Source organism: Sabethes cyaneus, chromosome 3 (genome assembly GCF_943734655.1).
Source record: "Sabethes cyaneus chromosome 3, idSabCyanKW18_F2, whole genome shotgun sequence".
Taxonomy (NCBI): domain Eukaryota; kingdom Metazoa; phylum Arthropoda; class Insecta; order Diptera; family Culicidae; genus Sabethes; species Sabethes cyaneus.
Window position 1 is genome coordinate 230,071,407 of NC_071355.1, and position 256,027 is coordinate 230,327,433.

At 40.2% G+C, this 256,027-nt stretch overlaps 8 protein-coding genes across 10 annotated transcripts; 5 read left to right on the plus strand and 3 right to left on the minus strand.

Moving 5' to 3' along the window:
* The first annotated feature begins 18,967 nt into the window (after nucleotides 1-18,967).
* LOC128744387 (zinc finger protein ush) lies at nucleotides 18,968-187,862 on the plus strand. Its single transcript, XM_053841367.1, has 9 exons — nucleotides 18,968-19,555; nucleotides 178,441-179,650; nucleotides 179,707-179,883; nucleotides 183,789-184,127; nucleotides 184,190-185,168; nucleotides 185,229-185,443; nucleotides 185,505-185,835; nucleotides 185,902-186,056; nucleotides 186,124-187,862. Exons 1-9 carry the CDS (start codon nucleotides 19,519-19,521, stop codon nucleotides 186,617-186,619), a joined length of 3,939 nt encoding a protein of 1,312 aa, XP_053697342.1. The 5' UTR covers nucleotides 18,968-19,518; the 3' UTR covers nucleotides 186,620-187,862.
* On the plus strand, nucleotides 150,364-151,095 carry LOC128742362 (partner of Y14 and mago-like). Its single transcript, XM_053838699.1, has one exon. It carries the CDS (start codon nucleotides 150,364-150,366, stop codon nucleotides 151,093-151,095), a length of 732 nt encoding a protein of 243 aa, XP_053694674.1.
* A 5,340-nt stretch (nucleotides 187,863-193,202) lies between the features above and the next one.
* Nucleotides 193,203-195,282, minus strand: LOC128743358 (probable RNA polymerase II nuclear localization protein SLC7A6OS). The gene is made up of 4 exons (XM_053839913.1): nucleotides 194,886-195,282; nucleotides 194,432-194,826; nucleotides 193,581-193,771; nucleotides 193,203-193,519 (listed from the first exon to the last, which is right to left on the minus strand). The coding sequence occupies exons 1-4, from the start codon at nucleotides 195,063-195,065 to the stop codon at nucleotides 193,215-193,217; spliced, it is 1,071 nt and encodes a 356-aa protein (XP_053695888.1). The 5' UTR covers nucleotides 195,066-195,282; the 3' UTR covers nucleotides 193,203-193,214.
* A 1,575-nt stretch (nucleotides 195,283-196,857) lies between these two features.
* On the plus strand, nucleotides 196,858-198,700 carry LOC128742593 (heparin sulfate O-sulfotransferase). The gene is made up of 3 exons (XM_053839005.1): nucleotides 196,858-197,172; nucleotides 197,229-197,919; nucleotides 197,978-198,700. The coding sequence occupies exons 1-3, from the start codon at nucleotides 197,046-197,048 to the stop codon at nucleotides 198,240-198,242; spliced, it is 1,083 nt and encodes a 360-aa protein (XP_053694980.1). The 5' UTR covers nucleotides 196,858-197,045; the 3' UTR covers nucleotides 198,243-198,700.
* Nucleotides 198,701-208,080: 9,380 nt separating this feature from the next.
* LOC128741735 (alpha-tocopherol transfer protein) lies at nucleotides 208,081-234,584 on the plus strand. 3 transcript variants are annotated; one of them, XM_053837732.1, is made up of 5 exons: nucleotides 208,081-208,167; nucleotides 216,339-216,705; nucleotides 228,875-229,054; nucleotides 233,253-233,347; nucleotides 233,416-234,584. In XM_053837732.1, exons 3-5 carry the CDS (start codon nucleotides 228,886-228,888, stop codon nucleotides 234,091-234,093), a joined length of 942 nt encoding a protein of 313 aa, XP_053693707.1. In that variant the 5' UTR covers nucleotides 208,081-208,167; nucleotides 216,339-216,705; nucleotides 228,875-228,885; the 3' UTR covers nucleotides 234,094-234,584. The 3 variants fall into 3 exon arrangements, with proteins under 3 accessions (XP_053693707.1, XP_053693705.1, XP_053693706.1); XM_053837730.1 differs by having other exon boundaries at nucleotides 208,121-208,179; XM_053837731.1 differs by lacking the exon at nucleotides 208,081-208,167 and adding an exon at nucleotides 215,494-215,697.
* Nucleotides 234,585-235,615: 1,031 nt separating this feature from the next.
* Nucleotides 235,616-236,335, minus strand: LOC128742873 (NHP2-like protein 1 homolog). Its single transcript, XM_053839362.1, has 2 exons — nucleotides 236,222-236,335; nucleotides 235,616-236,099 (listed from the first exon to the last, which is right to left on the minus strand). The coding sequence occupies exons 1-2, from the start codon at nucleotides 236,222-236,224 to the stop codon at nucleotides 235,719-235,721; spliced, it is 384 nt and encodes a 127-aa protein (XP_053695337.1). The 5' UTR covers nucleotides 236,225-236,335; the 3' UTR covers nucleotides 235,616-235,718.
* Nucleotides 236,336-238,369: 2,034 nt separating this feature from the next.
* On the plus strand, nucleotides 238,370-240,080 carry LOC128743307 (uncharacterized). Its single transcript, XM_053839861.1, has 2 exons — nucleotides 238,370-239,300; nucleotides 239,421-240,080. The coding sequence occupies exons 1-2, from the start codon at nucleotides 238,491-238,493 to the stop codon at nucleotides 239,520-239,522; spliced, it is 912 nt and encodes a 303-aa protein (XP_053695836.1). The 5' UTR covers nucleotides 238,370-238,490; the 3' UTR covers nucleotides 239,523-240,080.
* Nucleotides 240,081-240,192: 112 nt separating this feature from the next.
* Nucleotides 240,193-248,172, minus strand: LOC128742020 (transport and Golgi organization protein 1). The gene is made up of 9 exons (XM_053838194.1): nucleotides 248,024-248,172; nucleotides 246,383-247,819; nucleotides 245,963-246,315; nucleotides 245,106-245,909; nucleotides 244,877-245,037; nucleotides 244,717-244,818; nucleotides 244,235-244,446; nucleotides 243,539-244,168; nucleotides 240,193-240,623 (listed from the first exon to the last, which is right to left on the minus strand). Exons 1-9 carry the CDS (start codon nucleotides 248,127-248,129, stop codon nucleotides 240,535-240,537), a joined length of 3,894 nt encoding a protein of 1,297 aa, XP_053694169.1. The 5' UTR covers nucleotides 248,130-248,172; the 3' UTR covers nucleotides 240,193-240,534.
* Nucleotides 248,173-256,027: the final 7,855 nt, after the last annotated feature.

Below are 256,027 nucleotides of genomic sequence, written 5' to 3' on the forward strand. Positions count from 1 at the left end.
GTAAACTAGTATAACCGACTATTTTAAATTTTCTTAAAGGAACTAAGTCTTATTTCATATTATCTTGCTACATATTTCTTAACATTACAACTTCCAGATACTTAAAAATCTGTATCCTGTATCCGAGAATATATTTTTCGCTTTTGTATTTAACATTTTCAATGACTTTTAGGAATACTCAGTTCCGATTTGCTTCAAATCTCGTGTAATTGATCTTTGCCGCAAAATTTTAAAGTCTTTTTTGCACTTGGGGTACCTCTTTTTGAGAGTGGTTCTGGAAATCGTCGTTTTTCTTTTGAAAATTCATAACTTTTCAACCACTGAACCGATTTTAATGAGTTTGATACCAAATAAATGGTATTTTAAGAGCATTTGCAGAAAAAAAGCCATAGAACTGAGGCTTAAAATTTTTGGTGAATTGAAAAACATTCATTTTTTGATGTTTTTAAAGAGCGTGAACCTGTGAGTTTAATGTCCTTGAGATATCATTTATCAAAGAAGTAAAGTTGCGAATATACAATGGAGGCGCATGGTGTTTTGTATTTATTTGCAATGAAACGAATATTTCTCGCAAAGAAACGCATATTTCGGGTTCGTCTTTGGCAAAAAAGTCAACAAGTGTAGGGCGAGCAACCTCTGGTCCTGTATTTTCGATCAATTGGTGAAAATATATTGAAAATCTATCGGGAAACCCCCTGATTTTTCAGCGCTCAATCATTTCTTGTAATGCTAGCTTTTTAAATTGATTGGAATGACATTTGACCTTCCCGTAAGACGTAGTCCTATAACAAAAAATAAAACATTTAAACGTCTCAAATTTGCATTCGAAAGCAACTCAGAAACCTCAACCCAACCAGCATTACCTCGTAAAACAATACCGGCTGAATATCTCCACCACTATCGTACTATCGTAACCGAAGACAAGCAAGAACTACCACCAATCGAACAAGCAGAAATCTCATTCACAAAAGTTGCCCTAGTCGACCCACAAGTACACCCAAATGATCATGTCTCTATGACCACTTAAGCCTATAAATTCCCAAATGGGCAATTGTTGGTTGTGTCTGGTCCGGGTGTGATAAAAATGGTCTCTCCCTCCATCCCAAGGAGATTGTTTCCATCCTTTCCTACTTGTCGTCGATAAAACACTACCTACATACACACAAAACACGTAAGAGAAAAACATTGTGCACATAACACCGGAGCACTAAATCGATTGAAATTTTCTGTATTTTTTTTTCGTTTTTTTCCAAAATTTGTGCTGTCCTGTTCCGCACATCAAGCAGCCGCCAGTCTGATTCGGTTCGGCCTGATACCGAACCTAAGTGGACGGGTTTTATGCAATTCGAACGTTTATCCTTCGTCCATTCGGTTCGATTTTTATCCTTGAGCCGGGTGGAGATAAGAAACGAGAAACAGAATGGTTGCGAAAAAAAAGCGTACACACTAGACACTGGCAAGCCAGCAGCAGCAGCAGCAGCAACAGCAACATGACAAGAGGATGAAATGTAAAATCGAGAAAAGAAGAGATAGCGAGATGGCCCTAAAAGCATTCCAAAAGCAAGCAATCGGACTGTATAGCCGGAATAATGTCTGAAGAAGGACGATATCGTCTCGTACGTGTGTACGACAAGAGAAAGCCAACGAATGCTTGTATGGGTGGGTGTCTTTATCTCTTTATTTTGCCCGATTACAAACCAATGGACGAATAAAGCATTGAGGATATTGGATTTGAATTTTATTTTCCTAACTTTGACGGTAAAATTCGCACGAATGTTCTGTCAATGAATTTTCAGAAATAATTTTCAAAACGCGTAATGTTGAAGATTTTTCACAGTGTACTCCGCAAGGACTCGTCTGAAATGTTATCACGTTTGAGCGCAGAATTCCTGTGGATACGAAATAGCTATCGTCGGAATGGTTCGCTTGGGACTTTTCCTCTTATCAGCCTTTGACTATCGCAGTTTCGTTTCCTGTGTGATGGAAAGCGATGGGCGGCGAGCAGATAAGAAAATACGATGAACGCACATACTCGAGGACGAGGACGACAACGACGACATACCGCCATCCATCCTAACGGAACGGATATCTGGAGGAGGAATCTGAAAGAATCGACACGAAATGAAACCGGTCTGCGTCGATTCTTGGGTTCTTGGCGCCGGTGCTGCCGAATCTTCGCATCGGCCAAAATCACCGAGAATGCACTCACCGAGACTGTGTGCTAGCTGGGCCGTTCCAAACTGACGGGTGGAATAGGAAAAGTCGATCTGATAAGAGCTTTTTACTACCGCTCTCTGGCTCCGGCGCGCTATCGCCATGCCAGCTGATGTCCTTCTAGGACCGATTTCTCCCATAAAAGTTGGTTTTCTAGCTGGTCGTACTGGATATCGCGGTATTCATCGCCCGAGTACTGATAAGGCGAAAGTATAGAGGAACGTATATAACAAAGATAACGGTGGAAAATCTCCCACGTCCCACTCGCTTCCGTTGCTCGTTGTTCTGTGTCGGGCAGTATTTTCGTATATTGCAGTAGTAGGAAACTAGAGTTTTTCTACAGAATTGTAAAAGACTGTTGAAAAAGCCGAACTTGTAACGAACCTATCTGAACAAACTCAATTTTCTGTGAAAATCAATAACTAAATACAACACTGATGCCCCCAATCTAGCGCATCTCGTTTGTTACCTTATCAGAATCATCCACCATCATCGTTCGCCAACCTAGTTTGTAAAATACAATAATAATATCGTTATCAATTTTCATCAATCAACAAAGCGTAGATAAGCAAAATACGATAAACAGAGAAAGAGTGGGCGACAGAGTGTGAGAGAGAGAGCCAAACCGACAATCCAAGAGCGAGAGAAAGAGGCACACTTCCGCTCGTCGAACAGGACACAAACAAAGCTCTTGCTATCCTGCGTTGATCCGAATAACAGCACAATACCTACCTACTATAGATACTGATGAACCGTTTTCCCTCGTGCCGGCCTGGCCGAACTTCGAATGTGAAGAATTGGAAAATGATAGATAAACGATTCGCACAGTATTCGTTCTTCTTCGATTGCTAAAGTTAGTGTAGCTCCGCAGCCTGCTCAGACTATTCCGTCGCACAGGGTTGGACTCAGGCAATTTCGAATTATAGGTTAGTTGTAAGAATGAGAAATAGTTGAAGAATTGCTTTCTAAAGTTTGTGAATAAACCAAGTATAAACTGATTTCTTGGTGTTTAAAAAAGTAAGTAAGCGATCCATAAATGATATTTACTGTATTAATAATTTGTAAGGTGGTGCCAATTGCGTGTAGAATAAACACAAACATCACTGCCTACTTCTATCAGCTGAGAAGTGGGGTGGCTCTTATCGTGAAAAAAATCTTCGCCACTGTACTTGGTCCTGGGCTACTCGTCGCCAATTCGTTGAGTGTCTCGATACACGCAAGTCGACTTCAACGTGGTCGAGCCTTCAAGCACGTTGGATCCCTCTATTCCTGGAGTCGATGGGGATCTTGAAGAGAACGGATTTCACTTCACAGTCGTCTGGCAGCGTTGCGACCTGGTCGGCCTACCGTAGTCTCCTAAATTTGGGACCCTACCGTTTTTCCGGAGTATTTTATTTTCTCGATCTAATCTTTTAAATAATATAAATAGTTTATGGAGTACTTTATGAAGTTCAGGAACAATACTAGAGCCAGAAATCACAGCAACTAAAATAATTGAAAGGTCCCAAATTTATGCATGCACAAATATCTGTATTTCTGGCAGCTCTGCATGCAACTTATAGTTAATACACCTACGCCACTTTCCGCTATCCGTTTGTACTCCGCTAAAAATAGTCCGCAACACCTTTCATTCAAATACAGCAAGTGTACGAATGTCTTCCGTAAGCAAAGTTACTGTCTAAAGCCCATAGAGGACTACCAGTCTATTTAGCCTTTTGTACATCGTCAGCTTTGTGCGGCGGCATATGCTGCTTGATCGAAGCATCTTGCAGAGGGAAAAGTAGGCTCGATTTCCAGCTTGAATGCGTTGTTGAATCTGTTTTCTTACTCGTATTATTGTCGGTGGTGACCAGAGATCCCAAATATACGAACTCGTCATTCACTTTCAGTTCATCGTTGTCAATAGTTTCTGTCCGTGGGAGACAAACGGTGTTTTCTCTGGAGTTTTCTTTGGTATTCGACGCATTGATTTGTTACCCTATCCTCCTAGCCTCTGTTTTTAGTCTGGTGTAGATTGCTTTCGTTGTCCCAAAATTTCTAGTAATGATATAGAAGTCGCCTGCGAACGCTACGAGTTTGCTACTCTTGCTGAGGATCGTTCCTCTCGTTTCGATGCCCGCTCGCTGGATCACACTTTCAATAGCGATGTTGAATAACATACAGGACAGTTCATTCCCTAGTCGCAACCCTCTGCCGGATTCGAAAGGACTGGAGAGTGTCCCCGAAACACGTACGTAACATATCACTCACTCCAGGCTAGTTATGATCAGCCGTGACAGTTTGATCGGAAAGCCGTTCTCGTGCATTATTTGTCATGGCTGTTCGCGCTAGACTGTTTGCTGCTCTGAAATTCACGAAAATATGATGTGTGGATACGTTGTGCCCCTTCACATCTGCCATTTATCCAAATTCTTAATACTTTTCGATAAAGTGCTGTTGCTAGTTGTCCTGTACCATTTTTGTTGGAGTCGATCATTTTCGATAGCTCTAGTATACTTCTGCTCGCCGATTTCTCGTCGGATCTCTTCAAGATCGAGAGCCGGGATACTGTTATCGTTTTTAGGCACTCTTAGGTTAACTTTCGTTTTGTCTCCATCTGTTAAATTGCCATTGAGATGCCCATCCAAGAACTGCTTCCTAGTGCTCGTTTGTAAGCAGGTTTCCCTCTTCGTCCCTACGCAAATCAGGTTTCGATATTTGTCGTGTGCGGTTTATCTTTTCAGAGGACCTGCGCGGGTTATTAGTCCGAAATAATTGTTCTACCTCTTCACAATCTCTATCCCCTTTCTGGCGCTTTTTCCTCCTCAGGGTTGTGGTCAGCTTATTCCCCTTTGTAGCAATTCTTAAATAGTTTTTCGAAGCTTTTTTTCTTCGGCATCGTTTGTTGGCATTCCCCGTCGAACCAGTCACTGCGAGTACACTCGGGATCTCTTTACCTAGCACCGCTATTGCGGCCTCATTGACGGCCGAGGGTAACCTGGCTTCATCTGCCTACGGGGGTCGAATCACCAGCTCCACAGAGGAAGGTAAAGCCTTATCCGCAAGTTCTCGGCAGCTTCATGGCGAGGTTTGTACCGTCAATAGTTTTGAGCGCACATGTACTGTAACTAGGTAATGATTCGAGTCGACATCTGCACCCCGTAAAAAGCGTATGTTGGTGATGTTTGAGAAAAAGCGTATTGCGTTGAATAGAACTAGATGACAAAGTGCATGGCGAACAAAATTTGACTGTACGTTTTCTAATCTAGCGGACTAGATAGACTCGTGCGTGTTTCAAACGATGCTCGCAAACTCCAGCGTCGATTGTACAATAGAACTATACAGAGCTTTGAAGTAAAGTGGGTTATTGAATTCACCAGCGATCTTAAATATGAACCCAAGACTACGATTGCACATGTCAATAATAGCAGAAATGTGGCAATTCATAATGAGTTTCTCGTCAAGTATCACTCCAAGATCCTTTACCTGACATAGATACGTTTTCAAATCATCCGCGAAGAAAAGCCTTCCATCGTTAAAAGTAACGCTGCATCGTTAATGTAGATACTGAATAGCAGTGGTCCCAAATTGCTACCCTGTGGTACACCAGAACTTCTGTAAACGCGGTAGACCGGCAGTTTCGAAGCTGTACGAAAAGTTGAGAATAGTATAATTAACGGTATCAAAAGCGGCTTTCAAATCAGTATAAACTGTATCAACTTGCGCTTTGGCCCTCAAACTCTTTACGCAGAACAATGCAAAATTCACCAAATTTGTTTCTACGGATCACCTGGGAAAGAATCCATCTTGTTGTATGCTTGTATAATTCTGGCTGGCTGCAAATAACGTGTCTTCCATGACAGGCTCGAATATCTTGGATTCAGCACACAGAGTGGTTATTCCTCTGTAGACACATTCCAGCGTTACGGGACACTATCCACACTATGCAGATCGGTTTCTGTTTAATCAAATCCCTGGCATTCTACTGAAAAATGAGGTACTCTTTGAACAATTATTTTACAAGCTATTTGCTAAAAAATTGGTGAAACAGGAGGCGATTCACATGATAACAATGGGTGCTAATTGTGTCCCGTAACGCTGGAATGTGTCTGTAGCGCACGACACGACGTTGTCTTCCCTTTTATAGATTGCAAAAACATACAGGAATTTTTCCAAGAAGCCAGAAAGTATTGCTGCTGCAGCGATAAATAAAACATGCTGTAGATACTAGGTAATCGGAGCACTGTTTTAAAATAGCTGTAGGAATTATGCCAGATCTAGGCGAAAAAGACGACTTGACTTCTATTAGCGGACGAGACAGAGTGCTCACTTATCGTAAAAATATCCATGCTTAGTGTATCCAATGGAACTTCGTTTAAAGCTTGCTGAATTGGATTTGAGATTTAATTTGTAATTGGGCTTAAAATCGGAGTTGAAATAAGATTTGAAATTTGAATTGAATTGTACTGGAAATTAGATACGAAATTTTACTTGAAACAAGAAAGAAAACGGAATTTGAAATTGAATTTAAAATTTTGCTTGAAATTAAACTATATCTTTGACTTAGTTGGGCTTAAAACTAGTTTTGAAATCAAACTTTGAATTGTAATTGAGATTAACCATGAAATTGGACTTGAAATTAAATATGAAGTTTGAAATTGGACTTAAAATTGAAGTTGAAATTTTACTTTATAATAGGATTTTATAATAGGATGGAATGAGACTTACATTTGATCCAGACTTTAGATTTAGACTTAAACTGTAAATTAGTCTCAAAACTGAGTTTGACATTGAACGTGAAATTGGACTTCAATAAAGAATAATTTGGGGCAAAAGTTTTACTTCAAATTGGACTTGAAATCAGACTTGAAGTTTGTTTTAAAACCTCATCCATTTTCATTCAATTGATTTATTAGCGCAAAATACCGGGTAGTCAAATTAAAAACTCCGGACTTCCGGGTTACACTTTCAAGAATCATTTGGTTTTAAGTTAACTTTCATAAGAAAGATAGGGCATGTGCAAACCAATCCTTTCAATCTACCGACCGAATGAACAACAGTTCATTTCAAGTTACTTAAAAATTTTACCAGTTGAAATAAATCAAAATGAATAAATCCAATTTTTTAAGTTATATAAGAGTAAGATGTTTGCTCACGACCCGCGTATTTTTCTAGCCATTTTTTCGTCAATACAGTAGGATTTCGAATTTGGCATGCCTCGATTTTGGTATCAAAGGAGTCCATTTTTGGCAACACAAATTATTTTACTTCCAGAAATATGCTTTAGTCAGTTTCCGCATACATACTTCAAATGACGAAAAAATATTGCCCTTAGTGTGTTCATGAAAAAAAAATTCGAATTTTTAGAACAATAATTTCATGAATTTTTCGAACAATAATATTTTTATTGCCGTAGGAGTACGTCTTACCGCAGGTAACCAAAAACTTACTTGCACCTCACGGATAGCTCTTGGCGGATTCTGTAAACATAAAAAGGCTGCAATCGTTGATTAACCCCTCTAAGGTCTACATCATTTTTAGCGCCGCAAAATTCACTAAAATGGCCATAACTTTTTTATTTTTCAATATTTTTTCACCAAATTCGGGAATTTTGCCGAAAATATTTTCAATTTTCATAATATCTATAGATAATGGCCATATGCCATATGGTCCCGGAGTTATTCCGGAGTTCCTTGGGGGACCGAGATATGGCTTTTTTAGATAAAGTTGCCAAATATCTAAAATTTGTTTGAAATCTGTTGATTTTTGAAAACATATCATCGACTGTGGACATATCAGTTACTTTGCCGCAGTTATGAGCCATGGTGCGTGCCATCCGGATCCGGGGGGACGCTATAAATCCGGAACCGGTTCCCGTAACGGGGCATTTCAGCATCAGTAAAGCATGTCGTGTCGCATATCAAAAGTCATCAGCATTCGATAAAATAGCGATTGGCGATCATCTCATGTTTTTCAGAGGCCATATGGCCGATTCCAGGTCCCGGACAAGTTCCTCCGAAATCCGTTCTGTGCTTGAATCAGAAAAGAAACCCTCCCCGGACCCGGAACCGGCCTCTCATACGGCCTCTGAGAGACATGAGATGATCACCAATCGCTATTTTGTCGAATGCTGATGCTTTTTGATATGCGACACGACATGCTTTACTGACGCTGAAATGTCCCGTTACGGGAACCGGTTCCGGATTCATAGTGTCCCCCCGGATCCGGATGGCGCGCACCATGGCTCATAACTGCAGCAAAGTAGCTGATATGTCCACAGTTGATGATATATTTTAAAAAATCAACAGATTTCAAACAAATTTGAGATATTTGGCAACTTTATCTAAAAAAGCCATATCTCGGTCCCCCAAGGAACTCCGGAATAACTCCGGGACCATATAACATATGACCATTATCTATAGATATTATGAAAAAAGAAAATATTTTCGGCAAAATTCCCAAATTTGGTGAAAAAATATTGAAAAATAAAAAAGTTATGGCCATTTTAGTGAATTTTGCGGCGCTAAAAATGATGTAGACCTTAGAGGGGTTAATAATATTTAGTCAATTTCTAACGCATTTACATTCAATTTTTTCATATCAAAAAAGAGTCTCGATTTTGGCAACATAGGCGACACGCATTTGTTGCCAAATTCGAAATCCTGTTGTATTCCTGGATATCCCTGGAAAAAACGATCTTTTTTCACCATAAAAAAGCTATTCTACACGTAAATTCCATGGAAAAAATGTTTGTTTCCACCAAACGATGTAGTCTTGATGTCAGGACTGAATGGAGTACAATTTACCCTATTTTTCTTGATGCTAAATTCTATAATACTAGAATGCACTAGGCTATATTCTATCTTTTCACTTAATTTATTGACTCAAACCACGAAAGTCAGGGTAAAAAGTCTTTTATTTGCCATAAATTAACATTCTGGCTTCAGATTTCATAAAAAAATGAATGAATTTGAAGTAAAACTCAAGTTCCACCCCTGAGATTCGACTCTGCATTCCACGAGCACCATACATACCCAGGACGCCAGAAAGGACAATCATACGCGCCGAATCGACGAATGCGATGGTAATGGGCGGCGGGGTACTCCGATTGTAGGTGCGGAAAAAGTACGTTTAGCCGCGGGAGCCATAGGATTGGAGCCGGACGGATGGATGGATGGATCAATGGACCAAAACGACTGACGAAGTGAGTGCGGCGCGATGGTAAACCGGTGGATGAATGGACTGGTCCTGGAGCTGGCAACAGACCGACGGACGGAAGGCAAAGGTGCGGCGGTGGTGGGTCTGTATTGTGTATAAATTGTTGATCGGACCGAAGCGATAAGCGAAGTATGGTTCTTGCGATAACGAAAAGCTTTCCCCCACGCTGGTGCTGCTGCTGCTCTACTGCTTACCGTCTGCTGCTGGCTGGTGCCGCATTAAAAACCGGCGAACCTTCTCGCATATGTGCTGAGCTTATGTGTGTGCAGTATATGGCGAGAGAGATTGGTGTGTGGATATCGACCACCCACATCTGCTCTCGTACAGGTCGAAGATCCTTCAAAAGAAGTTGGTCAGATTTGGGGAATGGCTTTCTTTTGAACTCTTATCGGCCCCTCATACTGTTTGCCGTTGCCAACGGGGTCATTTCGCAAAAAAGGTGAACTGCGAACAAAAGGATTTACTCGTACTAGCATCGATGGATCGATAACGAAATGCGAGGAATGAGCCTGGACCAGGTCAGGATAACCGATCCGAGACTTAGTGCGAATGACAACGACTGCATCCAAATTAGTGTGAGTTCTTCAGAGGGAATCCGGAAGGCGTCATATCAGCAGGAAAAGATCTACAATGCTGTGCTGTCTCGTTCTTCGCATCACCGCACGAAAAACAGTTTCCGCTTTCCCGGTTTTGTGTCTGCTAGACTCTCATTGGTCTTTCCGCGAAGCAGATTACGAACCGATAAGCAATGTGCCTGGAATTCTGGTGAATTCTCCCTCGGCTGCTGGTACCTATGTGTAGGAGTGCTTTTGGTTTACGATCCTTCCGATTGATATCGTCTCCACCCAAACAATAGTGAATGAAAAATTCTAAAAAGAATAAATATTGAAAAGTATGCCTCTCAAGAAGGTAAGGTTTATGATCTCAGTAAAAACAATGCAGCCGCCTGCCTTTTATAAATAAGACGAACCGTTATATTATGACCGTTTCGCCAGAAAAATCCCACTGTACCATCCGATTGCGCTCCCTTGAATCGCAGGTGACGTCCGCTCAGGTTGGGGCCAGCTTGACGTGCTGTTTTTTCGCCCTTTCATTCGTCCAACAGCCAAAACAAAACACATGACGGTGGTGTCATGACCCGAACAAAGCAAACCAGCCTGAGCGCGCGCTGGTTCTGCTCGGGGTCTACGGCTCACTTGGATCCGCGTCCACGGTCTGGCACTTTTTACTGCACTCTCGCTCTACGGTTGCTGCTGCCGCCGCCGGTTTGTGGAACTCTTCGTCATCGCGTAATATCTTGATATGACAATCTGATTTTTTAATCTCGCGTTCCGCCGCGCCGACCCGCTTCCATCGCCACCCGTTTTCTTCATTAGCACTGTACTCACTGGACTGGACAACGAAGCCGGGCCCGCGATGAACGCGATATTGATTATTCAAAGTTCCAAAAACAGAGTCGCTCAACATGAGCAAAAGAGTACTTGGAAGCGCGATCGCCCTATCTGTCTTCGTTCTTGTTGGCAAACCTGCCTGCGTCTTGCCTTTTTTCATTAGCTCACAATTCACTTCTTTTCAACACTCTTGACGACGCTCAGACAACTCGTACCCTCCCCTTGGTGGACTGGAGGACTTGGCAGGTTTCGTCTACTTCTCCGGATCCGTGCCATGCTATGCCATGCCAACGCTTGCTACACAACCGACGATGACGAGTATATGTGCTCGTATTCACCAACACATATCCGGCTTATCAATGACAAACATCAGCACTCGCACACACCAGCAAATCCGAGTTTCATGCCAGAGTTTCGTTTGCCTCGTTCGCATTCTGCTGCCTATGCCGGGGTATAAAAATTTTATCAATAAATAAAATCTTATCAACACTTGGAGATCATTTTCAGCCTTCTCTTGCCTCCGGTTGTCGCCGGGTTTGTTCGTCTACCGGCCGCCGCCGCCGTCGCCGTCCTAGTCCATCACCATTTGCGTCAAGCAGAGCCAGACGGTGGTAGCGCTCAGCAGGCAGGCAGGCAAACAAACAACAAAACGTGCTCGCTGAGTCGCACTCTCGCTCGCGAGAAGCACCGTAGTAGCTCTCTTCACCGGTTTCTCCCTAAGTCTTGAACGAAACGAGTGAGTGAGTAAATACCTAAAACTCGATATAGAAAAATAACAGGTAGGTATAAAACTCCCAGAAACCGATGGTGGTTGTATTATGGCTTATAATTTAGTCTGACTGCTGTATTATCTGCACAAAGATTCGGGGCGACCCTTTTCGATGCCTATAACCTTATCACGTTGATCGACGCTCGGCGCTGAGTGCGTTTTCTGTTGAAGGAAAGTCAGTGATAGACCATCACCCTACTGCCACCCACAACAACCGGCAACGTTTGCCAGTTTTGTTCTTCGACAGACGATTGTGGACGGTTGCGGGATAGATGTTCAAGTATCATAACGAAACCATTGGATTTTTGTTTGCTGTGACAGATTAGTCCACACGGGGCTAGCCAATTTTTGGCGACAATGCGTTTTAACGTAGGACTTCGTCTTACCACAGGATGTCCAAAATTCTGATATAGGCAAGCGTCACAAAAGAATGGCAGATTTTGAATGTTCAAAACTCTACTAGTTCAAAACGGGTTTCAGTGGTTTGTATACAAATCGATTCATAAAAGATGTAGCAATCGTATGGCAATTATTATAACATTGTTTTTCAATTGGTGAGTAGTAAAAATGAACGAATAGTTTCAAGGTCAAATTTCGAATTCTATGTGATCGCCATATTTCCCTAGCAGATGACAGTTAGTCACTCATCCTAGCTACTGGGATTTCAGTAATTTCCAGTCACGAAAAAACGTTACCAAATTTCCACGTTCCAACAGAACGGAAATTATTTTTGCTGCTTGAACCTACACTAAAATGATGTCCTGAAAGTGCACCACGATACCCCCACTTTTACCGATGGTATGGATATTCTGTTGTAATGTTCCTGAACTGATGTCTCGTAAGAAAAAATGATGAAAGTGATGTAAATTTTGTGTAAATTTGTTGTAGATATTACATAGATAAAAAACTACATCAAAAATGAAGTGAAATGAATAAATTTTCATTCAATTGCAGTGAACGATATCAGATCCTACATATTTCGTTGAGTGTCCAAATAGGCACAAGGTTTGCTAATTTGTCTGCAAACCCTGGAAGATACTCAGACACCACAGCTTGATTAAACCTGTATGGACAATATTATAAAACAAAACATGCACTGACAATTAGTTTTTCGAAATCAGGTAATAATTTAAAACCCTCAAGTTCTACGAACGTAGATTTGAATGCTAAAACATGGTATCAGCATTAGGGGATGGAACTGTACCCACATTTGTAGCTCTACGCCAAGACTGCGTTTGTGTCCCGCGACCAAGATCATCGTACTATTGTTTGGTATCTACTGAAAAACTTACTGAGACGATTGATACTATTCTGCCGGTGAACATAAGATTGGTCTGTCCAGTTTTTCAATAATAAAAAGACAGAGACCATTGCAGAGGAAACAAACAACCAATCAACTCTCAGCTGAGTTTTAATTACTGAATGTTGAATATTCTAAATGAAAATGGAATGTTCCAAAATTTCCAATCAAGGTCAATTCAATGCCAAATGTTGCATGCATAAATCCAATCGAATTTAATTCAAATCCTACTCCAATCCAATCCAAATACAATCCAAATCCAAACCAATCCGTTCCAAATCCAATCCAAACTCAATTCAATCCGTATCCGATCGCAATTCATTCTAAATTCTGTCCAAATCCAATGTAAATTCAATTCAATCCTATCCAAATCCAATACAATTCCAAGCCAATTCAAATCCCTTCCAAGTCCAAACCAAATCCAATCCAAATCCTATCCAATTCCAATCCAATCCGATCCAAGTCCAATCCAAACTCAATTCAATCCGTATCCGATCGAAATCCATTCTAAATTCTGTCCAAATCCATTGTAAATCCAATTCAATCCGATCCAAATCCAATCCAATTCCAAGCCAATTCAAATCCCATCCAAGTCCAATCCAAATCCAATCCAAATCCAATCCAATCCAATCCGATCCAAATCCAATCCAAACCCAATTTAAATCCAGAATAAATTCGATCGAAATCCAATCTAAATCCAGTCAAAATCCAATCCAATTCCAATGCAAATCCAATCCAAATCTGATCGAAATCCAATCCAAATCCAATGTAAATCTAATCCACATCCTATCCAATCCATATCCGTTCGATATCCATTCTAAATTCTGTCCGAATCCAATGGAAATTTAATCTAAATCCAATCCAAATTCAATCCAAACCCAATCTAATCCACATCCTATCCAATCCATATTCGATCGAAATCGAATCTAAATCCAGTCGAAATCCAATCCAAATCCAATCCAAATACAGTCCAAATCCTATTCAATCCAATTAAAACTCAATCCTAATCCGATCTATAACTAATCCAAATTTAATCCTAATCCTATTCACGGTGAATAGATTGCTATTGACAATTATACTTAAATTACTAAATAGAATGGGATCAAATGTGAACCAAATGCTTTGGTTGCAGATAAAATGGCCTGTATTCGACAAAATCGCCTTCTCCCAAATTCATTTGGTAGTTGTAAATAGAGATACTGTAAAATAGAGATACGTGTAAAATAGAGATACTAGATTGTTTTCATTCAATTCATTTATAGTCATATCATTCATATGTTGAAAATGAGGCAAATGATAAATGCTACAATAATGATGCGAAAACATGAAAATTCAACACACAAAAATAAAACAGAAAAGATTGGAAAACCATACAAAAACTAACAGAAAAATCACATAAAAATAACACAAAAACGACTCATTAATGATGCAAAATTGAGTCAAAAGACTTAAAGAATGTTACAAAAATCCTACAAAGACCTCCAAAAACAATTCAAAAGTAACCACAATATCATAGAAGATGCGCAACAGTAACACAAAATGATTTGAAATTGCTTTAACAATGATACAAAATGACACAAAAAGGATACACCAGTGCAAAAATGATGCAAAAATAATACAAAAATGTAATTAAACTAGCACAACAATGAAACAAACGCGATACGTAACTTTTAACAAAAAATATAAATATAAAACTACAAAGTATACAACCCTAAGGGTTGTACGAAAGGGTGACTTAGGACTATATAAGATCATCAGATCAAAGACTAACATAAACTGCATTTCTGGCATACGCATGTTTATAAGAATCTGCGAGTGCCATTGTTTAAGTGAATGTTTAAAAGAGACGAGCGAAATATTCAGATTCAATTCTTCATTTAATGCAATGGTATTTTTGAAAATACGTATACGGGGGTTCATAAGTACGACGCCTGCAACCTTAGAGACATGGAGATTTCTTTTGAAAATAACTTGTGTGCATCAGAAAGGTTGAAAATTGAAATGGTAATGAATGACCAATTTCTGTTTTATTAGTATGAGAGTCCTTATCCTCCTACCACAGGAGCGGGGGTCTCAAACCATCATAAAATAATTAAATTTATGCCTCCAGAAACCCCTACATGCCAAATTTGCTTGATTAGTTCTCGAGTTATGAAGAAATTTGTATTTCATTTGTATGGGACCTCCCCTTCTGAACGAAAGTATTTCATTTGTTCTAATTCACCATATAAAAAAATTCCCCCCCCCCCGCGTGTTAAAAGACGGATGGGTCTCATTATACCATAGAAAAAAAATCCTGCCTTCTAAAACCCCCACATGTCAAATTTGGTTTCATTTGGTTGATTAGTACTCGAGTTATGAGGAAATTTGTATATTATTCGTATGGGAGGCCCCCTCTCCTAAAGAGGGGAGGGGACTCAATTTACCATAGAAAAAATTCTTGCCTTCTCAAACCACTACATTCCCAATTCGGTTCCATTTGCTTGATTAGTTCTAGAGTTTTGAGGAAATTTGTATTTTATTTGTATGGGAGCCCCCCTCCCCCACTCTTAAAAGGGGAAGAGGTCTTAGTACACCGAAAAAAAATCTCACCTTCTGAAACCCCCACATGCCAAATTTGGTTGGTTTCATTTGTTTGACTAGCTCTCGAGTTTTGAGGAAATTTGTGTTTCATTTGTATAGGAGCCCCCTTCCCCTCTTACACCCTTTTTAAAATTGCTCTCTTACCCCCTATAAAATTGCTGGTCACTTTATCTATCCAACGACATATAAATGGTTCAGTTTCGTTCAGTAGTTTAGTAGTTATTAGCATTTGAAATCTTTCATTCAAACGTTACACTTCTATTTTCGTTTTCACAAAGTGCTACCCAGTCCCAGTATAGTAAACAAAGGCTGTCCTACGCCAAAAATATTAAACAAAACAAAAAGTTTCAAAACAGAATGAAATATAAGAAAAATTCATAATTTAAAATAATAAAAAAATACACGAAAATAATATGTCATTTCTGTGTTAAAAATGACAAAAGTGATAAATGCGTCACTAAGCAAAGCAAAAGCAAACCCTAGGGCCTACATTCCGCTCTCGAAACTTGACCTTCTGTTTTTATTCGACAGACTTCGCAGCCAGATGTTGGAGTACAGGACAATTGCGGGGCTCGTGATGCGATCCTATTGGCCTAACAGCCTCTGCCAGTCGAGATTCGAACATTCGACGATTGGCTTGGTAGATCAGTGGCATATCTCGAGGTATGCGACAACAGTGAAGCAAAAGCAGAATAAAATTAGCAGAGAAAAATTACGCTAGAACGATACGAAAATTTATCCAAAAACTAGTATTAAAATGGCATGAAAATAGTACAAAACTTGTACCAAAATTTGTGTACAACATTGTCATTTATTGATTCCATTTCGTCGAAAATCTGCATTTAAAAAAGTAGTTGCCATTATAAGTTGAATTGTTTTTGGACATTACCTGTACATTGTTGCCAGCATGCCTCCCTGTTGCCTTTGTTACATAATAGCAGAATGCAAAACCGGTCAAAAGATCACGGCGACACGTTCGTTCTGTTTCAAGATAGGCGCCAGTTGTTTTTCCAGACACTCGTTCACGTAAATTTCCTGCTTGAGGAGGTCCGTTTCTAATGAAAATATCGTTTTCAAGCCACAGGAACAGATAGTTCTTAGCAAATTTCAACTATTTCATATGCTTGATAACTTTTGCCCCTTTCACCCTTCTGGTTGCCGTCTAGCACTCCTACCCAGGAAATTGTTTGAAGTCTGTCTTTTCGTAGGTTTCGCCATAGAACAATAAAACTGCAAAAGAAATTTTGACCGTACTAGTACTACTCTTTAATTTGTTTAATAGTTTTAAGTAGTGAATAGTAATAATAATGGGCAATCCTAGGATCTTTTTGATCAAATTTCTGCTCAATTTTTGGAGGTGTTTGTCTTGTGACTGTTTATTTACAGCGACCAGATCAAATAACTTTCAAGTAACCTTTCTATATCGCAAACATGCTTAATTTAAAAGAATGAGATATCATTTTGAAACAGTTTCCAGTGCAAATCAAAAACCTATTCTCTGATATTTGTACCCTCTTGACAGGGTCGTTGAAAGTTTATTATTGCCCGATTACTGACTGTAATCGTAAAAAACACGTTCCAAGGGAAAATACGAGCACCAGTAAAACGCGTGTGAAAATCATCGCGCAAATCTGATTAACAAACACAATATCACTATCCGGGTGCAGAAGTCACACACCACCTTTCCTTTACGAGTGCGGATCAACATCCCACCAGCATCGAAGCTGGAATCGTAACACTTCGAAAGGGATTAAGAGACCAACCCTACCCTCTTCTAGTCGATCGACTATGTACTATTTGCACGGCATCTACAAATTGAAATCGTCGTTGAACAGACTGTCGCATGGTCCAATCGCTCCCACCCCATCGCATCGCTTTCATCATCCGTAGCCTTTGCCGGAAAGTCACGTGCCGTCGTTGGCCGGAAAAAAGCCTGCAGCTCAGTACCGTTGATTAAGGGGAAACAACGTCTGCCCGTTGAATGGTATCTCGCGCGATCCATTGAAGATAAGCTGCCATCTCTCGTGGGGCAGAATAGATAGAATGGCTCCGATAGGAACCTGCACTGTGTGCACTCTATTCCACAGCTGGAGTCCCCGCCGATAGCACCGAGGGGGAATGAATGTTGTCATGAGATAGCACTGGCGACATATAGCCATTAGTGTCCCTTCCTTGTACAATTTCGTCGGATTCGAAGCCATCATCAGCAGCCGTAATTACACTCTCTTGTTCCAAGAGCCAGTCCTCAGCCCGCGCCAGTAGATGGCGAGCGAGCGAGCGAGCGAGCGTACGAGTGCGAGTACGAGAGTGAGAGTAAAGCCCGGAGAGAACCAAAATCATCCAGCAAGCAAGCATGGCACTCGACTCGACGGCAGACAAGCAGCGACAGAGGCCTGTAAAAAATACGAAATCGTCGCGCTGGTTTAGTGTTTAGTCGCTCTCGGTGTGTGCAGCACACATAAACAAAGTTTGCGGTGAAGCTGAAAGTGTCGTAAAATTGCTCTGGAAGTTGGTTGATTATTGTGATTAAACTTGAGCAGATATCGTGATGAATAATCTGTAATTACCACGCAGTGATCGATAAACAATGTGATTCAAAGGGAAGGTGTTAGTAATGCGCGATTAAAACGGGTCAATGTAGGTCACAGGTTGCGCGAATAGTTGTTGGTGATCGCGATAAATGCATGATTGACGTGCAATCGGTCGCAGCGATCAGCCAGTGTGATATCAATCAAACGGAAATGTCAAACTTTTATCGCAATTGTGTGTGATTTTCCCGTGAAGGTGTTTTTCCTTGGCTCTGTTTTGAACTGGTGGTTCGCTCGCTCTCTCTCGCTCCACTCTGATGGTTTCGCGTGTGTATTAGTGTGAGTGAGCATCGCAATAGTAGTGGTGAAGATGTGTATGGAGTTGTGACACAGTGGAAAAAAGTGTCGCAATATACATACTGTATAACGTTACAGCGCGGCATTGCTTCGCACGTGCAACCACCCGCCGACAACCTGTCAAACAAAAGTTTATTTGCGAAGCGATATTTTTTTGCTGGCTCTTTGTTCCGATGCGACCACAGTGTAATTTTATTCATGTTTGTAATAAATATTAAAGTTGAAATATTTTTCCGCCGATAAAAGCGAGAAGATTGTGAACAAAGTTGTTACTCAGCAGAAAGCGATAAAAACCTCCGATAGACGGTTGTGCAGCCGTGTGGCGGTTGGCTGGCTGGGTGGAAAGCGCAAATACAAAATCAGCATTTCCATCGCAATCTCACCGTTTGGATCTTCGTCCTGGTGTCTCCCGTCTACCACTTGTGTGTGCGACGACGGAGTTTTAACTTCAATAACAACCACAGAAAAAGTGTCGGAAACGCAGTCGCAGCCGCGAAAAGCAAGCGAGCATTCAATAAATAAAAATATACATTTTATGCGATTTTTGCCGTATCTTGCTCAAATGACTCTTAAACGCAACAGTACCGGAGAGCTGGCTGCTGCCGGCAAAGTGTCGACCGTAATCGACATATTCCGCGCTACCGACGCAGCAGAATCATCATAAAAACATAAACGTCAAAATAAAACACTACGCGGTGCCACCTCGCGATTTCAGCGGCTCCGTGTGTGGCCCTGACAGATTCTGGTGGGACGATTTCGACGCCAATCGGTCCTTCGGCCGTGAGCAGCTACCGGAACGACCCGTTATCATTGCAGTGACATCCTTTTTGGCGAAATGAAATAATAACACGAACAACGCGAAAATAAATAGTTGGTGCCTGCCTGTGGGTAACGGCCATATTTGCTTATTGTTGGTGCGCGCGGAACAATCGTCGTCGCGCGTGCGGGTCCGACTGAGGCTGCTTAATCGTGGTACGAATTTTGCTATTGCTTTTCGACAAATCGTCAGTACATGTGTTTATTTTCGAGAGTTTTGCAATTGTGAGCATTTCGACGGCCCTCAGCAGCAGCAGTAGCGGACCGGGCCGGCCGTGTTGGTGCGTCGGTAGCAGTGCAAAAAAAAAACGAGGACGACACGTGGCCGCGCGAAAGGCATAGCGCGTAGAAACGACACAGACTATGACCGTTGAGTTAAGCCTCGAAGCAGTCGTAATGGGTAGGTTATTGTTTTGCAATTTAGATATTTATTTATCTTCGGGATTTGGCCAATTTCGCGTGCTGTGGTCGAGCGAGCCGAGGACACCGCAGTTGTTCGAGGACCTATATTTTTAGTTTTATGTTCGGTGGTAAAAATATACGATTTTTTGACGCAATCTATTGTTTGTGTTCGGAGCCACAAATTGCGAACTGAAGTTGTTTGGATAGTTATTGCCGCAGATACAAATGACGAGGTTTATTTTTATAACTAAATGCTTTGCTAGTGAGACTGTTTACTGTTATTATAACAATTTATTTCAAGTTTAAATGGGGTTTATGCTGTCTGAAGGGGGATTTAATTCGTCATTTTTGCTTGTAGGTTTACATGTTTGGGAATTGGGATTTTGGAAACTGATTTCACAGTTTAATATCAAATTGAACATTTTGTTAGTATAACTTGATGGTTTTCGAATACACGCTAGTGGAAACATTGCCAGTTCTCAACAGCACATGCTATATAAAGCTTCTGATAAGACATTATTCACCATTCGACCTAGGAAAGCCAATTCTGGTGAATGACTGCAACTCCGATAACATTCACAATATTATCGTTCGCAGCCATGGGGTCTACGTCGAATGAAGGCATGTTTATTTATTTTTTTAGAATATTATTAGTCAGCTTTTTGCCGTGTAATAGAAGTCATTAACATGACATCAGTCACATCGAAATGTGAAGATGGTGACGTCGAACGATGGTGAAGGTAAGGAACAAGTGAGTAAAAGCTCGACAGATAAGGATTACTGGCGTCGTGTTGGGTATAATCCTTAACTACCTTTGCGCTATCACAGTTGGTGGCTTGGCCAACACCGCCAGGTCGGAACTTAGCCCACGAAACGCAACCCAGCGGGGTATGTCCTGCTGGCGTTCGATGCGGAAGCAGGTACGAACACAAGCAAATGCAGAAAGCCACACACCTGTAATAACAACCGTCTCGGCGACATGTCGGCATCAAGACAGTCTAAGGTAATTGCCGCTACTGTTCCTGCCGTTTGCCGTGCAGTTGCCGAGAGTTGAGTGTTTTCCGCGTGATAATCATGTGTTTAATTATAATTGCCTTGGCTGGTTTAAGGGCTGAAACCTATTTCTAGGCGAACGGGCGTGTGTTGGAAATTTGCATGAATGGTGCGTGCTGGGGAGATTTTATAATGCAACCACCCCCTTTACGTGGCAGCGCAGCGGCACAAGCGATTCCTTCACTCCCGGTAATTCCGCTGGAGCAGTTCTCTTCGCGAAAGATAAGATTTGAATTATATTGCTTTTTTATCCGGTTTATCAGTAAACCACGCTCGGTAATTACTGCCCGTCGTTAAATGTGTCTGATAGGCCGGATAAAGTGCGATCCTATTATGGCCCTGACGTTGCATGCCGGTATTGAAACTCTACTGACTGAAACTGAATACTTACCTTGGGATACAATATTAGCATTATGGTGTGGAAGATTATAATTGAAATGAAAAAAGTCTGGACAACGTTGTTCTTGGAGGTCACAAGTTTTCAAAAGTTAAAGGCAAGTCTTGGGTATAATCGTCTTTAAAATTTGACCCTTACTGTATCGACACATACTTCGTAGCCGGTTATTACAGGGTGAGTAGTAATAATTGTCAATCATTCACTTTGGTCACAAAAATAAGAGGCTTGCATAAATTTTAATTTTTTAAATTTTTACCAGTCGCAATCGTTGAAAAGCGTTATAGCTGGCACGCACGGTATCCTGAGGCATTGCATCCCAAATCTTCTCCAATCGTTGGCTGAAAGTATTCACAGTCAATCCTTTGGTGCTCCCTAGTTTGCCTAGCATGTAACTCCATGCATAGTAGGTGAGAGGATTTAAATCAGGCGAAGAGGCAGGGCACTCTTTCGAAGAAATAATACCCTGAAAATTGTCCTCACATCAAGCCTGTGTAGCTTTCGCCTGGTGAAATGGTGCAGAATCTTGTTGGAAGCAGTATGGTGCATTCTTGTATAAAAGCACACTTCGTTTAAAGCTTCCGAAATAATGATTTTTCTGAGGGCAACTTATGCCCGAGACTGTATTAGCAATTTAGAAAACTGTATATCAGTGAATTTTTATTGTGGAACCTTTTATAGTGGATAATTGTGTCATTTGTAATAATGAAATTCTGGAGATCAGCTGATCCGTTTTTTTTTTTGTAATGTCAATCATTTCATCATGAAATGTCAGACTTGCAAAATCAATGCCATACGTAAAGTATCAGAGCACTTTGCTGAAGCATTACCTGCTACGGTTCAATTCGTTTTATAGAATCATACACCGGCTTGAAATCCACAACCAGATTAAGCTGTACAGATTGAGCATTGGTCAGAATATATTAAGGATTGGCTCGTCATTGACCCTCTTGAAAACTAGCTTGATATTTCTGGGTCTCATGAGAAAGCAGCAGTAAACTATAGTTGTGTCGATGATTCTTATTGTAAATATGACATATGAGACTACCCGATCAGTTTCCTGGCATTTGTTAATTGCCTCTCGGTTTCCGCTTTTAGACATTTGTCTAAGATACTACTCTTCTCAGTGGCCTTCAACAATCAACGGTTACAGTACATTCCAAAAACAAAAATTTCGATGGCGTATACCATTTACATTATGGTTCAACCATTATCATTATGTTCTTCATATCCGACGCTTCAAATATATGTATGGAAAATCACTCGTTTTCGTATGGTGAACATTCTTAATACCCCTTTGTTTTTATGGTTACTTGTCAAATAACCATAACTAATATAGTTGATATTATACCAGGCAACAGTTTTAGTACTGTGCGGCACCATTTCACAAATGGTTTTTTGGAAAAATCAGATAGAAACATTCGCCTTCTTCGCGTGAAGCGAAAGTTTCAGCCGACGCTAGAATAGACTCAACACCTTCCTAGCCTCAAGGTTCGATTGGTGGTGAATACGTCTACCAAGTACCTGTTAGCAGGTGGAACCGATAAATTCGAGGTGGTGGACGAATTTGTATACCTCGGGTCGTTGATGACGTCGGATAACAACTGCAGCAGAGAAATACGCAGATGTATTCTTGCCGGAAGTCCACAAGACCCTAAGGTCTGGTAAGGTTCACTCCCGCACCAAATGTATCATGTACAAAACGCTAATAATACCTCTACGGGCACGAAACGTGGACAATGCTCGACGAGAACTTGAAAGCATTGGTCTGTTTTGTACTTTGTGTGCTTAGGACCATTTTTGGCGGGGTATGTGAGAACGGGGTAGGATGAACCACGAGCTGTATCCAGAAAGTTACTAATGCTGGAACGATACAATGGGCGGAACATGTTGTGAGAATGCCGGACAACAACCGGCATTATGGCCGCGTGGAGGCGCTAGGTGGGAGATTGGGCTGGCAAAAGCTATATTGGTGGCTTTCTCGATTGCCTTCCCCATTTCATACAAATATTCACCCTTCGACAAGTCCTCGATAAATTCCGGGAATTAAACTTACAGCCTCACGATTTATTTATAGACTTCAAGCGGCGTACGATTCAGTGAAACGAAATGAGCTATGATTGATTATGCATGAAAATAGTTACACAACAAAAATTATAAGACTGACACTAGCGTCTATCTAGCGTCAAAATAGCGGGTGAAACACCGGTCTCTTTTATGGGGTTAGATAGTTTGAAGCAAGATGACGGACTACCGAGTTCTCTGTTCAACATTGCATTGGAAGGTGCTATTCGAAGGACAGAGAACCGTGTAGCCACTCAGTTAGCTTCGAGGTACGATGCTGGTCTAACGACTAGCTACGTCGTATTGTAGGGGTTGTTCGTGTCGGCTGATTTATTTTGCCATGAATTGACCGAGATTTAAACCTCGGTTCCAGACCTGGTTCCAAGAATTGAAGTGTTCAGTCACGTATCCAGAAGGGGCCCCTATTTCGACTCCAATTGTTTTATATGCATTTGTTTTTGTTTAGGACTGCAATACATTAAAGGTATTGTACTTTATTATAGTCCTCAGCGGCAAAATATGCATATAAAGAATATAAGGCAAACCTCTTCTGCCTACGTGGCTGGTTGTGTTGCTAGATAGAGTCAGTAGGATCGTTGTACCAGCCCCGTACTTGTCCTGCACTCTAACAGCCGACTGCAAAGTCTGTCGATAAAGAAGGGTCAAGTCTTAGAAAGGCATTTAAGCCCAAATTTCTGCTTTTTGTGTGCAGAGGATTAGTACCATCATCACGAAATCACACATGCTTATAGGGCTTGCAGACGTCATCGATATTATTGGTGTTAACCGTAAAGCTATAGAAGAGGCGTACACTCAAAAAAATCGATACGTCGCATCCACGTGAAAAATCATGCAAAATTCTGTACAGCAACTTACGTGAACTTCATGTACTAGTTAATGGGAAAATAGATAAAATTTACCGGGATTGCACGTAAACTGGTTAGTATGAGTGCGAGTTACCAACAATTCACGTGAATGTTACAAGAAAAGTGTGATGGATGAGAATTACCTATGTTTTCACGTAAACTTGACGTGCTGATTTTTTTGAGTGTACACGCATCTTAAGGATAAGGTACACGCTGCGAGAGTAGGGCTTATCGTAAAGTCTACTAAAACAATGTATATGGTGGCTGATAGAGAGCGTGATAGCTCTTCAGCTGTTGGAATTGCGATGGTGAGAGATTAAGATACTTTTGATATGGTCGACGATTTTGTTTACCTTGTAACGTAAGTAAAAGGGCGGAAAGCGGTTGTCAACAGGGCCTTTTACGGATTACATAGCCAGCCGAGGTCCCGTAATCTGCAACTCCGTATAAAACTCGCACTCTATAAGATGCTATTTTGGTATTCAATGGCTACAAAACGTGGACGTTAAAAGTGAGCAATCGACGAACTCTTGGCTTTTTGAACGTCTGCAATCAATTCTTGTCACTATATTAGAAGGAGTGTAGCGCAGGCGGCTTGAATCACGGAATATATCAAGAATACAAAGATACAGATGTTATAAAGCGACTAGAACACGGTGGGCTGGCCACCTAGCAAGGATGCCGATTGAGAGCCTAGAGCAAACTAGAAAACTAGTTCAGTAGAGACCTCGACAGAGGCCGAGGGCTACGGGGCGGACCTCATACCCGTTCAATGAGCGCTGTTGACGAGGATGCTAGTATAGTGGGATTCGATTCGATAAGCGGATTGTCGCCGAAAGAGTAAACTAAGTAAGTATGTGGACGATTGCAACGTGAACTACTACTGGAGAATAATGATTACACGTACCGACTTTTTTAAGCCAACACAGAGTTCCACAAGGTAACAACCAATGAATACTGCCGCTTGTTTCGTTGTTGCACGACGATTCCTCGTAATTAACAGCGCAAATAGTGTGTTCTGTTTTTAGACAGGGAGGAAGTGTCTGATGCGAAGAATGATTAATTAGATGAACTAAAAAAATTTATATAGACCAAAAATATATCGAGGCAATCGCAGGTGGGGTCGTATCCACACTCTCTTGGTTGGTACCCGACTGATTTACTAACTTAACTACCGCCATCCGCTATACTAGGTAGTCTAACATCTAATCTTCGTTTTATTCTTCCAATTCTATCGCTCTCGTACCTGCCATCGCCTTTTCAGTGAAACTAGGCAATACTCCTTCTAGTGAACTTTGTAGCCAATCTGGCGTTCCGTAAGGAAGCAATCTCGGGCCGCCATTGTTTTCCTTATTCTTTAAAGACGTGTGCGCTATCCACAAGGATTCAGACTGCTATGCTGATGATCCGAAAAAATTTCGATGTACCTAAATTATATTTCTATAAATATGCGTAAGAAAAAAATGAAACCTGATTCTTGATACCAATTGTTCAATATGTATTAGCCCTAATAATTTTATGTTAAATCAAACGAGTCCTAAGTTTTAACAAACAATATTTCCTTTTACAACATATCATTTGGTCACTAGATTTTTTCGTCGAACAGTTTCCGTGAAGTACTATTTTTTGTTTGAATTGATGGAACTAGGATCCGTAGAACTCCCTGTTGCTCATTTTCTTCCAACATAATATGTACTGTATTAATACACTATATCTAATATCAACGTCATCACGTCACCCGCTATCGGCTATATACATTGGAATTTGCTTCGCTATCCTTCCCTCCCGCACACACACACACACACTCAGCTGCATCATCATCTCACATCGACCGCGCATCATTTGAATGAATCAGCAGCGGTACAGGCAGCGGTAGGTACATACATACACTGGGTAAGGGAAAAAAGTAGCTTTATCAGATTAATAGGCTACACGATGCGATGCTGGAGGAGAAGCGGAAATTTGCCGAAGGGCTTACTCGCCACCACCATACCAGCCAGAGCTTTGCTTTTCCTTGGTAATACTCTTTGCTGCTCTGCTCTGGAATACGGAATCTGGTCGGTCCAGATCGGGCGACCCGTAGAGTGGCACCGATAAGATAAGGCTTCGTTTAGTGTGGTGAAGCTGAATCCATGGCGATGACGTTGATTTTAAAGTAGATCATTTCAGCCGGTAAAAGGTATTGATTGGTTCATTGAAAAAATTGGAGATTAACCGGCCGACCGACCGACCGACCGACAGGGTGAGTCATCACGCTTTGCGTTCACTTACTACAGGGTGGAATCATTCTGATTCCTTTATCGTGAAACGACATTTTGCTTTTAAAATTCCGAATAGTGAATATAGTTCGATTTCGGTAAATTGACTTTTATAAAACAGATTACTCAATCTGATCTGAGACCTGCTCGGCTTGAATCATGGGTTAAACAGGACAATAACGGCAAAACAAAGCTCGTAAAACGACCATTTAATCGCGGCAACGCACACTCAAACCGACGAAAAATGGTTCCCATTAACATGCTGTAATGTGGGAGTAATTACGCGATTAAAATATCTCCTCCACCGATCCAATTATCACCCAGCTGTGCAACCATTTGCTGCTACTCCCTCTTTCTAGTAGTCGGTGGTAGTGGCAGCGGGCGGCTAGTGTTTGATTCCGCACCAACCGCATCGGCTCACTATGGACGATGATGATGATGATGATGATGATGACGATGATGGCTGAAGGCGCGCGGTTCGTGCAGTGCAGCTTAGCAAAACCCCCAGACCAATTAACTCCTTTTACCCTTTTAGATTTTTTACCCTGCTGCGGATTGGTTTTTATTCTTCTTTTTTTCACCACACGAATAAGCGATTAAATATCGCAACCATAAACACGATTCCGCACAAGCAATTATATAGTGGTTCATTTTTTCTAATTTTATCTTTTCTTTTTTCTCATTCTTTTCAGGTGAGTATTGCGATAGCCGTCGTCGCCAGCTTGCACAGGGAGTACCGTTTTTTGCCTCCTTCGTTTGTGCGGATACGGATACACAATCTAGTTCATGAATCGCCTTTATGGTCCCTTCACTACACACACTTTTGAGCTGTAGGGCTGCCAAGGAAGGGTCGAAAACGGGTGACTCTACGTTTTTTTTTATTTTATGTCAGAAATCGAAATGGAATTCGAGATAACTGCGTAATGCATGTGTGCGAGTGATTAGAAATAGTCTGTGCAAGTAGCGATTTAATGGTGTTTTAAACACCCGGTAATTGTTGGACTAACTAGAATCGCCGTAAACGCTTCCTGGGGTAAATCGAGTTTATAATCCACTGGGTATAGTGTTAGTGAATTTAATTCACACGTCAGCTGGAACTATGTAAATGGCGCACAAGATATTTGATGATTTAAGGCAGCGATTGTCGAGGAAATCGATAAATGCAATTTTGCTCTCCATTTTACTGAATGTAAATTTTAGGGTAAATGCAGAAGAAGAAAAAATAGTGATCAACATTCAGTGACTTGTGAATATCAAACGTTAAAACATGTCCTGTTGCTGTTAGAACAAATCCAGAAAAAGATGTATAAATTGAAAGTTATGTTTCGATAATAATCATTTGAATTGAATTGAGTTACAAGATTGACAAGACCAAAAAGATTATCTTCGTGCAACTTGACGGTATGATGTCGAAACTTCAGTTTACATTAAGGAGTTTTGGTAGAATTTCGTATTTTACAGACTAATTTTGACGGTGAGGGGTCTTACTGCTTGATAAAAAGTATTTAGAAATTTAACATTGTTTCAGTTAAAGTTGGTAGCAATTATCTTTCTCACAGCCTGGGAAAATAAAAGGGAAGTGATTATGTTGGTTACGGGAGGGTATTTCCAGCACGCAACTAAATTCGGCATACATTACCTTATTTTGCTGCGCTTTCCCAAATAAAAACTTTGCTGCTATATAACAATACTGAAACGAATGTAGTACTTATAAGCTTTAAGAGGACATGATCGACTCAAAATTTTGAAAAAATCATCTTTTTATCTCAGATTTTGATTTTGCAGTCTTTTCCGATTATTTTAATACTAAATTTGTAATGATCCGACCACGGGAAGTGGCCGAAAAACGATTATACACATAAGCATTCCAGTGCAGCGTGGAGCTATATGCAGCATTTTACTTTTAATTTCAGCATATGGTGCTCTATTTGCTCTACTACCAATATGTGAGTCAGTTGCGCCTGAAACTCTTCTATCGTGTTGACATAGCTAGTATTTGAGTGACAACCACTTGCTTCTGGTGCTAGTGTATATGAACGATTCAATGCAGCAAGTTGTTACTGCAAAACTAGTTATCTTCAATTAGCCGGTAGATAGGCAATATCGACATCCATCGGTCTCTCTTTTGATCCGTTTTTGAAAACCAGTAATCCCTGTGCAGACTATTTCGGCCTGCCGGATTTAAACAGCACAAACACCACTATAGAAAATGGGCCCATTTTAGCCGCAGCGACTTCAACATTTCTCGCGACTATAACTCAAACTCAGTAGCATTTCATTAAGACCAAAATACACGCCGATATTCAGTAAATATTATTATATCAACTGGTATAAAAATTTTGTCTGAATATTGTTCAGGCTACCGCTTAATGGGCTAAAAATACCCTCCCGTACCCTAATATCTACTTTACAGAAGGCCTCTGAGTTAGAGTTCATAAATATTATGGAATGAAAAAAGAGTAAGGTATTAGTCAGCCTGAGTGACTATGGCAAAGTCCTTCCCTGTTAGAGGGTTCCAATTTACGAATATGGGCAGTGCACCTGTCGTTGTCTACTTCTCTAAACTAAAAAAATGGGATTTCGTAAGCACGAGGTTTTGAGTGCGGGGAGTATTCCTATGCTATCAGTTTTGCTCAGTGCTGTGGTTAAGGCGGGAGACGGTCAGTTTCTACTTTGCTAAGTCAAAATAAGCGGTAATTTACATAAAAGGTTTTCGTGTACGGTAAATGTATCTGAACTGAATGATCACAATCACCTATTCATTGGAATTGAAAACAAAATTGCAAAATCGTCCATTTTTCACACGCAAGGTTCAAGGTTTTTTTTAAATATCTGCAGTATTATCGTCGTAACTAAAATGAAATCTAATTTTAACTGATTTTTGGCTAATATTTCAAATCTCATGTTTAATAAAGATTACGGTACGGCTTTCGGATATTTCGGATATTAACTAGCTGATTGCCTGATCTTATTCGGGACCCGTTTATCTCTCAACCACTTGTACATCTGTTATTGTAATGAAAATTCTCATAACGCAGAAAACGAAACCCTTTTTCTCCATTTGAACGTGTCTACTCTCTTTGTCAGTTACCTCCTCCCGCTGTTGTCGACCAGCCACTTAGAAATCTATCTTTTCGGTAATCCTTTCAAGCGAGACGAAGCCTTTTACGTTTTTAAACCTCCATTGTCCATTACCTTCTTATCCCCCCTTTTAGAATCCTATCTTGTCATTCAGCCACAATTGCTATCGTTCCAAATGCAAGAGAAACGCCCCCTTTATTCATTTGAGACTTCCTCCCCCATTTGTAAGAGACTGCCCTCCCTTTTTTCAACTTCCCTGCGCTGATTGTTTCATGTGAAATAACTTGCGTGCCAAGTTTGTTGAAGAAACCTCCATGCGTTCGAGAGTTATGGTGGAACATACATTCATACATTCTCCTTCTGTCACGTAGCCTGTTATGCATTTGTTTCCTCTCTGGAAATCCCTATAACGGAAGAAAAACAATGCATTTTTTTTCAAATGGTGTGGTGTGGTGTTTGGAGTGAAGAATGGTAGACTGGATGAAACTGGGAAAATTTTGAAATCAGGCCAAAAATATATTGCGTAGTTCAATCGGTAAGTGGGACTCCAACGCACACTTTCTTGGTTGGCGCCCGAGTGCAATGGCAATTCAATTATTACGCCCCCCCGGCGCCGGTATTTTTTTTGTATGATTGCTCTTTCTTTGCTTCTACCACCGAGAAGATAGACGATTATAGACTGCATTGTGGTAGTAGCTAGCAGTCTGGTGCCAACCGTCGTTGCACGCTAGTGTTATACCACACCGGGTGTGTTTTTTGTTTTACTTGTCTTTGACTCGCATTCCAACGTAATCTCTATTTTTATTAAGTGTATGGGGAAGCGTATGTGTGCGTAGACGGAATGGTTGGAACAGAATGGAGGGACAAAGTTCGATTTGAGATTATCTAATGAGGGTCGTGTGGTAATAGTTTAATTGCCAAAGCACTCGGGTGAAAAACTATGGGTTGGAGTCCCACTTACCAATCGAACTACCCAATGTATTTTTGGCCTCATATCGAAATTTTTTCTGTTTCATCCAGTCTGAAATTAAATTAAAAAGAAAACTTTCCAAATAAATTCTACTATGTATATTTATTCTTGACATGCCTAGTAGAAATTAAATTTTCTTTTCTATTAATTTATTAAAATTTAAACATTTTATGCTTCCACATATTTTGTGGCTCTACAGTGCTGTAATGTTGTTGACAGCAAAAAGAGCACTCTTTTTGCTACCAACGGAGTAACAGCCCCATTGCGTAACAAATTCCAAAGTCATTGCAATGCTTGCTTCAACAATATTGTAGATAATAACTTACTCTACAAGTGACCTATACATTACTTTCTTCTAATTCTGCTTCGCCGAGGCGGGTAATGAAAAGAGCAAAATCAAAGCGAAAAGAGCGTGTGAAGTCTGATCATAAGGTAAAATTAATGTTCCCATACTTCGTGGATAAAGTTCTAAACAAGTATTAGTGTAATTGGCAGTGTACCAGTGTACTCATCTGAATGAAAAAAATGCATTACTACGTATAATAGTTATCTATAATAAGTAAATTATAACAAAAAAAACAGAGGTTTCCTGTAAAACATCGCTTCCTACATTTCATCTTTTCTGGTCTAGCTTCACCGAAAAACCCTCGTAATCTCGCATGCAAACCTACAGTGAGAAAAACAATCAGCCATTCTCTACAGCATAAACCTACGATCATCGCAGATTGCTGTGCGACAGCCGGCGACGACCGACCGACCATCTGACCGGTGTATACTTATCTCCCGGCGAAGATAAAACCCTATATCCGGAAATAGAACGACCCGATAAGCGCGATATACGCGCGAGGCATGCGAGCGTCGTCGTGACCAGAGTCGGACTGACCCGACGAGAGTGGACTGGATGGACGGACACACTTCCGAGGCTTCGTTTGTCACACGACGAATGACCGGTCGACCAAGGCACGCACAAGGGTAGTGACCAAATTTTCGGATAAAACGCATCGCAATATGGGGCCACTTTTGGAGAAATGCGCACCATCGCAACGCACTGGCCGCGTGCGGGTCCCGGGGTCCAGTGCAGGTGGGGGAGGAGTAGTACGATAGCAAACGACGGCGACCGGTCTCTCTGAATGGAACTTCAACCGATAAGCATCTGGGCAGTCGCGCGATGGTGGACCGACGTGGGCCGCGTTCTCTTTCGTTCTGCCGGGTGGTGGTTATCGCAGGCGAAACATCTCCGGGCATCCGCACGGGCCGGGCGCGGCGGCAAGCTTCGTAGGCATCATAGAGCTTGACCAGAATTCCACGCAACGGATGCCGCCAGAACGGAAGACTCCGAACCAAACCAAACCAAACCGAGCATTTGCAGTACATGTACTTGTGGAGCGTTTTTGGTCAAGAGAGATACAACAGATATAAATATTTATGCATATGATGTATTTGCCGGGAATTTCATAAATGTATTTATTATCTGCTTAGCCTCTTACTAGTGGATGCGGCTCGGGCCGAAGCATGGCAGAACCGAGTTGTGTTTTGCGATATGGCGAAGATAACAAATCGAGTTGTCGGTTAGTTTTTTTTCTGCAGAGAGTCACCGAGTAAGTGAAGCTGGTGGTAAGGATGTGGAAACGGTTTCCACATTTGACGAAGACTGATGAGTGTGCGTCGTGCATTGTCCGTGATGCATATTCAAAGTACTGATATGTGGCCGTTGTTGCTGCAGTTGAACGATTGTGGGTCGCTTTATTAAAACCCCCCCTGTTCGGTACAGTTTTTACTAAAAAAAAGCAACTTCAATCGACACACATAAGTTTACACACATTCATAATATTTTAAACTATCAGAATTATAAATAGCAAAAAAAAATGACAGTACATAGGTAGTAGGTGATGTTATCGTACTTCAGCAATTGTATAATGAGCCCGTGTGGTCGTCGTCATTTATCTCTGTGTAAAGCTACACCCTACGCTATCGCAATCGCCAGTCACCGGCTTCCCGTCCAGGTGCTTTTCACTGCAGGTTCGCATCTAGCAATACACTCGCATGAAGTTATAGTTTTCTAGAACAATAAAAGTAGGTGTTTACAGATCAAGACTGGTTGGTTGGCTGGCAGGCAGTTTGGTCCCTCATATTTTGTTAGGCTGGTTTGCAAACGTCAGATAGATAGCTCCAGAACTCGGCCGCTATCGCTTCAGTCAGTCGTATAGAACAAAGAACTTCGCCTGTTGATGACTAATTCGTTGAACGACCGCACACTGCTGCTGCTACCGCGGCACGGCGCGGTGCTCGATGGATGGATGCCTGCTGTTGATAAGAGTTTATCGTAAACTGTTGAAGCGACGCGTTTCGTGGTGAAAACCAGCTGGCAGGTTAAATCATCGGTTATCATCGGGCGGCGACGTTTTCCAGCCGGAAAAGCCGGTGAGGTGTGATACTAAACCGCACAACTAGGCTAGCCACGACGCACGACGATAATAATGTGCGAACCTTGAATCATGTTTTATCGTGTAAAACAGTCGGAATGAGAAATCAAACGTAAATTCAGTTTTTTGGGTGACAGTTCGGGGCAAGCAACGAACTTTGCTAAGTAAGTGGCGTGCAAAAGCTATAATTTCTGATACTTAATCATTGCTTTAACTTAATTTCATTAGAGTCTGTGAACTTACTCGAATGACAAATTTAAAAATAAAATGGAAATGCGTGATAAAATCATAAAGTTCGATAACGCAACAAAATTTGATATTAGACTGTAAGATATCAGACAGCCTGGTGGTGTAATTGGTTATACAACACGCTCAACTAGAGATTGAGAGCTGTGAGTTCCACTCTCACCCTCGTTTAGTCGATATTTTTAGTCTAAGATCAAGATTTTCAGTCCATCTTATTTTTGATTTGTCTATTAAACATTTACTCTTCTCGTAAAAAAAATTAAAAATAAACATACAGGTGGTAAAATTCCCGCTTTATTTCTTCCGTTGTATTGCATTTTTTTTTGCTCTGGCGCTTAGCAAATACACTGAAAATATACTATAGGTTTAATATAAAAATATTTAAAATCGATCGGAAAACCGCTGAGTTATTAGCGTTGAAAACTTAACCACTTTTTGTGGCGCTCACATTTTTAGATTTTTTGGAATCACACCCTACCTTCCCGTAAGACGTAGTCCTACGTGAAAAATTCTTATAAACTCTGCCAAATCAACATTACTGTCCAGTGAGACAGATTGACTCGGCGCCAGGGCAAAATGCTTATAATTTTTTAATGGGACTTAGCTATCGAAAATTTTTGAAAAAATCTATATTATTTTGAATCAGATTTCGATTCTATAGGCTTTTCCGCTTATTTTGATTTTAATTTTGTAACAAACCTACCACGGAAAGTGATTGAAACGTAATTATACATCTATGTTTTATAGTACCACACAGAACAAACTCAGCCCAATAAGTTGCCGCTCTTGTAAAGTCATTCTTTATATTTTTACATTTATAAATAGTTAGTTGTCCTCAATGAAGGTTATTTGCACCTTCTCGTTTGATCAATTTTCAATCGTATTGTCAACAAATTTTGTTAATCAGGTTGAGCTGACTCGGAGTTTCTAACGAATATCTGCGCTCGCTTCATAACCTTTCAATGTTGGATCAATCGAAACGTGTATTTTCTTTTTGCAATAAGCGAGAGCTCCACAGGGAAGTGTATTAAGACTATTTTTCTTATTTACATACACCGAAGGCGTTTATGATACAATTACACTGGGATGCAAGTCATTAAATACAGATTATTTAAACATAGGGGGAAGTCCTGTATGCCGGACAAGCCTCTATGCCCAGACACTAGCGCTTTCTTAAAAACAAGAAATGATAAAATTATTTGGAAAGAATAGGACAATAGTACCATAAAGGTACTATTGTTCCATTCTTTGCAAATATTTTTATCATGTTTTGTTTTTGAGAAAGCGCTAATGTCTGGGCATGGAGGCCTGTCCAGCCATAAGGGACATCCCCATACTAGTTGAGCCCGAATATCACGATCCGGAAAATATAAATGTTTCAACAAAACTGCGAAGATGTTTAATCTTTATAATAGTTCTTTGAACATTAAATTTATTTGCATCGCGGCATGCGAAGATCTTACATTTACAAAAATATAGTTCTAACATGTTGTACATAAAAAAAATCATAGCCTGAAACTGAAACAAATAGATTTTATGCTCACATTGGGTTTTATTTAACTGATTAAAAATTTTCACTGTGCTAGTTCTAAAGATGAGCAAAATGGCTCTTTTGTGTGAGTGGCTCTGAACCGTCCATTTTATGCCGCGAACCATTTCAAATGAGCGGCACGTTGATGTCGCGACGTGCAATCGAGCCAGGTAGTTGAGTCGAGCAGTCGAGTCAAAAAGTCTTGTCGAGCAGTTGAATCAAGCTCAAGCAGTCCAGTCGAGCAGTTAAATCGAGTAGTCTAGTTGAGCAGTAAGTTCGAGTAGTAGGTCGAGCAGCCGATTCGAATAGCCGAATTGAGCAGTTGAGTTGATTAGCTCAATCGAGCAGTTTATACGAATAGTTTAATCGAGCAATTGAGTCGAATAGTCCCGTCAAGTAGTTGAATCGAGTAGTCTAGTCGAGCAGTTGAATCGATTAGCTAGATCCAGCAGTCCAGTCGAGCTGTCAAGTCGAGCAGTCGATCCGAACAGTCTAGTCAAGCAGTTCAATCGACCAGTTCAGTTGAGCAGTAGGGTAGAGCAGTTTAATCTAGCTGTCTAGTTAAGCAGTCCAGTCGAGCAGTCCAGACGAGCAGTTAAATCGAGCAGTCAATCTAGTCGAGAAATTGAATCGAGTTGTCCAGTCGGTCTGACCAGTCGAGCAGTCGCATTAAACAGTCCAGTCGAGCAGTTCGATCGAGCAATTCGAGTAGTAAGTCGAGCAGTTGAATCGAACAGTTCAGTTGAGCAGTCCGGTCGAGCAGTCTAGTCGATCACTTGAGTAATCGAGCAGTCCAGCAGTCGACCAGTGAGGTAACTGAGAATAGAACCCATTGCTACGAAAGTATGACGTCCTGTCAGGGGGCTGTTTTTATTTACCGATAAGCCTCTTATGATGTCCTGTCAGAGACCTGATTATTTATTTGCTATAGACAACCCTATTATATATTTAGAATAAGAATATAGATTCTTTATTATACGTTCCGTGGAAGGAAGCAGCTACAAGATTTTGTCGCCCAATTCGCCACTTCAAATTCCACAATATGTATAGAAATTTCGAGTTCGATATAAATCGTTGGTTCCCAGCTAGCTTCGAAGTACGATGCTAGCCTAACACACCAGTCGTCGAATGTCAACTGGAAATGGTTATTAAAGGCAATAGGATCGTAGCAGTAGACCCGCAATTGTCCTGTACGCTAACAGGCTGGCTGAGAAGTCTGTCGAATAAGAACCGGTTTGCCAACCGATTTTAAAAAACTCGATCAGCAAGTTATGGACACCTAACCCAACATTGCCCATCCAGGTAACCAATAAACATTAACATAAGCAGTAAACCAACTGTTTATTGGCATTTCTGGTATTTTTTTACTGCAAAAGCAAAGCCATGGGATTAAACTGTGGCTAGTGCAAAAATCCTACTGATTCTATCTAGCAGCACTGCCTAGCGGAGTCGAACTTACGACGACTGGCTTGTTAGACCAACATCCAACCAACGGAATTTTTTTACTACACATCTTTTGATTACAAAGCTGTTGTAACCCGGCATCCTTTATTATGTTCAAATTCTAATTCTCAGTAATCAGCTGCAAATGAGCATTGTCAGCAGTACTCTGACCTTTTCGCGTTCCGACATAAACATTTTTATGTAAAGTGGAGAAGCGTTTGGTGAGAACAAAGGTAAACTTGGTGAAACTTGGAAATTTTGATATGAGGCCAAAAATATATTGGGTTGTTCAAAGGCAGGTGGGACTCTAGCCTACACTCTACACCGGTTGGTACCAGAGTGTTTTGGCAATTAAACTACAGCCGCACCCTTCTATTTGGTAGTCTCATATCTAATTTTGTTCCTTAAGTCTAACCATCCCATACATTCAGTATCATGATTTTTGATTTGTGGGTGTCATAAATCTATTTCTAATATTGATTAATCTCCCCTAAAGTCAGAAAATTCCTTTCTTGCGATTTTTTTCACTGATGAATTTTATTTTTGGTCCAATTATTTTATAAGCCATGTTTATTTTACTTTTAGGTATCATAAATGTTTTCTATTATTGAATAAATCACCCTAAAGTTAGAAAATTCCTTTCTCTGATTTTTTTCACTGATGCTGATGATGATGATTTTGATGATGATAATCATGATGGTGATGATTATTTTGATGATGATGGTTTTGTTGCTGATGATTGTTTTGATGATGATGATTTTGATGATGATAATGACGATGATGATGATCACGATGATGATGATTTTGTTGAGGATGATGCTTATTTTGATGTTGATGACAACGATGATGATGATGATGCGGATGATGATGATGATGCTGATGATGATGATGATGATGATGATGATGATGATGATGATGATGATGATGATGATGATGATGATGATGATGATGATGATGATGATGATGATGATGATGATGATGATGGTGCTGGTGATAATGATAATGATGATGATGGTGATGATGATGATGATGATGATGAATCATGAATCATACCACGCAACAATTAAAAAATTAAAAATTGATACCAATATCTGCGATACTTCCTGATAAAAATATATAGGAAAAGAATTTTATACCTTTAGGGAGGTGAATCAGTATTTATCATGCTAGAATTATTATCTAACGTGCAAACTATGACATTTGTGTGTAAAATAAATTATTTAAAAAAATTTTTTTTTCACCCGGATAATCGAATCCCCGGTTAATCGAATCCCCGGATAATCGAGTCCAAACTGTATATCATTTTAAAACTGATATCTTAGGCTATTAAAAATGAAATGAAAACAAATTTAAACTCAATGAGGTGCGCCATAAGCTACTTTTATGATAAAAATTAAATTCTCATAAACTTTAATCAAAAAACAGCTCTTGTCGCCTCTTGTCGCAGCAGTTTCTTACAGTGCGTCTGAAACCTCGAAGTATGTTGTATCAAAACATGAATCGAAAGTTTGCTATAATTTGACGTTCTCCGAAAAAATTTTTTTTTAAATTGTCATATTTTCAGCAAGTCTTTAAAATTTTAAGTACTCTTTCAACAAATTTGATTATCTTTGTTACTAAATTTATTTAGTACCTGAAAAGAGTTTCAATGAGAAAATGGCAGAATCCCCGCGAGAAAGAAATTTTATTGTCAAGCAAATATTTATATCGAAAACATTTGATCATTTTTCCCCAAATCACCCTAAATATGAGTTCTTATAAGTTTAAATCATTTCTTTTGTAACAAATATAATCTAGAATCAATTTTAAACTAACAAATAATTTTGACCAAAATTCGCAATTTTCCGACCATTGTGCGATGTAGCGAAAGCTGAAAGCTCTTTAAAAACTCATTGATGTGGCGAAACTTTGATACCGTGTTGCGAAATATGATCAGTTGATTCATTTTCAATTAGCAAATATATTTTGCTGAATGTTTGTTGATGTATAGCGAATCTAATGGATCTAATAGAAATTATAAGCACGAAAGCGTGCTCTGCCAATGCAGATGTAATTTTAAGGTGCAAAACAATATACGCATCAAACGGCAGCCATTTATCCAACCATTTTCGAACCACTTTCGGTTTGCTCTTAAATGCTTTTTGCCTTGTATTTGAATTGCATGAGTAATCCTTATTGGTTCCATGAGCAAGATGGAAGGACATCTGAAAATACACAAATCAACAACTGAAACGTGGGAATTCAACATGGCAAACGGACTACCAACGGAAAAGATTGTCAAGAGTTCCAAACGCGAGTGTGAAAAATGAGTTTCAACACGCGAGCTGACTCAATTGTGTACGGAGAATGTAATCCTTGAATGTAATCCTTACATTCAAGTATAATTTCTACATACAACTTAGAGGAGCACCAATGGGACACGCTATCACCGTTTTTGTGCAAACTATCTGTCTATAGCAAACGTCGAAAATAAGTTGAAAGAAAACCAATTACTATCAGAAAAGTCTTAAGTGTAACATAAGGACTTCACTACACAAACAGATAAAAATCGAAAGGGTAGTGTTCTAATAACTGTCGATCATTTGATTAAGAGTGCCTTTGTTTCAAAAACTTTAAAATTGAAGGAAACTTCGATGTTAACACTCCTTGAAAATGTCCTCCTCCACTCTTCAGTAAGCAAACCCCCGACACACGCACGTAGCACGTCACTCGCTCCTGGGTAGCTTTGATCTGACGTGTCCGTGTTCTGTTTTCTAAAGTTTTGGTCGGACAGGTAAATTAAAAATTTATTTGCAAATCTGTATCACAACCTGAAATTATTATTGTTAATTTTTTAACAAATAACTCGGCCTAAATCACATAATCGTAGTGTAAATTAGAGAAAATTTTGTACTTTGACCAAATATTAGTTACTGTTGTTCTTCATCAATGAATGAATTAACATTTTTACGACCTGTCGCAGGCGATGTTGTTGAGATATAATGTACTCCAACACAAACACCCATTAAAAGATCCCTCGATGATGATTCGAGTTCCCGTTTTCGGAGTTTTAAATTTCAAATTAATTCACCAAAAAGCTTGTTATCACTATCGATAAAGAAAAAAGGCCACCCGGCCACCGTTCACGGCTACGGCACACCATAAAACATCCAAGTGGCACCGTTGTATGACAAGAGCAAACTACTATCATTCCATTAGTGTGCAACTCGAAGCGCACCACCCATTGCTGTTGCTGGCCAAAAATTTTGCGATATTCAAATTCAGAAGGCTGTACAGTAGTCTAATCAGCAGTAAACAGCCATAAAAAATACGAAACCGGATAACTTTTAAAGTCGTGCAGCAGGAAAAAAAACTATAGTTACCTTTCGACAGCCGTTCGACAGCGATAAAGAAGTACTAAACCGAAAGCTAAAACTTTGCCACACAAAAGAAAATCTGTCGGCAGTAGAAAACTGGATAGGTGGGAGCAGGGAGGGAAGGATGGAAGCACACTAGCGGAAAGCTAAAACTATTCGCTGTAACGTGCACATGTACTGAAGAAACTGATAAAAACTCTGAACCAGCATTTCTTTATCTTTCACTTGGACTCGTTCGGTATGACGGTCGGTGCGGCGGGGTAGCCCGCAAGGCGAACCAGGAGGAGGTGGTTTGCAAACGGCCCGCAGGTTGCGTCGTAATGAAATGAGTTTTGTTTGACTGTTTCAATCTTTGGAAGCCGCGCTTTGCTGTTATCCGCCGAAAAGTTAACAACTTTTCTGTGATGTCGAATTCACACGACTTGAACCGGCCATTGAGTAAGCTCGGTGCTGCACTGTTTAACGTAAAAAAAAACACTACCCGTGAAACAATAGCACAAAAATCGCGAGTTCCACTGACGACTGAGCGACTGATTCGTTTGCATTCGCGGCTTTGCTGGTTTCTTTATCAGCACGCGTTACTGTTTGTTGTTACTTTTCAGTTTTTGCTGTTTTGCTTATCATCAAGCCAGCGTCGGTCGTCGTCGTCGTCGGCTTCGTCGCTGGTTGGCACGCGCGAATTGCCACTATCGAATGGTGAGCTACTTTGTGAGTTGCGTTTCGCCGAAATCCGCACGATTGTGAAATTGTCATAGTTTAACCGGGTTACATCACTATTTAACTCAGCGATATGGCAAGTGACTAAGTAACCCACACGTTGGATTACTTGTTGTGGTTACGTCGACAACGCTTCCAACATCTTCCCGGTGAGTTTGAACGAGTTTTGAGTCTTTTACACTCCAGGTGTTGTTCATTGATCGAAAATGTCAACATGATTTGCAAATAACCTATTTGCGAGCCGTCTTATCTTATCAGTGAGATATTTACGAGATAACCATTCACGCATTGTCGAAATATCGTGGTCACTTATTGTATTGGTATCTATTTAATATCATAATCGACAGCAGTTTCCTACTACCTATTCATCCTGCAACAAAATTAATGATTCCCTTTATTTTGGTATCGATACAATACATTTGCTATCATTGTCAAACATTTAATTTTAAAGTACCAAAGAATGGATGGATAACATTTTAGTGGGTGCCACCCAGTGACCGATCTTCACCGACCACCATCTCCGTTATCAGCAGCTTTGCTGTTGTCGTCGTTAATATTATTTGTTTGCATAACGATAAGGCCCTCCGATGATGAATATATTTTTTCCTCCCATTTCTGGCCAAGGCGCGCTTATCTTCGATATCTTCTCCCATACAGTCAGTATAGTACCCTAGCCCGAGCTCGGTCAGCCCGGCACAAGTTCGACCGATGTTTGAACAATGTTTAAAGTTGTCTTCTAGCGCCGTAGCGTTGTCGTCGTCGTCGTTCTCTTCTTCTGGCTCGCAAAGAGCTGCTTCCTAAGCTCGTGGCAGTCTTTCTCCTTATCTAATGGCCAGTTCCTATCTATCGCTCTATCCCCGCCGCAGCCACCGTGTCGTCCAGCTATGCTTGCCTTGCCGGCTTTGACTGTGCAGCAGCAGGGATGCGAATGGGTGCACGCCTTGAAGACACAGAGCTATTCATTGAAGCGTAATGAGAGTGTCGCATTTACATACTGCCTGACGGCGGAGAGTGAAATCGATTGTGGTAGGAGGAGAAGGGACGCACCACAACTGAGAGCAAAAGGCACACTCAAATGTAGACTCGGGACATGGGACGCAGCTTTTCCAGTTCGATAGTTGGATTCTTATCTAGCACTTTGAATCGATTATATCTCTCCCACCAGAACTTAGCCTGCATTTGTTGGATGACCCCGAAGTGTTCTGCGCACGGTTCAGTCAATCGATGAAGTGAAGTGCGATAACAAGTATAAGTGCTCTTTCCTGAGGAGTTTTCGGGCCTGATTTCCGGACCGAGATAAGACTGGCATCTTCTGTTACGTTTCCCCTTGGCAAAGCAGCAAGCAGCAAGGAGATGGCCATAAGATGCATCCGAAATTGCTGAGGTTTCGAATCGATTCAAGTAAGTTTCTTACGTAAATCGGTAGGATTTGCCTCTGGGACAGGTCGATCAAACCATATTTCACTGCTCTTATCGCGAGTCGTACTGTCTACAGCGGAATCCATTTTCAACGTGTGGTTCGATTTGTTTATACCGGCGGGTAGCACAAGACAGCTAGATACCGTGGAAACGTATTCGAGAGATCTGTCTCTGTGCAGACATCGAGCAGCAATGAACAAAAATCAGGAAAAGCGGGACAGCAGCGCTCTACCCGGTGCCGCTTATCAGCTGCTCGTCCCGTCTGGAGAAATCTCTACCGAACCGCAAATGCACAGCAGAATATAAATTTTTGCTTCCCTTATCGGAATCTTATTGGTTTTTCCCGTCGCGTATCACGCGTTTCTCATCTACGCTGCCGGATTTCGATTTCCTGGAGTTTAATGTACCTACGCTACCTAAAAGTGTTCGATTCGAATGGAAAACCAAAAAAAATCTGCTAAACCGATTGTCGTGTACCGCTTGATAACGTTAATACAAAATCATCATTGTTTGTTTATCTAGGGGGATGTTCGCGAATTAGAGGTGTATTCAGGTGGGCTCTGCCCAAGTAATAACATAGGTTGATAACTGTGTGAAAGCCGACTAATTTTTACTCAATATTTTCTTCGTTTCCTAATCACTAAGTGGCTCGTTGTTAATATCTCAATTTATTATCACAGATATAAAAAAGTTTTTTTTATTCACTTAACATATCTATTTGAAAAAGTATAATTTACTCACGTTTTTCTCTATTAGGTTGATAAAAAATAAGATTTACATGAAAAGGCAAAGCAAACTGTTTTATTCGTATGGTCTATGGTGCCAAAAAACCGCCCTTTCGACCGTGTCTAACCTTTCGTCCAATTTAAGCTTTATTTGGGATAATTTTCTTTCTTGGCCTTTTTGATGTTGTGATAATATTCTTTGCTGACCATTTTCGGCTTTTAAGAAAATTTGAGCTTAATTTGATATTATTTTATTTTTTTGCTGTTTCTGACCTTTAGAAACACTTTCGGCAATTTTGGGCTTAAATTGGGATCATTTTCTTCTTTGGACTTTTGGCCACTACGAGCTTCAGTGGGGATTATTTCATGTTTTGAGCTTTTCTAGCCATTAAAAGCATTTTGCGGTAATTTTAAACTTAATTTGGAATCATTTTCTTCCGACCGATTCTGGACATTAGAAACGTTTTCTGGACGATTATGAGTTGAATGTTGGATCTTTGTTCTTCGCCGTTTTTGGCCTTTTGACCAATTTCAGTTTAATTTAGGACTATTTTTTCCTTTCTTGCCTTTAGAAGCATTTTTTCAACGATTTTGAAATAAATTTGTTTCTATTTTTTCTTTCGCCATTCTTGATTTTTTGGCCAGTTTGAGCATAATTTGGGATTTTTTGTTGTTTCTGTCGTTTAGAAACGTTTTTCGGCGATTTTGCGCGTGAGATCATTTTCTATTCTGGCCGAAACTGGCCCCTTTATGCATAATTTGGGATTATTTTTTTCTGACCAATTCTGGCCTTTTGGTCACTTTGAGCAAAATTTGTCATTTTTACCGTTTCGGGTATTTTTCCATTTTGAACATAATTTGAATTTATTTTATTTTTTAGCAGTTTCTGGCATTTTGAAACTCTTTTCGCCGATTTTGGGCGTATTTTCTTTTTTGAGTATGTCTGGCCCTGTATGCCCTTTGGTCACTTTGACACAATTTGGAATTTTTTTCTGGCCGTTGCACTATGGCGCAAAGCTGGCCAAAAGTCAAAAATCCAATTTCAAGTTTTTGCCATTGTTATATTTTTATCATTTTCTAGACTAGTTTGGGGGGTTGAGGGGGTTGGGGGCGAGTGGTCGTGGGTTTGAATCTTAGTCGAATCAAGCCATTCGATGTCAAGTGACTTTAGCATGGGTTTATTCTCAGGCCCCCCTCATTTACCCTTCCTTCATGCTGACTTCTAAATTTACCCACTGAAGCCTCCTGAAAGTGCAAAAGTCCCTCCTATAGTTAACTGTACTGTAAGTGGATAAAGTAGATCAAGCTTTGAAGGAAGGGTAAACCCCAATACACACAAGCACGCATAAAATTTAATAAGCATACCTCTCATTCAATAGCGATTATAGTAAAATGAAATACAGTGCAGGTCATATAGCAAACACCCGGGCGATTTCACAATAGATCAACTATACTGGTCGCAGTGATGAGTCCACACCGGAAAAAATGGTGGGAAACGTCAGAAAACGATCACGTTAAATGCATCTTATAGGAAATTTTCTCTGCTTATCGAAAATCTAGATGGCTTTCTGCGCTTTGCTGCGATATCGATTTATGGGCATATCGGAAATATTATGGAAATTATGGAAATGGAAATGGAAATTATGGAAATATCGATTTATGGGCGGGTAGGGTACGGTTGGGTATTTCCAGCCCGTTAAGCGGTAGCCTGAACAATATTCAAGAATTACGTTGAAACTATATTTATTCGAGACAAGATTTTTATACCAGTTGATAGAATATTATTTACTGAATATCGGCGTGTATTTTGGTTGTATGATGAAGTCGCTGCGGGAGCCCATTTTCTATAGTGGTGTCTGTGTTTTTTAAATCCGACCGGCCGAAGTAGCCTGCACAGGGATTAGATGCTTTGCAAAAACAGATCAAAAGAGACCGATGGATAACGAGACCGATGGATAAATTGCCTACATTCCGGGCTCATTAGTAATATCAAGTAATATCCTCCTGTTGATATCGTAGTTGCCGTATTACGAAAATTACATCAAAACCACCCTAAAATAACATTTGCACATAACTCAGCAACTACGCTTCGTAAGCAACCAAAGTTTACGTGAGATCCAAGCTGTTAAAGTAGTCACTCATCCATGCTAATGTAATCAATTTACTCGGAATCTGCACCGGTAAATCATTAAATCGCACTTTTACCTCCATCGCACTTTTACCGCTCCTTACTCTATATTATATTGAGCAATTCCATGAAAAAGTCTTATTTAAAACTGCTCCGGCTTTGTTCAAATTTTGTATAGTTGTTTCTTTTCAGAAAATTTTAGAACCCTTACTTTTTACTTGGCGCTTAGGTGGGCGCTTGTCTTTTTCTGAGTTAGGGTGGTCTCAAAATTCGTCATTTTTGACAATTTTTTTTCTTTAAAAATTCATAACTGTTGAACTGCTGAACCGATTTGAATCTATTTTTATATAGCGAACCTTACCTTGCGATGGCGCTTCGGAGAGCTAATCGCAAAGCAAGGCCCCTAAGATTTTTAATTCTTTCTTACTTTACTGATCATTGTTAATGGCTAGTGAAATGATAAGTCTGGTACCTCCCAGTTGCAGTTGGATTCCAGTTTGCAACCGATAGACATTATAGATGTGCATGAAGAAAATCTCGAGGGAGAAGAGTAAATAGGAGGAGGGTGATGAGAATAGTATTAAATATATAATATGAAATTAATTTACATTTTTGATTACATTAGTATTAGGCCATTACAAATATTTTATAAAGTTTTTGTCCTTCCGGTGTTTGGCCACTGAAGGGGGGGGGGGGCGAAAAAAAAACAAAGTGAATTTTTTTATCGAGCAAAAAAAAACATGGACTTTAAGAATTTTTATTTAAGGTTTAAACGTGAAAACCGAATCTATTCTTGCTTATAATATATACGTTATTATTTTCTATGCAAAAAAGTACGATAAAATACAAAAACGAAGGAAAATTTTTTTGGACGATTTTCGGAAATTCCATTGTTTGAATTTCCATTTCTGTTTCGTGCTAGAAGCGATAATTCAACTCGGAGACTCATTTATCGAGTTTTGCAGACTGTAGAGCCAACAGACAATTGATTTTATAAAAAGAAATTTATCTCATATCCTACAAATTATTTTTTTGCCCCCCGATTTTCAAATCAATTTCTAAGGGGGGGGGGGGGGGGTGACAAAAACTTTAAATATGATTTGCAATGGCCTTATTAAATCAAAAAAGTGTATTTTTTTAATATTCAATTTTATTATTTTTTGAACCAACCTAAAATTTGTTTTTATTTTATGTTACAAAATGGAAATTGGTAACGTTTTTTTGCAATACAGTTTTTATGGTTTGTGAACCACCCTAGTGCATCATGATTCAAATTTTTTATGCTTTCAACGGCAAATACAAAATTTGTCATCTCAAAAAACAAAAATAACAAAAAAAAACAAGTAAAAAACGAAAATATTTTTTAAATTTTGTGAACCACCCTAATGAGCTATAATTTTTTTCGATTTTTTATCCTAAATTTGAAATCAGTGACCCAAAATTAGTTAAAGATGTTATTTTCAGCCGAGTTGAAGTAACTTTTGACTTTTGGCCAAGCTTTGTATGGAGGAGCGCCACTGTGCGTTGCTGACCATTTTCCGATTGTAGCTTTATTTGGAATAATTTTTTATCGTTTCTGGCCTTTTAACCAAAGCATAAAGTAGGATTATTTTTCAATTTGGGCGTTAGCTCTTAGAAGCGGTGCACGCATATTTTGTGCATAATTTCGGATCATTTTCGTATTTGGCTTTTATTGATCTATTGGCAGTCAAATTTTAGATAATTTTTATTTTTTTTTGGCCGTTTTCGTCAATTTGAACTTAATTTTTATTTTTTGTGCCCGTTTATAATTTTTTGGCCACTTAAAAACAATTTGGAATTATATTCTATTTCTGGCCGTTTCTGGACTTTAAAGGTTGGTTCATTTATTAGAGACGCTTTTCACCGGGCGTTTCGGTGCAATCGTGTCTGTCTTTAGATAGTGATTTTGGGCTTTTGGCATGGCAGGTGTTGTGGGTTCAAATCCGGTTATAATCTCTGATTACAGCTTGGTTCGACCCATGCACCTTCCAGCATTGGACAAAGGATAGGAGTCACAACGACAACTTGTAAAGCATAGCTACCTATTACCCCCCCCCCCTTCCTTTCCACCCTTCCCCTTCATTCCCGAAAAAAAATCCTTCTTCATTACTTTCCCTTACCGTCCCTTCATCAATTGTAGAATCATCGTTTCAAAAAAATACTTTTGGCATGATTTTCTCAATTTTTTAAGGATTGTTTTCATAAAGCACTAATGCTTTGTGGGCTTTGAGAGCTTATTTCGGCATCATTTTCTTTTCTGGTCGTTTCTGGCCTTTTAGCTGATTTGATCATAATTCGGAAACATTTTTCTTTCTAGCCATTTCTGGATTTTTGGTCACTTTATGGTGTGGGTTTTTCGGAGTTTCGAACTTAATGTTTGTTTATTTTACTTTCTAGCCTTTAAAAGCTTTTTTCGGAGATTGTGAGCTTAATTTGATTTTTTTTTGGTCACTTCTGGCCTTTTGGCCACTGTGAGCTTGGAGATTTTAGAACTTAGAATATTATTTTAGGGTGCTAGCTTTTTGAAGCGCTGTACGGCGATTTTTAAACAATTCAAGCATAGTTTTGGATAATTTTATTTTTTTGACTGTGCTAGGCTTTTGACTAATTTAAGCATAATTTGGGATCAATATTTTCTTGAGCCTTTCCTGGTCTTTAGGTCACCTTTACTGAGTTCATTGTATATTTTCGCCTTATCAACTATTTTAAGTTTATTTTGAGCACGTATTTTCTTCTTTTCTGGCCTTCGGAAGCGACTTTAAGTAATTTTAAACATATTTTGATGTGCATTATTTCAACTTTTATATTTTCTGGTCTTAAAAGGCGTATTCAGCAACCTTATGCTTAATCTAATTAATTTTTTAGTTTCACCTTTTCTGACTTTCCTAAGCGTTTTCGGAAATTTTCTGCATATTTCGGGATTTTTCTGTCTTTTCTGCATTATTTAGTAATTTTAGAGATAATTTGCGATTCCTATTTACCAGCCGAGCGCAGGGGTCTCTCTTGCTGTACCAAGAGTTCTTCTCCATTGTACTCGGTTCTGGGCTACTCGTCGCCCATTCGTTTTGCGTCTCGAACCACGCAAGTCGGCTTCAACCTGGTCGAGCCATCGAGCACGTTGGAACCCTCTATTCTTGGTGGTGCCGGAGGGGTTCTTGAACCCCCTTCGCCACTCTCTGCTTTTCGTGTGTACTCCGCCAAAAATAGTCCGCAACACCTTTCGTTCCGATACGGCAAGTGCACGTATGTCTTCCATAAGCAAAGTTACTGTCTCAAGTCCGTAGAGAACTAAGGTTCGATTTGTGCATTGTACATCGTCAGCTTTGTGCGGCGGTGTATGCTCCTTGATCGAAGCGCCATGCGGAGCGAAAAGTAGGCTCGAATTCCAACTTGAATGCGTCGTTGGATCTCCTTACTTGTATTATTGTCGGCGGTGACCAGAAATCGCAAATAAATATACGAACTCATCAAGCCCTTCCAGTTCATCGCCGTCAATAGCCACTATCCGTGGGAGGCAAACGTTGCTTTCTCAGGACGCTTTTTGTACCATATATTTGGTTTTAGACGTATTGATTTGTACCCTATCCTCCTAGTCTTCGTTTTCAGTCTGACCTCTGACGTAGATTGCCTCCGCCGTCCCAAAGGTTTCTAGTAATGATGTCCATGTCGTCTGCGAAAGCTAGGAGTTGGCTACTCTTGCTGAAGATCGTTCCTCTCGTTTCGATGCTCGCTCGCCGGATCACGTCGTCAATAGCGATTTTAAATAACATACAGAACAGTCCATCCCTTTGCCGCAACCATCTGCGCGATTCGAAAGGACTCGAGAGTTTCTCCGAAACGCGCACGTAGCACATCACTCGCTCCAGAGTAGCTTTGATCAGCCGCGTCAGTTTGTCGGGAAAACTGTACTCGTGCATCATCTACCATAGCTGTTCGCGTTCAACTGTATCATATGCTGCTCTGAAATCCACGAAAATATGATATGATATCACGAAAATTGTATACGGGTACTCAGTTATACTGGAAAGTTATTATCTAGAAAAAGCTTTTCACAAAATTTTCCACAGCGGTTAAAAACTCCAAATCCAAACTGGTAAAACTAAACGAGAAACAAATGTTGGCACATCCCCATTAATTCCACTACTTCAACTAATTCGTGAGTTCTGCTAAGACGCTGTTTGATTAAATTTTAAAAATAAATTGACCGTGAAGTTTTCCATTACAGTTCTAATTTTAATTCCTATACATTTGTAATCCGTTTCAATTAATACTCTATTTATAAGAACAATGAAATTCGTCCTCATTTTTCCCATAAGTCAACGACTTCAGCATTGACAATAGAAACACCCGTTTCGTCCTGCGAATGCGAATGAACTAGTTTTTCGCACCTTAGTTTAATCTACATTCACAATTCTTCACTATCAATATGCAGCTACCCGGTACCCGAATGCCACACATACGTACGTAAAGTTCCGGTCGACGGGCGGTGAGAGCCGGAGTCACTGATAAAATTCTCCAGATAAATCTCCCTATCTCGCAGCCATACATTTACTTTGTCACGATTTATGTACCCCCTCCCACCTGCCAGGCTCAACCTATTTGCACATTTTCACTCTCTCGTGCTGCATTCCCTGCATACTTCTTCAATGTCGGTGGTGGTGCATTGATGAAAAGTGTGTGCAGTATGCTAGCTGGCAACTGCCGGGTTTCTAGTAGTAAATACCATCCACCTAGGATACCACATCATCAAAGTTTCACACTGGCATGCTTATACCTACTAGAATACCAATCTCTTTAAGAATTGTTATAAAAAAAACAAAATTAAGTCGACTCTACATTAATCGCCAGTTTATTGTTATTTTTAATGTAAACCAAATCATTTTAACGGAATATCACCCACTGTGCAACACGTCTCCGTCATAGTTACGGTTCACTATTTCCCCTCCGCAGGACTCGAAACGCAAATACTTACGCCAGATAAAGTACACCGGTGAGATTATTCCGATTTTTTTACTCTACTATCCTGCTCGGAGCCATTTCTATGTTATGGTATGCAATGAATATTTTATTGCAGTTTTTACCACCCATCCACCTCCACGCTTACCCGATGGAAACGACCGAATAGCGAAAGATGTTAGATTGCTATTCGTTGTTTGACTTAGTTTTTTCTGCTCTCTTCTGACAGGAGGTGCTGTGTGTGATAAATGACACTGATGTGTTTTAAATAATCATAATTAAAAATGCTACTTTTTATGGTTCTCTCGTCGTCATCGTCGGTCGGTGTCGGTGGTTTATGTTTCGTTTTTGTTTTGCCCGCCGGAAAAGCAAAGATACGTCCGTTCCACTTCGGTGCTTATCGAAATTACGATCTTGGTTGAGCAAATAAGCATCATCGGGATGGTCAAACGCGATGGAAATCCTTCATTTCCTGTTTTATTTCTGTTTTATTGCACCTACGACAGATACAATATCGGTTGCTGGTAGAAATTTGAATACTCAACGGAGAAAGGAAGCATGGAAAGGAAGGATGGATGGAAAACTTTCTGTGCAACAAAGCTGGAGTTATTTAGCACACCGAAGTAACTGTGCGACATACCGATCGATAATAGATTGCTCAACCGCACTAAAAAGACCGTACATAGTTCAGAAGCCATTTTTCATCCGTAACACCTTATCTCATCCGGCAAACGCTTGGAGGAAGAAAAATTACCTTTCCTTTAATCATCGTTATCTGCAGCCTCACAAGTCTGTGGAAGGCGGTGTCCGCGACGGAAACGCTTTGTACCGATTAGGAAGGAGCAGATTTAAAAGTTTTCCTTCCTTCGACCACTACCGGCTTACACTACTGGAAAACTCGGACCAACGAACGGACGCACGGCTGGTGCCGTGGTGCAGTTGATGCTGTGTGCTGCAGCGCCGGGAAAGAAAAACATTTCAACTATTATTTAATCCACCTGCGGAAGTTTTTCCTCCGGTAGTGGCGATAAGAAAATTTTCACTCCTCTAGCCACTTTGGCACTTGGTTTCCATTCGACTCGGTTCGGCTTCCACATCAGCTCAACACGTACAGCACAGATTGGAGTCATATAGTTTGCCGAATATTTCTTCCGCCCACCTCCAAGGTTCCGTGCCGTGGCTAGGTTAGTTCGCTTATCGTGCTGGTCTAGCAATGTGAGATTTTTTCTCCCACCACCCGTTGCCTCACTCCCTTTGTGCATACCGGCAGCATCAGTACTAGCACTAGCACTAGCACAAGCTACGAGTAACAGTTGTTCTTCTGCTGCTGCAGCCCTGCTGCTGGCCTCCCGAAAAAAAAGGTATCGTCAAGATAAGCTTCCGGCGTGCTCGAGCCGAAGTAAGTTCACGACTGCAATGCTAATGGAAGTACAAGAACAAAAAACTTTCTTCCTGTATAACCATATCAACTTGAACACGTTTTTTAACGCTATCGCCAGACGATCGTGTGTCACCTGGAGAGGTGATTTTTTCTGATTTTAAACCTTTAGCTTTTGTTTTAAAGTTTTTATGACGGAAGTGAAATTTTTGTCGAATTTTTTTGAAGATTTATCGTAATTTTTGTTCAAACTATGCTTATTTCGATGCTAGATCGATTTCCCTATCTTCACACCCTGTAAATTATTAAATAAACAAAAATTATACGACAGAAGGCAAATCAGACGAAAAACAAATCCTAAAGAATAAAACAAAGCAAGGTATTAGGCTACCTAATATAACGGCAGTAGTTTAATGGGTAAAACATTCGGGTACCAACCGAAAGAGCGTGGTTGCGAACCACACCTGCCATTGCACAATCCAATATATTTTCGGTCTATATCGAAATTTTCCAGTTCATCCAATTAATTGTTCTTCACATCACTCACTTCCTCCCTTTTCGAAGTAACTTTAATATGTTAACTATTGTCTCAAAAATATAAGCTATTTTCTGTTTTTCTATTGAAAGAACATCAAAACCACTTGTTCTTCCACTAAAACTTAATTTAGGCTAAAGCAATAGAAGCAATCGCTTAATAGGCTAAAAATACCCTCCCGTACCCTACACGAAAATCGGTTAGCATCAAGTCGCTATGACGAGTCCCAGCCTTCCCGATCTGGATTTTAAGGGCACTCCTGGCGATTTCAATGAAGACACTGAAAATGACAATGAAAGTGAAAAAAGTCTAACCGAAGATGGATCCGACGCTAAGCCTGATGGAGGTTCGGAGAAAAGCGAGGATATGAAGGAGAGCAAAGTTTCGAAGAAGTCCAATCGGATGAGCCGACCGACACGGGCAGGGGCCAACAAAGACATAACTGGCAGAGCGAAATGGGGTAATCAAGAGGTGGTCTGTTTTCTCGAGGAAGTCGGAAAATTGGCCTTTGTTCGTCGAAATGTACGAAAAAGCCTGTGGGTACTGGAATATCAAAAATCTTGTGCAGCTGCAAGCATGCCTAAAAGAGCAAACTCTAAAGATGGTTCGAGGGTAGCTGCTTCTACCGAAATCAGACCCAAAAGTTATGGAAAAGCTTAGCCAGTTGTTTGGTCGTCCAGACCAACTTCGGCAGAGTCATCTGGAGAATGTATACAAGCTAGAACGATCGATGTTTCCATCAAAATTACATCAATTTTCAATTAAATTAATTTAGCACGACGAAAAGGTAATGAAGCGCTTATGGTGGTTGAATGTCTCTGATACAGAATTTCGCTTATCCCAGAATCAGAACATGTTTCAAACATGTCGCGACAAACGGTATGAACAGTTCGGGCATCATCGTATCGGCAGTAATCGGTATCATCTAGATTCCGACTGCTGATCACAGTCAGTCGTCTGCAGTTGGTAAACAAATAAGACTTGGGCGATTCTTTGTGGCTGTAAAATAGATTTCGTACAGAGCTGAGAATAAAGCAATGCTAAAGTCCTTTTGACATCGAATAGCCTAATTCTAAAAAAAATCAAACCCACGACCATTTGCTTGTCAAAGCAGACTCGGTAGCCTTGTGGCTTCAAAGCCCCTTGGATGGAGCGGTATGCAATCACAGCGAAGTCGAAAGTCAAACCAGTGGCGGAGAAAGGAGGAGCCTGAAACGCTGAAACCTGTCTTACGCAGACTGGATGGAATCGTCGATCGCTCAAAGCTGTGCCACGTGTGTCTAGACGAACACGGATCGGTGCTATGCAAGTTCGCATGAGACACTGTTCAGAATGATTCCGGTTAGCCTACACTGTGAGGAAATCACTGCTCTGGCCATCCTGGATAAAGGAGCGTCGGTAAATCTGGTGAAAACGAGTTTGGTCGATCGGTTGAGCGTTACCGGAGTCCACGAAAATCTAACGATAAAGTGGACGACCGATATTGCTACAGTAGAAAAAGATTCCAAACGGATCACTCTGTGGGTGTCAGGTGTCGGAGAGGACGAGAAGATGTTTTTGAAGATAGTCCGCACCGTCGAAAGGTTGATACTGCCTGATCAAAGGATTGACGAAGGGGATCTCGCACGGCAATTTAATCACATGTACCTAAGGTCTGCCTATTGCGTCATACAATGAACGACCAGATACTAATAGTCCTCAGTAATGTCCATTCCAGTAATGTCCAGTAGTGGAAGATTCGATAGCAGTGCACTGCAAGCTTCGACGGACGATCTACGGACTGAAGCAAGCAAACGCCGCCGAACCACGAACCATGATGATCTTCACAAGCCGCTAAAAGCTCACTGCGTACTGGAAGAGTCGGTTATCAGCATTCCGCGGGAGTCTGTCAAGTGCAAATGAGTTCACGAGAAGACTACGAAACAAATCGGCAACCGCTTCAAAACTTGGCTATTATGAAGGACGAAGGATGCAGAGTTTTCGGGTAGCTAAGACTGCGCGAGAAAATTCATCTTTACCGAAATCCAACGAAACTTGGCGAAATTTGGAATGGATTCAACTGTAATTTGTTGGTGATCCACCATATAAGCTAAGGTAAATTTCGCAAGATTTCGTTTAATTTCGGTAAACACGAAATTTTGCAAAATCTTACACAGCCTTAAGCTACCCAAGGGCGTTTCGTTAGCTGCAGCAGCTGGAATAAGGTTGGATAAGGTTCCGAAGCTTCGCACAAATGTTTGCAATCAAGTTGACGATTACCAGAAAAAAGGTTACGCGCATTTGGCCACTCTTGTGGAACGTGAGGCGTCCCAGACTGCATCGTACTTTAATCTACTAGCAGCACCGCACTTCGGCGACATATGGGAGCGGATGGTGAGGTTTGTGAAGGAGGCGATGAAAGCGAAGGATAATAAACCAAAAATCGAAGTGGTATGAGGAACAGGAGCCGTTTACGGCGGACAAACTAGCGTTCGTGGTAGATGACAAGAACCGAAAAAGCTGGATTCACGGTGTTGTTCAGGGGCTGTTTCCCAGGACCAGGCGGACGAGTGCGACAGGTGGTGTGAACGGCTACAAAGGTTTACTGGCGATCTGAAGCCAAATTAGCGGTGATCGAGATCAGGTAAATTCGGTATTTCTGGAGGAACTACTTTATATCGTCTGTCAGTTCGGCGATAGGGAAGTTGCAAGTGAATTCAAAACAAATCAAGTGTAAGTGTATAAAAACAAAAAGGGAATTTACTATTGCATTTTTTTTTGGAAAAACAAGAGTATTCTAATGAAGTATTTCAATATCGCAAATAAATTTTGTGTCAATTTATTCTTAATTTTTGTTTTATTATTTTCCAAGTGGTTTAATTTGCTATAATTTTAATTGAGTGTTATGCTGTATTTTTTCCCGAATTTTATTCGTTTTTAAGATATCTTACTTATAATAATTCAAACTGTTTTATCAAATATGTTCCTACTTACTTGCATATGACGGTCTTGATTTAGCGCTCTCCATCAATTGTCTCCCTGGGGGCTCCGCATATCTCTCTCAATCATTTTCGATCCTCGCATATCGCACCTTTCACATCAAATTAACGCTAATTGGTTTTTAATTCCAGTCACCCGGAAAGATTTACGACTCTGTGACCCGTTCTGTTTGCAACTTTGCTGTAGTTGTTGTTCGCCTGTTGTCTTTGCTTTATTGTTGTTGTTGTTGCCGTATCTGCTGATGATGAAACCTTCAAAGCTATATTTACAGACAAATCTTAATGTACAATCAAAACAGCCTTAATGACGAAGGTGTTGAAACAGCCGGGCCATGCTGTTATCAGATTTTCGCTGTCCTGATGGCGATTGTTATTCTACACCTTGAGGAGAGTACTTACTATCAACCAACCGGGTTGCCCCGGCCGGCGCTCGCTCGCTTGCTGGATATGTTTTAAGGAGGCCACGAGGACGAGGAGTAAATACATTGTGCGCGACGAGTAATTTATTACACGAATCTTTCAACGCTTTGATTAATACTCCATCAGTGTACCTTTTCGGTTGTCTTCATTGTGCTTATCTGAGGCGAAACATTTCACGGGTATCCTTTCGGTTCTTGGTGTCTACTTCAAACATAAAAAAACTTAGCTCTGCGAAGAATAAGTGGTTTTTAAATACAAACTACAAAATTAAAATTTACAGTCAATCTAAACCTAAATAAAGTTCAATGTTTAAACTGCTCCCCAACGGGGGAACCAAGGATAAAACAAATCACTAAAGCTTTTTCACCACTGATTAATCGTTCCCATTGAGCTTCCAATCAATATCGACGTTGCGACAGTCAATGACAGTCAAGATTGAGTATCTCAGCCGGCATTGTAGCGTTCCCGCTCTGCCCGCCAAAGACACTATGATATGCACTTTTCGCAATCCATCATTCCGCCCGCAACTCCTGGCGGTGCGATGCATTCGCCCATCCTTCTGCCCGATCCCGGTGACGTGCAGCCAGCTTCCGGAAGGGGTTCGCGGTGGGTGTGGAAAGTGGGAGAACGGGCAAGAGCAAAGAAAGGCGAAACATCCTCCCAGTCATGGTTGGTTGGCACTATCGTCTCACTTTCTCGCACATTGCTAGCAGCTGATAAGCGAGCAACTTCATTGCTGCTGCACTTGGCGCGGCGAGCTTTTTTTATAGATCGCATTAGCATAAAAATTGAATTTTTCACAAAAAATAAAGGAATAAATATTCAGATACAGGCGGCAGCAGCTCCCTCGGCTTTGGTCGGTCGGTCGGTCGCTTCCACAGACAGACATATCAGTGCGGATATGGTTGCCCACTAGCCCAAACATTACCACCCAGTCAACGGTATCTAGCAGGGCTTAGGACGGGAGGCTAGTGGGCTGACAATCTCTACTTCGAGCGAAATCGCACGCTTTTCCTTCGGAATGCACTTGGAATATTTCTTTTTTTTCGGGACATGTGAAGGGAAGCTGAAAAACAGAGATATGCAGCATCATCTTCCGCCGTATGTGTCATTCCGTACTTGCCACCACCGCACCGGATGGCTGCTGCTGCACGGACTGCTGTGCAGCAGAAGAAGCGTTGTAAGTGTCTATGTGTGTATAGAAACCGCGCGGATGTGTATCGTCAAACAGAAGCACTCTTAGTACCTATCTCAACTGAAGAAGAAGAAGAGCTCTTTCTGATAAAGGCATCGAAAGGGTGGTGGGTGGCGGTGGAAAACGATGCTCACATTTTCACCAATCTAGAGTGATGATAGTGACGAGATCTCTGTGAAGCCGGCCGGTCGCCCACCAGGTGTGCTCTTGCTTCCTACCTCCACAGCTGTCACACTGCAAGAAGCGCAACAGAACCAAGTGCTGTGAAGATAAAGGCTTTTATAGTTTTTACCTCATGACGGGTTAGAATAATATTGTCGAGTGTCTGTAGATTATTGTTAGAGTGGTTGAATATCCATTTAAATAGGTGCGAATTCCATTTGCCTATAGTGTTGTTAATATTTGAAGTCTCACTTATTGTCTAAAAAATTTATAACTTTTCACGTTTTTATGAGCAGACAATTTTTACCTGCCAGACCTATATTCATAATTAACTAATTTATATTTTTTCCTTTTCTAGGTAAGTTTATCTGCATAAAAATTGATTTTATCTACTAGCAACATATTCAGACAGAGTAAGTACCAGCCAATTTGGTTTAATTTCGAATGCTAGCAAAGTTCAAATTGCTTTGCATTGCGCGTGTATTGCAAACTGCAAGCCTCCTGCATCGGTCTGCGCCTGGTCCCAAGACTGCGAGCAACAGTTGTAACTTGTTCAACGCAAACATATTTCGTTGTTTATGTTGCCATTATTGGAAAAGTTCACTATCTGCTCGCTGACACGCACTGGTACGGCCTGCATCGTCCATGTGTAGCAATGATTACAAGGAAGTAATCTTATGGCAATAAAAAATCTGCTGGAAAAATTATGAGTGTAGGAGCTCTTACAGGCTTTTTTTTAATGAATGACTTTAAAGAAAAGCGCTTAGTGTCCGCAGTATTACCGTAATGTGTACACTAGAGTGTCCCAAAATAGCACTATGTCAGAAAACCCGGGGGCTCACCCCTCAAATGATAGCTTAGGGTGTCATAACAAAACTTTTATATGACGTCATCATTGGTTGCCGCGATTTAGGAGTCGCACATTTCAGTTTTGTGAAAAAATAGCATACTTAAAAAAGAAAAAAAAGAAAAAAGATACTTAACTATTTTTACCTTTGTTATAGTATATAACAAAGGTTTAGAAATTGGTCGAAAAATACGAAACTGATCCGAGGCCCGGAGGGCCGAATCACACATATGCCAATCGATAGAGCTCGACGAACTGAGCAATGTCTGTGTGTGTGTGTGCAGCTCATTTTCTATCGCCTGTTTCTCGGATATGGCTGAACTGATTTATGCGTTATTAGTCTCATTTGAAAGGTTTTATTGCCTAGTATATCACTATTGAATTGCTTCGTGGTTCGATGTTTCGTTTAAAAGTTATAAGCAAAAATGTGAAAACTACGTGACGCGATTTTCTCCGGAACCACACAACCGATTTCAATGATCTTAGCACCAAATGAAAGCTCTTGCTAAATTATAAAAATTTTCAGGAAGTTTTGTAGAAAACAAACAAGTAGTTTAAAAGTTATGCTTAACAACGTGTTTTGACAAGGTAATAATTATCGCCTGTTTCTCAGAGATGGCCAAGCCGATTTATGCGCTATTAGTCTCATTTGAAAGATAATATATCGTATCTCCCGAAACTAGGGTTGCTCCAAAATGATGTCTAAGCGTGAGTTGTAGAAAATTGATCTTTAAACCTGAAAAAATGACCCTTTTTGTACTATCAGTAGATGGTGGATGGAATCAGCAACGTGTATTCAGACAAATTGAAGGCAATATTTATTCTAGTTGCTAACTTGATAATATAACACAGATAACATATGAAAAGAGCACGTTCAAAATAAAAAAATAAAATATATTACACTTTTTATTTTTTTCAAATATCTTAAATACGGCTGCATTTAGAAGCTAATTATTATTTTGAACACGTGTTGTCAAACACATACGAAGTTTTTCTTTAAATTCAAATTACATATATGTATAACGAGAAATATAAGAATAATAACAAGAAATATAATAATAATCTTTGGTTACAAAATATTCATAAAAGTCGTTGTTCTACAAAATCCTTTAATAATGTTGCACCATTTCAGAAAAAGTCTCAAAATGCATCAAATCACCACTATTTTTCCAAAAAAAAATTCGAAGTTACCATTGCCTGTATATTTAAATTTTACATTTTTTCCTGACTTTAGAATAATTTTTTTCCAGTGTTTATTTTATCATGTTTAAAATTCCATTTTCAAAAACTCACGCTTAGGCTTCATTATGGAGCAAACCTAGTTTCAGGAGATACAATTTCTCAAACATAGTACCTACTAAAATAAATACGCCCTTTTTAAAAATGATTCTTGAGCCTAAATGGTGCCAAATTCTTTGGAAGGTGTTTCCTCTTATCAAAAACGTTTGAATTTGAAAATTACAGAATTGTCTTTTGTTCTGCCTTCAGAAAACGATGAATATCTCAGCGAGATTTAAAGATACGTCCTTACTTTCTTTACTTTCAAAGTTGTTCGTCATAAAATTTTCCATCTATACAGTATAGCTACGTTGCGCTGAGACACTGTTCGATACCCTGTTTTGACATTTATTTAAATGAAATTTAGAAAATTTTAAATTTTTCCTGAATTCAATAAACTTTTGTAACCAAATATGACTTCAGACATGCCATCATAACTTTTTTATGAATGTATCAGATCCCAATGATTGTGCAAAAAATAGTTAAATACCTTGTTTCACCAAATTTAACATTTCTAAAAATATTTTTTTGAATTTACTCCTGAAAAATGCCATTTTTTCATAAAATTCAAATGTACGACCCCTAAATCGCGGCAATCAATGTTGACGTCATATAAAAGTTTTGTTGTGAGACCTTAAGCTATCATTTGAGGGGTGAGCCCCCGTGTTTTCTGACATAGTGCTATTTTGGGACACTCTAGTGTACACTCATCGAAATAGAACAAAAGACGTACACGATAAACCCCTTGAAAAAGACACCGACAAAGTGTCGAAACGTCGGGAAAACATCTTGGTAACTTTCTTTGAAAACTGCCCAGCCAAATATTAATAATTACAATTGAATCCAGTCGATAAAAAACACAACTTTCCATTTGATATCAAAATAATTAATGGATCATTCCACATCAAGTGACCGAGAAAAAGTTCAAACATGTAATCGATCTTCACGGATTTTAACGAAATTTTGCCAGATTGTTCGTTTTCGGTCAGGAAGTAAAAATCCAAAATTTGGTGCCGATCGGAAATTCCCTCGATTAATGGATTAATTTTTAAGGAAAATGCCTTCCCGTTTTTGTCAAAAACCTCTTATTTTCTTTTGCTTATATCACAGGAAATATTAGGTTTAGAAGAACACTAGTTTCACATTTTTGAAGGAAATTATCATAGGAATTAAGGGGTTAGCGGCGGGTGTGGAATGATATTATTTTTGAGCACTAGTACTACCAAATATTTTTAAACTCAATTTGAAAACTAAATTTATAAGAATCATTTATTATATTCTACTAAAGTATTCTTTGCCGATCTCGACACTCGACAAAATAGCGATTGACAATCATCTCATGTCTTTCAGAGGTCAAATGGTCGAATCCAGCTCCCGGACAAGTTCCTTCGAAATCCGTTCCGTGCTTGAATCGAAAACGAAAACCCTCCCCAGGGCCGGAACCGGTCATATGACCTCTGAGAAACATGAGAAGGTCGTCAATCGCCATCTTGTCGAATGGTGATGTTTTTTGATATGCGACACGTCATACTTTACTGATGCTGAAATGTCCCTTGATAGGAACTGGTTCCGGATTCAAAGTGTCCCCCCGGATCCGGACCATAGCTCGCGGCAAAGTAACTGATACGGCCACAGTCGATGATTTGGTTCTAAACATCAACAGATTTCAAACAAATTTTAACTATTTGGCAACGAACTCCGGAAAAACTCCAGGGCCGTAAGACATATGGCCATTATCTATAGATATTATGAAAATAGAAAAGATTTTCGAGAATTCCCCCAAATTTGGTGAAAAAATATTGAAAGATAAAAAAGTTACGACCATCTTAGTGAATTTTGCGGTGCTAAAAATGATGTAGACCTTAGAGGGGTTAGGATTGAAAATAGATAAATAAGAAAAATACAATTTGGTGAATTTCCAATTCTGTCTTTCATCTGATTATATTTTGGCTACAGAAAATTTATAAAATATTTTTAGAAATAAACATTTACTCGTTCGCAGGGATGGTCCGATCAGTATGACTCAATTTGGTTCATTTGGCAGTACCGTCTCAGTCAAGCAAAATTTGACAATGTTATATATGGGACATTTGTAAAACTAGTTATTATCTACAATTTTATTGAATAAAGTTTTGCCCTACACAGCTAAAGCAAAATTGTAGATAATAACTAGTTCTACACATGTCTCATATATAGCTTTGCTAAAGAGTTAAAGTTCAAGAATTTAAGAGATAATAATTTCGAAAATAAGCTATGTTCGAGAGAATAACAAAATTTTCGTAATAGAAGACCTCGAACTTCATTGTTTATTCTGACACTTATTGAGATCATTGTTTCTTTTCATGCTCGTAGCAAATATTGTACGAAAACGGGTAGTTCTAATATAGTTCTACTGCACCTACTGGATTAATGTTAAAACAATTGTTTCTGGAGAAGGTTTCTTTCGTCTTTTAAAAGAATTATTACCTAGTAATTTTCAATTATTTCTGAAGCTGTTGATTTTCTTTAGATAAATAAATTGTATTTGTCCTAATTATTTCACTAATTTAAACTGATAAATCATCGGGAACTTGATTTTTAGTTTTCACAATTTTTATAACGTTACAAAGTGCTCAGAAAACTCGATTGTCAAAATTTTTTTAAAAAAGTTCATCTGATGTTTGTCTTAAGTATGACACATTATCCTATATGTTTTTTCTTCTTCTGTGGGCTATTAGATTAATTTAAGTAAACTTAAAAAACTTATAGTAAAACTTCAAATATTCAACCTGTTTCAATCTTACAAAACTAAATTTCGTAAATCAGGTTTGTATAAAATTAGTTCCACATAAACCTGAATCGTATTTTTTATGTTCACAGTTTTAATATGAAAAATAAACTTAAGTGCATTTCTTTTATCTAAATGTAGTATTGCTTTTGATATTTCATCTCTTTAACCATCTCAAACATGGTTTGCAGTAATTTAATATTTAGTAGTTAATAATTTAAACAAAACGTAACGTCAAACGGAACTTTTTTGTATCACTTCACGATTTAAACTTTTAATCGAATAATAAACTACGTATCAGTTTTCTATTTTCTGTTGTAAAATAACAGCCCAAATATGGGGTAATTTTGGTCACCATTCTAGAACATATTTTCTATTACTCTAACGGCAGCTGGCAGTCGTTGTATACAAAAAATTGCCGTCAATCTTATCTATTCGTAATCTTTTCCGTTAATTCGTCGACTACTGAAAGTAGAAAAAAGTTTAAAATTCATACGATTTAATTTAAACAAAACATTTCCGACGCTTACGAATTACTCCCATCAAAGCCAGTCCTCCTACATTTGCCGCTTCTTTCTATCGTCCTGGGGACTATGCTGCTTCATATGGTGCCAGTAGGTGGCTACTGACACCGGCTGGCCGCACCTGACACACTCTTTCGTCAGGGTGCCGATGGTAAGTGCCACCTTGGGGGTTTGGCACGTGGGTGTCGATAATTTCGTCGTGGCTGCACTTCCGGTGGCTTTCGCTGCTGCCTTTGCTGGACTCTGTGGTTGCGGTTCTTGTGGCGTATTACTGTGGTAGGCTTTTCTGTGGTATTCCAACAAGTGGGCTTGCGGGTAAAATGTGTCGCACTTCGCACAAACGAATTCCTCGTCCGGATTAGGTGCCGGCGCACCGTGGGATGAAACCCAAACCTAGGTGGACAAAAGTAATTACGCTTAAACCGTTAGTCCTAGGTATAAAGTATCTTCGGAGAAAATTTGTTATTTCAACTTTTGCATTTTTTGCTGTATATGGCATTAGGGTGACCATCATAGTAGGCGTGCGTAAAATTTAAACTTTTTTATGGTTGAAATTAGCCAAAATTTAATGTTCTTTAACTTTGCGGAACATTTTATTCAGCTAATTTCAACCATAAAAAAGTTTATATATTGCACACGCCTACTATGATGGTCACCCTAATGCCATATACAGCAAAAAATGCGGAAGTTGAAATAACAAATTTTCTCCGAAGATACTTTATACCTAGGACTAACGGTTTAAGCGTAATTACTTTTGTCCACCTAGATTTGGGTTTCATCCCACGGTGCGGCGGTTCTCGTGTGGGATCCTTTCGATATGAGCCTTTGTTGTTTAAGGTAAGTTGTTTCGGTGCCGGAACGAGCGAGCCAGCATCCAGTTTGTCTTCGGAAAGAATTTCGCCATGCTCTCGTTCGATGAAACGCTTATCGAGTCTATCCGATTCTTGCAAGGGTGTTGTCGGAATGTCACCGTACAAGGTTTCCAGCGAGTTTTGAACAGAGTTTTTCGCCTTTGAGCGACGCCTCCTTTGGGAAATGTTTTTCTTTTGATGCGATCGGGATTCATATATTTTGTCATCATCCATGAGCGATGGCATGGACATGGATGTGCGAGCAACGTTCGATTCGATCGAACCCTCCGCTGACTGCCGACCGGCTTCGTCAGCCAAATCTATGCATTCCGGAGAGGTTGATGCGCTCTTGTGAACAGTACCTGAGTGAATCTCTTCCATTTCCTTCGGTAATTGCCTTTCAATCTGCTCTGATAATCTGTCGATTTCAGAATCAGATTCATCTTTAAGAGGTGGTGAGATCGCGGTTTTTCCTGTTGCGTGGGTTAAAGCTATATACTCCACATCTGCCTCTGATTTCTTGCTAACTGATTCCAAAATTTGTGCTTCTTCCGTCTGTTCCAGATGGTCTATTCGCATCGGTTCTGATGAATGGTTCATTTTGGAGGCATGATCTGCTTGCTCTTCAACCGGGACTGGGTTTGGTTGTTGTTTTTCCGTAGAATCAGATTTATCCTTTCGATGATTATCATTTGCGAAAGCAGCGAACGCTTGTTGCAATTGCATAGCATCAATGAAAATCGATCCATCTGGATTAATGCAATATTTGCCTATTTCTTCCATACCGGAGCACGCTATGGACTGTACAATGTCCACCGGTTCTTCACCATACAACTCTTTTGCCACTGTATCAAGCTCATAATCTTCTGTCAAATTCCACCCTTCATCTTGCACTTTCTGTGGGACTACTTCAGGCTCCGGCACTTGCGGTGGATCTGTCTGCACACTGGCATCGCACAGGATTATCCGCTTCATCTTATGCATTAACGGGACCCCGGTCATAATGTAAGTATTTGCCAAACTTTGTGCCTGTTCGACCTGCTCCTTGAATAGATAGAATTTTTCAACTAAATACATACATGTTATACATAACGCCGGGGGTAATGCGTCGCCCGGATAAGCTTCCATCGAGAAACAGTAAGCAATCTTATAGGTAAGATTGTTAGCACTAATTAAAATCAAGTGTCGTTTGGGCAGTAAGCAGAAACGACAAAGATGGCGAAATTTCAGGTCGATAGCACGTAGTGCCGATGGGTCCATTGCTAACGATATGCCACACACTACTGGACTGCCACTGAACTGGTTGACGCGTCTTATTTTACTGAATGCTTACGGAGCACAGCGAGTGTGACGATGACAATAGCTCTACAACAGACAAAGCGTTATTCAGTGTCTGGATGAAGTAAGGAACTGATCTTTGCTTCTAATAATTCTCGCATAACTTTTCAAAAGGACCTAAGTAACAATGAGAGATTCTCTTTGTGACTCCTCTCTTTCACTTGCCACAGCGATGCAAATGCACTTTGAGACATCGGCTTTGAATAATTCGGTTGCTAACATCACTGTTGATCTAAACGTTAAGAAATTTTTCGTTAAAATTCATTTATGTGGCCGTAATAATCAAAAGAGAGGGACGCCAAAGAGAGTCTCTCAGTGTTACTTAGGTCCTTTTGAAAAGTTTTGCGAGAATTCCATATGTTTTGTTTCTCCATTTCTGTGTATGCTCCGCGAATACAGAGTTTTATTTTTTCATTTCTCCTTTCGAGTGCAGTTGCGGATAGATAGCACTACCCCCTAGACGACACATGAAGAAATATAAACTGAAGTCACTTTTTACGCGGTTTTTTTACGCGACTATTTTTACGCGGTTTTCGGAATTTACGCGGTTTTCGGAATTTACGCGGTTTTGATTTACGCGGGACGTATCCTGCGCGTAAGCCACCTGCATCGGTCTGCGCCTGGTCCCAAGACTGCGAGCAACAGTTGTAGCTTGTTCAACGCAAACATATTTGGTTGTTTATGTTGCCATTATTGGAAATGTTCACTATCTACTCGCTGACACGCACTGGTACGACCTGCATCGTCCATGTGTAGCAATGAATACAAGGAAGTAATCTTATGGCAATAAAAAATCTGCTGAAAACATGAGTGTAGGAGCTCTTACAGGCTTTTTTTAATGAATGAATTTAAAGAAAAGCGCTTAGTGTCCGCAGTATTACCACAAACTACAGTTTGTGGTATTACTGTAATGTGTACACTCATCAAAATAGAACAAAAAACGTACACGATAAACCCCTTGAAAAAAACACCGACAAAGTGTCGAAACGTCGGGAAAACATCTTGGTAACTTTCTTTGAAGACTGCCCAGCCAAATATTAATAATTACAATTGAATCCAGTCGATAAAAAACACAACTTTCCATTTGATATCAAAATAATTAATGGATCATTCCACATCAAGTGACCGAGAAAAAGTTCAAACATGTAATCGATCTTCACGGATTTTAACGAAATTTTGCCAGATTGTTCGTTTTCGGTCAGGAAGTAAAAATCCAAAATTTGGTGCCGATCGGAAATTGCCTCGATTAATGGAAGCACCTCCATTTTTAAGGAAAATACCTACCCGTTTTTGTCAAAAACCTCTTATTTTCTTTTGCTTATATCTCAGGAAATATTAGGTTTAAAAGGACACTATTTTCAAATTTTTGAAGGAAATTATCATAGGAATTAAGGGGTTAGCGGCGGGTGTGGAATGATATTATTTTTGAGCACTAGTGCTACCAAATATTTTTAAACTCAATTTGAAAACTAAATTTACATTTTTCTCTCAATGTAGACAAGTTGATCTAAAAAAATCCAACTTCATCGTATTTCGCAGATTTTTTACATAAGAATCATTTATTATATTCTACTAAGGTATTCTTTGCCGATCTCGACACTCGACAAAATAGCGATTGACAATCATCTCATGTCTCTCAGAGGTCAAACGGTCGAATCCAGGTCCCGGACAAGTTCCTTCGAAATCCGTTCCGTGCTTGAATCGAAAAAGAAACCCTTCCCGAGGCCGGATCCGGTCATATGACCTCTGAGAAACATGAGAAGGTCGCCATTCGCCATCTTGTCGAATGCTGATGTTTTTTGATATGCGACACGTCATACTTTACTGATGCTGAAATGTCCCTTGATAGGAACTGGTTCCGGATTCAAAGTGTCCCCCCGAATCCGGATGGTGCGCACCATAGCTCGTAACGGCGGCAAAGTAACTGATACGGCCACAGTCGATGATATGGTTCTAAAAATCAACAGATTTCAAACGAATTTGAACTATTTGGCAACTCTAACTAAGAAAGCCATGTCACGGTCCCCCAACGAACTCCGGAATAATTCCGGGGCCGTAAGACACATAGCCATTATCTATAGATATTATGAAAATAGACAAGATTTTCGAGAATTCCCCCAAATTTGGTGAAAAAATATTGAAAGATAAAAAAGTTACGACCATCTTAGTGAATTTTGCGGTGCTAAAAATGATGTAGACCTTAGAGGGGTTAGGATTGAAAATAGATAAATAAGAAAAATATAATTTGGTGAATTTCCAATTCTGTCTTTCATCTGATTATATTTTGGCTACAGAAAATTTATAAAATATTTTTAGAAATAAATATTTACTCCTTCGCAGGGATGGTCCGATCAGTATGACTCAATTTGGTTCATTTGCCAGTACCATCTCAGTCAAGCAAAATTTGACAATGTTATATATGGGACATTTGTAAAACTAGTTATTATCTACAATTTTATTGAATAAAGTTTTGCTCTACACAGCTAAAGATACATCAAAATTGTAGATAATAACTAGTTCTACACATGTGTCATATATAACTTTGCTAAAGAGTTAAAGTTCAAGAATTTAACCCTTTATAAGGCCGTGGCAATTATTTTGCCACCAACGAAAAATATTTGTTTTGCGTCTATAATGACATCAATATAATTATAGAAAGTAAAATAAAAAAATTTTGTTGGTGGCAATATAGTTGCCACTGCCTTATAAAGGGTTAAGAGATAATAATTTCGAAAATAAGCTATGTTCGAGAGAATAACAAAATTTTCGTAATAGAATATCTTGAACTTTATTATTCTGACACTTATTGAGATCATTGTTTCTTTTCATGCTCGTAGCAAATATTGTACGAAAACGGGTAGTTCTAATATAGTTCTACTGATGCACCCATATTAATGTTAAAACAATTGTTTCTGGAGAAGGTTTCTTTCGTCTTTTAAAAGAATTATTACCTAGTAATTTTCAATTATTTCAGAAGCTGTTGATTTTCTTTAGATAAATAAATTGTATTTGTCCTAATTATTTCACTAATTTGAACTGATAAATCATCGGGAACTTGAGTTTTAGTTTTCACAATTTTCATAACGTTACGAAGTGCTCAGAAAACTCGAATGTCAAATTTTTTTTAAAAAAGTTCATCTGATGTTTTTCTTAAGTATGACAAATTATCCTATATGTTTTTTCTTCTTCTGTGGGCTATTAGATTAATTTAAGTAAACTTAAAAAACTTATATTAAAACTTCAAATATTCAACCTGTTTCAATCTTACAAAACTAAATTTCGTAAATCAGGTTTGTATAAAATTAGTACCAGATAAACCTGAATCGTATTTTTTATGTTCACAGTTTTAATATGAAAAATAAACTTAAGTGCATTTCTTTTATCTAAATGTAGTATTGCCTTTGATATTTCATCTCTTTAACCATCTCAAACATGGTTTGCAGTAATTTAATATTTAGTAGTTAATAATTTAAACAAAACGTAACGTCAAACGGAACTTTTTTGTATCACTTCACGATTTAAACTTTTAATCGAATAATAAACTACGTATCAGTTTTCTATTTTCTGTTGTAAAATAACAGCCCAAATATGGGGTAATTTTGGTCACCATTCTAGAACATATTTTCTATTACTCTAACGGCAGCTGGCAGTCGTTGTATTCAAAAAATTGCCGTCAATCTTATCTATTCGTAATCTTTTCCGTTAATTCGTCGACTACTGAAAGTAGAAAAAAGTTTAAAATTCATACGATTTAATTTAAACAAAACATTTCCGACGCTTACGAATTACTCCCATCAAAGCCAGTCCTCCTACATTTGCCGCTTCTTTCTATCGTCCTGGGGACTATGCTGCTTCATATGGTGCCAGTAGGCGGCTACTGACACCGGCTGGCCGCACCTGACACACTCTTTCGTCAGAGTGTCGATGGTAAGTGCCACCTTGGGGGTCTGGCACGTGGGTGTCGATAATTTCGTCGTGGCTGCACTTCCGGTGGCTTTCGCTGCTGCCTTTGCTGGACTCTGTGGTTGCGGTTCTTGTGGCGTATTACTGTGGTAGGCTTTTCTGTGGTATTCCAACAAGTGGGCTTGCGGGTAAAATGTGTCGCACTTTGCACAAGGGAATTCCTCGTCCGGATTGGGTGCCGGCGGTTCTCGTGTGGGATCCTTTCGATATGAGCCTTTGTTGTTTAAGCTAATTTGTTTCGGTGCCGGAACGAACGAGCCAGCATCCAGTTTGTCTTCGGAAAGAATTTCGCCATGCTCTCGTTCGATGAAACGCTTATCGAGTCTATCCGATTCTTGCAAGGGTGTTGTCGGAATGTCACCGTACAAGGTTTCCAGCGAGTTTTGAACAGAGTTTTTCGCCTTTGAGCGACGCCTCCTTTGGGAAATGTTTTTCTTTTGATGCGATCGGGATTCATATATTTTGTCATCATCCATGAGCGGTGGCATGGACATGGATGTGCCTGCAACGTTCGATTCGATCGAATTCTCCACTGACTGCCGACCGGCTTCGTCAGTCAAATCTATGCATTCCGGAGAGGTTGATACACTCTTGTGAACAGTACCTGAGTGAATCTCTTCCATTTCCTTCAGTAATTGCCTTTCAATCTGCTCTGATAATCTGTCGATTTCAGATTCAGATTCATCCTTAAGAGGCGGTGAGATCGCGGTTTTTCCTGCTTCGTGGGTTAAATCTATATACTCCACATCTGCCTCTGATTTCTTGCTAACTGATTCCAAAATTTGAGCTTCTTCCGTCTGTTCCAAATGGTCTATTCGCATCGATTCTGATGAATGGTTCATTTTGGAGGCATGATCTGCTTGCTCTTCAACCGGGACTGGGTTTGGTTGTTGTTTTTCCGTAGAATCAGATTTATCCTTTCGATGATTATCATTTGCAAAAGCAGCGAACGCTTGTTGCAATTGCATAGCATCAATGAAAATCGATCCATCTGGATTAATGCAATATTTGCCTATTTCTTCCATACTGGAGCACGCCTCGGACTGTACAATGTCCACCGGTTCTTCACCATACAACTCTTTTGCCACTGTATCAAGCTCATAATCTTCTGCCAAATTCCACCCTTCATCTTGCACTTCCTGTGGCACTACTTCAGGCTCCGGCACTTGCGGTGGATCTGTCTGCACACTGGCCTCGCACAGGATCTTTTCTTTCCCCGGGCCAATGCTAGCATTTATCGGCTTCATCTTATGCAGGAACGGGACCCCGGTCATAATGTAAGTAGTTGCCAAACTTTGTGCCTGTTCGACCTGCTCCTTGAATAGATAGAATTTTTCAACTAAATACATACATGTTATACATAACGCCGGGGGAAATGCGTCGCCCGGATAAGCTTCCATCGAGAAACAGTAAGCAATCTTATTGGTAAGATTGTTAGCACTAATTAAAATCAACTCTCGTTTGGGCTGTAAGCAGAAACGACAAAGATGGCGACATTTCAGGTCCATAGCACGTAGTCTCGATGGGTCCATTGCTAGCGATATGCCACACACTACTGGACTGCCACTGAACTGGTTGACGCGTCCTACTTTACTGAATGCTTACGGAGCACAGCGAGTGTGACGATGACGAAAGCTCTACAACGGACAAAGCGTTATTCACTGTCTGGATGAAGTAAGGAACTGATCTTTACTTCTAATAATTCCATATGTTTTGTTTCTCCATTTCTGTGTATGCTCAGCGAATGCAGTTTTATTTTTTCATTTCTCCTTTCGCGTGCAGTTGCGGATAGATAGCACTACCCCCTAGACGACACACACATGAAAAAATATATAAACATAGTGTCGGCATTATTTCTTTTTATATTGTTACTCTTGCAGGCAGCAGGCAGTATTTTCAGTGCTCTACACTCAAAATAATCCGCACGTAACTAATGGAAAATTTCCATATGAAAATCCTTATGATTATTATGTGCCACACTCTTAAATGATTCTACCTGCAAATTGGTCGGATTTAGTTAAAGTTAGGTTGAAACTACTCAAAATGCCCTTAAAGTGTACAAACTCAGATTTTGAGTAGTTTTTCAACCAAAAAATTGGTAGTAGGAGCTTAAAATTGCGTTATTTGTCATAGAGACTATAATTCAATTATCGGTAGCAAGTAGCCAAAATTGGTTGAAATTTTTACCCAAAGTTTGAGTTTGTACACTTTAAGGGCATTTTGAGTACTTTCAACCTAGCTTTAACTAAATCCGACCTATTTACAGGTAGAATCATTTAAGAGTGCACATATAAACACAATCCGCCCAGAAGTACACATGAAAATTATATGCATATGAATAGTAGGTACAAAATTTTAAAGGTAAATTTTAAAAACACATAAATGGTAACTGTTTGGCACATAAAGTTCATTTACTGGGCACATGGAAAAAATCTATGTGTGAAACACATAGAAACTATACGAAAAGTTTTGGCAGTGTACAGATTAGAAACAGGGATACCAGATCAGCAGCTTTTCTGCTAGCGCTGACGGCATTTCGACTTATCGCTCTTGCTAGCCTGACCAACGCATGCAAGTAATTGCCTCTGCGTGGGTAAAAAGAAATTGTTTTGGCTTTTGTTGACACTTACGAGTCGAAAACTATTCGACCTATCGAAACTATTTAGCACCGTCAATGTCATTACAAGGAGAGTTTATCGTCAAATAATGAATATGAGTAACATGGAAACTTGAAATTGAATGAGTTTTTAGCAACACTTCCGTGCCTTCTTGATAAAAGTAACACAGTGGCAAACTTTATGTCGGCCAATCAGGAATCAGTTTGGCTTTTGACTAATTTACGATACTACTTAACCGATCCTGTCCACAATGGTTGACATAATTGAAGCGGTTGAAGCAGATCTCGAAATTTCTTTAAATACTAAATTAGTATGTTCATTATTAAAAAGAATCGATTCAAACGGCAGTTCCACGACTAATGAGCAGTTTTTTTTATTGATCGTCATTTGGTAACAATCATTCCGTCATCGCTTGACGCAACACGGAATGCTCGCTCTGGAATGTATGAAAATAAATTTTATACTCATACTCGACCATCATCGGTTCGCTGGAAATAAGTCCAGCAAAAAGGTTCTCACTTTACGCAAACACAACACTTTTGTTGTGACTTTGTTCGCAAAACCAGTAAACTATGGTTTTGTTTGAAATGGTTATAGATATCGGTACAATTTATGTACACGCAGCTCATACACTGGAACCTAGATTTTCAGCTGATAATTACAATCTTCTGGTAAAATCAATCAATTATGGGACGATTTTACATTAAACTTAAAAACTGTACTTTTGATTGGTCTTAACGAAGAAATAAACTTTCACAAACTAATTCAAATGCACACAGTAACCTCACGTTTCTTTTTACGATTCGATCTTCGATAGTACGTATAACGACACGATAAAGGAAGCGATGATAATGATTATCTGTTCTAGCAAGGAATGACGCTTAACGAGCCAGCTGGAAAGAGTATTAAAAGTTGTACATAGTTTATGTTAGAACCTTTCAAAGGAATGGTCTTCGGCTATGGTCTCTTCTGAGACGTGATATGATACATAAATTCGTTTTGTAACTACATATTCATCTCAGGTTTAGTTTAGGTTTAGGTTCAGGACGGTAAAAGTCAACGCATCCATACAGGGACTGGAGTTTTATAATTTCTGTGTCCGAAACTTTGTAATTTCAATTGCATAGCATGTTTTTCCATTGACTTGGACTTGGAATGGAGTTGGCGGCAACTTCACTCAATAGATTATCATCACAATCATTCATTTGAAAAAACTAAAATCAAGACAAAATATGTAAAGTTTTTTTGTTAATTCTGAATGCACCTTGAATGAGTTGAATTACTTGTAACGTAGTTAAAAATGTCCTTTTAGTTTTTCAACTAAAAATTAGTAAAACGAGTCGAAAAGTACGTTATTTGTCACATTGAATAATTTAATTATTGGTAACAAGTAGCCGAAATTGATCAAATTTTCTATTCAAAATCTGAGTTTGTGCACTTTAAGAGCATTTTAAGCAATATTAACTAAATCTAACCAAAATGATTGGCCTGATAACTATATGGCCGGTGTTAAGTCAGACCGAACCAAGTGACAAAACTCTGATTCCAAGAAAAATGCGTTCAAAGTTTGCTGTATGGTTTACAGTTATCAATCGTTTTGAAACATCTCATAACTCTGGCTGTTTGCAATATTTATGTCGTCTGATTAGAGTAAAATGTAGCTTAGAAAATTCTTGATCGTTTGCTGTCAATAACTCATTTTTTGAAACTTTACGACTTGGTCCGGTCTGATTTAACACCGACCATAACTAAGTTACTTTCGCGGACGGGATGGAAGGTTTAAAAAAAGAGATTTAGAGTTACAGAGCTTTATTGCTCGTCGTCAAGATTACAACTGAAGTTAGTATTTAGAATCTAGCACTGTTATAAATAGGGATTAATCTTATGCTATCTTTCTCCTGTTTCACGTGAGGCGTCGGATCTATCGTCATCGGCGTTTGTGGCTGATGGAGGTGTGAAATGCATCCTGTTGCGTCGTACTGCGAACTGTTTATTTTAGTTCAGGCGGCATTGTGGGTTAATGTCGACGGCATGGTTAAGCATTGTCGGCGCGGTTGAACATCATCGGCTTGGGTGGTCCTGCTCTAGATCGTCTATGTTGGGTTGGATCAAGGTGTTAATTGGTATTGGTATTGTCTCATCCGTTGATGCCCGTCGAGTGGGGTGTTAACTTCGCTAACATTGTCGAAAATAATACTTCGATCTGACTCCCCGTTCTCTATTAAATATGTACGGGATCTATTCGTTTTTGGCAACACACCAGAAAAATGAATGTTGCTCAAATCGAACCGTGCGAAAACGAACAGTTTTTAAATTTTTGATTTACTGTCAGTGTCGCTATTGATTGATTAATACAAAATTAATATGTTACAATGTATTATAAAGATTATCAAACATACTTTTGTCGAACCATCAGGTATACAACGAGTAGAACCTGAACCTGAACGAGTCTCGTTTCCAATGCATCTAAATACAGTAATGTTCCGCTTTTGTCAGCTCCCTATTTTGTCTACCCACGATTTTATAAGCTTTTTATCCCAATTTTGCCGGCTTATAAATTTTGTTTAACTTTTGTGCTTTTAAACATGATTTATAAAACTTTTCAGTCTGCATGAAATTATTCTGATTTCCTGGGGAGAGTTTTTGAATAAAACGATGCCTTTTTGCGAGTAATTCGGGGTCAAAACTAGGATATTTTTTTATTGAAAGTTCTACAGTTCCTAAATAAATAAAGATAGAGGTATACTATATTCAGCAATATTGTGTATTTTCATTTGTACAACTTTGAAAACAGGAAAAAGTTATACAACAACTTCAAAAACAGCTAAAATAGAAAAATTTAATTTAGCCCTTAAATGCGCAATGTTGCTTTAAAACAACATATAGAAAAACATCCCTAGAGTAAATTATGTTTACCGCCTTTAGATAAGTAAGTTTTCTTTATAAATAAATTTTTTCAGCGTGCGCATTTAAGGGTTAACGATTTTTCATATATGAGAAATAGGATTTTTCTACCTTTACTGAAGAGATAGAAGGTTACTGTTTTCAGCAAACTTGCTGACCTGCAAAAATTTTGCAGAAAAACTTTTGTCATGCCGTCCTATACAAATACATGCGCGTTAGTTTCGTAAACATTGTTGTGATTTTTAGTTCGGATGATCAGCACAAGAATTTTTGGATGTATTCATTAAATCCATCCAACAAATGATGAAAATTTGAATGGCTTTACTTACTGATTTAGGCGGCTTGCCGTCCTAAGACAAAGCCTGTTGAACAAAGTTTCTCCATGTAACTCGGTTGAGGGCTACCGCACTCCAATTCCTCGGACACCGAGTACTCTCCTCCAGATCTCGCTCCACCTGGTCTAACCATCTTGCTCGCTGCGCTCCTGGTCGTCTTGTTCCTACCTGATTTCAGGCGAACACCATCTTTGCAGGGTAGTTGTCTTTACTTAAGCTTTACTTACTACGACGGGAATTAGAAATAAACCCTACCTGTTACTCAATCGGAGAACTAATTTGGGTACCTATTTTTACTATTTTTTCATGGTTTATAACGGCCAAGATGGATAAAACAAAGTTTATCAGATAAGAGACAAAAACAATTCAAAATTTGTGTTAGATATTCGATAGACTGAGGTGTTGAAAATAAAAAGATTGCAAGATAGAAACCGAGTTATAAAGGATAGAGTAAAAGATTTCAAAAGTTGATTCAAAACTAGAAAGATTAGAGGAATGGATGATCATAATATATCTTTAATAAGAAAACAGAAAAGCGAAAACAGAAACCGAGAAACAGAATAAAGAAAACTGAAAACAGAAAATAGCAAACAAAACAGGAAACAAAAAACCGAAAACTGAAAACAAGAAAGAATAGAAAATAGAAAACACAAAACAAAACAGCAGAAAACTTTAAACAAAAAATAACAAACACAAACAGAAAACGAAAAGCAAAAAAATACAGAAAACATCTGATTCTTTTGATCCTTACTTACAAGCACATTTCTAGTGCTACGGTCCTATTGACTCTCGCAGCCTCTCCCAGACATCCCAGTTCGATTATTGACGACTGGCTTGTTGGTCCAACATAGTACCTCGAGGCCAACTAGAAGCGGCACTACATAGATGGTCTCTTTGAAAAATGTTGACATTTTATGATATCAATTTGTATATAAAATCTCAACAGCTGGATAGCTGCTGAGTGAACAGTTGGGCGAGACTTCGTAACTTTCTCTAGTATACTTTCCAAGCACAGACATTAAATTAAGTCTAGGTTTAATCGGCGTTAAGAATCTATAACCAGTTGGAACTTGGAGATTTTGTTGCTTTTTCTGGTGCATTTCCCCAAGACAAATATCAAATTAGTCTAGTCAACAAACTAATCGTACGAAAAAAAAACTTCAACCTGTCGGAACGAGGAAGTTTTATCCCTTTAACTGGCGTAGGGTGATTTATGTATTTTGGACAGGCGTTACGCGTATGCTATTTTGGACATTTCCATTTGATTTTGCCGTAAATGTCCAAAATAGAGTACGCGTAAGGCTTCATGCACAAATTACGTAACGCTCAAAGGGGAGGGAGGGAGGACAAGCTAGCGTTACTTTTTGTTACGTAGGGGGAGGGGGAATCTTGAGAAGAGTTACGTAACAATTTTTTTTCAAATTGAAAAAAAAACGGAATTATTTTTTGCTGAATAAATCTGCGCAGCTGAAAACCGTTTGGCCCAACATGCAACATGGGGTGATGCCTAATTGCTGTTTCAGCTGTGTAACTCTATTTTAGCCTTGATTTTCACTTGATCAAATCTATTTTGATCAAAATGTTTGTTTTAAACTCAGACTTCGTTGTGTTAAATCATACAGTTTGATCAGAATTCAGAATTGACATTCTGATCATAGTAGTTTTGATAGGAATGTAGAATCGATGCGTTTCTTGTGTTTGCAAAACTAAAAAAAATTAAACGGATTGTGCGATTTTCATTCAATGATAGGGGGGAGGTACAGTTAACGTTACGTAATTAAGTTTACGTCTTTTCAAACTAGTATAAGTTGACACATTAAGGTCAGCCACTTATTACACATCTAATGCAGGCACTTTTTTCTCAGTGTTTCTTATTTTGCGAAGAAAATATGATCATTTATATCAAAATTTCCATATAAACAAAATAAGCTTTCAGTAAAACATGGGCCCTATTCTCACGGTCACCTCACCTCACCTCACTTCTCTCACCCGACCTATTATCACAGTCACCCTCACCTCATCTTACAGGCCCCATTTGAATTGTACAGTCACCCAGGTAAGCGGAGTTAGCTAGGTGATTCTAATGATCGAAAATTATGCTGTCACCTAAAAAACTGCAAGGTATGCAGCCCTAAGGGTTTTACGAAAGGGTGACGTAGGACTATATCCTATCAGATCATTAAATCAAGGACTAATGTAAACTGCATTTCTGGTGTATGTATATTTATAAGAATCTGTGCCATTTTTAAAAGAGAAGTGCGAATTATTCGAATTCAATTCTATGTTGAATGCAATGGTCGCTTTGAAAATACGTAGAGGGCGGTTCATAAGTACAAGGCCTGCCACCAATTAGACATAGAGATTTCTTTTAAAAATCACTTGTGTGCATCATAAAGGTTGAAATGGTAATGAATGACCAGCCCACAGATTATTGTATTGAAGATGATTATGCGTAGCTTGACATGTTTCAATAATCTTACTTTAACTCGCTTGTGGCCTTTAAAGGGCCATTGGTTACAAATAACATTAAAGCCAAAGCACGTACATCGCAAATATGACGTGCCATTCGAACGTCCTTGTCTTTTGACATAAATGGAAACATGCATCTTTTGCTCCGAGAAGATTACGCATACGCAAAAATTTCGGGTGTTTTGTTGCGGATTCTTGCGGATAACGGTTTCAGTCTTCAATCTTATCCTTAAAAGAATGGCTTTGGTCCACAAGTTCGTCGCCAGCAAACACTCAACCAGTGTTCTGCTCGGACTCTTGCGAATAACAGGATAGAGAAACGTAACTCTCTATTGTCCTAAAAAGGACCGAAAGCCTGCTACAGCAACACTAAGCCAGTACAGTGGAGTCTCGAGTGGACTGTATTCTCATCAGCTATTTCCCAGACGTCTTCAGAGAATGTAAAGGAAGTACTACACTAGGTAAAACCAAAACTTCTCCATTCATTAGCTGTTCTCTAGATGATTACAAAATAACGCGTGGAAAAATACTGAATGAATACGCCACTGTACGCACTGGTTATATACCATAGAATCTTCTTCTTCCCTGCTGGGTTGCTGCCTGTCGGGGTAGAAAAAGATGGGATGGCAAGTGATGAAAAAAGGTGTGGCTTATTTCGCAGCGGTGCGCTGGCTCAGTGTCTGCCTGCTGTTACTTTTGTTGTTAGTTATTCACACTTGAGCGTGAGCAGATAGAGTGAACAGAACAGCATTTAAGAATATAGAATTGCAACGAAAGCGAAACCTTTTTAGATTATACTTCGCTCAGTAGATAAACATTGGTAAAAAAAAGAATAAAATACCTAGTCAGAATAGTGAAATATGCAAACTCTCAATTCACAATGTTTAAAAGATTATGCAATAAATAATAAATACACTAGAACGTGGTATTAAAATATACAGTCTGTGTGATTCTTTATTTCAGAAATTTTCAGCCTGCTGCCGGTTCGCTTTTTCGCAAAAAAAAGGATTATTGATAACGAAAAATTTCGCAAAGCAAAGCGCAGGTGCTACATTCCGTTTTCGAAACTTGACCTTCTGTTTTTTATACAACTGACTTCGCAACCCGCTGTTAGAGTACAGGACGATTGCGGGGCTAGTACGTATTAACTTTATTAGCCTCTCCCCGCTGAGATTCGAACATACGACAAATGGCTTGTTAGACCAGCGTCGTACATAGAGCCCTCCTGAAAAGGTGCTTATATATGTGATAATAAAGCCTTGCAAGTTAAATTTGAATCCAGCACTTCATCTGTGTTTAACAATATATCTGGTGTTCCGCATGGAAGTAATGTAGGACCGTTGCTGTCGTCTAATTTCTCGACGAGGTGGCAACCAACATTACTTACAACCAGATGTAGGGTAGTGTCGTGACGGTCGGGCCACTGTTATGGTCGGGCCACCACAATTTTTTCAGTCTTAGTAACTCGAAATATCTATGTACAAGCATTGTAAAACTTCTTACTGTGACCGCTAACTTTTCACAATATTGTGAGTTTCAATCGTGTATTCAAAACACGCGTACTGAATTTAGTGACTGAATCGTACAAAAAAAGTTTTTCCGGCGTAGTGAACTTTTCTTCAAGAAATGATTCATGAAATGCAATTATTAAGATAAATATTGAAAACATATTAAGTGTGTTGTGCTCTATACGAAGACTATATAAAAGTCCCGTTTCAGTAAGATGTTTGGGTAGGGTAAGGCAAAATACGACAAAAGCACTTTTTGTAAAGGTAGGGCCACTTGTTTAGTCATGCTTGGGCCACCATAATTTTAAGCGCGAAAGCACAATATTCGCTAGAATACATCAGTCACGTGTTATGAGATGTAATAAAGCAAAATTACTGTGTGAAAAACCTATATTGTTGTCGTTTTTTCATTGTAATAGTTCACTTCGGAAAAGGCGATGAATAATAATATTGATTTTACAAGATCGCTAAAATTTCGCAAAAATGTAATTAAAAATAGAGTATTTGTACTTATATGGGCCGTTGTTCACGAAATTCATTGTTTTCTTGTCTCTACATAGAATTTTAATACGTATATCTTGGTTTTTCAGCGGTGGCCCAACCTGTACAACATGGCCCAACTATGACAACATTTTTTGTCTTCACTGAAATGCCTATAACTTTATTATTTTCCAAGCAATCAGTTCAAGATTTTCCAGAAATGTACCTTATTCTTAGACCTTTCCATCGATGTGTATAGATTACCGAAATTCTTTTTGAAACGGAAGTTATGGGCGAATGCCAAAACGTGGCCCAACCACGACGACATTCCCCTATACTTATCTACACTGATGAACTGAGTTTCTTGCCATGTACTCCATTAACGATTGTTGCCCCCTGCAAGATTTTCTAGAAATTTTTATGTACCGGTGCAAGTTGAACTACCTGATTGAGCCGTATCCAGATACTCCCCGGATAAACTTAGCGACTAGGTATTGAGCCTCGGAGTACACAAAATGATTGGTTTGATGGGGAATGCCAACAAGCGGTGAAGTGGAAAAACTGCTTGGAAAAATTATCTAAGTATTGCCACTAGACAGAACCTGGCCAAATACCGACGAGCTAGGAACCAGTTGACCACGATCCTGAGGAAGAAAAACCGCCAAAAGGGATCGTGAAGAATTAGAGCAACTATTCCGAGCTAATGACACGCGCAAGTTTTATGAGAAGGTGAACCAAACTCGGAAGGGCTACACACCGAAACCAGACATGTGTAGGGACGAGCTAGCTGGGAAGGACCGCCTACCAGCAAACCTCTATAAACATGGCGGAAAAACGCTAGCAAAGGCTCTACACTGGGTTATTTCGAGGATTTGGGAGAAGGAAAAGCTACCGAAGGAATGGATGGAAGGAGTGGTTTGTCCCATCTACAAAAAGGATGATCGGCTAGACTGCTGCAACTATCGTGGTATATCGCCGGTTGTCACCGATAGCACAAGGTTTCGTAGGGAATTATCAGGCGGGTTTCATGGGGGCTCGCGCAACTACGGACCAAATTTTTACTATCCGACAGATCTTGCAAAAATGTAGGGAATACAACGTGCCCACGCATCACATCTTTATTGATTTCAAAGCAGCGTACGATACAGTCGATCGAGACAAGCTATGGCAGATAATGCACGACCGCGGTTTTCCGGACAAACTGACGCGACTCAGAGCTACATTGGATCGAGTGATGTGTTTCGTATGCATCTCTGGGACACTCTCGAGTCCCTTCGAGACGCGGCGAGGGTTGAGACAAGGTGACGGTTTATCATGCATGCTGTTCAACATCGCTCTTGAGGGGGTGATCCGACGAGCGGGCACGATTTTTAGCGGGACAATCTACGCCAGACTGAAAGCGGAGTCTAGGAGAATTGGGCTAAAAATAAATGCGTCGAAGACCAAATACATGAAAGGAAGAGGCTCAAAGGAAACAAACGCGCGCCTCCCACGGACGGTAACCGTTGACGACGACGAGCTAGAAGTGGTAGAGGAGTTCGTGTATTTGGGATCACTGGCGACCGTGGACAACAACACTAGCAAGGAGATCCAGTGGCGCATCCCAGCGGGAAATCGGGCCTACTTTACCCTTCGTAAAACGCTACGATCAGGAAGCGTACGCCGCCGTACGAAGTTAACAATGTACAAAACCATTATTAGACCGGTGGTTCTTTATGGACTTGAAACCGTGACGCTGCTTACGGAGGACATACGTGCCCTTGCCGTATTTGAGCGGAAAGTGCTGCGGACGATATTTGGCGGAGAACAAACTGAAAGCGAAGAGTTGCGGAGGCGTATGAATCACGAGCTACAGGCACTGCTTAGGGAGACTCCCATCGTACATCTAGCGAAAGTTAGCAGGCTACGGTGGGCCGGACACGTCGTAAGTATGCCGGACGACAGTGCGACGAAAATAGTCCTCTTCAACAACCCCACCGGCACCAGTAACAGGGGGGCCCAACGTGCACGATGGCTCGACCAGGTCGAAAGCGATTTGCGACTTCTGCGACGACTAGGAAATTGGCGACGAGTGGCCCAAGACCGAGTTGAATGGAGACGAGTGCTTGAAACAGCACGAGCCACCCCGGCTCTATGCTGCTGAAGAAGAAGAAGAAGAGTTGCCATCAGCTTATCTGCATCTGCGTCTGCATCCGCATCTAATAATAACATTAACTCACCAAAGTTACAAAAGAAAGTAAACTTTCGTGCACCGCAAAGATCTTTACGAACTGCAACGCTGTTGTAAATTGAATTTCATCAAACCACGCTTGGAGAATCGACTAGAAAATTTGTACAACGCTTGAAAAGAGGGATAGTAGGATCCAAAGCAAAAGTTTTGTCCTCCTCAATTATTACCCAACCTAAGAACTTACCTCATGAAGATGCATTCTTCTGCTATCGAATTAAAGAATATCTTGCTACTTTTAGACGTCAATGATGGGCCCATAACCTTTAACATCTGATCTGATTGCCTGATAGGAAGCTATAAAATAACATTACCTGATGCCAATGCCTAATCGATCACATCTAATAGCACGTTGTCAAGTTGTTGATTGTTCAAACTTGGTGGAGCATTCCTGTAAGCTGTTGGTGAAAACTGAATATAAAAGAAAAGATGATGCATAAAGTTCCAAACGATCTATTTCTTTCCGTTTCTATTTCGTTTTACTCCGCTAAACCAAAATCAATTCACGTTCCAAACAAAGAACAAAGAACACAATTCCCAGATGCGGAAGGATGTGATATTCTAAATCAAAGTTATAAAGTATTAAAACAACGTAAAACTAAATGCTTTCAGGAAGCTTATTTATTTCGGTCACCGCTGGTTCCTATTTAGTTCCACCCATTGTTCCTGTTCCTTGGCGTGTAGCGACTGCACGTGGTCGGACAATTTAGGCGAGCTGGCAAAAATCAGCGGACAAAAATCGCATGCCATCGTCATTTTGGCGACGTTGTGCCGTTGCATGTGCTCGCCTACCGGACAGTTCGGTCCGAAGGGTTCGTTGCACAGCATACATCGGTCGAAGTAACCGTGCATTTCGATGTGAGCCACGTATTGCCGCAGCTGCTGCACCCACTGACCGCAGACGGCACAGCGAAACTTCGATTGACCGGTGTGCTTGCGGATGTGCAATGAAAGTTGATCTTGACTGACGAATTTGTTACTGCAGTAACTGCAAGGGAATGCGTTTGGTGATTGCTGGGAGACCGTTGTCGAGAGGTTGTCGGATGTTGTTGGTAGAGGTTGTACAGTTCGCTGTAACGGTGCCGTTGGCTGGTACTGCTGATCCGGATACTGTTGAGGACATGGAACCTGCTGTTGGCTGGACTGCCAGGAACCTTGCCATTTGGCGGTGTAGTTGTTGAGAGATTGTAGCGGTGAAATCGGATGTGATAGAGGCACAATATTGTAGTTTATTTCAGGTCTTGGGGTCGACGGGTACACTGTTCTAGGTGCTACGTTGTAGTTGTAATCTGGCCGAGGTGTCGATTGCTGGTATACTGTTCTAGGAGCTATTGTGTAGTCCATTTCTGGTCGCGGTGTAGGCGGGAAGTGTGTATTATCGGGAAGGTTGTAGTTTATATCCGATCGTGGAGTTTCTGAATAGTTAGTCATATGAACTATGTTGTAGGTGGTGTTATATTGGGGTGGTGGCTGGCTTGGCGTTGGTACTAGTGGTAGGCGGAAATCTGAATTCTGCGGCATAGCTGTATTCGGACTGTTCATCTGCTGCTGCTCGTGACATTCTTGCATGGTTGAGTTTGGTGTTGGGGTTTGCCAGGAAGAAATTACGGTAGTAATTGGTCTGATATTTTTCATAGGCGTTTGCTTGAATCTTCGTTTTCTAACAGGTTGATTGTACGGTACAGTCATTTGCTTCGGTGGTGTCATCAACATTTGAGTTAAAATGCTAGTCGGAGGTGCTTGGTTCAGTGTTGGTAAATTTTCAGCTGGTTGCGGAGGATCACTCACATGCGGCCAAGATTCGGTATTGATTTCCGACGAAACTGTTGGTGATTGCAGTTTTCCAGTACAAGATATTTTCTCGGGACTCGCCTCGTTTGCATTGCTTGAGTTTACGTCACTATTTTGGCACACTTTTTTCACCACGCTGGAATCCGTTTTATCCTTACTCCATGCTCGTTTAGTTGCGCTTCGCATCCATTCTGGAATATTTGGTCTGCTGTGCAGTTCGCCAGTAAATAGATATGACTGCAAAATCTCCTCAGATTTTTTACACAGTTGCCTAAATTCATAGAATTGCTGCAAAAAACTGCAACATATTTTGCACGCAAAATCCGGTAGTTTGTCGGCATTTTTCACAGAAACTGGCAAGCAAAGTGTCACTTTCATCCACCAAAAATTTCTCGACTGCTCAGAAACTTTACTTATCTCGACTAGTTCATTTTTCGCTGTCATACAGAATCTACACATTCTTTTTTCTCGTAACTTCTCAGCAAATTTTCCCATTTTGGGATTCTCGGCCAAAACTTCGTCCAGAATCATAGTACTTGTCTCACACATCGTTCAATCAACACTGATCCGAAATAGTTTCCCACCGGACTTTTATATACCGAACGTCCATCACTTGAAACAACATAACACATAAGGATACGATCGTTATCGGGCGTTCTGTTGCCTTCTCCGAGGCGATCCTCTTCTATTTTTTATTGCGTTGCGTGGGTCCTTATTTCTAGGTAATGGTTGTGTCTGCTTCGAGGCGTACTGCCTATGTATTAACTATGTTTAGAATAATTACATGCAACGATGGCAACGCGCGTTTATGACTAGTAAATAGACTAGGCTCGGCTCAATCTGTTATGCTCGCTCAGGCGCACGAACGAAACTGATCCGGTCGCACAGAGCGCCGACTAGCGTTGCTTATGGTGCCGGCCACCCTCAGTGCAAGGAACGAAAATTGAGCTTTGTATAGCATTTTCAGAAATGCCGGCATCCGTCGGGCAAAGGTTTGAACAAATATTTTCCGTTGGGGGTAGCGGTTCCGACTGTCGACCTAAACTTACTACTCTGTTTTGTTTGTTTCACAGTAAAGCAAAGTTTTGTGTCCCTACCCGCGTTGATTCTCCAATTATGTGTGTGCCACACGGTCGGCAAAAACAAATGTCAGCACTTGATGAAGCAGGCAACAGGCAAAACTGCCGAACGGATTGTTTTGGTTTATGCATTCAACGACGGAGCCGCATGGCTGCCATTGACTCATAACTCATTACTTTCCGTGGCACGGAAAACCAGTTTAAGATTGAATTTAAAAAAAATCAAAATGAATTATCTGTTTGCTTCATTGTGAATTCATTCTTGATCAGTTGACATAAACTTAATTTCAAATATAGTGCCAAATTAATCTCATAGAACAAAGCTAAACTATTCAAATTTTCAAAATGGAACAAAGCTATATTTGCCGTTTTACAGACCGGCGGCGCCGCCCGTGTTGCCGTTCAGCGGCTTGCTTATCGTTTCTACAGTGGAAGTATGACAAATGCCGCGAAACGATCGCGTACACTTCCGCGACAATGCTCTGCCAATTGCTTAGATAAACATATTTTATTTTAAAAATATGTACTGTAAGCTTCCGAGCTGAAAAAACAACATGACTAATTTCAACCCTAGTCACAGTCACGTTATTATGTACTTCAGCACAAAGGACCTCATTCGTATGTACAGTTTCGACAGTTCTATATGCTGAACAAATGTTCCAGGTCGTAAAATAATAATCTCCCTGTAAGCTCTTTACCTGCAACAGCAGCATCAAGACGGGTACAAAACCTTTGTAATTTATTGCGCCGCCTTATCGGTTTTGATCCGGATACAGATATATAAAATGCAGGCAGTGATGATCGGACACTGCAGTTTGTGGAAAATCCATCTAACCGAAATGATATCCATCTACCTCTTCTCATTAATGTTAGAACCCAAAGAAAATAAATATCTGTTTGTTTGTTACTTTTGCTGTTTCCTCTCAGTATGAGATTCGATCTTAGAAACACAGGATCGTTTCACGATCGTATGCTAATATTTTTACGATTTTAAAACTGTTTTTATGTTTTTCAAGTTCGGGCCCAAAACGAAAAGCAAAACAGCGAATAAGTAGCGAATTCCAGCTCAACTAGCAAAACGATTTGACTCGACTATTTTTGATTGGAATAAAATTTTGCTCTGATACGTTGGACACCACGCAAGGATTAATTTTCCATTAAACTTAATTTTTTGTAATTCCAAAAATACAACAAAGCGAGCGTCACGAAAAAGTACAATATTTTGAAACACTAATAGCTCGGCTTATAGTTTGTAGCTAGATAGTTTGTATATCAATTGTCTTCTTGATTACCTTGTTTCACAGGTAGGGACGACAGTTAAACACAAGGTTCCCCACGTGGTTTCCCACGTTGTTTACAAAAAAAGTAACGAAACTACCCCGTCCCAGCAGGTCGAAGATTCTTTACGACGTTTAAACCTAGACCAATTTGATATCTCTGCTTGGGAAATACACCAGATTCCAAAACCACCCGTTTTCTTCAACCAATTTTATCGTTTGAATATTTAACCTACCGTCATCCGGGGTGAGATTGTGCCAAAAAAGCATATGTTTTTGTTCTTTAGCTCAGTATACACACGATTTAGGAACTAAGTTGATTTCAAACCTGTCAATATATAGTATATTGTTCAATTAACAACTACCGTAGAGATGGTTTAGTTACAATGAAACCTAATTTTACTGGAAGTGCATGAACTTTGGCACAATCTCACTCCTTCTAGGGGGTGACATTGTGCCAAAAACAAAGTTAAGGTAAATACCTAAACGGTGAACACTAGCATGTTTATAAACAATACACATAAATATCAGTATAAAGTAGTTCATATGGGGCCGTCCATGAACTAAGTGGACTGTTAGGGGCAGGGGGTCGTCCAAAAACGACGCATCATACAAAAAGTGTGAACGAAAATAACCCGGGAAGGTCTGAAATAACTAAAAATGAGTTCGTAGTCAATGGACAGCCTTTATATAGCTTGTAGCGTTTCTAGCGTTAACAAGGGAGAGATATATGGAGGGCGTGTATCCTAAGAGGGCATACCTATTTGATCATTTAACAAAAATTACCATTACTTCGTTCGAGAACCCGCGGCCGCCGAACATATGGCCCACCCCACCACCCTCCCCTTTCCTTGAAACTGGCAGTTTATACACGGTATAATATATTCGTCTTATATTAGAGTGTTTATTCAAAGCATCTGAAATTTCCAGAGAAAAAGTAAAAATTAGTTTAAATTATTGAGCAGACCTATGATTCTATTTGCTCCACAATAGGTGATGCAATCTAATCTGTCAAAATATTGTGCTCAATAGTAAAGAATGTGAGTGTACTGGTGTATACTGACGTATTTTTGATGTGTATGTGAAATCCACAAATTGGGTCGATCATTATGGCTTGGCACAATCTCACCCCCGTGAAGCTCGAAAAGTACAAAGATTCGAAAAATATTATTGTCGTAATCAAAATTTATCCAACGTATAATAACCTTTCAACACATTGTAAATGATTAGTTTATATACCTTCAAAATAGCAAGTTGATGCGATTTCTTGTTTGGGCTGGTTTATGCGGGACATTTTTTACAAGCGTTACAAGCGTCCAAGTATTTTTAATCGCGAACTTTGAAACCCTGTTTAGGCTAATTAGTTTGCTAATATTCTGTGTTCCATCCTAAGTTATGAATAAATATGTTATGGTCATGATCATTTTGAATTTAGGTTACCAGTTTCTATAGATATAATAAATTTTCACAAATAAACATTTTTGGTTTTTGGCACAAACTCACCCCCGTGGCACAATCTCACCCCGGGTGGCGGTAGTTCAATTTGATATTCTGTAAAAATTTCGTTAAAATGTAAAACCATCCCTCTTCTTCAACCGATTTTATCTTTAGACATTGAATCTAGTTTATTTTGATGTCCTGAAAAGGAAACCCCATGAAAAAGTGAGCGGTCATCCTTTCTTTGTTGCCAGATTGCATCCATATACTGCAAGAATTTGTTCGGAACTGTTCTCTCGCATGGAAACAGAGCTGAAGGGATATTTGTGCATATGACGTAACGCAGCAATTTAAATAAAATAAAAGCAAAGAAAATCAGCGACCGTCTTATCCCAGAATAGTCTGTGAGCGTTTCATTTGCTGCGTTGCGTCAGTTGATTGCTTGCAATTCTTTATATAATTTTAATTGTATTTCTGTCAAGTATGCAATGTACAGCAGAGTGTCGAAAAGAACTAGTAAGATGTGGAGGACGTTAGCTAATTGATATTTTAAAAAGCTTTTTATATGTTAGTTGTAAGGCAATTCAAATCAATCTGTTACAATGAATGGTGCTATCAACAATTTTGTGGAATTTGACGAATGCGAATCAGTGTGTGTGTGTGTGTGTGTGTGTGTGTGTGTGTGTGTGTGTGTGTGTGTGTGTGTGTGTGTGTGTGTGTGTGTGTGTGTGTGTGTGTGTGTGTGTGTGTGTGTGTGTGTGTGTGTGTGTGTGTGTGTGTGTGTGTGTGTGTGTGTGTGTGTGTGTGTGTGTCTGTGTGTGTGTGTGTGTGTCTGTGTGTGTGTGTGTGTGTGAGTGTGTGTGTGTGAGTGTGTGTGTGTGTGTGTGTGTGTGTGTGTGTGTGTGTGTGTGTATGTGTGTGTGTGTGTATAACCTATCTATCTCCCACTGTTCGGCAGTGATATTATGAAAAAAGCTAACTGCATTGATGGTTAGTCTATGCAATTATCGTAGTTTCGGGTTATAGATGGTGTTAGCTCTACTGACTATCCAAAGACCCATGAAGAATGACTGAGTACTTGCAGCGCATTCCGGAATCATTTTCTAGTCAGCAAGCCCCGCCAGAAGAATCATATGGATTATACTGTTACATTCGGACTTTCAACTCGTTTGGTATGTTATTACCAAAAGAGTCGACCCGTATATAGTGGCATGTAGAAAAATTCGACTTGAAACGATCTTACCAAATTGCTGATAGGGTCTATATTACGTTTTCTTACTTATCGCGTCATTTGAGTTTCGATCAGTGCGTCTAATATCCAAAAATTAAATTAATTTTTCCATCTGATATCCATGTACATTATTTAAACTTATTAAGGACAAATTTCTACTGTATAGGTGCTTGATGAGCTAAAACGAAACAGACAATAAAATTAACATATTAGGTTTACCCGATAACTAGGCTGTGCGGCTCAACCGTCTGCCCATAATCTCAGCTTTAAGATCAGGCATCCGGGAACCACGCAGCATCGCACCTGCTAGCTTAGCTACTCAATAGAGTATTACTGGGTATGGTCGCGTGGAGGCGCTAGGGAGGAACTTGGGCTGGCGAATGCTATGTTGGACGCTTTCTCGTTTGCCTACCCCATTTCATATCCGTGACGAATGCGAATCAGAGTTGTAAATAATACCTAACCCAAAATAGTTATTTATTTTTGATTTCTAACATTTTTTGAAATTGCTGCTTATATGCGTACTCACTTTAAAAAATTGTCCGATTCAAAACTTTCACAAAACGTGGGAAAGAATATGCTTTGCTTTAGCGAATAGATAAATTTTCTGCCAAATGGGAGATGTTTAACTCGAAAATTTAACACAGCACCAGCCGAAGCCGCTATTACGGAAAATACCTCCTTCACGGAAAATAGCATCTCCCGCGCGAGAGCGTTGATGGGCACGCGACATGCCGTAAAAGCATGTTGATATTTTTGTTTCGGCATTATTTGTGCAATATAAATAATCTTTTCCTGGCAATCTTCCTTCGCAAAGAGCCACCTCACGGCGGGCGGCCTGCCACACCGGGCGGTGCCGGCTCCAGAGGCGGCCACTCGAGACGTGACACCGAGTCCTTATCTCACTGCCATAATTATTATTATAATCGTGTGAATGAGCGAGTGTGTGTGTGTATATGTGTTTGGCGTGGTTGTGTTGTGAGAGGATGTAACTGGTTGGTCGATATCGCGCGAGTAGAGAACTGTCCTGAAGGCAACCAGATTAGCTTCGAGAGCCGATCCCAAACTACCGTGGGTGGGTGGAGGCTAATAAGGAGTCGGCTTAAGATACTGCCGCTTAGTCAGGAAATGAAAGACATACGCGAGCGAAGGCCTTTGGATTATTCTTGCGGTTTGCCAGGCAGGGACGACAGGTGGTGTTATTACTGGCAGCGGAATCTGATGAGGACAAGGATAGGCGAGAGTTTCTCCCGAGATAAAGACGATAGAAAGTAAACATAATTTATACGGAAAGGAAATGTGCGGCCGTGCTTTGCTCCTAGAAGTGGTGAAAGTCGGACTCCGATGCAAACTCGTAGCCACACAGCCGTAAATTCGCCCATTCGCTTGCACATATCCTTAGCTGTCCTTCTCTGGGGGGAAACCGTGTGTTTTGCCGAACGACAGGATGCGATATAGAACTATACGAGACCAGTGCCATTCAGTGCTTCACTATCCACCGGCGGCTTCGGCAAAATGTAGATGAGATAAGAAGCTTCTTTTAGGATGTCCTCGCGCGAAGCAAAAAGCCTCGGTAATGTTTGTTGCTTCTACCAACTATAATCTACGAAATTCCAGTCCCAGTCGCAAGGACGATGACGATGATGAGGCTCCCTCGGAAACGTTGTTCTGCTAAACCTCTCAGATATTCGTGTGAGTATGTACGTCTGTGTTATCGTATATACAGCCAACGTACGTCTGAGCAAGATGAGCATTCAAAAATATAAAATTAATGGTTTATAAAGTTTTTGAAAGTATAAGACGCTTATCTAGGTGCCGTTATCGCCGTCGCGAGCCCGGCACACAACACATGAGATGCTGCCACTTGCCACTGGCTGCTGCTGCTGCTACTGTTTGGCACTACGCTGAATGGATGTTTCCTACTGTGATAACCAACAACGGGGATGGGCTGGGGGAAAGGATGGAGCTTGGGGTTGAAATATCTCACCATGAGTGTGTCTGCAGGAACGGGTTAATCTTGAATATAAAATATATGCATAATGAAGTGTGAAAATAAGAAAAATCAGCTCCTTCTCGGTTTCGTCGGTGTACGGCTGGCAGCTGACGGGGTGTGTTTTCCTGCCGTGCCGATGAAAGTGCTGATGTGGCGCGGCGTCACCACCATTTCGGGTTGTAAATGGCAGTAGTAATGAGGCGACGATCCCAGCAGCAGTAACAGAAAGTTTATCTATGCTAGCCGAGAGCGCGCCAGCGAGTTGGGTAGGTGGCGGCGAAAAGATAACCGTAATTGTGGTAAGTAAAGGTATTAGCCTGAATGATGTTAGTTGATAGACTGCTGGAAGGGCATTAAACAGATGAAAAGGTTTGAATTTTTCATGGAAAATATTGTGACCCACACCATGATAATGTAAAAATGCTTTTTTTGGTAAGGATTATTAGCATGTGTTAGCAATCGGAGTCAACTAAAAAAGACAATCTCTTAGACTGTGGCAGCAGCTTTTTAAACCCAGTACCCGTTTGGCCTCCCAGTTGGCCTAGAGGTACGACGCTGGTCTAACAAGTCAGTCGTCGTATGTTCGAGTTTCGGTTGGGAGAGGCTGTTAAAGTTAAGAGGGTCGTAACACTAGCCTCGCAATTGTCCTGTACTCTAAAAACTGGCTGCGGGGTCTGTCAACTATAGAAGGTCATGTTTCTATTACGGAATGTTGCACCTAGGTTTTGTTTTACTTTGTGTACTTTTGGCATGCAATGCATAAGTGGTGACTTTAGTAAATTTTGTTTTTTTATATCAGGCTAGATCTTTTGGATTATATTCATTGAAAAGCTGACTTTTTAATAAAACAAGTTTCATTTATACATTTATACTTTCAAATTGATAGAACATGACATTATGATCAGAATAATTATAAATTATTTTCATTTATCGTAGTAGTAACCAAGATAAATTTGGAAAAAATCCCAAGGAAATTAATATTGAAAGAAATGATAGAATTTCTCCAAAATTTTCTTGTCTATTGATTTGATGGTGATCCCACATTTTACAAATTCTTTCTCTTAAAACGTGCCAGTTAACAAAAAGTAAGCCCATAACGTAATACACCAGAATAAAAGTTCAGTTTCCTATGCCAATTCATCAAAAAATAAGTCTCAGTTGCTTTGTCAATAATGGAATCCATTCCACGTGTTGCTACGTGCATGTGCCTGTACGAGTACTAAGAATTTTACAGTCGGGAGGATTGTGATAAACAGAAATTAGTCATCCCATATTGTTTAATTTTTTACCCGTTCTGACAGATTGAAACATTCGAATTTAGAAAACAAAAATACCAAATGAAGGTAACTTTTTTAGTGTACAGGTAAATTTACTAACTTAGTTAGTCATGTGTCATATACAGAGTGTTAGGTAGCTTAGTGCAGACAGAGCCGTAGCGTAATATTGTGGCGCCCCTGGCGGAAATTCAATTTGGCGCCCCCTGGTTTGCTAAATCAATGTTCCTGCCAGGTTTATCATTTTTTTCGTATACGCCCCTTTGGATGTCGATGAAAAAAAGAAAACATTATTCAATGAAACAATTTTTCCTTAAATCCTACATTTACTAAGCCTTCTATAAAAATGCTTCAACGCCCTGCCAGGTGACTTTACAGCGGTTCATCAGAGCCTTCGCTATAGCCGATCAAAAGATAGTCGTCGACATATTATTCAACTTGTTCGTGGCCTGGGCGATCAGTTTCTTCTCCATTTCGGGCACAAATTGGAGTAAATGCTCCCTTTGAGCTTCGCCCAAGAATTTTCCATTGGTCGCAGTTGGGGAACGTTGGGAGAATTGGTGATCGACGGTACAACATTTATCTTCAGCCGGTTCATTTCCTCTAGTGTTTTTTTGGCATGATGGTCCTTGATCATTGGGCCAAGTATGTGGTCTTTTCATCAAGGCTTGATGAAAGTGGTAACTTCTGATAGTATGTCGTGCTGTATCTTCGTATCTCCCCGTTCACCGTAAACTCCAAATGAAAGAACAACGGCCTGAACATTCTATTCTCGCTGATCGTCAGCCACAGAAGGATCTTCTTCGGATATTTGACGTATATACTTTGATATACTTGACATATAACCTTCTTGCTACGACATCGTGCTTCGCCGGAAAGATGTATTTCATTAGTACCTTTAGCCGTTCTCTGAACGATGCCAGCTAATCAGACTCTGCCAACTTCGACTGATGCTTCCGCGTATAAGTGTCCGTAGTGCCAAGGGGCCGTATTCTCATAGTCACCTCACTCACTTCACTTCTCTCACGCGTTCTATTCTGGCAGTCACCATCACCTCATCCAACAGCTCCCCATTTGATTTGTACAGTCACCCAGATGAGCGGAGTCACCTAGGTGACTCTGAAAATCGCAACTTGTGCTCTCACCTAAAAAAATTAGGTTAGGTGACTGTGAGAATAGGGCCCATCTTCATCGTTTAGCCGGTTGCTCCAACCTTCCGGTCTAAGACGCTCTTGGTCTTGATCTTTAACTTCTGATGTATGCTACGGTAGCGCAGCACTTAGGGCGACCGGAACCAGGTTTCCGTTCAACCCTTTCGCTTTTCTCGCAGGAGAGGATGCTTTGAATGCCAAATTGGCCCTATTCATCGGATACAAAGTTCTTCACCATGTCTAACTTCTTCGCTATGGAGTGTAACTAGCAGTACGAACAAAGCACCAAGCGTAGTTGTTTGACTGTTTTCGCCAAGGATGCAAATCAACTGATAACGTGGCATGAAAAATCGCTAAAATCAGTCCAGTCTTTATGCATATGGGTCATTCCACGTCAAGTGTCCGAGTCACCTGTAATCGACCTTCTCGGATTTTCACCAAACTCAGCTAGATTGTTTGTTTTGGGTCAAAAAGCAAAAATCCCAAGTTTGGTGCCGATTGGACTTTCCATCGATTTTTGAAACTAATAGAGAAAGGCGTTTCACGTCAAAGAACGAATGTAAAACGGTATTGAAGCTTTGAATTGGTAAATCAAAACAATCAGTTGTATTTTTAAAAGGTTACTAAATAACATGACATTGGAGGCTTAAGAACAATTTTCAATACAAAATTTTCTCAGTTTTCGAATGAAAATAACATAATTGAGCTAGGAAATTAAATAAAAAGAAAACTTATCCAATTTAATTCTACTATGTATATTTTATTCTTGATAGATACGTATTTCGCCTACGACTTGCAGGCTTCCTCAGTGTCTGTTTTCGAATATTCTACTAAGACGCTCCAAAAACTTCAGTCAATAATTGAGCTAGCTAGCATAGTTTTTATACCACAGCTTATTTAAGGCAAACAGAACCGAAAACTAAAAATTTTTAATAACTCTGTAACGATTGAGATTTGACCATGTGCGTAGAAAGATTTTTTTCGTTAAACGTGATCCTCTATCACCCTCTGAAATATCTGCACTAATCTACCTATGTATTAGCACTGATTTCTCTTTTCTTTTGAGGCTAATCCGACACACTCAACTAAGTTTGATAGGTTTGCATCAAACTTTTTGATCTTTCTTTCTCGGGTTGCGTTGAGCAGATAAGGTGAAATGTTCATTCGATCAAAACTACAAGAAATAAAGAAGTGCCTTACACAGATATCAAATCGTTGCAATCCACGTAGAAAAATCTTTCTTTTGAAGCAAAAATATTGAGTCTAGTTTAATCAATACCAGAGATGTGGATTTTATATCGAGCAGAAATGTCCTTCAATTGGTTTGAAAATCCATGAATAATAATACGCTGCAAACCAACAACTTGTCATGATTATACATGAAAATAGCACTCTTATCTAACATAAATCCATAGATATCTACCCTCATCCTATATACCGCCGATTCTTAATTTCGTCCGACGAGTTGTTTCGCTCGTTTGATTTTGCTTGCGAAATGGAGAATACCTTCAAACTTCGTTCGACAAATCGATCCGAAGGAATCCAGAATAAGGCCTGTTGCTTGCCTTTGGTAAAACTAGCAGAAATACACCGTGCCGTGAACACCCACCATAGCATTTGAATCCTTATAAAATATCTTTCTTAGCTCAGCAGTATTTAAGGATATAGGGCATGTTTTCGGAAAAAAATCTACACTGTGCGAAAGACTTTCTTCTGCTGTTCTCTCGGAAAATTGTAAAAAAAAAACGTTTCAAAAACTTTTTAATTTGAAAATTTGATGAATATTTCAGCAGTGTTGCGAAAATTAGCATAAGGTCGAAAAACTAGATCCTTACCCTATACGAGGTCTTGCTGTCTCTAAACAGTACTTATCATTTTTCAACAAAACAAAGGTTGGAACACAGAAAACTCTGCAAACTTCCACCAAATTTCAGTCAGAGAAAATATCAAATAAAGCGAGTTTTAGATTAAATCTTCCAAAAACTGGTATAAAACTCCCGATGTCTTCATTAAAAAGTAATTTCTGGCAGTCTTCTGTTCTGAGAAAGATGATATTTTCGGGAAAGTTTTTTTTTCTAGAAAGATTATTTACAACTGCAAACGGTATCTATGTTTTAGTTCCGACCTAAAACGTCATTGCGCCGGTCAATATACGAATATTCTTCCAAAGACTATTTCAATAATAAATATCATAAACTTCACTTTTTTAAGTTCTATGCTTTGACCAAAAATAAATACGTCAGCCCGCAGACCGTTTCCATTACTTTTTTGTGAATTATCAACAACTTTCTTTACTTAGAACACATCGAGAAAAATAGAGTTATTATTGATTCATAATTGTGGGAATATACATTATGCCTCACAATTATGGATCATATATTTTTCGCTTAATATCCAAGTTTTTTGTGAATCCATAAATATCGCGTATTTTCTGTTGAATACTAACTTTATCTAATAAAAATTTTCATTGCTATGCATTTCTTGGTTAGCAATCAATCAAAAAACACCTTCTGAAAATGGAGCACTTTCTTAGCGTAAGCCAGCAAAACGCGATAAAATCGAACCTCAAAAGATTAAACCAAACAAATTGACCTCTCATGCAACACAAGGTGAAGTCAACAAGAAAACCACCGTTTAAGTGAGTGTACAAATGATTAAACTATTCTATAAAAATAGATGTGATCAAATTGAATGATTAATTTAGCTAAAGATTATAAATCAATGTTGATCCATAACTGCGGGTTATCTACAATTGTGGAGTGACCGTACTTTCAACGTCCATTCATTTTACGTGATTTCGTTTAACGTCCACTTTTTTACGTCTAAAATTTGAATTATCGATCTCTCGTTTTACGTTTAAAATTTGAATTAACGTCCTCTCGTTCTACGTCCGAAATTTGAATCAACGTCCTCTCGTTTTACGTCCAAAATTTGAATTAACGTCCTTTTTTTCACGTCCAAAATTTATATTAACGTCCTCTCGTTTTACGTCCAAAATTTAAATTAACGTTCTCTTGTTTTACGTCCAAAATTTAAATTAACGTCCTCTTTTTTTACGACCGATTTTTTTTACGTCCCACCAACAGCGGACGTAAAACGAGATTTGAGTGTATTTAGAAAAAGAAAATTACAATAGTTTTCTTAATTTGGGTCAACGCGTAGAAGATTTTTCGGTCGATTGGTGCAAAAATATTGAAAATTGATCAGGAAATTGCTAAGCTATTAGCGTTCAAAACCTGACCACGTTTCGAGAATGATTTTTTGGAATGCCTAACCAAACCTTGTCTTAAGACAGTTAAAATTAACTCTCACTCGGTTTGTTTACATGTTGGAAACGGGCCCTTTTCGATTGTTGGAGGTGGTATTTGAAGAGTTCATTTGAATTGAAATTATCAATGAAATATTTTTTATGCCCGTTAATAATTTGTTAACCATATTTCTGTATTTTTTGAGTTCTTCCATTTGAAAGTATTGATTTAAAAAAAGAATGCTCTGAACCCGAGCTGTATCGTTCCTATCGCACGTCAACATCTGGGTGCTGAAAAAGATATGAAAACACACCACATGATGGTTGGGTATGGGCCAGCCCCAGAAGGGGAATTGGGTATCGGTGAAACGCCGGGAGACACTCAACCAGATATGTGTGTGCCTTGGTCAGACTAAACGACTCCGGTTGTCTGGCTGCGGGTGTACTGATAAGCAAAAATATTCCATCACCACCTCCGGTGTGGGATGTGAGCTGAATTCTCCAGCTCGGACGGAGAAAGTATGTGAGATATGGCATCTTTAGCAACCATTATAGGAGAGTTGATAGTGATGACTGGATAGTACTGTTATCTTAGGTTTGCTCTTCAGAAGGATTGAAAATATCAGAAAAGGAAAACATTTGGGTTGAAGTGCGATTATTTACTTTAGAACGAGATCGTTTCCGCACACAGCAAAAAGTGTTGCAAATCCTTCTAAACTCCTTTCTAAGACTCAAAATAAGAACGAAGAAATTTATGAAAACAAACGGAAGAAAACAGTTTTCCCACCAGTTATCCTCGAAAGTTTCGATTTTCGTACGCAAAATCGTCGAACGATGCAAAAGCACCTGTTTATCCTGTCTCTTCTCAGGCTGTCAGGCGTCATAAAGACAGCGCGCAAGTGCTTATACCTACAGAGACCACAGACTGTCGGTTCCGTATAGATGCATCAGGAGCGCGTTTGACGACCAGATGAATCTTAATCCCCTGCCACAGCTCGAACGCACACACGTTTCTATCAAGAACCGGTAGCAACCACAACATCATCATGCTCCGGCTTGGTCTGTTCTAGCCGGAGCGGAGATAAGGCGCTACCGTCTTATAGTGCGCTTGGCAACTGTTTACGTCCCGCACCGTAAAATCACACTTTCGAAGCGAGCAGTTTAAAAGCCAATCATTGATTTCCGACTCGTAAGCACTTGGCATTTTAATAGCTTTATCATCAATTTCCCCGCGGATTGTCACGTCTGCATCGTAACAAAATCGAAATCGAGCACCGGAATCACGGTTTGGAGGGATGATCGCTTGCAGGATGCAGTAATCATCGACGTGGCCCCTGTCTCGCTCGCCCAAAACGTACATCAAATGCGGATTTCCGGTTCGAATCTGCATTCGCATCCCTCCTTTCCGTTGCGTTGCTGGGGAGATCATAAAAAAATTATCTCCTTTCGGCCAATTTCACGTTCACAGCTCGTCTCACGCTCCATCCGTAAGTCAATTTCGGCACCGAACGACTAAACTCTCCCCCAACAAAACCTTGTGTGGGGCTCGTTAAAATTTGATTAAACGCGTGGTAAGATAAAACCATTCATTTATTGTTGGGACAGCCTGTATTGAACGGCGGTTAAATTAAGTCGTTTCTTTCTAGAGAAATTAATTTGAAAAAAAAAATCGATTGACCGTTTTTGGCGGCTTTGTTTATGTTTTCGGTGTCAATATTTATCGTCATCGTTGTAATTTTTTGAAGACTATTAAATTTTTGTTTAAAAATACTTCTTACAGCGGCTTTTATAATTTTAAAATGGCTGTTTTTAATGCCTTACTTTATTCAGTTGATGGAATCTGCGTCACATTTGATTTGCATATAAAATGCATTATGGAAAGATAATTAATTCAACTAGTATGCAAAACCGGCCTGAGACCGGCAGATATCAGTTTCTTAAATTTTACGACCAACACCTTCCAGAAGCAAACGAATGACTTTTGTAGGTAATCTATATCTTGTACTGCTCGAGACTCTTTCCTTCCCTCTGCCATGCCGGTATGTTCATTCCATGTGGAAAGAGACGCAAATTGTTTGTCTGAACTGCAAAACCACAAACCATTCACCGAACATCACCGAACGGGCACACAAAGCGCTTATCTCAGCATTAAAATTCTAATTAAATTATGGATTCAGCTATCGTGTTTATCTTTCCCATATCGCTTCCCAATGCGCTTCTCCGAGAAGTACCAGCAAAGCATATACAAGCACACACGGGACGAGAGGAACCTCTTCTCGAATCAAATGAGGAAGAAAATTCTGGCACTGGCATGTTCCGATCCTGGCTGTGGCAACCCACTCACTCGCTCGGAGACAAGGATAGACAACAAACTATCTCAAGAAGCCAACGTCGGCATCTTTGCTGCTCCTAATCCTAGTGGGTACCACTCCTTCGGGCTTTTCGGCTCAGCTATGATATCTCAAGATTGCACATTCTTTAACCGGTAGGTACCGGATTCTCGGACAACACTAAAATGTTTGTGGGTCGGAGAAGATTGCCACACTTGTTTGTAGTGTAGTGTTGTCTGGAAAATTTAGAAAACAGACATTCTTCACCCTCCCTTTGGGCGGGCGAAGGGCATAAGCAGCAATCGAACAACTGTTAGTGGTTGGTATATATTAAAGATATATACCTACATGGGAAAATCTTAAGCCTGTTTATACTTGGCTGATATCCACCGGTTGCAGCCGGAAGGCATTCGGATCCTACTAACGTCATACACTATTTGAGCGAAGGCAGCTTTAGGGGAAATTCTTCGAGATAATCCTATGGTTAGTTGTGTATCTTTCATTTACTAAGATTATGCTAACAGTCTCTCACTGTTTTGAAAGGTTAACAAATTGATGAATTCATATTGGATTGAGTCATAAAAATTAAAGCATAATAAAAATGTTTCAATCCGTATGTTTCGTGGCTCATTACGTTTCAAATCAGTCACAGTTCTGGCTGACTATTACAAAGATACACTTGTGTTAAACAAAAATTTTGTGTCAAAACGAGCTGATTCACGTCCTCTTCTGGGTCTCATAAAAATATACTGAACAACATTGAACATCATAGGGGAAACCTGAGAAGGGTTCCATTTCACTAGCACCATCACTAATTGTCGCATGCATCGTTGTTGGGATGACTGCATTTGACGGAATACAGTGTCCCTCACAGGGCAAGTGTTCAAGTGGCTAGTGTACCGTGAGAAAAAGAAACCCCTTGTTCTAGTCATTTCGAATGAAATATGCAGAGTCGGGTGTGGAAAGCTGTGTGAGTAATATGAGAACGCCAGTAACAGAAAACAAACACTTCACTAAAGAATCTGTGAACAAACTGGGTCTACAGTTGGGAAAAAAGACAACTAGCAACAAATTTGTTTACATACGAAGCAAACCCAAGTAAGAATTTCGGTTTCATTAGCTACACACTATTTAGCTGAGTGTCCGATCTTACTCGGGATTCAACATTATTCTGATTTCTTGCGTGATGCGAAATGATACTGGTTGAACTAAGAATGGATGTCGAATATAATTTTGAAATCGAAAATGGTGCATCGGATCGCGAGAAGGTATGCCGTTGAATGACTTATTTTGCCAAACAGGTCATTACTTCCTTTGAAATTTTTTATTCTTGTCGATTTTATTGGTCAAGTGTATTTGTTCTTTTTCTAAGGGAGGTAAATGTGTTTTTGTGAAGAAAGAACATTGAATGAACAGAGGAAAATGATATGCTTTGCAAACCGAGAAAAATATTTGACTGGACAGGTGAAACTTGAACACACAAGTCTCAATCTCCGGTCGAGTGCGTTCGCAATTACACCACCAACCAGTTTATCATCAGTTTATGTGTAAAGCAAAATGCAGAATCGAATATGGCCTAGCTCATTTAGTACAGAGCATACTTTTTTTTGGTGATTTGCCGTTTGTTATGGTCCATTTAAATTATGCAATGTCTTTTTCATGGTCTTGCCTACTGTCTAAAATGAGACGCGTGCTTTTTTTTGTAAAGTGGAGGAGCGTTTGGTGAGAAGAATGTTGGACTGGATGAAGCTGAGAAAAAAATAAAAACCCTATTTAAAAAGTTAAAAAGTTTGAGGTCTTCTATTTTCCAAGAAAACTCCAAACGAAATTTTGCGGGTTTTCTCGGACATTGCGTATTTAAATCTTTATGCCTCTTGAACCACGTGTTATTGTGATTCGTTAACCCCTTAACCCTTCAAGCAAAATGTCAAACGTCAAACGTTAGCTTGGTTTGGTGTACATTTCAAATAATGCGCGGCTCAGTTTATTCTGGGGTGCGCGCAACGAAATTGAAATTTAAACAAAAGCTGAATTAAACTGCCTCTTCGGCGTGTCTTGTGGTTTAGCTGCCTCACTGATGAAGGGTTGCCAGAAGTCTCGGAGCGCGCGCTAGGTAAGCGATGAGAGTATGGACGATGCTCTCCGCTTAGCCAACCTTTGGTTTATCAACTCTTGTCTTCCGTGGTTCACGAAAACTTGCGAAGGAAAAAGAACGGAAAAAAAGTACTCAGCACGCGGGATGAAATTTGGCTATCGCTAGAATAGGAGAAAACGGTTCTTACGCGAAGAAATCGCCTAGGGCGGTAACCTTAGGTTAACCTCACCTAAGGGGAAATCACTTGTTTATTTTAGGTTAGGTTAAGAACCAATGTCTGAGTGAGAATAAACTATGTGGCCTAATATTTCGTGAAATATTTCTATAAGTTAAGCTATTTTGGAAATTGATTTTGTAAAACATCCAAAACTTTATGTTTATAAAAACATCCTCGTAAAAATCGATTTACCGATTGCTCGAAAACCATTTTCATATTGATCTAAATCGAATCATATTATCTGTTACGCATCCATAGTTATCATTAATTTCGAAGTTTAATTGGGTTGTAACCGTAGTTTGGTGTGCATTAAAATTGCAATTATAGGTCAAATTACAAAATGCAATGTTACGCTTATAGTTTTTTTAAATTTTATTTTTATTCTTACCACCATTTCTTTGTTGACATTTAAATTTTCCATAATTTCGTAAGATCAAAATTGCACCATTGACTATTGACATGAACCTGTAAGCAATATCGTAAACAAATGATTTGATTTAATCCAATTTCGTACTGTACAAGCACAACTTGTTTTCCCGATTAAAATCAAAGTCCAAATATCCCAATACATTCGAAACGCAAATCACCAGTCACTATATAGTTACTCTGCGCTCGCCTTTATCTAGATTGTTGAATTTATGATTTATTGCATGTCTCGAGCGCGTTTTCAGTTTCTTTATCTCAGCGATGCACGCCAGCAACCCACCCTTCAATCCACCTTTTCTACTAAAACCTGATATCCAAAATAGAACCACGAAACCTTGGCCGTCATCGTCGTCGTCGTCCTCGTCGCCGTCGTCGTTGTCGGTACGAAAAAGAAGCACGGGAGATAACGGTCATGAAAAGGAAACTTTTCACCCTTATCTTTCTCTCCTGTCTGATTTTTGCCTCGTTTTTTTTTATTCTTCATTTCTGCCCTGTAGATATGGTATGTGTTAGGACTTGCATAGCTATTTTAAAAGTGGCAAAAATAAAACCCGCATTATATGCAAGTTCATCGTTTCCCTTCGTCGCTGCATCGCCCGGGTACCCATTTGCTCCGAGCGCTAGAGGAAGTTGATCCGTGGAAAATGATTTTTCCGGAGCGTTCAATCCGTGCACCTATCGAGAGGATTTTCGCTAGGCCACCCACCGACATTAGAGAATATTATCATAATCTCCTTCTTCGGTAAGTGGGAAAGGAAAACGAGCTGGCGTCTGCTGCCAACCAAGCAGCAACAGCAGCAGCAGCATTATAATTTTATTTTCTTCTATCCACTCAATTTTCGGACGTCTTATCGGCATGATCCTCGTCTCTGGGTCGCATCTTTATGCGATGTCAATTTTTTCTGCAAACCCATCGAGGACTCATAAGCTGGCCGTTTCGCTATCCATCCTTCATATTTATGACAGTTTTCTGATTGAATTTTGTTTATCGTCGAACGGGGAACGAATAAATCTAATCTGTATTGAGTACCCTTCCTATGCCTAGCAGCCGCCGCGTGCGACAGGCAAATGTGGCGAAAAGCTTGATTTTTTTTGCTTCGTGCGTGCGGACAAAATGACCAAAACTTCTGGGAGGAAGCGTTTTTGTTTGTTTTTTTTTCTCAGAAAAATGCTGATCCATGAAAGTTAAGGCCTAGAATTATTTTTTTTTCGATTTGTTTGAAATGGTTTTTCCGGTCGCGTCAAATTAAGAGACATGTTGATCAATCTCCAGGAAACAAGAAAATACATTTAAAATGATTTTTGTTGTATGACTTTGTACTAAGAAGTGTTCAACCAATTTTGATTTTTTTCCTAAACTAACCTTTTTATCATAATCTACAACATTCAAAGAAACCATTGCATTGAGCACGAAACAAGCAGAACGGAAAATCTGAAACCCTTCCTACGCTAGAACAGATAAACAGTGCCAAACAATCCGGAAAGCCGTAAGAAAAATGCATAAAATATCGCGTCTTTGATAGTGCTCTTTCCGCCCCCTCCCAGCTGGGTAGAAAAATAATGCAGCTCGCGACAGAACCGGGACGGTCGGACCAGAGACGGGTGTGGTCGAGCGCGGTGGCACGGATAGTGCATGTTTCGCTTCGATAAGAGCAGCTCCGATGGTGGTGCGAAAGCGCGTCGTTAGAGGCAGAAGGGAAAGCTTTTCTTCCTGGAGGCAGCTTCCGCCGACCAGATGAGGTGCATTGAAGGCGGAAGCGCCACTATCAGCATTCTCTCGCTTGTTTCATATTATTTTTTACTCAAAGTCCCCAATGGCTTCAGGCGGGATAGAATTTTTATTGGACCTCTCGCCCGCGCTCTCCTCCAATTTCCGTCTGCAAGTGCTGAGTGTCCGTTTGGTAGTTCATGGGGAAAGGGTTACAACTGCACTTTGCCGGAAAACGATATGCATGCAGCTTCAAGATTTCTATTTCTCGGATTTTACAAAAGCTTCTTTCGAATCGACTCCCCCTCTTTGCGTGCTCTTAACTTCCTCCCTGCCAGCAACCGGAATATCTGGAGCCGGTTAGATGGACTTTTATGCAAAATTTGTTCCCTCACCGATGGTCCTTCCCATCAGCTTTCCTTCGGGACCGGAGTGTGAAGATGTTTATGCATCTGTGCAGTGGCTGATAAGGGCCAGTAGCACAGTACTGCAGCTTGCAACTTCTTCTTTGAGAAAGGAAAATGCTCGACGGCAGAGCTCACTATCGCTAATGCGGAAGCAGTGTAGTAAAACGGGGAAGCAAGGGACATTGCAGGAAGAGAAACTAGTTTAAGACAGTCTTGAAAGATCACGGCTTATCAGGAGCTGCGGGCGAAGAACAGCATACATCATCGTAAAATAATAAATGCTAATAAAAGTCAATAATGTACAAAATATGAAATGTGCAAATTTAACAAAGCCAGTGACACGAAAGCTGTATGCAAGGCAAACGAGCAAAATATCAAAAATGGCACTCCGACACTAACTCCATCCTTTACATACGTATGCGAAGCGGCAAGCTTTCCTACCACAAGGCCACCCATGCGAGCTTCGATTGTCTGCCAAGAAAAACCAACCTCCTCCCCAATCCCCACTAGCATTTGTCTGACCAAGCCGTCCCTCTGCGTTTCCATAAATTTAAACATATAACGAAAAACTCCTTAGTCTTCCTTCTTGCTCGCATATGGGGGGACTGTTTGCCTGTGGAGTGCATGTGAGTGTGAATTTTGTGTGTTTGCGGTAGCGGGAAACGGGAGCAAAGAAACGGAACGAGCACCCATATAGTTTCTTATCAGCGCTGGCCAGCAGTAGCAGCAACGGCAGCCATTTGTGTGTATGTTTTATCCTATTTCCGTCTTGCCTGCCATCAGTGTGCACCCGCTACCCCTTTTTTCTTCCTTCGAAGGAAGCAATAGTATCTACCTTTGGCAGCTCTTTCAAACACCTTTTCGGTAGATTTTGAGGGGCGATGTACAGGTGAAGGAAGGGTTTTGATGAAAAATCTTGTGGCACTGCTTGCTGTTTATAATAAACAGTCAATTGATATAAATAACGTGTGGAAAAAATGATGTGATTTTTTATAGGGGAAGGGCAGGAAAAACGGACACTGCGGGAAAGACGGACAATTGTCATATTTTATAAACAATAATTTTGTTGATCGTCTCTCTAACCAGTAAGAACCAAAGGAAAAGTAATTTATTCCGTGCTATGCTAAATTCGAAAATACCTTTCTTTCACGTATTCTTGTGCGTGAGAATTTGTTCAAAATTATGCGTATAATTTAATTTTGTTTGAGTTTTACAAATAAAAACAACAAAATTTGGATAATTTTGAAAAATTTGTCTAACTTTAAAATTAAAAAAATACCGAAAGAGTGTCCAGCGATAGCTCTTCACCAGATTTTAGGGCATAATTACGTTCTGTAGATTACAGAGGCAACACGGCACTCAAAAACCGCTAAATTTTAAATCAAAACGGAGAGTACCATCACAAATAGAGGTAACTCTCAGTTTGGATTCAAATTTAGCGGTTTTTAAGTGCCTTGTCGCCTCTGAATCTACAGGCTCTGTAGGCATAATTTAAGCCATCTTTAAAAAAAAATTAGGCAAAACGGAGAGAAAAGTTTTGAAATATTAATTGACATTTAATGCCCTACGATAAAACTGAACCTTGTCGTGGTGTAGGGCTTTTTAACTAATCAGTAAATGAACAGCGGTCACGTTTACTTCTGAATGTGGGTATATATCAAAATACTTTTGTGATTTCAAGTGGGACTCGGGGTAAAAATTTACCAAATGTGATTGTTGCGTTGTTCAGAAAGTGCTTTTATTCCGTTTAAGAATAAGGCCAGTATGGGGATCTCTGACAATAGATGAAGTTTTCTGGGATTCATCCCTATTTATCACAACTGTCACAAATATCTCCGAAAAATGTCGGATTGATTGAGTTGGTCAGGGGCTTAGGGTTAGTAAGGGGGTCTAAGCGGGATACCAGATCCGATTGGATGCCGAAGGACCACTCTGTAATGATTACGGGTAATAGCACTTCTTAGGTAGCAGATGGGAAAATTAGGTCAATTCGTGTCGCGTGTTCAAGTTTCGGCTAGGCGGTGCTGCTAGATAGAGTAGGATTTTTGCACTGGCCCCGTGGCTGTCCTGAGCTCTGATGGCTGCCCGCGGGCTCTGTCTATGGGAAGGGGTCGAGTCTTAAAGAGACGTTTAAGCCCAGAGCTTTACAGCACTTTGGTCTCGGCGGGCGAGTCTCTATATTTTGAAGCTTTTGTCGACTACCGCGAACGTCCAGCTTGTGCTGCGCTCAATTTACTTTGTATCGTGGGAATGCATTGTGAATGCTAAGGGGATGAAAGATTAAATTTGCCCTGATAAGTTGATCCGAGTTGCTCCGAAATTTGTCTTATCTATTGGTTCATTTGTGGTTGTTTGTGTTGGGAAACTAAAAGCGTGCGCGCGGTTGAAGACCAGTGTCAGGCGGGGCTGACGAATTCTCCACTTCTTCACTATACCACATATTGCAACTCGAGTGGTACAAAAAGTCCAAAGCACATTTACAAATTCGATCTATTATTTTTCTTCTCATCATCATCATTATCATCATCATCGTCATCATCATCATTATCATCATCATCGTCATCATCATCATTATATTTAAAATATGACATTCCGGCCTTTGGCAGAGAGATCTTAGAGTCAGTTCGTGGAGTCCGCGCAGGGCCGAAACGCCTCCGCCTGCGGGTATAGGCGTGACGGCTATGCTTGGGGCTCTACCTGTGTTTTAGTGGGCGCCAGTGCCTGTCTCGTCAGGTAGAATTGATGTTTGAGGTCTCCCTGACACTTTGTTGACAACACAAAAGGGCCCAGCGCAGAGTTTTATACGCTATTAAGCGACCAGTTGGATAACCCGGAAAAAAGGAAAAAGAAAAAAAGGAAATATTAATTGACATTTAATGATTTTAGCTTTTTATTTTAGTTTAATTTTTTTCTGAAAATGCACTCAATTTCCTACAACTTCTTCTTTGACGTCATTTTGATTAAATAAGTAGTTTTCAAGATATGATGTTTAGAAGAAAAGTAATCTCAGTTCTAAATACGCCATTTTGAAAAGTTACTCTTGACGAATAAAATCAAGTTTAGTGAAAAGTGAGTTCTTGCGTGGTATCCAACACATCAGGAAAATTTCATTCCAATCAAAAATAGTCGAGTCAAACCGTTTTGCTAGTTGAGCTGGAATTGTTCTATGATTTTAATTTTGACTATTGACTTTATATTACAGCTAAATAATAATAATAATAATATACAATTTAATACAACTGGAGCTCCGACTCGCACATACTTGATAATCTATTATACCTACAACAAAAATGTATTAGGGAGTCACGATTTGAAACAATCTGCGGTAGGGTATGTTGCTGCTTCGTCGTAATTGCCTATTCCCGTCCTATCCAAAACAAATTATTAAAAATATCAGCATTTTTATGACACACAATGCAAAACTAGTTATTCCCTAATATTTTAGTTTGTTGTCTATCATACGCGATCAATCAAAGTGAGCTGAGATCTATTTAAATGCTTTTTATCATTAAAGAAGTCCTACCAGCCAAATTTCCTGCGTTTTTTCGTGCGACGAAGAAGAAAATGTTGACTAATAGTTCTAATTTCCGTCATTCATAAATGAAAATAACTCTCGCAAGGCACTATCGTTATTCTACAGCCAGGAAAACTTGCCTAACCTGCAGAAATTTTGCAGAATAACATTTGTCATGCCGTCCTACACAAATACATGCGCGTTAGTTTCGTAAACATTGTTGTGATATTTAGTTCGGACGATGAAAAATTTTGATGGACGGATTTTTAAACGGTACGACGAATTTAAGAAATAAAGTCAGTTGCGTAATTTCAATAATATGCTTTAATAATCGCTTTTCAGTGATTTCAAAGTTCACAGATCGGAAAGTAAGTGGGTTTTGGTCAAATCAGCACAAGAAATTTTGGAGTATTCATTAAACCCATCCAACAAATGATGAAAATTAGAATGACTTTACTTACTACGACGGGAATTAGAAATAAACCCTACCTATCATAAAATCAAAACAAGGGCTTCAAAATCAACCAACTTTAATTTTTTGCAAAGTTTATATTATAATACAGTATATACCTCGATATAAAGCAACCTCTATTTAAAGCAAGTTTGATATAACGTAACTCATAATAAAATAATTTTTACTTCGATGTAACGTAACTTTTTAATATTAATGAAAAAATTGTATTAATGTATCAATGTGACCTCACCTTTCTACTATGCAAATACCATTGCTATTTTTTTTAAATTATAAATACATGATATGACAATACATAATTCCGTTATATAGATTTTCAAATTTCAATTGACAAAGTCTTTACACACACATTTTCTTAGCATTTCATAATGTATCTTTCATTGGACCACAAATCCAGTCATCATAAAATTTGGAAGTTAACGGTTTGAAAAGCTCCCCTTTTATGTGAAATCAATTTTGTTAGAATATAAAAAAATTTTATTTTTTGCTTCGATATAACGTAATGAAAATAAAAATAAAGTATCGACTCGAGGTATTGCGGTATTATAAAATTTCAAACTTTGTTCGAATCTCTGTTTCATCTATTTCTGTATTCAATTCGAAAACTTAAAAATGTCTCACATTTGTACGGTTTACTGATGCATATCGTCTCAGTCTTGTCACGGTCGCCATTTAGCACGTTTTAATGCTAACTGCTTTTTATTAAACTTTTCTTTACTGAAATACACTTATGGTTATTTTCTTTCACATTTTGAATACCGTTCTCTTTGAAGTCTGATTAGAATCAGCTTTTATTTGTTTCGATTTGGCTTAACTTCGACTCTCAACCCTTTATAAGGCAGTGTTAACTATATTATCATCAACGTTTTACCTCAGACGGGCAGTTGCAACTATATTGCCATCAACTTTTTGCGCCAGACGGATTGTGGCAATTATATTGCCACTAATTTTTTCAAAATTTTCAGCTATTTTTTCAACAACAAAAGTATTAATGAGTTCTTCCGTATGTGAACATTATGTTTTAATGAAGTTTGCGTTTATTCTACGCCCAATTACCACGGCCTTGTAAAGGGTTAATGCTAAACTTTTTATCCCTGCTCTAATTTATTCTTAGTAGAAACTAAATGTACGAAGTGGAGTGGACTTGGCATTTACATCCCACTTACAAGTGTTGGTGAGCAAACCCCGGTTAAGGTTGTTGAAATATTTCATGCTCGAATTTAGTAGAACTTGGTCAGACTTGCATACTATTGCCGCATGCAAGTTGTGACAAATTGCAATCGTTCTCACAGTCTAGATAGAATGGCTGCTTGGAAGGTGTGAAGAAATATGGGTTACTGTTTAACTAGGACATCTGCGTAAGTGCTTCATGCATGGAAAAATGATGTTGAAACTTGAGTCAGGTTGATCTGGCTCGTAGTTGGTTTGCCAAAGACATAAACCAGCATTGAGAAATTAAGCATTAAGAATTCGAACATGTGAATCAGAAAGCGTAGTTCTTGTGGATCAACGTTTTGGTGTTTGGTGAAAATGTAACATTGGATTTATGTTTCTAGGAATCGTAAAGATCCTTTTCTCTAACTTGAAGTGTGGGAATGGAATAGAAATAAAGTACGTATAGTACAATATTAACCAAAAGTTGCTTGAATAATTGTAAAGTATGACCATAATTCCTTTAAAGTTATTCCGCATGTATCCCCATGCAAAGTAATCGAAGGGACTAGGATCTGCCAATTAAATGAAACAGGCCATTCTTTTAATCATATGAAATTTGGTAAATTCTGACGACACCACTCTTGTGTTACTAATGGCTGATGAGAAGCAGAATTCAGTAGTTTTCATTCGGGCTTAATCTCATATTATGAATTAGCAAATGATTATTCGAACTATATTCTATGCAGTAATTAGTGTTGATTTCTATCTCATTATACACGATCATTTTCCCAGTTATGAGAATCTTACAACAAAACAATATTTTTATTGGAAAAGAAATAATTCACGTTGTATGCGTTGAGCTTCGTTTCGAGCGTTGAGACGTTTGAAACACATTCAAAACTTTGACCTATGATGGCCAGATTGTGCAGGATTCCGACAAAACTCCCCTTGTTTTCAAAACAAACTGCACTTCTCGAATGGCAAATTATTAAACTTTCAACGAATGTATTGTAGTGAAGAAGGAGAATTGTATAAACTGGGACGAATGGCATGCAAACTGTGAAAAATACCTGCCCGAGCAGGTGGGACTTGAACCCACAACTGTCAAAGTCCGGTCGAGTGCGTTATCAAATTACACCACAAGTCAGTTTATGCGAGTCTTATATCCAGTTTTCTGTTAGCTTCTGAATACTGTCCGTTGAGGCATTCTAGAAGTATCCGTAAATTAATCAAAAACAATCCTCGTCCTTTTCGTGTGAACTGGTTTATTAATTGTTCTTGTGATATAATTTTTCGGGTAAAAAAGCATAATCCTTGTTCAATTCCGTCCTTTGCACCTAAAACATTGACACGACAAATGCCATCCCAACTCTCTGCTGGCAGAAGTAAGAAGTAACCTAAAACATACGTTAAATGATATTAACCATCCGCTTGAAAAAAAATTAGAGCGCATTCATAAATCACTTGTTGTGTCCCAAAGTTTGAGTTTCGAATACAATTGCCCTCTTTCGTTAAACCCGAAATCAACCACAGATGTGCACCGCTTTCGCTTCGTTGGTGGTAAATAAATATAACGATTTTGTAATGTCTTAAGCAAAACGCGTATAGCAAAACAAACAGAAATCTTTATCTGGTTTTAAGTTCCTGAATTTCCCTTCGTTGCATACTTTCGTCTTAAACCAATATTGTAAAATAGTTTGTTTTCCTTTTTCTCTCACATCGAAGTTTGGAACCTTACCAGTAATAAATGACACATAAATAAAGAACAAGTGCTATGATGGCAACGGCGTGTAAAGCATTCTTAGCTTTGGTTTTCGATTTTATTTTTCTCTGAAACAAATCAATTTTAATACAGAGCACAACCTATGAATCAACTACACTGTTCAAAGTCTTCCTCCACCGCAAAATGAAAATCCCATCGTCGTTCCACCATTCAGTGCTCCATTCTTCATTGCATGAGCCTTCGTAATACTACAAATGCGATACTCTATATTTGACGGGATGAAAGATGGACGAAATTTTGCATATCGGACTACGACATAACTTTAGGTGCGTGAATCACCTCGAAAAAAAGGTGGTGGACAGCAGATAACGTGTAGCACGAGTGTGTGTGTACCCTAATTTGGCCCTATTGGATCGGTATCCAGTGGGATGGAAAATCCCATGGGGGACAACAAGGCTGCTGCCGTTCAAAGTTGATGGCTTCCGGATCGGGCGAGTAAATCTCAAGGATTTTGGTTGTAAAATTGGGTGTCACATTGCGGATTTCATGGTTTTCAAATTGAATCTCGCTCGGATGCTTGGAGATTCAACTCATCCCAGCCGCTCGCGTCAATTACGTTAGCGGCAACCCCAAATGGCACAATAAGGACTAGAATTACACATATTTGACTGAAACCGACCGGTGTTGTATACGTATATCAAATTTATCTCACGGCTGGTGGAACCACCGAACCGGAGAAGCATCGAACACGCGCGAAAGGAAGCCCGTTTGCCATTTCCACCCATCACCGTTGGGCTGCATTCGGCTGTGCGAGGATGAATCCTGCTGTCGCTGTCGGAATTTGCTACAACTTCGACGCCAAAGATAGGCGAAAGTTAACAATAAACCATTCGCAATAATATATACATAACAGGATGATATATTTCGTGTCCTTGTAGCTGTTTCCCGCCGTCTTAACCATTACCTCCCCCACAGCCTTCTCCTCTCCCCACGGTTATTATTGCGATGGAAGCTCCTCATTCCGAGCGTCTTATTATGTCATTATGATTCTTAGCACACAGCACACATTTAATTTATCACGTGTGTTTGTTTGCGTTACGTAGGGCAGGCATCCGGGTGGGGTGGAGAGGACAGGAATCGCAAATCTAAATGCGATACGCATTAGCGTGTGTGTTGTGGCTGGACGAGTAGCGGAAGAATACCCGAGATATGATTACATTAACGTTTATGATTGTTATTGTTATTATCACATTAACTGCTGGATTGAAGCGCAGCAGCGCGCAGATAGCGATTCTCTTGGGGAGTGCTTCCTTTTAGCATCTAACAGCAGTGTTATGAGTAGCTTGAATAATCCGCGATGGATCTCCTTGCGCTGGATGTCTGTTCGAAAGTTGTTTTTTGAATATCAATGCATTGATAGAGGGAGTTTTGTAAGCTATACTTGGAAAAGATCATATAATTTCAAAATCCACACTTCAAAAAACACAAAACACACTGTCTAATACGGTACAATCCGATTTCAAGATACAGATAGCTGTTGATTCCTGGTAGGTACTTTCACAAAATAAAACATTCGAAGATGGTTTGCGTCTGATAACATTCCATATTTTGCCGAAGCTGCCGAGTTTGGGGAGTTTCGGCGACGAACGAAAAAAAACAGGAGAAAACGACCGCCTCAACGACTGACTGGTACGATGTGTTGTATATCTTCGCACCGCATTTTCTAATGCCACCTTCTTCGGCTGTCCCCGGCTCCCCGACTTCCCGGTGAGAAGAACAAAAGACATCGCCCGGGGTGAGAAATCACTCCATCCGCCCTAGCCCAACTGATTCCTTCCGCTGGCGCGCTACTGGTTGACTGGTTGGCTGGTTGGGGAGCCGACTTGCGACCGTTCGTTGTGCTGTTTGCTGCCAGAGCTCTCTAGTAAGCTGTAAGTCAGTCGGTAAGTAAGTGAGAGTATTCAGCTGATAATAGTAGAGGAAAAGTTATTCATTCTTGCTTTTCCGGCTGCTGCCAGCCTGCCAGCCTTTGCCTTCGACGGCGACGGCGAAAGGTGGAAGCTGACAACATATACACTCCGACTCCTTTCGCATGATCTTTGCGAAGCGGCAGCATGGCAGAGACAGAGCTGCTGATAAAAGCGCCGATTCCGAGACCGAGGACGACAACTCGATGGTTTTACAAGACATGGCGAATACAGGGCATCCTGGCGCGCGCGGAAGACCCTGTATGTGTGATTTGTAGACAATTTACACCTCGCAACCGCGCTGCCACTGCCGCTGCCGCTTGCTGGTGGTTGTTCCGCATCTACTATCGTCGATAGAGACCGCCGTCAGCCATGTCAGAGTGAGCAGAGATTCACTTTGCTCGTCATTATCAAATTAGGTGGAAGCATTTTTCACACGGGCTGGGGAAAATTCTTCTGACGAACTAGCTAGCGAGCGAGCGAGCGAGCGAACAGCAGGGTTGTGGAGGAAGTTTTGAATGGCAAGATTAGAAGAGAAATGGATGCGATGATCTGTGGACTATTTGTTTTGGGTTGGAATTTTGTGTGCAAGGCGACTTATTAATTTACTGTCTTTTTTTCTATCTTTTCTTTCAGGTGAGTTCAACTTGCACTAGCTAAAACTGAGTATGTACTATGCGTGGATGGCGAAAGAGCGGAATCTTGCGATCGGTATGTGACGGTACACCTTCAACATGTAGATTCTAGTGATTGAAATAACTATTCGGTAAAGTGCTGAAGTGGTATGATTTAAATTGATTCATTCCATTGCATATAAATGAAGCACTGCAAACGATTCTTCTTTAATTACTTGTCAGGTGTATGCCCTGCGTAACGGTGATAAAAGACATTTTAATTTCCTACGGAATACATGCGACACATACGAAATATAAACATGATAGTATTTTACCAGTTTTTAAAAAGATTTGGGGTTATCTCGGAGAAAAACTACAATTGAATACACCTATTAGGATTAGGATTTACTCACTTAAAATTTTCGCGTTATCAGCAGCATAGAGCCAGGGTGGTTCGTGCTCTTTCAAGCAGCCGTCTCCATTCAACTCTAACTTGGACGGCTCGTGTCTCATAAGTCGCAAACCATTTTTGGCCTGGGCGAGCTCTCTACCACGTTGGGCCCCTCTGTACGTGGTGCTAGCAAGGTTCCTAAAGACAACGAATTTCACTGCACAGTCGTTCGGCATCCTTGCGATGTGACCGGCACACCATAAACTCCAAACTTCCGCCAGGTGTAAAATGGAAATCTCTCGAAGTAGTGCTGCAGCTCGTGGTTTATACTCCTATGCACTCTACGCTTTCCGTTTTTATTCCGCCAAAAATAGTCCGCAACACCTTCCATTCAAATACGGAAAGTACACACAGCGCACGCTCCTTGATCGAAGCATTTTGCGGAAGAAAAAGTAGGCCCAAGTTCCAGCTTGAATGCGTCGTTGAATCTCCTTACTCGTATTATTGTCGGCGGTAACCAGAGATCCCAAATATATGAACTCATAAACCACTTCCAGTTCATCACCGTCCATAGTCATTGTTCGCGAAAGGCGAACGTTGTTTTCTCTGGAGCCTTTTCCTACCATATATTGGGTTTTCGATGTATTGATTTCTACTTCAATTATCCTAGCCTCCGTTTTTTATCTGACGTGAATTGCCTTCGCTGTCTGAAGTAATAATGATGTAGAGGTCGTCTGCGAAGCCTAGGAGTTAGCTACTTTTGCTGAGGATCGTTCCTCTCCTTTCAACGCACGTTCGGCAGACGACAACTTCAATAGCGATATTGAATAACATACAGGACAGTCCATCCTCTTGCAGCAACCCTATACGCGATTCGAAGGGACTTGAGCATGCACGTAGCACATCACTCGTTCCAAGGTAGTTTTGATCTGTTGCGTCAGTTTGTCCGGAAAACCGTTCTCGTGCATTACCTGCTATAGCGGTTCGCGCTCGAGTGTATCGTTTGCTGCCCTGAAATTCCCGAAAATATGATGTGTGGGCGAAGTGTGCTCCCGACATTTCTAAAAAAATTCTCGACTGAAAATTTGATCCATAGTAGCCCGAGCCCCCATAAAGACGACGTAACAAAATCTGGAAGAGTACCGTGTAGACGCGCAACTTGTAATCCCGCGGTAATTACAACAATTCAGTCGATTGCCCTTTAATAGATTGGACCAACCACACCTTTCACCGAGTGCACCCTATTAGGCATACTAGACGTTAGGCATAAATATATTAGGCATAATGGACGTTAGGCATAATAGACGGCAGGTATAATGGACGGTAGGCATAATGGATGAAAATCGTAATGGACGATAGGTATAATGTACAGAAGGCATAATATAAGCATAATAGAAGATGGGCAAAACGCCCAATCGACTCAGTTCACTCTTCGCCTCCATACACCGTTCTCTTGCACTCCGTCAAAGATGGTTCTTAGCACCCGCCGTTCGAAAACTACGAGTGCTCGTAGGTCCTCTTCTAGCAGTGTCCACGTTTCGTGCCCGTAGAGGACAACCGGTCTAATTAGCGTTTTGTACAGTGTGCACTTTGTACGGGGGCTCAAATTGTTCGACCGCGAGTGTTTGTGGAGTCCGTAGTAGGCCCGACTTCCGCTGATAATACGTCTTTTAATCTCACGGCTGGTATTGTTGTCCTCTGTTGCCAGTGAGCCAAGGTATACGAACTCGTCGACTACCTCGAACTCATCCCCGTCGATTACCACGGTACTGCCCAAGCGAGCCCTGTCGCGCTCGGTTCCGCCCGCCAGCATATACTTCGTTTTAGACGTATTTATCTTCAATCCAATCTTCTCTGCTTCGCGTTTCAGTCTAGTGTACTGATCTTCCTCCGCCTCAAATGTTCTGCCGACAGCATCCACGTCGTCAGCAAAGCAGATAAATTGACTGGATTTATTGAAAATCGTGCCCCGCATTTCGATCGCCGCTCGCCTTATAACACCTTCAAGCGCAATGTTGAATAGCAGGCAGGAAAGACCATCTCCTTATCGAAGTCCCCTGCGAGATTCGAATGGGTCCGACAATCCACCCGAGATTCTCACACAGCACTGGATCCCATCCATCGTAGCCATGATAAGTCTAGTAAGCTTACCCGGAAAGCCGTTTTCGTCCAAAATTTTCCATAGTTCTTGTCGGTTTACGCTATCATATGCGGCTTTGAAATCGATGAACAGGTGGTGCGTGGGGACTGGGAATTCGCGGCACTTCTGGAGGATCTGCCTCCAGACCGACCATCCATGAAACCGGCCTGGTAACTTCCCACAAATCTATTGGCTATTGGCGATAGTCGATGAAAGACGACTTGGGACAGCACTTTGTAGGCGGCATTCAGGATAGTGATGGCTCGGTAGTTCTCACAATCCAGCTTATCACCTTTCTTGTAGATAGGGCAGATAACCCCATCTTTTCACTCCTCCGGTAGTCGTTCCGTATCCCAAATCTTCCGTGTGTCGTGAAAGCGGTACAGCTGTTCGAGTTCTTTGCACTCCTTCTCCTCTTGGTGGTGCTTCTTTTCCTTGAAGAGTCGGGTTTGTTGCCTCCGCTTCTGTTTGTATCGCTCCACATTCTGACGGGTAGCTCTACGCAGCATTTGTACCCGCGCTGCGTTCTTCTCAGCCAATATCTGCCGGCATTCCTCGTCAAACCATTCGTTACGTCGATTCGGTGCCACACTGCCTAGGACGTTCTCCGCTACGCTGTTAATGGTTGTTTTCACGGCATTCCAAAAGTCCTCAAGAGGGGCTTCATCCAACATGGCCGAGTCACGAATGGCCGAAACTCAATTGAATGAAATAACAAATGGCATAGTAGATCTAATGGAATCACAAATGATCGAAACGCCAATGACTGATTCACAAATGATTAACCTTAAAACGTTATCATTATCAATTGTTATTCGATAAAATAATTTTCGGTGAGATTCAGCCAATATTTAGCCTTTCGTTACTCGGCCAAATAGGAGCTCACCCCAACTAACAAGAGAATAAACTTAGACCGATGTGATTTCTGTGGAGGAGGACTGCGAGGCAGTGCCCGACACTTCCGACGGTGGGTCGTTGGCAACACCCGTGACTTGCGGCCGTCTTGTCCGTCTGGATGTTTTTCTTCCTTTCGATGCCAAATGTTTTTCTTCCAAATGATATCTTATGTTTATGCCAATGTTTTTATGGCAAATGACGTTATGCTAAACAGCATTATGCGAAATGAGTTTATGTTAAATGGGCGGCCCCGGTTCTCATTGTACTGTGAGGGAGTGATGATTGACTTAAGTGCGCATTCATAGAAAAGCGAAGTTTTGTAAATTATGCCTACTGTCCATTATGCCTATCGTACATTATGCCTACCATCCGTTATGATTACCGTCCATTATGCCTATCATCCATTATATTCAACGTCCATTATGCCTAACGTCCGTTATGCCTAATGTTCGTATGCTTAAAATCCGTATGCCTAACGTCGCGCATCCCCTTCCATCCACTCCTCCGGTATTTTCTTCTGCGCTCAAATCCTTAAAAATATCCAGTGGAGTGCCGTTGCTTGTGGTTCTTTGCCATTTTTGTTGAGTTCTGCCGGGAGTCGGTCCGTTCCGGCGGCTCATTTATTCTTCAGCCGGTTTTGCGCCGCGGATCTCTTCGAGCTCGGGAACCGGCGCGCTGTTATCGTTTGTAGGCAATCCCGGGTAACTCCCGTTTCGTCTCCTTCTGTTATATCGCCATTGAGATGCCCACCGAACAACTGCTTCCACCTGTCGAACACTTCGTCCTGGTTTGGGACCAGATTTCTCAACACATATCAGGGATCAGTATGTATCCCTTACGAGATTAGTTCATAGAGTCTTCTCATAGAACTTGCGCGTCTCATTAGCCCGGAATAGTTGTTCTGGTGCTTTTTTCTTCTCAGGAACATGGTCAACTTATTCCGCGCTTGTCGAAACTTGGCCAAATTTTCCCTAGTGGGTATGCTTAGATCGGTTTTCCAAGTTCTAAAATTACGCATGATCACTTCTCTCGACAAATTGCAGTCAAAACCTCCTGCAACTCTATTAAATAACCAAAGAAGCCAAACGATAGTACCGTATATACCGTGATTAGTCCGCCGTGCGGAAAGTTGCAGAAATCCTTGTCTTCTCAGAGTACTTGGGTGTACCTGTAGCCGAATACTGTTGAGCAATGCTGGGCACTTTGCTTTAGCAGTCAGGACGTCAGACCCAAGGTTAGTCAAGAGAGGTTTTCTGATGTTCAAATTTGTTTATTACCCCCGCTGGGTATGAATGTGATAAACAACGTCGATGGTTGCCAACCAATCGCTCCGCGCACTACTGTTTTACAAACTGTGAAAACTAGATCACCTATTTTAACTCACTTTGGTCATACCCAAGAATAGCATCGGCAACATTGCGACGGACAACTAATGTATTTAAATTGATTAGTTGACAACGACTTTCGTAGGAGGGTAACCGGAATGGATTCCTCCATGAAAGGCGTCTGAGAGCAAAGCGCACAAACCTTCGCTGTGTAGCCTCGATACGACCAACTCCATTTTGGTAACGTGGATTTCAAATTTGGCAGCAATACTCGAAAGATAAACGCACCAGCGAACAGTATAAAGATTTTAGACAATAGTTGTTACTGAAATCCTTAGCGATCCGGAACATGAAACCTAGATTTCTAGAGGCTTTCCCGATTACATATGAAATATGCTGCTGAAACGATACTTTGCTATCTAATAGCACACCTAGAGCTTTGATGCAGTTAGTTCTTCCAATGCTAGTACCCAACGTGTTGTAGTCGAAAAAGATAGGTTCTGTTTTTCTTGAGAATGTGATAACGGCACATTTACTCGGATTAACTTTCATACGGTTTGTGCAACATCAGTCTGCAAAGCTGTCTAGCTGTTGCTGAAGCACGTGGGCGTCGGCGATAGAGCTGATTCGATAGAAGATTTTCAAATCGTCTGCGAAGGACAAACAGGGCACTTTCAGTTTAAAATTCACATCATTGATGTATAGAAGGAATATCGACGGTCCTAGGTGGCTGCCTTGGGGAATTCTAGATGGAGCAGAAAATTAATCAGAATAATTATCACCAATTTTCACTGTCAACCGACGGCCAGTGAGATATGAACGTAACCAATTGATAACTCTGCCGCCGAATCCTAGCTTTTTCAATTTGACTATGGCGGTCTCGTGGTTTTTGTATTGTCCAAACCAGCATTTTTTTAACTTATATGTGAATGACGTTTAAATAAATAACGGCACAAAATAAACGATTCGATATTGATTTGCGTATACTAAAAATTTCCTAAATCAAACAGAATCATCTAATACTTTCTAAATTTTCATGTAACACCAAAGCAGTCAGACTGTTAGTAAGCAAGAGCAACCAAATCAAACAAAATCCCTCCATCGAACTGACAAACAAGTGCCACAAAGAATGCAATCAATTAGTGGACCTTACCGGTATCACTTCCTGCACATCTTTCGTCCCGCATGCGGAGCTCAGCCGAGACACACAGTCTAACATGGCTTTTCACGGTGGACGCGACAATGTGGGTAAAATCTGATTCTCGAAAACAGAACCAAGCGAAGAACCAGCGAAGCAAACCGCAAAGCTTAAAAACAATGCGATTTTCAAATCAAGACCCGAACCCGCTGCCTGCCAACTGCCAACCGCTCGCGTACTCGCTCGCTCGGATCCTTGGCAAACCAAACGCAAAACAACAAAAGCAGAGGCCCCACGAGCAACGAACGATATGCTTACGTACGACTGCGGGGACAACGCGGTCAGCAGAGCCCAGCAGGAAAGGCAGAGAGTCCGAGAGTCGATAAATATAAATTTGTAGCCGACTATAAAAATGCACAAAATGTACATTTCCACAATTATGTAGCTACATCGTGGCGGAATGTTTTGAACTCCTGCGCCCCATCCACCACGCATACAAAGCCCGTACAACCACATCAAATGAAACAGAATCTGATTGTGAAACAAAAAAAAAAGGAAGGGTGAAATGTGCGACTCGCACAACATCTCACCAAGTGTTATATAAAACCACCGCAACTCCACATCCTCCGACGACGCGTCGGAGGGACGGCAGGCACAGACCGATCAGCAGCACAAAATCCGCAACAATAAAAAACGCAGCAAAATGCGGACGCGCGAAAAGATCTCGGCGCGGTGATAAAGTTCTCGAAACAAACGATTGCACCAATTGAAAACTGATATCTGGCTGGCGATCGAAAGGCAATAAATATCTCACGATTGTTCTCTCCTTCAGCCCGAGTGCTTTTGCGTCGGTTGGTTCGCTTTGAATCGCTGCTGCTGCTCCTGCTGCTGGCTGACCACAAAACCTTCCGTGAGTGAAGAAAGTCTTCCTTGGAATGCGCGTATTTCACCGAACTGGCGGTGACCATCATCATTGGACTACACACTGGAAAGGAGGCAAAATAAGTGATATGTGAGTAGGAAAGGCTCGCGTGGTGCACTATTGTTCGTCCATCTGGCAACCGGATGAGCGGGATGGCAGTTTCTAAGCCTTTTCCGATCATGCAAATTTAGTGTGATAGCATGCGGTCGGTTTTTCGTCTATTAAGCATGATTTACTACATGAAGAAAAGGTCCGAATTCCTATGGTGAAGCCGGCTGTTAGTGCTGTATTATTCTGCATCGGAAAAAACGCATCTTCGATCCGCATCCACCAACTACAGCAACAACTACACATTGTTCAGGAAATAAATCCCAATAAACCACCAGTTTTTCGCTCTCCCCGTTTCGCATCTCGTTAAGATCAATTCGACCTTTTTGCAGCCGAGAAAATCTTTACCCGATTCCTGTTACGGCCATTCCTACTATCTCACGTTCGAGTTGGCCGCCAGCACCACCGACATTGCCGTCACCCCCTCCGCCACCGCTTCTCCGCATTCGGCATGCATATGCAACCGCGAAGACAAACAAGCATGAGAAAGCATAACAATCGATCGAGATGAATCTGCGCCCGATAAGGGCAGCTTGCAGCCTCTCGAAGAATGAAACGCAAAATCCAATATAAGCCCTACCTTAGTCCACGCCGGTGTCTTCCACCCTGCCGGAGCTCCACCCAGCCCCCTTCGTGTTGCGTGTCCCTACCCCATATGCACCGCTCTTTTTTCCTGCGTATCTGTACATAGTTGCGGAAAAATTAGCACTCCCTTGTAGAGTGTGGAGCTTGTAGACACCAACATGTTACCGCTTGTGTCTTATGTTCAAAACGAACGTCATCCGGAAGACTTCGAAATTATTTCAAACAAAATTTATTTGATATATTTTGTTGTAATTTAGCGTTGAAATCTGATAATATTTAGATTAAAATCATATTCACACGCAAGACACTTCAATTTACAATGATTTCTTGATAGCTTAGCTTTAGTTTGGTTTTATTTTGTTATTACTTTTTAGTTTAATTTGATTCCATAATATAAAGGTTAACTAGTTCTCATTGTTTTACAACATAATAAAACTCCAGCTCGACGTTAAAGATATGAAATTTTCAACACCCGCATTGTACTAAAATATCAAACAAATCTAAGTTGAGGCCGAATAATTAAAAGCCACCAGCAGCGGTGCAATTCCCATTCCACGAAACACCACTTCACTTCGCCAACATATTCCCTCGTCGATACTTGTAAACCTCGGGAAAGGTAATAAAAAAATATGAAACAAAAGCCACTCGGCCGAGATCTGATATAGATAGCAATTATAACCTCGTTATATGTGCCGCCCATGAATCTCGTATTGGCCGCCGAAGCGAGAATTTTCGGCCCCATCTGCTGGTCTGGACTGGACTGGACTGCTAACTGCTATACCGCGGCAGGAGCACCAGCCAGCAGTGCAACTCCCCGTTCGGACCAGGCACGAAACACTTGCGCTCTCCAGCTCAGCCGCTCGCCATCACGATTAAGTGGTCAACTTTGAGCAGGTCGTTAGACAAATTTTTATGATTCCTTCGATAAATAAAATTTTCATTTCCGCGCGAACTGATAAAGCGGACTGCAATAAAAGCTTGTAATGACTTTAGCGCGGTGCAGCGAATTCCGTCCAGCTAAAAGTTTAATCTGTGCGATTTTTGCTTAACTTCCAACAGCAAAGTGCCGTAAAAGATAACATTTCTTCTGGGAGCTACATTAATGGGTTCAACAAACTTCTGCCATCCGGCCAGGGGCTTCATCCGAACGGGAACATTTCCTGATTGGGAGCGACATGCCAATATCGCACTAAGCAGATCTTTAAACAGCCCCAATCCTCGGGTGCAACTTTCCGCGTTTTTCTCCGTGTGCCTAGCTTGCAGCGAAAAGCGTATCAAATGGGAGGGGCATCGTGCGGTAGCACGGAGAAGTCCCGCGGGTACACGAAACATATCACGAAATCCCACTTTGTGCGATTTCCATTCGCGGACTTCGCGGTGCAGGAATCGAACGACACCGGCAACAACAATGATAAAACATTGCCTAATTAAGGTTGCAGTTTTTAAACTAAACGTGAAGCCCGTTGCGCGGGTGGTTTCAGGTTACTCGGCCGGAGTTCTCGTCCGAGCCCGCACGCATTCGCTGTTCACGATGTTCGCGCTTGTGAGGCCACCTTCGAAGTCAGTCTTTATCTGTGTTGATTGGGTTAGCCGCTGCTAAAATTGATTTTAATATTTAACATAGGTATTGCACAGAATTAGGCAAAAGCCGGTATATTGGAAGGAACAAACTACAAATTGTTCTTGCACATTCGTCAGCGAATCCCGCATCTAACCAACATGGGGAACTCTTCAAACGAGTCGAAATCGCAGCCGATCGATCTCGTCCACTGCGAGCAAACCAACCGGCGAAGGACAGTGCACCTACCAAATCAAAAGCAAATATCCGCACTCGGCGATACCCGCCAGAATCAGATACTAATCACTTGCAAATTTCGACGGAACTCAACGGTAGCGTATTCCGTCTGTCATGATGACGGCCGGCGGTACGGTGGCCGGAGCCCTTTTGATATCTCGTACGTGTATGCGTCATCCATTGTATGCAAATCTTCTTCAGGCGGTGCGGTGTAGAAACTTTCCGCACAACAACAACGACGACGACGACGACGACAACGATGACGATGCGATGGTACAAATCTCCACAATTCATCGCACAAACTGCGATTTTCTTTCGCTGCATAAAGCCGACAGGAGGAGGATTTTAGTTAGTTGTTGATTTGAAAGATTTTGCGATATAATATTGTAGGTGCAAACTTTTCGCAAGTTAAAATCTTGTTTAATAGACTTTTGAATGGAATTAAATAAAACCCATGAAACATGTTTAAACTTAATTAAAGTTTGAGTCACTTAATATATAGACGCACTGTTTATTTTAACTGCAGCCCTCCTAGTGGTTAAATCTATGATGTTTTTGTCAGCAATTTATTTGGAAATGTTTCCTCTTTCAGTCGTCACAATTCATTTTGTTTCAAAGAAGTTATACTTGATGGAAGCCGCGAACCAAAAATTAATTTTAGGCACCCATGTCGTTCAAATTGTCTAAATCGACCGGCTGGTATTCCCAAACATTTCCGTAAGCGGCAGCATAATAATGCACGCGTCGCAGTGGAACTAAGGATCACTGATTCAGAATCTGCTGGCCAAAAGACGTGCCCGGAAGATGCACAATGAAGGTGTTCCGAAGTACAAAGGATGCATGCTCATGGACGACGATACGTACATAACGATGGTTTTTGGATAGCTTCCCGGACAAAAAAGCTGGTTGAGTTGTCAGTGTGTACAAAATCTTTCATTATTCTGTGACGCACGCCTGAGTCTAAATTTTGGAATGACACCCTGCGATAAGACGTAGTCCTACGTCAAAAAAAATGAAATAAGTTCGAAAAATATTCAAACAAAATAGAGACAAACTAGTATTCCTAGTTTTAACTAGTAAGTTAAATAGCTACCATCCGCCTCCCTTTTGTTTATAGTCGATGGAGGCGCTTTGTTCATTACGGCTGCAGCCATTTACTTTTCATTTTACAGAAAGGAGTGATGCGTCATGTTATAGTGATAAAGTTAGGGAAAGGTGGACGGATGGTTGTTTTCGTAACTTGCACCACCGCACAATGGGCAAAAGGAGCTCGTCATCCCAATAAATTAGAAGCCACTAGTTTGGAATCATACAAGATAACTATTTCTATGTAAAAAAGTTTAAGGATTGCTAATATTCCCATCTTGTGCAGACTTTGGGAAGATGCCCATTTTGTCCTATTATCCCCAGAAACTATGGTAAAAGTTTATTGGTAATTAGACCGTATAAAAACTTATTCGCCGCCTCCCTGTGAAATGAGTTCAAATAGCTTTCAAGTGTCAAAACATCAGAAGAATCAAATCCCATCCTTTCCATACTGTGCGAAATGCATGAATAGTCCATTTTGCCCGATTCACCCTTAAATACATAGTAAAACCTAATTAAAACGATCAAAACTAACTCAAAGGCCGGTGTCCTCAGAAAAAATGTGTACTTCAACATACTGAATAATTTTGGAGAACGGTTGTAAGCAATAAATAAATTGAATGCAAAGTTATTGTGCAGAATCGATTTTTAAGTGTAAATTTTATACAAATTATTATATTTGGCAACTAGTAAAAGATTTATAGTTACTATGTTCAGCAAAGTTGCCCATTTTGGTGTGTTCTACAATTTTTCTGAAGAAAAACAATCATTTGGACGTTGTCAAACAAACAAATGTTTGCATTACCGCAATAGGTGAATTTATAATCACCCTAATAGTGTGAAAAGATGTGCTATATTTTATTGATAAAATTCTCTAAAGACCACCGTTGAAAAACGGCGCATTTTTACGTAATATCAGATGAACGTGGTTTTGTGGATATAGGAGAGAATCAGGCAAAATGGACCGTTTGTGAATTCATCACGGTACGAAATCGATTACATCCAACTCTCCTGATGGTTTACAAATGAATTTGTATTATACGAGTTTATTCCCCGGTGTTTGGGTTAGTTTTAATCGCTTTAATTAGGTTTTACTGTGAATTTAGGGGTTGAATAGGGCAAAATGGACAATTCATGCATTTTGCACTGTATAGAATTGATTCTTCTGATGTTTTGACCACATTTGGAAGGTATTTGAGTTCAATTCACGGACGGCAAATAAATTTTTATACGGTTTATTTAGCTTCAACCATGACTTATGGGGATAATAGGGCAAAATGGATATCTTTCCAAAGTCTGCACAAGATGGGAATATCACTAATCGATTTCTTGCATTTTTACTAGGGTACGAGAGGGTATTTTCAGTTGGTTCTACATTCAACCTATTTTCCTTTTCTTTTGCTAATATAAATACTTTGCCGATATACAATTTTTATATTAGGCCATTACAAATATTTTATAAAATTTTTGTCCTTTCGGTGGCGGGCCACTAAAAGGGGGGGGGGAGGCAAAGTAAAGAGATTTTTTTATTCGACCAAAAAAAAATGCGTTTTAAGTATTTTTGCTTAAAATTTAAACGTGAAAATCAAGTCAATTCTTTCAAGTTATTCTCCACGAAATCCTACAAAAAGAACAACAAAAATGATAGAAAAAAATTTCTGCCGATTTTCGGAAATTCCATTGTTCGAATTTTCATTTTTGTTTCGTGTTAGAAGCGTTAACTCCACTTGTACACTCATTTTTCGAGTTTTTTAGGCTGCAGAGCCCACCGGCAGTTGATTTTATAAAAAAAAATTACGTATATCATTCAAATTATTTTTTTGCACTAGGCCATAGGCCGAAAAAATAGAAGTAATTGCTTAATGCGCCGAAAATACCCTCCCGTGTCCTACATAGAAATAGACATCTTGTAAGATTCCAAACTAGCGGCTTCTAATTATTGGGATTACGAGCTCGTTTTTGCTCGTTGTGCGCCGGGTGTTAAAACTTTTTTTTCTTAGGAACAAAACTGGTTCAAATAGGAGAACAAAATTAAACTAAAATAAAAATGCGGGTCAGTCCCAGTACGGCGTAGTGGTTAGCATTCACGCCTCTTGGGTTCAAATCCCAACCCCGCAGGGGTCACGAATGACCCAAAACTGGTAAAAGTGACTATAATCTAAACAAAAAAAATTATTGCAAGTATCCATTTATGTAATCTTTTAGTTTCGTTTTGCAATTTTTAATAGTTGTAAGTAACGATCAGATCAGCATGCTTCTGTTTCCACGCAATAATTTAAGTTTTATTACGTTTCTCTAGTGATTTTCATGACCAATTTGATAAAACTGTTAGCTCTATCAGAACTTTTTGATAACCGCTATAAAACTGCCTTCAGACTAGATAGGCCACTCTTCAGAAGATTTTTATAACCGCTTTAAGAATCAGGTTATAAACTCAAGTAGTCCTATCACACTCTGCAGCAAGTAACAATGAAACCAATTTTGACTGCGACCGCCATTACTTAATGAAGCTTTTCACTTCATTCTACAAAATTATGAAGCATAAAGCTTGCTCTACTTGCTAAATCAGCCAGCCTGCTTTGTTAATTTGAAAATATATCCATAATGAGCACAAAAGTAAAAGTTTTACTATCACATCATTCTGATCGATTTAGTTAATAGCTACCATAATAAAATGTCCGATTGAACAAATAATAAATTTTCAGCACATTCCGTAGTTGTGCAGCATATGCGTATTAAATTTTTTTCCGTGAATATTGATATAAAAGGTGGATAAAATCAACGCGCCATTCAAATTTTGCAATTTTTGAAAACTAGTTGTTTTAACAAAATAAATAAATATGTTTTGTCAAAAACAGCAATATTCACCTTACACCATTTTCAAATGTTGGTATTTCTTACTTTTGGTAGTCATAAATAACGCAACAAAATCGAAATTTCTCCATAGACTTAACTTGTTACGCAGTTCACGGTCGTGTCGAAAGTAATGGAAAGAATAAAAAAGCGATTGACGCTCTAAACAATGGGAGCTGTCAAATATAGCAGAGGGTTGGTCTAATTGAACGTCTGTGGGTATTCCAGAGCACTGAAAAGTAAGTATTTATTTGTAAGTGAGTTCATATTTAGAGAACATTGTTATAACCAGCCTTTAAATACTAAATCTCAACTCACAACAACTTAATTGCATTCTTACGTTTGTTAAGACCAATTTTGGTCACCAGAATCGGTTCTGGGCAACATAATCCAACTTTTTATTTAGGCTTGTTTCATGAATTTTTTTTGTTGATTGTATTAGACAAGTTCAGGATTTTTTGAGATTAAATGTAACCAAATCGCTATCGCAATCCGTTTGAGTAAATTCTAGTCACTAGAAAAGTGTCCATAAATCTTTTCACTGCCTCTCGATTTGCATGTTTAGCCTCGAATAGCAAATAGTGCTCTGCATTGAACGGCATAGCTATAAGTGCCGCAGTGTGGTTCGACACATGGGAATGTTATGGTTGCGGAAATCGCTCCAAAAGCGCAGCCACAGATGATGATGATTGGTTGATACAGAAACGAAGATTTCCTCCTAAATCCCTGGTTCCCATAGCCGCCTCAAGAAATATCGTGAAGCAGATGAGAGCGGGTACTAAAAATCGTTTTGGTAATCGGACGAAACTCTTTTTCCGCCTTTCGGAAAAGTTCCTTGCTATAAATTCACTGAATCCTTCTGCAACAGCAGCCAACTGCTGCCAAGCTCGAATCTTACCACTTCTCGGTACTTGGTCTCCTGGGAGAAAGAGCTGCATGTGGAAAAAAAGATTGAAAACATAATTCCGATATGCAAATCACACAAATGTTCATCGGAAATGAAATGTGATGTAAATGCTCGACGCTTTCGAATTCTTCATCTGCACTGTGCGCCTCTTCAGCAATCAGCAGTGAGTGCCGCTGCAGTGGGGCGCTCGAAATGCACCGACAATTGCAGTCAGCTGCGGACCAAAATACTGAGCACATTTTCCCAAGAGAAATTGATTTAAATTTGAAAAATTATGGCAACAAGCGTTACTGAAGGATATTGAAATACAAGTAATATCATAAAACTCTCACATTAAATAGTTTGAATGAAACCTATGGGTTCTTTAAGGATCTAAAACTTCAATAAACTTCAATCTATCCGGATTGCAGCAAGGCACTAAAAAGGCATTCGTGATTGATAAAATTTTCCTAAACCGAGCAGGGTAATATCACCTTACAAAAATCACGCTCCACTGCACTGCGGCAGAGCTTTGCGATAACCACGGCGAGGTGGCATATCACGCAGGTGTGAAGCAAAACTAACTACACTATACTCCCGAATAATATTTCGCGCAACATAAAACCCTCACTGTTATACCTACATCTATGCCAGGCCGTTGTTGTGCCGGGTGTAAGACACCGTGGTGCGCGATATCTAACACTCGTCACCGCGGTCGTTCGCCACAGGAAACGAGACTATTAAAATGGAGTGCTTCCATGACTCTATTCAGCTTGTGAGGCTACCTAGAGGGTTGCTTCTGAGAAGACCAGAAACCAAGACTGCGACAGTAAAAATGAATACATTTTAATTACCACGTCAGACTAGTGTGTGACCCAGTTGATTAACTGAATCAGTAAACAATTTAAAAAAACTTAGCTCACGAAAAGTGACAATATCTTAGGATTTCTTAGGATGACAGTGATAGTAATTTTTCTAACCCTTTAACAAAATTTGGATTTGCGGAAATATGCTTGACAATAGAAGAGTTTAATTGAAGAAACTCCCTTGCAAATATGTTATTAAAGAGCTCCTTCGAAGAAGGAGCTCAAGGACACAATTCGATACAAGAACCAACCATAAGACGGTACATATCGAGTTGAAACAAACAGGCGTTCATCGTTTGAAGAAAAAAATTGCTGCACAGCTTAGCACAATAAAGGACGAAACCTCAACAGTTTGCACGTTTTAACACAATCACTCTCGGACTGGCTAGCTCTATACCTACAGTTTTCTACAGATGGGTATGGTGTTCTCGGTTTTGTTGCAGTTGCATCGCGATGAAACTAACCGCGTGCGCGCGTATGCAACTGCAACTCTTACCGGCTCGATCTGTGCCAACAACTGGTTGCCGGCGAAGGTATGTGGCGAAGAAAAGCGGCGGGTGGAGGAGAACGGTTGGCGTTTCCACCAACTTTTCCCATCCATCCATGCTTCTCTCCTGCGGAGAAGCCGAATGTGAGAAACGGGCGAAAAAAGAGGGTGTTATCTTGTTAAATCGCTAAATCGTTCGCATTTTAATTTTATTTTGATCTTTTGCATTGATTTCGCTTCTTCGGGTTCTGCACGGTTTCACTCACCGGTTGTACATGTGCGAATCGGTGCCGAAGAGGTCAAGTAGCTGGATGGAGTGGGACAGAGGCTCAGCACCCCCACTCTGGCCAGTCAGTGGATCAGTTAAAGGACGAACAGCGCGTCCGTTCACGAGGTGATTTCTCGGTATTGTTGTTTTATGCGCATTGTGCATATACGCGACGGAGATGCGGAATGATTTCGATGGATCGATTCACCTAAAGTTGAGTTTGGTTTTTACGAGCCAGCTTTGCAGTTCGCATTTGAAAACAAATTTAACGTGGCAACGCATTTCGCCAAAACCAATTCCAATACCTTTTCCCACAGAAACGCGCCCTGTTGATTGTGCATGTGTTGCACCATCATCGCGGTGCAAACTATACATGTTGGACCACAGGGAAAAGTTCTTTACACGAGCGACGATACCCATTTGCTTCTCCGGGTCGAACCATCCGGGTAATCATCTGCGATCTCTGGACAGCGATCTTACGCCAATGCCATACCAGCCGGCCAGTTCTTCGTGCTGCGCGAATCTTCTACGCCAATAATGTGGCCACAGAGCCATGCCAAGTCACCGTTGTCGCGATCTCCGCAGCGCAAGGTCCGAGGTCGTGAAAGTGTTCGCGTATATTGTAAATTTTTGCAAATTTATTTCATCAAGTCGTGATGCTTTACCCCCCGCGGATTTTGCACCGATCGTAGCCCGCTGCTGGCGATGGACACATCCCTGAAACGGGAACTAATTTGACCTGCTCTTGCAGCAGCTGCACCAGCAGCAGCTCCATTTCAGGCTGCTTTCTAGTTTGCAGCCCAACTAGGTGAGAAAAATTTGCACGCCTCATTTGGCACCCAATTTAGCACCTCTTCCTTCGGCTGAGATTTGCCGGCTAAACTGAATCCCAGTCTCACGTTTGCCCTTCGGCTCTCTTGCGACTGGGATGGGTGCGGAGCAGCTTAAACCGCGAATTAATATGTACATACGTCGCCCGATAAGCATCGGAGCATATATTAAAATGATACTCAATAAAATTTTAAATGTGCGCGCGCACGGCTTAGCTTCTCAGCAGTTGCAGCAGCCAGCAGGGAGAAAACAAAAAAGAGGCGGCGGATCGATCCGGACAGGGTCGACTGGAAATGAACAAAATGTATGCAAACGATGCCTCGCCCCCGGAGACGAAAGGGCCGCTGCGGTTCAGGTGTGATTTTCAGACGATGATAAAAGGCATAAATTACGCTAATAAACATTAATTAACGCGCTTTTCGCGCAGACCGGATTTGCGGAGCAATGCTCTGGCCTAGCAGTTAGTCTACGCGGCGACTCTATTGTTAAGGCCCCAAAAAGGCTCGTCACCAGCCAGACGAATGGCGTTCGTCGCTTTGCAACGGAGTGACTCAGAATCACGATTGTAAACAATCGTAGTATGCTGATTGATGATAAACGTGGTTTACTAAAAACATTTTGCTTAAGTTGAACCAAATCTCATTTCGGAATCGCTTGTTAATCTAATGTATTAGATGAAACGATATCTGTATACCATAATGCCGTTTTAAAACAACCACTTAGGGTAATAGAATATTACTTGTCCGAATGTTACACAAATTCAAAGTTGACACAAGCCTGAATATATTGTTATATGTATATTGGACTATTAATAGGCCATTAAATGGGGTTTGAAATTGGACTTCACAGGGCAGGTAACATATGAATTGAGTTAGACTTGAATTTGTTCTTATAATAGTACATTAAATTAAACCTCAATTGGGTTTAAAATTGCGCTTATTGGTAACTTTGGAGTTAAATTAGATTTAAAATTGGACTTGAAATGCGGTATTAAATTAGACACGAAATTGAAATTAAACTTGAAATTAGACTTATTACACTTAAAATCAAAGTTGAAATTGGAATTAAATTATACGTGAAATTGGACCTAAAATGAGACACTAAATTAGACCTAAAATTAGACTAAATTGGGTTTACATTAGGCTTCAGATTTGACTTCAATTAGGCTTGGAATTGGACATGAATTTAGTTGAAATTGGACATGACATTGGATTCAAAATTGGACTCATATAAAACATGACATTTAACTTGAAATTAGTCTTATAATCGAGAATGAAATTGTTCTTGAAATTGGATTTGAAATTGTTGTTGAAATTAGACATTGAATTCAACTTTAAATTGGAACTAAATTTCACTCAAAATTTGACACCCAGATAGCCGCAAATCGTATATCAATAGACGAAAATTATCGTGAATATCTCTTAACAAATTCGGAATCGTAACTAAAACTTAATAAAGTGCGCCCACGTTAATTTTTAATCGTACTTAATGATAATTACATTACACAAATACGATTTTCAACACAGAGTTGTATAGCAGCACGGAGCGAGTCACGTTTAATCGGATATTATCGAATATACATACTTATATAGATGAAACACCTATAATTATTTCTCATCACGTATATCGCCTCCATAACAGTACGGCTACGCCAGTTTTGCGCTTCAAATACGATTTATTAGAATGCATATGTGTACGTAATGCCGAATTTAAAACAATTTAAATTCAAAACATAAAATTGGCCTCAACCAAAACCAAACAATTTGGCCCAATAAAGTGCAATTTGACTTTAATTCTCGAGCAGCAAAAGGTCGAATGTGCTCTTACACCGATTAGTTATTACATCCCAAGTAGCAAATTCAGTTTCAAGGTACACTTGAAGAGGTTTTCAGGACTTGCCTTTTAAAACCGATCATAAATCTTGTCATTCTACAAAACGGGTAAAACGGCCATAAAACTCTTACTTACCTTCTACGGCTGATGTGCCCTAATCAGAGATGGAAAAAATCGCTTCTAGCGATCAAGATCATAGGAGCGATCAGATTCAGATTCATTATCATCACTACTTGTAAGCGACAAACACTTTGTCGCGATCCGTACAGATTATGACAAACCTCATGTCAGATCATGTTCATTGCATGATTGCGTTGAGAAATATAACAGATACAGACGATTGGTTGTGTGCATCGTATGAATCACAATACAAACAACATGTGTGACCTTTTTTCTCGCAGTTAGTTAAAATGTAACACTATGATCGACTACTGTGACTGTTTAGAGAACAAAATCTTGTGATCAACGCTAAAGATTCACTGTTTGTCACGATATGTATGGATCGGGATCTGTGCGTGTGGCGATAACTCACAGATTTTATCAAAATCACTGATCTTCCATCCCTGGCCCTAATCTTAACGATTAGACTGACGTGGTAGTCACCTAAAGGACACCTAAACATAACTTAATAATAGTTATCAATGAATTATTTAAATTACAATTTTGAATATTTTAAAATTAAGAACGTATGTTTAGGAATGTTCTATTTTGCCACCAAGTATTGATCGCAGAATCAAAAACTCCAAGCACTCGACGGTCAACTTCCGGTCCACGATTCATGTCCGTAAAGGACCACCAAGAGGATTAGATTATCTCGTTGCTTTTAGCTTAAAAGGCCTAAAGGCCTCTTCCGCTGCTTTACAGTTGATTTCGATGATATCGACGTCACCCGCAAAACCTAGAAGCATGTGAGATTCCGTGATAATAGTCCCGTTTCTTTCCACATTTGTTCTTTGTATTGCAGCTTCAAAAGCCATGTTGAATAGCAAGTTAGCGAGTGCATCCCCGTGCTCCAGGCTATCCACCCAGCAAACACCAACTCGTATATCAATGTACAAAAATTATCGTTATTGACTTTTGATAAATTCAGGATCGTTAATAGAGCCTAACGAAATGCACACAAGTTTATATTCTGTCGTATTTGACGATATCAAGTGATTGGCCTATGACTTCCAATACAGAATTGTATAGAATTACAAAACTAATCGCTTTGAATCGGTTCTTATCGCATACAAAGACTTATAAAGTTGAATTGTTAACGTATATTTTGTAGTACGTATATGGCCACCAAATTAGTACACATATGCTAGTTATGTGCATCAGATACGATTTTCCAGGGTATATATAGGTACATATAACTCATTTGTTACTCTGATATGCATACCAAAATGTTTGCTGGGCAACGTCACGTCAGCGGCCGAGGTCTATTCTGACGCATAATTTAGACCCATTCAGCGTCGCACGAATCAACGTAACTAGTTTCGTTGGAAAACCATGTTCTAGCGTTATCTGCTACAGCTCCTTTCGTTTGACTGAATCGTACGTCGCTTTTACTCCTCACACTGACGCAGGATAAACTTTTCATCCACCGTGGAGCGACCCTCATAAAAACCAGCTTGGTATTCGCCAACGAAGGGCTCCGCTAGCGGTCTCAGTCTACAGAATAAAATACGGGAGAGCATCTTAAAAGCAGAACTGAGCAGTGCAATGCCTCGATAGGTTTTACACTCGAATCGTCCCCCCTTTTATAAATAGGGCAAATAAGGTCATCCAACCGCTCCTCCTCCTTAGGGGTTCCATAGCCGCAAGGTTACCGAGCCTGCTTTGACAAGCGAGTGGTCGTGGGTTCGGATCTTAGTAGGATCAGGCCATTCGAAGTCAAGAGACTTAAGCATGAGTTTATTCTCAGGCCCCTCATTACCCCTCCTTCATGCTGAATTCTATATGACCCCCATAAAAGCACTCTTAACAGTGCAAAAAGTCACTCTTATAGTTAAAAGTACTGGTCAACGTCATTATGGATGGCTATAATTGGAGACAGTACTGGCATTGAGGAGCGTAAGGTGGGTAAAGTAGATCTATAGCATTGAAAGAAGGGTGAACCCCACTCACACAAGCACTCATAAAAATTTAATAAGCATATCGCTCATTCAATAGCGATTATTGCACAAAAATGCAGAGCAGGTTATACAGCAAACGCCCGGGCGATATCACAATAGATCACCGATACTGGTCGCAGTGATGATTCCATACAGGAAAAAAGCAATCCTCCGGTATTTGTTCTTCCTCGCAGATACTGGCAATGATCCGGTGGATTGCTTGCTACAGTGCTATTGTTCGCTCCCCGCTTTTAGAAGTTTAACCGGGATACCGTCCTTTCCAGCAGCCGTGCCGTTTTTGAGGTCACTGGTAGCCTTCTTGACGTCCTCCTGTGCTTGTGACTCCACAGTTTGGTTATCACTCACCATTATAAAACCCTTATAAAACCTAATAGAATAAATTTCAACACAAGCTCTTTAATGGACATTTGGATGTAGTTTGAGCCGATCTGGACATTTTGGAATATCCGGTACCGGTTCTACTAGAACTCAAAAGTGGTCATTTGAAATTCTCTTCGAAAATATGGCACATGGGGTATCAAATCATAGGATTTATCAACACGAGCTCTTTAGTGGACATGGCATATTTTCGAAGAGAATCCCAAATGACCATTTTTGAGTTCCGGTAGAACCGATGCCGAAAGTTCCGGAATGTCAGGTTCGACTCAAAATACATCCAAATGTCCACTAAAGAGCTCGTGTTGATAAATCCTTTGATTTGATACCCCATGTGTCATGTTTTCGAAGAGAATTGCAAATGACCACTTTTGAGTTCCGGGAGAACCGACAACGGATGTTCCGGAGTGTGAGGCGTAAGCCAGCGCTCTACAGGATAGTATAAAACTCATTATTAGTGACTACAAATAAAATGGATAACTTTTGCGCAGTCAATTAAGCAGATGTCTAGTTTTATTTCATCTGCTACTTATGACGTCAAAAAAATCTCTCTGCGATCTGGAATATCTCCGGGAAAATGGAACCGTAATTTACCACCTTTTTTTATTAAAGGCCAATCTAATGTGGTTCTTTTAAGACTAGTTGCATAAAAATCCATTGAAAATCAGTGGAGATAGAGCCAAAAGTGTAACTGAAAGTAGGGTAATTTGCCAATGGTCGCACAGCTAAGCCACTCAATTTTGATTTATTATGATTTTTCTCATATAGATTATTCCAAATTCATGAAATTTTTAAATTTTAACGTAAATGCCTAAGAAGTTTAAAATACATGGCAATTTTTAGAGAATAAGGTAACTTTTCCTTAAAAAATAAGCGAATTTTTGCAACGCTTGAATGCCCAATCATTGAACAGTGCCACAGCCTCATTGTCCTATAGTTGGACAGTTGTTATCCAATGGTTGGACAGGCATTCTTTCAATGTTTCTCATCAGAAAATTTTAGGATGATATTTTGTGTGTTATATTTATATTTATTAACAGCGTGTTATAGTTATTAACAGTAAACGATTAAAAATTGCAATCATACCAAAAATTAGCATTTTTTTCTTACATTACGAGCCGTTTTCTTAACAGGTGTTTTCTTTTCCTTTTGATCTTTTAATCTTTCCTCTTTCAATTCCTTTTTCTTTACGAGTTCTTCCTCTCTTTGCTTTTTCTTTAAAGCACGCTTTTCCAAATTCTCCTGTTTCTTACGTACCATTTTCAGTTTTTCAATTTCTTTTTCGTTCAACTCTTGAAGTCTTTCGGAAGCTGTTAAAACAAAATGTCGCTTAAGCGCATACTTTCTTAGTACGTTTTTGCGTTTGGGTGTTGATGGAAGGATTAAATGCGTTGAAATGCTGGTTCTACGATGCAGTACATTCGTATTTGTTATGTTCCCAAGAATAACTGAATTTTCGTCAGAGTTTCTACCGACATTTAAATTCTCGACTGTTGGTTGTGTTTTCTCCCCTGTCAACGTGCTGCTGGTAGATTCCTCTGCTGGATTTGAAATCAAATCTGCTTTTTGATTATGACCAAAGTCTTCAGAACTGTTGCCATATTTAGAAAAAAATTGATGGTACAAATTGAAAAGAACTTTGTCAGAGCCTTGGAAATTATGTTCAATATTGTCGTTATACGAACTTATTCTTTCGGGGCCAATCAATTGAACCGCTTTTTCTAAATCATTTTGATCAACGAGTACGCTTGAAGAAATAATCTCGGTTGCAATGGGCTCCGATCGCGATAGGATTGCCACTGGTTGTTTCGATGAAGCAATACAGCGAGTGTAATCAACAGCATCTGCGTCGAATGGGTATAGACCGCATCTTCGAAACCCTGCATGTATCGTAGCAACAGAAATACCCCGGTGCATAGCTTTTTGAAGCAATGGTCCGAACTGCTCGATAGTAAAATTTTTGGCTCCATTTTGCAGCTTCCACTCTTCCATACAGCTATTCCAACTTCCTTTTAAAGGTTTGAAAATAGCGACGTCGGCTGGTTGCAATATATGTGTTGCGTTTGGATATAACGCAATTAGTATAATGTTTAGTTCCTTACATAACTCAGCTGCCTCTATACCAGTGTGTGATGTATGCCCATCGACGAAATAAATGACAGGAAAAGAAACATTTCGTTTAAGCAAGGATGGGTAAAGAATATTTCGAATATAGACCATAAAATTGTCGCTATCCATCCATCCTTTATCGGATTTTCCAACGCCCCAGTCTGTACCAAAACTCGTTAACAATTGCCTAGACAATCGTTTGAATGGTAAAATAATATCTGGAGGGAAAGCATATCCTTCAGCATCAAATGTAAAAAGTACAGTTACATTCTTCTTCGGATCAGATCGCTGAACCGTGTACACATTCCGATTACCCTTGGACGCAATAACTGATTTTGTGACTGGATCAAAAAGAAAACATGTTTCATCACCGTTGAGTATGCGGCGTGGATCTTTCAAAATATCAAGCATATCATTATCCCGTAGATAGCAATGAATTTCAGTAAACCATTTACGGATGTCTGCTTCAGAAACAGTAGCAGCAGCCATAGTCACATTTTCTGGTTTTCGTAGAGATAGTTGTTTATGTCGTCGAAGAAACAATCGTAACCATTTATTACCTAGAACAAGAAAGCAAATGTTCACTTTTTTCAGGTATCAGAAATTACAAATATTACCTGGAACATTATTTTTAAAAGTAGTCGAACGAGAGGTTTGATCCAAATAATGTTTAACTTTTGTGAATATTGCGCGTTTTCCCAAAGGGAAACCACGTCTTTCCATCTCCTGGATCCACCTAACAAGTTTGCTTTCTTCCGCAATGGTCAATACTGTACTCGGACCAAGACGCTTCTTTCCAGTCCACTTTTTGCTCATTCGAAAATTGATAGTCGATTTGGGAACGCCAAATGTTCGGGACGCTTCCCCCATAGACATCCGATGCTGTTGGATAGCAGAAATGCAGCTTTCGATATCTGCTTCTGCATATTTTGTTTTAGCAGGATCTTCCGGTGCTCGAAATATGGTTGATTCAATTGACATTTGCCGGGGAGTTTCAATAGATTTTCGCTATAAGCACAAATTAAAATGCAAGGCATGCGTATAAAGTAAAAAATTGAGCAATTACCTGTATTTCCATAGTGCAAAATCACGGTTAAGAACACTACGTGCGAATAAACAAACTTAAACACAACGATTTCAAATACTGACAGATAAATTTAATGCGCATTTTCAGGTTATGTACAATGCTTAGGGTAACCGTTGACTTTGTTGTCCAATGATTGAACGGTGAAATTTTGAGAATATATAAAATACAAATAATGTATTATAGTATTTTAAAATGTTGTCCAATAATGGTAGATGACTATCGCAAGTTGTATATTGCAGGATATTGTTATATAATTATACTATACGTTAATTACTTTCACGGGTTTCTTAAATGAATCGTTAATGAAATGCTGTTTTTTTTCTAATATTATACATGATGATTTGTAACGTAAATTTGTGGTACTTGGGTTGTTTTAAGGGGTGACATTGTTACAAGAAATGATGTACAACTGAATAAAGTGAGTGATTTATACATCATTATAGGGTTTATGCGTTAATGCATTCTGAAAATTGCGTTTTACTGGTCACTGTCCAATCAATGGAATCGTTCAATGATAGGCAAAATACCCTACCTTCATTTTTGATGTTGGGGACGTAAAGTTCAAGGAAAGCATGGCAAGTAAAAACGCATCACGATCAAATTGGGTCAAGACTAAATTGTTTGGTCTCCTGGCGGCCGTTAGTGTTGTCTATTGCGGCTAGACGTCTAAAACCTAAATAAACAAATTGGTAAAATAGCATTTTTATAACACCATACACATCCTACGCGGCTCATATTGTTTACGTTATCCTAATATGAAAAAAGCGAGTTTGTTCAGTTTCAGTTTATTCAATAAACAAAAGCTCGATTTTGTTTTGTCTCAGACTCTCAGGCGTGATCGTAAAAATGTCGTTGGCAACATTTAGGGTGGCCAACGTTAGCCAACGGCATCTGCGGTAAAATCAAATCGAACTTTTCAAATAATGTACGAGTCCAAAATATACTGATTACCCTACGCTACAGACAGCAGAGCATGGTTTGATCCACTTCCTTTCATGCCGAAGCGGTAGGTGCTTTTCACCGACTGAATTGAACCTATACTATATCAGAGACTTTCAGAGCTTTCGGTGCCTTTAGTTAAAAGTGAAACCAATGTAATTGTGATGTGTGTTTCGTATACAACTAACATCGTATGGATTGCGAAAAATGTTTCACAAACACTTGGTGCAAAATATTGTGGTAGCACCAAACTTCTCCAGAAATTTACCTGTAGACTCTAAGGACTCGGTAAGTCGAGCAAAATAACACACTAACTACGTATACCTACATAAAAACTACAACAAAAGCTATATGCGCATAACGATAGTATCCGCAACAAATATTATGCAAATTAATATAACATCCTGAACACGTAATAGCAGCATATTTTTCATTCATGTTTATTTTAATTATGTTTTGAAGTATTTTTGCTGTCAGTTCGCCACGGGTACTGCCGTTCCGGGAGGAGTTGTACGGATGGTACTGGCTGCTGATGCACATATCTGCAGGCCACCAGGTTTCGGCACTTTTTCCCACAATTTGGAACGACTGTCCGGGACTGACCGGGAGCGGTAAGCTTATCTAGCTACCGAGCGGTGTAGTGGCGCGGTAGCGAGGTGGCTCCTTAATGGGACCGAAATTTATTTTTTGGCTAATTTTATTACTTATATACAGTGTGTACTATTCTGTTTTTCGCCACGATGTCCGTCGCTTGGCTGGCTAGTGTTTTTTTTTTCGGGGGGAATACAGTTAAAAACGACCAAACACCAACGGCGAAAGTCACGCGAACACGGCTTTTTGCTACTTTATTTTCTGAGTCAGTCGCTAGCCGGGGATAGTTCAACCGCAGATAAAGGCGCTCGTAAAGGTACGTCATTAATGCAATTTGATTGCGAGATATCGCAGTTCAGTGAAGTACGCTTACGTTACGGAGAAGTTATAGTTTATTTTTAAAATATATGGTTCGCTTTGTGGATTCTTTGTTTGTTTGTCTGGTGGACAAATTTGTAACGGTTGACAAAGTTGCAGGGCCCTATGTCAACGAAGCGACGTGCAACGTGTCGAAATTTGTCACTCAAGTCGTTTGTTTCAACAGGCTGTGTCGTCAATCTGGGTGGCAAGTATCCTCGTCGCACAGTGGATGAAAGTCATCCAAATGTGGCAGAAATATATTTTTCCACTGTTTAAAACTTCATCCGAGCAATAGCTCTGCAGTAAGTTTTTTATTGGTCAAATTTTAATCATGCCACTGCCCACTGTGGGTCATTTCAAATCAAGCCTCCTGTAGCAAACTGCATCGGGCTTCGAATGTGATACGCGTCGAGATCTCGTCACCGATTTCCTGAGAAATCGGTCGAAGCTAACCGACCGGGGTCGACTAGACATCAACATCCGACGATCTCGACGAGCTTCAGTGCTGCTGCGGCTGCCATCCAACGGGCTGGTTAAGCTTCAATGGAGGCTTCGAAGATTGCACCTCCGATAGTAATCTCATTTAAATTTATAACGAGAATCGATCTTCAGCGAACGATAACGGACCCACAGCATGTGCTGTGCTGCAACCTTCGATGCACACACGATCGTTTTTTTGCTCGGTAAAGAACGTAGCTTTTCTTGCTCGCACAGTCAAGGTAAGACAAACCAGATCGAACCCTGATCGTAAACCCATCCGCTTCTGACCCTTAGCTGGGACAGTGAGCCACCTCTTAATGAGTGTGAAACTAATTTATGGTTCCCATTTACGGGCCCAGCGAAAAGCAACTTGCTTTTGTTCGTTTAAATTTTGAGTATCTGTTTTTCGCGTGTTGCAACCCAAATCTTCTACATCCAATCTCGCGTCACGATGGTCGCGTTTTAGCCTTTGCTTGTACTAATCAGTCACAGGGGGCATATGTACCAGCGTTGGGACTATTTTTTAATTTTTTACAAATATGGAAGCGAGCACAGGCTACATACCACCCTTCGGTTCGACTGATACGATCGCATCCAACACAAACCAACAGATTTGGACCACCGACCATCACGACGACGAAGTTACGAGACTGGTTCATGTTGGACACGGCATAGCCGGCCCAGCCCCCAGCCAGCCAGCCCCGAGAGTTTCCTCTCGCTGTTTTGTGATGATCAAATCCCGGACCGTTTTGCTGATGGGAGGCACAGGGGGACAACCCTATCGCGCTTGATGTCTTCCTTGATGCTATGCACTACGGCTGCTGCTGCTGCTGCTGCTGCTGCATGTAATAGTTCTCCGTGAGCATTATCTGATGCGCACTGTATTTTCCATGTGCCGTACACATTATGCACCCCCTCCTCCGAGAGATTTGGCTGGATGATGAAAGTAGTGCGACCTAGCCGAATATGCCATCTCGTTTGGTCCGTTCGTTCGCTCGTTCATTCGATTCAGAGGAGTGGAGGCCGTTCCTTTCATGGCAACATCCACCCACCGACATTGTGAGGCTCATTTGCATTAATTCGCGTCCTGATTGGGCTACTTGCTTGCACTAGGGGTAGGCCGGTCATTGGTAATGCAGCGTTTAATAGATTCTATAGTGAAAAATTAGGACCGATGAATATAAAAGGGCCGTTCGGGTGTTTGTGGTAATTAATTTGTGTTAATAATTGAGATTACTTGAGTTGAGTCAATGAGTACTGCCCTGAAGTTGATTTAAACTGCGATGTTGTACCGAGAAATCATGGAACAAATTTCTCGTTGCAATTGCAATTCAATAATCCCATCCAATTTGAATATTAATCGGTTTCCACATTTGATACATGGGATAACTTGACTGCCCTATTGTACTATTCCGAACGATCCTTGTAAAACACTAACCTCAAGATCGAATCAACGAACTCATTTGCATTCTTTTCGTGCCGCAGCTGGAATCAAACATGTATGTAAACAAAGTCATCCTACTCCCGGTGGCACTCCCGTCCGGTATCGAACGAAGAAACGCAGCTAAAAACCAGGCCGAAACAAAAAATTATAAAAAATAACTTTATGATGTGTGTTTGTGTGAGCGCACAGGTTCCCGTTCGTCCCGTCGCGCCTCGGACGGCGCGTGTGGTTCTTTTCCGGCGGCGGCGGCAGCGACGGCGACGACCAGCGAGGACTACCCGGGAGAACGAACGAATGATCACGTATGCAAATGTGACATACCAGAGGTGCTTTATAAGGAAGCGCCTGGTTGTGAGACAAGCCGCCACGTTCCGCTCAGCTCCTTATAGCTTGGGATAATTGAAAGTAATAAGCTGCCCGTAGCGCCCGAGATGGTTATAAATAATGAGCCGTGATCCCCGTGGAGAAAAGCGCGGCAGCTCCCGGTGTTGATGGAACGACGGGTGGGACCGTGCCGTCACACGAAAATGATGCTCGAGACGGTAGCGCAGTGTAAGAGAGAGAGAGAGAGCACGACACACGGGGCGGTACAAAACTGGTACACATCATCATCACTATGTTCGGCGACCGATTCCCGGCTGGACGAGCCGGTCGTGCACGATTCTTGATTTTCGCGGATCCCCCGGGAACAGGGACAGCGCCCGGTGCAAGGAATTGGGCCCAAAGCGGACGGAGCGAAAATCGAGTGACTGGTTGTTAGTTTGAATTAAACATGCTGTCTTCGGTGGGGACATGCAAATGAACAACAACCGGGACCCCGAGACCGGGAAGGCCCCCACTCCGTCAATTGGCGTGTAGTAGTTTCTTTCCTTCTTTCTGCGCTGTTGATCACGCTCGGACGACGCGGTGGAACTGCAGCCGGCCGGCCTGCCGGGGCGACTCAACCGAGGGAGTAACTGTCTTGTAGGTACACATGTTGTGCTTTCATGTTTTGCATGTTTGCTGGGCTGATTCGTGAGGAGTTGCTCGCTTGCTTCGCCTCGGCAATAATTAAGTGGGCGCGAGAAAGATGTGAGACCATCATGACAGATTGAGGTATTTCTGGTGTGTTGCTGCTGTTGCCTACCCGCCAGCCTACCGAAGGAAATTGATCCATCGGGAAAGATTAGCACCGACATTCCACCGGAATCGACCGGAACCGTTAATGATACGTATTTGAGGGAGCAGACCGATGGTGACTCCTTGAAAAAATATTTTGTGAAATGACAACATTGTATTTTCTTAAGATTACTGTTCGAGTCGCGCAGGATGCCGAGAAATTATAAATTACAATATTTTCATATTTCAATCAAGAAATTATGATTCTAGCATTCGACAAAACATGTATATAAATCACTATTTAAAGTTAGCGTTTCACCTGTCTTCATGGGTCTTATCCAATTTACGCGTCATTTCTGATGCGACTGCGAGTGTAACAAGCGAACATATATGAATAGAGCAAACAAACGAGTGAAAATAAAAACTAAACGAGACTGTCTGATCATCTTCAAAAAGGCGTATGCAAACAGCTAACAGACAGTTCAATGTGGTTGAGCTGGCGTTTTACAGGATTCTACTGAATGAGTTTTTTTTTTCGTGTTCGGTCTGTGGTTCCATCGCTACTAGTTACGTTACGACCACCATCAGCGATGGTTACGTAGCTGGTTATAGCTGTCAAGTGAAAGAGGCTACTAGCTTTTTGTGATATTTTTTCGAGACAATTTGTTGGTACTTTATGAAAGGAATTAATTTTAGTCGAAATCAACCACCAATGGAATGCAGTAAAATAATTCGGAAATCTTCCACAAAATCGCTTAAAGATCGCACCTTCTTGATAAGGATGTCGCTAACAAATAAACCAACCCGACTACTGAGCAAAACTGCAAGCACGCAAACATTTATTATCCGCACTCAAAAACTTCAATATACAAATTTACATAAAATTCCGGTCAGTGAAGTTAAAAACAGCCCTCCGGCACTGCTTTACTGAGTAGAAATAGAGCCAAACTGATAGTACAGGAACACTTCCCGTACGCGAAAACTCTTAAGTGGAAAATTTCCTGGTAAATCGATTCAGTAGTTCTTGAGTCTATACAGTGTGATGCAGGTTTTACTGAAAACAAAAAACGACAGCCATGAAACGTGCTCACGAATATCAACAAATTATATTTCAACTAAATCTTACATACACTCAAGCCTTTTTTACACGATTTATTTTTACGATTTTTGAATTAACGCGATTTTTTATGACGATTTTTGAATTAACGCGATTTTTACATTTTTCGAATTAACGCGATTTTTTCAAACGGTTTTTTTACACGGCACGTATCCCCCGTGTAAAATCGTTTACCTTTGACTGCGATTACTAGATACAAATATTTGGTGACCCAAGCGCAGTTTTAAAAATTACAAATTCATCGCTTTAATACTGCCGAACTTTTTTTGTTTGTTAAGGAGACTAGGGGGACTTAAACTACTTTGACTGCCAATCTTGCTAAGCATGCTGCAAACTATTCTTTAAAGCATATGAAATCTGGGAAACTGGCCTGAATCCACTGCTGAAGAAAATTTGACTGATAGGATGAAGCAGAAGCTGCCTTGCTTTAAAACATTCTCGATGTAGAACTTCGTATTGACTTTTACACTTTGTTCTATAAACAAAAACGGGAATTTTTCCTTGCAGGAAAAACACCTGAAGAGGTAGTTTTTCCCTTGGAATGTCAACCGTGGTTCTTGTCGGAAAACCAAACTTCAGCATGCCGCTCAAGCAGACCTTTACAACGTCTCATTCTAGCTTTGATTCGCTTGGCAGTCATTGCCATTCATACATTAGAAACTCACAGAAAGATATTTTCCTCCCACCGGCAGGTTTCACAAGATAAAACTTTTATAAAAATCGACTGACGATTAGTACCGAACAAGAGCGTAGTATCAAATCTCCCATGCAGAGTCCACTCTGATGTTATTTGCTGGTTACGCCTCTGGTACAAGAAAATGCAACAATTCCTTTCAAGCACACCCATCATGATAATACCCAGTCAGCTATGTCATATTTCAGAAACAAATCAAATACTAGAGTTCTTCGAAAATAAATTAAATAAACTTTTGAATTAAATTTAGTTTTTAAAAGTTTTGTAAATATCTGTTGAATATCAGTATTAACGAAAAGCTAACAGGAAATAACAAAAACAGGATCAGAAATAGAAAATTGGATCAGAAATGTAAAATAGGATCAGAACCAATAAAAATAGGATAAGAAACAACAAAAATTGGATGAAAAAAAAAACAAAATAAAATCAGAAATAACAAAAATTGGATTAGAACTCACACAAATAGGATTGGAAATAACAAAAATAGGTTCAGACACAATAAAAATAGGATCAGAAACAACAAAAATAAGATTAGGAACAACAAAAATAGGATCAGAATCAACAAAAAATTGGATTAGAGACATAAAAATAGGATCAGAAACAACAAAACTAGGATTAGAAGCAGCAAAAAGGGCATTGAAAATACAAAAATTTCAACCGCCCAGTTAGCTTCGAGGTACAATGCTGGTCTAACAAGCGAATCGCCGTATGTTCGAATCTCGGTTAGGCTGTGCTTGCTAGATAGAGTCAGTAGGATCATTGCACTGGCCCCGTAATTTTCCTGTACTCTAACAGCCGGCTGCGAAGTCTGTCGATAAAGAGGGGTAATGTTTAAAGATGGTATAAACCCAAGGCTTTGCTTTTTTTAGGATTAAAAATAAAAATAGGATCAAAAATAACAAAAATAGAATTACAAACTGCAAAAATTCGATGAAAAATAACCAAAATAGGATCAGAATCAACAAAAAATTGGATTAGAGATATAAAAATAGGATCAGAAACAACAAAACTAGGATTAGAAACAGCAAAAATAGCATTGAAAATACAAAAATTTGATCAGACACAACAAAAATAGGACCAGAAACAACAAAAGTAGGATCAGAAACAACAAAAGCAGGATCAGAAACACACAAATAGGATCAGAAACAACAAAAATGGGATCAGAAACAACTAAAATAGGATCAGAATCAATAACATATGGGAATAGAGATATAAAAATAGGATCAGCAACAACAAAACTAGGATTAGAAACAGCAAAAATAACATTGGAAACACAAAAATAGGATCATACCAACAAAAATACGATCTGAAACAACGAAAGTAGGATCAGAAACACAAAAATAGGATCATAAATACAAAAATAGGATCAGAAACAATGAAATTAGGATCAGAAAATAAACAAAAATAGGATTAAAAATAAAAATAGGATCAAAAATAATAAAAATTGGATTACAAACTGCAAAAATTCGATGAAAAATAACCAAAATAGGCTAAGAAACAACCAAAATAAGATTAGAAACAACAAAAATAGGATTCGAAGCAACAAAAATAGGGTCAGAACCAAAGAAATAGGATCTTAAATACAAAAATAGGATCAGAAACAATAAAATTAAGATCAGAAAATAAACAAAAATAGAATTAGAAACACAAAAATAGGACCAGAAACAACAAAAAATAGGATTAGAAACAACAAAAATAGGATCAGAACCAAAGAAATAGGATCATAAACACAAAAATAGAATCAGAAACAATAAAAGTAGGATCAGAAAATAAACAAAAATGAGATTAGAAATAAAAATAGGATTAGAAAATGCAAAAATAGGATGAAAAATTCCCAAAATAGGATAAGAAACAACAAAAATAGGATTAGAAACAACAAAAATAGGATTAGAGACACAGAAATAGGATCAGAAACAACAAAAGTATTATTAGAAACACCAAAAATTGCATTGGAAACAGCAAAAATAGGATGAAAAATAACAAAAATAGAATCAAAAATAGAAAATAGGATCAGAAACAATAAAAATATTATTAGAAACAACAAAAATATGATCAAGAAATAATCACAATGAGAACAGAATCCACCAACATAGGATCAGAAACAACTAAAATACGATCATAAACAAAAAAATCGGGACAGAAACATCAAAGATAATAAAAATATGTTCAGAAATAACAAAAGCAGGATCAGAAACATCTAAAATAGGATCAGAGACTAGAGAAATATTTTAAAGAAAAACACAAGATAGAAAAATCGTCAAAAAAAGCATTACTCCTTTTTACTTCTATTTTATTCCAGATATGGAAATCAACAATATTTTATCGATTGATCGATTATAATTGAAGCTTCTATCTGCTTGAAAGCGTTGCTTGAACATTGCAAATATTATTAGACTTACGATAGCTTTTTGTCAAATTTTCATCCCCCTTAACTATCACATAGATTCGGATAGAATATTAAATTTCAGAGAAGTTTTTAAACCGCCAGCCATGTTTTTAAACAAGTTTATACTTTTCGTTACAAATTAAATGCAAACCCAAGCAACACAGCTTGTTATAGAATAGTATAACATTACTTACATCAGAACTTCTATATTACCAGAAAAGCGCAAAAAATGGAAGTCTAATGAAACAACAATTGAAAGAAGTATGTATTAGGTTATTTCATTCCATTTTAAAACGTTATTATAGCATAAGATACAACTTGTTCTTCCAGTAGTTTAAATGTAGTAATGGAGACATAATAAAAACTTCGTGCTGACATGTTGACAAAAACAAACATTATTCATTTGATATGAGCTGTCAAATAAATTCATGTTATCACAAAACATCTCAAAACCTTAATAATAATGACATATGTTGTCAAAATACGTTTGTAGTACTCTTAAATGATTACTTTCCATGAAGATTATTTTCTAACTTGTTTTGTGTGTTACTTGGGAAAACACGTCTGTGAAGAATTAATATGTTGCGGAAGTCTGTCAGTTGAATTTTCGTTACAACAAACGCTGTATTTGTCATTTGTTGAACTTTTTACTAACTTATATCTTTTTTAACTAACTTGTAACTCAATCAGATGAATAACCTGCGGAACTTCCGTACCAAATGCTTCCCATATAGATAACGATTTATTTACAGTCGTTGGGAGTATCTTTGCTAATAAATGTTAATTGGTAGTCCGAACTCTCAGGGATGACCTAATGGCATTTAGATCAGAAGCCAGGCTGCAATTGGCCAATGATATAACGCCTTATTTCGCTCTCTGAGTCTACCAAAAATATTAGTTTAATTAATGTATAACATTTGAAAATAAACTCGAGTGGTTCAATGGCTGCCTAAAACTACAGTTGTCAGAACTGTCAGTGTCAGTGGGAACTGAAAGCTACACGACCCCTCAGCCCCTAGCTTGGCTACTCAATATATACAAATTGAAGTACCTATTTCCCGGAAGCTGGGTAGAGGCTTGGGATGACTAGAGCTATGTCGGGCGCTTTTTTCTAAAATTAAATAAAAGTACATAGTAGAATTGAATTGGATAAGTTTTCTTCTTTTTATTTAATTTTGGGTTTCGTATTCTACTAAGACGCTCCAAAAACTTCAGCTTTTTTTGTAATTACTTGCCTTCCCCACTTCATACCCTGACTAAAGAAGCAAATTGAGAAAGAAACAAAACACGACGAGTATGTGCAGTATAAAATAAAAACTAACACCAAAAGTAGGAAGGTAATAAAGAAATTTCCTAAAAATCATTTTATTATTTATATCTTCTTTTCTAAGTCCGCAAAAGTGTTACTCAAAAATGAATATTAGAATGTCATAAATCTCTGCATCGAAGAAGTTTTCGCATTTTTTTTAAATTCCAATTACCTACTCCTACTCGCACAGCGAAACAAACCTCATTTCCATCCCGGCAGGCAGGCAGGCAATACGGCTCTTTCAACAAACCTATACAGTATCTATCTGCGCCCCCAAAACAGGACGGTACAAGATATTCGCGAACCGATAGGTTTGTCGATTTTGTTCGCCAGATTAAGATTATTATTTATGTTTGTTTCCTCTCGCTGGATCGGTGAGCGAACAGAGGCCGCTGGCGCAGCCGCCGGCCGGCCGGCAGGCTTCACGTCAGCATTCCGTTCCGTTCTGTCTGCCCTCAAACGCAACGCAACGGGGAGCAAGAAACTGCGAAATTGGCGCACAAAACACCATTCCGAAGTAGGCAGGTATCCCTTCGTCTTTGGCGAGACTTGTCAGCCTGCCTGCGAAATTCTCCACACACTCTTCCGCTCCATTGTTGGACTACCAGGCCAGGCAGGCGGACAAGATTGCTCCAGACGAACCGGCGATAGCTAACAGCCTAACAGAAGTAAACCCATTCAATATTGGTTCTAGGGTTTGTTGGGCGGGGTGCGGCCGACGAGGAGGAAGAAATTTGTTTCAATTCATAATTGTCATTTCAATGGAGTTTCACTAGAGAGGTGCGCTCGCCGCGATCGGAAACTTTTGCGTGTAATCATCATGTTGCATATATAGAGAGGTTTAGGTGGAACATATTCGGTGTCGGCAAGGCTTTTGTAGGCTTGTACGGGAAGCATAAGCAGATGCAAATTGGGCTTCCCGTTTTTGTTGGCAGCTTTTGCGTTGGGTGGGTTAGTTGAATGGGAACAGTCGGAGACATGTTGTCACACATGGTGGAAATGTTCATTGATCGGTTGAAGATTAAACAGCACACTGTCGCTGCACACAGAATAAATCTTCTCCGGGTGTAGTTGGAATTATCTTCGCTGTCAAGTCTAAAGCTTGCTCCAACCACCAACCAACTGAAGCCGTTTGCTAGACAAGTTACACCCCAACAAACGTTCATCAACCTTATCTCTATCGCATTGTGATGCACGAGAGCGGTCTAGTGCGAAAGTGAAATAAAAAATACAAGAAAAAAGATGGAACAAAACATTCATCTCCACGTGGGTTTCGCCGGTGGGTACTCGCAAGACCACCCTACTGGCCCGTAGGGTGACCGACTAATGGAACTTAATTCGTGATTTAGAAATCTAGCAAATAAGGGAAATTGAGCAACACCCTACATCTGCAGTCGGTATAAGGGTGTCCGATAGCGCGCAACGTTCTCGCGTATAGTTATAATTTCTGATGCCGAGATTCGCCGGCTGATAAGTGTCCGTTTTGCACGCGAGATACATACATTTGACAAAAAGTGGTGGCCGTTTGACGGCAAAGTCCCCAGCAACATCTGTGGCACGGTGCGGTGGTTAGGGTTCTCGGTCCACCCGCGGGCCAACAAACGTGGACCAAACGGTGGAAAACAGTACCGTACCGGCCGCCGCACCTAGTGCCAGTTGGGCTGGTGGCCGCGCAGCAATGATGATGAGAATCATGGGCTAAAATAAACCTCCAAAAATTGACCGGAAAAAATATGCGACCGCCAGGCTTTAGGATGTGTTTTATGGTCCCAGCGAGTCTTATCGGCGGTTCTGGCTTGCTCGGTGGTGAGATAAAAACAATACGACACATTAAAGTATTGTGCTTTATAATGGGTGGTTTTGCACGGCCACCCACCCCCGTCGGCTGGGGTGGGGCTCAGCAGAGCCGGAATCGGTTGGAAATCCGGCACAGCAGCGTGGTCGGACCGTACCGGCTAGGGATGATTTAAAATGCAATTGGAGGTAGGGATAGCCACGAATATTCTTCTTTGGTTGAAAGAATAATCGGACTTTGTTGGGCCTCAGAAGATAGTTTGATCAAAATTTAGTTTTGGTATAAAAATGATGCTCACGATGTGAATCGTTCACCCCTAAAAGACAGGAAAAGCAACGGCAATGATTCGCCCACGGACAGCTATAAAAGATCATCACTATGTTTCTGAGTTCAGCGTGCAACATGTATGCGTAATATGAGTTTATTGTGGGCACTGGTTATTTTCACACGCACAAAAAGTGGAAATGCTTTTACGTTTTTTTTCGTTGTTGGTTTGTTGGCTACTATAACAAATTCAAGTTTCCCGAAAAAAGCGATCAAATTTATCACACTTTTTTACCCATTTTGGAAATTCTCTGTATACTCTGTACAGAGAGGAAGAGAGAGACAAAAGTGATTGCGCGGGGATATCAAATAATTTATAAAAATATTATCACAGCTTTGGTTGGTTGAGGTTGTTGAAGTTGCTGTTTGTTTTTTTTTTATTTTTGTTGCAACATGCAGTCGCTGCATTCACTCTATCATCTCACGGTTATACGAGCCTTGGCAGCCTGTAGTGGGTTGATCAACTGACGAGGTTGTAAGTGAGTTACACGGAAGCATCATCGTGGTGCTTCTGTGGTTGAAGATTACATGGTGTTCGATAATAGTTATGATTCGGATTTTGTTGTGACAGTAACTTTCGCGCTCTAGGATAATGTAAACGGAGAAGGTTACGGAACCGAAGTTGTGTAAATTGTGCCTAACGTCTACTATGTTTAACCTCAATTATGCCCAACATCCGTAGGCCTGTTGTCCGTCTACCTAACGCGCACCCTATGGTATGTACTAAATTCTCAGGTTTTGATCAACTCATCTCTAAACATATAAAAGTGAACGTGAGTGTTTTACCCTACCCCGTAACATAGTGACAGTTATTAACAGTTTCCCATAACACCCGCCAGTGTCAAAAATGTCGCGACGATCGTTTTTACGTACCGGCCAAAATTGACGCACCTTCGATTTCCAAAGGAAATGTTAATTTTTGTTACGTTAAATGTGAACGCAAAAAGCTGTCTGGGCAACGATTTGAAAAGTGCGTATTGATTATTTCAGCATTTTTTCATGTTTTTGGTAAAATTGTTTGAATTCTTGGTGGGTTGTTTGATTTGTTTACAAGATAAAAAGCGGTTTTTATTACAAGATTGTCACTCTTGTGTACGAGTTGTCTGCTCTAAAGTATTTAAATATTGTTTCATTGAAAGTTATCCGCTGCGCAATTTAAAATGAAATGCTCTTTCATGATTGCTGGATCGATTTTGTCTTTAACAGAACAAGTTAAGCAAAATTCAAGAGTAAATCCAAGCAATAGAGTTCGTTGCAGTTGTACAAAAAACACTCTGTTACATGACAGAACCAAATAGAGCATGTTATTATGACAGATGAACCAGTTATGCTGCTATTGTCATTACCACAGAAACGTTTTGATACTTGACATAATGTTGTCAGTTCGTAAAATACTCTATTGAAATAATAAACCAATTCAGATCTTATATGCACAAGGGATTTTTTGCCAAAACAAATGATAATAAACTCTTTCTTCGATATTTACGCCGCTTTCAAACATCTGTCGTGAACCATGAACCAGCAGTTTTAGGTACGTTTGATTAGTATGGGAGCTGTCACATTGTTACCGGGTTGGTTTTACCATAACTTCAGAACGCCTCGACCGTTCTCCATCAAACTTGGTACAATTATTGACATAAGGGAATTAGCACAATGGCTTAACAAAACAGGTGGGGAGGTCAAATAAGTAAAAAGGGTTGCGTTTCTCTTGCATTTAGATTCGATTGCAGTTACACGTTTTTCTAATTCGGTGTCACGTTTATTTTACTAACAAATACGTCTTATTTCGATATATCTCTATATTCTATATTGTCACGTAAATTTTATTTAAATTACTGATGTTCCTTTGGAAGGGTTTCAATTTATCTGTACGGACGCATTCATTGTATCTGGAATGTGTAAAATTTAATTTCATGAAATGCAACAATTTCACTTAGTTCATGTAGGGTGATTTATGTATTTTGGCCAAGCGTTACGGCTCCTCTATTTTGGATATTTTCCATTTACTTTTGCCGTAAAAGTCCAAAATGGAGTACGCGTAACACCCGTCCAAAATATATAAAACACCCTATTCTTTGAATTTAAATTTAAAACAAATACCATCTAAAGAACCAGTAGGTATATAGACCAGGCATGTTAAAATATTCGAAGGTAGAATCGTCTACGCCTCCTGGTAGTGCATGTGCACGAGATCGGAAGAATATATAAAATCACAATACAGGTACAAAACAGTAAGAAATTAGGCAGTCAAAAAATTTTCTTTTTCTCATTTAGTCTACCTAGTTCTCTTTATTGAATTAAAAAGAGAGAAGGATGATTTGAATTCCTATTGCAGAGTAGGTAAAACATAAGTTTTCTCTCTCTTACCTATTATATAGCCTACCTATAGGTTTTGCCTATATAGTTTAGGCTTTTAAAAGCCGTAGTTGGCATTAATTACTCACAACTTTCAAAGTTCACTTATCTACGAACAGTTTGATATTTTGTACGACGCTTAAAACCCTTTTCAAATCAGTAATTCGGTACTCACCCTTTTGGTGGCTCCAGAGAGGAACTAGTCCCCTAATCCAAAGTGGCCTGTCTTTTGTGCGTTGTAAATTATCCGGTATAAGGTTATTTTTGAAACATAAAATGACCTCCTACGCGACCGACAGCCAAGGGAAGTTTATTACGGCTTCACAGCGCCCTGATGGTACCTGGCGCAAGCCCAGACGCATTCGTGATGGATATGTTCCACAGGAAGAAGTACCTTTGTACAAAAGTAAAGGAAAACTTTTTTCTCAAAAACCGGTTCTACCCCCAGGATTACCAGCGGAGATGGCTCACAAGGCGAAGGAGAAACGTGACAAAGCAGAACGTGTCAAGCAACAACGAGAAGCTGAAATTTCTCGTCGGACCACTCCAAATTCCGTCCCTGGCTTGTTGATACTAGCACAGGATGATAAAACGTATCAACGGCAGCAGCAACATCAAAAATCGCGACCAGCGAACTCTAAACCGAAAAAGAAAACGGTCGAATTGCCTGATGTCCTTCTGGAGCAGAAACAGATGGAGGATCATAACCGTGCACGTCCTCAACCTCTACAGAATCAAAAACAAGGAAGATCTAAACAACAGGATGACCTGACTGACACAACAAAAGCTATGGTTGATCTACAAGTAACGGGACTTAGCGATGACCATCCTGATCTCAGCAAGAAATTGCGCAAATTACGGAAGAAAATTTGCGAAATCGAAGTAATTGAAGAACGGTTACGATCGAATGACTGCCCGCGTCCAGACAAAGATCAGATTGAAAAGGCTAAGCGGAAACCGGAAATTTTAAAGGAGATCGAAGAGTTGGAACGAAGTATGGCTAAATGATAACAAGCTCTTAACTCCAGCACCACATTTATCACTCAAGTTTCCGTCGCTTTTAATGTGAAGAGGAAAGAGTGACATTCGCCAGCTAGAGAAACTATAGAGGACGCGTGGAATAATTTTACAGATTGAGTAGGAAATAAATTGAAAACAAAAATTTACACCATTAAAATACATTCGACTAACATCACACTCTATATGGTCTCAATTTCACTCTAACCTATCTAATATATACATATTATTACCATCCTTGACTTGAGTAAAATCTCACCTACGCTAAGTCTATATTTTTGGCCTAATATCAAGAATTTTCAGTTTGCCTGAACCTACATTTCTCGCGTTAAGCATTTATTCTTCCCCAACTTGAGTAAAAATTTTATGTAACTGACAGGTTTCCGTCAAATAATGAATGCATAATTTACAAATTACTATTACAATATATTAGAGCCTTATCTGTAACCAAAACCAGGCCCCTGACACGATGTCATATTTCCGTGGTAAGAATCGTAGCTCACTTCCTACACGATTTGTACAAAGCTAAAACTAATACATGAGCTCCCTAAACAACACCTAGTGCGAACACCTCATGAACACTCTGGCATCCGGGACAGGCTTACAGGATTTGTTGTGGGTGAAATCCGAAAAATGAGGGATCCAAAATCGGTATTAAAAATTCATGTTTCAACAATGTACATAGGGTCAGTCAGGCTTGCCATTTCCTTACTCATTGTGCAAAAAGTGCAACTTTTTTCATTCAACACAATGAGCAGAACTGCTGCCACAAATGAGAAATACATCCACGCAATGAGAAACAGACCAAAAATAAAGAGAAATATAAACAAACTTTGGATTCTCATTGTGCGAAAAATGAGAAATTTTCGAAATCGCTCGTACTGCAGTAAGCAACGGCACGGGAATTACATTGTTGCCAAATCTATCATCCACCATCGTCATATGCAACATTTTTTGCACTGTTGCCGCTGCGAGAAGACTAAACAGTTTTTTTGTGCCATATCATGGGCAGCCAAAAAGTTTATTAACACTTTGTTGCTCAGTTTGTTCCTCAATGACAAGAACAGTGAGCAGGTTGCTGAGCAATCACGATCAGTAAAAAAGAGAAAAGTTCAAACAAAACGGAGCAACATAAATCGCGACTGAGTAAAGTGTGAATTTTTCTCTTCTCTTTTTTTATTCCGAGGAGGAATCATCCGGGGCAGTAACCCGGTTTAAACCCCAGTGCCTCAGTCTATATTAAACAACAGAATGGGCATCATTTGATGTTTACACACAAGCGCTCTCTGTCAACTATTTATTTTATATGTAAAGTTTATCTGCGAGATATGCCATATTTGTATATTTCAATGTAAATTTAAAGTCGTATTGATACCTGATGTTTACCCCAAACGTTAAATAAGAATTTTTTATTTTATTTTTATAAATTTTGACTCACTAAACACTAAAAAATCCTTATTATAAGCTAGGGATTGACCAATATACCACTCTTCTTGTTAACTTTAGTTCTTCAAACTGCTGCTACTGAAAGTCACTATTATTGAGGTAAACTGTTTTTTACATTAAAAATTGAGGCGCTGCCTGGGACTAATTTTAATCAGGCCGAACGCATTTTAACCTATTTCCTTCCAGAGTTGCGAAAACGCAACGCACCCTTCTTTCGATTCTAGAGAAGGCCAGGTTTGATATATCAACAAAGAAATATTGAAGAAAAATGTTACTTATAACAAAATTGCAACCGTGTAAACATAACAGGTCTTGCTAATTTCAGTCAGCTGAAATTAGTAACTTTGCACTCGGAAGGCAAAGGCGAAACCGGTGAAAGCGAAAATGTCAATGACAGTATTTCTGGATTCGAATCCAATGTTCTAACCTCTCCGGAATGATAAAACTATGTAAAAATTGCATTCCACCTCCCCACCCCCTGTAAGTCCTTGCGTTTGCAGTTCTTCAGCGTATCGTTGCGGGACATAGGGACAACATTAAAAATACATCTCTGCAGTTTTTTCTTAGTTGATCTAAAACAAAACTTTCCTGAAAGTTTCATTTTTTTCTCTTAATGGTTAATGGGTTAATCGGCAAGGAATCCTAAATTTTACTAATGTATTGCAAACTTGTCCCAAAATTGTCACTGTGGTCATGACACTAAATGACGCAAGTGCTTACATGCTTGCTCCAATATGGTATGTGACAATTGATCGTTTGACTTTTAGAAATGCTGTAATCAGTGCTCAAAGTAGCGAGATGGCGATCATTTTCATCAGTAGCGAGGTGGCGGTTCTCTTCAGCAGCAATTTTTACTTCAGCATATTTTTTGTCGAAAACTCAGTAAAATGTGTTTGTATGAATTACATCTAATAAGAGATTCTGATAATATGAACAAAATAATAAGCTCATTTATTTTCAACTGATAGGCGTGTAAATATAAAAAACAGAACTTAATTCAATAAGATTGTGGACTACATTTAGCTCTACAAATGTTTTAGACAATATTTTTTATTTTTCCTGAATTCAGCGGTCAAAATTTGACACAGATCTGTGTAATTAGCATCACTCACTAGAAAAAAAAGTCGAATCTATTGGTTTAAAAATCATCGATTTAAAAGTTATGTGAAAACTTTTTACACACTTTTTAAATACCACGAACCAGCTCGTGCCAACTCCGTCGAAAAATCCATTGTCAGCATTGCTAAACTCGGTCACTGTCCTGTCGCGTTAAACAAGTTGCGCTCGAATGGTTCGTTAACCCGAAGCCGACACCATCCATAAAGCTGAGTTGGCGTCGCGCGATGTCGAATATGTTTATTTGATTCTGTGAAAGACAGACGAATCACATTTCATTGCACTTCAAACTTTGTGAGCAAATGATAGAATTAAAGCTTCGCTAGGCGTTAACAAGAAGACGCTTAGAAGCTTAGAAAGAGTCGCAGGTGTTGGTCGTTTAGTTATGTAAAATAAAATGTCAATATAATACCATAACCATTCCCAGTTTGTTATAACAAACCAATTATTTCATTGAAATTCATTAACTCGTTCGGCCGATTGTCAGCTATCGATCATCAGTTCATTGGTTGGTTTTCCTCCGAAGCCCCCACATTCCACTGCCGGAATCCCCTCTCCACCAAGCACCAAGCTGGTGGGCGTTTTCGCGAGCTCTCCAGAAAATGTGAAAATAACCACAACAGCAGCAACAGCAGAAAAAAAAACTATCGCAGACGGAGGAAAAAGGCAAGCGAGAAAAAAAACCTCCCGATAAATACGTTCTGATAAACAACGGTTGGTGTTTGACTCACTCTCTTCCCGTTCTGATCGCTAGCCCGGATTGTGGGCACTATGCTTCTATCCCATATGCTCATATGCACCGGCGTGGCATCGGCCAGCCCCAGCGGCAGCAGCAGCAGTCTCGCTTGCGGGTGACCCCTACCGGACCCCGGTTCCCCTCGTTCCTCCCCTCCCGAGAAGCACATCCGCCGTTTGATTTGCCTGCTTTGCCGTTCAATGTGTTCTCCCATCCTGCTTTTGATAGTACAATTGATTATTTTAATAAGAGTATCCCATTATTATATTTTATTTATTTTTATTGGTATCGACAATCGAACAGAAGAGAGCACACGGCTCGCTGTAGTGTGTGGTATTGGTGTCTTATCGCGGATCCACACCAATACCAGCAACGCGGATGATCAAGAAGCGGCGGCAATTCACGACCGGTAGAGATCTCTCGGGGATGGCAGGCATGGTATACGGAAAAAGTGCACAGGATTACCATTGAACGAAATAAACATCATCAGACCATCGGACAGGCGCGGAATGGAACGGAAGGAACACGGTGCATCATGTGGTCAGCCTTCGTGTCCTTTGCATCTCGCTCTTCCAATCGCTGCTGCTGCTGCTGTTGCTGCAGTTGCTGTTGTTGTTATTGTTGTTGATGATGAAGCCGACAAAACCGAACGCGGGCCCTAATAATGTTGCCAGGCAGGGACCGGGAGACCACATCGCAAAAGCAAGCTGTTGAACGCGCGATCTACCAAAACTGATACCGCGAGGGGCCAAAACGCGCGCGCGATTGCTCGGAAACGATTAAATAGGTTGCACACAAATAAAGCGGACATTGCACATATGTTTTTGGACTACAGAAGAGAAGCAGAAGGAGGAGGAGGAGGCGGAGCGCACGGGGGGTTTCATCCTGTTGCTCAAGCGAAAAGGTGGAGTGAGATGGCTTCGGGATTGCACTTCGACCCTTTTGCGGGCCCGTTCGATTGCATTTAGGAGTGTGTAGATTTCAAAGAAATCCCCATGATGTCAAGTTTATGAATTTTCGTAGCTTCAGCGTTTATCGTTTTGAGCGAAATTCCTATCGTAAATCGGAGACGTGCTTGACACTCTTTCACCAACTGTCCTTTATCGGGATTATTTACGATCTAGGTTTTCCTCGACGCTGAAGATTTCAATTTCAAAGAGTAATTCCAGAACCAGTAGGTATAAACCAACACAATTATAAATATTTTTACTGATAAACTATTGGTCACACTTCTAGTAAAAAAACAAGAGAAAAATATCATTTTGGTTCACTCTTGTACCTACTACTTGCCGCTGTTGGCTTTGCGGTGCACGAAATCATATTCATTTAATACCCTCGCTTCTGGTGGTGACAACAAAGCTGAACAAGATTTGAATGCATTAAAGTGCGATTTGAAGCAAAGGTAAAAATATACTGAAATCAACGTCCACAGGAGGACCAATAAAATAATGAGCCGATTCACGATGTCGCCGTTGTTGTGGCTTCACGTCCCGCGCGGTTGTTCCGTAACTGACACAGAATCTGGCCAAACAACGGCCAGCAAGAAAGTGCAAAGCAATTTGTTCCACGCTTTCTGAGCTCCGCTCGCTCATACTGAAAGGGACCTTAATTAGTCACAATCGATCGAATGTGGCCGAGCGAGCGAGTGAGCGGTAGAACCGCATCCACCGCGAATATCTCGCTAGGTGAAATCTATGCTTCAACTCGACTCCTGCTTGCTGTTGATGGAGGTGTTCGAGGACTAATTTCTAGAATCGTCGTCCCCAGTGGCAGTAGTAGCCGTAGAGGAGGACACACGACATAGCAGTGGTTACAATCAATCTGTAATTCTGAATCCGCTGCAACCGACAGACTTGAACTAATCTGGGTGAGCTCTCGCTGTTTGGAATTTAACATTGGATGCCTCCGACAGTGATGCCATTGTTATAAAAAATAGTATAATATTTAAAAGAAATAAAATTGAACTTTCAGGGCGGTTGTTTTTGCAAATATGAAATAGGTATCTTCAAATAAACTTAGTTGGGGCAGTCCCTGATAATGCGGCTTGCAGGATCGATTAAATAGTGGTTTTTTCGAGTTTATTACGTTAAAACTACGTGTGAGTTAGGTGAAATGATGTTTCAAACACATTTTGGCAGTAAACGAGTTCCAAAGCATTTTAAAATGAAATGTTGGACTCTGTAAGGTTGAACTTGAATTGTAAAATGTAGTATAGGTTGTCACAGATTGTCCTCAACCGCGCACCCACCATCTACCTTCAACCCAAACAACCACAAATGAACCAGTAGGAAGACAAATCTCGGACCATCAGTGATTGACAACTTTTTATAGCTGGACCCATGGAAAAAATTTCATCATTCATCCCCCAGGCCTTTATACACTGTCCCAAGCGCACTGTTATTACTGTCTACAAAGTAAATCAAGCGCAACAAGTGGTGGGCGCTTGCGGTAGTCGACAAAAGCTTTAAACCATAGAGTCACATCCGCCTTCCAACTCTCGCGGCCAAACAGCTAGTGCGTAATATTTATAACGGGAATCTATCGTCAAATCCCAAAACCGACCATTACCAAGCGCCTCACTCTCCCTGCAGCCTTACTTACTTACGTTACCAGCCGAGAGCTAGGATGGCTCTTGCCGTATTAAGAATTCCGCTCCATTGTACTCGGTTCCGGGCTACTCGTCGCCAATTCATTGCGCGTCTCGACACACGCAACAACATGTTCGTGCCACCTTGCACGTTGGGTCCCTCAATTCCCAGTGCCGGTGGGGTTCTAGAAGAGAACAGATTTCATTGCACAGTCGTCCGGCATCCTCGCAGCGTGACCGGTCCACCGTAGCCTCCCAACGTTTGCCCGGTATACGATGGAAATCGCTCCAAGTAGTGCCTACAACTCGTGGTTCATACGCCTACGCTACTCTCCGTTTGTACTTCGCAAAAAATAGTTCGTAACACCTTGCGTTCAAATACGGCAAGTACATGTATGTATGCCTTTCGTAAGAAAAGTTACTATCTCAAGTCCATAGAGAACTACCGGTCTGATTAGCGTTTTGTACATCGTCAGCTTTGTGTGGCGGCGTATGCACCTTGATCGAAGCGTCTTGCGGAGGGAAAAGTAGGCTCAATTTCCAGCTTGAATGCGCTGTTAAATCTCTTTACTTGCATTATTTTTGGCGATGATCAGAGATCCTAAATATACGAATTCATCAACCACTTGCAATACATCGCCGACGCCATCCATAATCATCCATAATTTGTAGCCCTGTCCTTCTAGCCTCCGTTTTTATTCTGGCGTAGACTACTTCCACTGTTCCAAAACTTTCAGTAATGATGTCGAGGTCATCTGCGAAGGCTAGGAGTTGGCTACTCTTGCTGAAGATCGGTCCTCTCGTTTCGGTGTCCGCTCAGCGGTTTACACCTTTAATAGCGATGTTGAATAACATACTGGATAGTTCATCCTCTACCCACAACCATCTGCGCGATTCGAAAGGACTCAAGAGTGCCCCGAAACTCGCGCGTAGCGTCAGTTTATCCGGAAAACCGTACTCGTTCATTATCTGCCATAACTGTTCGCGTTCAACTCTATCGTATGCTGTTCTGAAATCCACGAAAATATGATGCGTGGGGACGTTGTACTCTCGACATTTCTGCAGCGTTTGCCGGAAAGTAAAATTATTCTGCAGCTGACCGATTTCTCGTCGGATCTTTGCGAGATTGAGAGCCAGCACTCTTGTATCGTTTGTAAGCACTCCTAGGTTAACTTCTGTTGCGTCTCCTTCTGGTATTTCGCCGCTTTTTCCTCCTCAGAATCGTGTCAACTGATACCACGCTCATCGATACTTTGCCAAATCCCCACAACCAGCATAGGTCTCCCTACAGAAATTAAAAAAAGTTACTAAAATTTTTAATATTTTGCTCCTACCAGTATCATTTTATATCAAACTTGCACCAAAATCTGCAAAAATAATGGAATATGCATTTCGAGTTTCCACCACTATTGGTACTACCACAACTACTGGAGCATCTACCCTAGTACTTCTAATAGGTCCGCGGCCAAAAATGTGCCATACAGTCATGGTGCCATGGCTCGCCTCGAGAAAATATTTATATCGTAGAAGCTGGGATTCATTGAGAAGGTGATTTGGTGGTTGGCAAAGAGTATTTTGAGTCAAAATTTTTGACAAACAACAGCAAATAGGTATTTCCCCCTGACGGTCTCACTGACTGGGGTCGAAACGCAGGGAAATGGAACATTGACTGTATAAACTATTGCTAAAAAGAACCTCACCGTTTAGCTTATAAAGCGGAAACCTACTCTTTACCAATATAACAGCTTCAAAACCTGATTTAGTTTGTGTTTCCTCAAGGAAAATGAAATATAACACGTACCTATTTGTTTGACACTTTTTTATTACTTTTGTTACTGTTGCCTGTCATGGTATGCATCAGTTGGAAATCAGCAATTCTTCTCCATCAATAGTCGTAAAACAACATTCCTAAACAGACGCCGGCTTTCGAACAAGGACTACCCACGTTGCATAATTTACGACCATAGAAAAAATGAAAAAAGGATCGTTCTACGTTTTATTGCCAACATTCAAACATAACATGTTGGTGTTAAGAATGTTAATTGTTTTGGTAAATGCACTTCATTCATGCATCCTTCCATCCTTACGTGTCTGCGTTACTTTACTGTGTGAAAAGGTTTTTTATGCTATTGTCAGCATCTGTTAGCCATCTTTGGAGGTTCACACATTTTTGTTCGAAACAATTTCGTTCGAATTTTAATATTCAAATTTATTCGCCAAATCACAAATCTGGAAACACTTATTTATATTCCTTCACTTCGGCAGTCAGCTGGTGATAGCCCAGACTGGTACAGTACTAACACTACACACCAAGCGGGAGATGGAAACAACAGAACTGTGCTCGCAATCAGATTCCCTCCGCAGGACTGTTTTGCTCCGTAAGCACAAATCATGCAATCCGCGGTCTTATGGGATCGAACCCGACAGCTCGGAGGAAAGATTAGTCCCGCATACAGTCGTACAAACATTACTGTAACTAACAACCCACCCCGCGCGACCACGGGCGCGGAGAAAATCTGCAGTGTCGCGCGAAAAGAAAACATCACAACCCCGACGAAATCCGTCTCATAAAGAGATCGAAGTTACGCCACACCAGTTCCGAGGACGGTACTAATTTTCAGCGTGCCGCTGTTTCCCCTGTTCTATAGAGTGGTGAAAAGTTCAGGGAACGACGACGGAGAACTAAAGGGATACTTCATATTGTGACTTGCTCTCTAATCACATTTCATCATCACCATCGCCATTCGCTGCTGAGCTAGCTCACTGGCTTGGCTGCCTGATGATGGTTGGTGTGCCTTGGCAATGGTGGACAGTGCCAACATTGTCATCGTCATACTTCAGACCGGGTCCGCCGGCCGGATGCACGGTAGGAGGTGAAAGAATCCAGATCCTCCAGAAGGTATCGAATTCTCCGTATTGAGTTGATCCGGTCGTTGGTAAGGTAGGCAAGCAAGTGGAAAGAAGTAAACACTCGAGCATTTATTTTCCATATTGATGACTTAATTTAGACAACCATCCCAGGCTATATCGCTGTGGTGCTGTTCGGTTCTACAAAACCGGTCGGAACGTAAGGAATGGAACTCACATATTAGTATGGCTGCTGCTGTGGAAAGACTTTCAACAAATGCAACCAAAGAGCTTGAACTTTCGTGGCTGGTGCAAACAATTTTTTATCCTGAGGGAAATATTTAACATGAAGCAAATCAACTTGCGGACTGATTTTTGGCAATATTTTATTAACTTTACGACAGACTTTAGGATATTAATTTGACCAATTGACTAATGTGCTGTTATGTTGCGACTCATATCCTACTGCGGTACACTTTAACGGCTAACAAGGTACTAACGCGGCATGATCTTGCCTTGGAAATCCGGCTCCTATGCCGCATTCGTCTGATCTCACGCGCCTGAAGGTCGTCGTAATCGAATACCACATCGCATTAAGACAAGCTTAGAGGGAACCACCACGCAATACCTACTACACAGAGTCCAACCGAGAGAGAGAGAAGAAGGAATCCACCATGCGGCAACCTTCGCCACATGTGGTGATGATAATTTCCACCTGATAAAAAGGCAAAATTACACAATTAGCACTCTGAAATTGTATATTATTAAAATAAATTATTTTAGCCTCTCAACGCGCGCGCTCCGAGTGTCGCACCCCTTTCGGCACGGCGAGCAGGCGATTATGTATGGTGCGGCGGCAGGCAGCCTCGTAAATAATAAATTGATGCTAATAAAATGAACAACCTGAACCGGCGGTCCTCGCAAATGGGAATACCGGTACGCAAATCGGGAGGCTGCTGCCCGCGGGAAGCACGAACCTGAAAGACGCGTGATTTTTATCCGACCCGATCAGGACCACCTGGTTTGCGGGCCGGCGCGCGATTAGTGGCTATTAGAGGAACATACTTCACATCCCCGTCATCATCATTTGCCGGCTGTTGGCCATCGTACTGGAGCAACAGTTTCCACAGCAACAGGCGTCGATCGCCGGAAAGAGAGAGGGAGCGGCTGCCAACGGTTTATGAGCGTTTAAGCGTTTCACACATGCTAGGCAGTAGAGAAGATAATATAATGATGACGGCGATGACGACGGTGATAATAATGATAGTATGCATAGTATGTATAGTGTGTAGCGATAGCATTACCGATGACGGCGGTGTACATGCATGCCCATCATAATTAGCATAAAATCTGCTCCACGAGCGATGAAACATTCAGCCCACAGGCGGCTGTTGGCGAAGCAAAATGTGTTAATTCTCGGAAGATGAACGCACCGGCAGTCACGCAAGGCGTATTTAACCAAGTAATTGTTGGATAAAATATTTCTTTTCCATACCAGTTTAAGTCAGAGATAATGTTATCCAGATATTCATCGATTTATATCAATTAAATTTAGAATACTGATCGATTCGATTATTATTTCTTTACGTAAAATAATATTCAGAAAATTTCTAAGCTTTTTATAATTCTCACACATAATTGAAATGTATGTGAAGGATGAATGTTCTCTGTGGAATTCACAAATAATTTCCATGTGGTAATTTTTCTTTTTCTGACCGCACCATTGGCAAAAATGTATTTGATTTTGTTGCCATCAACTACATTTTGAGTGTCGCTAAACTTTGGCAGATTAATTTTATAGATTTTAATCAGCTATCACTAGATAGTGCAACGCGGGCTCGCAAAGATGTCGACTGGTGCTAAAAAGCATTTGCTGTTTTTTTTCTAGGTTGTACCGGCCATAGTCTAATGCTCGTTGTTCCTTGCTGCTTGTTTTTTAATTGATTTATTAGCGACAATCATACACTATGCACATCCCTGCGAGAATGTAGTCCATGTTCGAACATAATGCAAGAACGTGAGCTGCTTGCTCCGGTGAGCTCCGAGGACAAAAACCAGTTCTGCACTCCCAGACTGCCAGCCATTTGTCAGATAACGAAAAATCATTTAACTCAATCAGAACGGTAAGCTTTCTAAAAATAAAAACTACAATGTCGTTAGTTCATTTTCTGATGAATTTTCACATTTTTCAATATCAGAACTTCGAATTGTTGTTTAAAGATTTTTTGCTGTTTAGATCTGATCTGTATTCTAATTCTGCTTCGATCCTTTTAGGCATATTTTCTTCATTAACAATTTTATCTTTGCTTTCAGAATTTTTTTTTCGATTTAGTCACTTCTTAGTTGCTTTTTCAATTCGACTGAGTTAATGATGTGCCGAACTCTTGTAACTACCCACTTGAGAGGCTAAAAGTCATCTTCAACAACTCTACGGTTAATGTCGATACCCTCCGCAAATATTAGGCGTTTTCGCAATTGTCATGCCACTTCTTCATACATTGTGAAGCTCCTTCCAAAACGATATTGAACCACGCACGGTTTGACAGCACGTTACTTTGCCTCAAAGCATCTAATGTCACGAAAGTGTCTCACCCGCTTTTCTGATGCTTGAAGTGGAACCATGTTGGAAGCATTGTTCACTATTACTTACCTTGCTTAACTGAATCATTTGCTGCCTTGAAGTCTACGAATAGATGGTGCGTTTGCAAGTAAAATGCTCGCAATTCATCGAGGATTTTTTTTTCTTTCCTTGTGTGGACTTGTCACTGCGACCAGTACCGTTGAACTATTGTGATATCATCCTGGTGTTTGCTGTGTAATCGGCACTGCATTTCTTTTTACGATAATCGCTATTGAATGAGCTTATTAGTTTTATGCGTGCTTGTGTGTAATGGGATTTAAGCGTTTTCTCAAAACTTGCTCTACTTCACACACTCGTTCCTCACTGTCAGTACTATCCCTAATTACATCCGACCCTGGCGAGGACGCATTGTGTTCCTGTGACCACTACGCTTAAATTACAAGAAACACTGAAATTAAATAAAAAAGAAAACTTTCCAATTAATTCTACTAAGTATATTTATTCGCGACAGATACGTATTTCGCCTACGACTTGCAGGCTGCATCAGTGTCTGTTTTCGAAATTCGATTCAGTTTGATTTTTGCCAACGTTATCGTAGGTATTTGAAATTAAATTAAATATTCACATTTCATAGCATTCGTCACCGTGAGGAGTAGTTGACATAGCGTCGCTCGCTGGTTTTTTTGTTTATCATACATTCGAAAGCAGGCTTTTAAAAAAAATTGAGACAGAACAAGAACAAGGGCATAAAAGATCAGTAAGGCATTGTTTAAGCATAAAATCGACCCTAAATCTGTTAAAAATAAAGCAACCAGCACCAATGGAAAACATTGAAGACAATTTTTAACCATTTAACGGGAAACTAGCAGTCATCAACTTTTCGTCGTTCAGCCCAATTTCGGAAGCAGTTTTTGGGCCCAAAAGCGGGGTTCTGTTTAAAAAAATGTAAATACTGCATTCTTCTTGCCAATCTGAACACAGCGAACATATTTTCATGAACAGAATTTTTGTTTCAAACAAAAAAACTGCTTTTGAAATTGGCAGAATCGATGACGACTAATTTCACCTTAATGAAAATACTGATATATTTACAGCAAAATCATCGATAAATTAAAAAAATATTTGATAACAATTGGTTAAAAATAGAAGTCTTACTTACCTACTTACTTAGTTGGTATTACGTCTTATGACAAGTACTGGATAAATTAATTCCTCCATCTAACTCAGTCCAGGGCAGCTGGTCTTGTCACCTCGCTTGCTGTGCCCCTCTTCATCTTGTTTCTGCTGGATTCGATGCGAAAACCATCAGTTACTTTTTGAATACTGGGTTCACCGTAGAGACGCGGGAGTTCGTGGTTCATTCTTTGTCTCCATACACAGTTTTCTTGCACGCCGCCAAAGAAGGTTCTTGGCACTAGCCGTTCAAGAAACGCCAAGTGCTCACAGGTGTTCTTCTAGCATTGTCAACGTTTCACGCCCATTAATCTCACGGTTGATATTGTTGTCCTCCGTTACCAGTGAGCCAAGGTACACGAACTCGTCGACTACCTCAAATTCATCCCCGTCGATTACCATGGTACTGCCTAAGCGCATATACTTCTTAGTCTGGAGTACTGATCTTCCACGGCCACAAACGTTCTGCTGACAGCATCCACGTCTTCGTCGTCAAAGCAGATAAATTGACTGGATTTACTCAAAATCGTGCTCCGCATGTCGATCGCGGCTTGTCACTTTCAAGCGCAATGCTAAATACTAAACAGGAAAAACCATCTCCTTGCTAAAACCTCCTGCGATATTTATAAAAATCTAACAATCCACCCGCATCCCCGGAAAGCCGTTTTTTCAAAGCTCTTGTCGGATAAACCTATCATACGTGGCTTTGAAATCAATGAAAAGGTGGTGCGGAATCCGTGGCACTTTTGCCACAAGGTGAAGATTTGATTCGTTGAGACCGACGCTCTATAAAGCTAACCACAAATCTATTGGCTAATGCCGACTGTCGATAGAAGATGACTTGAGCGAATACTTTGTTGGGGGCATTGGAATGATCGCTCGGTTTTGCTCACAATCCAGCTTATCGCCTTTTTTGTAGACAGGGCAAATAACTCCGTCTTTCCACTCCTCCGGTAGTCCGGTAGTTTGGTAACCTAAAATCAAATAAAAAGTAACCTATTCCAATTAAATTCTACTATCTATGACAGATAGATAAGACCCTCAAAAAACTTCAGTAATTTTGATAAGTTCCGCTTCTATACCACCCTTTGCTGCTGCTTTAGTGTTTTTTAGCCGTCGGATGGCTTCTTTAATTTCGCTTATCACTGGAGGTGACTTGCTGCGCCGATGTAATCACTTCCTATTCACTATTAGGGTCTTCCACCTGCACACCATTCAGCTGTTCATCGTAGTGCTGCTTCGATGAAGTCAAAGCAAACGATACTGTCAATTTCGTCTTTTAACCAATGTTTTCTCTTTGACTATTGACTATTTAATAATTGGTAGGGTTTCATTTACGTCATTCTTGCTTCATTCAATCCAATTACATGCAATGTTGCAAATTGAGCAAAAAGCAAACGATACCTACTCTCACGCGAGCGAGTACGAAAAGTATAGCATTCAATGCTTTCGCCACTGACACAAACATACGATAAATAGCCACCGTTGCTGCGAACAGACATTCTGCTACCTACACACCTGTGAACGCACAGCCTCGTAGCGTATTTCTTCACCAGCAAACAACTCCCGAGTAGCCAGCTGCTCGTGAAGCCTCACGGTACATTGGGTTATAAATTTTGCATAACGTTTTCTTCCATAATCAATTTTACATCTTACGTCCTCAATTTTACACGCGGTGGGAGTGCGAGCCCTCGCAAGTGATCGGTATTAGCTGCTCAGGATGCAATAACGAGCGAGAGTGACATCCGTGGCTGTTAGGTAAATACACACTTGCAAACACTCGTCGCAGTGCATGAATAAATTAGAGCGAGAGTCCGAAAACGATGCTTATTGGATTATTGGAAAATTGGATCACACGAGAGTGGGTTTCGCAACACTAATTTTTCAGATTTGTTTTAATTCACCCGAATACGTTTTACTCTGTTCACTGAAGTGTTTGGAGCGTCTTAGTAGAATACGAAACCTGGAATGAAATAAAAGGAAAACTTATCCAATTTAATTTAATTAATTTAATACTTTAATAATTTAATCCAATTTAATACTACTATACATAGTAGAATTAAATTGAATAAGTTTTCTTTTTATTTCATTCCAGGTTTTAACTAATGTTTTTCGGTTACTTTGTTTTTTATTAAGATTTAGATTTAGTTCCGATCGGTTTCTAATTCCGGTCACTCAACCAAGGGAGTCGACTTTTCAAAGATTGAATCAAAAATTATAGTCAATGAGCATGATGTTATTATAAGCGTACTCAATGAAGAAACAGTTCAAAACTTACAGTTCTAGAATTATGATTTCTTTAAGGTAGCGGTGTCAGAGAAATGCCTCCCAGTTGGCTTCGAGGTATGACGCTGGCCTAATAAGCCAGTCGTCGAATGGTCGAATCTCGACTGGGAGAGGCTGTTAGAGTCAATAGGATCATAGCAACTGGCCCTGCAATTGCCCTGCACTCTAACAGCTGGCTGCGAAGTCTATCGTATAAAAACAGAAGGTCGAGTTTCGATAACGGAATGTAGCACCTATGCTTTGCTTTGTCAGAGAAATTCTGAAAATTACTCTTGAAGTTTTCTGAAAAATAGGAGATCTCGATTTTTTTTAATTTTTGTTTTCATTTAAAAGTTTATTAGCTACTCCCGTCTTCATGAAATTCTGGGACTCGTTGGCCCAATTTTGTGCGATAAATTTGAAACATATGCCTGGCCCGCATTTGCCAGGAACGGAAAAAATATAAATGCAGGTGCTTTATTAACTATGTTTTTGCAGTTTCTCGATTCACTTTATCTAACCCGGCACTGGTTCAATATATTATGGCATCAACAGCAAATAAAAGCAATATTTTCTGCTTCTGCTTCTGAAGCAGTCATTTTAAAGTCAATAATCAGCTTATAAAATTAAAAGCAATGTTCCTAAGGTACTTCCCCGCGGTACTCCCGAGTTATTTCTCACTGATTAGAAACAGTGTATCCGAATTTAAATCTGAAATTAAGTTTGACATCCATTATCCATTTAAGAACGACACGTTTTTCGCAATTTTTCCGAAAATCGTTACTATGAAATAGCTATAGCTACCTCTACTGGAACGTATCTAACTACAGCACTCGTTCGCTAATTGCACGAATGAGGCGATGCAATTAGCGAATTTTGTTTTTTAATTGCACGATGGTTGCCAATATTTATTGTAAAACGTGATGCGTTATCACTGTAAAGAACTCTTCACATGCATTCACACGTACGCTAAATTTTGGGAAAAACATTTAAATTTTTACAAACGAACTAAAAGCCTATTAAAAATGTGTTCAATTAATCAAAGTTTAGCCAAATTTGAATGAATTTGCTTGTAATGTATCTACGTAATGCAGAGATAGAGAGTTTGCATTCGGCAACGCTGCATTTTTGTTTATAGCAACCACCTGGGAAACCACGTGTAGTTTGACAGATAACTGCTTTTTAGTTGCACGATCGTGCAGTTAGCGGACATGCAATTAAAAGACGGTGCGATTAGAGGACGTGCAATTAGCGCACGAGTGCTATATTACGGGATACGAAGTGTAGCTTTTAAACTAGAGTTACGCAGCTTTTGTACCTTGTGGGCCACTTCAACGATTTGATATAGTCGTTTTGCCAAAAGCTTACACTAACACAATTGTATGTACTTGTGCTTAAAGGGTTATAATGTTAGTTATACAACAAAATTTTTCACGACGGTGGAAAACTCAAAATATGATGTACAATACTGATGTAGTATTTAATCATGGTTTTATATCATGTCACCAATTTAAAATGAAATTTAGTTGATCTTCTTACCTATTATTATGGAATAGATATTCGCACTGAATATTTATTTTGACGACATGCAGAACCTTTCAAATCAAGTTTACCATTTGTATTTCATCGATTTTTGAAACTACTCATTCATCGATCTAGCATTCCGCTTTCGGGATTGCTGATGATGATTAAAACGCTCGGCTATTACCGAACCGCAAGCCATAATTGTGGTCATCAAATGACAAATCTGTGATAGCAGCCGCCCTTTCTAGCCTCAGCTTATCGCATTGGTCGAAAATGTTCCCCGATTCCGCTCACGGCAAACCGGTAATAAACAGCTAATGAAATACTGTTATGATACTGTACATAAATTCAGTAATTATTGCATCTTTATCGGAAATCTCGCACCATGCTTATAACGCAGTAATATGTTTGATGTGATGTTTCATTACGGAAGTCGCTGTAGTCTCTTCCGTTTCAGTGGGATGTGAATTTTCAGCTCCTTAGGGCAATCACGGAACGTTACAATTGCACAAATCATCTAACGATGTTCACTCGATAGATCTTTTCCGAATATTTATTTTAACACAATTTAACTTGGGTTCGCTGCTTGCTTTTCATGTTAAAATCTTTTACACTTTGTCAATAATTGAAAGCCATCGGCTTCGAATAAACATCTAAATTGCAGTTTTTTGACAAAGATCCACTACAATACCCACCGAGATAACCGTCAGCATGAAGCCATCCATAAGCAGTGCCAGTTGAGAAAGGGATTGAATCAGCCTTCCCGTTCACAAAACGGCAATTGGAAGATTATTGATGACCGCTTATCGGGCGACCAAAGGCTTCGATAATGCTAATGTTTAACGACCGGCTCAGCAGATTGTGGTGTATTGTTGTTGCACTCGCTGGCTCCGCCGGCTATACAACTCCCACCATCAACCACCAACAACCAACAGCTAGCTAGCTAAATCATTAGGCTACATGCGACGAGTGGAGACGCTCGGTAGTTAGTTCCGACTGACCGCAATCGCAAACGGAGGCTGCCTAAATTCGGAAGAGCGAAAACGAGCTTATCACCGGGGGTTCATCGCAGCCATCATCACATCGTCAATTTACGTTTGCCGAATGCCGCTAAATCACTGTCGTTATGGTTGAAAGCCGCAAACTGCGTGGTATGGGTTATTTCACGCACCACCAGGGCAGATGCAGATGTGTACACCGCAGAGAGGTGCATCAGGTATTGCAAGTTCCAAGTTCGAATTACGATATTTGCAATGGATTTGTTTTTTTCTGCCTCTCTATCTCTCTTTGGCTACCAAAACACGATTTCGGACAGACCGCGATCAAACCGACCAGATAAAAGTTGATTTTTTTGGGGGGAAACTGAGAGTTGCAGGACGTTTTGAGCATTTCGCGCGCAATGGATGAGAGAGGAGATGCATAAAATAGCTTTACGATACATAAATTTTGGTACGTCCGATTTCCGATTGAACACATCGGATAAAACCTGCGTGGCTGTTTTTTTGCAAATGCTTGGTTTGCAAGTTGAATTGCAGTTTTTTTGGTTAAAACATTTACACTACCGTATAATAAGAATTTTTATAACATTATTGAACTAGCAATACACCGTAGCAGTAGATCGTGATAGTAAAAGCGAAAAAAACATCGCTTCAAAATAATCTCCCCCTCACCTAAACAACGTAACATATTTCTCCCCTGAGTCCTTGAGTGGCCACAGGCACGACTCTTGTAATCTCAAAATCGTTAGGCAGTTTGACAAATCAGTCGCTAATTTTTTCTGCTTCACCACAACCCGCAATGTTGGCTATTTTTTATCTGTTCCGTTCTGCTTCCTTCTTACCCCTATCGCCCTTCTCGTGTTTCCCGCGCGCGTGCGGAGGAAAAAGTTTCCATTTTTCCGCTGCATTTGCTTGCCACAGTGAGAAACTCTACTCAGCAGCAGCAGCAGCGACACTCCAGTGTGATTTTTTTTTTGTCGCTGCTTCATCATATTTTTTTCGGTTATCTTTCCCTGTGCTCGGGATGGCGCGCCCGGTTTTTATGCATCCAGGCACAGGATGGCGCGATCCCGATGCAGAGCGTTTTGTATATGCTTCGCGCGTTGCCTACCCTGCAGGCGTAATACTCCTGTTCCACATTTTTTCCTTCACCCCAACCACCCACCACTGCATAACCGCCCGTGCCTGTAACCCGCGCTTGCACTATGCGGCAAGTGGCTAGTCGGTCGCTTTCTCTCACTTTTATGATTGATGTAATTTTAAAACCGCTACCTGCGCTATCGGGACGTTATCTTTAATTTTTATGAGAGTTGCAACCCTCATTTTGCCGGCTTGGCGCTTTTTTCAGCCTCACATTCGCTCTCTCTCTCATACAGACACACACACATACTCTTGCTCACTCCACCTGGCACACTGATTGCGATGGCAGTTGCGCTGGTCGCCGGACTGGAAGATACCGATTTTTCCGGCGTATTTTCGCGAGCTGGAAATTGTACACACTATGCCAGGATTCCTGGGCTCAGCTATATAGTATAATAATTTTGATGGCGAATAAAAGCGAATGAGCAGATAAGACAGTTTGTCGCCCGTTCCACTTCACTGCTAGCTGAGGCAGGAGGTTTTTTTTTTCTAGCTGTCTGACTGACTCACCACGATGAGAGGTGGTTCCACGTGAATCCTTGATATTCCCGGCTTGGTTTGTTGGTCCGTCAGTCAGTAGTCATTGTGACGACTGGTAGCGGCGGTCAAGCAAAATGGTGTGCTCTTTTTTCATCTGATGGTAATTAGCGCCTGCTCGGAGGCGATTTTAAATTGCTTCGTGGATTTGTTGGGATGATGATACGACTGTGTGTAGGTGTTTTGGACTTTGAGAATGAACGGTACGCGGATATGAGCTTGATTTTGAGCAATCTTCTAATAATACTTACCTTGAATACGTAACTTAAAATTTCAAATGCCCTGTGACTCACATCAGCGACTCAGTTTCGGTTGCCTAATTCTTTTTATTTATGCTTACAGTTTCTGGCCATATGTATCAGTTTCTAGAACTTGCATGTATCGCCCAGCTAGCACCAACTCGTATATCAATGTACGAAAATTATCGTTAATATCCTAACAAATTCAAAATCGTAACTAAAGCTAGATAAAGTGAGACCAAGTTGGTTTTCTATCGTATATAATGATAATAACTAACATACATACGATTTTCAGCATGAAATCGTATAGTAGAACGGAGCGACTCGCGCTTAATCGGATATTATCGTGTATAAATACTTATATAGTCGTAATCTTATTCGTAATCACGTATATCGCCTCCAAAATAGTACGGATATCCCGATTTTGCGCATGAAATACGATTTATTAGCATGTATATCTGCACGTAATGCTGATTTTTATCTTTTTTATACATATGAAAATACTAGCTGGACGTCCTTTACGAGCGATAAAATAATTTAATGTTTCATGGCAATCTTAAGAGCGCACAAATTCAGATTCACACAACAATTTCATCGATGACTCTTGTACAGAAACCAATCAAAATACATTTAATTTTAGTTACAATAAAAACACCATGGAAGATGTTTTGAAAAAAAAAAACACTAGAAATTACTGATTTATTCACTTTCTGGTGAATAATTTCGTAATTTACGTAATTCGTTTACAGTGAAATGCAAGAAGAATGGGCTATACTCGATCGGTTCCCAAGTAGCACACTTTTGTCATTTCTGTTTGCTGCGACCTATTTATGACTGTAAAATTAGTCAATAAACAGTTACCGCCATCCGGGGTGAGATTTTGCCACAGGGGTGAGATTGTGCCAAAACCCAAAAATGTTTATTTGTGAAAATTTATCCCATCTATAGAAACTGGTGACCTAAATTCAAAATGATCATGAACATAACATATTTATTCATAACTTAGAATGGAACACAGATAATATTAGCAAACTATTTAGCCTAAACAGGGTTTCAAAGTTCGCGATCAAAAATACTACGAAATAACGCTTGTGAAAAATGTCCCGCACAAACCAACCCAAACAAGAAATCGCATCAACTTGCTATTTTGAAGGTATATAAACTAATCATTTACAATGTATTGTAAGGTTATTATGCGTTGGATAAGTTTTGATTACGAAAATAATATTTTTCGAAACTTTGTACTTTTCGAGGTTCACGGGGGTGAGATTGTGCCAAACTACAGTCAATCGCAAAATTGAGTGTACACCCGTGATTTAGCAGTTAAATCTGGTTTTTCTGGGACAAATAAAAAGATAAATAAAAACAACTTCCGTGAGTTATGATGTATATCCTATTTACTCTCTTGTAATGAAGAAAAAAAACAAAAGCGATTATAACTTTTTTTACTTTTCAAAAAAATAAATCAAAACCACCAATTCACGTGTGGCAAAATTGAGCGTACAGTTCGTATTTTTCTTGGAAAACATGTGTTTTTATTGTAGAATACTGATGAAACCAATTACTTAATACTTTGTGTGACCACCTTTTGCGTCCAGTACAGCCTGCAAACGTCGTGGCATAGATTCCACTAGTTTCTTGGTCACAGTTGATGGAATATGCTCCCATATCTCTTTAATCGCCTTTTTAAGTTCAGTCTTGTTCCTTGAATTGGTATTCTTCAAGCGGTGCTTAACTTCCCACCACAAATGCTCGATAGGATTCAGATCGGGTGATTGAGGAGGTGTTTTAAGCTGATGTGGTACATTGTACAGTAGCCATTCACGAACGACGCCAGCGGTGTGCTTCGGATCGTTATCCTGTTGGAAGTAGAAGTCATGAGGTAGATCCAGTTTTTGCACGGCAGGTTGAATGTTGCGTTTCAGGATATTCAAATAGCCCATTTTATTCATTATGGTGTCTATAAATTCCATGGTTCCTGTTCCAGCAGCAGCCATTGATCCCCACAGCATAACGCTTCCACCCCCGTGCTTTACTGTTGGGATCAAATGCTGAGGCTGTAGCTCCGATTTCGGCTTTCTCCAGACCATCTGTCTTCCATCAGAACCAAACATGTTAATTTTCGTCTCATCAGTGAAAATAACCTTGTTCCAAAACTCCTGCGGCTTATTCACATATGCTTGGGCAAACTCCAATCGTTTTCTCAAATTCACTTTTGAGATAAAAGGCTTTTTACGGGCAACCCGACCTCTCAAGTTGTTTTTGTGTGCCACTCGCCGGATAGTATCTGCACTTACGGGCCTTCCCTTGGTGTCAGCAACCTCTGCAGCCAATTTCGGAGCACTTGTTCTAGGATCTCGTTGTAGCGTTCGCACTATTGCCCGTTCATCAGCAGAATTCAAAATTCGTTTGCGTCCTCTACCAGGCAGGTTTTTCAAGGTTCCTTCGTATTTCCACTTATTTATGATTTTCTGTACTGTAGAATGTGGTCGCCCGACGGCAGCTGCTATTTCCCGTAGAGATTGTCCACGACAAGACATACTAACTATTAATGTTCTGGTAGCTATATCCGTTTCCTTCCTTTTATTCGACATTTTGATTTAGTCACATTACAACTTCGACAAAAACGTAAACAATCACTCTCCAATTAGCTGCTGATAATTGACATTTGGCACTGATAAAAAATGCTACATTATTTTGTTATGATCTTGGTGTTATGTTGGTAAATGTAAAGGTGTACGCTCAATTTTGCGATACTGAAAGGAGTGCATTTTAAAGTGTTTTTAGATTTACAAACTAACTGAAAACTTGTTGGAAGCTTTATTTATATACAAATCTAGATAAAAGTGTAACCTATTAGATAGCATCAAAAAAAAATTTTATAAATATTATTGTACCCCAAAAGGGCAGTAAAAATAATTTCGTCATGTGTGTACGCTCATTTTTGCGGCTGACTGTATAATGATTGATCCAATTTGTGGATTTCACATACATTACAAAAATACGTCAGTCTACTACAGTACACAGTACAGTTTACGTCCATTGACTACGAACTCATTTTTAGTTATTTCAGACCTCCCCGGGTTATTTTCATTCAAACTTTTTGTATGATGCGTTGTTTTTGGCCGACCCCCTGCCCCTAATAGTCCACTTAGTTCATGGACGGCCCCATATGAACTACTTTATACTGATATTTATGTGTATTGTTTATAAACCTGCTAATGTTTACTGTTTAGGTATTTTCCTTAACTTTATGTTTTTGGCACAATGTCACCCTCTAGAAGGGGTGAGATTGTGCCAAAGTTCATGCACTGCCAGTAAAATTAGGTTTCATTGTAACTAAACCATCTCTACGGTAGTTGTTAATTGAACAATTTAGTATATATTGTCACGTTTGAAATCAACTTAGTTCCTAAATTGTGTGTATACTGAGCTAAAGAACAAAAACATATGCTTTTTTGGCACAATCTCGCCCCGGATGACGGTACCAGAACTAGTTTATAACAACTGTGTTAGTAGAGTATCTAGCTGGTCTTTTGTTTACCACGCCACTGAGCCAAACTGATAGCACAGGAACACTCGCCGTACGCGAAAATCCTTAAATGCAAATTCCTACTTTTATAGTTCACCAAATAACAAGGTAAAAAACAAATCTTTCTCTTCCCACCTATTCTATATTACTGAACGCTGAGTAAGACTGGAACCAAAACACTGGTACCCAAGAGCTTCGATATGGAAATTTTCACTTTTTAGGATTATGTCAAAGTAAAAAAATCTGTCACTCGAGCCCCAAAATAGTAACCAAAAGAAACAGAAGTTTCCAAAAGTTCAGTAATAGCCAAAAACAAAAAGACTTATCGAGTTAAATCGTGACATACGGACGCAAACTCAATTTTATTTACATGGGTACATGTGTCGCTTTTAATGCGGGCTAACATTCTTTTTCCTCTCAAATTGTTCTGCATATGAGGTGGTGAGAATTGGATCATCAGAAAATGCACACTGAGAATGATCTGCTACCCCCGCAAGCATCACTCTGATGGTTCTTTGTGCAATTTCAGGTGATCTGAATCAATCAACTATGGTTTATCTGCAATCCAAAAAAAAAATACTTGCGAATTTATTTATGCTTGGTTTAAGAGCTGTGAATTTTTAAAATAAGTTTTAAAACAATAAATTTAAAATACCTTTTCTGAACTCGTTGGATTTGAAGATTCCAGTGTAGCTGGCATGGAGTACAGATTAAACACAGATTCTCGAGAAGTGGATGGACTGTGCGCAGTACAGTGCTTTGGGACTATGCGGGATAGTGTCACGTCATGATGAAAAGAAATTAACTCACATTTCCGAAGAGCAAAGGCAGCGAATCAAATAAATATAAGGGGTCCCAAGTTGCAACCTTGTGGTATACCAGATTTATTTGTGAAAGTAGGCGATAGTTTTGACTACAAGTTTCGCTTGCAGAACCTTATCGGACAAATAAGCACCGAAAACATTAGAGCATGCTTCCAAACCTCCCTGCATGAATGATTTGTTAAAAATGCAACACAAAGATACAATCAAAGCTTCGGCGTACTGGCAAAGGACAACTGCAGAAATTCTATCAGATCCAGGACAATACGATTTCTTCGGTTTTCTGACACCAGAGGTTCATACGATTGGTCCGCAATCAAAAACAGACCAGAAGAACGTTGAAATAAATTATGCGAATTAGATTCAATGGTTGATTCAATCCCATCAAAGTAAACTACCAAGGGAAACATTTCCGTTTCGAATTTACAAGCGTCCAAAACTTTTTCGGATTTCTAATATTATGCAGGTCTGTTTGAATGTCCTGAACTTATGAGACGTAGAATTTTTGAAATACTGTTTTCGTTCATAAGTCCATAAAAAAGCTCACACTCAAAATTTCATGGTTGGTGACAAAAATTTGAATTTGAATTTGAATTTAGGTACCATTTTTTCTTAATATTTTTTTAAACGACATTTACCATTTTTTCTTGCTACCAGTCTTGCGACATGTTACTGGTACACAAGCACCGAAGGGAAATGCAAGAACGACGAAAACATCTTTTGTTCTACGTGTCGTATACTCTTCGGTGTCGGGGAGAAAACGTCACCAGTCTTGGAGACACTTTTCTGTATTCTCTTTTGCTGTTGCGCACGTAAACCAAACATACAGTTTTCCCCTAAAACAACAGGGTTTTAAATAAGAAGCTCCCCAAACCCCATTACACCTTATTCTCTATTACTTCTCCATAGATTTGGCTGGCTTCAGTTATTTCCACGCCAATGGAAGTGACCCGGAAGAAAAAAAATTATGATCTTTATTATGTAAGTCATGCCGAACTACTTGACTCGACTCAGTCACTGTCCAGTGGTCGAGTACGGGGTAAAGCATAACAAACCAAAAGCCCCACCAAAACAAAACAAGCTCATTCGTCGTTTGCTGACAGTGAAGTCAATAAGCTTTTAGCGGTCGACTCAGTCGAGTTTCTCGAAGTGACACTCGACGTAACTTACATGATTGGGCCCTATATTTTTCAGGTTTTCGTAGAAGGTTAACTCTTTCTATATGTCTTGCTTGGGAATTAAAAATAGCTTCGATTGCCATTTTGAAATGCAAAATTATCAGTCGGCATGCACTCGCGGCTTTCACCTGACTCGATCGTCGGAACATGTGCTGTGCTTACTCGAAGTCGCTCGCTCAATAAGAACTATGTCTAGTTTAACCATCAAACTTTCATGTTATAGAGAATGATATATCCATGATATAGAGAATGATGAAACCCTGCAGTCAAAAGCCAAATGCATATCTCTCATACTCTGAACGCTTAAGTTTATCAAGCATGAATTATTGTACTTTAACCATATTTTAGTAAATATAAACCATACAAGCATCTAATAATCACAAAAATGGAAGTTAAACGTGCTAAAATTGATAAAATAATGCAAACGAAAAAAGAGTAACTTTTACACGAACCAAGTGAAAATCTGAGCGTTCACCCTTTTCCAGCACCCGATGAAATCTTACAAGGAGCTCTACAGTTCAATGTTATACCTCACAGAATAGAGGACATTTTAACGAACGCGGTTTCGGACAATAGACATTAGATTTTATCCTATAAGCAATGCTAACAAGCATTTAATTCTGGAGCGTTCGAAGTTTGAGTCAAAACGGTACCTACTCTTGATTGTTCACGATATTGTAAAATTAAATCTTCTATATTGGATTCTCACTTTCCCTGGAACTTTTGACAGGTTTTTAGGTAATGAACACGGTAGTTTATAGCTACACAAGTGTTTATATCATACACCTTAAAAGTCCCCATTAACTAGTAGGTAATTTAGTGCAACTATAATTATTCTCTTGTGGAGGTTAAATTCATTCTAATCCGCGAAACCCATTCACTACCCGGAAATGCCTATGCCGTGTGGAAAATTTATAGCCATCCTCTCACGCGGTACGGCGGCCGACGACGGAGCTTCGAAATTTCGAATCCTGATGAAATAACAACCTCCTTCTAGCTTTCGGGGCTGGTACCGGTACAACGTCCGTGGGACAAAATGGGTGATTCATTACCACCACCTAGCTTGAGTGGTTGGTTGGATGGTTTCACTGCAGACATCTGCTGCTTCCAAGCGAAGTGGTTAGGATTTTCTTTGCTGCATCGCTTTCGATCATTTTCCTTTCCTATTTCCATGCCACACCGCGGCCGCTGCGATGGAGGCCGCAGCATGGAGAAGAACGAACGTCCGGGAAAAAAGTGCCATTCGTTTCGTATCGTCTTCTGGGTGGAATCGAAACGTGTAGGTACAACAGCATTGTGTCGAAAAGCTTCGGATAGTCGGGAAAAAAAAGTTACATTCCGAACAGTGGCGAGAAAATGTATAAATTTTGTTATCAAAAATAGATTTGCATATATTTTATTGGAAGTTTTTTTTTCGTCTGCTTTCCAGCTGCGAAATGGCGAAAGGCGATTTCTCGGTGTGGAAAGCTTTTGCTCGGCACTAAATTATCGAATTATCGAAAGCAGATCCGCTAAATAATGATTTCGGTAAACTATCGCTTTCTTATACCTATAGTTAGTACAGTTCCGCTCGTAGGCTCCACGGACCTGCGAGCAAGAACTGGAAGGATTCGTCTGCCAGAGGATTTAAAATCTAATTATCATCCATCTTAGCAAGCTGCTCGTTCGAAAAGACAGCCTTGTTCGATATCGTGTGTGAATTTTGATACCGTAATAAAACTATCGAAACTGCGTTTCGAGAGGAAATTAGTTAAATTGATTAAACTTTAATTGCTCAAGAAACTACCTTGTCAATCAATTGGTGTAAGTCGGACGTCTTGGTAGAAGGTATAAGGTATCAAGAAAACGCGAAAACTTGACCTGTATGACACGCAAAACGATACAGACAAGCGTGTCCAGTGTTCAGCATTTCCGACTAAAACGACAGATTAAATTGTACTTTATGTTTCCAATCATAAGCATAAATTTCTTTCGCTCGTTTTTTACACGAACAGAATCGCATATCCAATATGCAATATGCTGCTGGTTATATACGGGTTGTGCGTCGCACCTACACGGTTTGGTCACCATGTGCTCGTGTCGAAGAATTTTTCCAACCTTCCCAGGCAGGAGCAAAAAAATCCAACGAAGAGATACATACTGTTTTGCAAGTGATTGAATTCTTTTCGTTTTGCAGTATGTGCTATTGATATAATGCAGACGAATGAAATGGTCAGTTTTTTAATCAACCAAGAATCACGCTTTGCATTCCACTGCGTTGCCCGTAAGAACGCAGAAGGACAGAGACGAGCAGTGATTTGTTGCTGGGATTTATGAAGACCGTGTCCGTTTTTTTAATAGTATATTCCATCTCCCAGGTTCGAGCAAGATTTAGAATGTTTCCAGTCTAACGAGTTTCAATGGTGTCGAGCAACTTCGAGATGAAAACAGACAATGATGAACGATTCAATTTAAATCGCTGTACTGTACATACACGCAAGCAAATGTTTCTTTGTTACGCCGTCGTGGTCTTACCGGGAGTTTTCATTTGGGAAAATCCATAGCCAAAACTCATTTATCATACACTTTCCCTATTGATTACTACATGCCAACATTTTTTCCGTTTTTCTTCCGTAGGAGACGATGAGGAAGCTGCTGATGAGCAGCAAACATTACCACAGGAACAGCAAACGAACTCCTCATCCGGTAGCGGCAGCAGCAGCAGTAGGAGCACCAATAGTAGTAGCACATCAAACGGCAGTGAGGCAGCCCCCGAAACAGACATGATAAATTCTCGACCGCCATCGAATCAGATCGACCCGGAAGAAGATCCGCCAGTAGTACAGCCTCCCGCCCACGAAGATTCTACACTGTCGCCAAAGGTGGCAGCAAACAGTAGTCGGACATCATCTGTAGCCTCCCCTCCGATAGCTCCAACCGCTTCGACAATGTTCGAACCGGAACCCGCCACAGATTTGTCTCTTCCAGAAAAGATGGAAATCAAAATCGAACCCGACCTACTGGTTGAGAACCAACAAGCTTCACCCGAAGCGGATAAGGAGGAAGAGAGCAAATCTCCAAAGCTAAGCTCCGCTCAGCTACCTATGCTTAGACTGAATATTGCGCTCGCTTCTGACCCGGCGACCAATCCGGATGCTAAAGATCTTAAAAACATCACCGCAGCAAACGACAGTCAGTTTGAAAAATCGATTGAATCGGATTTCCCCGGAGCCGCTCCTCAACCACAACCAGCCGCAGTCATACGGAAGCCAAGCAAGGCCGAAAACGTCACCATCCCAATCAACGTTGATCTGCCCCCTCGGATACCAATGTTCATGTGCGGACCGTGTGGAATTCGCTTTTCGTCCGCTTCAACGCTGGAAGCTCACCAAACCTATTACTGTTCTCATCGCAAGGATGCCGACGAGACTGCCGGAGGTGTTAAAAATTCCAACTCCAACGATCCGAACGGTTCAGAACCGCCAGCTAAGGCTGCCAAAACCGGTAAACAGTACGCCTGTACTCAATGCTCGTACAGTGCAGACAAGAAAGTCTCTCTAAATCGGCACATGCGAATGCACCAATCATCACCGGCGCCTAGTTCTAATGCTTCCAACGGTGACGAAAGTACCGCTAGTCAACAGCTGCATCTGCAATTTCAGGCACAAGCAGCAGCCGCTGCAGCTGCTGCTGCCGCTGTGCTTCAACAACAGCAGCAACAGGTTCAGCAGCAGCAGCAGCCCCCTCAGGTTGATCGTTACTGCTCTGATTGTGATATTCGATTCTCCAGTACCAAGACTTACCGGGCACACAAGCAACACTACTGCAGCTCCCGGCACCGAGAAGGGTAAAACCAGACCAACTCATTCACGACCGATTCTAATCAGCCTTATCTTTTTACAGTCAATCCAACAACAGCACACCAAAGCCTCCGCAAAAATCGGGTTCCCAGAGTCCACCGGATGTCGCTAAAACACCGCCAGTAGCACCGCAACAGCCCTTTTTGGCGTTACCAACCAATCCTATCATTGTGATTCCCTACTCGCTGATACGCGGTGCAAGTGTCATCCCCGGATTGCTGTAAGTTTAACTAACCCTTTAGCTTGACAAATATCAAACACAAACTTAAAATTTTTTTGACGTAGGGCCATGTCTTACAGGAAGGTAGGGTATCATCACGAAAGGGTGTTAGATTTCAATCGATTTTCAATATTTTTGCACCAATCGATAGAAAAACCTGCTATATGTGTGCTCCAATGAAAAAAGCTAGGATACGCGCTGTTGAAAAATTACTACATGTCATGCCATGTCTTATTTTTGCCATAAGCACATTTGCTGAGAAAACGCGGTGTACACAAGCGTGCATTTGATAAAAAGTAAATTAGATTTTTTTCGTTTTTGAAAATTTAATTGTTTGTAATTTTACTGTCGAATCATCTTGCACATTGGGCCTCTCTGTTTCTGGTACTGGTGGGGTTGTTGTTGTCCGGCATCCGGACGACGTGTCCGGCATTCCGTAGGCTACCAACTTTCGACAGTTGAACAATGGAAATCTCTCCAAGTAGTGCCTGAAGTTCGTGATTCATACACCTCCACCTCTCACCGCTTTCAGTTTGTACTCCACCAAACATCGTCCACAGCACCTTCCGCTCCAACACAGCATAGGTGTGTATGTCCTCCGTGAGCAGCGTCACGGTTTCAAGTCCATAAAGAACCTCCAGTCTTATTGCGGTGTATGCTTCTTGATCGCAGTCAATAAAAATGTGATGCGTGGCACGTTGTTCTCGATATTTCTACAAGCTATTTCTATGAAGCTCGCCTGATAATTCCCCACGAAGCCTTGTGCTATCGATGATATCCGTCGTAACAGGATCTGGGAGAGTATCTTGTAGGCAGCGTTCCAGCTTTATGCCGCGATAGTTGCAGTTGTCGAACCGATCACTCTTTTTGTAGATGGGGTAAACAACTCTTTCTATCCATTCCTCTGGTAACTTCTCCTCTTCTCAAATCTTGGGAATAACCCAGCGTAGAACCGTTTCCAGCGTTTCCCGGCCATGTATGCAAATTTCTGCTGATAGGCGTTCCTTGCCGGCCTTGTTGAGTCTTTTTCTCCTGGATTTTTCAACTTTCTAAGCACGGACGACACAATTGTACACGGTCTGACAACTTACTTCCTTAATTAGACGTTAGGCCGAATGACAGACAAGGCCTGCCATTTTTCCATCTATTTCGGTTCATGGCAGCTGGTCTCCAATTCCGCGGGCACCCTGCGGGCACTTGCCATCTCGCTCGCTCGTACCCCTCTTCATCTTGTTCCTACCAGATTCGATGCGAAAACCATTTTTGCAGGATAGTTGTCCGGCATTCTAGCAACATGTCCTGCCCTCCAGCTAGAACCATTTTCTGAATACTGGATTCGCCGCAGAGACGTGCGAGCTCTTGGTTCATTCTTCGTCTCCATACACCGTTCGAAAACTCCGAGTGCTCGTAGATCATCTTCTAGCAGTGTCCACGTTTCGTGCTTGTAGAGGACAACCGGTCTAATTAGCGTTTTTCATAGTGGGCACTTTGTTTGTACGGGGGCTCAGATTGTTCGACCACAAGTGTTCTCATCCCCGTCGATTACAACGGTACTGACCAAGCGGGCCCTGTTTGCATATACTTCGTTTTAGACGTATTTATCTTCAACCCAAGCTTCTTTGTTTCGCATTTTAGTGTGGTATACTGTTCTTTCACCGCCTCAAATGTTCTGCCGACAGGATCCCATCCATCATAGCTTTGATAAGTCTAGTAAGCTTACCCAGGAAGTCGTTTGCGTCCAAAAGTTTCCATAGCTCTTGTCGGTTTACATTATCATACACGGCTTTGAAATCGTTGAACAGGTAATGCATGGGGACTCGGAATTCGCGGCATTTCTGGAGGATCTACCGCAGGGTGAAGGTTTGGTGCGTTGTAGACTGATCCTCCTTGAAGCTGGCCTGATAACTTCCCAGTCCCACAAATCTATTGGCTATTGGCGATATTTTTTTGAAACGATGGTTCTATAATTGATGAAGGGACGGTAGGGGAAAGAAAATGAAAATTTTTGGTGAAGGAGGGGAAAAGCGGAAAGGAAGGGGGGGGGGGTATTGGTACCTATGCATGACAAGTAGTCATTTTGACTCCTACCTTTTGTCCAATGCTGGAAGGTACATGAGTCGAACCAAGCTGTAATCTGAGATACACCTCATGCACCTTCCAGCATTGGACAAAAGGTAGGAGTCAAAATGACTACTTGTCAAGCATAGGTACCAATACCCCCTCCTTCCTTTCCGCTCTTCCCCTCCTTCACCAAAAATTTTCATTTTCTTTCCCCTACCGTCCCTTCATCAATTGTAGAACCATCGTTTCAAAAAAATATTAATATATGTATGACCTCACTCCAAGGTCAAGACTAAAAACTTGAGATTAGTCTATTGGCGATAATCGATAGAAGATGACTTGGGACAGCACTTTGTAGGCGGTATTCAGGATAGTGATCGCTCGGTAGTTCTCACAATCCAGCTTATCGCCTGTTTTGTAGATAGGGTAAATAATCCCGTCTTTCCACTCCTCCGGTAATCGTTCCGTATCCCCAATCTTGTCAATCAGTTAATGCAGACCGCTTTTCCGCTGCTTTGTTGTTCTTTAGCCGCTGGATGGCTTCTTTAACTGTTTGGAACAAATTGAGTAGGGTATTGTCGTTATCGTCGGGCCACTGTTATGGTCGGGCCATCACGATTTTACAGTTTTAGTAACTCATGATATCTATGATAGAATCATTGTAAAACTTCTTACTGTGATAGCTAACTTTTCACAGTATTGTGAGTTTCAATCGTGTATTCAAAACACCCGTACTGAATTCAGTGACTAAATCTTACAAAAAAAAATTTCCAGGCGCAATGAACTTTTCTTCCAGAAATGATTCATGAAATGCAATTATCAAGATAAATTTTGAAAATGTATGAAGTGTGTTGTGCTGCACACGAAGACTATAGGAAAATCCTTTCCAGTAAGGTGTTTGGGAAGGCTAAGGTGAAATACTAGAAAAGTGCTATTTGTAAAGGTCGGGCCACTTGAGTAGTCATGGTTGGGCCCCCATAATTTTCAGCGCAGAAGCGCAATAATCGCTAGAGAATGTCAGTCACGTAAAATGTGATGAAATAAAGCAAAATTAATACGATGAAAACCTAGATTTTTGTTGTTTTTTTGTTATTGTAGGAAAAAAAACTTCGAAAAAGGCGATTGTAACAATATTGATTTCACAAGATCGCCAAAATTTCGCAAAAATGCAGTTAAAAATAGGGTATTTGTACCTATATGAGCCGTTGTTCCCGGATGTCATTCTTTTCATATCTTTATATAGAATTTCAATACGTATGTCTTAGATTTTCTGCGGTGGCCCAACCTGTACAACATGGCCCAACTATAACAACATTTTTTGTCTTTACGTAAATGCCTATAACTTTTTTATTTTTCAAGCAATCAGCTCGACTTTCCGGAAATATACTTTATTCTTAGACCTTTGCAACGATGTATTAAGATTTCCCAAATTCCTTTTGAAACGAAAGTTATGGGAGAATACCAAAACGTGGCCCAACCACGACGACACTCCCCTACATTCCGGAACTAGAATCCGTTCGTCCTCCATTGCCTTTCTGTGTTCCTTATCCTTACCAAGGCGTCTAGCCTTGAGAATTTTCGGCTAATTTACTCGATGTTCACCGCCGCTGTTTTTAAAAACATCGGTGAATCACATTGGGCATAGTAGAGTCCTTTGGGGACGAATCCGATAGTAATCGGGTCGAATTAACGCCTTTTCTAGCTAACTAGACAAAATACAATAAACATGTGGTGCACATCGTGAAAAAATTTTCTTATTCAACGTTATATAAACCTTCCAAACGTAGCCTTGCGTCAAACATACATCCGAGTCTATAAAAACCATTCCGATTTTTTTTAAACAGGTCCTCCCTCGCACCGGGTATTCCCAATCCGGAATCGGCATGCTTCTTTTTCCAAAACGGTACACTTCAACCGATTGCCGTGTCACTGGCCTCGGCTACAGCCGCGGCAGCTGCCGCAGCTGCTACGGCTGCTGCAGCCGCCGCTAGTGCTGCCGTTTCGCAACAACAACAACAGCAACAAATGCAGTCAGGTTCACTTGGTCAACATCCCACGGCGCAACCAAACAGTTCTGGTTCGCACTCTCGCGGTCAGACTCCCAACGTCGGCAGCGAAGGGAGTTCCAACAGTAACAGCACCGGTGAAGTTCTCAAAGCAGTAAACAAACGAGAAAACATCAAGTAAGTTTCCACCAAACAGCCCGCTCAGCTAATCACTTAATTGCAATAATTTTTTTCTGCAGAGAATCTTCAACTCCGTTGGACCTATCCGTCCGGCGGCTGTCTCCCGGAGTGGGTCTCCGAGAGCGTTCACTCTCACTTTCCTCCGCCATATCAGTTGACCAGCTCCGAATGGATTTCGACAGCCTAATGGAGGGTAAAGAGAATCTCTCAGTTAGCGGCGATTCGATCACTCCAGAACAGATCGTCTGCGCCCCGTCGCTACCGGGAAGTCCACCCCTAACGCCATCGCCTAAACGTCGTTCGAACAGTCCACGTGGAGGGGGTGGTGGATCTGTCGGAAGCGTTGCCGGTGCGCGAAGTGAGCGCGATGGCTCCGTCTCAATATCACCACTTACACTGCAGCAACAGCAACAGTTGCTTATGCGACCACTAATTCCCGCAGATATCGCTCTGCGGCTCTCGGCTGCCGATCCAGCACTCAATCTGAACCTCAATATTTTACCCAATTCTCAACTACTCACCAAGCAAGGCGTCGAGTTGGCCCTCCGTCTCTCATCCACAGCCAGCAGCAACAATGCAGACCACGCTTCCAGTAAAAACAGTCTCCCTCAGCCACAGATGTCCCCTTTGCTAAACAACATCTCACCGACCACGAACAGCGTACAGGTACCGGTCCTGTCAAGCACTCCGCAGATCTTCGTCAAGCAGGGTGACTCTAAATGCAAAGAGTGCAATATCGTCTTCTGCAAGTACGAAAACTACTTGGCTCACAAGAAGCACTACTGTTCGGCCCGAAATCTGGATGGCGATGGCGACAATCCTAAAGTGAGTCCACCGATTTCTCCACAAGCGGCGAGTCCTTCTAACTCAGCGGTAAATGCAACCGGTACCGGAGCACAGCGTGCTTCAGTGGGTGGCCAACCTATGGCTTACCAGCAGCTGATATGTGCCGCCTGCGGCATCAAGTTCACCTCATTGGACAATCTGAGCGCCCACCAGATGTATTACTGTCCGAAACGGGTTGACGTTCAAATACCGGTAAGTTATTATTCGATGAAAATTTGAAAATGTAGTTTAACAAATGGGTTTTACTTACAGACTAATGTCACACCACAAAAGGAACGCTGCTCCAAGTGCAAGAGTTTGCATGAACCGGGACAGCCTTGCACGGTAGCCGGCCAAGGGGCCTACAAATGTCCTATTTGTGAAGCAATTAGTCCTAACTCGACGGAAGCTCGTCGCCATATGGATACCCACGGAGGTGTGAAGGCCTTTCGCTGCACTATCTGTCGGTACAAAGGAAACACGCTACGGTGAGTGTTCTGTTCAAACTGTTAGCCAAACAAAACTTAATTGTTGGTTTTTTACTTGCAGTGGCATGCGCACTCACATTCGGATGCACTTCGACAAAAAATCTAATGACTTCAATGAGGAGAACTATATTACCTGCATCCTAGAGGAGGATGGCATTGAGATACCACCGGCAGCCGCCGTAGCTTCGGCAGCTGCAGCTGCTGCGGCTGCTGCCGCTCAACTAATGAATCAGGCAGCTGCAGCGGCTCAAGTCGCTAGTCAACAACCGCCATCGTTGCCGCCACCGATGTTGATCGGTGTTGGCGACAAAATTACTCCAGCTACCGCTGGATCCGGTCAGCTGCATTTCTGCGAACTTTGTCCGTACTACTCCAGCTACAAAATCAATGTGGTGGGTAGAGTGAAGTTCTTTTTGATAATTATAGAATAAAACCTAATTAATACAAACTAATTCAAGGCTCAACATATCAAATTGGTGCACAGCCGGGAACGGCCACCGAACAATTCACCGTTGATCGGTGAAGGCGGTGAGTCGCTAATCTTCAACGGTGAAAGTGGCAGTTCGACACCACGACCACCAGTGGCCAGTACTCCTGGACCCACCGGTAACAGGTGAATTAGCACATCAAAACACAAACCATTCGGTCTATCTAACTGATAATTCTCTTTCAAAAAACAGCGGCATCAAATCTGAACCAGAAGATGACCGCCCGGAAGACCCCGACATCGATGTGGACGTCGTCATGGAAGAACCCGAAGTAATCATCAAAACCGAAGCCACGGATTTGCACGCCAACTCACCGATGGGTTCGCCGGCCCTGCCGTCACTAGTACCAAGCCAATCTCATCCACTGAAGCTAAAATCTCTTCCGACCGTAGTGAATAGCCTGAAAAGTTCCCCGAATCATCAGTCACCACAAGCGAAAACTCCCTCGCCACCATCCTTTCTGGGTGATATCAACCACAGCGGACCGAACTATTGCGCGCCCTGCGATATCACCTTCAACTACGTTAACACATACATCGCCCACAAGAAGTTCTACTGCAAAAACAGTCAACAGGAAGTAAGTGGAAGTCCCGCCGCAGTTGGGGCCCCAGTTAGCATTCGGGCGGCCACTAGTGGCTCCCCGAACAACGTCGTAGCTGTTACCAGAGCAACGGAAACGTCTGTTTAAATAATGCCATTGGAAATGCACCGCTAACCGATGCTCGTTTCCAATGCAAGTCATCGATTAGTGCGATGCGACTGCTAACGAAAAAATCGGGAAGAGGCAATTGTATACGGAGAAAATAAACAGAAATAATGAATTTATGCAGTATACTGCAAAATGTATACGTTTTTACCGGAAAAAATTACTAAACGCAGAGCTGTAAATCGTAAATCAACATACGCATTTGGTATATGTTTAAAAAAATGGACGTTTCTGTGTTATCTGTAATGAAGAGAAAAAAAGCCGTTAGAGTCATGCACGGATTCTTAACATTCTAACAGTTTGTCTTACTAAGCTTACGCGTAATGATTGTTACGATAAACTAAACACTTAGTAGCTCAAATGCTGTGTATATAATAATAAAACGATATCAGAGAAGCGAACGCCGCAAAAGTTATGTTAATCGCTGTTCGCCAATCTAGGTTCTCTAGTTTTAGCTTTCAGTTCAAACCTGTTTTTAATTAATTGTAATATTTTTTTTACCAAAGTTAGCGAGTTGTTTTCAAATTTACCACTTTAATTTGCAACCCAACAAATACGTAGAAACTTCCAATTAGAGTCAAGACTTAATCTATGTTTGCATTTAGTAGAAGCTAATATTAAGCAGCCAGCCAGCGAGCGGTTTGTACATGTAAATTTAGGAGAAGATTCTAGCCTGTCGTCGTCGTATGTAAGTTATAAGCTCGAATTTACCTACTAAAGTGAAATAAGCTTCAAGCAGTAACACAACACTGAATTCTACACACTTGCTAGTACCAAGAATTAAAAAACAACAGATAGATTTCCCATTCAACTGCTCTAAAACCACCATAATAAGCCTAAAGCGAAAGTTAATTGCCATATAAAACATTACCATATTAAAAAGTATCTACACTACACTCACTCGATCCAGCACCGATTTTCTAAAACCGAACCATCAATGAAAAGAAAAGAAAAAACACTCTATAAACAGTTCTCCCCACTAGTAGTTAATCAACCGATTGCATAACACGTTGTAAATTTGATGTGCATCTCCGAAACGGTGTAAAAGAAAGAAATTCGTAACGTTATAGGACGCAAACTAAAGAGAAAAAAAATCAAATGACAATAAATTATTATTTATCAAGCTCTAACGGAATCGAGTAGTGACCATCGAGAACCGAGCAGCAAGCAGGCACATCATCGTGTAGATTGCGTGGTAATTAAGAGAAGAAAACACACATTAGAAAAACCAACGTAGAGAGAGAGAGAAAAGCAGAGAGGCGAATTATTCAAAAGTGAAGAATACAAAAATGGAAATTATTGCAAAAGTAATCTGTAGTTGGCTAACTGATTTTCTGATAAGTGATTATCACTCACACAATTTGTATCATTCATACAATTTTGTACGAAATAGAGAATTAGGAGAATTCAAGGTGACGAAAATCTTTAAGGAAACATCAACGGAGCCGATCATCAGACACGTTCCTGACGTACCTCGTGAACATCGCTGCGAGTGACACATTCTCAATTCGGAAACGGAAGAAAAGCAATGTGGCAATTGAGGATCATCCCCATTTGCAGAAGGTTTCAGGCTAGTCTGGGAGAAACGAGAATTGGTGCATCCTCGATGAGTCTTGATAACTTGAAAGGTAAGCTACCACATGCTTGACAAGCTTCTCAAAGACAACGTAATCGTGCTTATTTAAAAACACAAAAAAAAACTATTATAACTATTATATGCTGTTGCATATATGCATGCTTAAATGTCGTGAGTGTTTCATGCTCGTAGTATGCCGTGATTTTCAACGACCAGATTCGAACATTATAGATAATGATAGTAAAAATAGGTACAAGAGTGTCTAAAAAACGAAAATAAAAACGTGCTACAGTTGTGACAAATTGGCAATACAAAAAAACTGTTCAACTCTACAGGATTCCTACCATAAGTGGAGCAACATCAACATGAAATAGATTTGTAAGCAAAGTATTTTTTGGTAAGAAATTGTGACAGTTTTCCCCTTAAATTTGTAAAATAGCACAGAGCAGGTTCAACTCAAAAGTTCTTTTTTGACATGATACAACAAAAAATTTCCCAATCTAAATGCATCTTAACATCGCAATAATTATGCCGGTTTGTGTGGAAACCAAACAATCCAAGGCGCGGCATTCATTGACTCTCATTGTATGGCGGTATAACGAACCACAAAGAGACTTTTTTATCCAACTAGGTATCGCACCTCGTATGACAAGCACACCATCATCGCTTTGCCAGACTGCGAAAGCTTCAAGTACTGCAACTTGCATCGCAGCTAAAAATGGTTAATTTATCCCAGTGGTTAGCGCGACACATCCCTTCAGTTCCCTAGTGTTTTTTATCAACACAAAATTATACCTACAACAACCGGGGCAGGTTCTCTGAGAGTCTGATCCCAAGTAACCTCAGTTCGAATCCACTCAGCCAACAAAATCCTTCGTTCTGTGTTTGTTTTGAATATTCCGAAACTCACTATCCCTTTAACCCGCCGCAAGCCTTTTCAGCGCCAGTTATTATATGAGAACGAACAACAACTGCTCTCTTGATTTCATGCGCAGACTCCCTTTGTTATCAATCCGCCAGAACCCCTCCCCCCCATGTTCCATCCCAACGTGTTGATACCCCTTCACTGCTATCTAACTGTGCAGCGGCGAAAACGCGCGCAGTAATAAAAAGGGTTGTGCGAAAACCTTGCTTATTGTTCTGGGCACAGGAATCATCACATGTTCCCGAGCTCCTGGTAAAGGCAAGGAACAGTAAATTTCCATCTTGTGTAGTTCTTCCTCTATCTTTCGTTCTTTCGATGGGGCGATATAGGATAGAGCTGTTGCGAACAACTGCGCTAACTACTAGGTGGATATAATGAACTTTTATTTTAATTTTATTTTCTGTCTGATTCAGAGCGCGGTGCATTAAAATGAGAGAGCTGGGGAAAAGTGCAGCAAGCATTATGCAACGCAGCTAAGAATAGATTTTTGCAATCGCGAATCGGCAGGTAGTTAAGGGACTATCGGCAATGCAGATTCGTGAGTTTGCGCGAAACATGACCGCAGTAAGGGCGGTTTGGTTTACAGGTCAATTTAAAAGAAAGTCTGGAATATTCAGAGAACTAAAATTTAAATTTTCCGGGTTTTCTTGTTCAAAAATTCATCACTTATGAACCAAGCATCGCAGAATTAATATGTTTGTTTGAATTTACTGGGAATTTATGTAAAAAAATTGATATGAAAAATCCAGTTAGCAAGACGGCGTATCCTTTATCTTGGATTTCCATTTCCATAAAACAAAACACTTTTTTGCTGTAAGCATTTTTTCAAAATTATTAAATTGGTATGAATCGAAGTAAGTAAGTAAAAGCCGAAGGAGCCCAGAATTCAACGGAATGTTGTTCTCAGACTTCTGGACTTATGAATGAAAACAAGAATTAAGAAAATCGAGAATCCAGAAAACGGTAATGCAAATTTTGCGATTTTCTTGAAGATTAATTCATACCGTCAAAATATTTTTTTCTTGTTCGCCAGTTTGTTACGCGAATTTAACTGAATTGTAATAAATGCCCTAAAACATTCCTATACATACATTGATTATATGAAATCAAGCTTAAATTTCCTAAATATTTGTGCTTTGTATATTATTTTTATCAGTTTCTTAGAGTTTGTAGTTCCACGTAGAGCTAAACCGTCAGGCAGCAATACACATCTTCTAGTGATTGGTGATGATATCGATATTTGATGATTTTTTTCGTGACTTGTAGGCTACCAGTTGTAGCACTGATCATGTAGCACTAGGTTAGAAACTGGCATGCAGTTGACGAAGTTAACTGGTTTAAGGAGATTGCTGAATCAGGATTATTATTTACATTCGTGAATTTTCTCGAAAATAGTTGATAGCACCATTCATTTTGATAGATCGATTGAAAGTATAATTGTTTTTCAACTAACATGTGGAGCAACTAATTAAAATTACGCCGGTTAAAATATCACAAATTAGCAAACGTTATCTGGACCATACTAAGACTAATGCTTTTTGACACTCCACTATTCAGTAAATTTCATAATTGAATTAAAACTATGTAAAAAATTGCAGGCAAGGAACTAACGCAAAGCAGCAAATTTAAGACCCAAAGCCTATTTTCGGATAAGATAATCGAGGTAAAAAATACCACCATTGGGCGGTGATTTCTTCTTCTTCAGCTAAGGAGTTAGTTCTTTCTTGCCGTACCTAGAAGCTTATTTAACAGCCCTCTCCAGTTCAGTGGATCGATGATGACCAGCTATGCTGCTCTGGTTCACGCTTGCTCAATGCCAGCTTTCATCAGAATTCAACAGAAATCCGCTCCCTCCGCCTGCTGCACACTTTGCCGAGAGTTTCGTCATTGGTCGTGATAAAGGCGTTCTTGATGCCGGTCCATTGCTTTTCGACAGATCCACCAGCAGACAACTTCGAGGATTCAAGTTGTCCGACAAACAGCCTCCCTTATCGCGCATCTGTCCTAGGTAATAATTATCCCATGACGCGTTCATATTCGCGTTATATGTTGGTGCATAGCCCTAATTGCAGTAAAAGGTTTAACCCGTAATCTGACACGATTATTCTTTCGCTTATCGCTTCCCGCCAGGGATTGTCCGATCACTTTCGACTCAATTTTGATTCATTTGACAGTACCGTCTCAGCCGAGCAAAATTTGATAAAGTCATATATGGGACATTGGTAGAACTAACTATTATCTACAATTTTGCTAAATAAAGTTTTGCTGTATCTTTTGTAGTTACGGAGCTACAATGCTAGTACCTCATTGGTGACTAAATGAACGTTCCCTTAGTTAATATCGGGAGCTAGCATTGTAGCTCTGTAACTACAAAAGATACAGCAAAACTTTATTCAGCAAAATTGCAGATAATAGCTAATTCTATAAATGTCCCATGCATAATTTTGTCAAATTTTGCACCACTGAGACGGTACTGCCAAATGAATCAAAATTGAGTCAGAGTGATCGGACCATCCCTGCTTCCCACTTCATCTGGGCTGCCCATATGCCGCTAGGGTCAGTAGCAACTCATCTATATCGACTAGCATTTTTGCATTGTATGTCAGAGTAAAGCAAGTTTTGTCCGGACAATGTTTCATGTTCGCTAGTCCCAGGCTCAGTCCCAGGATTTCAACAAGCTTTAGGTGGTTAGCTTCCCTTGCAAGTTGAGCCAGTTTACCCTGCTGTGCAAGTGGGTTTTCATTATATTCCATGTTCCAAATCGGCCCGTGTTTTCATGTTAAAGGTCGTTGCCAATAATCCAGATCGATTTCTCCGTTCATTTTCCGTAACTTGTGTAGTACTACACCAGTCGTAATTCGCCGATATTTTCATTTTTCTTCTCATCATCATCGGCATCATCATCGGCATCATCATCATTATATTTAAAATATAACTCGGTCAAAAAAAATTTTTCATTTTTGTCTTTTGTTCGTAGATTTTTGCATTAAAAATAACAACGTATTTAAAAAAGCAAGAATCCAAATCTATTTTCACGTTTAAACTTTAAGTAAAAATGACTAAAATCCATTTTTTTAGTCGATTAAAAATTCTCTGTGTTTTTTTCGCTCCCCCTTCAGTGGCCCTACACCGGAGGGACAAAAACTTTGTTTAAATATTTGTAATGGCCTTATTGCTTACATACTTCTTGGATCCACGTGTAATTTTTGACGTCCCTTATCGATTGCGCTTGTTTTGATTTTTTTCAACTGCAACCAATTTCAACTTAATTAAAAAGGTAATTTAAAAAATTTAAACTGTTTTAATTATATTTAACAATATTAATATTGTATAAACTCCAGCTTTTGGAGAAAAATTATTAAAGGTGATGTAAAAAATTGAGTTTGTTGTCCTAGTGATTTGTCTTGATTTAGTACGGATCTGAATTGACAATCGAAACATCAGTCCGTGTGGAAATTGACATTTGCTGTACCTTGCCTTTGACCAACTAGAATCATTGAATTGATTAAAATTGAACACTTAATAGCAAGGATAATTTCGTTTAAAAACGGCGGTTACAGAAATTGCAATCATCAAAGGACGATGATTGAGAGGATAACTTAAAATTGGGATTCGAACCCAATACCAACATTTTTTCCGCATTCACCCTGCTAGCAGAATCAGCTATCATTATTACCTTACCGAGATAATGTGAACATCACTACATCAACATTATGCTGTTTCTCTTCTAGTGAATAAAGCTTTAAGCATACGTTCTTAACATACCTATATTAACAAAAAAAATGTATCCACTGTCGGAATCATAATCGAACTTATTCATCAATTACGAATGGATTTTAGCGGAAATGCTCTTCCTTGACGCTCTAAAGCCTGTAACACAACGGATAAAAGCGATCAGGCGGAAACAGTCAAGGAAAACCTACCCCTAACGGGGATTCGAACTCACACCACCCCACCCAACATATAGGCAAAGAAGCAGTGATCGATTCAGAGTTGTCATCTAACAACATTCCAAAAGTAAAGCATAACTCTGTATATAAAAATTATTATGGAACGACTATGCTCTTATCAGAAAATCAATCATAGAGATCAAAGTTCTCACGTTGGCTGCTATCGCTGGCTGATGATCGACCACCACTACAGTCAATCTCGGAGTCGTACTGGTCGGAATCGGTCTTTTCCATATCCTTCATAACGCGCGCCTTATATTTAGCATAAGCCGTCCCAAACCGATCAACATCGTCTTGATTTAGTCCAGCATTATCCTCCTCACAATACTCGTCATTATCATAATCATCATCATTCGCTGGATAGGCAAACCCACTGCTGTTTCCAACGCCAGTGTAGTCATCGTCGTCTGATGATAATTCTCGATCTCCCTCTGCAACAAATTAATTAAACTTTAATTTTAACACTAATTGTTGAATAACGTTAACCGTTACCGAAATCAAAGTCTTCTACCGCTCGTCGTATCTCCTCTTCGCCAACGCTGTTTGCTTCACCGAAAATATCGTCATCTTCATCCGGATAATCATTACGCCAGTTGTTTTCATCGTTGGAATCTTCCGTGTCTTCATCGCCCGTAGAACCACCGCGGTGATTCGAATAAAGCGGATCGTCGTAAATAGCAACACTGTAAACGTACACGCACACATTATCACCCACGTATAAAAATAACTGCTCTTCTTTATCGACTGACTCGGTGAAGCAAAGGCAACGAAATTGAAAATGCTCACTATGAAAACGAACGTAATGCATTTTGTTCCTTTTATTATTATGCTTTTAAATATCAACGAATTTTAATTCCATTTTCTCGTGAAACCGCTGGTTTAAATTGTCTTCTAGCAGCAACCATGTTCCCCTAACAAGATACAAGATTAGCAAGAAATACTACAAGAAAAAATAATTCAATACTTGCCTTCGCAATATTGCACACCAAGTGCCACTGTAAATGGTTTCTCAATATCTCTAAATAAGCATTAAACAATTGTTTTTGATTTTGAAATACTTTTCTAACAGGAAGAAAAGCATTGAATTATTTGTTCTCTATATTTCATACACTAAAATAAAGCGGTAATGTACTTTAAGGTATCTCTAGCTTTTAGTAAGAACATGTTTGATTTAAACTAACAATTTACAGGAGAAAATGAACATGAAAAATGCGGAACCTTTCTACAGTTATCCAACGCTTAACCATTCGAGTATAATTATATTGTTAGGCGATTTATACTTTGCTGACCGTTTTCAGATGAATGAAAAAAACGTATAGTATAGATCTTCTACTAGAACCAACCTGATGTCGTCCAAGTTTTCCGGAATGTAGGGAAGGTGCGTCTGCTGACTGCTCTCGTCGGCAACGTACAAATCATACACGTAGTCCGGTTCATCCCGAGTAGCCGCACGAGGCTGTGGTGGTTTATGTGTGGATCCAGAGGCTGTTTGGGTGGCCGCTGCTGATTCAGAATCAACGAGATCCCTTTCGACATCGACGATAGTAGTTCCTTCGGCACCGTCAGTTTGATCGAGAGAGCGGGTACAATTGACTATACGGAAACGGTTGTTCTGTGCGTTTTGACGAGCAACCGCCCGGTTTCGTGACACGATTGTAGGATGATGAACTCGTGATATGGCTTCTTCGGCTTCCTTTTTCGTTAGGCGTTGCTGCAGGTGCGATGAAATATTGTCTGCCTATAGATATAGAACATCATTACTGTAACTGTTAACATGCTGACAGCAGGACTACTTACTCTGGTAAAAGTTCCGGCGAACTTAAGAACCGTTGATGTTTCACCAGTAGCTTCGCTCCCAGTTTCGGCTGGATTTAACAAACCATTATCGGGTTCCGTTCGTTGCCTTTTACAGTTTAGTACAAATGCATTCAATGGATCTTCGTCCACCCGTCTTTTGAGGCGAATAACCGCTGCCATTTTGCAGTGATCCAAGGACTGATCCGATTTCGATTTTCCTTGCTAGGACAGGTTAGAACATGGATTCTCTCAGCACCAACAAAGAACAAAATATTATTTCGAATTATTCACGACTTTTAGCTGGGTTCTCATCCGCCACTTTAATTGTACCCAAAACAATCGTTTTCACGGCGTTTGCAATTAAACGAGGCTTCCGATTTTGTTTCTTCTTAAACCGCGTTTGACATATACATGATGGTTGGTGTACTTCAGGACGTTTTCATTTTGACAGTTGGAAAAAAAGATGCCAGATATTTTTCAAAACATACGAAACTGCATAAACAAAATGGAAAATCGGAAAAATTGCAAAAATTAATATAAAACCGGTATAAAACTAAAGGAATTTAGAATGATTCGAACAATATGAATTCTAATTTTTGACTAACCTTGACCCAATTATAGATATCTGCGATAAATAATCAGAACTACTTTAAAGATTATTTCAGACTTGGCATTTCCAGATAAATCTACATATCTGGCATCGCTGCCGCTATTTAGCTGGTATAAAAGATATAAAATTTGCTTGAAAATTTGACGCACTACCCAACCAATGAGATAAATACAAGTGTGGCGATAGTGGTACAGTGGTGTTAGCGCAATGACGAAATTTCATCATGGTGTGAGTGGAATCGAAAATGGACCAATCACGATCTAGCGTGACGTCAAACTTCATATATAAACTCCATAAGGGTTGCTAGTGTGTGACTTTATTGGTGGCTTGTGTGTATCGCGAAACGATTTTGCCTTGGATTTTGCTATGGAAACAAAATTCCCGATATTCCCGATACAAATCGCGACGAAGTGTGCGCAAGACAAATGTCAGCAATCTCTTTTGTTCGGTGCGGTTTGTTTTTGTCGTTTGACGCCTTTCCCTGATTTTTCGCTTTTTCCACATCTCTTTAAACCTTATTGCTACCCAACTATTCAGTCGCTATGAAGTGCTATTTCAGCTAAAATCGTAGAAACTGAAACGATTTAATGTAAAATAGCACTTATTTATGAGAGATTTTGCGCACTTTGAATGGTGCAAGTTTCCTTGCATCCAAAAGCCTACAATTTTATTTGCAGAATTTACCTCAAATTTCGTTGTAATTTCATTGAGAAACAGTGTACGATTTGCAGTGATTGGTTCACCATTGCACTGTTTTTGGTTATTATTTGTCGACTAACATTTGATAGGCCGGATAAGCCAACTGTCAAACAGAACTAGAGAGAGTTCATTTTCCTATGCATCCGTCTTTTTCAAATGTTGGTCGACATTTGTAAAAATTAATTTAGTGTAACAGCATATAATTTTTGGGATATCACGTGAAGGAAATAATTCAAAGCAACGTCAGAGAGAGAGAGAGAGAGAGAGAGAGAGAGAGAGAGAGAGAGAGAGAGAGAGAGAGAGAGAGAGAGAGTTGTTGCAGTTTTATTTTTGTTCTGTGTGTTTACATTGAAAGTAACTGTGAAAATAGGGAAAATAGTAATATTTATGCTAACTCAATGTAACTTTTACCACCTTTTACAATGCTTTTTCGCTATCCGTTTTTATTCACGTTACTAACCTACTGAAAAGTCTATTCCGCTTTTAGCGTGTATAGAACTTGATTTTATACCAGTTGAACGTGCAATTTCGCGGCGGTTTAGGCATTTAGACCAGTCCAACCCAACTACAGCCCTGTTCCTGTGATTTGTAGTGACAAAAACAAAACAAATCGAAATCAATGAAATCTAAATACCAAACACTTCAGATATTATCTTATTTTCTTTAAAGCGTGTTTTTGTGTTTTCATCGTTGAAGTCACCGTAATTGCTAATACAACTTGACGTTATTATTTGCCGTAAAATGTGATCAATAAACAGGTTTCTATGAAAGACAATAAAAAGACGTGGTTAGACCGCAAAATCGAGCAGCTCTAGTCATTCATAAATATAATAGGGAAAGGGGCGGCGGCAATGATAACAACAAAATATTTTTTCCTGTTAATATTGATCGCTGCCGGACTCGTGTTTATTGTTTTATTCCATTGGTTTGCGTCAAATTATGGACCGGAAGAACGAAAAGTCCACTATGATTCCGCAGGTAGGTAAATTATGAATTTTCCATGTTCCGGGTTTATGTAATTCTATGATTTTCAGTCAATACAGAAAAGCTTCTACAAACTAATCTGCGTCACTGGCAGACGATGAGCAACTTTGAAAATCCTGCTTTACAAACGGTGAATTTCGATGAGCAGTTGGTTATCATATATAATCGCGTTCCGAAGACCGGTAGCACCAGTTTCGTGAATCTCACATACGATCTCTGCCGAAAGAATGCATTCCACGTGCTGCATATTAACATCACTGCCAACATGCACGTAATGTCTCTGCCGAATCAAATTCGATTCGTGCGAAACGTTACGGCGTGGATGGCCATGAAACCAGCATTCTACCATGGTCATTTGGCTTATCTTGATTTTTCCAAGATGGGCGTTCCTGCAACTAAACCTCTGTACATTAACCTTGTTCGAAAACCACTCGATCGGTTGGTTTCCTATTACTACTTCCTGCGCTACGGAGACGACTATCGGCCTCATCTGGTGCGCCATCGTGCAGGCGATACTATGTCCTTTGATGAATGTGTAACCCGGCAGAAGCCGGACTGCGATCCGGTTAATATGTGGCTCCAAATACCGTTCTTTTGTGGTCATGCAGCAGAATGCTGGAAACCAGGAAGTACCTGGGCGCTACAGGAGGCTAAGAGAAATTTAGTGAATCAATATTTCCTTGTCGGTGTTACCGAGGAAATGGATGAGTTTGTGGAGCTACTGGAGCTATCTTTGCCACGGTAAAACAAGTTCAACTACTGGAAACTTTATATTCTGATATACAATGTTTGCTTCCAGATTTTTCAGAGGTGCTTCGGATCATTTCCTTAAGTCAAATAAATCGCACTTACGAAAAACTAAATCGAAGATCGATCCCCTACCGGAAACTGTTTCCAAAATTCAGCAATCTAACATCTGGCAGATGGAAAACGAGCTGTACGAATTTGCGCTGGAACAGTTCCATTTCGCTCAAAAGAAGCTGCACACCCCAGGTAAGAGTGTCATGCAGGACTTTTTCTACGAGAAGATTAAACCAAATCAAAACGTGGCTGTCAAAAATTAGTCTGCTTTTTAAACGAATGAAAAGGTGGGATTAGAGAAACTTTACCGACAGTCACCGTGTATGCGCGGATAAAGTACCACAAGGATATTGAAAGTGAGTTTATAATCTAACGATGTTGATTAATTGTAATCTTTTTTAAACAAACAAAGGTAGCTTGCTGTGCGCTACGCACGTAGATTTCCAAAAAAAAAAATCTGAATGGAGGTAAAAGTGAATGTGATTGATATTAGCATAATTAGACGCTGTGTTAAGTAAGTTAACAAAAATCCAACAAAAAAAAGCAGAAGACGTTTGGTATTTAACGAATTAGTACATTTCGTTTACCTCAAATAGATCAGCATTGCGTTCATTCCACTTCCCGTTGATTGGATCGTTATTTGAAAATTTTCCATTAGTATCAAGTATCGATTCTAGCTAAGACATGTAGACGCTAAAAATTTAATAAAAGACATTTTTATCACTGAAATTTAATTCAAGTATTGAAACAGTTATTGTGATAGGAGAGGAAAGAAAGTACAGTAAATTTGTTTAGTAGATTTAAATCCGATTATGGTCTATGGTTTCATAAAACGTGTTTCAAAATTTATATTTGTACTCTGTGGTTCAAGTTTTATTGATTGCAATTTTAACAATTGATGCAATTCCTACACTTTTTTGAAATGTTTTAGCCTTCACGCTCATTTTTAGAGCTCATTCCGCGACCGTTAAATTTTAATCGATTTAGTTTCAATTTCTAGAAGTTGAGCCGACCAAGAATTGAAACATAAAACTTCCTCATGCGGTTACATGATAGTATCTGCAATCTCCATACTGTGAGAAGAGATCTATTCAATAGCCTCATGCACTATTTGTGCAATTTAATGTTCCTGCCCACTACTCACTGCATGACCAATGAATAAAGTTCACATCATGTTTCATCACACCATCATCGTTGGCAAACGTTGCGAAATTCCCCTTGCCCACGTCATATTTCTGTCTGACCTATCCATTAGAAAGCTGTATAGGTACTTGGCAGCACGAGCGGAAACGGCCGCGCCGGTATCGTGTACAGAACTTTAACAGCAAAGCACAATTCACAAAGTTCATGGCTTGCGCACAGTTTTCGATCGGCTGATCGGTGAGCACCAAACCCATACTTATGATGCTGCTGGGCACAACAACAACCACGGCAAACATTTGACCATGTCTGGTACCTATAGATGTAGCGGTGTTGACGTTTTTTGCTCGCAAACTTGTTTTCCAATCACCACAGCAAATGCATTCAGCACTTTCATAGTGATGTATTTTTTATTGTGGCAAAATTTGTTTACGGCAAACCGCTTGTGATGGAAAATTAACCATCAGAAGCACTGCTGGACTATGCTACTGCCAAAGTTTGCTCGGCACCCAAAATGTATACGTGTATCGAAAGCAGGAGCAACCTCAACGCAACACGGCTCTTCTTTATCGCAATCGGCTATAGTTAATCGGCGGCTTAGAACGTTTTGATACCGGTAGGGTTTGTGTTTGGAAATTTGAATTCGACCTCCGGTAAAGGTTAGTTTAGTCGGAACTAAATCGATGGAATAGTGTGGCTTGCTGTTGATATGTTGGTACTTGAACTAGACCAAGAGTTAGTTATCGTCCAGAAGTTGAACTGCGTGCGTCCGATATTCGCATAGTCAGTAGCATGTTCATACGTTGAGGAATAGCACATCCAGTTTAGTTAGGTATGTAACTGATCGGAAGAATCATATGCTAGATGGAACAGAATATCAGTTAGTAGGTATCCACATTGAGAGTTTTGCTACAATTCTAAGTTCTAGTGATTAACAACCTTCGACAACATGGTCAATTCGAACAAGTTCAAGTTTATAATGTTGGAGGATAGTCCGATTGGTTCGAGTTCCGCTTCAATTCATTTCTACAATGAATCGCTGACATTGGCGCGATGCCTGCGATGCATACCACCGATTCACGACTGTGGAATGAATCGGTACAAAGAAAAAAAAAGAAAAACCAAAGTTCATCACGACTCAGCAGTTAGTGCTGCGTCAGACCAGCTTTGTGTACAGAACAGTGACCCAGAATGGGTAATTAGTGGATCAGTCAGTGCGCATTGATATACGCGATTGGTTAAGTGTGTTCCTTAGAAAGCAGCAGTTTGCGTGTCGAGAAGTGCGAGTGAAAACACCACCAATTACCACTGTTGATTCAATCAAAGAATGAGAAAGCACAAATAATATATAAGTTACACAATATGACCAATGAGTACGTTCCGGGAACGTTACGGGGACAGTTTTTAGGAAAAGTTAGAAAAAAACGCAGTTGTTTGGAGTGCTTTCCGAAGAGTTTAGTTTGCTCTTGGTGCATTTTTAGGCTATTCGGCTTTAAATAACTTTATCAATAGTATTGGGCTAGGTTTTGCATTATCTTCTATAACATTTTATGAACACCGATCGCACAAGGGACTAAACGAACTAACAACGAACGAAAACGAACTGTGCATATTTGCGTTGGTGAGAAGAAATGCCTATCAACTTAGGGACTATATTCTTCAAGAAATGCTTGGTTGGTTTCATTGTGCCTTATTTTTACCTTCAAGCATAGTGAACCAAACTGTTGAGTTCAATGGAATCCAGCAAGCGCTCAAGTTTCCGTGTCAAATATATATTGTATAATTTACTTCTTTATTTTTAAAAATCATCGGACCCCTAGTGGTCCTCATGATATAAAATAAAATACATAGATACAAAGATTGTACTTTGTACGATACGAGAGAATCATCGTCGAAAGTTATTAGCCGTCAAGTTGATGTCGAACCAATCGTAAACTTGGTTGAAGGGTAGTATTATAGTCCATAATTTGCATTCCATTCTTGTAGGTACAGAAAATTCTTAGTTTAGAGGTGTTGTTCGGGAGCATACATGTTCAGTTGATTCATAACGACGAGGCACTCAATATCTAGCTCAAATCTTTCTAGTCAGGAAGATGGCTTGAGCGTCGGCATGTCGTCTTGCCAAAGTCCAGACTGCGCAAACCATACCGTAAAATTTTTTCTGTACTGTTTGTTGTTAAGGACACCGGATCAAATAATAGTTCAATGGGCGAAAACAGTACGGGAACGTCACGGAACTTCTTAGCGATTTAAAAAAATCCAAGTTGCTTATTGGCTCTGGAGCTAATTTCGTTATAGTGTACCTATACGGAAAGTTAGTTCGTTATCCAGGACGACACCAAGATCACGAATATGACGGACGCGTTGTAACAAATGTCCCGCCATGTTATAGCTGAAAGTTTTATTTTTATTTTTACGGTGAACGCATATGGTGAAGCATTTTGAGATGCTGACGGTTACCATGTTACTCAAGCACTCTTCAAATTTGTTCGCTAGCCGTTGCAGTTCAATACAATCGGAATCCATTTTGATTACCTTAAAGATTTTTACATCGTCGGCATAAAAAGACCGACCGCCTGGAGGCAAGAGAGCTGATAGCTGGTAGATAGATAGTGATGAAACGAGAAAAGACCAGTGATCCAAGGCTGCTCGCCTGTGGTACGCAGGGGATGTTGCAGAACGAGTCGGACTCGATCTCCAAACTCAGCAGGTAGAACGAGAAAAAATCAACGAGTTTCGTAGAGACTGATCGTTTTTCGGAAAAACCCATGCTGGTCTGAAGAAATGTAACATTCACACCTAGCGAGCAAAGCGTCGTTCACGAGTGCTTTAAAGCTGGCGTACAACGATGTACTCCGTCGATAGTTTTCAACGTTTCGCTTATCCCCCTTCTTTTGTACATGGAACATAATTTCCATAGAGTATGGAACGTACTCCACTGGATTGGAGCATTGCATGATATTGAAATGTAATGTATAACCACTTTTTCAGGATGTACGATGGAATGCCGTCAGGTCCGACCTCACGGATATTTTAGTTTTCCAATAGCGCTCGCGACAATCTTCTCTGTTACACAAAAACCGTTGAAGTCGACGACTTCGTTTGAAGTCGCAAGGCAAGGCAAGGCAATTTGTTCCAAGGAAGCAATTAGTCAACAATTAGTCTGCATGAAGTGTTTTGCAAAGAGGTCAGATGTATCTCACGCAGCATTGGCTTTACGATCGTCCAGAAACAGATCTACAAGCAGACCAGGCTTCGTTAGAGTTGACCAGAGCTTCGGATTTCTGTGCAAGTTTCCTTGCATACGTAGAGTATACTGTTCTTATAGAAGACGGTTTTATTCTCGAAAATCACTACAGGCACGGTTAAAGTGGCCCTTGGTGGCTTGGCAGCGCGATCTTTGAAATGTGCGCAGAGCAGCAGATCTTGCACGTTTCAATCGACGGAGATGCGCGTTTTCCCATGGAGACTTGCGAGCGAGTCGGTGTATGGGAACATAACCGAAGATCAGTTTATCACTTTATCTAAACAAAATATCAATTGGACCGACATGCGAATAATCTACTATTATATCAAGAAAATCTTCGCATAATCGCCATACACTGTTGGTACCCTCGTTCCGGGCTACTTTAGACGATTTTGATTGTTATATTCTCCGATCAAAATCTGTTACAGAATTTTTCGAAAGTAAAGTTCAAATAGCAACGTTTTGCTCCTTAAAGCCCAGTACAACAACAGTTCATGTTATGATTTTTATTATTTACCAGCTGTTGAACACAAATCTAGTGTTTCAATGAGTTTATGTAATTCTAATTCGGATATAATAAATTACTTCTGATTGTTTTAAAAGCTTTTCCTCCTTCTAATGTAATTGCTTGACCAATTTGGTGCTGTATAAACCATTTCCGGTCTGAAAATGGAATCTGAAACTGAAGAATTTCTATTTATGAGAGAAATATAAACAACTTTGTTAGTTTATATATTCAGAACGTGATTAAGTATATTTAAAGCAATTGTATCGAAATTTTTCAAAATTATTGTACAGTTTCAGTCGAATTTTCACTGTTAATGGAGACCGTCTTTTCGTAAATCAACTCTTATAATGTTCAGCTAATCTACGTCCGATTTTTATCAGAAATGATCGGTGCGAAATCCATAAATAACTACCGATCTAATAAGGGTTTTGTACATTGCCAACTTCGTACAATGGCGTATGCTTCTTGATCGTAGGCGTAGCGTTTTGCGAAGGGCAACGTAGGCCCGATTTCCCGCAAGAATACACCGCTGGATATCCTTACTGGTGTTGTTTTCCGTGGTCACCAGCGATCCCATATCCCACAATATGTATGTACCACACAATTACAATTTTGCTTCAATTTCACCTAAAATTATTCAGATAATTGAGTTTACACTTAGTTCTATCCAAAAATATATATCTTTGCTACCTCGGAGCTTTCCATGCATCCCAACAAGGTATGACACTAACCGCATTGCTTGTTTACTTGCTAACGAGTGATTTTCCTCTTGTAATCCTTCTCTTTTAGTTATTCTTGCATACGAGTTGTTGGTGTCATACCTTGTCGGGGTGCATGGAAAGCTTCGAGGCAGCAAAGATATATATTTTTGGATAGAACTAAATGTAAACTCAACTATCTGAACAATTTTAGGTGAAATTGAAGCAAAATTGTAATTGTGTGGTACTTACATATTGTACCGGGATGTTGAATCTAAACATACTGTCGATAATTGTGAGCGGTAGGCACCATATAATTGTCCTAGCGCTATCGAAACATCAGCATTCAGTCTAGAGTTGAACTCTTTTGAACATCTTTTTAGATAATTTCATTTCTAAATGAGAAATCATTCAATTTCTTATCACAATGACTTAAACCGAGCTCTTGTAAAAAAATGGTCAGCATTTCACAGAGGGATATTCGAAAAATTGTTAATTTTATCCCAAACAGATTAAAACAGGTCATCAAGAATGTAAATGGTCCTACAAGGTAGTAGTTGAGCGAGAAAGGACATTTGTTTCAACTAATAGTTAACTGTCCGAATACTGTTTTGGCTGCATTTTGGAGCAATTCAAACTATATGTACCCTATCTTCAAAACGGAAAGCTTTTCCCCGAATTTTTTTTGTGCGTCTAAATATGCTTTAGTTAAACATTGTTTTAAAAAATATGTATTACCATTCTTTGCAAAAATACTGTGCAAAATTACTAAAAGAAAATTTTATGCGCTGCTGTCCGAATACTTTTTTGGTTGACTGTATACACGAACTTTCACTTTCTTTCACGTATTTGGTCTTCGAAGCATTTTTTTAACACAATTTCCTAGACTCCGCTTTTAGTCTGGCGTAGACTACTTCCGCCGTCCGTCGCTAAGCTCCTGGCTATGGTATCAAGGTCATCTGCAAAGCCTAGGAGTTGGCTACCTTTGGTGAAAATCGTGCCTCTCGTTTCGATACCCACTCGTCGTATCACCCCCTCAAGAGCAATGTTGAACAGCATACAGAATATATAAGCCGTGACTTTGTCTCAACCCTCGTCGCCTCTCGAAGGGACTTGAGGGTGTCACTGTCAGTCGATTCCAATGTAGCTCTGATCAGTCGCACCAGTTTATCAATAGAGATGTGATGTGTGGATGGGGCCCTACATTTCTGCAAGATCTGGATGGATGGTCCGCAGTTGCGCGAGCCACCATGAATCCCACTAGGTAATTTCTTACGAAACCCTGTGTTATCGGTGAGAGCCAGCGTAACAGGATCTGGGAGTAACTTGTAGGTGGTGTTTACCAGCGTAATACTGCGATAATTGCAGCAGTCAAGCCGATCGCCCTTTTTATATCGAAACCACGACTTCCATTCACTCCTCCGGAGTGGATCCGCTTCTCCTCCTCCCAAACCTTACCCAAATCGTTACCAGCGACTTTGTTAGTCTACAGTAACTCGATTTCTTGTTTGAATTGACGGATTTTAAGCCGTGAAGCTGTTCACAGCGTATTTCCTCCGCAGCTCTTGCCGTGTTCGAGTGGAAAGTACTGAGAACGACATTTGATAGAGTACAAACTAAAAGCGAAGAGTGGCGGAGGCGTATGAATTACGAGCTACAGACACTGCTAGGAGAGTTCCCTCAATTTCGCAATCCATCTTTTACTTCTTTTTCTTCTTCTTTACCAGCTTAGAGACGGGATGGCTCATGGCATATCAAAAACTCGTCTCCACTCCGCTCAGTTAAGGGCTACCCGCCGTCTCGACACACCACGATACTCGCAAAACAGCTTCACTGTCCTCCCGGATCCTCGCAACGGGGTCATCCCACCGTAACTTTCCGACCGTTGCCTAATGTACAATGAATCCCCGCAGGTTGTAGGCGAATTTACAGTCTCAAACCCGTGAAGGACTATCATTCTAACTAAGATTTTCTTGAAAACCACCGTTTACCATCGTGTGACCGCGTATGCCCCTTGATCGAAATCAGTCTTGGGGAGAGCAAATTATGCGTGATTCTCAATTTCAATGCATAGCCTCCGCTTTTAGTGTGGTGTAGATTGCCTTTCCCGTCCCAAAGATTCTACTAATAATGTCGAAGTCATCTGTGAAGCTCACGATGGACACTACAGAAGTCCTTCAGCCTGCTGCCAGCCTCCGCGTTTTAAATGGACTTGAGAGTGCACTTAGCACATCATTTGAAGAGATTTTTCCTCCTCCCAAATTCAATTCCGTTAGCTCTATCAGTCGTCAGCTGTGCGATTTCCTGCTGGATCTCCTCGAGACCAGGATCCAGGATGCTATTGTCGTCTGTGGACACTTCCAGGTTAACTGCCATCTCGCCTCCTGTTATATCGTCATATAGATCAGGGTTTCCTTTCCGTCGCTGCACATGTCAAGTATCGGACATAGCACTTGCAAAAGTGGTTCACATTTTCGGAAACTTGCGCGTGTCATTAGCCCGGAATGGTGGGTTCTAATTTTTAACGTGGTCTGTGCTAATTCTGGCTGTTTTTCCTCTTCATAATTCTGGTTAACTCTTTCCACGTCTCCATCGCCTACTACCTACTGTCAAGCTAGTCATTTTCTGCATTCGGGGTTTCATTATCTGGCGCCGCAGATGTGGCATCTTTTACGGCTGAACGCCCCATCCATCCAGCCAACGCGCGTAGTTCCTGACATTTTGTGGGTTATGCCGATTGTTCAATTGCCAGGTGTTTAACTGAGGACGAACGCGTTGTTGCGTTTGACTCGATTTGAACATCTACTTCAATTCACCCGGGAAGGTTAAATATTATAAATCATTGACTAACAGCAAAAGACAAACAAACAGCACATTTTTCATTGTATAGTCAAGGATTTTTTTGGACAAGGCAATATTTTTGGCTCAAGAACTTTCTCAAATTTCCATTGATTTCAAATATCACTACAGATTCGAACCATTAAATTTTCTATAGAAGTTCATTCTTTTCGTTACAAAATGGGTACAAAGATGCTTCTTTGAGGAATGACACTGCGTGATATTACTGCGAACGTAGAACTTGTAACTTTTTGGGGTTCACACTAACCGTGAAAATATTACTCAATCGGGTAACTGTTTTGAAAGATTAGAAATCTAATTGTACTATTAATTTATAGCTATGAGCAATTAATATGAAATAAAAAGCAAAATGGATTAGATGGGACGCGGCAATTAATTCAAAAGTCGTGTATACCGTTGCGAACAACGTGCCAAATGTTATTTTTGAAAAAATAATAATAGTAGCGTAGAAAATTTTCATCATCATACTTTTTTTTGAATAACCCAATATAAAGAATAAAATTTTACAGTGAGCAATTGGTTCGATATATCTTGTAAACAACTACGTATTCACCGTTATTTTGCTAGCTAATGACAATAAGGCTTACACTCTAATTAGAGTGGAAAATTATTGCCATCAATCTGCTGAGAAATCGCTGCGCAACGCTCGCGCCCGATCATCGTATCGGAAAATATCGACTTCCACGTAGCTTCCGGAAGTGTGCACATAGAAACCGCAAAAAAGTTCTAACCTGCGCCGTTGAGGCTATAAACGACGACGCACGCTGCGCTGGTGATTACAGTAAATGATTTACGTGTTGATAAACCGCTCTACCGCTGATCGTACGAATCGCACCGATCAAGATAGACTTTGCGTAACCGTTCAATTCAAACAGACTGTGCGCACTCCCGCGCGTCTAGGTATTTAGCTGCAATTTTGATGAGCTTTCTGCCGCTTTCCGTGAAACAATATGATTAAGCTTGATCATTAGAACTCTTTAACAAAAAAGTAACTCTATTTGTAATTCAACACACGCCAAACTAAAGCACAAAAGTCATTATTTCATGTTCTAGACATTTGAGGGATAACTAGCTTCAACGGAAAAGCACCCTGATGATGCTAATGGCGAGGTGAATGTATTCATGTACAATTCTATAATGACGCCACTGAGCTCTGGGAAAGACCCTTTCTCGGCGCGATCTAGACGATTGCAAATTAGGCACGGCGCGCGCTGCGACTGCGTTCGCACATTTTACGACCATCTCCAGATGATTGGTAAATATCTAGTATAGGAGAGATCCGGTACACCTGTTCCCAGCTTTCGCCTATGGGTTCGAACTAGTAAAGCTGAAATACTTTCAAATTTTACGTAAAGGTCCAACAACAAAAAAGTGGTTAAAATATCCCGCATTTCCCCTAATAACCTCAGTGGAGTGCAAATAAAAACTATCGTTTTGCTGTATAAATATCTACAGAACATTGAAGTTTATGTACCAGTTACATACAGCAGTAAATGCTCGTAGTGCAACGGATTGAACTGTGAAATGTTGGGGGTGATATGGGAGATGACGCGATCATAGCTGATCGATCAGCTGTATACAGTTAGAACGCAGCGCAACCGCACGGTTAATTCCTAGTTGTTGTTTTAGACCCTTCCGTATATGAGCGAACGAGTTTGTCATTGCGCGAACAGTTATCGACGAAGTTTCGACGTGTGATTTTCCCCGAGGAAGTGCGTAGTAAGAGAAAAATCGCTGTAAGCGCAAAAGTTAGTTTAAAACAACCGTTTGGTGATTTTGGATTCAACACTTAAAATTCAATGTGATGCGAAGTGATGAATTTTTCTCAACATTGTCTGTTTCTTTGAGAAGATTTTATAGATGTTATAATTGTACCAACTGTGTTTAACGACATCTTTCTTTAATGACATTTTGCTACTGCCTTTGTAGCAGAGTTTTTATTGTTGCTGTAGTTTTTCTGATTTTGAATATTTTTAATGTCATACGACCTGTCAGATGAGTCTGTATAACATTATCGGACGATTGAACGTTTCACTTAATTTTTTCTTAGAATCCTGAGTATTTTTTTTTTACATTTTAATCGAATGTTTTTTTAAAGCTTGATTAAAAGGTGACGAAGTTAATCTAATTTAAAATTATCTGCTTTTAATCTTTTGTAAATGAGAAGCTGAATGAGAACGGACTATCATGCAGCGTGTTACTAACAGAAGAAGTTTGCTTGAATATTGCTGAGTAACACTTGCAATCTTCTTGTATTTTTTTTCGTGCGTACATATTTTCAACCGTGGCGTTAAACAAGGCTCAAATTAAAAACGTCATTCGTGACGTACCCAACAATGTATTTGGCATCGGAATTATAACTTTTTCGGATGAAAATATTCATTCCGCACCACAGAAGTTGACGTCTACAGCAACAGGACCTAATAGAATTCCGTCGATTGTGCTAAAGAAATGTATGAATGCCCTATGTGTTCCACTAAAAGTAATTTTTTAATAAAGTGATCATAATATTTCTGGATGAATGCGGGACCTGTTGAATGGCTTATTTACCAAATTTGTTCTCAGTATTGTAATTACATAGCTGAATCGCAGAGCCGGCGTTACAGCGCGCGAGGCCCTTTTTTGTATGTCACAAGAGCATCGGATTGAAAAGTCACGGTGACAGTCTTAATGATCGTCATTTCAGGAGGGCTTCGATTGCTGTACACAGTTTCCGGATTGCTCGCACCCATTGATGAAATTGAGCTAGATCAGTGGTGCCCAGGCATAGGGCTAAATCAGATCGCCCTACGAATTCCGCGGGTCGCTGTAACCTGGCCAGTCCTAAGCATAACAAAATGTAAAATATGCGGTAGCAAAAACCAGGAAATTTCTAGGAATCACCACAAGAAATAAGCCGGAAAGCATTTCGATCAACAACATACACGAGGCATTACGACTAAACTAAGTGACCCTTTGTCCTCGATAAATTTATTCAGAAGTCCACCATCCTGATCAGTCGACGGGACGGAGTTTGGCCGTCTCTGAACTAGATAGTTGTAATCCTGTGCCGTGATATTCGTTACGTCCTTAATGGAATCAATGATCTTCTGGGATTTGGGTTCTATTCTCGTTATGGAGTAAGAAGGAAACTTTCGAAGAAGTTATGCCTAGATAAAGCAGATACGCTGAGCTTACAAGTGCAGATTTACAAAAGCGGAAGGTGTCGGTATCATTCGATATTGTTTAAATGATAAAGATCGCGACTGTATCCAGTTGGGAGTCCCCTTATTGTGCGTAACTCACTGGTCAACTGTTTTGTCTACAACCATGTATTTAATTCCAACGAGATGCTTCCTTAAGCCTAGTATCCAGCTGAAAAGAAAACAGCTCAAGAAAAAATCTTACTATTTACCGAAGAAATTTTGACAACTGCAAGGCAAGCAATTATCTGTCATTTTTTCTTGTGGTAAAAATTGCGCCGGATATTATTCCGTACGGAAAAGTGACGTTTCAATTCACTTGCATGTAAAACTGCGCCATCTGAAAATGAAACAATATTTCTTGTGAGGTCCATACCGGTATAGAAATCGCAAACGGAAAATCTTTTCTTTAGCATTTCTTGGCCTATCTTTTTGCCCATTTCTTTTCAGGTCGATACCAGGCTTTAAGGTGAAACGGTACTGAATCCAAACATGGCCGGAATTAGTACCGTTTCACCTTAATAGCATAATCTATTAAGCCCAAACTTTTTCTCTGACGATAAGTATTACGTCCTTGACGTAAGCAATATTTTCATACCCAAGATGCGCTGTTTGTGAAGGAATGCGTCGGCCATCAGCGACAAAAGCAAGGGTGAGAGAGCTCCTTGTAGACTTTTTTTCATCGCCGAAATCGTGAGCGATGTATCGCCCAATGAGGCTGTGATTTTGCTGCTTGAAAGCATTGCTAGAATCTACCTTATTGTAGTCGATTCCGTTTTGAAAGATAGTCGTAAACTTTGTAGCGAAGGACACGTTATCGAAAGCGCCTTCAACATCAAGGAAAACCCAAAGTACCGTCTCTTGATATTTGAGCGATTTTTCAATTAACGTCACAACGCAGAGCAATACAGTTTCCGTAGATTTACCGTGTTGGTATGCATGGTCCATGCAACGGAGAGTTTTTTGAAAATTCATTGCATATATAGTTATCCGCGATTTGCTGTACCTATTTCAGAAGCGTTGATGTCAAACTTATTGATCTGCAAGCCTTTTGCATGGTTTTCTCTTTTTTTTATCTGCCTTAGGTATGCCTTTGGGTATCTGCCTACTTTCCGCCAATTCTCCGGGATATGTCCCAAATTGAAACTAGCTCGAAAAATGTTTATAAGCTCGAACATTATAATGCTGTCAATTTTATGTAAGAAAACGGGTAGAATAACATCCGGATCTAGAGATTTCATTGGTTCAAAAGAGCTAACTGCCCATTTGAACGAATCCTCCGTAAACAATCTGCGTGCAAGCAGAGCGAAATCGTTTGGCACATTATGTAACGATGCATTCCAAAGCAACGACGTCTTATTTCATCCATTTTTCATAATACTTTACACTCTACATTTAAATAAACAAGGAAAGGAAACAATAAAAACAATACAAATATTTCTGATCTGCGTTTTGTGTTGTATACAATCAGGGATTGTTCACTAGAATTTTTAATATTTTTCTCTAGTCATCACCAAGCGCGAGACCCCTCTGAAGCGCGAGGCTCCGTTCCACCGCACGGCTTTGCCGGTCTAAACGCCGGCTCTGGCTGAATGTACGTGTTTCAACAATACTTCGTAAAGTGAGGATTTCTTGAAAAACTTTTAGAAATTAAATTTTTATTACGGTAGTGTCTTTGTATAATCAACGGATACGCACGATAGAAGAGAGTAATGAAAAAAGTTATTGATAGTATCTCAGGAGCGACAAAAGGACCCCCAGCTTGGGAAAAGAAGAAACGGGGATCGTTATACAAACCTAATAAACTTTGCCTCAGTAACGCTCCCTTAACTTACCTAATTTTACGCTCTTTGCCTTTCAAACCTTGTCACCCCTGACCCTGAGATACTTCCAACACCTATGTTTAATTTCTTTCTTTTACCGTTCCCTCCATCGATTGTTAAAAACTATCGTTATAAAAAATTAATTAGCTGCTTGACCTCATTACATTAGTCAAGACAAAAAGACGAGATTGGTCTTCGTGATCTGGGATGTTTGTTCAGCCTAATTTTATTAGTCGCTTTCGCAAGCGATATTCCCAATGCGTTGGAAAAAATTTATTATGTTTCCCATCTTTAAGATGGGAAAGTTTTTCTTGGCTTTCCAATGGCTCAAATGGATCAGTATTACCGGTCAGTGCGAACGTGACAAAAAGACGATTTCTTTGTCCAAATCTTTGTCTTTGTCGGCTAAATCCCAGCGGACCGCCGATAAATTGTTCACTTCTTTTAAAAACCCTATACTACCTCTTTACAAACCCACGTCGTTTGTTATTTGTTTCAAAAAAAAATTGGGAAATATCACACGATGAAAGTGTCGTGGTTCGCTCAAAATTCAACTTTTTTGAAAACTGTCTATAGCCTGTTGGCGAACAAGGGGGGTCCAATGTTTCGAGGTATTGAAAGGGTAATTGTCATTTTCTAACCAATTTTTCCAAGATTTCCAGCACAAAAATGTCAACATTCAAAGATTTCATATCAGTAGTGGCCTCATTTCAATGAGAAATACTCAAGATTCGATTTTTCTGAACTTTGTCTTACTTCAAAAGCTTATATCCCATGAACTAACTATTGTGAAGCCAATATTTTTGTATTAAAATGTGAGGAAATTTTCTTAGCTATCCTGGAAAAATATCTAAACGAAAACTTTCATAAGATTTTCTACGGTGGTGGAAAATTTCAATGAAAAGTCGCAAAAACTACGTTCTATCTCAGCGCAACTTCAACGTGGGACTCCGTTTTACGCAAAGATAAGAGTAAAATTAGTAAAATCAAAATCTAGAAAGTGAAAAGGGTCAGACAGCAAACAAAAATCAGGGGCACAAAAGTCCAAGTGAAAGTTTGACTTCAAACGCCAACCCAAATCCAAGTTCAGGTCCAAGTTCAAGTCACGTGGCAAGAATCTTTCTGTGTCTAGAAAGAACACAACCATTCTGATTTCTTAAATATTTTTTTCTCGACTGATTATCCCAAATAAGAAAAAAAATAGTTTAAAAATGATTTTTCGACTTTTCATTAGAGTTTTCCTCCAGTATAGACATTTTTTTCGATTGCTGGGAAAAATTATTTACTTACCCAATTTGCCGTACGTCTTATGATAAGGCTTGCATAAGCATAATAAAATCCCTACATCTAACTCAGTCCATGGCAGCTGGTCTCCAGTTCGGCGGGCACCCAGTGCTCCTCAGATCTCGCTTCACCTGGTCTTGCCACCTCGCTCACTGTGCTGCTCTTCGTTCGGTTTCTTTTGGATTCAATGGAAAAATCATTTTTGCAGAATAGTTGGCAGGTATTCTGGCAACATGGCCACAACGTATCCGTATTGTGGGTCCACCGTAGAGACGCGTGAGTTCATGGTTCATTCTTCCCTCCATACACCGTTCTCTTGCACGCCACCAAAGATTCTTAGCACCCGTTGTTAGAAAACTCCGAGTGCTCGCAGGTTCTCTTCGAGCAGTGTCTACGCTTCATGCCCGTAGAGTGCAATCGGTCTAATTAGCGTTTTGTACAAGATGCAGTTTGTACGGAGACTCAGATTATTCGACCGATCTTAAGTCTTAACAGTCTATTCGAACTCTGATGAAGCCTGCAAGTCGTAGGCGAAATACGTATCTGTCGGAAATAAATATAAATAGTAGAATTTAATTAGGAAAAAAGTTTTCTTTAATTAAAGGTTTCGTATTCTACTAAGACGCTCCAAAAACTTCAGTCAACCAAGGCGTTAATTCGTTTTGATTTTAATCTGGTCATTGACTATACTGTCGCTACTCGTATAACAGTCATATTTTCTATGCAGTTTCCTAGTGTAGAGATATGGACCATTTCGTATTGCCAGCAGTTATCCAATGCATGCGTGCTTCTTTCATGCTAAGCTAACTATAAGAACTTTGCTCATTAGAGATGAGGAGTTGGAAACAATAAGTGATGGAGCTTTACATACATTTACTATATGACACAAGAATGCCGGTCATTTCCGTTTTTGCTTAGTATAGTACTGAGCATTACGCATGACTTGACAATTAATTGGCATAACCATAAATGCTTTGAGATGCATATTAACCCGATGACAGTGAGAGCATATTTTTCAATGGTGTTAGTTGATTAAACTTTTTTTTTGAGCGAAGCAAATTGGGAGTAGCCAGCTTTTAGTAAATATCCAAATTAGCAAACTTTTCGTGAACTTCAAATTTGAAGATGAAAGCATGTATCCCTTCTTGATTCTCTTAAACTCTCGCGACGTCAAATACCGGGAGACAAAATTAATGATGCATACAATTGTACAGTAGAGTGATTCAAATTACTGTAAAGAAAGTGGATCATTTCAAAAAATCAGAGGGGTTGTGTACAAGACACGACCCTATATATGACGCAGGATACGTAAGTCTCTTTGTAGTGATAGTAGCATATATCCATGCTTGTAATGCTTGTAATAAAGAATTGAATCATGTATACATGCTATATGCAACATATATACATGCTACAAGCGTTGTATGTAACATTTATCAAAGTAGTAACATTGCATACGTTCAATCCTCAAAAGATTTCAGAGTTATTTCTATGTGCATTTGGAAACAATTTAACAAAATCAAGAACACAAACTATTGCTTTCCTGCTACCTTACCGAAATTAAAGATTGTTTTTATTATCCATGGTTCCCCACGTTGAAGAGATTTTACCAATTCAATCCTGTTTTGTCAACAGCACATCTTTTCACTACACTTGTAATGAAACGGCAAGCATGCGTATTCATACAGAGTCATATTATAATCGAACACTACAGCTGTAGCACATTTTTTCAACACAGATATCAAATTCCCCTAGGTTTAATCGTCTCGCAGTAAAGAATTTGCGATCTGTTGGGACAACGAGCTTGTGTCATTTTTTCTGGCACACTTCCTTAACACAGACATCAAATTGGACTAGGTTTAATCGCGTTCGTAAGAAATCTGTTGGCACGAGGGGGCTTTGTTACTCTTTCTGGCGTACTTCCCAAACAAGGACATCAAAATGGTCTAGGTTTAATCGCGGTGTTAAGAAATCTTGTTGAAATGAGGAGACTTTGTCACTTGTTTTGGCTTACTTCCCAAGCACAGATATCAAATTGGTATAGGTTTAGATCATCGTAAAGAATCTTCCAACCAATCACGAAGCGAGAATTCTGGTAAAACATAGGTTCATTATTTTCAATTTTTCAATAGTTCAACATCAAGAATCCATACTTTTCTTCATTTGGGCCAATTCTTAGAAGATTTTCCAATCGATTGGTGTAAGAATATGGAAAATCGTTCAGGAAACCACTAAGCTGTAAGCGTTCATAACCTGACCACTTTTCGAGAAAAATTTTTTGGAATGACACCCTATACCACCTACCTTCCTGAAAGACGTAGTCCTACGTTAAAATAAAATAAGGATATTTTAACAAAAGATAAATGCAATATTCAGAATTGCCCAGTGTGAAGATTGCGAAATAAAACTATTATGACCTATTAACTTCTTAAAAATTATGAGGATTTTGCAATAGTGCCTTCAATTTTATGCCAAAAAACTGATCCACAATTTAAAGAATTTTTCCAGTAAGAAACGATCATGTTCAAAAAGTTGAACCACTCTACTACCCCATCATCCGTAGTATATACAAGTACATCGTCATCCTCCCCCACCCATCGTTGTGCCGGTTTCGTCTGGCTCGCTGTGGAGAGCTGATGTCAAACAACATGAGTTCATTATTCCAAAGTCAAGCAGCTTGCTTTAGAGAAAGATTATTACGTGAGATTATTGATCATCACACTATCTGACTGATCTGTCAGACAGATAAGAATAGTTTTTTTTTGTGACAGTTCAAAAATTTGTTTGTGTTTCTGTTTGTAAATCGATACAGTGATTGAGATTACATAAACCGAAAGTATTTGCTGCTACATATTGATGCCAGCTGGCTAAGGTCGAAGCTGTTCTAATCCGACGCTGGCATTTGCTTTGGCAGACCACGATGAATCAGTACACGGGCAAAGTGCAGCCGATAAAGAGAGAAACAAATTTTATTTGTGCAGTAAAGTGCAAACTAACTTCTAGAGTGATGGGTGGCATTGTTTGCTGTTGTGCGGTGACAATTAACTAATGCTAAATTAAACGTCAAATCGAACTCTGGAAACTGTAATTGTTATAATGTAGTTCAAACAATAGTTCAGTAAAGTATTCAGTTTCATTTTGAGAACGAGTTCATCTACCCTATTGTTACTACTTGTAACATCCGTTTTGCTTAGCAGAACAGTCGCAAATTGCGATAGTGAACGCAGTACGCGATAATGAAACGAGTACGGGACCGACTTATGGCAGAATTTTTCTAAACCAGGACGCGTTCTGCCTGTGATAACACAAGAACCTCTGTATATATGTATCTTCGCATATGTGTGCCAGTATGGACTCTTCCATACCAAACGAAGAAAATAAGTGTATAAAGTCATTCAGCTTTCGTTGTTACAAGAACTGTAAACGATTGTGGTGGACTGGACTGATTAATATTTTCTCCCACTTTTCCCCAAGAACTAGGCCTTTAACTAAATCGTCAAACAACGCTGATTCGCAATCGCAGGCCATACAAACAATGCGCCCTTTTATTATGCAGCTGACTGACTGTACACTATGTAGCACCTAGTTATATGCAGTTTTTGTTTGTTTCTATACTATCAGGGAGGCCATCCGAGTCAAAGGGGAAATATTATTGCGCCAATATAGGAGGAATCGCTGGAATGGCAGACGCTTAGTTCTGCTCGACAGACGGTTTGGAATAGAGCAAGTGCGTTCCTGGCTTCGAAACAAGTTCGCTTCCTGGTAACGTGCGCGTGTGACATGACTGTTCAGAAATTGTACATTCTGCAAAATTTCTAGTGAAGTGATAAGACAAAACAGCTGCTCAGTGATTGTGATTTAGTGTTTTTTGTCTGCTGCAGAAACACATTGACGCGAAGCTGGAGAAGCTTTGAAGAGGCTAAGCTTTAAGTACTAACGACAGGCTGTGATATTTGTTCATCGGATTTAACACTTCGCAATCAATAAGGTGAGTGATTATACAACCTACGTTATTTCATCCACGCAAAGGTTCGATTTATAAACTTTCCAATTAAAAAAGGAATTTATATTTTTTTAAGTTTTGCTAAATTATGACTCAAAGCAAAGCCATGGGTATAAACGTCCTGTTGAGAACTTGGCCCTTCTTTATCGACAGACTTTGCAGACGACAATTACGGGGCTAGTGCAACGATCCTACTGACTCTATAGCAGCACCTCCCAGCCGAGATTCGAACATGCGACGACTAGCGACGAAGCTAACTGGGCAGCCGCCCAGTGAAGCATATTATTTATTTACATATGTGGTGTGAAAGTCATGTACGGTAGTAATAACTACATCCATAAGTGACAAATTATACAATACAATATACAAACAATCGAGCAAAACATTTTTTAGGAGATTTTTGAAGGAAGATTTTACAATTTACGTTTATTTGCAATAGAACGTTGTAAAAAATATCAGGTTATTTGTAAAATGATATCAATACTATAATATCCCTTCACAATGCCTCAAATTTTTGGATATGATTTTCTAAATGATCATGTCATTAATGTCATAAAACTTTCAAACAGCATTAGAAGCGTACCGTTTGACTCACATTATCAAAGTTGGGTATTACTCAGGCTTGAATTAATTAATTATTTTGGAAGGAAATCTAACTATCTGGAGTGCTAAGTGCTACACATTATTAAAACAATCGGTAATATAATCGATGTTTAGCTATAAATAATCATTGGCGTTTCCAGATATAAACAGAAATTACAGTTTTAGCTTGATAACGGGTCTATGTTTGCGGTTTTAGTTTACTTGTCGCAAAACTCCGGCCGATTAACTTAATCAACTAAAACTTCGAACTTTAGGGTTACGTCATGATGATTTTTTTACATTCAATTTCATAGAGAAGGCAGGACAGATGCCTAGAAATTAGATCTAAAATTGAACCCAAAGTTGAACCTAAAAGTGGATTTTGCATTAAATTGGAATTCGGATGTGGATTTAAATTTGAAAGCATATTTGGACTTGAAATAAAAGTTTGATGTGAAATTAGCTTTTAAATCGTACCCAAATTGCACCTGAAATTGAACTTGAAATTAGAATGGAATGGACCGCTTTAGACTTAAAATTTTACTTTAAATTGAATAGAAATCGGACGTGAAAGTAGACTTGAAATTAGTCTAAATTAGCTCTAAATTGGTATAAAACTGGACATAAAACTTAATTTGGATTTAGGCTTCACTTCATATTGAACTGGAAATCGGGCATAAAGTTTAGTTTGTAACTAGCTGAATGCACGATTAACACCTGTTTTCATAATTGTAGACAAATATTAAAAACAATGTTTATTTGTTCGCTTCTCAAATGCTAATGATATATTTTGCACTGAATGTCACTCTTATATTAACTTCTACTACATGTTATGCCTACTATATCTGCTACAGTTCGGCCATCCAGACAAATTACATCGTCCTCGATGTACATTACATATCATTATTTAGCAATTCGTCCAGGAACCTGCAGAATTCGCAATCACATTTGTCAAATCACATTCAACTGCTCCAACAGTTGTGTTGATTCCTCCAGGCGCTGCTCAAACAGCGTTTCTGACTGCTCCAACAGTCCTACCAGTAGTCGCATCAATGGCTCTGGTTTTATTACAAAAAATAGTCTCCGTAGTTTTAATTGCTACAACGACGGATTTAACTGCTCCAACAGTTACGGCGATTTCACTAGTTGCTGCTCCAACAGCACGTCTCGCTTTTGATAGTTCCAAGAGTCGCACCAACGGCTCTGATTTGTTTTTATAAAAACTTTTGTTTGTATGTTTAAACTTGTAATTTTGCTCCGAAGTCCCCTTAAATCCACTAGTCTTGCTTTTACGATGACGTCGCAGGCAAAATTTTCGTAGAATTCGCTCAAAAGCTTACATTATTTTGAGTTTGAAGTCTGTCAAATCATTAACCGCTTTTTCTGCTTCTTTGAGCCTCAATTTTGAAGAACTTCTCTGTTTTCCTTATTATAAATTGCTTGCATTCATTTCATTTTCATAAATTTGTCCTGATTAACTTCGCAATTTCGTCATTCCATTGTAACTAACAGCGCCAGTTTCGCTTCTGACTGCTCCAACAGTCCTACCAGCAGTCGCACAAACGGTCCTAGTTTCATTACAAAAACGAGTGCTTGAGTACTGACGGCCTAGCTCCGAATCCAAAATTTCCTCCATGTTGAAAGATTCGATGAATTTCTTTCCAGCAATCCTTCGGTTCTAGAAATTTTTTCGATCGTTCGGGGCGTTCACAAGGTATCATCCCACTTCTGATAATTGCAGACAAATATTAAAAACAATGTTTATTTGTTCGCTTCTCAAATGCTAATGATATATTTTGCACTGAATGTCACTCTTATATTAAATTCTACTACATGCTATGCCTACTATATCTGCTACATAATGGACTTCGCTTAATGAAAAAAAACAAACACTTTTTCCTCATTTGATTTGTTTCCTCCAAAGAAATAGAAACAAAGTTTTTTTCCTCACTTTAGCCTCCCCCATTGTCAATGACCAATTCTTCTTTTCAGATCCCCCTCTATCTCCAAGCCACTTGTACTCCAAGCCAAAGCCTTTTTCCCTTCTACCTTTTTCCCCTTGTGAGGGACCGTCATCCTCCCTTTTGTCAACCCTCTTGTGCTGATACCCTTGTGTTAAGAAACATGTATGCCAAATTTGGTGGAGAACGGTCCAGGCATTCCGGAGTTATGGCAGAACACACATACATACTCACGTTTATTTTTATACATTTAGATATAGAGAAGATAGATTGGCATTAGATTAGACCTGAAATTTGACCCGACATTGAATTTGAAACGGAACCTGAAAATTTTACTTAAAATTAGACTTGTAATCGGAATTGATCTAATTGGATTTGGCCGACCGACGTGTTCAGTAGTTCATTTTTAGACATAATGTGACTTCTGCATATTGTGAGCAGTAGAGCCAACGTTTCTCAAACGGTGTATATGATTGGCACTGTCCTATTGGAGCCAGTTGAAGTATTCCATACCATTACATATTTTACATTTCTGGAAGAACAAAATCACTCAACGTTTGCCGGTAGCACATATTTATTGACAGTAATCTCTTCGTAGTCTTCAAAGAGGCTTTTACCGCACCAAACAAATGCCTTTTAAACTTAGATAGTTTACTCAAATGTCTTGTGAGGGTAGTTGCTGGTTCAGAAGCGGCAATTTTGTTTATGGCTTTACGATATTGCTAGAGTCCACAGTTTTGTTACACTAGTCCCGTAATTGTATTGTTTCCTGATAACCGGCTGAGAAGTCAAGTCTCAAATATGTTTATACCCAAGGCTTTGCTTTTTTAAAAGAAAAATGAGCTTCATAACTCGTGAAAATTTTGTGCCAAAACTCACTGTCGGTATTCCTTATGTTTTGACAAAATTCGAACGTTTTGCCCAAGTTATCGAGCGTGCTAGAAAACCAACTGGCTATAATATTAAATATGAATTTAAAACTTAAGTGCAGCTCTAGAAAATAACCACTGAATTTCTTGACATTGGACAAATAAATGTCTTATTCTCTCATACTGTGAATTGTTTCGTGATGTTTTACTTTCAAATAAATACATCTGAAATAAATTGTGTTATAACGATTTCTACTATCTTAGGCATGATTTACAATTTTATGGTTCGCGAGTTAGGCTTGCAATTTGTATATATAATGCAATGTGTGGCTATAAAAAATAATCACAGTGTATAACACCTTTCAAATCAAATAAGATCAGTGAGTTTCCATGATCAGAGCAAGATACTATAAAAGTAGATTGACTGAGACTGTTGTGACTTGCCACTGCATCTACTTGAACTTGACTTCGGATCCTTGCTTGCCCTGTCGTTTAGTTGCCGTAGTCAAGGATATGTCTCAGTGCATATTTAGCAACTTAGCGCGCTCCGCGCAGTTAAGGCAGTTCAACCAGTAAAGGAATTTTTTTGCACCATATTCTCAATAATCTTTAGACATGTTATTTTTTATTTAGTTTAAACGGAAACGGATGAGCTTCCACAGATTCATCTTTACGGAATTTCATAGTAGAATAGAGACTTAAATAATTCAGTTGATTTCAGTGAATTTAAGTATGATGAACGATGGTGGCCGATCAGTTGAATATAATTGCAAATTTTCTACTGCTAAATTAGCAGCGGTTACAATCAACGAGTGGTGTACCCTATTAAATTCATTCGATTTACGAGCCGTAAATGGATTTATTATTGAGCATTTTTCTGCTTTGTTAGTTTTTTATTACAAACTCATCGACGATTACACACTCGAACAAGCACGTGGAATAATGAGAGATATTAGCTCACCTCTCGATGTTTGTCTGTTTTGATCGATGAAAATGCACACTAGGTACTATAATATACTGATCTTCTGCTGTTGGAGTATTTTGGGGACTTTTTCAGCTTATAGAGAACTTTTAAAGGAAACTAATAGCAAAAACACAAAAATTCAGGTAAATTGCAAAAACAATATTTCTTGAATTCTAATCATTTTTACTTTTGAAGAAAAAGAACTTTTAGAATAAAATGATCGTCCTCATATTCATTTTATGAGTAATTTTTTTTTTTTTTTTTGAATTTTGTACTAAATCTGATTTGAAAAACTAACTAGGTAGTTTGGATGGACATAAACAACGAAAAAGAAAAGACAATTTCTTACCATACGCTCGTCTAGATAATTATTTTTACATGAAAATCAAATCTTGAGATTTTTTTAAATGTAGTTTTATGAAAAAAATAGTCATTAGCTTGATCGCATCGTTCTTACGATGTTGCCCGTTGAAGGGTTAAAGTAGAAAAAGTGAACTTTAAACCTTAAAAATAGATATTGTTCTCCATTTGAGTCGAAGTTCCAATTCTGTAATTATCCAAGATGGTTTTTTATTGACTCTCCATTGTCAATTACGAATCACCGCTGCATGATTGCATACAAGACGAACAGCTCAATCCTGGCGTTGACAGTGTAGTGAAAATGTTTACACCTCTTTTCAATAACACGCAGATCGCAATCATCTTGCAAAAGCATCAATTCCATTGTATGCAGTGCACATAGGAAAATACATTTGCGCAGTCAGGTCGCGCACCCATCATGACCATCCATAGGCTTCAAACTGGTTCCAGGCAAATGGGTTCATGCGTTGCTTACTTATTCGTGCAGGTTAACAAACAATGCGACTGAAAATCACCGCCGACCGCATCGGTTACTCATTGTTACTCGAGAAATTACTGGTTATTCATCGTTTATCAGATTACTAAAGGCGACACGGCAATGAGTGAAAGATGACTGGCCGTGATCTCCGGTTATTCTACATAGGGGTTAATCATGATTCTCGGTGACCTTTAGTAGGAACACTGCAATGCAATACCAATGACCGGGTCAACAACGTCAGCGGTAAGGAATACAGGGTGGGTGAAGGTCAAAATATTGTACCATCTGCATTGTCGTAAAGATAAAAACCAAGCTTCAATAAAAATAATAAATATTTTTCTCCCACTGGTTTGTTGACTGTTAGCCGGCTATAGCGCCACAACTCTTAACCTAGAACTATAATCTGCGACCGATCTACTGATCAAGGTCCACGGTAACGCTATGAAATGATCCATAACAGAAAATAGTCTACTTATTTGAATATATTACATGCAATGAAACTACTCATCGTCTAATCTATTCAGTTGATACTTCAAAGATAGGTTATAGGATACCGGATAAAAAATAAACAAGTTTATGTAAAATATTGCTGTATAAAGTAATTTACAAGGAAGGAGTCTATCGTTTGACCGGCATGGGCATGCAACGGCAACGACACTGCAATTGTGCACATTTCAACCCTCTAACGAGTATGCATTCGCTTTTAGTGTCTTAGAGCCAGAGGAAATTTGTGTTTTGTCACAAACATCACAACATTCTGCCCATACGTTTAAGAGTTATCGCATCGTTTTACGTTAGAGGGTTGTTGTTAGAGTTGCTAAAGGGTTCAACTCCACATGCTATTATCAGTTCACATTGTCAATATATTTCAGATTTGTTGTATGTCGATGTCATCTTGGAAACGTGTTAGTATTATTAGTAGAAGAGTACAATGAAAAGTCGATTTATGCAAAAAATAGCTCCTTTGAAATTAATTTGAATATAAGGGGGACGCAATGTAGTCATTACCATTACACAAAAAACATAAAATATCATAGTAATAATAGACTATTCTTAAAAATTCAACGATATTGTGTTTTTCCCTGAACAAACCTAATTAGATTTCTCAACAAAGGCTGATAAATGACATGTGCTGCAGTTAAGCTAATTCATTTCACATCCGTATACATGATTGATTAGCTACAAACACCCTGAACTACACACCTGACTTTGAAGCTCTTACATACAATAGGAGTCAGCTTCGTATCCTGCGCCCTGACTTTATTCTTTCTATCTATCAGAACACAATGAATGTATGTGAATGAATGAGCCAAAAACTTCTCTCTCAAACTTCAAAAATCAATAAGATGATAGGTTGAAAATTCATTTTTGATGTGCCAAAAGTATAATATCGAAATTCTTTCAATGAGATGTTTGCTCAAACAACGCAGGCAGAAATGTGACCCAAAAAGTTTCTACGCCCTACGGAAAAAAAACTTACCCAATAAAGTAAGATATCTGTTGAAATGTGAAATGTTAGACGCAGAGGCAGTTATTTATCCTCTAATACCTACGTATTATCTCAAATAGAACAAAATACTGTAAAAGATAGTGCCATTTAATGTAATCTAATCTCACAAATATGTAGGAAATTCTTGAAAACATCCTCTGAAGTAACATTACAAAAATTTTGATGTCATTTGCAAAAAAAAAAACAACAAAAGAACAAAAGTCCTAGCGCTACACTTCAATCTAACTGAATTTGGCCTTCTGTTTTTTTTGTCCGACAGACTTCGCAGTTATTTTTCTTCTAACAGCATAGAACGGGGGTGGTTCTGCCGTGTCAAGAATTCTTCTCCAAAGTACTCAGTCCTGGGCTGGGCCACTCGTCGCCAATTCGTTGAGCGTCTCGACACACGCAACCTGGTTGAGCCATCTAGAACGTTGTGCTCCTCTGTTTATGGTACCGGTGGGGTTCTTTAAGAGAACGGATTTCACTGCTAAGTCATTCGGCATCCGTGCGACGTGGCCGGCCCACCGTAGTCTCTCAACTTTCGCCAGGTGTACGATGGTAATCGCCCTAAATAGGGCCTACAGCTCGTGGTTCATATACCAACGTAGCTCTCCGGTTTCCATTTGTACTCCGTCAAAAATAGTCCGCAACAACTTTCGTTCAAATGCGGCAGGTGCACGATGCCACTCATAAGCAAAGTTAGAGTCTTAAGTCTTTAGAGGACTATCGGTCTGATTAGCGTTTTATACATCGTCAGCATTGGTGTGGCGGCGTATGCTACTTGATCGAAGCATCTCGCGGAGGACGAAGTAGGCCCGACTTCCAGCTTGAATGCGTCGTTGAATTTCCTTACTCGTATTATCATCGGTGGTGAACAGAGAGTGATCAACTACTTCCTAGTTCATCGATGTTAATAATCACTGCCCGCTGGAGGAGAAAATTATTTTCTCTGGAGCCTTTTCCTAACATATATTTATTTGGTTTTCGGTGCACTGGTTTGTAACCCAATCCTTCTGGCATTCGTTTTTAGTCTGGCGTATATTCCCTGTGCCTTCCGAAGGTTTCTAGTAACGATGTCGAGGTCATCTGCCACGGCTAGAAGTTGGCTGCTTTTGCTGAAGACCATTCCTTTTGTTTCGTTGTCCGCTCGAAACGAAGATCACATCTTCAATAGCGATGTTGAAGAACATACAAGACAGTCTATCCCCTCGCCTTCTGCGCGATTCGAAGGGACTCGAGAGTGAACCCGAAACACACATGTAGCATATCACTCGTTCCAGGGCAGCTTTGATCAGCTGCGCCAGATCGTGCACTATTTGCCATAGTTGTTTGCGCTCGGCTGTATCGAATGCTGTCCTAAAATCCACGAAAATATTATGCGTGGATACGCTGTACTCTCGACATTTCTGCAGGATTTGTCGCAGAGTGAAAATATGGTCCGTAGTATCACGGGTCCCCATAAAGCCCGCCTGATACTGCCCTAAAAATCCTTTTACTATTGGAGATAGACGACGTAAAAAAATCTGAGAGAGCACCTTGTAGGTGGTGTTGATCAGCGTCATTACAGTAATCGAGCCATTCTTGTTCTAGATGGAACAAACCACACCTTACATCTATTCCTTCGGTAACTTCTCCTCCTTCCAAATCCTCGAAACTTGTGAATGAAGTGAATTGTATTATAAGTAATTCTTTTCCATTTTTGTAGAGTTCTGGCGGAAAACGGTCCTTTCCGGCGGCTCTATTATTCCTCAACGAATCGATTGCTCAGCGGATCTTTTCGCCTTTCCCAGTCGACATTCGAAAAAACGACGACTGGCTCCTTAGAGCAGTCTCTTACCTCGAGGAATTGGTATAAACATCATTTTGCTTTCATTTAGCTGCAGCTTCTTGTTAGCGTTTTTTTTGTCGGAAGATTTGACCACTGCGACCATTATTTTGATCTATTGTGGTATTTGTTAGCGTATAGTTTCACGAGTTTATCGAAAAATGGGAAGGATGCACTGAAAAGGTCGTGCCATTGTGTACGTAGTGTTATAAATGAGAGCTATTAATAAAATAGTAGATTAAAAGAGGAAAATGTTGGTATTTAAACGGCACTTGGTGCGATCAAAAAGAACGGGGAAGAGAACTCCTTTAAGGATTTGCTTTTAGATAAAAACAAATGACTGATTCTTCTCTTCTCTGATTGTGTTTTATGTACAAAGCTGAAAAGTTATAAAAGTCTTCTCCAAACGTCTACCAATATTTAGCTAAGTTTCTAAGAAAAAGTTACTTACTTTGGTGGCGACGGTCCATTTATGAACCTGCGCATATCCGTAACGGGCTGCCGTGGAATTAGTGATCTGTATAGCACCAGTGCGAATTTGCAAACTATGGGACTTTCGTTGGATGTGTACTTTTTAGAAAGCCCAATTCGCGTCTACGGATCTCTCACATTTGGACTCTCAAGTTTCCCCTCGCAAGTAACCGTGTATTTAGTTTTAGCAATCTCAATCTCACTGCTTCCAACTGTGATGGATTTCGATGACATCGACGTTATATCCGCAAAACCAAGAAGCTTGTGAACTCTTGTGATGATAGTTCAGTTTCTTTCCACGAATGCTCTTCGTATTGAACCTTTCAAGCCAATGTTGAATAGCAGATTAGAGAGTGCATCCTCTGGCTTCAGTCCATCCAACGTCACGAAAGTGCATAGCGCATGATTCTGACCCATCTAGCGTCGTACTAATCAGCTTTCGTTGGAATACCACGTTCTAGCATTATCTGCCATAGCTCATTTTGTTTGACTGTATCGTATGCTAGCTTAAAGACAACAAGCAGGTAATGAGTCTGCTAGTTGTACTTCTGGATTTTGTAATGAGTGAGCTGACTGGGAACGGAGAATACATATCTGTTACATCGCGGAGCGATCATCATGAACGAAAACCAGTCTGAAATCCGCCGGTGAAGGACTCCGCCTAAGGTCTCAGTGTACAGAGTAGGATGGGAAGGAGCACGTTTTTGGCAGAATTGGGCAGTGTTATGCCCAGGAATTATATATTTACAAACATTATTTTAAAAAAATGAATTTAAAAATTTAGTCACAACGACTAGGCTTGACTACATTTTTATGTCCGTTACTGTTTGTAGGATGTAATTGTACGGCAATATAGGAATCGATTTAAAAGTCAATTAATTAACTGTAGGAAAGTAACGTGACGGGACGGCAAGTTAAAAGCTCGACTTATTTCACCGGATTGCATCTTACGAAGTGCATCACACAATGGTGTTGGTTTGTCAGCGGCATCGACGTTGTCGTCGTCACCTCGTGGCTGGTATACGGAAAACATGAAGCCAAACCTGCATGCACCAAAACAAAAACCACCGGTGTCTCACGTCCTATATGTAGTACACGGACGACGGCGCGCGGTCACGTCGCGGCGCGTCAAGACGCGCGCCAGCTTTTCGCGAGAGTTATACGTACTTATACTTACACCGGAGAGAACATTTAGTAATAAAACATTACCCCCGATCAATATTCTATGCTAGTCGGTACCTAACGGTCGTCAGTACAAGTTGTCGTCGGTTAACTATTTTTTTTTGTATAGTTAGTGCACAGCATAAGTCACAGAGTATTTATCAATCGCGTGTTTCTTGTCGGAATTTCCACTTACATACTTACAGCGAAACCTGATTTCGATTACGGTCACTGTACGCGAAGCGTCATCTGGACAACCTAATTCGCGTATTAGTTGAATAAACTTGTCGAAAATGTGGGTGATTTTGTCGCGTAGTTTAGATTGTTTATAATTACAAGACGGCAGTGAAGTTGAGTGGTTTGGTTGACTAAACAACCTATGTTAAGCACTGTCCGTAATTGGGAATGATGTTTTATCGACCGCAGAACAGAAAAATGTCATACAGCACATATATTGAAGGGTCAAGGTTCGAAATATCGTAAAGGGTAAATGTTCTTTTCGGCTAGCTTCTATTTATTACGCCGTTTGTGTTTCGCAACGCCTCAATAAATCAACACGTAAACACGTAATGGATGAAGAAGCTAAAAATTGGGACCTAAAATATGGGAAGCAGAGTATAGACCCAAAATGAAAGTAGGTCAAAAGTTGATCCCGCATCCTGTGCTATATGTTTGGAGAAACCTCGTCAAGCAAAGGTCGCTATAACAGTGTTCGGAGTATAAAGCATTATTTATGTATTTTAATTATCCTTGCATTGGTATTTACTTTTGATGCGAAACTGAGTTGGATTATTAAAATAGAAGACCTTTTGCCACTGCACGAATTAGACCGAAATGTCTATGAGTCATATAAGATTTTTTTCTCAGGTAGCGTTGAAGTTATTACTTTAACGTTTAACGAAAAAAAATCCTAATTTTCAACTAAAAGTTTGTCACTAATGTCATTCTAAACAAATTCTAGACTAAATTGGACACAAAAAATGGACACATATAGTGACAATTAGTAATAAAATATTGATCGAAACGCAATGGTATAAACATACTATTTTGTTCTGAATTATAAGTGAAGGTCAAGTGAAAGGAAAAGGACTTCAAGACATTTATTGAACGTATAAGAAACCATATTTTATAAATGTGTAACTAAATCGGGGGCAACATGAAGTTAGTGCTTACCTTCCGAGCAAAAAATGTGTCTGGAGTCTTGTCTGCTATTGTACGTTTTAATAGTTCCAGCAATTAAATCGACTATTTTTATAATCCAGATAGCTTAGTATAATCGACAGATGTATAGCAACACGTTTAGACGAATCTCGTCAATCTCGTTCTAAAACTTACCGGGTTACCGGGCTCGTCAATCAATCAGCTTTGAGTGTGTATTTAGGACAGGTTTAGGAGCTTTTAGACTAATATCAGCTTTGGGCCACTCGGAGGAGTTACTTGTGGGATTTTACATATTCAGTCACCTTCAACTTTCCAACCTGCACTGCATACAAATGCACGCGGAAGTCTCAACTTTTTTCATTAACCACACGGGCATGATTAGAATCGTCAGATTTCATCAATCAGCCAGCCAATCAACAGGTTCTCAAGGGTAATTACGCTAACGAAATATCCTCACACGTGCGCTAATTTATTGGTCTGAACTGAACACATCAGCCTCACATCAGTGAGCCATTAACTGATGGGTTCTCATTCACACATTTTTCTATAATATAACATCACTTGACTAGTTGACTCTTCATTCTGCCTCTGGCAGCTGCAGCAGGCGTTTAGTTAGTCCAAAACACCCACTTTTCCTACCGTCTGAGTAAAGAAAAACTGTGAATTACAATTATTTTTTCTATCTAGTGCTGAAAAGCCGCCTTTCAGCAGTGAACACCTTTTCGTGACACAATGAGTGAGTTAAATCGAACCCTTCAATTCAAATTTTGCTTCTATCATTTCTCTGGAAACTAATGTGATCTGCGTCTCTACCCTTTTCCAATGTACAGGGGTCCCAACGATGCTTTCGGAGGTAGACGAACTGCCGTCGGTGCAGCTGGGCGACTACATATTGCGGTTCGAGCTGGAAGACCTAACACCCTTCGGCCGGGAAGTAGCATTACGTGAGCTACGCGAAACACCAGAAATCAGAGAAAAGGGCATCCAAGAGCTGCGGGAACTGTTGCAAGGTAAGCAAACTAGAAATTCATTGCAAAAAGTGAATCGCATGTGATTGATATATTTTATATTTATTTGAACTTGAATTGGTATTTGGTTCTTAAACTTTGTTACTTTGATATGCTTTTTGGATATGAGAGGAGACATTAATTAGAACTTTTTTGTTATCCTATTTTTTGGTTGCAACTCTGTTCATATCAACTACATTTTCCATTTGAATTTCGTATTCATAGGCTCAAAACCCACCCGAATACTTTATCATTCAATGTAAAGGCTTAAATAATCTACAATTTTTGCATCAATTCTTCTTCTGTAGTGGTAAAATTTTATGGAAAACTAATTTCTTCTGACATAATTGATATTCTACTTAGACTCTCAGGTGGAATTTTTGCCTTTACCAACAATGCTTTATATGAAACTTTTATTCATAAAATGTATTTTTGATGTGAACACGTTGACAACTGAAAACTTTCGTTTGGAAGGAAACATCTAATATTTATCAAAATTTATTAACTCAACTAAGAGAATTTAAATTTGCAACTTTGCAAATGATTGTACTTCGGTGCTACCGTGCTAAGGTCATCGTTCAATAGACCCCCTGCCAGTGGGCAGCGATTAGACAAACAAGCGTTGGAACAAGCAACGAACCAGTTTCGAATGAATCTAGTACAAGTACACCCGTTGCTCGTAGGTGCACTGCATCCAACTTGTAACTCGCTCCATGCACTTTTTACCTGCGTCTGGTAAACGAACATGTGATTCCTTCAAGTACAACGTTAATTTCGAAATTAGCTGCAACAGTTTTTGCCGTTGCTAACCTTTCGCTGACTCCAATAGACAACACGTGATACTGTGTATGCTGTCACATTATCGTACATATTAGATTATTCAGGACGACCTGAAACACGGCTCTCAATGTTATCCTGAAACGATTAAAAAGAATCTTTTTTTCTTTTTTATCATTTGAGTAATACTTTTTGCGCTGTGACATAAACCTGTTAGGACGCAGTAATATATGAAGTCGTATCATCAAGACCTAATCGGATAAATGGGGTTCAAGTTTGTACCTAGGAAGTGCAACTGTACGATATAAAGTGCATAGAATAACAAATTCTCATGCGCCACCACGCGCGAAAGAATAAACATGTTTGCTTGAGAATTTGAATTTGTTTTGGAATAATTGATTTAGGTTTTAATTTTTTTTTGTACCACGATGTAGCTTTGTTTACTGATTGACTACAGAAATCTTCGATTGTCTACACAACTTTGACGTGAGTTTACAGCATCGAGATGATGATCAAAACACGTAATTGTGCTCATAATTCTAGAGGTCAATTCCAACTCCGAGCAGCTGTTAAAATCTGTAAATAACATAAAAAGTTATTACCACCAAGTTATGATTACAGAATAGATGCGAAACGTCATATTTATTCTCTCTGGAGGCGTTTCATCCGGATTTCTGCAGTGACCTGATGCGGTCTTCTACCGTCGATGTGCATAGCGATTAATATCATCATTCACTACGATCGGTTATGGTGTTTTATACTATCAGTAAGCACGCTATTGAATCTCACTTATTTTATAATTGAAGGGGGTGTTTAAAAATTGGAAACTAGAAAAATTCAAATTTGCAAGTTGTCTAAATGGCATATTACTTAATTCACAAAGCAAAACAATGCATAGGTACTACATTTATTCTACAGAATTCGCAGCCAGCTGTTAGAGTGCAGGACAGTTGCTGTGCTAGTGAAATGATCCCTTTGACTCTAACAGTTTTCCCAGTCGAGATTCAAATATACGACTGGTTTATTACACCATTGTCGTAGCTCGAGGCTAACTGAGAACTTAATTCTTAAAGTACTCTACATGCAAAAGTGCCAGATGGGCAACTATGGGGCTTAAACCAACTTTAACGCTGAACCACTCCCGTCTTATAGGTCTTCTAAGGGGCTACTAGGTTACTTAACCAGCCGAGAGCCGGGGTGGCTCTTGCCGTATCAAGAATTCCTCTCCATTGTACTCGGTCCTGAGGTTCAATCTAGTCAAGCCATCTAGCACGTTGGGCCCTTCTATTCCGGTACCCCTGGGGTTCTTGAAGAGAATGGATTTCAGTCGTCCGGCATCTTGGCTACGTGACCGGCCCGTCGTAGTCTCCCAACTTTCGCCAGGTGTACGATGGGAATCTCTCCAGGCAGTTCCTCTAGCTTGTGATTCATACGCCTCCACTAGGGTCTTCCTGTTAGTTAGGAACCACTAGGTCTTCTAGTTAATTTTAAGCCCGGAGACTCCGGAATCGAGGGCAATGAGGTTGCTGACAGCGTAGCAGGACAGGGCTCAGCAGTTTATTGGCTCCATCCGAACAGTTTCCTGGAATCTCCATAAGCGCTCTAAAAGGGGAATGAAGCTTGGCGTTCCAACATATCAGCAAAATTTTATTCCAATTTGAGCTGGAAATGCTCTTATATCCGACAAAGATTAAATTTTCTACTTGTTAAGCGTAGCTACCAATAACCCCCACCTCACCTTCCGGCTCTTTCCCTTCAACCCCAAAAAAAACTTCATACTTTTCCCTACCGTCCCTCCTTCAATTGTAGAACCACCGTTTCAAAAAAAAAAAATATTAATGTTAATGTCTGACCGCATTTCAAGGTCAAAGACTAAAAACACGAGTTTGGTCAATTAAATTTTCAGTTTGATCCGAATAACCTGTAGGTATAAAGAGGAATTATAGAGAAGGTATAAAGAGGAATTATAGAGGAATTATAGACGTTCTCTTAAAATCAAAAATGCATTAAAGCTGTCAAAATGCATTCGAAAAAGCCTGAAACTTTTTGATCTTTATTTTCGTTGGGGATTTGAGTTTACAGTCACCATGGCTTTCAAATACAACAATAAAAAAATAAGGATGGTTATTCTCACCGATTTCTGATCTTGGTATCACATAGACATAGACCATACTGCATTCAAGATATTTCACTCTGCACAGTGACCTCAGCAACTCAGCAACCACTCCAGCAACCTCCAGCAGTAATCCGGTACAAATAATACTCCATTGCGAAAATTGAAACTTTCCAACTCTATTGAGCACGAAAACACTATTTTTGTGTTAGAAAATACTTTGCATATTTCAATAACGACAAATATATGAAACCAGTCGTATACCCTTTTTGCGTCCATTCGTGGTCATAGTTTGCTGCGATCGAAGGCGGATGGCCTATTCGACCCATAGTCGTTAGTTTTTCGACTATAACTCAGAGAACCAAAAAATAACACGTTCGTCAAATTTTTCATTTTTGTTTTGGGAAAAAGGAAATACTATCTAAAGAATTTCAATGTTTACAACATTGGAGAACATTTTGTTGTGTTTTAAAGACTGTCTGCTGATAATATTTTTCCTTGATCGTCGAGAAAATTTTTTTCCACGTTCATTAAAAATTGTTTATTCAATGGTTAGAGAGGTTGACTAAATTTCCACTAGATATAATTAACATATTAAAACGGTGTCCAGTGGACAAAGACTTAGTGATTTAGGCACTATACTGTGGAGACTGCTGCCAACAATGCCTTGAAAAGCATCCCACTAACGGAATCCGGCAAGAATGCAGAACCGAGGTTTTTTGAATTTATATTGCTTACATTTTTACAAGTCAACCATTTCATTGCCAATTCTGTCAGTATGTAAAATAAGATTATTGAACAAAAAATGACAGCAATCATGAGTTGCGACACGTGGAAATCGAGTGTCCATTAAATCGGACTGCTGGTGAAATAGTAATTCATTCGCAAGCGTAAACCACTTGAATTTTAAATGCTTTATCTTACAGCACAGTTCTACAAGTGGAATCCACTTCACAACAGCTTAAAGATTTTTTTTGCGTGCATGTCACTGCTAAGATCAAGTGTCGATGGTCTTTCAATTTGTAAATTTTGTGTTAACATAGTGGATTACATCCGTGTCACGTTTTTTAAATCTCCCTAGCAATTAATTTGTTTTCTCTGTCCAGAAACAATTCACATAGTTACTAGAAACACTCGATAGTAATCGTTCTAATGATCGCGCTTCTAGACACAATCGCTACTTGCTTAATTGTTACTGCAACCTTTTAACCGTCGCTCGTCAATTGTTAATTACACTGACGATGATGTATGATGCTTCGTACTCTATCACAATTACCATCCTCAGTAACCTTTTTTCTCTCTCTCCCACAGGTCAAGATGAGCTGACAGTTCCCCTGGATAATGAAGACTGGATGGTACGGTTCCTGCGGCCCTGCAAGTACTACGCAAAAAGTGCATATGAACTCGTAATAAGCTTTAACCCCTTTATGGCGCGAAAATAAAACCAATTAATTGTGTCTTCTATCTCTTACAGATCCAACGGTACTACCAGTTTAAGGTTAAGCATTGGGACATGTATTTGGACTTGAGCCCATCGCGCGAGGTTAACATTTTCAAGCAGAACATTCTAGCCGTGTTTCCTAACCGGGACCAACTGGGGCGACGAATTCTTCTGCTAGAACTTGGCAAACCATGGAAACACAAGGAAGTCTCACTGGATGAGGTATTCAAGGGAAGCGTACTGTTTCTGGAGGCCGCTATGCTGGAACCGGAAACTCAGGTGCACGGTGCTGTCGTAATCTTTGACATGGATGGTCTTACGATGCAACAGGCCTGGCAGTTTACGCCTCCATTCGCGAAGCGGATCGTCGATTGGCTGCAGGACGCCGTTCCTCTGCGCATCAAAGGCATTCACATCATCAATCAACCAAAGATTTTCAATATAGTTTTCGCTTTGTTTAAACCAATTCTTCGGGAGAAACTGCGCAACCGAATTGTGTTTCACGGTTCCGATCGAGAATCGCTCTACAAGCACATTTCGAAAGAATGCCTGCCGCAGTGCTATGGCGGTACGGTGGACGCGCCACGTGTTCAGGGGGAGCAGTGGTACGAATTGCTGCTTAAGTGCGACGCCGAATATACCGCCATAAACAAATATGGCTATGTGAAGACAATGGAAGAAATAAGAATTAAGAAAAGCAAGAAAAAGTGAATCTTGGAAGATATCTTTTTGAGCAAAAATGACAAATCGAACCTTCGATACCAAGAAACGGATATGTGATTAATAATCAGGCTAAGCGAATTTATACTTAAAACAGTAGCTTTTGCACAAATCAACTTCTAGGGCCCAATCATTCCTACAGTGAATCAAACTGTTATATTTATTAGTTGTTCAGACACTCGACTTTCGCTTAACTTAGCCATAGCGATTTAGAAATACGCTTTTCGAGAAAGATAGTGCGAGTAACCGAAGAAACGCAGTCACGGTTAGAAGTAGGTAGATAGGTGTACATTTACGATAATCATTTGTTATCTTAACCGGTGAAACAAAAGTGCATGAAATCTAAAACATTTTAATATACAATAAAAATGAATCTCAAACTAGACTAACATTTTTGCAGTTTTTCCGTACTAAGGTATAAAATTAGAACAATATTTTTCGCAGGGCAATTCAAATCTTAAATTATTTTATCGAAAATAAGGTACGATAATAAAATTTAACTGTGAGAGATTTAACATTCTTGTTTTGTCTAACGTGGCCAACTGTCCAGGGAAAATAATTGCGCAACAGGTACTCCGCAGTTTGTCTAAAGAAAAAAAACGTTGATATTTTGTAGATAGGTACTAATATGTTTTCGAAATCCCTCAAAAGGGTGAATAGTAGAAAGCTGTTCTAACCATACTGCCTAGCCTTGGTACTTCTAGCAAAAGTCGGTATGGAGTAGTCCTTCTTGGGTTACTTTTCGCCTATTCATCTCCATTGAAACGTGCTATAGTCTAGTAACTAGGCTACTGTTCAATGAAAGCAAAGCCTTGATGCTACATTCCGTTATCGAAACTTGACCTTCTGTTTTTGTACGATAGACTTCGCAGCCAGCTGTTAGAGTACAGGACAATTGCAGGGCCAGTTTGCTACGATCCTATTGCCTCTAACAGCCTCTCCCAGCCGAGATTCGAACATATGGCGACTGGCTTATTAGGCCAGCATCATACCTCGAGGCCAACTGCTGTTCAATACTCTGATCAAAACCTCCAAGATCTGTTAGCAGATAGACAATCGAAACGAACTGCGCGTGAGCAAGGATGTTACAAATTTATTCGTTTTTTTCCAAAAACTTGTAGGTACATATTCCATAAAACATGGACAGGTTATCTCTCCAATGAATATTCGGTATTTTTCTGAGACCAGTATTCCTTTTCTAGTGGTTAGCTGCCGTCGATACATACCTCGACGACTGTTTTTATTCTAATAATAGAATATGGCACAGAAACTGCCTGCCACTGCCACTAGTATGAATGCAACACACAGAAGGTTAGAGGAACCGGAAAATATTCAGCTATTTACCATATCAACATACAATGCTTTGTAGAATTCGGATTCTCTATTTGACCGTAAGCTACTACTATTTGATTAACTAAAAATGAAAATATGTACCTTTTTATATTTATGAAAGTATGAGGTATGGAAATTTCTACTTTAAACTAAAAAGAAAATTTCTTTTTTTCAATTTATATTTTTTAAATGCTTATTTATTAAACATCTGTGTCGTAATTTCCTATCATATAGATCTACTCACATAGATGAAATGATTCAAGTGTATAATTTGTACCTTAGTTTTAAACCAGCAAACGCTCGATCTCCTGCTGAATGGTTACAATCTGTGATTTTAGCTGTGAGCCCTCATTGATGGTTACCGAACACGCCACGATCGGGCGTGAAACCCCACAGGCACGACCGAGGGCTTGCTTCGAGCGCACGAACACGTACGGTACGTTCTTATCTTCACACAGCAGTGGCAGATGGAGAATGATTTCCAGCGGCTCGGCATCGGCAGCCATGACGATAAACTCCGACAGACCACGATTGAGCGTTTTGGTTGCCTCGTTGGCACCGCGACGGAGCTGTTTGTAGTTAACGGCCTGCTGGATTAGGGTCATTATTTTTGACGTCAGCGCTTGGTCCGCCAGCGGATAAGCCTTTGGGTTTACTTCTTCCGTCTGAAAGAAAATGTTCAAAAGTTTGAGGTTAGTTGCAAAACGATTGGGAACGATTTTTTTTTTTCAATATTTGATACCTTGATATTCTCAGGTTAAAACACATAAAATAAAAAAATACTTACCATTGTTGTAATAAGATTAAGAGCACAGTTTTTATCAGTTAATTTGAAGAAAACAGCAATTCAACAAAACTAAAAAGCCTCCGCATGTAGCTTCATTGGCCGCCTTCCGGAAAATGAATTTTGTTTACCTCGTGCTCGTGCTCGTGCTCGCAACGGCAGTGATGCTAGATAATTTTAACCAAATAACCAGATCGTCGAATAAAAATACAGCCTGAATTCGTTAATTGGGCCACGACTGCACTCCAGCTGATTCGCTAATTGGGCCGACTGACAGTTGTTAGAAATTTCTAAACTCGAAAATTCCATACAATTTTGACATTCAAGTTGTCACATAGCCCAATTAGCGAACACCCAATTAACGAACCGCCCAATTAACGAACCACCAATTAACGAAACTTTGCTGTATATCAGGGGCTTGCGATGGGTGCCATGTTTTTGTTGCCAACATCTCAGAACATCTCGACAAGGATTGGCAGCAAATTTACCTGTCAGACGGGCGCTTTTCCCAGCGGGGTGCTATCCGTATCTTAACGAACGGTGTTTGACAGTCCACTTAACGAAGGGCGCTATTTCAAAAAATGCAAGAAATAGCGCCCGTCTGACAGGTAGATTTGCTGCCAACCTTTGTCGAGATGTGCTGAGATGTTGGCAACAAAAACATGGCACCCATCGCAAGCCCCTGGCTTTTCCTGCAATAGCGCCCTTCGTTAAGTCGACTGTCAAACACCGTTCGTTAAGATAGGGATAGCACCCCGCTGAAATATATGTATTTATCAGTTAAATTTGTGGAATAGCAACTGTGAGTCGAATGCAGTTCTAACTATAAACATCAAGTTTGTTGGTCAAAAACCTGTTATATTTTTCCTGTGACTATTTTGACTATAAATGAGATCTACCTACAAACGCTACAAATAACACAAATAATTAAATTGTTAAGTTAACGATCAATGAAAACTCTGTATCTGTATATCTGGCACCTCTGAACGAATGTCGATGCAAAAGGATTTGCTTTTCTAGTCGAGGTCAAACTGGTCGAATTTTTTTCCATGTTGGGTATTGCTATAATAGAGTTTCACACAGGCGAACATAACCTCGCTTCTTTGACGTCTATCGGTGGTTTGGGTGGTTTGTCAACATAGACTTAAAATGTGGGTTAACATGATGAAAGTGAATAATGCGTAGGCCCTTAACGGCAAGTCCGAAAAGCACAAAAACTGCCATTACAAGAAGTTTGGACTTTTGGAGGACGACACTGCTGGACAACACGCTTTCAAGACGTTTACCTCCAATTTATGCATATCGCGTTTGAACATCAAGTTTGTTGGCCAAAAACCTGTTATATTTTTCCTGTGACTATTTTGAGCAGAAATCGTTTCGGTCTCTTCGGCGTAGTTGTTGTTTGGATTGTAACGAAAAAGTGCGCCGAAGATACCGAAACGATTTAATATAAAATAACACTTTTATTAGCGAAAAAGCGCCCACCTTACAGACAAATTTGCTGCCAACATTGTCGAGTGAAACGAATGCGATGACTTGCTATCTCTTTTTCGAAAGTTGTACCCATTAGCCGCCATTTATCGACCTTTTCGCGTGCGAAATGGCGGCTGGTGGGTACAGCTTTCGGAGAACGTTATCTCATCTCTTTGGCAACTTTATTCACGTCAAGTTGATATTTCCAGCCTTAATTGTTGTTGTAGAACTTTTAAGCATACGTGAGCGGAGTTTACAAATGTAAATCCACCTTTTCGCGTGCGTAATGGCGGCTAGTGGGTGCATCTTTCGGAAAACCTTGGCATGCCTTTGGCAACTTCATTTACGTCAAGTTGATATTTCCAGCAGCCTTGATTGATTGTTGTAGAACTTTCAAGTGTACGTCAGCGTAGTTCCCAAAAGCAAATAAACATTGTCGAAAAGTGTACCCACTAGCCGCCATTAAGCGCGCGAATGGTGGATAGGCCGCGAAAAAGTGGATACTTGGGTAGATATGATGAATGATAAAATCTGGCATCTCTGTTTCTGAATATTTCGAATATTTTTCTATATCGAGCATTTCGAAACGAAGTTTTCGACCGTTTCGACCTTGCAAATTCTGACAGTTCGTTTTGTTTACACAGGAAGCAAACTTTACATTGGAGGAATAGATTTTCAATTTTTAGGAGTAAAAACACTTTTTAATCAATATTTTAATGTTTTCAAACGAATTTTGCATGTTGTGCAACCTCCAGCTGATCGTCACAATTCAGTAGGTGAGTTTGTGCTTGGTCTTACAATGGAGCACGGAAACAACGAATTCGCATTGAGTGCACTAAAGAACCTGGAACCGTTGGTAAATCCTGTCCGTCAGTATCAAAATCGATCAAAGAAAAGAACGGATCACAGCCAGAATGATGAAAATGCGCTCGCAGGCGGTGGTAGCGAGTGCCGAAGTGGAGGTGAAAAAAAGCTGGCAGAAGTTCTTGCCAAAATCGCCAGCTTGCAGCGTAATGCCGAAAGTTGCATAGACCGTACCAAGCTGGTGCGGACGTATAACGTAAAGTTGCGTCTTAAGAAAACGTCCTTATATAAATGTTTCGATTGCGACAGCTGTTTTACTAATGCAGACTTTTTGGAGTTGCATGAAAAGTCACACGCGGTGCTGGAAGCAGATTTATCTGGTTCGCGTCAGGATCAGGATATTGATCTTAGCCAGGAGCAGTCAGTGGATGAGTCGGAGATGAATCTCAAGCAGAATGTTTGGTTTCCGGAAGATTTTGATGATGCCGACCGGGACGATGAGGATGGAATGATTCAACTGGACTGTACGGTTGAGGAGAGTGAGGATAATTTTGATATTACCTTCGATAGAACGAAGTGCGAGAAAACCTATACGGTGAAATATAAAGTAAAGAAGGAACCGGTGGGAAAGTGTGAAAGATGCGAAAAGTTGTTCTACAACTTGGCTGCTCTGGAGCTGCACAAAGCCGAGCACGAGCAATTTATGGATTTTGATTCCGTGGAGCCGAAGATAAACATTGATTCGCCAAAAATCGAAGAAAGTACCATGACTCTGGATGACAGCTTTTATCAAGCGATTTCCGAGGTAAGTGGAGTTTTGCGTTTGCTTGGAAAAAAATTGCTGTTGTTAGGAGCGTATATTAAAATTAATTGAAGACTGTTAGTGAGTCATGAATTCAGCCAATTTTTTTTTCTTGTTTTTTAGAAAGACATCAGCGATTTGGAGGTAAGTGATAGTGGCAATCAAACTTTGAACTGTTCTGCACAAAAAGTGGATCGAGATTGCGAAGGCAGTTTTAGTTGCTAATGTTTAACACAGTAAAACACGCCATTAACAATTTCATCAAAGAAATATCACATAAAATATGCTCCAGCGCAATCCATTCGAAACATGCTTGTGAATATCTCGACATAATCTGATTACTTTTACACTTATGTTCTCGCTTAGTCTTGAATGATCACACCTAGCGTGCTCGAAATTGTAATTATAGTTACTGTGTTGTATTCTATGTTTAAATAATGCTCTTCGTGTTTGCAAAGAGGGAACAAAATACCAATTTGTTTCAACTTTTGACATTCAGGATTTGCTTTTAAAATACTGTATTTCTTGAAGCTGAAGCTCTGCTAAAACTCGTCAGGAGATTAATGTTACCTGTATCGTAGTTATCATTCTGCAACAAATGCTATTTTTCAACTTTCAATCAGATGCTTAGTTGATGTCCTGCAGTTATAAACTTGTGTAGATTGTTAATGCTGAACAGAAATGAAGACTCGGCTTAAATAAAAATAAAACATAGTTCCGCGTGAATGTTTTAATCCTAGAACAACATGTATGAAGTCATTCAATTCATAAATATGCAATAAAACGTAAATGAAAAGAAATATTGGTTTAATTATTTCGGTGACAGTTTGAAGCAACTATTATAACTGGACTGGTTAGGATTAGGAAGTCATCTCATTCAACCGTAAACATGAAGTACTGCGTAAATATTTTATTTATATTTGAAAACAAATTGAGTCACATAATGTGTAATGTTCCCAATCATTCACGTTTTGCCAATAATCACTAGAATGTCCACTATTTGTACAGACGTCCCATGTAAATAAATTCATGTCAATTCAGGATAATTACCTGTGGTTACTAGAGAACTAATTGTTGAAGTTAACGAAATGCTATTCTGTAATTAAATGAGTTTAGTTTCACAACAAGTATAAAACGTCACTTGATTCGGTTAAATTGCACTATTATTTGATTCAAACAGAAAACGGAGCTTTTTCCATCAATCAGTAAAACACTACAGCTACGTTTATGTTAACATTTAGGATGAAGGTTTACTGTTTGGGTTTTTAAATTGTTTGCCGCCTTTCCGCGTTGCTATCGAGTCCTGTGAGCCGGAACTGAAACCGCCTAGGATGAGCACAAGAAAACACCGAAACCAGCGCAACCAAGTGGGGGAAGTAACCGCAAATCGGAAAAGAACCGCAGAAATGCATAGGAAATGATCACATTAAATACGAACGCTACGCTACGACTATTCTTTTGTGAAGTAATGTGATAACCATTAATGATAAACAAATGAGTAGAATGTAAAATCATATGTACATACAATGGACACTGACTACAGTCACGCGTACCCTCTTTTGGTTTTGGGTTTTTTACCCCTCCATCAATAGCCAGAAGTTTTTCAGCTCTTGTATTTTGCGGTTGATCGAGTGGGGATGATTTGTTGAGCCAAACACATACATATACAAACACAAACACAAGGTTAAATCTATTGTTAGTAGGATGACTTATGTGGTTTAAGTTCAAAAGCACGGTTGAACTTTGAAACTAAGCTACGGACACACTTGTCTCGAAGTATGTTTCAGCTATTAGTACTGAATGTGGGAAATGCGTAAAATATGAAAATGATTTTTTAGGATGGGGTTTTCCGCAAAAAAAAACAAGTAAAATGACCATATTGTTGAGAATGGTGGTAAAAAATAAAATAAACTACTGCAAGTTTCATATTTAGTATATGACCAAAGGGTAGCAGTAGCCGTATAATCGATACTACACCCAAATTAGAAAGATAGATGCAAACCGGATTCGATGTGAACATCGTTTTTGCGTTATTTATTCAGCATTCTGGCAACGTGTTCTGTCCAACGCATCCATCCAAGTTTAACCACTTCGTTTCCCGTCATCTCCATACACCGTTTTTCTGTACACCGCCAAAGATGGCTCTTACTTAGCAGCCGTCGTTTGAAAACTCTGAATGATCGTAGGTCCTCTTTGAACAATGTCAAGGTGCACTTTATATTAGGAAACTTAGGGTATTCGACTGGGGTATTTGGTCTATCACCATCCCAAGTCTTTTGCCGACAGCATTACATATTATCGGTAATACAGATTATTAAACCGGGTTTGTTAAAAATTGTGTTACCTTCGCCGTTGATCGCCGTTCGCCTTTTGTCACCTTCTAGTAGAAAATCAGATCGGATAACCGTCACCTTGTCGAAGTCCCTTGCGAGATTTACATGGGTCCGAAAAACCAACCGAAATTCTCACAGAGAACTGAATTCCATCCTGTGCTCCTGTTTGTGTCACATCCTAACACAACATATCTGCGCTGCGTTCTTTTCATCCAATATTTATTCGACCAATCGACGTAACCGACTCGGTACCACACGGTCTGCGACGTGGCTGTTTCAACGGTGCTCCAACAGACCTCAAGAGGGGTTTCTTCCGGTTCTTTCTTTCCGACAGTAAGGCTTTGATGGATAACGTCTCTCAGAAGTGTCGCCTATCTATCAAATCGTGGTCGGTTTGTTATTCTATCTAGTTGGATAACCTTCAGTTGTACCAATTGCGAAGGTTATACTGGAAAAAGGTACTACAAATGGTCATGCTTTTGAAGGCGGCGAAGTTCATAAATTTTAGATCGTTTTTGCTCGTTTGCTGGTATACACTAAACCGTCCAATCACCGGTTTGAATTCCTCCTCTTGACCAACCTGAACATTGTCCCTCTCTGTTTCCGATGATGATCTTGAGGTGTGTCGTAAAACTAATCATCAGTAATTCCAAGGTGGCGGCTGGACACGCGTACGATACTGATGTTGAAGAACGTACGTACCATCGTTTTCTTCAAACATACCTTCTGCAGCACTATGATGCCAAACTTGCGGTTCTTCAATTCTGCGGTAAGTACTCGGCTACTTTCTAGAACATTTGGAGATCCATGGTTCTATGTTCCGAGTTTTCAATTCAAAGACCGATTTCGTCGCCAGGGACTTTGCCGATTATTCCGATTACTTATTGCGTTGTTCGTTACTTGACGTTTTCGCCTACTTGCAAAGCCCGCAACTAACCCCACTGTTATGCAGGAGGACCAACGTAGTGCTACTGTTTTAACTCCCTCTTAATATCTACCATTAATTGCATTAACAAATCTCTAACAGTTAAGCTGTGGTGAACATATTAAAATATTCCTGCAGCAAATTATAAAAAAGTTGATCTATTATAGATTTTTTTATACTGGCAATAGAAAAAAAATAATTCTAACAACCAATGATTAAGCATAGTTACGAACTAAACGTTTTAATTTAAATATTATTTAATAAAGCTGACTATATGAATATGACTGAATAAAACTAAACAGAACTGAGTAAAGGTGTAGTTATGGGAAAACAAACGAAAGCAACGGAACAACGAAAAGAAGCTTTTTATGGATGAAGCAATTCCTGAAGCAAGCTTTTTGAAAGCAAGACAGGGACAATGTTCGAATTTTTCTTTTGTACACGTGAACACGAAACAACTGAGCACACTGAATAGGTTCCGTTTGTGTTGTATTTTTCTTTGCTTTTTTATTGATATATTCTTTGAGACTATTTGCGATAGTGTTTTGCTTTTTGACCAATCAGTGCTGAACTCTCAATCGGAACATCATTCAAAACAAACAGTTGTCGACGATTTGCTAGCGCCTGCTTGCGTGCCTATTTTTGCGGAAGCAACCCATCGCATACACGCACATGTGAAATGCACAAAGAGAGGATACCGGACAGTGTTAGCAGTGAACGGCGATGAGAAGTGATAAGTTAATCTAGCCCGTTACGTTTGAGGGTGTTTTCTTTTGGGCAAGTACATGCGCATGATCTTATTTGCATTTTTAAATAAACAATTCTAACTAAGCGTATAGGAGTTTTAACAAAAAAAAAAGTACAGCGAATGGATAGGTTTCGATTCCCGCAGAAGGTTGAAAGCAATTCCAATTGACGCTGTGCGTGTTAATGCATATTCTACCACTCGTCAAACTCGTCATCGGAGTAATGATTGCTACTACCTTGGTATTTTTTGTTCCTAGGATCCTGAATTGGTGGCGAGGTTGTCCTCATTCCGGGTGGCGAGAATGCTTTAGGGTATTTTCCACCAGCTCCTCCGCTGCCGCTGGTGCGGCCATCGCGTTCTCTAACGTCGCGATCGCGATCAGGTAAGTCATGGTCCCGATCCCGATCCCGATCCCGATCTCGGCCTCTTTCCCGTTCCCGATCTCGCTCCCTATTTGACCAAGCATCTCGATCACGCTCATAGCTCGAACGCCGCATGTACGGTGGAGGTGAGGGAGGTGGACTAAAATCGGTTTCCGTTTCATAATTGGACATCACCGAGTAATCGTACCGGCTGTCCGGCGAGTATCGACCACGATCTGGGCTATAGCGGTCACGACTTTCGATTACATTTGGACTATACCGATTGGGGGGTGGGGATGTAAGTCGACCTAGCGGAGCAGGACGTAGCTCTCCTGGACCCGGAGGGGGCATAAAAGGAGGCATGAATGGGGGTCCGAAAGGGGGTGGCATAAATGGTGGAGGTGGAAGACCCATCATAGGCGCATTTGGAGATTCCACTCGAATCGGAGATGGAGCTGTGAGGTTTAGGTCAGTTGAGGGAACTGGGTTCGGTATTAGGCCATCTAAAACGTTATAAACATTAGTTGCATAATAAATCGAGTAAAACGAACCGGAGTTGAGTTCCTTACCTGTGTTACTCGTATTGATGACGGAAGCATCCCCAAGTGCGGTTAGCTTGCGTCGCAATGCGCTGGATTCATTGCGAGCTTCTTCGAGACGACGTTCAGCTTGTCGTGCGGCAAGCCACGCATCGTGAGATCGTGTTTCTAACGCTGTATACTGAGCTTTATGGGCAGTGGCTTGGGCCTCTATTTCGGCTCGAAGTTTATCATTTTGTGACCTTAAAATAAAACCAATTAGCGTGCAGCGAAAAACGCAATCACACGTAACGTGTAGCATAAAGCACCATAGCAATACAACATAGAATAGAAATAGACTGGCTAGCTATACGGTCAAGTTTAAACGATATGAAAAACAAAGTACCGTTCTTCGTACTGCTCAATGAGCGAATGAACTGTGCTGCATGGAAAAATCGTGAACATACACAAGTAAGGAACGAAATCACAAAGTATCACAGATGCTTACAATACAGTTGGTCATTATTACTCACTTCAATTGCTGAATCTCATCCTGCATCAGCCTTATTCGTTCGACAGTGCTTGTTGTTTCGCCCTGCTGTTGCATCCACATAGCTTCTTTGATACTCAGCTCTCTGCATATTGAAAAACGTTTGTAATTAGGTTACTTAGATGTTGTGTTAAATAACTCACTTTTGTAGTTGAGTTTCCTTATCTTTAAAGTAGGACGACAGCACTTCCAGCCGAGTTTCAGCTTCGAGTTTGTCCTTTTCGGCTTGACCGTAATCCTTCTTCAGTGCAGAAATTTCTTCATTAATTATTTTAACATGATCATCTAACAATTGCCGAGCCACCTGAAATAAAATGAAACAATTGTAAAGGTTGTATCCAAAGCAACCATCATCTTTCAGTTCCAGCTTACAGTTTCGCCTTGTAATCTTTCCTGTAGATCCAACTTTTCCTTTTTTAGAACGGCAACCTGTGCCTTTAATTCCACGGAATCAATCAAACCATCAACGGTTCCATTGCTATTACCTCGCTTGATTTCCTTCAGACATTCTTCCAAAGCATCTACTTTCGCCTCAGCTGATCCAAGTGACTTCTTGCTCTCCTCCCACTTGGCTTGGAATACCTTCACCTCCTTATTCAACTTACCAATCTCGGCATTCGTTTCCTTTCTCAACGTATCCAATTCGGAATTTTGACCACTCTTCATATGATTTAACTCAATTTCTAAATTACTTTTCTCCAGTTTCAAATCATTAAAAGACTGTTGCAACTCTTCCAAATCTTGGCTAAATTTCGCCGACTGAGCAGCCAACGTGATCTGCAGTTCGCTGTTTTCTCGACTCTTATCGGCAAGGGTGGTATTCATGGAAAGAATAGTCTGTTGCTGTTCGTTCAACTGTCGCTGCAAATCATCTACGGTCAGCGCAATAGTTTCGCTGCCACTCTGATTCAACAGCTCGGCAACCATCTTGTTCAGTTCCAATCCGGCCTCGGCAGCAGCTTCCAGCTCTTTTTCCAACGAAGCGATCTGTTCCTGCAACTCAAGTTTCGTCTGCTCTGCATCGCTTAGTTCTTCTCGAAGTGCGATTACCATATCATTCGAACCGAACGAGCTATTTTCTATGCTGGTTAATTTGTGTTTGGTTTCCACTAGGTCGCTTTTTAGCATCGCATTCTCCTTGTGGGAAGCCATTAAATCGCGCTCAATCATATTAAGCTGCAAATGAAGAATAATTACATCACATATTATTTTAATTACCACTAGACTACCTTATAAATGAGTGGCTTTTCCTTTCGGTTTTTATTGATCAGATAGTGTCCCAAGGAAAACACTATCAGTGTGAATGAAGTAATTCCCAGAAGTAGAATCAAATCACTCATTTTGAACAGCTCAACCATTAGCATTTTCGTTATATTTATATCTTCCTCTTTCTCGGCTGAATCCTCCGGAAGTGCTGGAGGAATAGCGTTCTCCTCATCCACGGCCGGCTGTTCCTGCTGGGTTTTGATTGCAGGAATGCTCACGGTAGGATGATGGAATCCATTAGCATGCTGTTGATGAGACACCGGCTCCGCTGGTTGAGGACAAGACTGTTTATCGCAGTATCCAGTATTATCAGCAACTAAAAAAATACATGAAACCACTAATTGTTTCTTTGCAACTAAGTCATCTAATTAATGAATGCTTACCATCATCCTGTTGCAGTAAATTAGAATTTTCTTCCGAACTCGGCTCAGGAATTTCAATTTTTTGATCTTGCGATTCACCACCAAATCCTCCAATGAATGGCTTGTCGGAAGTTTCCGCCAGTCCTTCATTATCACTGTCTGCATGGTGGTGATTAACATGACCATGATCATGGTGATGATGTTGATTATCATGACCATGGTGGTGATGATGATCATGCCCATGATGGTGGTGATGATGATGCGAATGGGCTAGTAAATTTCCAAGACCTCCACGAAGAAGCTGATGAGGTTGTTTCGGTAAATCCACTACCTGTGGCGCAGATTGCTCAATTACATTTTGATTTGTACTGGCAAACGTTGATGGTTCCGTAACTATTTCCGGTTCTTCGGTTACAGGAATTTCCAAACGAGGATCCACCGTCGACACAATAATTGTGTCGTCATTGCTCTCTGAATCGGTTTGATGTTCAGTTGTCGGCTGGACAGCTGTATCACCATTAAGAGAATCCGATTCTTCGTGCAACGCGTCATTCTGCTCGATAACAGTATCATCACGTTCTTTGGAAGCGTCAACCGCTTCATTTATATCGCTCCTTGCGGTTATTTCTTCCACTGTATTGATACTATGCTCTGCGGGTTCCGCTTTTGTTGTTTCAATTGCAGGAATAGCAGTTGTAGTATCCGATGGTTTTGAAACAACTGGTTCATTTTCGTTGGCAATAGAATTTTCTGTCGTTGTCTCTGGTTGCTCTGTGGATACAACTATGCTTTCTTCTGCCTTATCCAAAACTTCGTCTGTCTTATTTAACGTATCTAAATTAGCTTCTTCTTGAACTGTTGGTTCTTTTTTTTGCTCGGCAGAATCGGATGCAGAATCTATTTCTTCCTCTTCATCATCCTCTTCTTCTTCTTCATCTTCGTCCTCTTCTTCAGCTTGGGCATCTTCCACGTTATCTAGAACTTCCGTCTCGTTTGATTTCGTTTCTACCGCATCAATACTGTTCGCTTCATCAGCTTTCGGTGGAATACTATTCGACTGCTGTGAGGTAGCTTGCCCTGAGGGAACAGTCTCTAAATCTGGAGTGGCTGCCTTCACTGATAACAACGGTTGATCAACGTTCGATTGTTCCAAAATGTCTGCAGTATTAAGAGTAGTTCCTGCTACAACATTCGAATCGGCTGTTTTTGAAGGAGTTATTGATGTGGGAACGTCTTCAGGAACCACAACCAAATTATCCTTCTTTACAAGAATTTTTATTTCTTGCACAAATGAGCGACTAACTAAACCCTCCTTGCCATCCGCCTTTCGGATGAGTAGGTCCCTTTCCTTGCCGATATCTCGTCCTAAAATTTCCACTTTGTCGTTTTTAGCGACAGTAACTTTCTGACCACCGCCACCAAAGTAATTAATCGTGGCATATGCCCTGGCAATTGGAGCTGAAAATGACGAAGATTAGTCAGAAAAAAATAATCGAGTTTGCAGCGGAAACTGTCTGTTAGTAGATATATTCCACTTTCTACACATTGGACTAATAAAGCCAAATCGAATCAGTGCATGTCTGTTCGCTTTCTTTGGACTGCACTGTTGATGTAGTACAGCGAAAGATTTGACCCAAGTTACTACCGTGAGTAACTACTTACTTTTGCATTCCGGATCCCCGCATACTTTAGCCCGACTTCCAGTAACTATTAACACTAAAATTAAACAGAAACTATGTACAAAACTAGCAAAACTTAACTTTTTCATGATTTTTCTCGCAGTTCGTTTAGCCACATCACTCCTTTTACACATACATTTGCTAAATGATGACGGATGGGTGAAATGACAGCTGCCAGCCCGAGCCAAAAGTCAAACTGAACCGTGTCCGTGTGGTATACGAAAGGTGCGTACTTCAATCTAAACGCCAACGCTCGTTTGTTATTTAAAGACTTTTGCATTTAGCTGTTTTATTGAAATAATTTGAATTTATCGTCTCTAATGATGTTTATTCAGTAATGCTTAAATTATTTTAATTATTTTCGATTCGTAGTCGTGCTAACGTAAGAACTAGAATGACTCTTAAATACCTTTGGACACTTTACTTATTGTCGGGTATCTACTTACCCAAAACCGGTCGGCACGAAGGTAATTTTATACTTATTGTAAGAACAAAAAGTAAAGTGTCCAAAGGTATTTAAGAGTTATTTTAATTATCTATAAAAACGGTAAAGACTTAGAAGCATATTTCTGTCACTCTGCGCCTTTGTATTCTATCTTCTATACCATACCATAACATGGTTTAAACTAAATTTTATTAGAATTGGTTTTTTACATGATTTTCTTATTATTTAATAATTATTCACAAACGATACATCCTATCGATGTTGGTATATGTTCATTGTCTAACCCCATAAGTACGGGAATGTATCCGGTTGTGGAACAGGTTTCAGTTTTTAACCATATCTTTTGATATCTGCCCTTAGTTAGTTCAAAATTTGATCAAAGGCATTCTAAAATCCACAATCATGCAATATTGTGCAATATTGCCCCTACACATGTCTGCCCTTATATTGCATGGAAAGTGTTTTAAACAACGTCTATGAATCTTATCGCCATAAAAGCTCATAATGCTCCAATTGAAGCAATGTATGATAGTCGAAGTAAATAGTTATTGAGTCAACTATTTTTATCCTAAAATTTATCTGTGTGAGGAAATAGTGTTCCAAAATTAAGGTTATAGCGTAGTTATATGCATTTTATTAATCTTTTCTATTCGTTTTGATACACAGATAAATCAATCGCCAAATGTGCAAAAACCTTTTAGGTGTTTTTTATTCCAACACACTTTTTACAAAACACTCAAAAGAGAAGTCAAAACTGTTTTCACAATTAAATTCCACTATTAATTAACGACTTGTAGGCTTCATCCATAGCTAAAACAACTAATCCGGGTTAATAAGACGTCGTGCATGTTCTGTGATAAGGTGAACCAATCTTGTAAAGGATGCAAACCGAAGCCTGATATGTGTAGTGGGACGAGAAGGGAAACTTGGTCACAAACGAGTGCGAGGTGGCTAACACGTGGAAACAGTTCTTTGATGGGCATCTCAATGGCGCTATAACAGAAGCTGACGGAACGGAAGTTAACCTAGCAGTGACCGTGCCTACAAACAGCGTACGTTCTGAAGAATAATAGAGCCGCCGGACTCCTTGCAGAACTCTACAAAATTGGCCAAGAACCACTAGCAACGGCATTAACTTACGGCTTTACTGGATTTTTTTAACAGCTTAGGAGCAGGTAAAACCACCGGAAGAGTAGGTCGAAGATGTAATTTGTTTCATGCCCCATCTATAAAAAGGGCGATCATCTCGATTGTTGAAATTATCGCGACATTACGTTGATCAACGCCGCCTACATGGTGCTCTCCCAAATTTTGTTACGTCAACTATCCCCAATAGCAAGAGAATTCATAGGGCAGGCAGGCTTTATGGGGGTCCGTGCTACTACGGATCAAATTTTCACTCCGACAAATTATCCAGAATTCAACGTGCCCACGCATCGTATTCTCAAGGATTTCAGGGTAGCATTCGATATAGTCGAGCGCAAGCATGGCCGATAATGCAAGAGAATAGTTTGCCGGACAAACTGACGCGGCTGATCAAAGATACGTGCGTGTTTCGGGGGCACCCTCGAGTCCCTTCGAGACAGGAAAGAGGGTTGCGGCAAGGGGATGGACTGTCCTGTATGTAACATCGATATTGAAGGTATGATCCGCCGAGCGAGCACCGAAACGAAAGGAACGATATTTGGCAAAAGTAGTCAACTCCTAGCTTTCGCAGACGACCTCGACATCATTACTAGTTAGAAACTTTGGCGCTGCACTCGAATAAAAACGAAGGCTTAAGGGATTGGGTTACAAATCAATGCGTCGAAAGCCAGATATATGGTAGGAAAAGGCTCGAAAGAAAACAACAATCCCTCCCACGGAACGGACAGTAACTATCAACGGCGACGAACTAGAAGTGGTTGTTGAATTGATATATTTCCGATTTCTGGTCAGCACCGACAATAAGGCTTGTTCGCGACAAAATCTGGACACCTCAATTTTGCAATAAAACAAATTTGCTAGAAGTTTAATCCATGAAACAATTTTATACCATTTATGTGTGTATCGTTAATAATTATCAAACAACTTAACATTACTTATTTGGTCTGCATGAAAAATTGGCGAACTTTGGAGTTTACCCTTGCCATGAGGGTCAGTGCAGACTTGTTGGCAACCAATTTAGCTGCGTTTGTCCAAGATTTTCGAAATTTATCTTTAGTTGTTGCTTGTTGTTTGTGCTGGGACAGCCCTCTTCACCAAAGCCCAATACCGCTCGATAGGGCGTAACTCTGGACAGTTAGGTGGATTCGCCTCTTTCGGTACAATATGGACTCCATTAGCATCATACCCAAACATCTTTGGCGTAGTGACAGGATGCCAAATCAGGCCAAAACAGCGAGGGTACATCATGGCTGTGTAGGAACGGTAACAATTGTTTCTGCAGGCATTCTTCATGGTATATTACCTTGTTAACCGTTCCCGTAGTGATGTAACTTTTGCTTGCTCGACCACAGCTGCTTATGGCCTGCCATACTGAATATTTTTTGGGGAACTTGGCTTTCTTCTTTGCCCCAAAATGCTCTGCAACGCCATTCCGTTTCATGGCAGTGTAAAAAGACATACCAGGAAGCTGTTTAAAGTCTTCTAGAACATACGTTTCATCGTCCATTATAACGCATGGAAACTTCGTTAAATATTCGCGATAAAGCTTACGAGCGCGTGTTTTGGCCGTCGTATTTTGCTTATCATTACGGTTTGGCGCAATCCTCACCTTGAAAGACTTCATGCCTTGTCTTTGCTTAGAAGTATGCACGAATGTTGGCGACATTTTTATTTTACGAGCAATGGTACGTACAGAAAGATCTGGTCTCCTCCGTAATATTTGTTTTACGTTCGCATCCTTGTGGTGGTTCCTCAGATCCGTTTTTGTTCCACTTCCCTTCGTCCTGGCTGTTGTCAAGCGAGTATCGAACGATTTTAAAACACTGTGAACAGTGCTTGGAAGAAATCCAAGCTTTTTGGCAAGTTTTCTTAACGAGAGATCCGGATATTCATTGCGACCGCACACAATTGCTTTTCGCACCTGCTCTTTTTCCGACGCCATTTTACGCTGAGCGCTTGTAATATAAATAAGTGTTATATTTTCAGAAAGGACAGACATACGTCTACCACTCTGCCAAGTATTTCACTCGTTGTTCTTCTTCTTCTTCAGCAGCATAGAGCCGGGGTGGCTCGTGCTGTTTCAAGCACTCGTCTCCATTCAACTCGGTCTTGGGCCACTCGTCGCCAATTTCCTAGTCGTCTCAGAAGTCGCAAATCGCTTTCGACCTGGTCGAGCCATCGTGCACGTTGGGCCCCCCTATTCCTGGTGCCGGTGGGGTTGTTGAAGAGGACCGTTTTCGTCGCACTGTCGTCCGGCATCCTTACGACGTGTCCGGCCCACCGTAGCCTGCTAACTTTCGCTAGATGTACGATGGGAGTCTCCCCAAGCAGTGCCTGTAGCTCGTGATTCATACGCCTCCGCCACTCTCCGCTTTCAGTTTGTACTCCGCCAAATATCGTCCGCAGCACTTTCCGCTCAAACACGGCAAGGGCGCGTATGTCCTCCGTAAGCAGCGTCACGGCTTCAAGTCCATAAAGAACTACCGGTCTAATAATGGTTTTGTACATTGTTAGCTTCGTGCGGCGGCGTATGCTTCCTGATCGTAGCGTTTTACGAAGGGCAAAGTAGGCCCGATTTCCCGCTTGGATGCGCCGCTGGATCTCCTTACTAGTGTTGTTGTCCGCGGTCACCAGCGATCCCAAATACACGAACTCTTCTACCACTTCTAGTTCGTCGCCGTCAACGGTTACCGTCCGTGGGAGGCGCGCATTTGTTTCCTTTGAGCCTCTTCCTTTCATGTATTTGGTCTTCGACGCATTTATTTTTAGCCCAATTCTCCTAGACTCCGCTTTCAGTCTGGCGTAGATTGCCTCCGCCGTCGCAAAGTTCCTGGCTATGATATCGAAGTCATCTGCAAAGCCTAGAAGTTGGCTACTCTTGGTAAAAATCGTGCCTCTCGTTTCAATGCCCGCTCGTCGGATCACCCCCTCAAGAGCGATGTTGAACAGCATGCCGGATAGACCGTCACCTTGTCTCAACCCTCGTCGCGTCTCGAAGGGACTCGAGAGTGTCCCAGAGATGCGTACGAAACACATCACTCGATCCAATGTAGCTCTGATCAGTCGCGTCAGTTTGTCCGGAAACCCGTATTCGTGCATTATCTGCCATAGCTTGTCTCGATCGACTGTATCGTATGCTGCTTTGAAATCGATAAAGATGTGATGCGTGGGCACGTTGTACTCCCGACATTTCTGCAAGATCTGTCGGATAGTAAAAATTTGGTCCGTAGTTGCGCGAGCCCCCATGAAACCCGCCTGATAATTCCCTACGAAACCTTGTGCTATCGGTGACAGCCGGCGTAACAGGATCTGGGAGAGTACCTTGTAGGCGGCGTTTACCAACGTAATACCACGATAGTTGCAGCAGTCTAGCCGATCACCCTTTTTGTAGATGGGACAAACCACTCCTTCCATCCATTCCTCCGGTAGCTTTTCCTCCTCCCAAATCCTCGAAATAACCCAGTGTAGAGCCTTTGCTAGCGTTTCCCCGCCATGTTTATAAAGCTCTGCCGGTAGGCGGTCCTTCCCAGCGGCTTTATTGGTCTTCAGCAACCTGATTTCTCGTTTGACTTCTTGGAGATCAGGTGCTAGGACATCACTATCTTCCATGGGCGCTCCTAGGTTAATTTCCGTTCCGCCTCCTTCTGCGACTTCGCCATTGAGGTGTTCATCGAAGAACTGCTTCCACCTGTCGACCACCTCGCGCTCGTTTGTAATTAGATTCCCTCCCTCGTCCCTACACATGTCAGGTTTCGGTGTGTAGCCCTTCCGAGTTTGGTTCACCTTCTCATAAAACTTGCGCGTGTCATTAGCTCGGAATAGTTGTTCTAATTCTTCACGATCCCTGTCCTCCTTTTGGCGCTTTTTTCTCCTCAGGATCGTGGTCAACTGGTTCCTAGCTCGTCGGTACTTGGTCAGGTTCTCTCTAGTGGCAATACTTAGATAATTTTTCCAAGCGTTTTTTTTCTCCTCCACCGCTTGTTGGCATTCCCCATCAAACCAATCATTTTGTGTACTCCGAGGCTCAATACCTAGTGCCGCGGTAGCGGCCTCTCCGATGGCCGAGCGTATTCTGCCCCAACCGTCTTCGAGGTTTGAAGCACCTAACTCCTCGGAAGAAGGCAGTGCCTCATTCAGTACTCGCGCGTAGTTCTCGGCAGCTTGTGGGTTATCTAGCTGCCTGATATTCAGCCGAGGAGGACGGCTTTGACGTGTCCGGTATACGGTGGACAGCTTTGAGCGTACATGTACTGCTACTAGGTAATGGTCAGAATCAATATCCGCACCCCGACGGGAGCGTACGTTCGTGATGTTAGAGAAGAACCGGCCCTCTATGAGAACGTGGTCAATTTGGTTCATTGTACGTTGGTCAGGTGATCTCCAGGTGGCTTTGTGGATATCCTTGCGCGGGAAAAAGGTACTTCGGATCACCAGGCCTCGGGAAGCTGCGAAGTTTATACATCGTTGGCCGTTATCGTTTGTGTCGGTGTGCAGGCTATGGGGTCCTACCACCGGTCTATACATTTCTTCCCTACCGACCTGGGCGTTCATATCCCCGATGACGATCTTGATGTCCCGTGACGAGCAGCTGTCGTACGTAGCCTCCAGCCTCGCGTAGAACGCTTCTTTCTCATCGTCGGGTCTACCTTCGTGCGGGCAGTGCACGTTAATGATGCTATAATTGAAGAAACGGCCCTTTATCCTCAATACACACATTCTCTCGTTGATCGCCCTCCAATCTATCACGCGATCCTGCATTCCGCCCAGCACTACAAAGCCCGTTCCCAGTTCGTTGGTAGCGCCACCGCTCTGGTAAAACTGGGCCTTTCCGCCACGTATCTTCCATACCTTCTCTCCTTTGCGACAGATTTCCTGCAGAGCTACGATGCCGAGTTTGCGGGGTTCCAGCTGTTCAATCAGCACCCGCTCGCAACCTGCGAAATTTAGCGATCTGCAGTTCCAAGTCCCGAGTCTCCATTCGTCGTCCTTATTTCGTCGCCTAGGTCGATGCCGAATATTCCGCTCCGAATGTGCTCGAATGTTGTTAGTTTGTGTTGTTTAGGTGTGTAGCCGTACTGGGGCAACACAACCGAGTCTCGTGATGGGGCTGCCATCTTATAGTGCCGAGACTCACTACCTCCTTCCCGGTTAGTATACGACCTTAGTTTCCACCGGGGTTGGTTACCCGATCTCCGCTAAGGTTGCTCGTATTCCGGCTGGTACCACGAGGAGGTCGGGATCGGAGTTGCTGGATAAGAGGCTAACGACCACTATGGGGTCTATATTCCGCATTATCTAGCCGTTTACCAACCACTCGTTGTTATTTAATGTATTTCCGAAGCTGTGTGTGTTTAGGGGTGTCCAAATTTTGTCGCGAACAAGCCTTAATACGAGTAAAGAGTTTTAACGACGCATTCAAGCTGGAAGTCGAACCAACTGTTCCTTCGTAAGACGCTTCGAAGCAAGCGTACGCTGCCGCACAAAGCTGACGATATACAAAATGCTGATCGGACCGGCAGTCCTCTACGGGAGACATATACATGCACTTGTCGTGTTTGAATGAAAGGTGTTGCGGACTATTTTTGACGGAGTACAAACGGATAGCGGAGAGTGGCGCAGGCGTATGAACCACGAACTTCAGATACTCATGGAGAAATTCCCATCGTGCACCTGGCGAAAGTTGTGAGGCTTCGTGGGCCGGCCGAGCACGCCGGATGAACTGCAGTGAAATCTGTTCTAATCAAGAACCCCACCGGCATCAAGAATAGAGGCACCTAACGTGCTAGATGACTCAACCAGGGTGAAGATGGCTTGCGTGTTTCGAGACGCTCAGCCGAGTAGTCCAGTCCAGTCTCGTACAAGTAAGTAAGCTATAACGAGTAGCACTCATGGCGGTTGGTTACCTAAGGACTTCGAGTATGCAATTTTCATTATATAATTACCGAATAACGATAACTTGACAGTTTTTTACGATTACTCTATGAAATGAACAGATTTTTGCGTATGATTGACTGGCGAAGGGTGCCAAAGGAATCGCTCACGTTAGTTTGCGAGACTGTAACATACCGGAGTCGGAACCATGAGTTGATTTCTAGAAAATAGCCATATATTCACGTATCACGACTGCTGAGTCCTCCGGTGCTTCGCACATAGCAACAAATGTGTCTGTGTATCAAAAGACTTCTTGTGCGTGACTTTGAACGGTTTGAATTGATTGATAGCGCTTCATATTTATTGTTGGAAAATTAACTTTACGATGTAGATCGATTGACTGTTTCGCAATAGCCACTTTACCAAACTCGTATAAATGTCGTACACGAGTTCGTATGGTGATGATCACATTATCTAGGTGGATGCAGATCGGCACCTTTTCAATAAGATCCACTGTTTCTGTGA

Excerpts from the sequence above, each read along its gene's own strand:
- LOC128742593 (XM_053839005.1), top strand. The coding sequence starts at position 197,046 with ATGATAACAACAAAATATTTTTTCCTGTTAATATTGATCGCTGCCGGA. Across the intron at positions 197,173-197,228 it reads AGTCCACTATGATTCCGCAG|TCAATACAGAAAAGCTTCTA; the intron begins GTAGGTAAATTA and ends TATGATTTTCAG. Across the intron at positions 197,920-197,977 it reads CTGGAGCTATCTTTGCCACG|ATTTTTCAGAGGTGCTTCGG; the intron begins GTAAAACAAGTT and ends GTTTGCTTCCAG.
- LOC128743307 (XM_053839861.1), top strand. The coding sequence starts at position 238,491 with ATGGAGCACGGAAACAACGAATTCGCATTGAGTGCACTAAAGAACCTG. Across the intron at positions 239,301-239,420 it reads TTTATCAAGCGATTTCCGAG|AAAGACATCAGCGATTTGGA; the intron begins GTAAGTGGAGTT and ends CTTGTTTTTTAG.
- LOC128742362 (XM_053838699.1), top strand. The coding sequence starts at position 150,364 with ATGACCTCCTACGCGACCGACAGCCAAGGGAAGTTTATTACGGCTTCA.
- LOC128741735 (XM_053837732.1), top strand. The coding sequence starts at position 228,886 with ATGCTTTCGGAGGTAGACGAACTGCCGTCGGTGCAGCTGGGCGACTAC. Across the intron at positions 229,055-233,252 it reads GCTGCGGGAACTGTTGCAAG|GTCAAGATGAGCTGACAGTT; the intron begins GTAAGCAAACTA and ends TCTCTCCCACAG. Across the intron at positions 233,348-233,415 it reads CAAAAAGTGCATATGAACTC|ATCCAACGGTACTACCAGTT; the intron begins GTAATAAGCTTT and ends TATCTCTTACAG.
- LOC128744387 (XM_053841367.1), top strand. The coding sequence starts at position 19,519 with ATGACCGTTGAGTTAAGCCTCGAAGCAGTCGTAATGG. Across the intron at positions 19,556-178,440 it reads CCTCGAAGCAGTCGTAATGG|GAGACGATGAGGAAGCTGCT; the intron begins GTAGGTTATTGT and ends TTTCTTCCGTAG. Across the intron at positions 185,444-185,504 it reads TACAAAGGAAACACGCTACG|TGGCATGCGCACTCACATTC; the intron begins GTGAGTGTTCTG and ends TTTTACTTGCAG.
- LOC128742020 (XM_053838194.1), bottom strand. The coding sequence starts at position 248,129 with ATGAAAAAGTTAAGTTTTGCTAGTTTTGTACATAGTTTCTGTTTAATT. Across the intron at positions 245,910-245,962 it reads AAAAGCCACTCATTTATAAG|CTTAATATGATTGAGCGCGA; the intron begins GTAGTCTAGTGG and ends CTTCATTTGCAG. Across the intron at positions 240,624-243,538 it reads TAGGAACAAAAAATACCAAG|GCGGTTTCAGTTCCGGCTCA; the intron begins GTAGTAGCAATC and ends TGCTCATCCTAG.
- LOC128743358 (XM_053839913.1), bottom strand. The coding sequence starts at position 195,065 with ATGGCAGCGGTTATTCGCCTCAAAAGACGGGTGGACGAAGATCCATTG. Across the intron at positions 194,827-194,885 it reads TCGCCGGAACTTTTACCAGA|GCAGACAATATTTCATCGCA; the intron begins GTAAGTAGTCCT and ends CTATATCTATAG. Across the intron at positions 193,520-193,580 it reads GGTAGAAGACTTTGATTTCG|AGGGAGATCGAGAATTATCA; the intron begins GTAACGGTTAAC and ends AATTTGTTGCAG.